The sequence below is a fragment of the Prionailurus bengalensis genome, chromosome E3 (assembly GCF_016509475.1).
Source record: "Prionailurus bengalensis isolate Pbe53 chromosome E3, Fcat_Pben_1.1_paternal_pri, whole genome shotgun sequence".
Lineage (NCBI taxonomy): Eukaryota > Metazoa > Chordata > Mammalia > Carnivora > Felidae > Prionailurus > Prionailurus bengalensis.
In genome coordinates this window covers 23,120,276-23,324,902 of record NC_057357.1, presented here as the reverse complement: position 1 = coordinate 23,324,902, position 204,627 = coordinate 23,120,276, and the positions used below count along the sequence as shown (strand labels likewise).

Sequence of the window (204,627 nt, the reverse complement as noted above, 5' to 3'; positions counted from 1 at the left end):
ATCGGAACTCAGGCAAGCCCGCCACTGAAACCTGAACTCTTTACCATGCTTTACTGCCTTCCTACTTACTCTACGAGATCTGGCCTGTGCCTACCACCCTTCCTGCTCCTTTCATCCGTGTAGCCACACGAGCCTCCTAGTCCTTCCCTGCAACACACCGCGCTGGAACTGGAACTCACCGGTCTGCACGTAACTGTTTCCTCCAGCCTAAAATAAACAATGTGACGCCTCAGAAAACAGGACCTCCTTTGTCATAGGAACCAAAAAAAAATAAATAAAAATAAAAAAATAAAAAAAAATCCTTTCTGTACAATTGTGAATAATTTTGCCATTTATCCGTTCTCACCCCAGGCATACTCTGACTCCGTGCATACGGTAATTCTTGAACACTATATCTAAGAACCTAACTCCACAAAGCAGGAAAGCTCGTACACTATCCTTGGTAGGAGCAAATTGATCGAGTCCTGTGGTATTGGAAGCCTTAAGTGCCTCTACAATATGACCCTCCCCTCCTCGAGGAACTTTTTAAAAACAACTTTACTAATAATTTACAGGATATAAAATTCACACATTGTGAGTATACAATTCAATGACTTTTGGTAAATTTAGAGTGTTAGTCTATCTCCACAAGAACATTTCCATCAGCCAAAAAACTTCCTTCCTACTCATTTGCATTTAATCTCTGCTCCCACACCAGGCCCTAGGAAACCACTAGTCTGAGGTCTATAAATTTACCGTTTCTGGATTTTTCGGATACGTGGAATCATATACTGTGTAGTCTGTTGTATCAGCCTTCTTTTACTGAGTAGAATGTTTTTGGGGTCCATTTGTGTTGTACCATGTTATCAGTAGCTTGTTCCTTTATGTTGCTGTATAGTATTCCATTTGTGGACACAATAATGCATTTCATTTATTCATTCACCAACTGATTCACATTTATGCTGTTTCTAGTTTAAAGTCATTCTAAATAATGCTGCTGTGAACGTTCACTACATTCCTTTGTGTAGACATGTTTTCATTATTTTGGGATATAGTCCAAGGAGTGGAATTGCCAACTTACGAGATAAATTTATGTTCAACTTTTTTTTTTTTTTAATTTTTTTTTTCAACGTTTATTTATTTTTTTTTGGGACAGAGAGAGACAGAGCATGAATGGGGGAGGGGCAGAGAGAGAGGGAGACACAGAATCAGAAACAGGCTCCAGGCTCTGAGCCATCAGCCCAGAGCCCGACGCGGGGCTCGAACTCACAGACCGTGAGATCGTGACCTGGCTGAAGTCGGACGCTTAACCGACTGCGCCACCCAGGCGCCCCATATGTTCAACTTTTTAAGAAACTGCCAAACTTACCTGGAATGCCTATACCATTTTACATTACTATCAATAATGTGTGCGGGTTCCAGTTTCTCTATAGCCTCACCAATATTGGTTATGTAGTAGTAAGTCATTGTTGCTTTAGTTTGCATTTCCCTAATAACCAACAATTTTGAACATCTTTTCATGTTCTCATTAGCCATTCTTACATCTTCTTTGGTGAAACATCTATTTAAATCTTTTGCCCATTTTTAAACAGGGTTGCCTGTCTTCATATTATCGAGCTGTTAAAGTTTTTTACATATTCTGGGGTACCCGTGTGGTTCAGTCAGTTAAGCGTCTGACTTCAGCTCAGGTCATGATCTCACAGCTCATGAATTTGAACCCCACATCAGGCTCTGTTGACAGCTCTGAGCCCTGCTCATGCTCTCTCAAAAATAAACATTAAAAAAAAAAGTTCTTTACATATTCTGACTTCCCTTATTAGAAATATGGTTCACAACTATTTTCTCCCAATCTGTATCTTGTCTTTTCATTGTCTTAATGGTGTCTTTTGAGGTTCAAAAGTTTTTAATTTTGATAAATTCCATTATCACTTGTTCTTTTTTATGGACCATACTATCTAAGAAATCTTTGAAATCTAAGAAATCTTTGCCTAACCTAAAATCATGAAGAATTCTCCTAAATTTTCTTCTAGAAGTTTTAAAAATTTTAGCTCTTACATTTATGTCTGTGATCCAGTTTGAGTTCACTTTTTGGTTATGGTATGAGGTTAATGGCCTAAGTGTGTTTGTTTGTTTAAGATTTTAAGTAACCTCTATGCCCAATGTGAGGCTGGAACTCACAACCCTGAGATCAAGAGTTGGGTGCTCTATCGACCAAGCCAGCCAGGCGCCCGTTTTTTGTTTATTTGGGTTTTTTTTTTTAATACAGATATAGTTATCCCAGGACAATTTAAAAACTTTCCTTTGTCCACTGAATTGCCTTAAGATCTTTGTCAAAAATCAAATGACATAAATGTAAGGATTTCTGGACTCTTAATTCTGTTCCATTATCCATATGCCGATTCTGTACCAAAACCAAACTCTCTTGATTACTGTAGTTTATAGTGAGTTTGGAAGTCTGATAGTGTTAAGTCTTTCCATTTTGTTCTTTTAAAACTTGTCTTGTGGGGTTGCTTGCGTGGCCCAGTCGGTTAAGAGTCTAGGTTTCAGCTCAGGGGATGATCTCACGGTTCGTGAGATTGAGCCCTGCATCAGGCTCTCTGCTGCCCCTCCCTCTCTCTTGCTACTCCAGACCTTTGCATTTCCATATACATCTTTTGATCAGCTTACCAATTCTACATAAAAATGCTGTTGGAATAGGGATTTTATTGAACTTACAGATCATTTTGAGAACTGGCATCTTGACAATATCGAGTCTTTTGATCCACGAACGTGAAATGGCTGTTTAGGATTTTCAACCTCGGGGATATTCACACTTGGGGCCAGATGATTTTTTTGGTGTTCAGGCTGTCCTATGCATTGTACAATGTGTAGCTACATCTTTGGCCTCTACCCACTAGGTGCCCAAAGCATCTCTTCCCCCAAGTTGTGACAACTAAAAATGTCTATGCACATTGCTAAGTGTCTCTCAGTGGAAACAATCACCCCTCCTTCAGAATCTCTAATTTAGATCTTTAATTTCACTCAATAATACCTTGTAGTTGCGCATTGCCAAATGTCTTGCACTTTTGTTAAATTTATTCCAAAGTATTGCATTTTAATGCTATTGTGAATGGAATTTATCAGTTCAAGCTATTTATGTGTGCATGTATTCCCTGGGATTTGTCTATGTACAGGTTCATAACATCTGCAAATACAGACTCTTTTCCTTTTCCCTCTTTCTTCCCTCTACTAACTGCACTGGTTAGAATCTCCAGTACCATGTTGAATGGAGGAGACAAGAGTTGACATCTTTGCCTTGTTCCAGATCTTAAGAATCTGTCTTTAGCATTCAGTCCAATCCCTTTCTCAAGTTGAGCTTCTTTTTCTTCTATTTCTAGTTTGTTAAAATGTTGGATTTTATAAATATACTTTTCTGTGCCTATTAGGATAATTGTGTGGCTTTTGCCTTTTATTCTATTCAAACGATGTTACATAGTAATTGACATTTAGATGGTAAACCAATCTTGCATTCCTGGGATAAATTCTACTTGGTCATGGTGTAGAATGCTACCAGATTTGCTTGGCTACTATTTTGTTGAGAACTTTTGTCAATGTTCATGGGGGGAAACTGGTCTATAATCTGTTTTTGTGACCTTTAATTTTGGCTTATGAGTAATATTGGTCTCAGAATCATTTGAGAGGTGATCCTTTTCTATCTTCTGAGTTTGTAAAGAATTGGGAAAGCCTCTTCTTTAAATATTTGGCAGAATTTAATGTGAAGCCATCTGCACCTGGACATTTGTTGAGAAGACTTTAAATTATTAATTCAACTTCTTGTTATAGACCTATTCAAATGTTGTTTCTTTTTTTTAATGTTTATTTATTTTTGAGAGACAGAGACAGAAAGTGAATAGGGGAGGGGCAGAGAGGGAGACACAGAATCCAATGCAGGCTCCAGGCTCTGAGCTGTCAGCACAGAGCCTGACGCGGAGCTCAAACCCACGGACCGTGAGATCATGACCTAAGCTGAAGTTGGGACGGTTAACCCACTGAGTCACCCAGGTGCCCCGATGTTCTATTTCTTCTTAAATCAGCTGTTAATTTGGGTCTTTCTAGAAACTTGTCATCTCACCTAAGTTAGCATAAAATTGTTCCTAACATTTCTTTATAATCCTTTCTAATTTCTATAGAACAAGTAGTGATGTCCTCTTTTTCCTGAGTTTGGTAATTTGTCTTTTGTTGTCAGTCTCCTATCATGAACCATAAAGTGTTCTTAGCAGTGGAAATCACTCATGGCAGAGCAAGATTGAAGTCACCTGGGTGCTTAACATCATATGGACTGCATATGGGCCCCAATCTACCTCAGAGGTTCTTGAATTTGAGAGAATTATGAGTTAACTCATCTCTCCACAAGTTAGGCATGAAATCCTAACCCCCAGTTCCTCGGTAGGTGACCTTGTATCATTGCAGATGTAACTAGTTAAGATGTCGTACTGAAGTAGGGTAGGCCCTTAATCCAATACTATCAGCATCCTTATAAGATGGTCACATGAAGACACACACAAGGAGCACACCACATGACCATGAAGATAGATTGGAGTTACACAGCCAGGAGCCAAAGAATTCCAAAGATTGTTGCAAATCACCAAGATTATCTGACAGGTTTCAGAGTGTACATGGCCTGATTATCACACTATCACACACTATCACAGTTCTAGCCTCCAGAACTGCCAAATTTCTCTTAAGTCACCCAACCTACAGTACACATTTTTGCAATAGTCCCAAGTAACTGATTCAGAGATGTATTAGGCAATTGGTACTCTGGGCTTATCCATTTCTTGCAGCTGATACTAATCTTAATGGATATGGAGGGGATGGTCAGATTCTATGAAAAGCATCAACCTTTTTTGTAGCTTCTGCAAACATTAGGTTATTAGCATCATTAGCAAAATTTTATTGGTTTCCATGAGAACAGGAAAGGCTGTGAAATGAACAAAGTGACAAAATGGAAGTGACCACAGTTACAGTGGCAAATAAAAGAAATCCCAAATAAGGTGATTTGAAGAGAAATAACACCTACAGTTATAGATAATCTATTGTGTTGGGCATTTTCTTGACCTGAATAAATCATCAAAACCTATGAAATAGATTTTTTTTCAACTTTTTAAACATTTATTTTTGAGAGAGGGAAGAGAGAGAGAGCACAAGCAGGGGAGGGGCAGACAGAGAGGGAGACACAGCATCTGAAGCTCCAGGCTCTGAGCTGTGGGCACAGAGCCCAATGCGGGGCTCGAACTCACGAACTGTGAGATCATGACCTGAGCCAAAGTAGGATGCTTCACCGACTGAGCCATCCAGGCACCCCTCCCCCCTCCACTATGAAATCGATTTTTACCATTTTTACCATTTAAGAACATAAAAACTGAGGCCCAGGGATGTGGAGTGTCCTGCACAGGATGCTACAGGTGACAAAAAACTAGAAACTGAACCTGATTCCAAAACCCATCCTTATTTCACTGTACCATGCTGGGCTGCCAGAAATAAGGCAGGAGGGAGAGGGGTGCTAGAGAAGACAAAAGCATGTTTGGGCCCATGGGAATGGAGCCAGTGGGAGGGAGAGGAAGGGAAATACACAGAAACTACCAGGAAATTCATGTGCCAGTTTTAATACCCAGGACTTTCAACATATAACTGACTGATCCCATCTGCTGTCAGGACAGCAGAAAGCAGGGGCTATTCTTTTTTCTACCAAGCAGTTTGTACTGATTATGGCATTTCGGCAAGCTATATCATTACATGGGAAGGAAAAAAAAAGCAAAGTACAGTTCATTGACTTGAACATGCCAGAATTATCTCCAAGGACAGAAGAGGAACCAGTAGCACTGTCTCCTAGAAGGGTAATCAGGTGGAAAGACTCTCCACACTTTGTGTTTTAAGTTTGAAAAACATTGAGTGCAAAAATGATTTTTCAGCCCAGATATTTTAGAAAATGCATATAAAATTTAAAAAGAACTCATTTGCAATTCTGTGACCCAAAGACTTACCAGTTACTATATATGCATACATATACCAGGGTAGTTTAGTTTTTTTGTTGAGAGTGCGAGAGCGAGTGAGAGAGCATGTGCGAGTAGGGGTGAAGGACAGAGGGAGAGAATCCAGAGCAGGCTCCATGCTCAGTGTGGAGCCTGATGCACTGCATCCCATGACCCTGGGGGATCATGACTTGGGCTGAAATCAAGAGTCAGACACTCAATTGACTGAGCCACCCAGGTGTCCCCTGGGGTTGCTTAGTTTTAAAACTGGGGTCATGACAAAATATAAAAGCGCGTTTTCCCATTTAGCAATAGTTCAAGGGCAGCTTTCTTCCCCAGTAGATTGCCACAGCTCCTTATGGTAGACAGTTCATCCACTACTACAAATCCTGTCTTCTTTAGCTAAAACCCAGTTTCATGTGGTGTGGCACTGCATGTGAATGACAATTCTTCAGCCTCTTTGCACTTAGGTGGCCCTGTTACTAAACAGCCAAGAAGATGTAAATGGCAATATCACATGAAAGTTCCGGGATACTTTAAGAATATCAGTTTTCCTGTATTCCTTCCTCCCCTTCCTTCCTGTGGCTTGGAATATCAGCCATCATCCTGTAACATGACATTGAGAAGCATATCCTTGAGTGAGGATTTAGGAGTAACTGGAACCTGGGTTCCTAATGACTGTCATTATTAAATATTACCAACATTGGTTCTGGACTATTTCTGGCTGCCTTTTAAACAAGGAAATAAACCTTTCTGTTTAGGCCACTATAGTATCTCCTTACTAAACATGCTGCAGGTCATTTGCTTTTATTAGGAATAAACAGTGAATGATATAGAATGCCTTTTTCTACATCTATTATTGAGCTGACCAAATCATCCAGTTGAGCTATTAAGGTGGTTAACAGCATCCCCAGAACACACTTTATACAGTGTATTCTTTCAATAGGACTGCCACTGGCTTTAGAGTATTTTGCCCATGCATTCAAAAACAAGAACAGACTAAGTTATCTACTTCAAATTTTGGTGTCTGGGTTATAAATTTTGGAATGCACAGCTTTGTTTACCAAACTAACTGAAAGTTTTGTAGGAAATGTGTTCATCCTTAGCTTCTAAGTGTTCTGTTATGGATTTAATCTTTTGACTAGACTTGGGGGAGACTTTCAAAATGGCGAGAATCCCTTGTGACTAGGTCTAGGAGTATGGTTTCCTATAAATATTTTTTGCTACCCTTCTATCCTTGATGTTCAGGGTGTCTCAGTATTAATTTGAAACTCACCAAGGTTTTAAACATCTGTTTTGTTAGTTGAGGAGGTGAACTTACAGTTATAGGTAAGTCACCTCTGTTCATGTGCTGGAAATCAGGTGGACAGGCTAACAGCAAACATGGAGTAAGTCTTTGCTAAGTGCCACGCAGCACTGTAGTCACTTTACATACATTAACATTTAATTCTCAAAAAAGTTCTGCTCTCCACAGAGGAGGAATCTGAAGAGGATAAATTACTTACATGGCTTCTTAGAGGCAGCAGTGAAGCTAAAGCGCAGAATCACAACCGAGGGCTGCCTTAATTATTTCAGACTGTTTGGGGTTTCAGAAAACCTCGAACATTAAAATCCTAAGTATCCGGTGCCTGTAACATGGCAGTATGCTTTTACAATGTTAACTCTTAAAATCCTACTGTTACCTCTGGAAGTGGGATGAAGTATTCAAGAATCAAAGAGCAGAATGTTCACTTTTTAAAACGCAAGCTTTCAGGGCAGCTGGGTGGCTCAGTTCTCAGCTCAGGTTGTGATCTCATGGTTTGTGAGTTCGGGCCCTGCTAGGGATTGTCCCTCTCTCTCAAAAAAGAAACTTTAAAAACAAAGCAAAATGCAAGCTTTCTCGGAATGAACGTGGTATAATTGGGAATGCACTGGACAAGGGGAAAAAGGGCCGGGATTTTTTTCATTCCAGTGGACATTAAATGCAAACCCTGGACCTTAAGTGCCTTACCTATGTAACGAAAATCTTGGCTCATCTCACCTGAGGACCCTTCCTTTGTCCTCCCTGGCCCCACCTCTTTCCAGATAGAAAATGTCAGACTGATCTTTAACACCACCCCACCCCCACTAAAACCCCACATGGCTACCACTCCAGGACCCTCTCCTACTGTTTTCTTCCAAAGAAAACAAAACACCTAGTTGGAAGAATTTTATATTTTTGTGTTGGGTCAGCATCTCCTACATTGGATATACTTGATTTGTAGACACTAGTAATCAAGCACTACTGGTGTTTTAGAATATTACCTTTGCTGTCTACCCTGAATGTTTGGTCTGTAAATTTACACCATTTTTAACAGGTAATATTCATGTTCTGTTGTTGTCATTTACCCTGTTTTCAACATTTACCATCTCCATAGCCCATTTATGCTCACAGATAAAGCAGGCTTCTAGCCTAGTCTTAAATTCACTAGAGAGATAAAAGGAGAGGAGTGGCCTCCTATAAAGCTATGGAAAAACGTGGCATTATCAAAACATGAAAGGACGATCTTGCGGCTGAGAGAAGTGTTCATTCTCGGCAGAATGCAGAAAGGCAGGAAGCACACAAAGTTAGAGAAGAGTTAAGAGCACTCAAGCATTCCATTTGATCGCAAAAACTTTTAGAGCAGTAGGAAGTCATTCAGGATTTTCCAGCCCGGGATCAAGTCGCCAGATCTGTTAGAGCATTCTGGTGGTGGCAAGTGTAATGGTTCAGAGATCTGAGAGGCAGAATACTGCACCCCCCATCCCTCAACCCCCCACAAGCCAAATCAGGGCAGTGACAGAGTGAAGGCAGGGGAGGGCATGATGTAGGCTTTAGCAATAGAACGAGGGGCGCCTAGGTGGCTCAGTCGGTTAAGCATCCAACTTCAGCTCAGGTCATGATCTCGCGGTTCGTGAGTTCGAGCCCCGCGTCGGGCTCTGTGCTGACAGCTCGGAGCCTGGAGCCTGAAGCCTGTTTTGGATTCTGTGTCTCCCTCTCTCTCTGCCCCACCCCCACTCATGCTCTCTCTCAAAAATAAACATTAAAAAAAAAAAAAAGAAAAGAAAAGAAATAGACTAGCCGAGACAAAAACTACTGAGTGGCTATAGATGCAGCAGGAATCAAGAATCCATGAAGACTCAGACAGGTGCTTTCAAATAAAAGAAAATGTAGGGGGAAAGGGGGAGGAGTCTGAGGTAACAATGAAAGCTACAGATAACCACTGATGAATATGGATCTGATGTCAGCAAGGAGGTAGAAGCTTGAGACAAGGTCTAAGCCCATCTAGCGGTTAACTGCCCGGATGTGCTTAGAAAAGTCCTAAGGACTAAATCCTGGGGACATCACATTTAAGGGATAGAGAAAGAGAAACAGTCACAGAGGCAAGTCCAGAAATGGGTGAGCAGGATCCTGGAGGGGTTCAGGATAGGGGAAAAATACTGCTCATCAGTGCCAAGTCTCCACCCAATATATCATGGATTCGTCTCCCCACTAGAACGGAAGATCCACAAGGGCAGGGGTTTCTGGCCGCTACTCTATCTGCAGTGCCTACAAAAGCGCTGGGCTCCCAGTAGCTGGTCAACTACTTGTTGAAGAAATGAAGGCTGAGGCCTTCAGTAGTCACTGAACTTGATAAATAGAAGGCACTGATGATAACCAGGCCACTTTCAGGGCACCCCTGACACACACACACCCCTATCCTGTTCAAGTCTGCCTAAGCATCACTGGGAGTCGGTCTCCTGGAAGACAGGATGTTGAGACACACAAGTTCGCCAATGAACTAGGGGATAAAAATCTTGTGTGTAAGCCTCATTCACACATTTTGCTGGAAGTTGTGTCTGGGCAGACATCATCATTATACTGGGTTCCTCTTAAAGACTTTATGAAATAGCTAGAGCCTAGAAAAGTTATACAAAACATCTGAACATGCAAGTAATTTTAGATTAAAATGAGTCTTATGGGAGAATGAAGAAGTCACTCATCACTTATGTTTTAGGAATTTTCACATTCGCTTAAAACTCAGCATAGCTAGATGATCTTTTACAGCTCCCATGCCCACCAATTAGCGCTGGCAAAGTTCTAACTATACGTAGAAGTTGACAGCTCCAACTGGCAAGTACCAGATTTTGTGCTAAAGAGCCCCAAACAGGGCCTTGCAGTTTCTGAGGTAGAATCCTGCCCAGACAGGTGAGCTGCTTGGGATCTCAAAGTCCTTCATTGGGCTCTATCAGCGAGGCACAGCTCTCTTCTCCCACCGACCAGCACAGCAGGACTGTAAAGGACACCCAGTGCACAGCAGGTGCTAAGAATGGACTATAAACAGGAATTTTTCCTTCAAACCATAAACGTAACAAAAAATCCACCTCTCTTTTCCAGCTTTGTCCAGACCCGCAGGGCCTTGAGCAGTTCATCAGGTTCCACAGCATGAAGTCTCCCTACTTCCTCTATAGGCAACGGTGCCCTTTAGGCTGGTCGTCTCTAAATGCAACAGGCTCTGTGTCTCCTACTTTACTCAAAACTCCACAAAGCGTATTTGCTACATGGGTATTTATTCAAGGACTTTCTATATTCAGTTCACCACTTAAATCACTGCTAAGCTCTTTTCAGATCTATTTGCATCAGTCCTTCATCTTGGATGGTGAAGTCAACAGGCAAGGGTGAGCCTGTTAGTTATGGCTGACAATGACTGGCACGGCGTCACAATCAAAGAGCTTGGAGGGTAAATGCTTGTGGAGAAACAGGATGAGAATGGAGAGGAGGGTCCTGAGTAAGGGCCCAGACAGGCTGCCCCACCCACGGAACCTGAGGCCTGCATTAAGGCCTGGGATCTGCTTTCCCCTCTGCCCTGGAAGGTCCTCTCTGGGTGATTCTAAGGCACAGTGGTGAAGGACATGCTTGGCCCACTAAGTGTGGTCCTCTCGTCTAGTGGCAGCCCCTCGCCTGGAAAACAGTGCAATAAGCATTCCATTTAGAAGATCTTCTCAAAAACAAGCAAGCAGCATTCTCTAATGGAAATGGAGACAAGGTCTTTCTTGGAAGAGAGTGCCCCAGAAGACACTCTCTGTCCCAAGACCAACCAGGTCCCTTTTTAAGGTCCCTGAGAACAGCAGCCTGGGAGCAGCCAAGACTTTCAAAGGCTGACAAGGCACAGAGTGGATGGATGAAAAGAGAACAATACACGGAAAAAACACAACACAACACAACTTTGGCTTATAAAACCTCCAACCTGAGGCGGGGACATCAGTGTCCACCCACATGCAGAAACAGATGATTGTAGCAGATGGTTGTCAGAAATGCTTTAGCATTTCCCCACACTGCCCACACCCCAAGCCCTGCGCTACCCACCCCCACAACCCCCCCCCAACACACACACACACACACACACACACACACACACACACACACACACAAGTAGTATCTGCAGAATAAGTCAGAGGTTGGGATCCAGAGCCTGACGTCGGGATAGAACTCTTGGCACTCCGCACTAAATCACCGTGATTAGTCCTATCTAGACAGCAACATTCACACTGGCCTAAGCTCGAGCGGCAGGGTCTGTCTTGTGAAAAGTTAGGCTGCACCCAAGACTGCCAGGTCTGGAAAGTCTTTCACTTCTCCTACTTCGCTGAAAGGCTGTCCGCCCTGGTTGAATGTCAGCTTATACCGTAACCGGATGGGCTCCTGGGCAAAGATAGAAGATGTTAAATTAGTGGGGAGAGACACAGACCAGCCCAGAATTAAGAGCCTTTACCCACCCAGTAGTCACCAAGGAACAACATACGTATGTAAGCTCCACCCCAGTGAGACCTCCCAACAACTGTATGACAGGAACACCTGGCCGGGACCCTTTGGGACGACAAACACGAGGGAAGCCAGTCATACATCCTGGGAGCACTCCCACACCTATGCAGTCCTGAGGTGGACCTTGACTTGGAGGCCAGCTAAGGAGGACAGGCAGGCCTCACCCTTTCAGATGACTCCAGGGTACTAGGGTGAGTCTGTATCACTCTCTTGGTTCCCAGCTATGGCCATCCGGTCACAGATCCTCTTTCAATAAGCCCCGAAGGAAAGCAGACTCAGTGAGGAATATTCCACCACCACTCCCAACCAGGGACTTCAGAGCAAGACCTAAATACACATCTCTCAACCTACCACATTGCCTCCCTAGAGTTGAGGCCCACCCCCTCACCCCATTCCCCTGCTAGCAAAAGTGCCAGAACATACTTTGTGTGGATTGTCAAGCAACAGCATCTGAGAGATCACAGCTGGAGGCGTCAGCGGACTGAATGCAGGGAGCTTGGAGCTGGATGCCGGCTGCAGCTTCACTCTCATAGACTATGGGGGTGGGGGGGGTGGGCAGAGAAAAATCCAACATCTAACTGATTCCTAATCAAGTACAGTGTCAAAGAGGGAGATGAGGTAAACGGGAAAACTTGACCTGTACCCACCACCTGATTAAAGGGTCCAAAAGTCCTTCCTTTCCATAAATAGAATGTACAGCTGGCTTCCAAGAGGCAGCATGAGGAGCTAAGGCACATCTTGGGCTGCATTCTCATTCTGCCTCTTACTAGCTCTGTGATCTTGGGCAAATACTTAACCTCTCTGAGCCTTGGACTAGAAATTTATAAAATAGAAGTAATAGCAACACATGTCCCACAGATTACCATGAGGATTAGAGAATGTATGTCTTTATTTTTGTCTACCTTAGATCTTTACTTTTAGGACATTCCTCCCATGTTCACTATGATGCTGGTATGGCTGTTAATCAGGGGGCCCAACTTCCCATGAAAAGCAGTGGATGAAAGATCTTCACTGGCCAGAGTACCTTCTATTCCTGAACACAAGTAACCGGTCCAAGTTGTGCAAGTAACACCAACAGGGTGAATCCTAGCCCTTTCTTGGGTACCCGATATGCATGCCTCGTGCCAGGGGAAAGTTTCCTTTTGAGGTAAAGAGGTTTAAGGACTATGTAACTCTGGAGCTGCTAATAGCCATTTCCATGCTCTGTGGAGTCTGTCACAGAAGATGCTCCAAAGAAGAAAAGTCAAGAGTGGAAAGGGATTCTTAAGGAATCGTTTTAAGATTTTATCTGGATTCGGACATATACTGAAGTCAGATATTCAGAGACCTCCAGTTAAATAAGCCAATAAAATTCCCACCTTAAACTACTTTGAAGATGGTGTCTCTTACACGTAACTAAAGCTTTATTGAAAGAGTCAAAGGAGCTGGCCAGCAGAGGACTCACCTTTGGCACAGCCACTTGAAACATGATGTCCCAGACAGGCTGGGTGGCAGTGCTCATCATGGTCAATAGCAACACCTGCACCTCTGGGTGACCAGGGGCCCCGGTCTGGGAAAAGTGGAGCAGAATTCTGAATCCGTTCCGGTCATACACGATGAGAGGCGGTAGGCTGCCTGGTAGAGAAGGACCGAACCGAAAGGGTTAGCACGACTGCAAACTCGCCAACAGCCCGGCCTGAAAGAGACGTGCGTGTGGTTATCACCCAGTGCTACGCCTTCTCCAGTCAACGCAGCTCCGAGACTTACCTCCTTGGTCCCAAGCTTTCTGCGCAGCCACAACCCAGCCCTCACTACTTCTAGCTGGATTCCTAGAGCCCGTCAAACTGATCTCTCCCACCATCCAGACATCTGAAGCTCATTACCAGTTGGAAAAAAAAAAATGAACTTTTTTGAAGGAGATAGACTAAAATACTATAAGAACACTAGAGAAAATACAGAATATCATAAAGAATAAAATAATAAAAAAAAAAACCCCACCATTATTTCTACCCAGAAATAAGCATTGCTAATAACATTTGGGCCTATTTCCTCCTCATCTCTTTTGTATGACTACATACACACACGCTTCTTACATTTAATTTTACAAAACTGTAAAGATGCAGATTTCTTCAAATCAGTAGGTTTTAATCACATTCCAATGGAAATCCTAACGGGATTTTTTAAATTCCATTAAGAATTGATTCTAAAGCAAATGGAGGGGAGGGGGGTAAATTCAGGAGTCTATCCATTTAAAGACAGGGAGTAAGGGCTATCTGCATCCATAAATACTCAAAAGCACAAAACTGAGAGAAATGTAAAACAAAGAATGCACAACAGACCCAAAAGGGGAATTTAACATGTTAGAGCATCTGTTTCAAAATCAGTGACTGATTCACCAAGTGGCAGACAACTATCTAACCTGGAAAAAAATTTTTTTAATGTTTATTTATTTTGAGAGAGAGAGAGGGAGAACGAACAAGGGGGGGGGGGGGGGGGGAGAGGGAGACACAGAATCCAAAGCAGGCTCCAGGCTCTGAGTTGTCAGCACAGAGCCCAACACGGCTCGAACCCATGGACCATCAGATCTTGACCTGAGCAGAAGTCGGATGCTTAACCGACTGAACCACCCAGGCGCCCCTGTAAAAAATTTTTTTAATGAAAGATCTTTACCTCATGCCAAACATCACTCATCAAAATGCACGTTCTATAGTTTAAAAATGAGACTATCAAAGATTTAAAAGACTGAAAACATTCTTGAGGCTAGGGGGAAAGAGGCAACCTTTCTGGAGGGATCTTGGTTATGCAGAACAAAATTTTAGATGTCTACACCCACATTTCAAAGAATATATCCTAATGAACTAATCAGGAAAATTTAAAACAATGCGTGTCCAAAGATGTTCATTGTAGCACTGTTTTTAACAGCAAACAACCAAAAACAACACAACTAGAAATAAAAATTATCCTTCAGAAAAGAATTCAAAAGCTGAATGATGGTACCATGATTATACATATGTATGATAACATTTAAAAAAATAAAGGTTTTGAGTGGCTGGGGTGGTGCAGTCATTTGAGCGTCCAACTCTTGACTTCCACTCAGGTTGTGATCTCACGGTCATGAGATCAAGCCCTGTGTCGGGCTCTGCGCTGAATGAGGAGCCTGCTTAAGATGCTCTTTCTCTCCCTCTGCCCTCTCCCCAGCTCTCGCACATTTGTGCATGCTCTCTAAATAAATAAAGGTTTTGAAGAACAGTCGAGAGCATGAAAAAACGCTATGGCTTATGGTAATAATGCAGGCTGTAAAACAGTCTATATATACTGTGGTGCCAATTTATTAAGAATATATATGTACATGGCTAAAACAAGAAAATACATTAAGGTATGAATAGAACTTCTGTTTCCGGGGGCACCTGGGTGGCGCAGTCGGTTAAGCGTCCGACTTCAGCCAGGTCATGATCTCGCGGTCCGTCAGTTCGAGCCCCGCGTCAGGCTCTGGGCTGATGGCTCAGAGCCTGGAGCCTGTTTCCGATTCTGTGTCTCCCTCTCTCTCTGCCCCTCCCCCGTTCATGCTCTGTCTCTCTCTGTCCCAAAAATAAATAAAAACGTTGAGAAAAAAAAAAAAAAAGAACTTCCGTTTCTGGGTGAACAGTACGATTTCATTTTCTCTATTTTTTTTGAAATTTCTACACTGAATATGTATTTTCTCACTTTTAATTTTTTAGACATTCTTTTGTAATAGTTTCAGATTTACAAAATGTTACAAAACGCAAAGAATTCCCATATGTTAACATTTTACATAACCACAGTACAATGACCAGAATCAGGAAACTAACATTGAACATGTATTATTTTTAAGTTAAAGTAAGTCTTGGAAGGGCTTACCAACTGTTTAAATTCCTATGCCTGTACCCAGGGCTCTTTGCAATCTGACCCCAGCACACTGAGCCACAGGAGAGCCATGTCCCCAGAGAGAAGGGCCTGCGCTGTATTTCTAAAGACCCTGGGTGTCTCCTGCTCACATGCCAGTGTGCTGACCCTATGCAGTCACCTTACTTACTGGGCCTGCTGTTCCTTTCCTTTGTAAGGAGGTAACCTCTGCTCTCCTGCTCTAATGAGGACCCCTAATGGAAGAGGACCATCAGTCAAGTCCTTCCTTTCCTACTAATCCCACCTTTTTGGAGTTATTTCTGCCACACTTGACATTCCCTTCTTGAATTCCCAATGAGTGAGCACCAGGTCTATAAATAGAATCAAGCCCCCTAGTTAGATTCTGCCTGCCAATAGCCTTCACCTTTAGTGTCAGTCCCAAGACAGAGAAATCTTTATGAAAAATAATAGGTAAAGAGACTATGAAGCCACCTCCTTACCCTCTGCCCCCAGGCCTAATCTCTACCACTCAACTTCCCCAGTTTCAGAGCCACCTCCTGCCAATTCACAGCAGATAAAGCTGGCCATCATAAAGCAAGGGGCGGGGAGGTGAAATTGTACTTACTGGGTTTAACAGACTCCAAAGGGACAAACACTTGAGCCAGAGGTGTATTCTGGGAGGATGGGGAAGAAGACAATGGGCCAGCTTCCCAGGACCAACCTGGAGAGGACTTAGTGCCGGGGGGCACTTCCTTAGGGATACTCTTCTGTGGAACATAATTCCTGCCATTAAAAAAAAAAAAAAAATGTATCAAGACTAGCAAAAATTGTAGACAATTCCCGGAATCTGAAGAACGAGGTTAAGGAAGGGGAAAAACAAGAAATATGTGTGTCTGTGTGTATTTTAGAGAAATAGGACTCTAGACATGGAATTTAACCTGTGCTTCAGTCTTCTCATCCGTAAAATGGGAATAATTTAGCATCTACTTCATGGGGCTGTTATCAGAATTAAATGAGAAAATGTATGAAGAACACTTAGTGGGCTGTGTGCACATAATAAGGACCCAATAAACTAGAGATGTTATTAAGATAATCAAGGTTGCAGCTGTCAGGCAGCCTCTGACAACAAGCCGCTCAGTCAGGTTACCTTTCTTGTACGTGATCACCAGAGTAACAAGAGCTGGGAAGAGGAGAATTCCAATTTTACACTGACCTCTTCATTCACACTTCATGACTTTGTCCATTGGGAACGCAGATTGCAAAATTTTTACTACAAAATGAAAACTCCAGTCCAGACAGAAGCAGCCCACCCAAATCAGGAAGACTACTGGCCCCCTGTTGAATGGTTAGGAATAAACGGAAGGAAACCCTCCAGGGGTGCAAACAAGAATGAGCGCCCGGCACATCTCTGTTGCCACCAGGGCCCTGTGCCTCTACCGTGGACACGGACGCACTCAGGCCATCTGCAAGAAGGCAAACCGCTCCAACCTTTCCAGAGGCAAACCAGCCTGTCCGTGTGTTTGCATCCACACCCTAGAGCACCTCTAGTTCTAGGAATCTGTACTACAAAAGCATTCCAAGTGCCTCCAAACAGAAAGCTGTGTAAATACCCACAAGAGGGAAATGACTAAATATGTGTACACTGTATGCACGTGAATTATTAAACTATAAGAATGAGCCAAAGTTATATAAGTTGATATGCACATGTACCAAAGATGTGACATGAAAAAAACTGCACTGGAGGACAGGTTGTCAATTATGAGCCCATTTGTGTAAAAATAAACAACATGCTGCGTTACTACACGCATAGAGAAGCAAAAAAGGAGCATTCGATATTGTCTTTAGGCAGTGATTTTTGAGACTTTCTACATTATCTATTTGCCTAATGATCAAATTTTGCTCAACTTCAAATTATACTGTAATTGGGGGGGGGTGGGGGAGAGCCCATGAACACCAAAATCATCAGCAGCAGCATCTACTGCTGCTACACCTTAAACCAACCCCCTTTCCAGAGCTCCTGACCAAACTATGTCTTTTCCTCTGACTAGGATAGGGAGTCAAAGGACAAGGGGAAAAGTACATGTTGAACACTTGGCAGAAAGGAAGAAGCCCTTCCAGGGAGGGAGGTCCCTGGCCGTCTTCAAGTATCGTCCCCGTATTCTGGCACGCTAACCCTGCCCTCTGACCCGGCCCCATGGAAGGAACATGAAGTGCACATGGGAGCCACTCTTCTACTGTCCTTGCCCACAAGACTCACAGAGGCCCTGGACATGGCTGTGGGGAGAGGAGATCCAGCAAGTTCTTTTCTGCAGAAGGGCTCTGAACACCACCACCCGGCAGTGTGCTGGCAGTGGGATTCCTCTTTTCCTCACAGCAATTCTGACCGGCAACCTGTCAAACCAGGAATGGCTAAAATAAGGCCAGAGTATGAATGATCATGAGCCATGGTGACACCATGCTTACAACATGTCCTGGGGCAGGAGAAAGAAAGGGCCAGAGAACATACAACTCCTGATCAGACCTTCAGTAAACTGGAACCTGGATACTGCTAAAGGGAGGAGGAGTATAAGGAGAGAGAAAAACATGTCTCTTTGGAGGTCCAAGCCAGACAGTACAGGCAAGGACAAGGCTTTGGACCTCCAAGTCCACAATCGCCACCAGGCTATGCTGTAGCCCCTTCCCCCATGCCCAGGCAGCACTGTCCTCATGAAGGTAGGTTTAGGGACCTCCCCTCCAGTCCCTAGGAAGAGATGCCTTACCTTGTCAGCAACTGGAGCATCACTGAGTCCTGTAAGGAAGAAACAGAAAGATGCACACCAGTAACTCTGACAGCAGCTGGAGATCGAAGTCATGTTCACCCTTTCTAAGACATTTAGAAAAGCCTAGGCAAAGCAGATTACCTAAAATCATCCAATTCATTCATGGCAAATCTGAGATTAAATGCAAAGACGACCTGTCTGAACTTCCCAGGACAGGAGTCCCCACCTCATTCATTCGGGAAGATGTTCTAAGACCACTGGTGGATGTTTGAAAAGGCGAAGAGTACCGATCCCTACATATACCATGTTTTTTCCCCACACAAACATACCTGTGATTCAGTTCAATTTATAAATCAGACACAGTAAGATAACGAAATAGAATAGCAATGTACAGTAATAAGAGTTATGTGAATGTGGTCTCTCTCTCGAAATTTATTATACTGTACTCACCCCTCGTCTTCTTGTGATGGGAGATGATAAAATGCCTACGTGATGAGATGAAGTGAGGTGAATAACATAGGCCTGTGATGTAGCGCTAGGCTACTACTGACCTCCTGACCATGTATCAGGAGTAGGATCATCTGCTTCCAGACCGCGGGAACTGGAGCCGTGGATAAAAGGGGGGGGGGGGGGCACTGTATACCCAATTCCCTCTGAAAACAGGCATATTTTCCCCAAGGAGGACCAGCTGACTCGCTCTCCCTGGGAGTCAGGACCAGTCTCTGTGCCTGCTCCCCCTAAACACCCTCCCTCACCTAAGGCTGCCAGGTCCTGGTGAAGCAAAGATGGTGCCACAGTCCCAGCCTGCTCAGATCCGCTGTCCACCTCCAAGTCGATCAGAGGGCAGTTCTTCATGCAGCCTGCTGGATTCTGAAAGACTACGAAACAGTTAGGAAAATATATCAGAACGAGAGCAAAGAGTCCACTTAATGCCTGTCAGCTTCCCACGGGCCTCCTCCCAATCAAAAGACATCACGTCACCCCACTCAATGCACTTCCGCTTAATGGCTTCATGTACAGCCTGAGCTGGCCTGTAGAATAGGAAGCAGCCAGAGGACCGCCTTCCTACCCACAGCAGTCTGTGTCCTCCACTGATGGTCCATTCACCCTGGCCAGCAACAGCCCTTCTGAACACAGATAATCAGCATCACTGGAGCGCTTGATAAAAACACCCCCATCCCCACTCCCAGCCAAGCTCTAAGCAGGCTTGATTCAGCAGGTCCCAGCTGGGGACCTAAGAATCTGCATTTCAGCCAGTATTCCGGATGATTCTGACGCAGCTAGCCTAGCCTGCTAGGGACCACTGAAGAAGATCATTATTTTGGTCTCTAGCTCTTATAAATAAGCATTTATGACCTGGGTGCAATGTAGCCATCTGCTTCTGTGGATAGCCAAAGTGAGGGTCCAGCCTGCCAGTCACTTTGTGACGGCACAGGTGGCAGGGGCTGGCGATGTAAATCCAACTCTCAAAGGAAAGGGAAAAAAGGGCAAGGCCTCTCATTTCTATACCATAACCCAGAATATTCTGAGGATCCAGTTCTTCTCCAGGATCTGCAGGATGTCAAGGCAGAAAGCATACCTCTGGAGACAGGTAGGTCTCCCACCGAGCTGGTCACTGTGTTCCCAAAGATGACACGGCCCTCCATCACCTGTTTGTACAGCAGAACTCCCTGGGTGAGGAGGTCATTTGCCTGGAGAATCTCAGCTGGAGGAGGAAAGAGGATAGTCCCCCTGGTTTAGTTACCAACAGTCTCAGTCTTTTTTAAGTCATTCCACAAAGCAGCCACCCATGGCTTCACCAGGTTCAGTACAGCCATACCCCTGCCCCCAGACCCTGTGCTAAGGCCCCTAGCAGACCTAGGTGCTCAATCCCTGAACCCCAACACTTCTAGTTCTCAAGATGCAGGAGGAACGAAATTTCTTCACCTCCTTTCCCAATACCATACAACATAACTGCCAACATGACTGAAACATGATTCTTTCAACTAAGGAATTGCAACTTTAATTTTTTTTCTTTTTCTTTTTTTTTTTTTGGTGATGAGCACTGTGTATGAAATAAAACTTCAACTTTATTTTTTTAAGTTTATTTATTTATTTTAAGATAGCAAGCATGTGTGCACGCATGTGCAAGGGAGTGGCAGAGAGGGGGAGAGAATCCCAAGCAGGCTCTGCACTGTCAGCACAGAACCCAACATGGGGCTTGATCTCAAAAACCATGAGATCATGACCTCAGCCCAAACCAAGAGTCAGATGCTCAGGGCACCTGGGTAGCTCAACCAGTTGAGTGTCCAACTTTGGTCCAGGTCATGATCTCACAGTTCATGAGTTTAAGCCCCACATCAGGCTCTTTGCCATCAGCACGGAGCCTGCTTTAGGGCCTCTGTCTCCCTCCCTCTGCCCCTTCCCCACTCACACATGTGGTTTCTCAAAAATAATCACTAAAAAGAAAAAAAAAAAAAGTCGGATGCTTAACCAACGGAGTCACCCAGGTACCCTAAAACTTTATTTTTTCTAAAACTTTAATTTTAATTAAAATTAAAAACTGAAATGGTTTTGTCAGTGTGGATATGAATATTAAAAGAGTTTTATTGGTACTTTATTCAGTTATTGGAAAGCTTTTAAGTGTATAGGGAACAAATTGGTACATGAATCTACATTTGCACCTGTAAATTTCATAGAGTCTAAATAGAGATCAAGTATTACTGATGAACACTTGGCATACAAATTGAAATGTCGTAAGTATAAAATACACACTGGATTTCAAAAACTCATAAGCATTTCAGTCTACTAAACAGTGTCTCCTGAGAGACAGTGAAAGAACTGGCAGCAGGGTTGGGGCTACATGTAACACTTTGGGCCACAGAGCTAGACTGCTGATTCTCAGGAGTGACCAACTATTTCCTGCCATTTTTCTTTTTTTTTTTTTTTTTTTTTTTAACGTTTATTTATTTTTGAGACAGAGAGAGACAGAGCATGAACGGGGGAGGGGCAGAGAGAGAGGGAGACACAGAATGGGAAACAGGCTCCAGGCTCCGAGCCATCAGCCCAGAGCCTGACGCGGGGCTCGAACTCACGGACCGCGAGATCGTGACCTGGCTGAAGTCGGACGCTTAACCGACTGCGCCACCCAGGCGCCCCTCCTGCCATTTTTCTTAACTGTGGACAGGGGCTGCAAACTGACAAGGGGTTAAATTCACGTGGCAAAATGTTTTATTTTGCATGTGCAAGTTGTTTAAAATTTTAAATTTGATTGTCTTTCAGCTCACTCCAATCAGAGAAAATGATGGGTTTAGACAATAATCACAAAGAGACAACCAAAACCACAGGCCTCTTGAAAACCACCCATGAAGTGTTCTTGCTCCCCAGCTCCTCCAAGTGAACCTGCATCTACTCAAGCCCCCATCCAATTTATCATGAATATTAGGAATTTGGGGTGCTTGGGTGGCTCAGTCGGTTAAGCGTCTGACTCTTGGTTTCAGCTCAGATCATGATCTCACAGTTCGTGAGTTCGAGTCCCACATCGGGCTCTGTGCTGACCGTATGGAGCCTGCTTGTGATTCTCTCTCTCCCTCCCTCTCTGCCCCTCTTGCTCACTCACTCTCTCTCTCAAAATAAATAATTAAAAAAAAAAAATTTAAAAAAAGATGTATCAGGAATTCATAAGAAGTATCAGATACAGAAAAACATATTAAATGTCATGGAGAATGCCATCAGAAAACCAAGGCCCAGAAAAATTCTATAGGTCAAAGAACATGTTCTTCATATAAGAAACAAGAAAGAGACAAAGAATGGAGGAGCTATCTATTAAAAAAATAAAAAAATTTAAACAAAGACTGGACGAGGGGTGCCTGGGTGGCTCAGTCGGTGAAGCATCCAACTTCAGCTCAGGTCATCATCTCACAGCTCATGAGCTGGGAGCCCTGCATCAGGCTCTGTGCTAACAGCTCAGAACCTGGAACCTGACTCGGATTCTGTGTCTCCCTCTCTCTCTCCACCCCTTCCCTGCTCAGGCTCTCTCTCCTTCAAAATAAACACTAAAAAAAAATTGTTTTTAAACATAAAAAACAAGAAAGAGACAAAGAATAAAAAGAAAAAAAAAAAAAAAGACCAAAATGGGGCACCTGTGTGGCTCAGTCGGTTAAGTGTCCGACTTTGGCTCAGGTCATTATCTCGCGGTTTATGAGTTCAGCCCCCCGCGATCGGTTCTGTGCTTGATAGCTCAGAGCCTGGAGCCTGCTTCAGACTCTGTGTCTCCTTCTCTCTCTGCCCCTCCCCCACTTGTGCTCTCTCTCGCTCTCTCAAAAATGAATGTAAAAGAGAAAAAAAAAAAAAAAAAAGACCAAAGCGGGGGGTGCCTGGGTGGCTCAATTGGTTAAGCATCCAACTTCAGCTTAGGTCATGATCTCATGGTTCATGGGTTTAAGCCCTGTGTCGGGCTCTGTGCTGACAGCTTGGAGCCTGGAGCCTGCTTTGGATCCTGTGTGTGTGTGCCCCTCAGCCATTCACACTCTGTCTCCTTCTCTCTCTCAAAAATAAAATAAACGTTAAAAAAAATTTTTTTTAATTAAAAGAAATTTTTAAAGTGTAATTTCTAAAAAAAAAAAAGACTCTAGAAATATCACCAACTACAAAGTATGGTTTTTCTGAGTCTGATTTATTTATTTGTCTTTTTATGTTTTTTTAACGTTTATTTACTTTTGAAGGAGAGAGACAGAACGCGAGTGGGAAGAGGCAGAGAGAGGGAGACACAGATCCGAAGCAGGCTCCAAACTGTCAGCACGGAGCCCGATGTGGGGCTCCAACTCACTATCCGTGAGATCATGACCTGAGTAAAGTCGGTCGCCCAAACCCACTGAACCACCCAGGTGCCCTTCTAAGTCTGATTTAGAAGAAACAAGAGGCACCTGAGTGGCTCAGTCGGTTGGGTGTCCAACTTCAGCTCAGGTCATGATCTCACCATTTGTGAGTGAGTTCAAGCCCCGTGTCAGGTTTTGCACTGACAGTGGGGAGCCTGCTGCAGATTCTCTGTCTCCCTCTCTCTCTGCCCCTCCCCGAAACTAAACACACAAACAAAAATTTGAACAAGAAATGCAGGGGAAGTTAGCAAGAGATGCTAGAGAGAGAAATGCCCAGGGAAATCCGAACACTGAATAGTTGATCACCTTAAAATGTTTGGAATTTGCTTCAATGAGAATAGGTTTGGGGCAAGGGAGAGCAGTACACATGAACAAGATGAAACAAGATGGGCCATGAGCTGTTAATTGTTAACAATAGGTGAAAAGCACATAGGACTTATCCTACTATTTCCCTTTCATGTTCTGCAATTTTCCATAATAAAAAGGGTAAGATGTTTTAATACCTTTGCACAGGTACTGAAATTCTCCACCGTCTCTACCATTCCCTTCTGCTCCTCGCCAGCCTGCCTCATTTAGGTTGGCTACCCAGCCCACCAACTCAGGTCGGTGAAACCTTCAAGATGCTGCTGTTTCCCAGACTTCTGTGGACCTGAGCCTTCCTTCTAACATCACCCTCTTGCCCCACCTACAGGGCACGTTTCCACCTCTTCTTTCAAACCTGCTGACGGGTGCTTGCTCAAGCCTAGGCTTTCCTGGGAATCGCTTCGAAGCCAACACAGGACATGCCCTTCCAAAGCCCAACTTCCATAAAACCTAAAGTCCATCCTGTCTTGTTTCTGGCACCACCGCAGCCCCGCAGTAAGGAGCACGTCTGTTCTGCCTCTGGTGTACCATCTGTGCCTAGAGAAACAGAACCGCATTACCGAGTGCGTCATCGTCATCTGTGGTGTCACTCGCCAGCCGGAACAGGGTGGGCCGCAGCTTTTCACACCGTTCGTACACGACCTGAGTGAACAGAGCTTGGTTTCACCACACACAACAAGGGCCCACAGCAAGGCCCTAGGTGCCCCCAGTAAACAAACAGCAGAGTCTGGGGCTGCAGAATTCTTAGGCTGTCCCAAATGCACGACTGCAGGTTTGAAGTGACGTGGCCACTATAGTGTCAGAAAAAGTTTGGGTTACGGTTACACGAATTTGTAAACTCACTAAAAAGGGGAAAGACCTCAGAAAAGAATCCACGTTCTGAGTGTGTATGGCATTATCTCTTCTCCAAGCTCCCAGAAGAGCTTTAACAATGGGGTGACTCCATATGGAAGCCCTCCGTGACTACCCTGCTTTAAAACTAATATCCAAACTCCCCATCCAACTTCCCTCTCCAACAATGTCCCCGGACACCCACTGCAGGCTCTCCCAGAGCTAAACCTCATTCCCCACCAGGACCGTCTGGGCAAGCTCATTCTCCTCCTCCCAGGGAGAGTGCTCTGGACAACTGCACCCCCCCCACACGCCACGTGTTGAGGAGGACACGCAGCCTCTGCACGTGTGAGGCTTCCCTCCTTGCAAGGGAGCTCAGTGAACACACGAGTCCTCCCTCACAGTAGTGCTCCCTTCCCCAAGCTGTGAAAGGACATATCTGATAGGGGAGTCTAGGAGACAAGCAGGACAGAGCCCCTTCCTCCTGCTTTGCTCCTGAGACCCAGCTGCCCAGATGGAAGCCAACACTGGGCTCTGCTCCTACCAGCTTTATGTTTTAGAGAAGGAAGCCCCTTGCGAGGAGAAGAGTGGTGTGCCAGCATCATCTCAGGTGGTAGGCAGACCTGCCTGATTAAGGTTCAGCATCAGGAAGCCACTTGCCAACACTTCCGTGCCACTTTTTCCAAATGGGCTTTACCCATTATAAGTTTTGTCTCCTGCCAAGTCTCTACTGTCTCCTAGCTGGTTATCACCCTGGGGGAGGGAGAGGGGGGGAGTTGTACTATTTAGAAGCCCAGCAGGCCAACCTTCCAGAGGGACTTTGGAGCCATCTCACCACAGGGGACTGGCTTTGGAGTGTCTGCCTGGCCCAAGCCCACTAATCCTTCTGAGAACTGTCCCCTCTGGCCACAAAAGGCCAGCATGACCCTCTCTGTAATTCCATCCAATCCTGGATGTAGGTAGGTTGATTGACCTGGGATAGATACAGGAGCCGTGCCGGACAAAGAGGTTTCTCTCGGGAATCTGGAATTAGGAAGGATACTAGTTGTTTCTGCGACCCCTGTGAAATGGAAGGACAGGGAAACTAAGGTACCACATGAAGGCTGCTGCTCCTGGGCAGAGAGGCATAAAAAGCTGGAACGCAGAGAGAGAAGACAAATGTAGCTAGCAGAAGGCTGGAGAAAGCAGAGCTCCAAGGACAGACTAAGAGTGGCAGGTTGGGACAGCATTTCAGTGCCACTGCCATCTGTCTGCACCAGGCTGCAGTGGCTCAGCTAGAACACCAAAAGCATCAGCAACACAAGAAAAGAGATAAATTGAACTTCAAAATTAAAAACTTTTGCTTCTTGGGGCGCCTGGGTGGCTCAGTCGATTAAGCGTCTGACTTTGGCTCACGTCATGATCTCGCAGTCCGTGAGTTCAAGCCCCATGTCAGGCTCTGTGCTGACAGCCCAGAGCCTGGAGCCTGTTTCGGATTCTGTCTCCCTCTCTCTCTGACCCTCCCCCATTCATGCTCTGTCTCTGTCTCAAAAATAAATTAAAAAAACAAACAAACAAACAAAAAACACTTTTGCTTCAAAAGACACTGTCAAGACAGTGAAAAGACAACCCACCTAATGGGAGAAAACTGTGTGACCAAGGAATGGTACCCAGGATATATAAAGAACACTTATAACTCAAAAATAAGGAAACAACCCCATGAAAAACTGGGCAGGGACGCCGGGGGGCTCAGTCAGTTAACAGTCTGGCTTCGGCTCAGGTCATGATCTCACGGTACATGAGTTCGAGTCCCATGTCAGGCACTGTGCTAACACCTCGGAGCCTAGAACCTGCTTTGGATTCTGTGTCTCCCTCTCTCTCTCTCTCTGCCCCTCCCCTGCTCGCACTCTGTCTCTCTCTCAAAAAAGAAAAAAAAAAGTTAAAAAAACTGGGCAAAGGATATGAACAGACATTTCTATAGACAAGATGATACACAGGTGGCCAACAGACACAAGAAAGGAAGCTCAACTTAAACTATCAGGGAAATACATTTCCAAGCCACAGTGAGGTGCTACTTTACACCCACCAGGATAACTATTATGAAAAAGACAATAACAAGTGTTGGCAGCATGTGGAAAACTTGAACTCTCACACGTTGCTGGTAGGATTATAAAACGGTCCAATGATTTAACAAACAGTTTGGCCGTTGCTCAGAAAGTTAAACGGAACCACCATATGATCCAGCAGTTCCAGTCCTAGACATATATACGCTCAAGAAAATTAAGTTTACATTTTACAAAAAACACTTCTATACGAATGTTCACAGCATTTGTCACAGCCCAAGTGGAAACCCAAATGCTCAACTGATGAATGGACAAAATGCGAGCTAGCCATACAATGGAATGTTATTCAGCCATAAAAAGGAATGAAGTTTTGATACATCCTACAAGATGGATAAACCTCCAAAACATTAAGTGAAAGCAGCCAGGCTCAGAAGACCACATTCTATAGGATTCAATTTACACAAAATGTCCCAATAGGCAAATCTACAGACCCAGAGCAGATTAGTGGATGTCAGGAGCTGGGGAGGCTAGGCGTGGGGGTGGAGAGTGACTGCTATGGGTACTGGATTTCTTTTAGGGCTGATTAAAATCTTCTAGTTAGTGTTGATGGCTGCTTTTAAGATATATAAACTCGCAATAAAGGTGTTATTAAAAAAAAAAAAACCCTCAAGATGTGTAGGACGTGATGGAACTGGAACTCTAAGCAACGCTGTTAGGAACATAAAATGGTACAACCACTTTTCAAGAAACTGGCCAACTATTTTCCAAAGTTAACTATACACTTAGCATATGACCCAGCAATCCCACACCTAGGCATGTACCCAAGGAAAATGTATGTTTATGCAGAATCCTGTACACAACTATAAACAACTGTTTATAGCAGCTTAATTCATAATCACCCAAAGCTGGAAACACCCAAATAGCCATCAACAGATGGAGAGACATACATGCATACAACGTAATACCACTCAGCAATAAAAAGCAAGCGATCAATACACATGCCATGAATGGATCTCAATTACGCCAAGAGGGAGAAGCCGGGAGGGAAAGAAAGAGAAAGAAAAAAAGAAAGAAAAATTTTATCATTCCATTCATACAAAACTCTAGAAAATATAAATTAAGGATAGGAAGACAGGGAAGCAAGGAAGAGAGGGATCACCAAGGGGCATGAGGAAATTCGGGGCGGAGGCGGGGGGGTGATGGGGTTTAGGGACATGTTTACTATCCTGATTATGATGATGCCTTCATGGACATTCACGTGTCAAAACATGCCAAATTTCTAGTATGTCAATTACACTCCGTTATACTTGAATTTACTTTTTACCTGCAAGGCCTCCTGGTCTGGTGGGGCCTGCCCCGGCCTGCGGTACACGCTTAGCATTTCCTGCAGCACCTTCACATGACTCCGTACCTCCTCCACAGCACTGACTCTCTTGGACACCTTCTCTGATTTCTCTTGTTCCTTTCGGGAGAGAGAGGATGGAAGTGAAGGAGCAGAAACCTTGGATAAAGCCTGAATGAGGGACGGGAAAAGAGGCACTGTGCTGGCGAGCTCAGCCAAGTCACTAACACAGTGAGTAGGCGGGAGTGTTCCCTCAGTGGGCGAAGAAAACTCAGTGGGCCGAGAATTCCTGTGAAAGGCAATGCAGTCCAGGGACAGGGCAATCTGCAGCTTTGTACCACCAGCCTCAATCCCTCCGAAAAACAGATTCCCAAATAGACTTTCTGTCACTGGGACAGAAACCAGGGTCTACGAAATGCTTTGGGCCCCTGGACAAACGTACTTGGGAAGTACCCTGCATGGTTTCTGCTTCCAGTCACCATCTTGCCCTTCAGGGAGCCCGTGGCTGTGCCCCAGTTTTGGGCCCAGAGCCCATCCTTTTTCCAGTCCAATTGGGCACCTATGCCCTCACGCACATACACGTGTGTCAAATGCTGTTTCTGCAGAACCCAGTGGAAAGACGCCCACCTCCTTGACCAAATTCTTGATCAGCCTGTTTGCAGCCTGAAGATCCTCAGGGTGATTGCTCTTCAGAAGCCTCGTCAGAAGCTGAAGAATGAACAAAAAGAACAGGTGAAACCACTTCCCTCTGTGGCAAATGGCCCAGACTAGTAGAGGCAGCAACAAGAGAACAGGAACAACACCTCCTTACTTTACAAGCATCATCTTACCAAATGCTCACAATGACACCATGTAGGGATTAGGACTATTCCCACAGACCACAGGTTTTCAATGGGGCAGGAGGGTGGAGGATTATATCCCCCAGGAGACATCTGGCAAAATCTGGAGATGCATCCAGTGAGTAGAGGCCAGGATACTATAAACTTCCTACAGTGAACAGGAACAGCCCCCAGTAAGAAAACGATCTGGCCCAAAATATCACTAGCACTGAGGCTGTCCTGGGCCACGTACTCTGTGATGTGACAGACCTCGGTGATCTTGTTCACTTTACTCCCCATGCCCAGCAAAACGCCTTGGACGTGGGAGTCACTCGGTCGTCCCTGATGGCACTAAAGATGGCTGTACTGATGCCCAGAGTGCATAAGCAGCTTGCCCGAGGTGACACAGGATTCTATCTTTCTCCAAAGTCTGTGCCATCCTTCGTCTTCCCCCCTCTGCAACTGTAAGGCATCAGTAGGAGAAAGGCCAAAGAGAAAGGCAGCCCAGAACCTGGCCCTGCTTGTTCTGACCTCATGGCCACTGAACATCTAAGTCCAAGGGAAGGGCACAGCTGAGGGGTGCAGTGAGAAGGCAGCGCGTACTACAGACTCACACACGGCCTGAAGCTTTCCTGGTACTACATTTCCCAGACCTTGTGTGTGACTGAGAACAGTAATCACCAAAAGCACCACCACTGCTCCAGGGCCCTCTCCCCATTCAGAGGCACCCTGACGCTATTCGTAGGTCTTTGTCCCACGCCTTACTGATGTCTGAGGAGCAACAAATTATGGGAGGCAGTGGCAGAAGGAAAACGGGTGGCACCAGGCTTACTGGCACTAAAGAAAAAGAGCTGAGCCAACATGTAACCAATTCTTTCCACCATCTTCCCCTAATACCACACATACGCTGGATACGACTGATCATCCACACTGCCCACTTGGGTCATCCTTTTGTACCTTGTCTCCCTCGGGAATGCTTGCACAGATAAGGTGGAGGGCACAAAGAACGTGGCTTTACTATGTGGCCCATCCATGAAGAAAACATCCAGACCTTATGTCACCTTATTCTAAGAGCCCACTCCAGAGAGAACTCACTAATGCACCTCCCCACATTCCCCCACACTCTGGTTCAGGGATCAGAGCACATTCCAGGGGATATTTCAGGAGAGTCTCTACAGGAAGGGGTCCGATCAGATTCAGGTCAGTCACCAAGGTCAGGGAGGGGCTCCTTACCTTGGACTTTTCTTCATCAGCATCAAAGATAGAGCTCTTGGGCCAGGGAGAAGGTGGAGGCAAAATTTTATCCACTGGTAGTTTAGGGTCTTGCTTTACAATCCCTAAAACATGCAATTCATAAAGTTACGATATGGGTATGGGTACCCACTGACTTCACATAAAGTCTAGAAACCCCCAGTTCCTGATGTCCCACTGGGAAAACACTGTCAATGACCTTAAAGGAATACACCCAGGGTATGACCAGGGCTCTGCATCCTCCCTCAGGAGACTCCAAGGAAGGAGCACAAAGACAGGGGCATCAGAGCCAACTAAGTGAGAACAGAGCCAGACCCTAGGGCTAGTAGGCCATGGGCCTCATGCTATAAAAAATACTGATCATTGTATGCAAGTACATAAACCTCCCAGGACCCAGAAATTACTGTAGAATCCATGACACTTCTAAAAACAGCGACTACAGGGGCACCTGGGTGGCTCAGTTGGTTAAGCATCCAACTCTGGATTTTAGTTCATGTCATGAATTCACAATTCATGAGATCGAGCCCTACATCCAGCTCTGTGCTGACAGCACAGAGCCTGGATGGGATTCTCTCTCTCTCTGCCCATCCCCCACTTGGGTTCATTCCTCTCTCTGTCTCTGTCTCAATCTCAAAATAAATAAACTTTTGGGCGTCTGGGTGGCTCAGTCAGTTAAGCGTCCAACTTTGGCTCAGGTCATGATCTCATGGTTCCTGAGTTCAAGCCCCATGTCGGGCTCTGTGCTGACAGCTAGGAGCCTGCTTTAGATTTTGTGTCTCCCTCTCTGACCCTCCCCAACTCGTGCTCTCTCGCGTGTGCATGCTCTCTCTCTCTCTCTCTCAAAAGTAAACTTTAAAAATTTTTTTAAACAAAATAAACTTTAAATAAATAAGTAAATAAATAAATAAATAAAAACAGTGAGTACGTTTGACAGGAAAAGATAGTCCATCCTGAATCCAGGTTCCCTCCTGTACAGAGCCCTACAGACTCTCAGCTTCTGCACAGGACACAGAAAGGCATGAACTGCTCCTCCAACACTGACCAACACGACCCCGGACAAGCTACAAATCTACCACTTTTCTTGAATCCACCAGAGTGGAGACTGCAAGGCAACAAACACCCTGGAATCTGAGGAAAAATGGGAAGGCAACACCAATGTGACTAATTCAGATTAAATGGTTTCTAAATGGTTTACAGGCTGGCATACGCCAGCAAGAGAACACAACCTCTGAGGCCTGTAACATGAGAGGAACAGGCTCTTCTCCAGGGCCCTCACCCGCACTCCTGGAAAGACAATGGGAAAGGCCTGATGTCCCACCTAAATTCTTCTCTCTCCTTCCAGAACCTTCAACTGCTGGGGAAGGACAATAAGCCGTGGAGTTCTTAAAGCAGTGCTGAAAACTTATTACAGCTGAGGAACAGTAAAGAAAACCCTGTGGCCCTGGGGGAAGGGCAGGATCACGAACAGGTCCTGCCGGGACCCAGGGACACAATGTCCACTGAAGACAGAGGCTTAGACAGAATGGAGAATGATGGTGCCTGCCCCCACCAGGCTAACGGGCACTGGGTAACAAGTAATAGCAGTTGACTGTTAGGAAAGTATCTGGAATAAAACCCTCTCTGAGGTGCAGAGCAAAAAGGAAGACCTAATGCTTGGATGGAGCAGATACAGAGGAAAACTCTAGCAAATCAGCTCCCACACTAAACACAAGCTAACACTGTAGGAACTTAAAATCTGGTATAGTGAGAGTAGCTATAGCAACAATAGTCTCAAACTCAGCTCAACTCCTGCCCACGAGAAGGAAAGGTCTGTCCATTGCCAGGGATCAAAAATTATTTATGGGATGCCCGTGTGTCTCAGTCAGTACAGCACACGACTCTTGATCTTGGGGTTGTGAGTTCGAGCCCCCACGTTGGGTGCAGAGATTGCGTAAAAATAAAATCTTAAAACAAAAAAACAACCTATTTGTCTCAGTCTCTACTGCCCTACACAAAATGTCCAGTTTTCCCCAAAAAAAGCAAGAATACTTCTGTGAAGAGGAAATGCAATGTAAACGATGGAGTCCAACCTTGTTTCTTCAGCATCTGGTAAGCATCTCGGATCTTGATATCCTCTGGAAACCAGACTGTCCAACTAAAAAGTATTTCAATGACTCTTCCTTTAACTTTTTCCGTGGTCCAGGACCCTAGGTACTGAAAATAAAAAGGAAAGAATTAGAAAGCTGGAAAGGACGGAGCAGACCAGCCAGCACACGCTACGACTAAAGAGGTAGCCGCTGAGGTCCAGGGAAGCGAGCTGCCCATGGCTGGTTGAGAGGTGAGGCAACAGAGGCCAAACTCCCTGGCACTCAGCCCCAGGGTGCCTTCTGGGTTTCAAGGAGTCATCCTCCAGAACTGCTAAAATTAAACCCACCATATACTGGTCTAGATTAGAGCCACTGGGGACACTCATTTTTTGAATGAGGCAAGTATGGAATATTAAAAGAATATATTTGGTCTTTGTCCCTAGTTGCTGGCACAGTTTCAACAACCCCTGGAATTTGAGGTACAGGAATATCTTTTGTTATTCATAATGAGCCCCCTTGAACCACACCTCAGTGTATGTTAACCATTCATGGTGAGCACTTAGTTTCAAGGGAGACTGACCACTGTAGAAAAGCCCACCGTGTGATGAGAGGGTTGGAAATTTCAGCCCCAGCCCAACCCCCAGGAGGGAAGGGGGCTGGAGATGAGAGTTCAATCATGGCCAGTGATTTAATCAAAATGTCTACATAACTCCAGGTAAAACGAGGTCTGGCGAGCTTCCTGGTTAAAACACGTGATGTACCAGGAGGGTGGTGGGGAAGCTCTGCTCCCCATTTCCTCCAAGACCCTGGTCTATGCAGCTCTTCCATCTACATCCTGTATAACAAAAGGGTAATAACAAGTACAGTGCTTTCCTACCTCTTGTGAGTGTTTTTAGTGAATTATGAAACCTGGTAGAAGGCGTCATGGGAACCCCTGAATCTGCAGTTGGTCAGAGAGCAGAGGAAGTAGCCTGGGGACACCTGAAACCCCATCTGCTATCTGAAGTAGGCAGCACAGTCTAGGTAGGACTGAGCCCTTCACAGGTAGGGTATGTAATAACTCTGGTAGGTAGTGGCAGAACTGAAATGAATTAAATTGTAGGACACACAGTTGATATCAGAGAATTGCTGAGAAGCAGCGAAGGAGGGCTCCATCAATGTTAGGTACCCGAGAATGTTGCTAAGACAGGGGCCAGGAGCAAAGGTGCCAAGGACAGGCAAGAAGGGACATAAAACTTAAAGCCACACCTGGTATCTCTTGCCACTGCCATAAAAAACAAAAAACAAACAAACAAAAAAAAAACTGTCTTCAAAGGGCTCCTGGGTGGCTCAACTGTTGAGAATCTGACTCCTGATTTCAACTCAGGTCATGATCTCACAGTTTGTGAGATCGAACCCCGCGTTGGGCATGGAGCCTGCTTGGGATTCTCTCTCTCCCTCTCTCTGCTCCTCCCCACTCATGTTTGTTCTCTCTCTCAAAATAAACAAACTTAAAATAAATAAATAATTTTTAGAAAGAAAGAAAGAAAGAAAGAAAGAAAGAAAGAAAGAAAGAAAGAAAGAAAAAAAACAACCTGTCCTCAAGCTTGAGTTCCTCACCCCTCCAAGCCACCACCGCAAGGCCATCTTTAAAGGGAGAACGTGAAGACACGGACAAAGACAGAGCACTACTGATGAACATGACCAGCATCCTAGACCTTGGAGACGCTTGGGGAAGGCCATCGGAAAAGACGTAACCACCAGCTGACCTGCAAGCTGGACTTGGGCAATCAAAGATCTCTCAGCCCCTCCACTGTCCTCGGAATACGGACAGTCGCGAGACAGTGATGTGGTATGGACAACACCCACACAGGACACCTGACTGAATCCACTTAAGACCTCTGTATAAACCTCTGCTTATTAACCCTGCCACCTACCAACCTAGAGTGGCCTCTCTCTGCTCTCCCTGCCCTGCGTGCAGAGGCCGATTTCAGATTATACCTGGGAAGCTCCCTTGAAGGTTACGAACCAACAAAGAGGAAAGCTGTCACGTGCAGGACATCCCCTCTCGGCTCTGTCACAAACTGGAGACAGGCTGGCAGGCTCCGCTGTAAGCAGGGCTACCTCTGGACAAGAGGTACCTCTAGGGGACAAGAGGTGGAAGGATGGGGGTAGGTACAGTACAGGGAACAGGGCCAAGCCCACGGTGCTCACCTTTGGGGACAACACTTTGATCAGCTCATTGAGGAAGCGGAATTTAGCCACCTCGTTATGGAACTTCTCCCCACAGTGGTTCACACACATCTCCAGCACCTGCACAGACACAGGACCCCCATGAGAAGGGAAAACCACCGGCTTCAGGACTCATCTCAAATCTGACGAGCATTCGCTGGAACCATGGTGAATGTTTCCTCAAGACTACAAAGACACTGAAGGGGTGCCTGGGTGGCTCAGTCGGTTAAGCGTCCGACTTCGGCTCAGGTCACGATCTCACTGTCCGTGGGTTTGAGCCCCGCGTCGGGCTCTGTGCTGACTGTTCAGAGCCTGGAGCCTGTTTCAGATTCTGTGTCTCCCTCTCTCTCTGACCCTCCCCTGTTCATGCTCTGTCTCCCTCTGTCTCAAAAATAAATAAATGTTAAAAAAAAAAAAAAAAAAGACTACAAAGACACTGAAGTTTGAGGAAGGGTGGGTGACATTTTCAGACTAAGGAAAAAATGCGACCTGTTTGATCTCACTGTAACCATCAGGTCTGTGCCCAGGCAGAAGCTCGGTGACATGTACCCAGAGGCCACCTCACCTTTTAAGGAGACCCTTTGGGCAGATGAAACTGGCTAGAGAATCATCTCCTCCTGAGAGGCAGGAATCTGGTATGTGAAGCACAAGGGCTGTTCACCCAAAGGCTGCCTGCTGGCTTCACAGCTCATCTCACACCAGCATGGCAGGATGGGCCTGCACATATTTTCTTTGGTCCACACTACTGTTTCACATTTCAAATTAGTCACAAATATCGATGAATTCAGAGAATTCATCTAAAAATCTGAATTTCTAATTTCTCTTGGAAAACAAAGTTCTAGCAACTCTGGGCCCAGACTCACACCTGGCAGCAGCCAGCTGGCCCTGTGCTATGGCAGCCCACGCCTGTGTTTCCGTCCTCACCCCGCGGCTCACTCATTTATGTGACCTGTCAGGCCCTGGTACATGTGGCACTTGAACTTGTCAGCCCTGGTCTCCGGAAGACAAAAGGAAATAAAACCTTCTCTTCTCCCCACACAGCGGGCTCAATGCTGCTCTCTAGAAACAGACCTCAGATGGGGCAACCCGAGCCCAGAACTCCCTCTTAGATGCCCTCCACCACACTGAAATGCGACCGGGGTCCAGCACTCTCTAGTGTCACGACAGGCAAGCTTACGCTAAGGGGCAAGCCAAACTCACCGTTAACGCATAAAGAGCTTCTTTCTCTTGTGGAGACTGGATCTTGTGGGCCAGTAGCCAGGGTGCATGGGTTGGGCTAAAGGAAAACAGAGAGAGGCGCCTGGGTGGCTCAGTCGGTTAAGCGTCCAACTTCAGGTCAGATCACGATCTCAGGGTTCATGAGTTCGAGCCCCATGTCAGGTTCTGTGCTGACCGCTCAGAGCCTGGAGCCTACTTTGGATTCTGAGTCTCCCTTTCTCTCTGCCCCTCCTCCGCTCACACTCTGTCTCTCTCAAAAATAAACATTGAAAAAAAAACGTTTTTAGTAAAATAAAATAAAGGAAAACAGAGAGACCTGGGCTACGGGCGGACAGGAAGAAACCAACCAGTATGGCTGAGTATGCTCAGTCGAGTCACCTCTCTTCCAGAAGCACAGGTCCCAGAGCAGAGGTGGACTGACTCACACCCAGCACACCCACGTGCCTCTGAGGAGACCAACCCCCTACCCACCCTTCTTGCAGTGACAGCACCTGCTGTCCTCCTCTCGTCCACAGCAGCACATCATCCTGCCCATAGCCAACCCACCCCTAACATCTCTAAAAGTGCAAGCTGAACACCCAGGGCCAGATCTGCGTGTAACCAGGTCACGAGCAGTATAGACCCTGTCTGTCAGATGACAAATGCTCAATAAACACTAGAGCAGAAAGTGTGATCAAACTTCTCACTCATTTCCAAATGCTGAATATTCAGCAACACGTAGATTAAACAACTGATGACTGACTTGATTCTTCAGTTCCTATCCAGATGCTTTGGGAACAGAAATCAACAAAATCTTACCCTTTTCCTGCTTATTCTTAAGAAAGATGACATTTAAATTATGGAGAACACACTGATCTCTATTGCATTGCTACATAACCTTGCTACATCCGACCCGTAACATTTAGAGGTCTCCTCAACAGTAGTGTCTTCTAACACTAAAATTCTTTCCAAATAATTGCCAATTACAAGTGGACTATTCTGTTTAAAAACAAACAAACAGAAAAACATGACTTTTGGGAAAAAGTGTTCTCAGATCATGGAGGGGAAAAAAAAAGGAAAGAGAGCCTTACCTTCTTTCTCTTAAGTAAAACAGACCCATGAGACAAAAACGTGCACTTAGTCTGACGTATCCCCCTTATCTGAGGTGTGTGTATATGTGTGTGAAAGTCATCTTACCCATTGGGATCAGTGTTCACCTGGTCACAGAAATTCTGGATAGCTGACCAATCCTGTTCCGACATGCTTGGGTCTGTGGCTTTATCTGTCAAGGAAATAAAAATAAAGAATAAAAATAAACATACACCCCACCCCCCTGCAAATAAAGTGGCAGCCAAGGACTGTCATATCACTCCTGCAGGGGATCGCAACTCGCAGGCAGAGAGCTGAAGGGACAGGACCCTGGCTGTGCAGTTGGCCACCATCAGGCACAGCGTCTGGCACATGATGAGGCTGCAGTGAAGATCTGCTGACTGAATGAACACAAAAGCTCTTGTCCTACAAGAGACTCTACTTCCGGGGCAGGGGTTGGCCTGTGTGTGCCTCCTTCATGCCTCCCGTCAGGACTTCCCCACTTTGGCCCTGCAACGAGGGTGAGCAGGGACCAGAATCTGGGAGGTTAGTTGTAAGTTTCTGAACTGTGTGAACTAAGTTTAGAACATACCACAAGGCTCTAGGTGGCTCCACCTGGTCATCCCACCGTCTCCTCAAAAACAATACCCTTCAAACTAACCCTCAGCTTACTGAAGTGCTTTTTGAGCGTCCTATGTAAGAAGCTTCTCCACGTAACAGCGGCTTATGTGGTCTGATAAAAGGACCTCCTCACGTTCACTCTTTAAAATGCTGTTCCGGGGGCGCCTGGGTGGCGCAGTCGGTTAAGCGTCCGACTTCAGCCAGGTCACGATCTCGCGGTCCGTGAGTTCGAGCCCCGCATCGGGCTCTGGGCTGATGGCTCAGAGCCTGGAGCCTGTTTCCGATTCTGTGACTCCCTCTCTCTCTGCCCCTCCCCCGTTCATGCTCTGTCTCTCTCTGTCCCAAAAATAAATAAACGTTGAAAAAAAAAATTTTAAATGCTGTTCCTTTCCATAAACTTACACATTCCCAGGGACCCCAGATCCAATCATGCTAGGGTCCCCTGCACTGGACATTAGTATTTGGATGACATCTGAAGACATTAAGCGTCGAAGGCATGGGGGCACAGACAGAGACACCTCCAGAAGGAGCATTATCAGAAGCCTAACTTAAGACCATGCTCCACTGAGGGGAGGGGCGATCTTTGACCTTCCTGGTGCTGGATGACAGCAGCTTCTTCTCCTGCTGCTGCTGCCTAGAATTCCTGTCTAGTCACCCAGAAAGTGTGTCCATCACGCGTGTCCCGCCCCAGACTAAACCAGGTTCTGCTCTCTCACAAAGGAGCTGCTGGGAGGCCTCTGTCCTAGGCTTTCCTAACTGCCACCCCAACTCCTTCCTGTCCAGTTCTCTGGGGCCTACCCACCTCTCCAGGGAAAGACCTTCCTGATCCTGACAGAGAAGATCTTTCAAGCTCTACAATAGGCTGATTCTAGGGTCCTGTTTCTGACATTATTCCTTTCGCCTGACCCTCTACTCCTCTCCTCAAAATCCTACCCCATTCTTCAAGGCCCATCTGACTTTCCACCTTCTCCCAAAACCTCCTCCCACTGCTCTAGCCCCCGAGATTCTCCTCCCTTCCAATTACTAAAGATCCCAGGGTCAAGCAGAGTATAACCTTTCCTGACGACAGTCACACTTCTGTCATGTGGAAGTCATGTGTCTGTCCACCTCAACAGTAAGACTCAAAACGCTAACACCATTCTGGCTGGCAATGCCCACATTCCCTCACCTGTTCCTCTTCAAAGCTCTTTCCCTATGCTATATCTTGAAAATCTTCTCCTGGGCGCCTGGATAGCTCAGTCGGTTGAGTGTCTGAGTCTCGATTTTGGCTCAGGTCATGATCTCATGGTCATGGTATCAAGCCCCGCGTTGGGCTCCACGCTCACAGCACAGAACCTGCTTGGGATTCTCTCTCTCTCCCTCTGCCTCTCTCCCACTTGAGCTCTCTCTCTCTCAAAATAAACAAACAAGGGACGCCTGGGTGGCTCAGTCAGTTGGGCATCCGACTTCGGCTCAGGTCATGATCTCGCAGTCGGTGAGTTCGAGCCCCGTGTCAGGCTCTGGGCTGACAGCTCAGAGCCTGGAGCCTGTTTCAGATTCTGTGTCTCCCTCTCTCTCTGACATTCCCCCATTCATGCTCTGTCTCTCTCTGTCTCAAAAATGAATAAATGTTAAAAAAAAATTTTTTTAATAAATAAATAAAAAATAAACAAACAAACATTAAAAAAAAAATACTCTAGAAGGCAAAAGCCATATATTCCCTGCAGTGCTTAGTACAATGTCTTACTCAAAGGCACAAAATAATTACTCATGAAATAAATTATTTAAAGCAGTGACTCCAGAGATTCTGATTAAGGAGGTGTGACTCATCTAAAATAATTCTGCCCTATTTAAGCTTCTTGAAGTTTTAGTTCACTACAAAGTCAAGGTTGACGCCTCCAGGCATTCAGACCTCAACATGCAACTGGACCCAAAGGCAGAGACCTACAGAATCCAGCTTTCCTCCTCCGGCATCTCCCCACCCCCACCACCAAGTGAAAAGAGTTAGACAGGCACCAGCTTTTCCAAAGGAAGAAAATACTTCTATGAAATTAAGTCATGTTCCAAACCCTTAGCCAAGGCAAAGCAGCTAGATCTATACAGCGTAAGAGTTTCTTTTTTATTTGTATCATGAGGATTCCCTCAAAGTTTATCCCAGCCTCCAAATAATAGCAATAATAGTATTAGATGCTTTTTTCTTTTTCTTTTTTTTTTTTTTTTAAGAAGTTACTACGTGTCATACACCAGGCTGAGTGTTTTTTTTTGTTTTTTTTTTTAAATTTTTTTTCAACGTTTTATCAGGCTGAGTGTTTTCCAAGCCTCCCTTCCTTCTAATCTTCAGAAGGGAGAACACCACCATCATCTCACCATTTTACAGGTAAAGAAGCCTACCTGGCCACAAAAACTGGAAAACAACAGGAACGGAACTTCAGTCCCAGGTCTGGCCCAAGCCGGGGCCCAAACATTTCTCAAGGTAAACTCAGTTCCTTGACAGAGACAAGGCCTCTTTGGGAACTAGTTTCTTCGATTTTCTCACCACTAAGTCATCAGCTTCCTAAAGCAAGAAGATCAGTCTCATTCACCTTCACATGCTCTAGCACCTAGAATAGTAATCGGCACAAAGATCTATTGAATGAATGAATGATTCACCCTTTGCTATACACAGTTTGACCAGTTGGCTGGACATATTTCTGACTCCAGGAGATGGGTATTCCAGTTCTGAAACAACTGGGTTTCCCAAAACGTAACGCTGGCCTGTCAAGCTATCTCAGAGGCCTCGAGCAGCTCCAGAGAAAACGACCCCCAGGGGACCATCAGCTGGGTCTGATCAGGCCATGGCACTGACCCAGGTTTGTAGGATACCCATCTGCCCCAAGGAGTGGCTGGGGGCAAGCAGGGCATGGCCAAGGAAGAACTCAAAGAACCCCTTCTCTGTTTCTCGTGACTGCCACAGCCCTCCCCGGGGGCCATCCTAGTGGATTTATTTAGCTGGCACTTGGGCAGGACAAACAACACTACCACCATCTATCTGCTTAATAAAAGCAATGTTTCTATCCATTTCAAGCCTGCTGCAGGATGAGAGGTATTAAGGAAACAGCTGAGCCCTCCAGCCTTGAGTGAAATAGCTCATCTAAGAGTGACCAAATCAGAAGGCAAATCATCTCACACCAGCTGCCAACCAACCACTAGAGTCATGACTGTGGCGCTCTGAGCAGCCTGTGCTAGAAAGGGGAACCCTGGGGCTGTGGGGAAGCAAGCAGTCGCCTCAAGGAGCATTTAGAATTCAATCCTTCGGGAAGCACCCACTGACCCCTACAGTAGTCCAGCGGTCATTCAACTAAGCACACTGGATGTGTCTTGGGTACCGAGACCCACCACAGGAATCTCCTATGCCATGCTCCAAGATAAAGAAGGAGCTCAGCCTGCCAGAAGCTGGGAGCATATAAATAGATTGCAATTTGACCACCCCAACTCCAAAAGAGGCACAAAAGGGGGGCTGGAAGGAAGACAGGATACATCACCTGGGGGTAGGTCCAGGTGGAAGGAAGAAAGGGATTTACCGAGCACCCCACTTTAAGCACAGAAGATGGCAAATAGCCCCTGGCAGCACATCTGCAGCTACCATCCTAGAGACCGAGGGGCCCCAGTGCTGGCTGGAAGAGCATGGGACTGGCCAGGAAGCTAAAAGGCCCACTAAGAGGGCAGTGAGTTAAATCAATTACAGTATACCCATATAAAGGGACATAGAGGTTTTCAGTAACAAAATGAGACATATCTATGCAGTCATGTGGAACAGCAACCAAAATCAATTAAATTTAAGGGTAGAGGGTTACAGAATGCACAGAGCTGCTATTTGTATTTTAATTTTTTTTAATGTTTGTTTATTTTTGAGAGACAGAACATGAGCTGGGGAGGGGCAGAGAGAGAGAGAGACACAGAATCCATCCAAAGCAGGCTCTGGGCTGTGAGGTGTCAGCACGGAGCCCGATGTGGCTCGAACTCATGAGCTGTGAGATCATAACCTGAGCCGAAGATGCTTAACCAACTGAGGCACCCAGGTGCCCCGCTATTTGTATTTTTTTTTTAATGTTTACTTATTTTGACAGAGATAGCATGAGTGACGGAGGAGCAGAGAGAGAGTCTCGAACAGGCTCCACACTATCAGCACAGAGCACGATGTGGGGGCTCGACCTCACAAACCTCAAGATCATGACCTGAACCGAAATGAACAGTCAGATCCTTAACCCACCGAGCCACCCAGGAACCCTGCTATTTGTATTTTTAAAGTATAAGCTTAGAGTAACAGCTTCCTGATGTTCTTTTGGAGAACTACTCCTCCCCAGTTCTAGGTCCAAAGTTTTTCTTTTTTTTTTTCTGCTAAGCCAATATGACTGAGTTTTCTCCCATTCACAACTGAAAACACTAATAATAATAATATTTAACACTACATGCCAGGCACTATTCTAAGTGTTTCACATGTATTAACAACTCTAACAAGGACAGGTTACTACTATCCCCGTCTTCGAGACACAGCTGCCCTGCCCGCTGAGGCCAGATCTGTTAGTGACCTGAACTTGGCAGTCATCAGACTGCAGCTAAAGTGACTTCTTCCTCCATCCAGCCCAGACTCAGGGAACGCAGCTATACTGTCCTTGCCATACCATCACCCCCTCCACACCTCCTTGTCCTTCCTTAGCTTAGCACCAAGTCCACTGTGCCCCACTCCCCCCATCCCGGCAAATCTAGTTTAAAGGTTTTTATTTTTTTTAATGTTGAGAGAGAGAGAGAGAGAGAGAGAGAGAGAGAGAGAACGAACACGTGCACAAGCAGGGGAGAGACAAAGAGATAGGGAGAGAGGATCCAAAGTGGGCTCTGCACTGACAGCAGAGAGCCCAATGTAGGGCTCGAACTCATAAACCCTGAAAGCATGACCCCAGCTGAAACTGGATGCTCAGCCTCAACCGACGGAGCCACCAAGGCATCCCCAGCAAATCTAGTTTCAACCGTAGTTTGCCTCCTCTGATCCTACTAGAGGTGGAGAATCACACAACCACAAAGACTAGAAGAAACATTTCTGATGTCCAATCAACACTTGGGAGGTCCAAACTCAGAGGATCTCAAGTGTGAAGGAGGAACGTGATCCTGCCCCTCTCCCCAAGGGTACATTTGGCAATATCTGGAGACATTTTTGGTTTTATCTGGACATTTTGGTGTGTGCTACTGGCATCTAATGGATTGAAGCCAGAGATTCTACCAAGCATCTTATACCAAGCTTATACCAAGCACAGGACAGGCCCCACAACACTGTTATGGAGCCCAATATGCCATCAATGTCAAGGTTGAGAAACCCTGTTCTCAACCATACAGGTGGGCTCCCTTTTGTTTCCCTTCCCAAACTTCCCCACTTCGTTCCTGGATCCCCTGGTTCCACTGCAGCCCCCAACACTCAGCAGGGAATGGGGGCAGTGATACTGAAACTTATTTGCATGTGTAATCATCTTTATCTCCTTCCCCAAACATTCAGAAAAACACAAGGTGCCCTTCTCTGCGAAGCCAAATCACCCCTTTCTGCTCAGGCTCTGACCTCCCACAGCATCTTCAAGCCCCTTGCCAGGAGCTACAGCACTGGACTTGGAATTTAAGGATAGTTCCTCAAAGGAACAACAGGCTAAAGAGGGGCTTACAAGTGCCCCTCTCCTTGTAAGATCTCCTTTACACCTGAATTCCCTCTAGCTACCCTCCCTCCTTCCTTTCACAAAGGCCATCAAAAAAATAAAGAAAAGAAAAAGAAAAAAAAAAAAAAGGCTAGTGACCAGGGGCTACTCTCTCTCCCTACACCAAACTTTATGTTTCAGAGTCGTTGTCAACTCTTCAAAACTCAAGAGATTTTACATAAAAATGTAGGTTCTAGCTCTACCTGAACTAGAAGATCCAGCACCTTTGGGACAGTAGCCTAAAACGTCTGGGGCTAAAGAACCCCCTCCTCTGGCAGTCTTGTATCCTGTTAGCTCCTGTACCGGGTCAGCTGACAGCCATCCTTGCACCCAGCCCACCTGACTCTCTTTTTGGCAACTCCAGTCTAGGCATGTTCCCCACCACCTAATTAGCCGCTTGTCCCCACCATTTAACTCAAAGATGCCTCATCAGTAACCTTTTAGTTGCCAAATTCAAAGTTCCCCCTTCTCCTGCCTGACCCACCTCCATCTTTCTGCAGCAAAGCTACCTACCAACTTGCACCCCTCCTTTGAGATCTGTGGCTCCCCGCCCTCCCAGCTCTCCCCCTGCCTGTGTCCACTCCGCCCGTGTCAGGCTGCTTTCCCCACCTGCTTCCTAAATGGTGAGGTTCTCCACGCTCCATCTGCAAACCTCTGCTCTGGACAAGCTCTCTGTCAATGAACTGAAGATTCCCACACTGACCTCCAGCTCTTACCCTCTCTACAGCTGACCACCTGCCTGGAGAAGGTCTCTTTTTGGCTGTGCCACTTGCACCTCAAACTCCACAACTCAACCATCCCTTCCTTCTTAAACAAGTCCTCCTCACAGGTGAGTCATTTCTAACCAACCAGTTACCCCGAGTCCGAACCCAGAGATCCACCCCAGACTTCTTCTGGTCTCCTGCCTCCATTTAAATGCATCAAGGCTGCGGACTGTGCCTACTAATGATTTCTACTGTCAGTCCCAATGCCTTTGTCCTTCTTCAGCCCCCCAACACTACCGAAAGACCTTTTCTATTTACTCTCCTCCTTAACCAGTTTGGCTCCACATGACTGCAGGTAATGCTCTTAATAGGTGTACCGGATCAGATTCTCCAGCTGAAAACTCCACCCCAACCCCACCCCAGAATAAGATATAAACTCCTTTCTGCAGCATACAAGCCCCAATTAGCCCTGCAGCCTCTTTTCCAGGCTCTGTTCTTCAGGCTTTGCACTCTAGCACTACCAACTACTGGTTCCGAGAATGCTCCACACTCTCTTGTCCCCAGCTTTTGCACATGCAGTTTCTTGTGCTTGAGAGATGTTCTTGCCTACACTGTCCACTTAAATGCTAGATCTGCTGTGACAATCCCCAGGTAAACAGATCAACTCCTACCACCACTGTGGGCCCCCACCCCCAATGTCCATTAGTTATGACAAGGTGCCCTTACTGTGGGCTTGGACCCATTAAACAACGTCTTTGTGATCAAGGGCCCTGTGTTATGCATCTCAGAGGATTTCCAGCACCTAGCAGAGCCCAATACAAGCTGCACGGTCTCTGTCCTCTTTGAATTTCAATGCCTCATCCGTAACACAAGGACATAACAACCCCAACCCCCGAGGGCTGTCGTAAAGCTAACCATACACATAAATAAGTCCGGCCAGAGTAAACACGCGCAAAAGGTATAAAGGGCTTGTTTTGACACTGACGACCGCAGCCAGCCAGCGATCTGTGCTAGCTCCAAAGAGACCGCAAGAGGCTGCCTGGCTTGCACGAATAAGACCAGTCCCCTTCAGTGTAAACGTCCCCATCTCCAAAACGTGGTTAATAATAGAAGCTGCCTCTTGGGGTCGTAATGAGGTTTAACAAAGGCTGGACTGTTTCTAGCACAGTACTTGACACAAAAGAAAAGCTCAACAAACGCTAGCCATTACGTTTTTAAGGTTTATGAGCTACGACGACAGTGATGGTGGGCAGTGGCGGGGAGCAGAGCACGTAGACTCGGGCCCGCTGCGCCGCACCCGGGCCGATCCCCGCACCCCGGCCCAGCAGCCCCCTCCCCGCGGCCACCTGCCCGCCGCCGCGTCCGAAGAAAGGCCTGGGGAGGCGGGAAGCCAGGCCTCACGTGTGGCTCTGGGCCCGTGCCGAGGGGCGGCCCCGCTACTCACTGAGCCACAGCTCCAGCGCTGCTGCCGGCCCCGGGGGCCCCTCGGCCGACTCCGCCCCCGCCGCGGCCTCGGCCCCCGCTGGCACCGTCGCCGCCGCCGCCATGGCCCAAACCCCGCTGTTCAAGCCACTGCCGCCCCTTCCCCTCTGGCTGCCACCGCCGCCGTCCGGCGCGCTCCGGGGCTGCCGACGCGGCAGGCGCGGGTTTGGCACGTGATGGGCGGGGGCGTGTGAGGCCCCGCCCACCGTTCCGGCCCCCGCCTCCCTGCGGTCTTAGGGGCCCGGGGAGGTATCTTACCAAGATGCTTCCCCTCTGTCGGGGCTGCGTTCGCCCGGTCTTCTCGACCAGCAATGGGATCAAAGCCCATCAAGCCAACTTCGCGAGGCCTGCGCGCTCTCCTCCTTTTGGAGTAGGCTTGTCGGATGAAATGCAGGACGCTCACTTAAATTTGATTTCAGATAAACTCGGTATATTTTGGGGGTATTTTTAACCAGCGGGGTCTTGCGCCACACCACCTTCTCTGAAATGACACGCCCGCTCTCCTCTATACTCCCTTATTTTCTCCATCATACATTACACCATAGATATACTACAGGTTTGCTTATTTTGCTAAAGGATAATTTTTCCCGAAAAAGTCATGATTCTCACACATATTGAAATGAGCACGTATTAAATATTTTAACTAATTAGAAGGGCAGCAAGCAGATGCTATAATCCATTCAAAAGAGAAAAAAGGTTGGGGCGTCTGCTGGCTCAGTTGCTAAGGATGAGAGTCGGTTTTGTGGTCGGTAAGTTCAAGCCCTACACTGGGTGTAGAGATTACTTAAAAAAATGTTAACCAAAAAAGCTTAAAAAGGTAAATTTATACAGAATAACGGAATGTTGGAACACATGGACAAAGGGACACAAAACCAGCTTTTCCATCAGCAGTGAGGGTTGTCTGTCCAGCCCGCTGAATAACTTGCATCACTATCATTCATCTATGAGTAACCGCCTTGTGAGATGTCTGTGCCACGAAGAAACGCAATGCATAATTTTCCTTCCAAGCACAAATTGTCGATACTCCATTGTCTGTTTTGCCCCACTAATAAAAGCAAAAACTCTGTATGCTTCTATAACCCCAGGTGCCAATAAATATTTGTTGAATGGCCAAATGAACCCTAGAAGCAGTAAGAGGTAGCTGTGGGGCTTTGTCCCCTCTCTGAAAGAGTACATCAATCTTTCTAATTTTGACCTCAAACTTTCTCATTGATCAAGCTCTTAACAGGCAAAAGGCCCCAGTGAGGAAAGCATCCCGTGATGGGAAACAAAACTACCCCCTCAAGCAAAAAGGACCACTCTGAGCCAGCAAGACCCGTCCTGCCTGACCCTAAGACAATCGTGACCTGATCTTCAGTGCCCACTTGCACGTACCCACCGACCTTTGTCCCACATTTTCCTTACATAAACCTGGAAGTGCTTTTGGCACTTTGGAGACAGTCTTTGAGATGTTACACGGCTCTCTTCTCCGTGTTGTTCTCGAAGAAATAAATCCCTTTCTTGTTTCACTCTCCCCCTACCCCCCTTGGCTCTCTGCTTTTGGATTTTGTCAGCAGTGAATGGCCAGACCTGGTCTGTTTGGGACCTCCAGAGCTAGGTGCTTGCTCTTGGCACCCTTTCGGCCCAGTGATATCCCTACCCCAAATAAATACACAATCTAAGTGAAGTACAACCGTTGTGCTGTTTCAAAATAAGCCTAGCCACACACATCTCCTGCTGGCAGATTGCTGCCCATAGCACCCTTCTATATGGAAACTGTCACAAAAGGGCTCTGCAGGACAAAGAAATGACACGTTTACTGTATGCCTGCTTCTACGCTACCTTTTTTTTTCTTTAACGTTTATTTATTTTTGAGATAGAGAGAAACAGAGCGTGAGCAGGGGAAGGGCAGAGAAAGGGGGAGACACAGAATCTGAAGCAGACTCCAGGCTCTGAGCCGTCAGCACAGAGCTCGATGCGGGGCTCAAACCCATGAACTGTGAGATCATGACCTGAGCCGAAGTCGGATGCTTAACCAAGTGAGCCACCCAGGTGCCCCTATGCTAAACCTTTTACCTGTCTTAGTAAACAAGTTGCTATAACACAATATCCCAGACAGGGTGGCCTAAACAACAGACATTTCTCACAGGTCTGGAGGCTGGGAAGTCCAAAGGTGCTGCAGATTGGGTCCCTGGTAAGGCCTCACTTCCTGGTCTGCAGAGGGCTGTCTTCATGCTGTGTGCTCACAAAGTGGGGGGAGAGGAGGGAGCGGAGGGAGGTGGGAAGAGAGGGAAGAGGGAGAAAGCATGCCCGTGGTCTCATTCTCTTATAAAGACACTAATCCCTTCATGAGCACCCCACCCTTGTGACCACATCTAAACCTAATTAACTCCCAAAGCCAACCCGGTCCAAATACCATCACATTGGGAGTTAGAGCTTCAACAAGAATTTTAGGAGACACCTTCCAACTAGAACATTATTCATATAGGAGACATTTTGTATTTCAATGAAAACTGCATTGTCTATAGCACATCCTTCTGTTATCTTTTTCTGGTTCTTTGGGAATTATGTTACATCTCTGAAAGCTGTAGGTTAAATAAAAGCAATGAAAAGTTACTGTCTATAGGCATGCAAATGAATTCTGTCCCAGGAAGATACAACCCTCTCCATGTGGAAAAACCAGTTTGTCTCCATCTGCACGTTCATTTCGATATTCCTGAGCTATAAATGTGTCTGTACCTTGGATTCTCCTTTGAACTGGCTGTAACATCTCATCAGTGTCTTCATTAAAGGGTCAAATAAGATCTTTTTTTTTTTAATGTTTATTTATTTATTTATTTTTAATTTTTTTTTTTCAACGTTTATTTATTTTTGGGACAGAGAGAGACAGAGCATGAACGGGGGAGGGGCAGAGAGAGAGGGAGACACAGAATCAGAAACAGGCAACAGGCTCCAGGCTCTGAGCCATCAGCCCAGAGGCTGACGTGGGGCTCGAACTCACGGACCGCGAGATCGTGACCTGGCTGAAGTCGGACGCTCAACCGACTGCGCCACCCAGGCGCCCCCAATGTTTATTTATTTTTGAGAGAGGGAGAGACAGAGTGCAAGCTGGGGAGGGGCAGAGAGAGAGGGAGACACAGAATCCAAAGCAGGCTCCAGGCTCCGAGCTGTCTGCACAGAGCCCGACGTGGGGTTTGAACTCACGAACCATTGAGATCATGGCCTGAGCCGAAGTCGGACGCTCAACTGACTGAGCCACCCAGGTGCCCCTGGAGTCAAATAAAATCTTTAACACATGCCCATCTCTTAAAAATTCTAAACACCTGGCAACACTACAGCTGGGCTTCCTCACTGCAACAAATGTCTGGCAATGACTAGAGACTGGGCCCTGTAGAGGGGCAGGAGTTCGTCTGCCAGGAACCATCCATCACTTCCTAAATATTTCTTACACCCGGTTCCTGATTTTAAGCAACTCCACTCATTTAATATTTTGACATGTAGATCAGTAGTTTTCCAACTGGTATTTGCATCACCTGAAGGGCTTATTAAAACACATAACGCAGGGCCACACAGTTTCTAATTCAGTGGGTCTGGGGTGAGGCCCAAGAATCTTTCTAACTAGTCCCCAGGCGATGCTGATGCCGATCACTGGTCTAGGGACCACAACTGAAAGGTAATAAGTGGGCAGTAAGGAAGTGTATTGGGAGTTCAGAGTAGTGGTTGGGTTCATAGATCACTGAACTTCTGGCACTTTATAAATGCAAAATAATTATTGGTGGAGCCGGAATCCTCTGGCTCTCCCCAGCTAGCTCGCAGCACCAGATGGGGCTAATTGTACCTTGAGTCCTTTCTTTTGCTTGTCCTGTTCCCTCAGCCTGGAACAATCTCAGCATCCTGTCAAACTACCTCAGCATTGGGCTGCCAGATTTAGCCAATAAAAATAGAGGAAGCCCAGCTAAATCTGAATTTCAGACAAACAATTTTTTAGCACGAGTATGTCCTAAACATTGCATGGGACTTACTTATACTAAAAAAAAATTATTCATGGGGCACCTGGGTGGCTCAGTCAGTTGAGCATCCGACTTTGGCTCAGGTCATGATCTTGCAATTGTGAGTTTGAGTGCCGCATCAGGCTCTGTGCTGACAGCTCAGAGCCTGGAGCCTGCTTCAGATTCTGTGTCTCCCTCTCTATCTGCTCCTCCCCTGTTTGCGCTCTTTCTCAAAAATAAATAAACATTAAAAAAAATATTCACTATTTACCTGAAATCAAAATTAAAAGGCAAAAACCCAACTCCTTCTAAAGAAAGCATTCCCCACTGGCTTCCTCTGCCTGCCCCAGGATATCCATATCCCTATACCACTTTGATGGCCTCTGCACCATCACCTCCACACTTACATTATTGTAATTGTTAGTCTCACATGAGACTCTTTCATCTCTTTGAGGTGGGGACCTTCTCTTTCGTTCTCTGTTCTTTTCAAACTTAACAAATAAATGTAAATACACACATACACATATAAGTATATAAATAATTGGGGGTGAGAAATACCTGTGGACTGAGCATCTGTAATTAATGAGCCCTTATTATTCCTCTCCACATTTCCAGGCCTAACAGGGCCTGGCACACGATAGGTATTCGTCAAGTGAATGAATAAAGACAGGATTAAATGGATTCAGTTTAGAGCGGTTCTCCAGGTAAAGAAGGCCTCCCTTCCTTGGCTGGGCCGTCCTACTGCAATCAGGATTGGGGGAGGGGTGGTAGTGGGCAGAGCTGAGGGGACTCCAGCCCAGAGGGAAAGGCCATGGCCCTAACATTTGGCCCAGCTATGCGGGATAAGCTGGAGATCCCCAGGGCATCATAATAAGCATGAATGCCAAGACAAACTTGTACTGACTTCTAAATTAAAAAAAAAAAAAAAATTCATTTCCTGTGATTCACTAATGAAAATAGTAGCCACAAATGATGTGAAGTTCCTGCACACTGCAAGTCAGTATTCTAACTAAACATAGTGACTTTGGCAACGCCAGCGCCTGTGCACTTGACTGCTCACCCTTACCATCCAACTTAATCAGAGGCAGATCTGGCCTTTTACTCAACAGTATCTACTAAGCACCCACCAGTGAACCAGTGCCATTTTCAGCACTAGGGGTACAATGGTGAAGACAGAAGAGGCCCCTGTTCTCGTGGACTCTCCAGTCTGACACTAACAAATAAGTGCAGAATTGCTTACATACACAATTAGTTACGCAATCGATTCCAATTGTGTGCTTTGGAAAAGAATAGGGTGCTGATGATTAATGACAACAGGAAGACCTTCTGGGAGGAAGTCAAAGGTCTCCCTGAGGTGATAGCCGGGCTGGGATCTGAAGGCTAAGAAAAAGGTGACCAGGCAAAGCCAGAGAAGAGCGGGTTGGACTCGCCTTCCAGTCACAGAGAACAGTAGTTAGCACGAAGGCAGGAAGGAGACATGCCTAGGGCCCTCGGGAGGGCATATGTGGCTGGAGGCCAGACAAGAGGGCACGTGAGGGGCAGTAACGGATGAGGCTGTGATAAGGATGCATGGCTTCATCATGATAACAGCTCTCCTCATGCCTCATTTTCTAATCCTCTCCCACCAGGTCTGGTTCTGCTCAAATCTCTGCAGCAAAGCTGCCAAAACGATCTTTCCAATAACCCACAAACCTGATCGTGTCCCTTCCCTGCTCAAAACATTTCAATGGCTCCTCACCTTCCACCTCCCAAAGACTTAATTCATGTCTTCACTAACTGAACCCCCACTTTGTTCAGGTGCCCACTGTTCCCCAACCCCGCCATGTACCTCAGGGAAGAGCTGGCCCTGCCCCCAGCTCTGGGTCTGAATGATCTATGAGGATGTCTCTCCTACTTCCCCAGAAGTTCAAGAATGGGGAAGTAGAGCCGTGAAGGGTGCTTGGAGAAGTTCCCTTACTTTTAGAGAGAGAGTCACAGAAAGCCACTATTGCTGACAAGACATGAAGGAGGAAGTACAGAGAGGCCCAACCACTTAAGCCAGCCAATTAATTGCAAGCAGAGGCAATCAACCAGAGGCTGTTGGCTGAGGCCAATATAGTAGAGATGGAAAGACCCTGGGTCCTTACTGACGTCCTGAACGTTTAATTAACCAACCCTAGAGCCTGCCTTACCCCTGAACTTCCTGTCACGTGAAATACTAAATCTTGTTTTAAGCTGGTTTGAATCTGGATTTTTTGGTTTTGTGTTTGTCTGTTTTTGTTGCATCAGACGGCACACTGATACCCTTAACCTGGCAAAGAAGGGCCATTTGGAATTTCCCTCTGCCTGTTTTCTCAGCCACTTTGACACCCCCTCAACTCCTACCCTTAGTTCCAATCATGCCCACCTTTGTGAAGTTCCCCTTTCCTCCTTCTGCTTGGAATACCCTTCCAACCCTCACAGACCTGGGAAACTCCTACACATCCCTTATGACCCAGTTCAAAGGTCAGTTTATCTGTAAAGCCTTCTGGCACCTCTGAACAGATTAAAAGCCTCTCTCTCTGGACCCTGCTATCACTCAGAGGTCCTCACTTTCTAAGTACTCATCACTCTGGTCCCTGGGAAGGTAGGAATTATGTCATTAGACAAATATATTAACTGATGAATATACCACATCCAATTTTAGTTCCCACTGCACATCCTTCTATATTGAACTTTTCCATTTGTCCCCATCCTTTACTTTAGAGTCTGTGTCAAAAGTCTATGTCTCACAGAGGGGTGCCTGGCTGCCTCAGTCGGTGCAACATGTGACCCTGGACTCTGGGGTTGTGGGTTTAGGTCCCATGTTGGGTGTAGAGATTACTTAAAAATAACATTTCTCTTTTAAAAAGTTAAATATATATATATATATATATATATATATATATATATTTTAATGTTTTTATTTATTTTTGTAGGAGAGAGAGGGAGACAGAGCATGAGTGGGGGAGGAGCAGAGAGAGGGGGAGACACAAAATTCAAAGCAGGCTCCAGGCTCTGAGCTCTCAGCAGAGCCCAATGAGGGGCCCAAACCCACAAACTGTGAGATCATGACCTAAGCTGAAGTCAGATGCTTAACCAACTGAGCCACACAGGTGCCCCCAAAATAAAATATTTTTTTAAAGTCTATGTATCATAGATAGATGGATTCAAAGCAAATTACAGGCAGTGGACCAGACTGTTAACTACAATTGCATATCTTGCAGGAGAGAAGCTTGCAATGAAAGCAATGCTGGGAAACTATTAGAATTTGGCAGAGTTGGACCAGCTGATGACTGTCACTTCTGAACACACTAGTCTGACGGATGGGGCTCTTATTTTCTTCACAAGATCGTCACTTGATTCCCTACTACATGTCAGGCAATAGGCCAGGTACCAGTTATAACCAAGAATGAGACAAACTTCCTGCCAGTCCTAATCTCAGGTTCTTTAGAGTAAGCCGGGCAGTAAACATGGATAAGTACACTAGATAATTTCATATAGTAAGCCGGCCTGCAGAGGAAAGACAAGGGGAGCAGACACGTTAGAAACTGCAGTCTCAGACGGACAAGAGTGGGTTTGGTGGGTTTGCAGATACAGATTCAAGCTCTTGTAAGGTTCAGCTGGAAGCCCTCCCCTTCGGATCTATGACAGCCTACCTCTTTCAACAAATTCCTTTTGTGGCTTAAATTAGTCTGAGTGTGTTTCTAGGTTTTGCAACCAAGATCGCCATTTCTAAGAATGAAATTACCGGTGGTGGTGACAATGGTAATCGATAACATTTAAGTGCCAGGCACAGTTTTGGAACTTTACATACATCATCTATTTGAACCCTTACCACTCTGAGACACGAACAATTGTTATCCCCATTTTACAGATGAGGAAACTGAGGTAAAGCAGATATGGTTAAGTAGACAGTAGAACTGGGTTTTGAGTCTAGACAGTTGGCCTCTGTGGCCTTTACCACTTCACTGTGCTCTCAAAAGTGCTGGGGGATGGACTTGAGGTTATTTCAAATGTGTGACATCCCTTCACACACACACACACGGTCTTGAGCAAAACCCCCAGTCTGAAAACCCAGGCTTCCTCCAACTGAGGACGTGGCAGCAGCTTTATCAACTCACGAGCCAGAGTTCCTTGTAACCATCCTGTGTGTCATAGAAACAGAAGCTCTGATGTATCACTCAGTAAGGAGTTGACCTTGGGCTCTGGGTTGTCATAAGCCTGAGTTTAAATCCTTGCTTTGCCTCATACTATAACCTCAGAACAGTTCATCAACTCTTCTGTGCCTCAGTTTCCCTACCTGTAACACAGATATGAGACTACCTTCTTCATGTGGTTCTGGAAATTGAATAAGGACGGACTACAATGTTTACCAGCATAATATGAGGCACAGCAGTGGTCGAGGCTCACATATGTGCACGATAAACCCTAAGTATTAGTATTCTGCATCTCCTTCTGTGGGAAATACCTGTTGTTTCTTCATTACCCCTTCTTCTGGAAAAAGCTTCCTACTTTTCCTTGGGGATGACTCTTCCTGCATTGGATATAATTCTTGAGGGACTACCTATTCCTGGCTAACAAATGGCAACACAATCACAGTTCTAACCGCTGGTGTCTAAAAAGACATTCTCGGGGCGCCTGGGTGGCTCAGTCGGTTAAGCGTCCGACTTCAGCCAGGTCACGATCTCGCGGTCCGTGAGTTCGAGCCCCGCGTCAGGCTCTGGGCTGATGGCTCGGAGCCTGGAGCCTGTTTCCGATTCTGTGTCTCCCTCTCTCTCTGCCCCTCCCCCGTTCATGCTCTGTCTCTCTCTGTCCCAGAAATAAATAAAAAAAAAAACGTTGAAAAAAAAAAGAAAAAAAAAAGTTGAAAAAATAAAAAATTAAAAAATTAAAAAAAATAAAAAGACATTCTCTCTTTATTTACTTTTTTTTTTTTTACTTTATTTTTATTTATTTTGAAAGAGAAAGAGAGCAAGCAAGGGAGAGACAGAGAAAAAGGGAAACAGAATCCCAAGCAGGTCAGAGCAGAGCCTGATGCGGGGTTCGAACTCACGAACCGTGAGATCATGACCTGAGCTGAAATCAAGAGTCAGAGGCTTAACCGACTGAGCCACCCAGGCTCCCCAAGACACTCTCTTTTTAGAATCTAAATCTTTTAGAGGCACCTGGGTGGCTCAGTTAGAAGAGCATGCAATTCTTGATCTCCAGGTTGTGAGTTTGAGCCCCACCTTGGATGTAGAGATTACTTAAAATAAATAAAATTAAAAAAAAAAAAATCAAAATCTTTAGATGAGTCATCCAGAACTAAAAGAGAAAACACAGTAGGGAAACAAACCACAGCAACAAAAAAGCTAGCCGAGATTCAGACATCCCCACTGAAGAACAAGACTGGCCATTAGCTCCTGCTGCCTCGATAACCAGAGTGCCCTCAATTCCTGTCTTTTCCAAGCCCTGATTCTTTGGCTTTCTCATAGATTCCTTGACTCTCCCACGGACTTAAACTCTCCATAAACCCATAGTCTCCAATCAACTTATGTTTGGCAGAGTTGGTTTCTATTACTTGCAACCAAAGAACTTCACCTGATGTATTTTTTGAAGCGAAGACTAGGACTGCGCAAAGCATAACAAACCCTGAATCCCCTTTCCCTACTCTCCTGGGCAAAAGGCTATCTATTGCTGGGTGACAAATTATCCCTAAACCAAGTGACTTGAGGCCATAAACGTTTATTATCTTATAACCTGTGTGTGTCCAAAACTCAGCAGCAACTTTGCTGAGTGGTTCTGGCTCAGGATCTTTCATGGAGGATGGTGTCTGAACACCTGACCGGGGCTTGGAAGACCTGCTTCCAAGATGACTCGCTCACATGGCTGCGGGCAGGAAGTCTCAGTTCCCTGTCCCACGGATGTCTTCAGAGGGCTGCCCGAGTGTCTCTGTGATGTGGAAGTTGGCTTCCCACAAAGCAAGGGATCCAAGAGGATAAGACAGAAGCCACAAGGCATCACAAGTCAGCCCCACTCAATGTGACTTCTAGGACGGCAGAATGACTGGGGGACATTTTGGAGGCTGGCTGCCATACAGGAAAAGCTTAGGAGCCCCAGCAGGGTCTTTTTCAAATTTTTATTTTATTTTATTTTTCCAGTACAGTTTTTATAGGCAGACATCATCCTCCTTTCTCTTTAGCTATTCCTATTCACCCCAATGAAAACACCTATTTCAGGGGCACCTGGCTGGCTCAGTCGGAAGAGCATGTGACTCTTGATCTCAGGGTTGTGGGTTCAAGCCCCATGGTGGGTGCAGAGATTACTTAAATAAATAAAAGTTTTTTTTTTTTAAAAAAAGAACATCTTATTTCAGAAACCTGCAGACAATGACTTACAAGAATGGGCAGAAGGAGGAGGTAGGTATGAAGAAAAAGGTGTAAAACAGGGGGGATGAAGGTCTCCAGTCTGAGGACCAGGTCTGGAGAACTAGAAAAGAGGAAGAAAGGGCCTTTAGAGAAGGAGACACAGGCGCCCGAATACAAGGACAAAGCAGAGTGTGTAAGACTGGTATAAAGCGTAGTGCTCGCCCTCGGCAGACGGTCACTTCTTTTACAAGCCCCAGAGAGTCTGCCATCCAGTTCAGCCCTGCTGGTGTCATTCATCTTTTACTGCTTCACCTACAAGCGGGGCCTGAACACTGCGACCCGTGAGTCCAGGGAGATGCCAAGCTGTTAGGGGCTGCACTGCATCCCCTCAACACTCCTATGCCGAAGCCCTAACCCCCAGGACCTCAGAATGTGACTGTGTGTGGAGACAGGACTTCTAAAGAGGTAAGTTAAAATTGGGCCATGAGGGTAGGCCTTAATCCAATCTGACCTGTGTCCTCATAAGAAGAGATCTGAATACCCAGAGAGACACCAAGAGCACACACTGAGGAAAGACCATGCGAGGACACAGAGAGAAGGTGGCCAATGGCAAGCCAAGGAGAGAGGCCTCTGGGAAGCCCCATCTGCTGACACCTTGAACTTGGGACTTCCAGACTCCAGAACTGTGAGGAAGTTAACTTTCTCTTGTTTAAGCCATTACGGGAGCCTGAGCTGAATATGACACAAGCCCTCGTGAACCAGCTCCTAACCTGTGCTGTGTAATGTGGTGTTAGAACCAAGCACGAGGTGAGAGGAAGCCATAAACGCACTGGGTGCACCCAGAGACCGTTTCCACTCGGGATTCCTTCTGTGAGCTTCCTGATGGACCCCAGGCCCCTTCTGCTTTGCTCTGAAGGCAATTTCCATGCACGTCCAGGTTCCTAGGGCTGCCTCTTCCTCTGTCATATCTTCTCTCTAGCTGGAAAGCACCTTCTGTATTCGTTCCCGTACTTCCTTCGCTCCCAAGGACACCATCATCTCAGCTACCGGAGGTCCTTGCTAAGAACAAAAAGAGAAACTGCCTTATTGCCTTATATTGCCTAAAGAACTAAAGCCCAGCCCCAGTCTGCAGGCGCTACGCCCCAGGCCAACCCCAGTGCCACTGCCTGCGTCTGAAGGGGCACAGTTAGCATTGCGTTGTCTTTACTTTCCGTGGCCAAGGATGGGTCCCAGGAGCCTGTTTTCCCGTGGTGATATGTCTATTGGCCCCCCATCAACCGCCAGCTCCATGCAGGCAGGGAGAGTGCATGTTTCATTCACTACTGGGCCCACTGTACCCAGAACGGTGCTTCTGCATAGTAGGTGCTTCCATAAATACTATCTGCTGAGAGACTGAAGGGAGTGATCGTGTTTCATTTGTCTTTGTACCCCCAAACCAGAGCATGACTGCCATTGAATGTCAGCTGAACGGATAAATGAGGGGCTCCAGGGAACAGTCCAGCCCATCTGTCCACTTACCCGCTGTCCACTGAGGGCCACTCGGAGGACTTGCATCACGTTGCTGTGTTTGGTCCCCTCCAGACCTTCTGATACCTTCTTCAGTTCTCCACTCAGCACGTCCTGAGTTAAGCTCATACCGGGTCTTTCTAAAAGCCTAGAAAAGAGGGGCGCCTGGCTGGCTCAGTGGGAAGAGCATGTAACTCTTCATCTAGGGGTTGTGAGTTTGAGCCCCATGTCAGGTGCAGAGATTACTAAAAAAAGGTAAATAAACTTAAATAAATAAATAAAAGCCTAGAAAAGAGCCAGTCTATGAGGGCCTGCATGGGCCAGTGGCAAGTAGGTAAGAGGGAGGATTTCTGATGATTAACATTCACAACCAGTGTTCAAGTCTGCTTGGGGGAGAAGGGAAGGAAGAAGATCCCCATCCCTTTCCAATTTGAGAAAAAAACCAAAACAAAAAAAAACAACTAAGGAACCAAATACACAGATAATCCAAGCACAATACAGGAAAACGCAGATGGTACCACAGTAAGAGGATTTACTAATTTCTACCTCAAGGTCATGTGATCGCTATGCCTCAGTTTTCTCATCTATAAAGTAGGGATAATAATGGTGTCTGTAACTCACAGGGCTATGGTGGGGCTGAGTTCAAACTTGTTAGGCACTAAGTACGTTGCTTGAATAGACAGTAAACACTCTGAAACACTAGATCTTGTATTTCATTTAGAAATTAAACATTAGCGGGGTGCCTGGGTGGCTCAGTCAGCTGAGTGTCTGACTTTGGCTCAGGTCATGATCTCACGATTCATGTGTTCGAGCCCCAAATCAGGCTCTGTGCTGACAGCTCGGAGCCTGAAGCCTGCTTTGGATTCTATGTCTCCCTCTCTCTCTGACCCTCCCCCACTCCCATTCTGTCTCTCTCTCAAAAAAATCAACAAACAGGGGCGCCTGGGTGGCGCAGTCGGTTAAGCGTCTGACTTCAGCCAGGTCACGATCTCGCAGTCCGTGAGTTCGAGCCCCGCGTCAGGCTCTGGGCTGATGGCTCGGAGCCTGGAGCCTGTTTCCGATTCTGTGTCTCCCTCTCTCTCTGCCCCTCCCCCGTTCATGCTCTGTCTCTCTCTGTCCCAAAAATAAATAAAAAACGTTGAAAAAAAAAATTAAAAAAAAAAAATCAACAAACATTAAAAAAAAATTTTTTTTTAAGAAATTAAACATTAGCTAATATTTATTATATCCAAGAGCTCAGAAACATTGCAAGAGAATCTAAAAACAAACTCAGAACAGGTTAGACATAGGATGGAAGAATGAAGCCCTCTGTGAAATTACTTGAAACACAGCTTTAGGATTGGCAAAGGGGAGACTCTTTGGGCAGGGGAGAGGGCTTGTAGCACAGAAGGGCAGAAAGAAAGAGACTTCGGGAGACCCCGGCTCCAGTAACAGTACTGCCACCAACCTGCTACAATCATTCTTTTATCTTAATTTTTTAAAATGTTTCTCTATTTTTGAGAGACAGAGAGAGAGAGAGAGACAGAGAGAGATTCCGAAACAGGCTCCAGGCTCCAAGCTTTCAGTACAGAGCCCAATGTGGGGCTCCAACTCACAAACCGTGAGATCATGACCTGAGCTGAAGTTGGATGCCTAACCAGTTGAGCCACCCAGGTGCCCCTACAATCATTCTTTAAAAAAAATTTTTAGGGCAACAACCATGATCTTGAACTCCCCACTTGCCTGTATTCTGGGACACAACAAAATTTAGGTCTATCAGATCTGCCACATCCATGCTGGCCTTTATGAACTCCCCAATAAAGTCAGATGCCACCTTCCCAGATGGGAAAAGAGTGGCCAGGAACAGCACCTTGCACAGCTTCATGAAGAAGTAGGTGACCCCAGCCTGTGTGCACTTCCAGAAGGGCTTGCACTCTGATAGGCCACTGCACCTGTAGGTGACAAAGTCAGGGACGTTGGCCAGCATGAAGCAGTTCTCAAAGTGGAACAGGGTTATGGTGCCGGCTGCCTGGGCCCACCAAAGCACAGGCTGCTGCATCAGCCAGCCTGGCGCCCACCTCTTGCTACAAACATTCTTTGCCCACAAGTTGAAGCACGTAAGGATCTAAAATCCAGTAGGCCAGGGGCACCTGGGTGGCTCAGTCAGTTGAGTGTCCAACTCTAAATTTTGGCTCAGGTCATGATCTCATGGTTTGTGAGTTTGAGCCCCACATCGGGCTCCATGCTGGCAGTGCGGAGTCTGCTTGGGATTCTCTCTTTCCCCCTCTCTCCCTACCTCTCCCCAGCTTGCACTCTCTCTCTCAAAACAAATGAACTTAAAAACTTTTTTAAAAAGTTAAAGAAAGTTAAAAAGCTTAATGAGTTAAAAAAAAAGCATAAATGTTTAGAAAATAATAATAAAATCCAATAGGCCAACAATCGCCCTCTGCTTTGCTGGTAGCCAGCTGAGATCCTCTCTCACCGGTGCGTTTGGAGTTTCAAGAGAGATTCCCCATTCAGTTAGAGCTTCACTTGCCAAAAAAAAAAAAAAAAAAAAGAAAAAAAAGAAAAAAGAAATAAAATAAAAAATTTCTGAGTTGGAGGGGCACCTGGTGGCTCAGTTGGTTGGGTGTCCAACTTTGGCTCAGGTCATGATCTCATGGTTCATGAGCTCGAGCCCCACGTCGGGCTCTGTACTGACAGCTCAGAGCCTAGAGCTTGCTTTGGATTCTGTGTCTCCCTTTCTTTCTAACCCTCCCCTGCTCTCTCTCTCAAAAATAAATAATAAACATTTAAAAAAATTGTTAATCTCTGAGCTAGAGCAATGGACGGGAGCAGGGTGGGTGGGCCTGTATTTTACAGCACCTTCTCAGTCCCCCTCAGCTATTACAGAGATTCCAAAGTGGAAATGCTGCAGAGGGCCTGGACAGTTCCACTAGTGCGGATGGTCCACAATGCCAACTGGGGTACTGCCCGTGCTCAATGGGGTCCAGACAGTCCCCTGCCACTGACAGGCTTCACGTGGAGGGTGACTGGCTGGGGGACCCGTGCTCGTAAGTAATGGGAAGAAACTGCCTCTTGGTACTGACAGATTCCCTTACTAACTCTGGATTCTGAGCCACTGAGTTTCAACAGGAGGCAAAAATAACCATGCTTATTGCATCATTAACTCGGCCACGTGCTTATTATTATTCCTATATCCAGAAGATAAAATACAGAAAATATAAAATTTAACACTGAGGAGCCCCTGGCTGGCTCAGTCAGTTGAGCATCTGACTCTTAATCTCAGCTCAGCTCATGATCTCACAGTTTAAGGGTTTGAGCCCCACTCTGGGCTCCTGGCTGACAGTGCGGAGCCTGTTTGGGATTCTCTGTCTCCCTCTCCCTCCCTCCCTCCCTCCCTCCCTCTCTCTCTCTCTCTCTCTCTCTCCCTCCCTCCCTCCCTCCCTCCCTCCCCAGTTCATGCTCTTTCTCTCCCAAAATAAATAAATAAACTTAAGAAAAAAAAAAAATTTAATGTGGAAAATGGGGTGCCTGGCTGGCTTGGTCAGTAGAGCATGCAACCCAATCTCAGGGTCATGAGTTTAAGATCCATGTTGGGCATGAAACCTACTTAAAAAAAAGTTGTTAAAATTTACCATGGGAAAACATAGGAACTCTCCTCTATGCCACTGTGGGGAAGCAGGCTGCTAAGGAGCTGGTAGAAGAGGGACAGGTCACAGGCAATGGCAGCTCAGGACACATTAGAGCTGGCCCAGAGCTTGGCGTGGGTACAGAAGGGACTTCTAAGAAATCTGGCAGCTTCAGAACACTTGGGTGTCAGTTTTCCTGTCCTGAGTGGGAGCCCCAGAGTGTCTCTGAAATCTAACCCCATGGCAGGGATGTGGAGTCAAGGCAATGGTCCTGGTGAATTAGCACTAAGAGCTCCTATTGTGGAATGCCCTAAATTAAAGGAGTATTGTAATAATGACTCTTGGGAATTTATCCTAGAGATATAAATGCAAACCCGATTAATAATGTCTATATGTGGCTATTCACTAAAGCACTGTTCATAACAGCAAAATCTGGAAGCAATCCAAATGTCCATCAATAGGAAATGAGTTAAATAAATTATCGTAAAGTGGTACAATAATGGCCTAAGTGTAGCTGTAGAAAATAATAAGGATTCTCTCTAAGGACTGGGCAGATCTACAGATATGTTAAGTGAAACAAACAAATCAAAAGACACAGAACAGTGTTACCGTATTTTTGTGTAAAAAAAAAGGATCATTTAGATATAATTAAAAAGGGTAGTAATGCGCAGACAGTTCTGGAACTGAACAGATGGGGGACAAGGATAAAACTGGATTTCCCAATATCTACCTTTTTTATACTTTCTAGGTTTAAAAAAAAATTTTTTTAACGTTTACTTATTTTTGAGACAGAGACAGAGCGTGAGCAGGGGAGGGGCAGAAAGAGGGAGACACAGAATCCAAAGTAGGCTCCAGGCTCTGAGATGTCAGCACAGAGCCCGATGCGGGGCTCAAACTCATGAACTGCAAGTCCTGACCTGAGCTGAAGCCAGATGCTTAACCAACTGAGCCACCCAGGTGCCTCACACTTTCTAGCTTTTAAACTCAGGTTTAAGAGGTCTGAATGGGGGTACTCTCTCTCTCTCAAAAATAAATAAACATTAACATAAAAAAAGAGGTTTGAATGTTTTCATAATTAAAACATCAAATTTCAAATTTTAAAAAGACAAAAATGGAGTTACATATCCATATCACTGAATACTCAGACATTACATAAAGGAAACTGCTAAGGGCGGCTGCATTTCTGTTGGGGGCTGCAGTAGGAGGAAACACATACTTTTTGCCATAGACCTTCTTCTACTATTTGTATTATACTGTATTTTTTGCCACATGATTTTCTTATCATTTCCAGGTGTTTATTTATTATGACAATACACTGAGGTTTCTAGATATCAGGCACTGTCCAAGCACTTTGGAGAGAAGCGTATGGCCTCTAGGCCCAACCTCGCCTGGGTTTGAATCCCTGCTCCTCCAACTTACTGTTATTTTAGGCAAGTTACTTAGCCTGTGTCTTGATTTTCTCACCTATAAAATGGGGATAACGTTTTAACCAGATACTTTATTAGGTGGCTGTGAATTTCAGCGTATACACATATCCACACACACCCTGTGTACATACGTATACAGACCTAATGCATATAAATAGCAAGTTGCAGGCATGTGTAAGTAAACGCTTAAGACCTACTTGAATCTTCATGACAAAGCTGGGAGGAGGTAGGTAAAACGGACACTGGGTTTTGCTGCCCAGCATCCACCTCCCTTTCTCCTGATACCCCAAATCTCCTTGAGGAATTACCTGGCTCCCATTCTTAGCTCATGTGCCCTGGCTGGGGGTCCATTTACGGCCCAGGAGCTGATGAGCTAACCTACGCCAACGGGCACATCACATTCCCCAGGCCTCGTGTGACTGGTTCGGAGAGAAAAATGTAGCTAATAGGGTTCCGTCAGAGTTCATCTTAAGACACGGCTGAGACTTTGTGATGTTGGAGCTGTCTTACAAACAGGGCACAGACATGAGAGAGGCTGCTCTCCTTTTTTTCCTTTCATATAGAGTGATAAAATTTTTAGCCAGGCTCATGGCTGCCAAGTTAAAAAAAAAAAAAAAAAAAAAAGTTTTCCAGACTCCCTTGTAGCTTGGCATGGCCGAAAGATAGGCATTCTGGCCAGTGAGATACAGGTGGAAATGAATGTGTAACTTTTAAGTCTGTTCCGTAAGGAGTAGGAGTGTCCCATCCCCTTCCCTTTTTCCTCCTTCCTCTTCTGGCTAAAGTATGGATGGTCTATGAGCCACCATGCACCGTGTGGACAAGAGCAGAATCTAGGGACATCAGGACCCTTGAGATATGGAAAAAGCTCTTTAGCCCTGGATCGCCACTTCCTCGTGGGGTAAGCACTGTCATTTCTTCTGTCTGATAGAGAGCCCCACCCTCCATCTACTCGATACAGAGTCTCTGCAGAAAGAGTAGCTGGCATTGAGAAGTGTGGAACAGAAGGTCAAAGGGACAGAGAGAAAAATAAGGTCTTGGTGATATGTTTTTGGCCCCTGAATTAGGCTGGGCTTAAGCCAGCTTTGGTTGCATTTCTGTTCCTGTACAGTTAAGACTGTAGTAGCATCTCTACGTTAGAGGTGAGGAAATGGAAGCTCAAAGAGGTGCCATAGCGACGCCACCTGGGCAGGAGAAAGGACTGGGTAAGCGGCAACACTGGCAGGGAACCCAGGTGAACCCAACCCCAAACACACTGCCCTCTCTGGGGAGGGTCTGGCTCCTCTGGGAAAGCCCCCCTACCAGAGTGATCATCTTGCCAAGACCCTGTCACTAGCCATGCGTTGTGTGGCAGGCCCCGCAGCCAGTCCTGGAGGAAGGGGGCGCTGGGAGGGAGAGGGAACTCAGGGGCGGAGCCTTGAGCTTGGCCTGCAGCAACTCACCCCAGCACACGCTCGGCAATCAAGTCCACCTTCTCCGAGATGGCGCCCAGCTGCGCTCGGCCCACGGCAGGGCGAGTCCACAGGTAGGAATGTGCCGGGGAGACCAAATCCTGCAGGCGGCAAATGTGACCCTAGGGGAAGGGGCAGTCGCTGAAAACACTGAGGACAGGGAAGAAGGGGGGCGCCACCCATTCCCTCAGTCACCGGAGCTCCCTGACACCACACCTGTCTCAGCAGGATGATCCTCTCCACGTAGGCTGGGTCCAGGACATCCCTGTCTCGCAGCTGGCTGCCGAACGTCTCCTCCACCAGGGCCTGCAGCTTCCCCACCAGCTGGCGTCTCTGGGTCTCACTGCTCACCAACCGACACAGGTGCAGCCTATAAGAGAAACCAAGGGACCGTGCAGCCACTGGCATTCCCAGTCCCCTCCAAACCCTCTCCCTAAGGGAGCAAAGTTTGAAGAATGACACGTTATATGAGCTGTCCCTCCCACAGCCCAGAAACAGATCATACAGGAAAGGGATCTGGCCAAGGTCTAAGTCAGCCTAAGAGCCCCAAGCAACTCAGGTATCCTGTTGTGTTTCTAAGATAGTAGCTAACATTTTAAACTAGAAAGAGATCACATAAAAACAGAGATTTCTGGCTTCTCTTGGGATATCAGAGAAGATCTGGCTGCAAAGGGCCCTCGTGCCCCACACTTCAATAGCGGGAGCAGAGTGGAGGCCGCCCGGTTTACAGGCACAGAGCACTCCAGTTTGCCAGGGCCTCTGCTCCCCAGTGCCTCTCCCCAGGCTTGCTACCTACCCCCGTGCTGGCTGCTGGCCTCGACAGGCACCTGACTTTACAAGGTACAATCTACAAGTGTCTGCCTCCTTGCATAGTTTAAAGCATGAGACTCCGGCACAAAAAGGCAGATGGGGCGCCTGGGTGGCTTGATCGGTTAAGCATCCGACTTCAGCTCAGGTCGTGATCTCACACTCCGTGAGTTCGAGCCCCGCGTCGAGCTCTGTGCTGACAGCTCAGAGCCTGAATCCTGTTTCAGATTCTGTGTCTCCCTCTCTCTCTGCCCCTCCCCTGTTCATGCTCTGTCTCTCTCTGTCTCAAAACTAAATAAACGTTAAAAAAATTAAAAAAAAAAAAAAAAAAAAAAAAAAAAAAAAAGGCAGAGATCAAGAACGTAGATTTATAGGATCTGAAGCTCAGAGTGCACAGCTGTTTGAATCCAGGGCAAATAATCAAGAAGTTCAGGTTTTCTTGTCAATTCCAATGTTCTTCTTTCCAGAATTCTTCTAACTGCCTTGCTCCCTCTCTTCGGGAGCAGCAAAGCTTTAACCAGTCCTCAGTCCCCTCCCTAGGCTGCCCTGGCATGGAAGAAAGGCAGGTGGCAGCGGTGGGGGCATATCTTCTGGGCTCTGGAACTGGGGCAGGCCTGTGAATCAGGCCGGCCCTGTGAGAGGTCTGCAGCAAGTTACATGATTGTCCAGAGCCTCAGGAGGCTCATGTACACCACAGGGACAACCAGGGGCCTCCGTCACAGGGCACTGTGCAGACTACATGAGGGACTATCTGGAAAGCACAGAGGAAAAGGCAGCTGGAGGCGGGCAGGGGGTCAGGACTGAGGGTTCCGCACATCAGGGGGGGGGAAGGATGAGACCCTCTGCGAAGCTATCTGGAGCACACGCTACCCAAAAAATAATGATTTTCTTAAAAAGGAGTTAACACCACATACTGAAAGTGTCTCTAGGATCTCCGCAGCAGTGGGAGAAGACCATAGACAGAAAGCAATCAGGAGACCCTAGTGGCCACGCTTGAGATAATACATGGAAGGTCTAGGGCCTGGGAGACAGGAAGTGCCAAATAAATGTCAATTACCATCACTACTTCCACCACACTTGTGGTGCTGCTCTGACGACTACCGGTGCTACCTTTACTGCTATTACCGAAATAATCACAGCAGCGGCTCGATGCCAGGAACATCTAAACGTTAATGGCTTCGGCTGCGTTTGTGGCAGTCCCAAAACTGCATCTCCTCTTGGGTCCACGCCGAGCAGAGCCCACCTCCATCCTCCTCTGGCTACCCTCATGCTGGAGGACTGGAATGGGTCACAAAGTATTTCCCCGCCGTGCCCCATTTCCTTGAAATACCACTTTCCCTACAATCAGAAAGGTAGGGTTCAAGTTGCATTCACTGGTGAATACCCCATTCAAGGGATGCCTGCCGTTTGCTGCGTGAACGGGCTGGTTATGGAACACTGCCCTATGTGTCGTTTCCTTCTATGCAAAAGAGTGCAAAGTCAGACAACTGATCTGATGTCTGATGGGAGATAAATGAAGTAACAACCTTCAATACCTGCAGTCAATGCGAATTCTCTGGGCTCATGCAAGTAAAGCACAGAGAGCCTGTCCCCAAACCAGTGCTCAAGAGACGGCATCCTTGAGTCCCTTGTCCCTTAAGTACACATCTATCTGCTGGCTTTACCACCAAGGCCCTTAGATGGATATGTCAACAGTGATCTGAACTGTAACTGGCTTTAGAGGTCTGAGTGAAGAGCTACATGAGATGTTAAAACAGGTGTCATGAGACAGTGCTCAGTCACCGTGTTGGTGGGGGGGCGGGCAAGGGGTGATTCCGAGGCGAAGATGCCCCTTTTCTCTAGGCCATGGCTAACAGAATCCATGCAAAGGACGACCAGGAATAATGGTAATGACAGAGACAGTACCTATCATTTACAGAACACTTTTTATGTGCCAGGGGGTGTGTACAACACCTTGATGCAACGTTTAATTTAACTGAACTCCTACAACAATCCTAACAGGTAAGTACTGTTATTAGCCCCATTTTCGAGAGGAAGAAACAGAGGCTCCAGGAGGTTAGGTGACTTACATGCTCTGTGTTCACGGAGCATCGGACACATGAGCCCACAGTAAAAATCAGGTCCATGTGACTCCAAAGCCCACTAGACCCTCTGCCATGGGTACCCTCATTAGCAAGAAAGCCTTTTTGTACCAGCGGCCTCCCTGCTTCACCACTCACCTGTTAAATTCCGGGAGCTTCTCCAGGTCCAACAGGGCTGAGTGGCAGGTGACCCGGGTCAGGTCAAACTGTGTTATCAACTCAGGCAGGGTCCTGCCCATCTGGTTCTCTGCAAGGAGGCAGGCCCAGCCTCAGCCCCCTCCCTCGCTTTTCAATCACAAGGGAGGCTAGGTGATCACGTTCTGGGTTTCCCATTCCATTCTGACCCAAGGGATTCAACTTCTAACTCTTTTATAGATCACGGGCCTTGAAGGGGCTTTCATTTGCAGAAAGGGTTCTGTCGCTCAGGAAAAACAAGTTTGAAAACAATCAGACTAGGGGTGCCCGGGTAGCTTAGTCAGTTGAGCGTCCAACTTCGGCTCAGGATATGATCTCATGGTTCATGGGTTCGAGCCCCATGTTGGGCTCTGTGCTGCCAGCTCAGATCCAAGCCTGCTGTGGATTCTGTGTGTGTGTGTGTCTCTCTCTCTCTCTCTCTGTCCCTCCTCCACTCATGCTAAGTAAATAAATAAACATTCAAAAAAATTTTTTTAAATAATCAGGCTAAACCAACCCTCACTGCCCTCAAAGATGTGGGTTGCAGGAATAGCATGCTCATTGCCTGGCTGTGCCCCAGAGATTCTGACTCTGCTGGTTTGGGATGGCGTCTGAGCATCAGTATTCTTTCCAAGCTTCCCAGGTGGTTCCAAACCTCAGGCAGTGTGGAGAATCGTTGCGCGGGGAGCTGCTTCTCCAGAGCTACAGCCCCGTCCCATGCGGTCAGCAGGCATCGTGGCCAGGCCTAGGCCTACAGGGAGTCTCTGCCGTGTCCCTTACAGGCTGCATGGCTTTGCCAAGTCATCAAACCTGTCTGAGCCTCACAATTCTCTTATAAACAGCAAGGATAATTTAATCCTCTAAAGACGATTTTAAAGAGTAAATGAGACAAGAGCAGAATAAACAGTAAGCAGACTACCAGTGCCACATTTCTAGAAATCCCCTCCACAAAGAGGTCATCCTAATTTGCTGCTTCTTTAAACCTTGGGCTCTAAGTCTTGGACCAAGGATAAGGGCTCAGTTTGGAATACACTAGGGTCATAGCAGTCTTAGTAATTCTGTTGGAACCCACACTTGCCATAGTGGGAGTAATATAATTATAATAACCATAAGATCTACGGTTTTTGTGCAGAGTGGCAGACACCTTACTGGGTGCCTCATACTCATGAGCTCAGTGAATCCTAACTTAACCCTATGAGGTAAACACTTATCCCCATTTTATAGAAAGGCAGGAAAGGCTCAAAGACCATAAGCTCCTTACGGCCAGGGGTTACATTTAGCTAGTTCACTGTTGTAGCCCCAGCACTTAACACAGCGTCTGGCTCAATAAACATCTGTTGAGAAAAGAATGAATTTAGGCAAGAGCGTGCAGCTAGTATATGGCACAGCCTGGCCTGAAGACCAGGTGGGCCTGAACCAAAGCCCCAGCAACTCGCTGCTCTGGTCCCACTGCAAACTCCCAGGTGGGCAGGTACCTGCAAACCCGGAGCCACAGTTGGTGATGATGTCCAGCAAGGCATCTGGCAGGAAGTCGGCAGCAGCAAAATGCTCCAGGAAAATGTCTCCTTGCCTCTTGGACAGCTTGCTGCCATCCCTATTGAGGAGCAGGGGCAGGTGGGCAAAGCGAGGTGGTTGCCAGCCCAGGGCCTGGTACAGAAGTAGATGTTTGGAGGTGGAGACCAGCCACTCGGAGCCCCGCAGCACGTGGCTGATGCCCATGTGGTGGTCGTCCACCACGCATGCCAGGTGGTATGTGGGAAAGCCATCGCTCTTCAGGATGACCGGGTCCCCCTCCACACTAGCTACTTCATGCCGATTCCAGCCATACACCAGGTCCTGGAAGGCTGGTGCCTCCCCATCCAGGCGGAAGCGGATAGCAGGTTTGGGGCCTGTGGCTAGCTTCTGGGCCACCTGCCCCTGGCTCAGTTTCCGGCACCGATTGTCATACCTGTTAAAGCAGAGCGTCACAGAGGTTAGGATGACTACAGACAGACTGAATTCTGTCTTTGTCTCTGATAGTTGGCTGACCTTGGCAAGTCATCTACTTCTCCAGCTCTGTTTCCAGTCCTGAACAGGGAGCGGAGTGACGTATGGGGAAGACAGTAATTGGTAACAGTGTGGCAGACACTTGTGCCTGCCTACCTGCCAGCCTCTCCCTCTTCTTCCTTGCTAATGAGGAAATAGCAAAATGCCTAGTCCTGGGGGTTGAATCACAGCTGGTGTGGCCAATCATGCAATCCCATTCCCATTTGCCAGCAACTGGTCCAGGCCAGACCACTCTAATCCCTAAGACTCAAAGAAAAGTATGCCTGGAGGCAGGGGAGGCTTAGGCTCTGGGGGAAAGATTGCCTCTCCAATTGAGAGCAAAAGAGCCACAAGAGGAAAATTCCTCTGCTTTCCCCCTGTGCCCTTCAGATGTTGTCCTGTGAGGGCAGAATGCCTGCAGCCTCCGCAGCCACTTGCAGCTAGTGTAGGGGGTGGGGCAGGGGAGGTAGGAAGAAGCCACAACAGAGCGCTGATGTCTTGAAGCTGCTGGTTTTATCCTTGAGTCATCCACCTCCAGACTTCTGCAGAGTAAGTGACAAATGTCTGTGTGGTTTATGCCCTGGCTACTCCAAGTATGGTTTGTGGATCCCTAGCAACAGCCTCACCTGGGAGCCGGTCAGAAATGCAGCATCTCGGGCCTCAGCCCAGACCTGGTGAATCTGAATCTGCATGTTAACTAGATCCCCAGGTAAGTCGTCTGCACATTAGAACATGAGAAGCTCTGATTTGTCCCCCACTCTCTTTTAAATTCTTTATTATTATTATTGTTTTTAAATTTATTTTTGAGAGAAAGAGAGATAGACAGTGAGCAAGCACTTGTGTGCAAGTGCTGGGAAGGGGCAGAAAGAGAAGGGGACAGAGGCTCTGAAGTAGACTCTGCACTAACAGCAGAGAGCCCAATGCGGGGCTCAAACTCATGAACCGGAGATCATGACCTGAGCTGAAGTTGGCCGCTTAACCAACTGAGCCGCCCAGGCACCCCTATTCTTTATTTTCTTTTTAAGTAAATCCTACCATCAATATGGGGCTTGAACTCATGATCCTAAGATCAAGAGTCGCATGCTCCATCCGCTGAGCCAGCTGGACACCCCTGGTTTGTCCCTTTTATTAATTTTTTTAAATTTTATCTATTTGTTTTTTTAATTTACATCCAAGTTAGTTAGCATGGTTTGTCCCTTTTAAAAGGGGTGTTCCATTACTTACTCCCTGAAGAATCCTGACACAGAAATGTAAAGCTTGAAAATATACTCCTTGACACAGAGCTAAGTGTTCAACTAATAAACGGCTGCATGGATTCCACAACAGAACTTGACTATAATTTTAAAAAATAACCTTCTACCAATAGACAAGTAGACTATTTATGACAAAAAAGTAAAGCTGCAGTGAATATCATGACCTCATACAAATATCCAGTGCTTGTCCAAACAGTTCATTTAAACTGGAACTCAGTGGGGGGTGCCCATGAGAGCTTGACTCTTGACTTTAAAGGATGTGAGTTCAAGCCCCACATCAGGCATGAAGCCTATCTTAAAAAGGGGCGGGGCACCTGGCTGGCTCAGTCGCAAGAGCATGTGGCTCTTGATCTTGTGGTCATGAGTTTGGGCCCCACGTTGGGTGTAGAGATTCCTTAAATAAACTTAAAAAAACTTTGTTTTAATTTCTTTAAAAAATAAATAAGTAAGGGGCGCCTGGGTGGCTTGGTCGGTTAAGCATCCGACTTCGGCTCAGGTCATGATCTCACAGTCCGTGAGTTCAAGCCCCGCGTCGGGCTCGGTGCTGACAGCTCAGAGCCTGGAGCCTGTTTCAGATTCTGTGTCTCCCTCTCTCTCTGACCCTCCCCTGTTCATGCTCTGTCTCTGTCTCAAAAATAAATAAAACGTTAAAAAAATATTTAAAAAAATAAATAAATAAATAAATAAATAAATAAACAAACAAACAAACTGGAACTCAAGATGTCCTGATGCCACTGCTGATGGGAAGCAAGGTGGTCAAGGGCCACAGGCAGTGTCTATCAAAGCTCCAAACTGGCCCTGCAATTCCTCATCTGGGAGGGTCTCCAACAAACACCCTGCACACGTGCACAACAACATATGTCAACATGATCCATCCCAGCTCTTTCATTATAACTACAGATTAGAAATGGCATCAAGATTCATTAGTAAGAAACTGTTTAACGGATGTTACATCTGTACAGTGGAATACCATGCAAGCATAAGAAAAATGTGTGGGCCTATATAGATTGGATACCCTCAAAAAAGGTAAGTGGGAACGGTAAGTTGCACAATCCGTATATTGTGTGCTGCCATTGGAATGGGGAAGAGAAACAATACGTGTTCATCAGGGTACATGCGTTGAGTGTCTCTGGAGAAGACAGAAGAAAATTCTAGGGTCACCTGGGTGGCTCAGTCGGTTAAGCATCCGACTTCAGCTCAGGTCATGATCTCACGTTTCATGACTTCAAACCCCACACTGAGTTCTCTGCTGTAAACTCAGAGCCTGCTTTGGATCCTCTGTCCCCTTCTCTCTCTGCCACTCTCCAGCTCACATGTGCTCTCTCTCTCTCAAAAATAAATAAATATATGGGGTGCCTGGGTGACTCAGTTGGTGAGTGCTGTGCTGACAGCTGTCCGTGCTGTGCTGACAGCTCAGAGCCTGGAGCCTGCTTTGGATTCTGTGTCTCCCTCTCTCTGCCTCTTCCCTGCTTGTGCTCTGTCTCTCTCAAAAAATAAACATTAAAAAAAATTTAAAAATAAACGTTAAAAAAAAAGAAAGAAAATTCTAACTGCAGTTGTTCATAGAAAGGGAAATTGAGGGGCCAGAGTCAGGGTTAGGAGAGATCTTTGCATATACATCTTTCTGCCTCTGAAAAAAACTTTACTTACTCAGAATTACAAATAATTGAAGTTACTTTACGTGTTACTACTGCCTGAGAGCCAGTGTGGTCGGCAGCTCTGACATGGCCCCAGTAATGCCCACCTCCGGTGTTTCTGCCCTTGTGTCATCCCCTGCCTGGAGTGTGGGCTGGACCTAACAACTTTCTTTTTGGGAAGAGAATGCGGCACAAGTGACAAGATGTTGCTTCCTCTGTTCAGTTACAAACAGACTGGCTTCTGTCTTGCTCTCTTTTGCTTTCTGTCCACCTTGCCCACAGCGAGGCCAGCTGCTATGCTGTGAGCTGTGCTGTGGACAGGCCCACATGGCAAGGAGCTGGCATCTCCGCACAACAGCCAGTGTAGCCCACGGTCAGCCAGCAGCCTCATGAGAGAAATGGAAGCGGACCCTCTGCAAGGCCAGTCTTGAGGAAACCACAAACCTGGCCAAAACCTTGACTGCAGCTTTGAGAGAGACTCTGAGCCAAGGGAGCCAGCAGAGCTGCGCCCAGACTCCTGACCAAAGAGGCCGTGCAGGGACCACAGTTTGGGGGGAATCTGTCATGCAGATGAGGGACACACGCGACTTTGGGGAAGCAGCCTCGACAGGCTGGGGCTCTCACCGGGGCGTCTGGTGATTCCTCAGGGCCTCCTTCTTCAGGAGCTCCAGGCGCTGTGGTGAGCAGAAGCAGGGGTAAGCAGCGCCAGACTCCAGCAACGCCTCCGTGGCCCGGGTGTAGAGCTCAAGTCGCTGGGACTGCTGGTACGGCCCCGCTGGACCTCCCCGGCGGGGGCTCTCGTCTGGGGGGATGCCTGCGGCACAACAAGAGAGAATGCTCACCAAATTCTAACGATGAAGATGCTGACAGCACCGGTTCGACACTGTTCTGTGTGCCTTATGCATACAGTAAAGCTTTTAATCCTCACAACAACCCTCAAGGTTGTTACTGTCGCGATTTCCTTTTTATAGGTGACCAGTTGAAAGACAAGAGAGGGTAAGCGCTCAAGGTTGTGAGGCCTGAAAGATAAGGAGTCACAGGGGTATGTCACCTCCATAGTCCACGCTCTCAACTGCCCTTCCTCTCCATCTGTCCTTTCCCTGGGGAGGGGGAAAGCAGCCCAGGCCTGGAAGAGATGGCTCCAAAGAACGAAGTATGGTTCAGGGCATAGCCCTGGCTGGACCCCTAGTTCTGCGCCAGAGAAGCTGTGACAAGGGATCCTGAAGACGGGTGAGGGCCACAGTGCCAAGCACCTGCCAGGCTGCTCCTGTGTCCCATGACTTCCATCAAGCCTCAGAACCGCCCTACTAGGTAGACGCCATCGTGACCCCCATTCAGTATGGACGCTGAGGCACAGAGGGGCTCTGTTACGTCACTTGGCCAACAGCAAGCGGTACAGATGCGTTCGAAGCCAGGCCAGGGGGCCACAGAATCCACGCTTTTCACCCTGATTGTACTGCCTCAGCCTCCTTCCCCGCAAAGCGGAGCTATGCTCTAGCATGCGGGGCGGTGGCAAGAACGGGACGCACTGGTACTTTCAAAGTGCTCAGCCTGGTGCACACACGCAGAACCACTGCGATGGGTGCCGTTATATGAAATGCGATCTGTTGTAAGCCACAGCTCCAGCCCAAGGTCCAGTTTCCTCCGGTCACAAAGGACAGATTTAACCAATATACACTTTCTGCAGAGACAAAGGGGACACAAAAGAGCCGGATGGTGGTATTTCTACCCTAAACAGCTTTCAATAAAAACCATTGATTTGTAGACTTTGAAATGGTGACTTTCGTGTCAGGTAAATTATATGTCAATTACACACAAAAAGGGTGACTCCTAAATTAAGAAGCCACAGAAGTCAGCTCTGCCTCTCCACCACACCGGAGGAAGCTGTGCTGAGGGGCTGCAGGCGTCATTTACACAATCGTGCTGCACCAGGGGCTCCAAGGGTAGGACTCTTTCACCCCTGGACCTCCTGTTCAGACAGTGGCTGACATATAGCAGACACTCAGTGAAATCCAAGTTCTCATCCTGGCCTGCCTGGTACTGCAGGTTCAGTACCGGCCAACTTCTGTCCTCACATCTCCAGTCCCTCTGCTTGCTCACAGTCCTTGGGCCATGCTGGCCTCTTTGCTGCTCCTCTAATACGCCCTATGCTTTCCTTCATCAGGGCCTTCACATCTGCCATTCCCTCTGCTTTTTAAATTAAATTTTTTAATCTTTATTTTTGAGAGAGAGAGACAGAGACAGAGAGACAGAGTGCAAGTGGGGGAGGAACAGAGAGAGAAGGAAACACAGAATCCGAAGGAAACACAGAATCTGTCAGCACAGAGCCCAACACAGGGCTCATACTTACGAACTGCAAAATCATGACCTGAGCTGAAGTCGGATGCTTAATCAACTGAGCTACCCAGATGCCCTGCTTTTAAATTTTAAGTTTATTTATTTATTTTGAGAAAGACAGACAGCACGAGTGGGGGAAGGGCAGAGAGAGAGAGGGAAAGAGAGAATCTCAAGCAGGCTGCCAGCGCAGAGCCTGATGTGGGGCTTGAACTCATGAAACCGTGAGATCATGACCTGAGCTAAAACCAAGAGTCGGGTGCTGAACCTACTGAGCCACCCAGGTGCCCTGCCTCTGCTTTGAACAGTCTTCGTGCAAGTAGCCACAGGGCTAGCCCCTCACTTTGTGTGATCTCTGCTTTAATGTCCCCTCCTCAGAGAAGACCACCCTGTCTAAAACAGCATCCCTCCCTGTCAGTTCTCTAACCTGTTAACCTTTTCCCCATAGCACACATTAACACTTAACATCATGGTGAAAATGAATTAATTTATCTGTCTTCCAATTACTGACAACAGAGTCTCTGTTCAACGCTGGAACACGACCTAAATTACAATAAGTGATCTCTTTGAATGAATTCCTTTACTCAACTAATCTCAACTAAGCATCTGCCATAATGTTCTACAATAGAAGATAAAAATGAAATCAGTTTCTGCCCTTTGGGAATCCAAAGTCTAGTTAATAATTTACTGCAGATTAAAATACACATCTCATAAAAGTCTCGGTATTTTTGGTATTTTTCCTTGGAGAACTTAACTGGTTATACCTGTCTTGACAGGTAAGCAATTGTTGACCCAGGGAACACAAACACACTCCTCCTTGTCTTCCTGGGGTTTAACAGTCCTTCAGATTAAACTTCCCATAAGAAGACTGACTTTAGAAGCTGTACACATTTAGTTTGGCTCACACAGTGTGTTTAAAAAAAAAAAAAAAATCTGAGTTCAAGTTTAACAATGGCAAGTATTCATTAAAAAAAAAAACAAAACAGTAACAAAAACCTGGATTTCTGGCTCCTCTTGGAAGTCAGAAGGTTGGACAAGCTGGGCCAGCATTCCCACATGGGAACAAGGGGCTGGAGCCTTCTGCTCACCACACGCCTTGCCTCTCCAATTCCATCTTATGCTTGGCCTGTGTTTCCTGTCCGTTCCCAGTAGCACCTGACACTCTAAGAACAGGAACCTCAAAACAGCCTCAGAGCATTTCTTTAGCATCTTTTTTGGGGGGGCACATGCCTCCTGAGGCAGCACAAATATACCCATCTCTCCAGGAACTCCTCATTGTCCAGCTTGGGCCCTGTGAGGCCTACTGGCTCCTTTCCCTGCTCCCACTTCCCCCTTGGAGAAGGGTTTTTTTCCTGACCGCCTCACCTGCCCACTCCAGCATGTCTTCAATATTCTCTGCTGCCCCAGGCACAAGGCGGGTCTGATCCGTGTCTTCCAGCCTGAGGATGAAGCTCCCTTGGTGCTTCTTGGCAAAGATATAGTTGTATAAGGCAGTGCGTAGGCCACCCAGGTGCAAGAAGCCTAGTATAAGAAGAGAACACTCAGTCAAGACAGGGAAGATGAACTGACACACCTCAGCCAGACGCAAGTAAGCCCTGCTTGTACCAGGACGTCCCAGTGAATATCGAAGCTCAAGGAACAGCTACCCCTGTCCCATCCTTCCAGTCAACACCGAGACAGACTGCCGCAGGAGAGGACAGGGGTGGTCAACCTCTTTAGCCCCTCATCCTGGAAATAGAAGACCACCCAAGTTTTAGAGCATGTAATTTTGTGGGAAAAAAAAAAAAAAAAAAGACTCCAACTCTTCCTAACTGCACCCACTGTTCTACTTAGATTTGCCTCAAGGCCAAGTTTTACCCAAATAAGGACAGAGGATTATCCACTGAACCCATTACCACACATCCATTTAACATGTACAAATTCAATGATGTGCTTAGGTGAAAAAAAAAAGCTAGTATCTTATCTTCTTTGGTCCAGGCCATGGCTCTGACTCCATAACGAGCCTCTCTGCATCTACAGGTTTAGGAGGCAGCATGGGACCCATAAGGCTCTTCTGGCATCAGGCAAACTTCTTCAACACGGATTATGTGTGACCTTCTGCTAGTTATTACAAGGCAACCACAAAACCAGAGGTCCCCAAGACAGAAGACAGGGGTCCAGTAATCTGGATTTAAATTCTCCATCCACCATTTACCAGTTGCTATCCCTTGGGCACTTTACTTCATGTGTATGAGCTTCAATCTCATCTGCTAAGATTTAAAAAAAAGAAAAGAAAAAAGAAACTTTCCTTACAGGGCTGTTGTGACCTAAGCGCTGGTCAAAGTATACCCTTCAATTAATTTTAGCTATTAATGACCTATGTTGTTTCATAAATCTGTCTGTAGTCAGTATGTTTTATCTGTCTGTAGTTAGCAGCCTTTTCTGTATGGGCTTTTCCTGCAAATCAGAAAAAAAAGGAGAACTATAATCACAATAGAGAATATTGTTTATTAAGTGCTAAGTACCAGACCTTGCTAAGTGCCTCAGTTGCATTAGCTCAAACCCACAAGTCAGGAACTATTACTAGCCCTGTTTGGCAGAGGGTAAAACTCAGAAGCTCAGGAAGGTTATGCAATTTGCCCATGTCACACAGCTAACAAACGGCAAAGCTGGCAATTTGGACCCAGCCAACCTCAGACCTTGTGGCCCCCAACCACTACATGAGTGCTGTGCAAAGCCAAGTACAGACACTTGCTGGTCTAGAAACTGCTGCCAGTTCATAACCAAGTAAGTACAGAAATTGAGAAAAAATATTTAGAAACAGCAATTTGACAGAGTAATTTTATATTTGGTGAATTCAACAGAAATAGGCTCATATTTTGTATGCTTTCAATATTTGTCCTTTTTAGTAACACATTTCTATTGGTTATATAAAAATACTGATCCATAATCAATTAGAAATTAAAAACCAGTCCTGTCACCATGGTCTGAGAGGCCGGCTCTACACTCTGCTGCCTGCCAGGAAAGATCCTGTCACTCTGTGCAGGTGGGATCTTGACACAAAGGCTTACATGTGGACCCACAGGTTCTGAATGAGAGGAATGCTCAGTGTGGAGAGGGCAGAAGGAAGCCTCCGTGAGAAAAACAAACCAGGGGGAAATGGTGGGGACACCCTGACAAGCTCTCCACTAGGGCATACAGTGAGCCTCTGCCTAATTCTTTTGGCTTGCTGAGTGCCAACATTAACCACAGGACCTTTGTACCTGCAATTTCCTCTGCCTAAAGTCCCTCTTATGGACTTCATACAGACTTTACATACATAGACTTCTTGTCTTTTGGTTCTCAATTCAAACGCTACATCCTCAACACGCCCTTCTTGAGCTTCCTATCTAACCCCCAGACCCCTACTCTGCTTCATTTCTCTCACGGCATCTGTAACTAAAACTACAGTTATTTTTACACGTATTTGTCGCGGCTATAATGTATACTATAGGATAGGCTTCTTGAGAACAAGACCCAAAAACGTTCCTGGAGACCACGGCATCCCAACGCCTAAAACAATACCTGGCACACTGTTGGTCCTCAATAAACATTTATTGAATACATGAAAAAGGGACCGAAAGTAATGGTACAGTTCGATAAACACAAAGAACTTCCTGGCAATGTGAATAAATTACGCTTGTGGGCCTACTTCTACGCCTGCAAAATAGGGTCGCGCTGCCCGCCCAGTCTGACTCGACCGGAAGGGATTCGTTCGGGAATATTCGGGGGGCGGACACGGTACAATGGACTTCGACCTACAGCGTCACGTCCGCCCAGGTTACCTGTGGGGCTGGGGGCGAACCGCACCCGCACTGCAGCCCCGGGATCAGTGCCCATGCTGGCCTCGCGCCGTCCTACGGGGCGGCCCAAGGCCGCGGGGGGCCTCGCCGACTGCAGCAGCCTCTTCAGAAGCACCGCCATGTGGGATGGAACCGCACACGTGGGCTTCTCGGTGCATCACTTCCGAGGACCCCTTCCAGCCAATCCGCGTCTGCCACAGAGGGCGCAGCCCCGCCCCTTAAAGGCGCAGGCCTCCTAGCCTGCAAGCCCACGCTCCCCAACGCCGCCCCGGCCCCACTAGGCCTCTAGGGGGCAGAGCCCATCTAGCGGGCGATTTCCCGGACCCGCCCCCCTCGGGTCCTGAAAGCTAAAGCGTGGCAGGGGCCGGGCAGGGGAAGCGGAGGAGGCGGGTCTCCATAGAAACGTCCACCTGTTTCCGGCCAGGCTGTGCGAGATTAGGGGCTGCTGCGGGGGCCAATCTCAGCTAGCTCGTCTTTTCCCGGCGGCCTCTGCGGGAGTGGTGGGTGTTGTACACAATCATCATGGCGGCAGCCGGAGCCCCGGATGGTGAGTGTGGCGGTGGTGGCGGGCCCCCGGGTTGGGCCCAGGTGAAGCGGGTCTCCGGGAGGGATGCGGTCCGGTCCGCTGGGGAGTAGTCTGGCTCGGAAGCGGAGGTCCGGCAGCGCCCGAGGAGGGTTGGGTCCCAGGCCCAGCCTGCGGCGAGCGCCCACCCCCTAACCCCCTTGCAGGCATGGAGGAACCTGGCATGGACACGGAGGCCGAGACGGTGGCGACCGAGACCCCCGCGCGGCCCCTAAACTGCGTGGAGGCCGAAGTCGCGGCGGGGGCGGCGGCGGCCGAGGACTCCTGCGCCGCGCGAGGCAGCTTGCAGCCGGCCCCGGCCCAGCCCCCTGGGGACCCTGCGGCCCAGGCCTCGGTCAGCAACGGCGAGGACGCTGGTGGCGGCGCGGGCCAGGAGCTGGTGGACCTGAAGATCATCTGGAACAAGACTAAGCACGACGTGAAGTTCCCCCTGGATAGCACAGGCTCTGAGCTAAAACAGAAGATTCACTCGATTACAGGTAATCGTCGTGGCACTGTCAGCGACAGCCAGCCTTCCTCGCCGCGCCTGCTGATTCCTAGTGCTTGCACTGTGCTAAGCACAGGGCTGGCCACCCTCTTTGCATCTGCTCCGTCAATGCTTAGAATAGTTCTTCGGAGTAAGTACTAATATGCCCATCGTTCAGATGGGGAAAATGAGACCCAAAATCATAGAGCTAGAAAGTGGCTGAGCTGAGATTCAGGCCCAGGCCTGACCCTTAGGCCCCTGCTTCCAATCAGTGTTGCCAGAAACCTCTCTTATGAAAATCATCTGAGGTACATGTTAAATTTACAGCTCCTAGGCCCTTTCCCCTAGAGGGTTTGATTCAGTGTATCTGGAATGTGGCCAGAAATTTATTTTTAGCAAATATCTTGGGTAATTCTCATAAGGGAAATTTAGGAAACGTTGCTGGCCCCTTTGTAGATTCTTACACTGTTTAGTTTTCAGTTTTGTCTTGTTTACAGCACTTTGTCAACTGAAATGATTTTTTTTTTTTTTAAGTTTTCTCCACGAAGCCTGTAAGTTCTCTAAAAACAACTTTATCCTTACTGATTTCTGTATCTTTGAGACCTGTGGTCTTTCACTTAGTATTTGCGTGCTTAGAGGGTTGAGGAACAACTTGGAACGAATGATAGATGACCTTAATTGAATAATTACTGAATACCGGGACACTGTACTAAATGTTCTGTTTCATGTCTAAATCCTTAAAACAAGTTTATGCAGAAGGAATTACTGCCATCATAATTATAGAATTTCGGAAACAGACTCAGGTTGGGAGTTGCCTGAGCACACAAAGTGGTGGAGGAGTATTCATTTCCAGGTCTGTTGCCACATGACTCTGGTCCAGGTGCATTTTTCATCCCTTCCTTTGACTTTCTCCTATCTTTTCCCAAGGTCTCCCTCCTGCCATGCAAAAAGTCATGTACAAGGGACTTGTCCCTGAGGATAAGACATTGAGAGAAATAAAAGTGACCAGCGGAGCCAAGATCATGGTGGTTGGCTCCACGATAAATGATGTTTTAGCCGTAAACACACCCAAAGATGCTGCCCAGCAGGACGCAAAGGCTGAAGAGAACAAGAAGGAACCGCTCTGCAGGCAGAAAGTGAGTCTGTCATGTGATTGCTAGTCCTGGGAAGTTTGAGGCTTTGTCCTCTGGAGCGTTGGCTGGTGATATTCTCCCTAGAATAAGCTCCTTTTTGGACAGGGCCCATGATGGAAATTTATGGCAGCAGTTGGGTGCGGCTGGCTGTTGAGTGGAGGTGACAACCACCTGAGATTTGCAACTTTGTCTCATCTGGCGGGTCAGTGTGCCTCAAGTCTACTTACTTTAGGATAAGGCCTTTGGAAAGGCAGGCTCCAGGTATCGAAAGGAATCAGTTGTGGATTTCCCTTCTCTATTCAGTGCCAGAGAAAAACGCAACCGTTAGAATTTACCCCCCATTTTATACAAGTGCTTACGTTTGTTTTTTCGGTTTGTGGCTTCCCCCAAGTCAACAAGCCATTTCTGGATAGGCACAGACTCGGCAGAGAGAGGTTCCTCTAAAACTGACTTTTTCAGGAAGCCAAATGAAGCTGACTAGGAACATAACCACACCGGCATTGGGTTTTTTCCCTCCTGGTCCGTGAAATGGGCGCCTGATTTTTTTACCTTTTCTGTTGCTCGTGTTGGATAGGAGAGATCCAGCCTTGTCTTCTGCTCAGTGTAGCCATTAAAATTCTTTTCGTAATTAGGAAAAGTGAGAGTATTTCACCGTAGAGGGAGTTAGTTGAAAGAACCATCACTTGCAACCTTACTACCCAGCAAACCCCAGTCGTTGTCCTGGAGCCTCTCAGGCACTCTTAGTAGTGTCCTAGCAAAACAAATAGTCTCAACTTAACCTGTGTTCTGAGTAGAGTAGACTAATCTGAACCAAGATCAGTTTTAGTAATCATACGCACCAAGGCATGTGGCTCATAGCGTGAGAAGATAGTTTTGTGTTACAGATCCCTATTCCTCTATATGTGCTTCCAAAATCTGACCAGGTATCAAAACGTAACCAGAATTACTGTGAATATTCATGTTTTGCTATAGAAATATTCATGTGTTCAGTGACAAGGTTCTGCCCCAGATTTTACAGAGGATAATGTGTAACATATTTAAAAAAAATTTTTTTAATGTTTATTTAATTTTGAGAGAGAGAGAGAGAGAAAGGCAGAGCATGTCTCTTGGGAGGGGCAGAGAGAGAGGGAAACACAGAATTTGAAGCAGGCTCCAGGCTCCAAGCTGTGAGCACAGAGCCCAGCAAACTCAACAAATTGTGAGATTATGACCTGAGCTGAAAGCAAGAGTCAGTCAGACACGTAACCAACTGAGCCACCCAGGTGCCCCATGTGTAACATATTTTTAAACTATATTGCTTTTATAAAGTTTACTAGATTTTGGGGCTTTATAAAAATCTAAAACATCTGTCTGTGGAGTTTTAGCTAAGGAATCATAACTCTGTGTTAACACTTAAAAGGTGTTTGCTTGGACATTTTCACCTCCAAATATGAGATCAAAATGTAACCAATTGAGTTCTTTTCCATTTACCTATCTTCCTCTGCCACATCTATGAACTTGTGAAATGTGAGCACATCAGAAGTGAGTGTTCCCACTGGTCACACCCCTGGAGCATTACATGCTTCTTAAACATAGGTTTTGAGTTACTAATGGTAGCTTAACAGTCTTAAAACTGTTTTCCTCAATACAGGGAAAGTTTTTCCAAAAGGTGATTGTGAGATATGAGTCGAATTAAGCTGTTAATCTCTGCTGCTTTGTTTCATTGATGCTAGTTATGAGGACTGACATGGCCTAATGAGAGGGACCCATTCTCCTGGCTTTTTATCAGCTTGTTGAGGAATCTGGGGCTAATACGTGTAGGGACCCTCCCTGCCAGAGGGTTTCTGCCGTGCCAAGGAGGCTTTGAAGTGGGCACCTGGTGCTTCACTTTGGTGGCATTGTTTCCCTTCACCCACTGGCTGCTCGGCTGTTTTTCAGCTTTTCCAAATAGGGAGCGAATAATGACCTAGAAAGCCACAGGTGGAGAGGAAACAAGCTTGGGCATTTGGGCTGGTTAAGAGCTGTTTTAGGGAGCCATGAGCCTAACGAGAACCCTTAGCAAGCTGCCTCAAACCCCCTGGGGGGCAGGGTCAGAGGCTTCTTAATGTCAGTCTAGAGAGCGATCAGCATTTCTCTTCGAAATGCGGCTCTCCAGGCTTTCTGTTTAGCTGGGGTTGAGGGTGGGGCAGCGGGGAAGACTTCTGCAGTAGGCTGAGTTTCCATTTGTTGGAGCAATGCCCCTTGTAGGCAGTTAGGCTGTTTACCGGCCTTGTGATCCGTTTCTTTGGGAGGTTAAGTTGACAGAAATGGCCGTCATTTTGTACCTAGCAGAAAACCACCCTTTGCGGTTCTCTTTAGCTTGATGTTCCTTTCAGTGGCAATTTTTTTGGTCAGAGGAGGGGAGTAGAGTTCATTTGAATTAGCAATCTGGAAACCCTCGTTGCTCCAGAACTCTGATGTGTAATACGGCAGCCGCATAAAGTTGATTAAAATTGAGAATTCAGTTCTTTGGTTCTACTAGCCACATGTCAAGTACTTAATAGCCCCAAATGTCTCGTGGCTGCTGTTTCAGACACTACGGATATAGGAGATTTCTATCAGAGACATTCTTGCCACTGCTCTTTAATGTCAAAAGACCCATAACCTATACATGTTAAAAGCTTTTGAACCAAAACATCAAGGCTTTCTTTCTCTTTTTCAGAAAGGTAGTAAGTAATATGACTAAAGTGGAGTCAGCCGTTTCATTTATTATTTCTTCTGACTTATGTTATAGCAACACAGGAAAGTGTTGGATAAAGGAAAACCTGAAGATGTGATGCCATCTGTTAAGGGTGCCCAGGTAAGCCAGACTCCTTTGTGAGCGTTCTGAAAACGAACCAGACCCGCCTTCTGACTTCCTGAGGTTCCTGTGATCACGTCCTCACATCCTGTCCCTTGTCCTTCTCTGTCATGCCATTTTTCTAGTCCCTATCTCTCACTGTGCTCCTGTGCCTCTAGGAGCGCCTGCCCACGGTACCCTTATCCGGCATGTACAATAAGTCCGGAGGCAAAGTGAGACTCACCTTCAAGCTAGAACAAGACCAGCTGTGGATTGGCACTAAAGGTAGGTTCCTGCTCTTGCCTCCTCCCGGCTCGCCGCTACGGGCCCTCAGTGGCGCTCGGTCTTGGGTGCGACTGTGCCCCTCCTGAGATTTCTCTCTCTTCACTGTGCTTTGCGTGCCCCTGGCTTTTGTCTTTGCTTTTAGATGCTCACCTTCTGTTTGGACCTTTTTCCCTCATTCTTTTCAGTCTTCTGTCAGGGCCAGTCCTTCAACAGTGGCTCTTCACTTGTGCCCAAAACCAGAGGTCCCAAATGTGTGGCCTGAGGGCCAGGTCTGATCCACAGACCAGGGTTTTTTGGGTTTACACACTTTCTGTAAAAATTAAGAGATTTCACTTGATCTCGTGTGGGGGTTTTTGGGCTTCTCTTGAAAAAAATAAAAAAATCAAAAGATGTAGCTATTCTGGACCTGCATTCTCACATGGCAGCGATCGGCTGGAGCCCAGTGGTAGTTTCAGATGAGCCGCAGTCCTCACTGCCCTGTTTGCCTCCTGTGGAGCCAGCTTTGTTCATGTATGTCACCTGCCTGGCCCCCGGAGGTCAGCGTTTGTCCCCATACCAGGTGCATTCCTAGTACTGTGGACCTGTCCCCACCCTCCTTACCTGTTTGTGCTCTGCCTGCCTCCACCTACCCCTGCCTGTGCCCGCTGGGGCAGGCTGCTGCTTGCTGTTGGCTGGGAATTGTCTCTGACTATCCTCACCTTGCGTTCCCCCAGATGGTTCAAAGTCGTGTCAGTTATGCTCCAGAATTCTGTTTCCCCCCCGCCCTTTTTTTTTTTTTTGCCACTCTATTGTGCCAGTTAAGACTCCTAGCATCTTTAAACTTGGTTTGTTAAAGCAAGTTAACCTATTTCCCTGCCCGGTCTGTGTTCTGTTCTGTCCCACCCGTCTCCCTTACTGGCGCTCAAAAACCTTTGGCTCTTTCAGGCCAAGTTCACATGCCTACACATAGTGTCCAGTGTTGTCAAATTTTGGATCTAGGCTTCGGCCCTGCTTTCCCTGTTAATACGCTGTGGGTTTCATCTGCATCAGCCTGCACTTTCCACCACGCTCTGCACAGCCCTGCGTATTTGCTCCTGCTGGGCTCTTACCTGGAATGCTTACTTCCCATTCTTTGTTATTAATAACATCTTCTGAGGCCCTACTCAAATGTCCTCTCCTAATGAAGCCTTCCCCGGTGCCTCTCCCACCCTCCACATGAGTTGCTGCCGCTTCTGTTCATAGAGCACTCCGTTTACGTCCCCAGAGCACTCATTACTCTCTGACTTGTCTGTCCCCCTGTTAGATTCCTGGAGGGAACCGAACATGCCTAATTCACCTGTTTGTGGCCAGCACTGTAGGTGTTCAGTGTTCGAGGTAAATGCTAAAGAGAAGTCTAGGGGGTTCCATCACGTGAGGTTACCTGGTTTCAGGGACAGGCCATTTAATGTGACTGCTTAACATGGGACCACAGTTTAATGGAAAATAATAATCAGAGGGGCAGTGGGGAGTGAGGTGTGTTCTCCTTCAGAATGTCAAAACATGTTTTCTTGTTTGTAACTCTGTCCTGGTTCTTAAGGCGAACAAAGACCAAAATGCCAAAAACGCTTGAGTTTTCTAACAGTTTTATGATAACTTGCTGTATGTTCTTCGTTTCACATTCATCTCTAACTGCATGGTCAAAAAGCAGGTTTTGCAGAATACGTAAGGGCTTCCCTAGTTTTCCCAAGGGTCTCTGGACCCTCTTTAGTAGATCCTTCCCTTCCTGCAGAGCCTGTCACAGCATTGGTTTTCTTTCATTGTGAGCTTCCCTGCCTCTGTCAGATCCTTACTTGTTCACGACTTTGCAGTTGGTTTTGCTTAGTTCTCCATCATTGCGTTGACTTGCCCAAATCCTGCCTCTTCCTCAATTTTCACTTTCTCTTCCGGGCAGTCCGACTGAAGCAGTTGCTAAGGCTGATGCAAAAGGTCCCTGACGGCTAGGAGGACAGGTGCAGGCTGGGGAGGCTGGATGATGACTAAGTCTGCAGGTGCCCATTGGTGCCTCGGGGAACATTTCCATGTGAGGTGGTTGTGTAGGAAGGCCGTTCTACCTGCGGCCCTAAGCTGAACCCCCTGTACCTGTGTTGGAGGTTTCATATCAGCTTGTAGGAGCAGCTGCTTTCCTGTTTTGGCATGAAGGCAGCACTCTAGAAGAATCTTGGTATGTAGGGGTTTCAGAGCTATCAGAAGCCTCCTTACTCACCAGCCTGATTAAAGGAACATGGCCAAGACCTCTGTTTTCATGGTTGACCAAGACTGAGGTTTTCACTCTCGCCCAGACTACTGTATCGATATATGCTGGGCAGTGTCCTCACTTGCCCAGGAGTCTTGTCATCTGAGTGTCATAAGCAGCCTCCCAGCAGGACAGCTTGTTCTGGGAGTTGGCTACCAGCCACTGGTTTCATCTTTCCACTGGCGAGGAGCTGCTGTGGAATGACCATCCCGGCAGCTGGTTGGCCTCTTTGTCGATGGAGTTCGTTCCAGAGTGACGCTCAGGGGCTCCTACATGCAGCTTAAACTCTCTCTGGGGTAGCCCGTGTAGCAGGCAGTCCTCCCAGCCTCAGACCCAGCTATGGGAAGGACGAGCTTCAGGCAGGAGACGTGGGTGATCGAAGCCGCCAGGGGGAGCCTGTGCCCTGGCCGTAGGGGGGTCCAGTGGGATCGAGCTCATTGCTGTCACTAGGAATGTGGGCCCAGGATCGACTTTTCAAGAGAAGCCAGAAATTTATCTTTTTGTGTGAAATCTCTGGACATTTCAAGGTGGCTGGCGTTTAAAAGTATTTCAGTCTTGAAGACAGCTGCTGGTCCGGTCCTGCCCGTGGGTCACTGTTTTAGAGCCACTGAAAGTCAAAACCTGAATGGATGTCTTCACGTCCATTCTCCCCACCCCCCCATTTTTCAGACCCGAAGGCCCACAGAATGGAAATAAAATGTGTCCAGTCAACCTGCCAGATTAGAACCCAGGTCTCTAAATTCTAGATCTGTTTCATCAACTCATCTATTTGCAGATTCTGCCTTTTCCAGTTTTTTCTTTCTGCAAAGGCTGTAGTGAGTTTTTTCCAACTTGATTTAACTTTGCTGAGAACCTTCCTGTCCTCCGCTGTGTCTGCTGCTCCTAGGGGGTGGGTTCTTGTGCAGGAACTCTGCCCCTCCTGCCTCCATGCCCACCCTGCGGCACTTGGCTCACTTCCTGCAGGCTCCTCTCACTCCTGGCATCTCTCACTGCCTCCTCTTTCTTACCTGCCACCCTTAAACTTGCTGCAAAATGTCTCCTGAGCCTCCTGGGATAAGTGATATCTTGAGGGTTAATCATAAGGTGTTGTAAATGTTTCAGGAGAACTTCTTCAGGTGTGTGTATATGGAGGGTTGGGGGGGCTGGGAGAGGGAATGGGGAAGTGGGAGGGCAAGTGAGGAGGAGAATGGGACAGAAACTAGTGTGAAACCCCCAAGCACTCCTTATCTGTGCGAGCCACAGGGGCATGTTGTTGGTCCTCTTGACTGTCCCTCCCCCAGGTGCCAAAGAACTTAGCCATTGCTGGGCTCGGGCAAGAACATTGCAGTGGAAATCCTTGGGTGTTTATAAATTGCCAGACTTTAAAAATAACACCGGGAAAGCACTGTCTCTGCTCCCAGAGACCTTTAATATGTCATTGCGAGTCCTGTTCCCTGTTTGCTCCCGAGAAGTTTCCAACTGCCAAGCAAATCTCTGGGAGTGCTGGTCAGAAGACTCTATCCCATCATCCCTAGAGCACATGGGAGACTTGAGATTCCAGTAGATCCCAAAGCCACCATCCTGATGAGGGACTGCTGAGTCACAGGAGTGGACAGGAGGGCCTTTAAGTAATCACTGTAATCCCTCTCAACTAGAGCGGACTGAGAAATTGCCCATGGGCTCCATTAAAAATGTGGTCAGTGAACCTATCGAAGGACACGAAGACTACCACATGATGGTAAGTAACCCGGCGTGGGTTAGCCTCTCACTGCACTTCTGCTCATCTAGCAGGGAATGGAGCTCTAACTGAGCTTTTTTAAATGAAGAATCAAACTCAGTGTTCGGAAGACGCGCAGTTTAAGACCCTCACGTTTTCTTGATCTACCTAGAACTTAATCTATGACCTATTCCTCAGTTTATTTTGCATCCTCTCCCCACCAGTTTAAAGGGGACATGTTCAATACATTTATCTTCCTCTTGTTTGTAATATTTTGTCTTTAGACCAGGAAAATAAATACAGAGAGGAGGATTGGCTCGCGGGTTTTCATTTTAACTTTTGTCCTACGTATAAGACAAAATCTCCCACTAACCTGGGCGTTGGTGAGGACGCCGGGCAGTCCCCTTCTGTGATGGTGTTGCTCTTCTCAGGCGGCAGCCATCAGGTGGCTGAGGACTCTGTGGATAAGATGGGGTCTGTCGTCATCATTCTGCATGGAAGTTTCCTCTAAAGAGAGCAGGCTCTTTCGCGGGATGACGTTTGGAGGCATTCCCCAAGTTTATGCAGAACAAAGCCAAGAATCCAGTGATACAGTGAACGGAGCAGCTCAGGCAAACCCCTGAATTCTCCCAGCACTGTTAAGAGGGGCCACTTTAGAAGTGAAGTTTGGTTACCAGAACTTTTAAGTTACTATGCCAGGGGCCTGACCTGAGCCATTACTAGGTGGTGCAGATGTTTTAGCTTTAGCCGACAGCACTGTAGCTGTGTCAGCCCTGTCACGGAAAATGAGGAACGGCTGTGGCTTGACCTGCGCAGTGGTGTTTACAGAAGTCCCCTGCAGAGGGAGGTGTTGGAAGATCCCAGGAAAAAGGGGTTCTGGTGTTAGAGAAGTTGTCTCTGGGCGGATGGCAAGTCTCCTGGCTCCGGGGGAATGTCAGCCCCGTCCCCTCTCTTGGCCTGTTGGGGTCTGTCCGCTCCGAGCCACTGAAGCCAGGCCATGGTTGGGGTTGCAGTCCCTGGGCCACAGGGCCTCTGGGTGACCTGGGAGTGACACTGTCACTGTCAGGCCCTCCAGCCTTAAAGGATTGCAGACGTATTTGTTCTGCTCACTCAGCTGTTTTTTCCATTTACGAAGTCGGATTCTGGGTATTTTCAGCTGGGCCCCCATTTTGCCCGGTAGCATTTGCAGCCCCGGTTTTCAAGCAGCCTGGTGAGAGGGATTTCGGACAAGTCGAGTGGACCTTTCAGAAGTTGGTTTGGATGGTCAATGCCTTCTTACTCGGTTTAAGTGCTTGTTTCTCTCTCAGGTCCTCTCCAGCAGAGAGTAGCGCTCCTAGCCCCTTCTCGTCACTAAACACCATTAAGTGGCATCCTTACCTGTAAGCGAAAGGACTTCCCTTGTTTGTTAGATGCCATATCAGTCACTAGATTAACAGTATCATAGTTCACATCAGAGAAGGATGGCTGTGCTTTTTGTTCTCAGAGAAATGTTTTACAAGGCAGAAAAGAACAGAGTAACAAACCCGTATATCCGTCACAAAGAAATGATCATTGGAAATATTTTATGAATTGCTTTAAACCTTTTTTTTTTTTTTTAAATAAAAGAAAACCTACCAACAGTGAACACGTCCCCAGTGTCTCCCCCTCCCCCATGACCATGAGCATGATTTATCATGGGGATCCTTCCCAGCTCTCTACACTTTTACGTTACTATAAATCCATGGACGAGATACAGTACTGTTTTGTGTTTTTTCAGTTTTCATAAACGGTCTCATGGTATGTATCGTTCTGCAGCTTGCTGTTTTTGGTTTGACATCGTGATCTGTCTGTATTAACTATAGATCCAGTTCGTACCTTTTGAAAAGTAATCCCGCATTCATACGAGCAGGCCACCATGTCACTTTTAATTTTGCGTTCCCTTGCCGACGGACATGTAGGTTTTTCCCGGGTTGTCCCCAGTTCTGACAGCGCTGCTTTGAACGTTCAGACCTGTCTCCTTGTGCATGTGTGACAGTTTCTCTAGGGCAGTGGTTGTCAGACTGGTCTCTGGATCAGTAGTATGACATCACCTGGGAACTTGTTAGAAATGCAGATTCTCAGGCCCCAGACCTCCCTGAATCAGAAACTCGAGGGGGTGGAGCCCACCAGTCTGTTCTAACAAGCCTTCCAGATGGTTCTGATGCACACTCAAGTTTGGGAGCCACTGCTTTAGGATTGGCTATGCTTAACTTGCCCACCACCTTTTGGTTTTTCGTTTTGTTTTTGGACAGGAGAATGCTCCCTGTGTGCACAGTTTTCCCCTTCCTGTAAAGAATTCACTTCTCAGCCCTCCCCCGTGTGTGTCGTGCTGCCTGCTTAGTCTCCCGACCTCTGAAGTACCGCTTGGTTTTCCTTTTTCCCTTCCAGGCGTTTCAGTTGGGCCCCACGGAAGCCTCTTACTACTGGGTGTACTGGGTCCCAACTCAATATGTGGATGCAATCAAAGACACTGTGCTGGGGAAGTGGCAGTATTTTTGAAAGCACTTTCACCTCTGGCCCAGGAGACTGACCCAAAGTGAAGGACATTGCTGGGAGAGGCCTGCAGCATCCCTGGATTTCAGAGTTCTGGGACTTTGTTCAAAAACAAAAAGCTATATCCAATCTAAGGTGATGTGGTGACTGAAGCCAGAGGTGATGTACTTTCACCATTAGCTTGATTTTAACTTAAAATCACCAGTTCCCTTTTCTTGCAGTCAGCTTCATATCATTTTTAAAGTTGATACGGTGGAAATCAATAAATCTGAATTCCGAACATGTTGTGTGGAATACTCTTAAGTGCGTTTGAGAGTAGATCTACCAATTTTGTTTAGAAAAGAATGATCAAAAGCTTGCTGGTTTCCTTTTTTTTTTTTTTTTTAAGTGACTTCAACTGAAATATTTTCATAAATCTTTGGTTGCAAACATTTGGACTGCATTGTGATGAGTTGGGTTTTTTCTTTTTCATATAAAATTGTATGCAAAACGAGGGGGGGTTAGTAAGCCATATTTTTCTGTCTATCGATTCAGATTTAATTCTTTTCCCTTTTTTATGTTCTCACTTTTTAGATCTGAGTTTTTGTTTTAAAAACCCAAAGATGTCAGTTCCTGTTTTTGTACCTCATCAATGCTTCCTCTCCTGGCCTCCCTCCCACCGTGCTGCTGCTCGAGAATGTGCGGCGGGAGAGGAAGAGCTGTTTGGTCTAGGGAAGGGAGCTCTTGCACTGGGCCCTGATCTCTGGGGAGTTCCACTGCTGGTGCCATGGTTGTCTGGCGGCCTCACCGATTGGGCCTCAAGGCCCAGCCCGGCATGCGTGCCCTGGGGATGCGCTGCTCAAAAGCCACAGCTCCCAGGCCAACTAAGGCCTCTCTGAGGAGGAGCTGGGTGGAAGACAGTTTCTCCAGCCATACAGCCACAGGCCCAGATCCTTCTTTCTTTTGGAGTTCTGAGAAATTCTTAAGCAGTCCAACAATTATTTCAGTTATGCTTCTCCATTTGGTCCTTCTGCTCATGCGTTATGTTCAAGTGTCCTTCATCCCAGGTCCAGAGATGCTGCCTTTCTCAAAAGACTTGTTGACCTAGTGGGTTGGCCGATGTATTTAAACATCGAAAACGGGATAAGTTACTTTCATGAAATAGCTCACCTTCTTCTGGTTTTAGCCCTTATGTTCTTGGTACATGTGAGCTTCTGTTGTCTCCTTATGGCTTGATGGACTCTGACACGAGGGCGAGTCTCTTGGTGAATGATCCCCTTTGTGCTCTTTGCTGTTCCTCTGCTGGCTGTCTTTGCCACTCTCCTCTCCCTGGCTGCAGGCTCTCATAGTAAGGTTTGGCGAGAGATTTTCCAAACTTCACATTTTGGATTCTAGGCTGTTCCCCCTCATTCTGTGAAATGTAATTAGCATGTGTTCGCCTAAGATGACTATTCCTTGTGAGCCAGTTAATGATGATACTCTACGCCCTTCCCTTCCAAGCTGTAGTTCAGGCATCCAGCCCATGTAGACAGACTCGTGCTTCTCACGGTATAGCCTGTGCCCGGTTATGCATCTGAGCAGGGAAATCTACTCTTGCTTTTTTGGGGGGCATACGTACATTAAGTGAAGTGTCGCATCCAAGAAACCACATGTTTGTCATCTCTTGAAGAAGGAGCAGTCGCTGCAGTGTTTCTGTCCTTGTTTGGCCTGCGGAGCCTGGAGAAAAGGGCTCCTTTGCTACTTGTCAGAGCCTCCCTCTGCGGTGGACGGGTCTGCAGAGGAAATGATCACGTAGCAAGTGGAAGGTCCTCTCGGTGTGAATACTGCCCTCTTCGTTGGCCAGCGTCCCTGTCCTGGAGACGTGTCCTGACGGGGCCACACGCCCACTTTTGTTCCCACAGAGCCGGTGTCTCCGTCCCCAGACTGGCCTCACAGTGCTGCTCTCCGAGGCCCTTCCCGCCAGGTCTCCCGTGTGCCCTGTTCAGTGGCTGCACATGCCGTCTGCCCTCCTTCCTTCCCAGTGAGAGTGTGTGTCCCTTTGTCTCCCTGCTCCCCAAGGGCCAAACCGCTTCTCACTCAGGCTGCTGTCATTTCTAGGCAGGACCAAAGCCTGCGTGAGCCTTTTTGTTTTACGTAAAATGGTGCTTTTTTCCTTACTTCGAGATACTATATATAAATAATAATGTCAACGACATCTTTTCATACAGAGCCGTTGGAGTATTGCTTTATGGAGCTCAGTAAATTTGCTAGAATGATCTTGAGCTCTGGCTCCTGACCCTGTCTGCATGGAGACCTTGCTGGGAGCACTCGGGAGAGCAGAGGTGGACAGCTCCAGAAGCCGCTGGGAGAAGTATTTGATTTAGATCCATGTCTGAGTCACAGCAGTATTCACGGGTTTGTCACTCAGTCCCGTGAGCGGTCTCTTCCTAACCTTGTTTACGGTCCAGAGTATACTGACTAAATCTGTGTTAGCAAAATGAAGTACTCGTCCCCCTAGGTGGCATCACAGTGTTAATTTTTCCTCAGGATTATTTCTGTGCAGCTCCTTCCCTGTTGGAGGGGAGCGGCTCCTTCCCTGGGGTCATGCCCTGCCTCCCTGTGGCAGAGGACTTGCAGGCGGGTGGCCTCAGGAGGACAGACGTCAGGCCTCTCTTCCCTCCCTGAGCCCACTTAGCCAAGTAGTGACAAGGTCACTCCTGCCAGGGCTCCGGCCCTCGCAGCTCTGCTTCTGTCAGTCTGGTCAGAGAACTTAGAAAAGCAGATTTGCGAGTTGCTGGAAGTCTCTGGTGTGAAGTATTTTAATTGAAGCTGGGCCTTTTGCAAGTGGCGTTAGCTCTTTGCAGATGGGATTGAACTAAGGATGCCCTCGCGGACACGGTGGGGGCCACTGAGGCCTCAGTAGGTTCCTTAGCGGCTGCTCTACCTGACAAGGGCCAAAGAGACCAACTCTGCCACTTTGCCACATCTCAGAAAAGTTGCCATATTTCATCCGGAAGGGACTCGCTTTCCTCTTCTTCTTCCTTTAACCATGTGCCTGGAGGAGCCATCCTGGGCTCTCGCACTTGGCCCACCCTTGCTTTGCTGGGGCTGAGAAGGGGAAGGGATGGACTCCACGTGCCAGGGCCGTGTGAGGGCAGGCCTGCTTTCCACCCCATCTTCTGAGGGAGACCTCTCTCTTGCTCCTTGCTGCTGTGTTCATGCCTGTTGTCTTGGAAAAAGGACGGTCCCTTTGTCTTAAGGCTCTGCGAGGAAGTCCTCTCCAGTTAGGAGAGGACTGTTTCCTTCCTAGTAGGGCCTGATGGCCTCTCTGAAGTTACAGGTGGTCGGGAGCCCTCCAGAGTGCAGAAATCTGGCACATCTCCCTGCCAGGCTGGGTGGTTCTACTGCTTTCTAAATTTCTAAAAACCTCTTTCCTTTTCTTTCTTAAAGAGTTCTGCAGAATTATTTGACAATATACGTAAGTACCATGTTTCCTTGTGGTGTGCGCTCTGTTCTGGTTTCTGTTTTTAAATCAAATGCCTGTTTGGGAGGAGATGAACGTATTTAGTCTATTAGATTTGCGCTGCTGGATTTTTTTTAAAGTGTAACCTTGACTAGCTGTCTTATTGTTTATCCTGTAAGATTAGTCTATCAATTAAAGTTTGATAATTAATTGCGTCTCCTTTTCCTTCCAATTTTTCATGCGCCTAATTCATACTGGGGATTGACCAACATTTGGGACTGGGCCCGGGGCCATTTTTTTTTTGCCAGCTGTGGTCTGTCATAGTACTCTTATTTATTTGGCTTTAAGTATATCCAAATTTGTTCCTGTGAAAAACAGTTGATACAGAGATTTTGGTCTATTTACCATGTTAGCCAAAATGACCTACTTATCAGACACGCTTGGGGTAGGACGGCCCGCCTTCCATGCTCTGGCCTCGAGGTGTCAGAGGGAGGCTGTCTCCCTGTCCGTATGCCTTCTGACATGTGCCTCGTGTGACTTCACCTGGCCATTCAGCCTTTGAGGGCATGTTTAATAAAACACTGAGATGGAGCTACACGGGGGAGTTGGGGTGGGAGAGAAGACCTATTTCCAAAAACAGGACAAAAACAGTCCTCGGCATGAATGAAGAGTCATGATAGTTTGTCAGAACTGGTTTTGATCCAGTACCACCCATGGGACCCTCTCTCCTTCTCTGCGCACTTTGTAAAAGTTCCGGAAGGTTCTGGTCTCATTGCTCTCCCCCGCACCCCAACTTTTTGCCCCTTATTTTCCCAGTATCTCAATCCTGAAGCAGTGCTGCCAGATTCTTAAGGATCTGTTGTATGGGAAAGAGGGGTGTGCTGGGACTGGGCCACGTGCTGTACATTGGCTGATCCGCACCTGGAGAATCTGTACAGAGGATGCTTCTGGATTTTATCCCAGTTTTGAAGTTATTCCAGGCACCTTCAAACTAATAGGACGAGCAACTGTCCTCAGATGGAGAATGAGATAAACTCCATCCTGAATATCCTCCCGTACCTTCTGGGGTGATGTCTGGCATTTTCTCAACAGCAGTAACCGACAGAACCCTTTCTACAGTCAGGGTCCCATGAACCAGTCATTAGGGCAAGACGCAAGGACTTCTTCCTACTCTTGCTCAAGAGGCACTCTGCTTAGCCCAGCCATCCTGTGGGAATTTGAGATCCGTCCCGCCCATGAGCTCTCTGCTAACACCACTTGGCTACTTTGAGCCAGATTAACCCCTCCAGCTTTCCCTCGTTTGTCAAGGCTGGTTTTGATCTGAAGCTTTCAATAGCCTATCTTACTCCCCAGATAGAACCTTTCCTACTGTTCACCCCATTTTATGTAACTCCTAATTCTCGAGTTTCTTGCTTCTGTTTTATTCCTCTCCCCTTTATCTAACATTAATCCCTTGCCGTTTTCCCCTTTTTTGTTTTGGAAAATTTCAAACCTACAGAAAGCTGCAATCTGCTACAGTGACCACCTCATACTTTCACCAAGGTTCACCAGTTGTTAAAATATCAACAACATGTGTTTGCTTTCTTCTCCAGACACACATGCACTTTATTTTGCTGGAACATTGGACGGACATACAGAAATATGACACTGAGCACTCACCTCCTAAGAATGACACTGCTGTACCTTAGCACAACACCATTGTCTCATCCAAGAAAATTCATATCAATTCAACAATATCTGTTTTACAGACTGAAATGTCTTCTAGAGCTTATTTTTCCAACTCCTCATCCTTACGTTTTTGAATCTTTACCCCGGTCTTGTGTTTTTTCAGTACCCACTTAGCCTTTCTGCTGTTGTTAATCTTGGTTTGTCTCTCCCACCTTAATTTCCCCCATATATTTCTTTCATCTTAATTTTCACTGTGACCCCAGATCTCTTCCTTTCTTGTCCTGACCCTTGCACTACTTTATGTCGTGGGTTTGTCGCAGTTGGCCACAGCTGGGGTTCTGGAGGAGGTGTGCTCAGGGAACCTGCACGTCACAGAACAGAGTCCTCTCAGCCACCATTCCAGCTCCCTTCTCCATCTGAGTCTAAGTCTTAAATACTCCAGGGGTCCAGGCATCAGAACTCTTGGTTTTTGGTGACAAACCTGATTCGCATGACGTAGGCACTGATTCAGCTCCTGTAAGTGGAAAACCAAGGGTCTCACACCTACAGCCCGATAACAGGCACTCAAGTCAGGCTGTCGGGCATCTGACCCACTAACCCCCAACTCTGCCTTGCCAGATAGTGCTCTTACTGGGGGCTCGTTGCCCTTGCCCTCCACAAACACATGAACATGGTAACCTCAGCATGGTAATCTGGGCACGTACTAGTAGTTGACTTCCATTCATTGTGAGTCTGGGGCTTTCAAATACTCCAACCTGTAGAAAACAGCAGCTTTGGCAGACCATCAAGCAAGGTTTTGACCTCTTGCTATATGCCAGGCCAGTGCTACTTGGAAAGGGACTTGCTCCAAACACTGCCTTCCGGTCCTGTGACTTTGGCTTCTTCGAGTCTTACCATATGCCAGGCACTGGGTCAGATTATGTATGTGCGTTATATTGTCAACACTTCACCACATCCCTCGTCTCCCCCACTTAACCCAGTAAACAGGTGCAGACAAGCGAAGTGGCTGAGCCAAGGGTGTGTGGAGGCTACCATCCAGAACGCAGTTTTGCCTGATGCCAAAGTCTGAGTTCTAGATACACACCTTATTGTTGAGAACCTAGACAAGTCCTTGGCTACTTTGTTTTCTTTCACAGATTTTCTTCTTTCCCTGGTTTAGCTAGATGTCTTAAGGGCACTAACTTGAGTTTGTAAATTGTATTTTTAAACTTTGAACCCTGACATTTGTTTTTTAATTGGCTACCATGTTAAAAATCAAAACAGTAAGTAATCCGGTACTTGATGAAATTTCAACTGGTAGGTAATTTCTCACTCAGTTCTCAGCTCTGATCCATCCTTCACTTTAGGCTTACACATGGAAGGATCTATCCTGGGAACTGAAAGTCAGGAGTTAAGGCTGGGGGCTTAACTCCATGGGGGACTTCACAGCTGGAGGGAACCAGCACGGTGTGGGGGTGGGGGGCAGGGGGGAAGCACTTCACAAACTCACCCTCCAGCCCCGTGACTCCAGTCCGGAGTTTTTCTTGAGCTCTTGCTGGTTATCAGTCATTTGCTTGGGCTAACCCACAAACAAATCCATCATGGTCCTCAACCTCAACCGAAATTCTATCCTCCAATCTAATCCTCCTCCATTCCCTATTTGAGGCAGCAGCTCAAGCAGCACTCAAGCCAGACACTTGAGACAGACCGTAGGCTCGCTGCCTTCTTTGTCTGACCAAGTGTGGCCATTTTTATTCCCACGGTATCTTTCCAGTCTGTCCCTCTTTATCCCAACCCCCAAATCTGCATTTTTCTCATGGGCTCTTCCGGTAACTACCATGTCCATCCCCTCAGCGTACCCTCTGCATAGCTGCCAGCGTCTGAGGCCAAGTGTATCTGACTGAGTCTCCCCTGCAGAAGATCCTGTCAGCACCCTCTGCCAACGAGTTCCTTAACCAGGCTAAGGCCCTCCTTTGGGACACAATCCCAGCCAGAGTCAAGAGCCACAGGCGGCCCCACCCAGGAGCCCATGCTGTAGCAATGTCCCAGACTGAGCAAACTGACTTCCCACCTCCTGCCTTGGTACGCGATGCTCGCCGGCCTGCCTGCCCACCTGGCCGGCTCCTGCAGAACCTTAGAAACTCTGCTCGGGCTTCATTGCCCACCAGTGGTTTTCCCAAGTATCGGTGCCCCTGCTTCTGTTCCACTCCTCCCAGTTTCCACATACTTTTAAGTGTCACTTTTATATTTTTCATTTATTACACAATACATGGTATTTATAAAGAAATACTGATCGGCAGAATTAAGCCAATGTATTCCTACTACATCATGGTGATCATTATTAACATTTTGGTAGGTGTTTTATAGAAACGGATCATGCTAAACATCGATCTTTCCACGTCATTGTGTAAAATTATTTCTATTTAACCAATCTTGTATGGTTGGACATCTATCCGTATGCTGTCAGTGTACCCTTCGTTACATGTACGCGAATTTTTTCCTTTTTTAGTTTGGCAAATTTCAAAGTGAACAGCGGGAAGAACAGTACAGTGAACACACGTGTGCACGCACACGCCTGTCAACTGGCCACCAGTTGTAAACGTGCTGTGTCATTATTCTTTTTTCTTCTCTTGTGCTGACCATCTAAAAGTTAGCTGGGACATCTTGATGCTTTACTCCCAAGTGTAAGTCTCTGTCCCCTAAGAATAAGTTCAGTCTATGTAAGGCTGTTATTAGACCCAACAAATTGAACATTGTTTTGTCACCTATACCCAGTCCAGTTGTCCACTGAACATCTTGATCATTTTCCCCAATCCTTTCAAGCTTCACAGTCCATGAGGTTGACATATCTCTGGTCTCCTTTAATTTAGGATAGTTGCCCTTTTTCCCCAGGGCACTGATTTTTTTTAAAGTCCCGCCTTCTCGATTGATTTCCTGGTGATTAGGTTCAGGTTAATGATTCCAGCAAAACCCGAAGGTGACGTCTCTCTCGGTTCATCAGATTGGGAGCAGTGGTGCTTGTTGGGACACTGCTGATTCTGAATAGAACGTATCACACGGATTCTGACCATCTCTTCTATGAGATGGGGAGCTGAGGACAGAGATGCGTGCTCAGGCCCCACCTGGCAAAGCGTGCCCCATCCATGGCAGGGGTGTCATTGCTTCACTGGGTGAGTGAGTGCACTTGGCTGTTTGGAGGACACGGAAGAGTGAAGAGCAACGTGGCAGAACTGGAGATGGGACAGGAAGCATGTCAAGACCGGCTCTACACCACCCTCTCATCAAGGGAACTGCCCGCAGCAGATGCACAGATCCTCAAAGACATTTGTAGGAGGCCATTAGAACCAAATGCACGCAATCGCATTGATTCTGTTTTAATTCACACACTTTGGAATACTACATTTGGTCTGCCTGTAGTGGCACACGAGTCTGTCAAAGAATTTTCCAACAAGTTCTTAGAGCAGAAATATCTTTGCTGTTAACACCCAGATCCTAAAATAGCATTACCAAGGAATTATCTGTGTGTGACTCAGTGAGTTTTTTCCCTTATTCTGGCTCTTTGGAAACTTCCCAAGGATGTGAATGGGCATTGCACTGGCAGTGTGTGGTTAAGACGGTAGCAAAGCATTCGCTGCCAGCACTGACGTGCACAGACTTTGTGACCTCAGGCAGAAACAACCACTGATGGGTTTTTTGGCGGAATGTGCAGCTGCCAAGGGGTTGAAATAACCAGGAGAACAGTTTACCCCGGATGTTAAACTGTGGTTCATCCCAGTCAAAGCAGCTGCCTGCAGCCTATTTTCTTCCCTGTTGGCTCTCCAGTGCCCAGTAAGCACGCAGGCCATTCCCTGATTAAATGCTGCTGTTAAGAGAGGATGCTCTTTGTGCTCCAATCCAGCATTTTCCCAAGAACTCGTAGTATTAAAACATACGTATATGGCGCAACGTAACGATGAACACCAGCCTCCTGTTACTGGAAAAGCAGGTAGGTCTGCTGTCTGCCAAATGTATGAGAGCGGCAGCACAGAAGGCACTGGTGGCACCAGGTGCCCCCAGGAAGGAACCCAGGCCCAGAAGGGACTCAAGCCACCTCCTCTCTCGGCCATAAGATCCTCTCCCAGCTGAGGGTCACTCAGCCCCTGCGCTTCTGGGACAACCTCCTATTTGCCACAAGCCCTCACTTCCCCTGCCTACGAACAAGACGTTTTGGTAGAAGTGGAGTAATTATTTTGGCAGGCCTCACACGGAACCTCATCAAGAGCGAGGCGGCTGCCTGCCTCAACCCCGAGGACCTCACACAGGGCCCGTAAGAATAAAGAGAAGTGCTGGTACTTTCTGATGTGTGACTTACAGACTGACTTACATGTCAATCTGACCTTCCAGTAGCAAAGAGAACTTTCTGTCCTCCCAAAGTATTAAATTCTATCCATTTGGAAAGAGATCCACAGGACAGGGAGAAAAAAATTCGTCGCACATGCTGGTGTCAGCTGATACATCTGATAATCAAACTAATGGAGCCCCCCAAAATTTTTTTCTAAGGCAAAAAATCCTTTTATCACTAACACTCATTCCTTACATTAGAAGTAATGGGAGAGACATTTATTTCAAGTACACTGCTAGAAAAGTTTTTTTTTTTTTAACGCATGAATCCCAAGGACTAGCCAAACCTTTAAAAATATTAAGCAAACATGATATTATACATGGAAAATCCGATAGACTCCACCAAAAGTCTGCTAGAACTGATACAGGAATTCAGCAAAGTTGCAGGATACAAAATCAATGTACAGAAATCAGTTGCATTCTTATACACTAACAATGAAGCAACAGAAAGACAAATAAAGAAACTGATCCCATTCACAATTGCACCAAGAAGCATGAAATACCTAGGAATAAATCTAACCAAAGATGTAAAGGATCTGTATGCTGAAAACTATAGAAAGCTTATGGAGGAAATTGAAGAAGATTTAAAGAAATGGAAAGACATTCCCTGCTCATGGATTGGAAAAATAAATATTGTCAAAATGTCAATACTACCCAAAGCTATCTACACATTCAATGCAATCCCAATCAAAATTGCACCAGCATTCTTCTCAAAACTAGAACAAGCAATCCTAAAATTCATATGGAACCACAAAAGGCCTCGAATAGCCAAAGGAATTTTGAAGAAGAAGACCAAAGCAGGAGGCATCACAATCCCAGACTTTAGCCTCTACTACAAAGCTGTCATCATCAAGACAGCATGGTATTGGCACAAAAACAGACACATAGACCAATGGAATAGAATAGAAACCCCAGAACTAGACCCACAAACGTATGGCCAACTCATCTTTGACAAAGCAGGAAAGAACATTCAATGGAAAAAAGACAGCCTCTTTAACAAATGGTGCTGGGAGAACTGGACAGCAACATGCAGAAGGTTGAAACTAGACCACTTTCTCACACCATTCACAAAAATAAACTCAAAATGGATAAAGGACCTAAATGTGAGACAGGAAACCATCAAAACCTTAGAGGAGAAAGCAGGAAAAGACCTCTCTGACCTCAGCCGTAGCAATCTCTTACTCGACACATCCCCAAAGGCAAGGGAATTAAAAGCAAAAGTGAATTACTGGGACCTTATGAAGATAAAAAGCTTCTGCACAGCAAAGGAAACAACCAACAAAACTAAAAGGCAACCAACGGAATGGGAAAAGATATTCGCAAATGACATATCGGACAAAGGGCTAGTATCCAAAATCTATAAAGAGCTCACCAAACTCCACACCCGAAAAACAAATAACCCAGTGAAGAAATGGGCAGAAAACATGAATAGACACTTCTCTAAAGAAGACATCCGGATGGCCAACAGGCACATGAAAAGATGTTCAGCGTCGCTCCTTATCAGGGAAATACAAATCAAAACCACCTCAGGTATCACCTCACACCAGTCAGAGTGGCCAAAATGAACAAATCAGGAGACTATAGATGCTGGAGAGGATGTGGAGAAACGGGAACCCTCTTGCACTGTTGGTGGGAATGCAAAGTGGTGCAGCCGCTCTGGAAAGCAGTGTGGAGGTTCCTCAGAAAATTAAAAATAGACCTACCCTATGACCCAGCAATAGCACTGCTAGGAATTTATCCAAGGGATACAGGAGTACTGATGCATAGGGCCACTTGTACCCCAATGTTCATAGCAGCACTCTCAACAATAGCCAAATTATGGAAAGAGCCTAAATGTCCATCAACTGATGAATGGATAAAGAAATTGTAGTTTATATACACAATGGAGTACTACGTGGCAATGAGAAAAAATGAAATATGGCCTTTTGTAGCAACGTGGATGGAACTGGAGAGTGTGATGCTAAGTGAAATAAGCCATACAGAGAAAGACAGATACCATATGGTTTCACTCTTATGTGGATCCTGAGAAACTTAACAGGAACCCATGGGGGAGGGGAAGGAAAAAAAAAAAAAAAAAAAGAGGTTAGAGTGGGAGAGAGCCAAAGCATAAGAGACTGTTAAAAACTGAGAACTGAGGGTTGATGGGGGGTGGGAGGGAGGAGAGGGTGGGTGATGGGTATTGAGGAGGGCACCTTTTGGGATGAGCACTGGGTGTTGTATGGAAACCAATTTGTCAATAAATTTCATATATTAAAATAAATAAATAAATAAATAAATAAATAAATAAATAAATAAAAATATTAAGCAAATTCAATATACACAAGTACTTCACAGACACTGAAAAACTGAAGACTGAGAAAAATGTTGGTTTTATAGATTTATTTTCAAAGGGCAAAACAGACAATTTAAATACAAGTCTAAACAGAATTACTCTGTCAAAGGCAGCAATAATGCCAAAACGCGTTCTCACTTCCAGACACTTGCCAGCATCTTCTGAGTCTTCTCTCAGTGAAAAAAAGGGGTCTGGCAAAAACAAAGTAAATTCAGTGTTTCTCTTTGGCGCACTGACTTTTAGGGACTTGGAGGTGCTCAATCCAGGGTAACTAAAGTTATAGATACTTGATACAATGTTTTATTTAAAAAGTCAATCACTTGATTAGAGTGTAAATAACAATAGCTAATGTCTACTGACAGGCTTCTTTACCATCAAGCATGGTTGTAAGTGATCTGCATACACTACCAACTTTCTCCACCACAAAAGTCCCAGGTAGGTCCTGTCATTATCCCCATTTTACATATGAGGAAGCAGGTTTAGAGGCTAGACAGCCTGCCCAAGGTCACCAGACTTACAGACCCGGACAGAGCTGAGAATCAAGTCCAGTGTCTGACTCCAGAGTCCATCCTCTTACCCAGGAGGCCTCTCCTGCCTGATTAAGCTTCAGGCCATTTGACAACTTCTGGGACATCAGGCTGGGCTGGCTTCGGGTGGGTAACTGAGGGCAGTAGAGGGCTCCGCTTCTGGGTTACCTTGCTCAGTGTTTTGTACAAGACTGCTTTTATGAGGAGGGCTGACAATCAAGGAAGTCCTGTCCAAGAATGAATTGTTCACGGCCCGTCTCAAGGATAAAGATGATCACTAAGGCCGGCCCCCTTTGAGTGGCAGATAACCAGAAGGGACCTGCATTTCATAACCAGTGAAAATCTGTCAAGCGTTTCCAATTTTTCCATTTTTCCCAAGTCTTACTTTACTGAAGAACTACAGAGAGATTAATTCTATGGGAGAACAACATTCTGTAAGTCAAATTATTTACCTGATACTTTATTCATAAACATCCTTCTTATCTGCAATGTAATCTACAATTTCTTGTGGACACATTAACTTTTCAGCATCTGTATCAGGGATTTCAAACCCTGCAAAGAAAATGTATAATGCATGAGTGTAGAAAAAATCATTTAAAATTAAAAGCATCTAATGCTTCCTTACCACCCACAAGTACATCAAAATTCTCCAGCAACCCCAAATCCCATTTAAGTTATGGGCCAGTTATGTTCTAGACAATAGTTACATAATGTGTGTAACAGCTGGTTCTTTTTTTAAAAGATAAAATTCATATGATAGAAAATCCACCACCTAAAGTGTAAAATTCAGTGGTTTTTTAGTATATTCGCAAGGTTGTACAACCATCACCATTATCTAATTCTAGAACATTTCCATTACCATGTTCCCATCCTACCCCTAACTGATGCAGTCGCACTAGTGAGCATAATCTCTGAGGAATTGTAACTAAGTTCTGTCCTGTAGGATGGCACAGAAGCCCCTTGGCTTTCATTCAGGCAACTTACCCAAAAACTGCTGTGGAGCCTTAAAGAGGTCTCCTGTGCACAACTGTCTGAGAAAGCCATGTAACCTGGGGGTGTGCATGGGAGGCTCCGCAGGAAACCAGGCCTGTACGTGTGTGTGTTCTGGGCACACCCAGTTACTTCTCTGGGCACGGTCACTTTGGCCTAGCTACGAGAGGTGCTGAGGTGTGTTCAGCGTCTCCACAGGTGAGGTTCTGCTTGAGGTGGAGCCCCCACCTCAAGCATCTAAGTCCATCCTCCCCCAGGCCTTTCCTGGTCACTCAGCCCTTGGCACCACACCAGGCACCCTACTGGCCCTGTACCAAGTGGGTTCTAATTGAAGGCACCATCCCTAGCGTTGACTTCACCAGATGCTCACCTGATGCTAAGTAAGCAGGCATGTATGTGGCGGGGGTGCTGTTTCTATTTCTATATTTGATTTAAATCCCAATTCTGACTCCCAGCATTTCATACACCTAATTACACTGTGCAGACCCCAGACTTAGCCTTTTACCAAATTCGTCCTCCATGGCCATGATAATCTCCACTTGGTCCAAACTGTCTAAGCCCAGGTCTTTCATAAAGTGGGAATTTACCGAGAGCTGCAAGAAAGGAATGCCAAATGCAAAATTCAGTCCGTGATGACATTTGTTTCTCAAAGTAACAGGGAGGTACAATGTCAATTAATCATTAGGTAGAAGAGGTTTCTTAAAGAGGCCATATTTTAAATAGTGATAATCAGCAGTTTATGTTTAACCTGTGACAGCATTATATCTTAACTTATTCAACCTTGTTTTGAAATGGTTAACAATATATAGAAGGCTTAGCAATGGATTTCACCTTATGTATTTCACTAAGATCTTTGATTTTTGCTCTGAAAAACTATCCTGGAGATGTAATGTACAACACGGTGATTATAATAACACTGCACTGCATATCTGGAAGTTGCTAGGAGAGCAGATCTTAAAAACTATCATTATAAGAGGGGCGCCCGAGTGGCTCAGTCAGTTAAGCTACCTGACTTCAGCTCAGGTCATGATCTCACGGTTTGTGAGTTTGAGCCCTGTGTCGGGCTCTGTGCTGACAGCTCAGAGCCTGGAGTCTGCTTCAGATTCTGTGTCTCCCTCTCTCTCTGCCCCTCCCCCACTTGTGCTCTGTCTCTCTATCAAAAATAATTTTTAGGGGCGCCTGGGTGGCGCAGTCGGTTAAGTGTCCGACTTCAGCCAGGTCACGATCTCGCGGTCCGTGAGTTTGAGCCCCGCGTCAGGCTCTGGGCTGATGGCTCAGAGCCTGGAGCCTGTTTCCGATTCTGTGTCAGGCTCTGGGCTGATGGCTCGGAGCCTGGAGCCTGTTTCCGATTCTGTGTCTCCCTCTCTCTCTGCCCCTCCCCCGTTCATGCTCTGTCTCTCTCTGTCCCAAAAATAAATAAAAAACGTTGAAAAATAATTTTTAAAAAATGTCATTATAAGAAAAAAGTTTCTGTAACTATGTGTGGTTATAGATATTAACCAGACTTAACTGTGATCAATTCAAAATGTTATATAAATATCATGATGTTGTATACCTGAAACTAACATAATGTTATTGCCAATCAGATCTCAATAATAAAAACCCCTCTATCCTACCTATACAGTACATTCAGTTATTAAAGAGGGAATTTATGTACCACTGTGAGAAAAATACTAGCGGATAAATTAAAAAGCAACATGCAGAACAGTGTTTACAGTATTCTACCACTTGCGTTTTAAAAAGGGTAGGCGATAAGGATCACATAGTACATAAAGTATACATACATGTACAAACGTGTATACTTCCTTGTGTATGTACTGAGTATCTCTGGAAAGATACACAAGAACCTGGTTCCACTGGCTGCCTCCCAGAAAGGGAACCATGTGGCTAGGAGTCAGGGAGACTTTTTACTGAATATCCCTTTGAACCCTCTGAATTCTGTAGCATTGATTAAATGCTAATTTAAAGAAAAACATTAAGCCACGTCAGTTACCTTTTCAGGGTCGATCTTGTCATAGAGTTTCAAGACATAAAGAACACGGTCCTTGATTCCCTCTAACGTCAAAGGGGGCGCATCACTATACTGGCGGCACAACTGCGTTACTGGAACCTAAAGCAAGGAAGGGCAGGAACAAAGCGGTGTTGAACCGAACATGCCTCTAGGTCAATGCACTAGCCCACAGATGCCTTCCACAGGACTTCTGGCACTTCAGAGAACCCACATCCTCTGATTCTACTCCGGCCATTAGGCCACCCGGTGTCACAACGCTGGGTTGTTTCAGAAGCCCTAGCGGTTCAGCAGCATAAAAATGGGCCTCCTTTCCCCTCAGAGCCAGGACTGCCCCGTCTGGCCCAGGCAGACTTTCTGCCACTAAAACCAGATAGGGTCTGCAGATAAGTGGAAGTCTTCCCGTGGCCCCTTCTGCAGCACTCCTGCCACTCTGAGGCACTGCCACCGTTAACAGGCATGCCTGAGTCAAAGTAACCCACCTGGAAAGAGCTGTCACGGTAAATGGAGAGGCAGCTCACCCTGAGGGCCACACCGCAGGTCTAAAATGGCCCCAGCAGTGATTACACTGACCTTGGCCAGGGCAAATGAGCCAACTACCAGCCTGAAGGAGATGAGGGAGCCCGACAGTCCCTATGGTCCAATTTGTTTCCCTTCAGGGTAGGCTTGCCTTACCGCCACCAGCAAAACCATGAGGCTTTCTGGGTTTTACCGTGATGGGACTCGTATCTCAAATGTCTCTGGTACTAGCCTACTTGATATTTAGCTAGGTATTAGAGTCTTGGATGGATTCTTTCACCAAATCTGAAAAGAAGTCCAACTCACAGCTCAGCGGGCTTAACGCTGTGGAAGGGACAATGCAGAACAAGAGAAACAAAACAGCTGTCTGATACTTCTGCTCACAATGAAGTCCCTAATCTGAACTGGTGTGTTTACCTTTTAAAGTTGATTTTAAACCTGCAGTTTTGAGTTCTTAGGGCAATTTCCCATAGAAAGTGGGTTTGTGTGTTGGGGCTCAGGTCCCTGAGACTGACAGAGGTCTATGAAAATCATAATTAAAAATGCTGCTGAATGAACCAAACCTGTATATACCTCTATATAAGAAATATTTATCTTGCAAAAAAAAAAAATCACATACTGAAATCAGGTTTATGGCTATTCTAAGGTATTTCTGAGTACTTTCAGAGTTTAAGACCACTTATTATTTTTGGCTAAATGTGTAGTGTCCTTTCCTTTCCGACTGCAGTGTGAGTTAAGGAGACTGCTGCTCTGGGACCATCTCTGGGCCTACTTAACCACAATCACTAGAAGTCTCCACAAGCCACAAGTAAAATGAAGCAGCAGAAGGGACCAAAGAGAGGAGAAAGGAGTTAATAGTGGTGATGACAGGAAAGAACTCTGAGGGGGAAGGATCTGGCAGAGGCCTTGTCTGTGCACATCAAGAAGAGGTATGAGGGGGAATTCCTGCTGAGGAGGAAGGGAAAAACGGGAGGCTGTGCTGCAGAGCCCACGAGGGAGGAAGCCGGTGAAGACACATCTGCACACAACTACCCAAGTGGCCCACTAGGTGTCAGCACCGTCCCCAGCAGCACTGGCAGGTGCACGCACTTGGGTCAGGTGGGCACCACATGATAGTGATGAAAATAAAAGTGTCTCCACCTGGAGAGCACATGCCAGTCCAAAATGGGGGGCTACCGTGGGCTCGGTATAGGGCAGGCAGGTACAGTGGGGGGCGGCTCAGACTCTGGAATAAGATGCCTATGTTTGTACCCTGGCACTAGCTCTTTCTTACTAGCTGTGTGGCCCTGGGCAAGTTACTTAATCCTTCTATGTCTCAGTTTCCCTATCTGTAGAATGAGGACAAGCAGCAGTACAAAGCTCACAGCACTGCTTGAGGCATCACCGAGAGAGCGTGCAGGGCTCAGAACCGCCCGGCTCATCCACAGTGAGTGCTCTGGAGGCCTGCCTAGGAGGATCAGGGTAATGACCTGCCAATCTGAGGCTCTGGTGGTAATGTGGCCCCTAAGTACTTGATCCCACTCGTTCCCTCTCATGCCCCCCCCCCCCCCCCCACCTTCTGGTCTCTTTATGGACTTCTTACCCTAGACTGGACTATGGCACTGCGCTAGGCACTTTACAACCATCATCTCCTTCATTCTGACAATAGTCCCATTTTACGACAGGAAACTGAGACAAAGAAAAGTTAGGAATCCAGCCCCAGGTCTCCCAGCTTGGCCTCTTGGGAGGGTCTTATTGCCTCCTTCCTGCTGGACTCAGCTATTTAAAAAAAGAGAGAGAGAGAGAGAGGCACACAGAATGGGAACGGACACCCCTGCAGTGTCCCCAACAATCAACAATGTTTTTGGTGTTGTTTTCCCCAAGATCTACACTAAACAATTCTATGTGACATAAGTCACCTCCTACAGCCATCAGAGAAGGCATTGTATGCAGGCAAAGAATTAACTACCCTCTAGACCAGTAGAGACAAATTACCTGGTTCATTTCCCTCAACATCCATCCATCTCTACTTGGGCGCATCTCTGACTAAGGGAAACTGAGGAACCTCAGTTTAAAGCTAAGGAGACAGCTTCAAAGGCCATCTCTATCAACTGCCCCCCCCCCCCCAAACAGCTCCACCCGGGTCGCAGACATTTTGACGTCGGTTTGGAAATCCTTACGTGTCCCCAGAACACCTGCTCGCAGACCTCTATTCCTTATTTGCCCCCTGGTGCTCTGGCCAGAGACCAACGTCCACCCTTCCCAGTGTCTCACCATCATGTTTACTGGGTCACCCAGCCTGGCTGACTGGGAGGAAAGATCTCCCTTATTCAACAAACCTTGTTTCACATTTACTCCCTGCAACCTACACAGAGCACCCACATTCCTTAGCGCCCTTCACAACATGCCTACATCTACCTCAACTCGGGTCTCCCCTCCATTCCACTGGCACCCGAGGGTCAACCATAAGAGTCCCAGGCTCCTCCTGGTCTTTGCATGTGCTGTCACACCCTGGCCTGAATGCGTGAGAAACTGCCGCCTTTGAGACCCTGCTCACCGGAGGCACTAGGTAGGTCCCTCTTCTGTGCTGTACACGCACCCTGTTCTCACACATGGCTATGTCTCAGCAGCCCGTGAGCTGTACCTCCTGTGCCTAGCACTGTGCTGTAGGCTGGAACTACAAAGATAAATAAAATATCACCGCTACCCTCAGAGGAGCTTTTATGGCATAATGGGAAAGACCAATCCAAAGAGATTATTTCAGTTGTAATAAAAATGTAGCAAGAGCCATGACAGATGTACTTGTAGGCTGCTTCAGGAACAACGTCGTCATTCAGTCCTTGACAGGCAAGGAAGAAACAGATACCAAACCTGGAGTCAGCCCTGAAAGGACAGGGTTATTCAAGGAGGGAAGGTCAGGCCAAGAAAAAGAACTGAGGCCTGAAAGTATAGCCGGTGTGTTTGGTAAGGAGACTGAAGGGTAAAGTGGTTCACAGACAGGCTCTGAGGCTGAAGAGGCAGGGCCCAGGGCTGCAGAGACCTGAGTAAGACAAAACAGCTGGGCTTTCCCTGCACAAGCATTCTGCCTTCATCTGGGTACCGTGCCCCATAGAACACTTTAGAAGTCTTCTTTGTGCTTTGCCTTTGACACAGTTCAGATTTGGGGCCTGCCTGGGTCAAGAATAAGACATCCAAGTTCCATTTTAGGCCACCACCCTTGTTTTTCTTACCTTCGATTTTATACTGTCATATTTTTACATCCAGGAGACCTGCTTCATAGCTTCTTTTAGGGGGCAGGGATGAGTCAGAATATAAATGAATAACTAGTTCCCCTGGAGTCAGCATAGTGGATAGATTTGAGGAGAAAAAAATCTAATGGAAAAGAATGGGTGGAATAAGCAATAGTCCAGATGAAATGAGCGAGGGCTGGAGGTGGAAGTTTGGGGTAACTGGGAGACAGGCAGTAACAAACCAAGAGAGTGAAGAGACAGACCAGGAAGAGAGTGTGGTAAGAGATCTTTGGAACTTACCAACATTTAAGGATTAGAAAGTGTCCCAACAGGGTAGGAGCAGAGAGACAGGGAAAAAGGGCGAACCACAACAGTGTAGAACAATCTAGAGAACACCAGCAGGGAATGAGCTGGCAAGTTTAACACGAGGCCACAGAATGTCCAATGAGTTATTAACTGGTGTCTTTCCTTTGTATCTCTCTACCTTCAACAGCTAAAAGAAGGTCTGGCCCATAGCTGTCCTGTTCCTTTGAAAGAACAAGTGTTTACTCACTCTCTCTTCAATCAGCAAAGGATGTAAGGTGGTTAAATGGGAGCACTTGGTCAAAATCACTTTGTAAATATAAATAAAATAGTTTTTCTGCTGTATACATGAACCAAGCAGAGGTAGTGGAACATCTCTGAGCACCCTTCCGTTCAAGCTGTGGTCCAAGGACCAGTGGCACCAGGATCTTCTGGGAGCCTACTGTAAATGAAGACTCTTGGGCCCTTTCCCAGACACTGTATTTTAGCCCAAGTGATCTGTAAAAATCAAGTCTGAGAATCAGTGCTCTATGAATAGGGGCAATCATTTTGCATTTTAACCTACAATGGAAATCCCTCTCAGGAAGAAAACACTCAACAACTCTACATACTGCCCTTTACCTCTTAACTTCAAGGTGACAGTTTCAACCTTTTGATTCAGGCAATGGGGCCAATGCCCTATGAACTAATCCATCACACGGTCATCTCAACCCTAGCCACAGAAAAGAATCACTAGGTGACTTTTAAAAACAGACACCCAGGCCCCAACTCTAGAAATAATGATTGACTTGGCCTGGGCATCCTTATTGTTATATTCTAATATGTTGTCAATACTGAAATATTGAAACCACTATTGAGTCCACTGGTTTGGGGGGGTTCTCAACTTGACCCTGAGAGTCTATTCTACCTTAGGGCAGTAGTTCTTGATCTTGGCCCAACCCTTTAGTCACCTGGGGAGCATAAATGAAAATCCATGCCAGGGCCTCATCTCTGATAAGTAAATCAAAATGCACAGTGGTGGAGAGGAGGGGGTAAGGGATTTCTTCCCCCTTCTTTTAAGCTGCTCAGGTGATCTGAATGTGCAGCAAGGGTTGAGGGTGGAAAATGACTGCCCTAAAGACAATTTCTGCCTCACAAAGGTTTCATCCGACAGAAAGGCTAAATACTGCTTTTTTTCCTATCTTTCCTTCAGGAAGCAAGTGAACAGGCAAAAGGCATTACAGGGAGAAATCCCGAACAAGAAATGCTCTGGAGAAGGTTATAGGCCAGTGTGGCTTCCTTTTTGCACCTTGTCATTAGTTTTCCCCTAGAAAGCTATCACGGTATTTGTCATTATAACTACAACTAACGGAAACCAGTATTTTGAGAGCTTACCAAGCACCGCAACTAGGTGCTCTACCTACAACATGCTCTCAAAATCTCGTTGCAACTCCATAGAGACTAGTACCCCAACTTTATCAGCCGTTCAGACTGATATTAGGAAGGTAATGGACTTGCTCAAAGTTTCGGAAAGTGGGAGCCAGCATTTACACCCAGGGGTGTTTGGAGGGTCTGTGCTCCGGCTCTTAAGCACTAGAACACCCGAGCTCCCAGCAGGGGTCAACCAAGCACCATGAGGTAGTGGGACAGGCATTGAGCCAGATGTCCCCTGGCCACACCCGCCGCGGCTGGCGTGCCCCGCTGTCTGACCCCTCCCCCACACCCCATCCCTGACCCCTGCCAAGCCCGCAGCAAAGTCACCGCGAGTCACCTGCGCGAGCACCGAGGCAGGATGCGGAACCCCAGGTCTCGTCCGGGCCCCCGCGGGGCAGAGAGTGTTGCTGAGCGGCCGGACTGCGGCCAGCGTGGGGACCCGGGGCAGCGGCGCGAAGGCCGCAGGCAGTCGGCGGACACAAGCGGAAAGGACACGAGCCGCCATGGCTACGCTGACCCAGGATGCACTGCGCCGCGCCCGCCGGCCCAGTTTCCTCTCTGCTCCGCGCAGGGGACGCACAGAGCGGCGCAGCCTGTCGCCACTGGCCGTAGCGTCCCCTGGCGGCTCCTGGTGGCACTGTGCCCTCCTGGAGTGCGGTCCAGCCCTCCAGGGCAAGAGGCGACCAGCCGCTAGCGCCAGAACTAGAACCTCGTGCTTAGTGTCTTTCCCTAAACACTAATATGTGACACAGGAAAGGAACTTAGTTTTATTTATTCTCCGAAAGTTGTGAAATACATTTGTTTAAAAGCGTTTTTTTTTTAAATGTTTATTTTATTTATTTTGAGAGAGAGAGAGCGCAGGTAGGGACGGGGCAGAGAGAGAGAGGGAAAGAGAAAACTGAGCAGGCTGTCCGCTGTCAGCCTGTCAGCGCGGAGCTGCAGGCGGGGGGGGGCTCGAACCCACCAACTGTGAGATCACCACCGGAGCAGAAATCAAGAGTCCGATGCTTAACTGACTGAGCCACCCAGCGCCCCGTTTAAGGAGTTTGATGCTGCAGTTATTCCACAGGTATCAAAATTACTTAATATTAATATTAATCAAAATTATTTAATATAATCAAAATAATTATAAACAATATAAATGTGAAAAAATCAGAATCAATTTAAATACATGTTGGCTAATAAATGTGGGAACTACAAGAAAACAATATACAACTTTTAAAACTTAACAATAGTTCACAAAAATGGAGTAAGTGGGAGAAATTTAAACTGCTAACCTCATACTTTCTTAGCCAGTAAATTGAAATGACTCCAAACTCGGAAAATTGCCTGGATGAACAGTCCAATAATGCCTTCAGTCTTCTGTCTAGTTTTTTTTTTTTTTAAGTTTTTATTTTTATTTATTTTGACAGAGATAGTGGGGGAGGGGCAGAGAGGGAAAGAGAGAATCTCAAACAGGCTCCTTGAATGTCAGCACAGAGCCCCACGTAGGGCTCAAACCCACGAACCGTGAGATCATGACCTGAGCCGAAACCAAGAGTGGGACACTCAACTGACTGAGCCACCCGGGCGCTCCTCTGTTTCTTTTTACTTTTGTTACATTCAAATATACAGTAGAGCTAGGCAGTAATTCCAGTCCGGTAATGAATGAACAAACACTGAGCACATACTTGATGTAGTAGGCATGAAGAGTATTGCTGTGAGGTCCCTGCCCTTCAGAGGTACACAGGCTAATGAGGGGGACTGTGACATTAAGCAATACATTAAATACCGTGTCTTAAATTTAGAGCGTATGTTCAGAGTGCTCAGAGGGTGGGCAGTTAGCACAACACGGGGGAGTTCCAGAAATGCTCCGTGGAAGATGACAAATTAGCAGGGGAAGTAGATCAAAGCGGAGGCAAAGGATATTCCAGGCAGAAAAGACAGTTTGGCATGAACTACAAACAGCTCGTTATGGCAAGAGTATTGATTATGTGGGGAATGGAGTCAGGAAGCTAGAAAGGTGTCCAGGGAGCTTGTGATGCACGTTGGCAAACCTGAACTTTATTGTTCAATTGAAGGGTTTGACCAGGGGAGTGATAAGGTCCCACTCTAGCAACAGAATCTGTGGATTTATGGAAGACAGGGGTGGGGGTGTGAAGGTGGCCAGAAGGGCCTGACCTGTGGCAGGGGCCATGGGCATGAAAGACCTGAACTGGAAAGAGATTTAGGAGGGAAAAGAAAGCAGCAGGGCTAAGTGAATGCATGATTAGATAGGAGAGGAAGGAATCTCAGATTTTTGGCTTAGTGGGTAATGGTGTCAGCAGTTGAAACAGAACACACAAGGGGGAAGATAGCTCATTCTAGTGCTTCTAGATCATCTGGTAACAGTCAGTTGGACATAGGACTGGGAAGCTCAGAGAAGAGACTAGGGCTGGATGCAGGTGGGGATGAAAACCTCTGGAATACATCTATTCTGAAAATGTAGGGTTTTGGGGGCACTTGGGTGGCTCAGTTGGTTAAGCATCCGACTCTTGATTTGGGTTCAAGTCATGATCTCACGGTTCGTGAGGGTGCATACTGCTCATGTGCACTCTCTCTCAAAATAAATAAAATAGAGGCACCCGGCTGGCTCAGTCGGTTAGGCGTCCTACTTTGGCTCAGGTCATGATCTCACAGTTCGACTCGTTTTGTTCGAGCCCCGCATGGGGCTTTGTGCTGACAGCTCGGAGTCTGGAGCCTGCTTCAGCTTCTTTGTCTCCCTCTCTCTCTGCCCCTCCCCCACTCACACTCTGTCTCTGTCTCTGTCTCCCAAAAGTAAAATAAACATTAAAACTTTTTTTAAATAAATAAAGGCTGAAAGTGTAGATTATTTTTTCAAAAAGCTTGACTAGGAAGAAAGGAGTGTAATATTAGGGGTATATAAGAGGTCAGTGGAGGAGGCCTCTGGCCTTGTTTTTAGACTAGGAGAAACTTTGGCATGTTTATGGGCTTAAGAAGAAAGGAAGTTGAAGACATAGGGCAGAAGAGAGAAGTGGCAGTCAGTACAGGTCCCTGGGAACAGGAGAGGATGAGACAATAGTGTAAATGGGCTTGAAGGAAGGAGGGACAACTGGTGGGTTGGGGGGTGATGTATGGAGGAAGCTGACAGTTGATGTTTATACATCGTTTGATGGGGGTGCTACTGGAAAGCACCAGTGCCCTCTCTGAAATCTTCCCAGCTTCTGAGGATTTGATCCCAATCTTAATATTCAACCTTTCACCCTACAAACCATGGAGACTGACATTTTCTCTCTAGGTGTTTGCTGAAGGAAAAAGTAGGTCTCTTAAAGTATATCATTTAAATAAGAGGTGATTTATTATTTTTGACCAAAAGGACGAAATGTAACACAGAAATACAGACAGGTCGTGGGAAGAGAGGGTTCCAATTGTGGGCTTAGCAGGTTATCAGGCTCTTCCTGAGTGCCCCCCCTTCTGTTAATGCTGCACGGTCACATCACAGGTCTTTCCTGGAGTGTCACCAGAAAGGAGCAATCAGTCTGGTCTGTCACTGGTGACTTAAGCAGATCTAATGGGCCCTGCTCCTCAGACTCCAATGAGATTTTCTGGTCCAGTTTTCTGCGGAAATAGAAGGCTGCCTAATAAGCAGTGCAATGATGGCGATGGAATCAGGATGCTGGAGAAGCCTGGTGACCACTGCCTGCACTGCCACGGACAGTCTGGTTGGCATCACCAGCAGCAGGACGATTCCTGAGGCTCTGTTTTCTCTCCCCAAGACTGGAAAGCCTCAGCTCAGGTATCACCTCCTAAGAAAGGCCTTCAGGGACCACCCTATCTAAAATAACAGATCTGCAGGGGGCGCCTGGGTGGCTCAGTTGGTTGAGCAACAGACTCCTGATTTCGGCTCAGGTCATGATCCCAGGGTAGTGGGTTTGAGCGCTGTGTCAGGCTCCACGCTGAGACTGGAGCCTAATTAAGTTCCTCTCTCTCTCTGTGCTCCTCCCCTGCTCGCTCTCTAAACAAACAAATATATCTGTAAAAATAAGATAACATACCTCCTATACTCCCTCGCTATCCCTCCCCCTACTTTATTGTTCTTTTTTTTTTTTTAATTTTTTTTTCAACGTTTATTTATTTTTGGGACAGAGAGATACAGAGCATGAACGGGCAAGGGGCAGAGAGAGAGGGAGACACAGAATCGGAAACAGGCTCCAGGCTCTGAGCCATCAGCCCAGAGCCCGACGCGGGGCTCGAACTCACGGACCGTGAGATCGTGACCTGGCCGAAGTCGGACGCTTAACCGACTGCGCCACCCAGGCGCCCCTATTGTTCTTCATTGTACTTATCTCACTGCTTCCCAGCTTTTTTTGTCTGTTGGTGGGGGGAGATGTTTATTTTTATTTTCTGTCTTCCCACTAGAATGTAAACTCCAGGAGAACAGACTGCCTGGCTTGCTCACTGCTGTAGCAACTAGCACATAACAACTAGCATATAACAGATACTCAATATCTTAATGAACATACAAATTTCACAACTGTGGGATGGTACTCCACAGTCTATTTTATTTTTATTTACTTATTTTCTGAAGTTTATTTATTTATTTAGTAATCTTTACACCCACCATGGGGCTGGAACTCAGGACCCAGAGGTCAAGAGTTGCATGTTCTTCCGACTGAGCCCCTATGCAGTCTATTTTAAATTAAAGGCACTACATGTTACTATATTTGGATTTAACACAAGAAAAGAAACAGAGGGGCGCCCGGGTGGCTCAGTCAGTTGAGTGTCCCACTCTTGGTTTCGGCTCAGGTCATGATCTCACGGTTCGTGGGTTTGAGCCCTACGTGGGGCTCTGTGCTGACATTCAAGGAGCCTGTTTGAGATTCTCTTTCCCTCTCTCTGCCCCTCCCCCACTATCTCTGTCAAAATAAATAAAAATAAAAACTTAAAAAAAAAAAACTAGACAGAAGACTGAAGGCATTATTGGACTGTTCATCCAGGCAATTTTCCGAGTTTGGAGTCATTTCAATTTACTGGCTAAGAAAGTATGAGATTAGCACATTTTGTCATCTTCCACGGAGATTTCTGGAACTCCCCCGTGTTGTGCTAACTGCCCACCCTCTGAGCACTCTGAACATACACTCTAAATTTAAGACACGGTATTTAATGTATTGCTTAGTGTCACAGTCCCCCTCATTAGCCTGTGTACCTCTGAAGGGCAGGGGCCTCACTCTTCATGCCTGCTACATCAAGGCAATACATCAAGGGGCAATACTCTTCATGCCTACTACATCATGTGCTCAGTGTTTGTTCAGTCATTACCGAACTGGAATTACTGCCTAGCTCTACTGTTTTCTTGACTCTTAAATCTTAGAGACAGTATGTTTCTCAGGATTCCTGAGTAAATTAAATCTTTGTGAAAAGCCCTTTATTATCTTTATGTGCTAGCAAATAAAAGTATCTCATTCATGCCAGAGATAGTGGGAACAGAATGAGTGTAAAAAAGTTAAATCTTTTATGCAAGTGTATCAAGGGGAAATTATGAAGTTGCCAAAAACCACTCGAGTAAACACCATAAAAAGGTATTTTTAAAAGAGAAGTAATTGGGGCACGTGGGTGGCTCAGTCGGTTAAGTGTCTGACTTTGGCTCAGATCATGATCTTGTGGTTCATGAGTTCGAGCCCCACGTTGGCCTCTCTGTACTGAGAGCTCAGAGCCTGGAGCCTGCTTTGGATTCTGTCTCCCTCTCTCTCTGCCCCTCTCTCTGCTCACATTCTGTCTCTCTCAAAAATAAACATTAAAAAAAAAAAAAGTAGTACAAATAGGTTATATGGATCATGAATATATACTCTCAGTAAGAATGTTGAGCAAATAAATACTTATCATATGGGACAAAATTTCCAATGATACCACCAGATTGGGACTGTAAACATCTGTCTCTCAAAGTCACACAGGCAAAGGTAAAGATGATGGGCTCAGGACATACCACTGTGTTGATTCAAAGTGACTCTGGGGGCGTCTGGGTAGCTCAGTCAGTTAAATGTCCAACTCTTGATTTAGGCTCAGGTCATGATCTCACGGTTTGTAAGTTTAAGCCCAGCATCGAATGGGACTCGATCTCACAACCGTGAGATCATGATCTGAGCCGAAATCATGAGTCGGATGCTTAAATGACTGAGCCACCCAGGCACCCCTGAAATTTACTTGTTATACAAGCATCACTGACTAAACATTCTAGTTACAAAACAACTAATTGTTCAGAAAACAATCTTAAAAAGATAGGGAAAAAGTAACAGGCCAAGCAGAAGGTATCAAAATAAATATTTATTAATACTGAAGCTTTATGTACACCTTTAAAAGCAAATGTGCAGATGTGAAGAATTACAAAAATCAATCTAAGATCCCTTCTCCCAAAGTAAGTATAAATGAACATTCAAGATCAGTAGTGCCACTTACATTCAGAATTTAAAAAATGTGCCTTAATGGAATACAAGTAGTTATTTTAAATGTCATCCAGATATTCTTTAAAAAGTACTAAGTGGTCAAAAATTCCAGAGCACTGTGTTTTCATCTAATTAGTTGCGGTAGACAAATATATTTCCATCTTTTTGTCCGGCCAACAAATGAGAATGTGTACCTGACCATTTAACGAAAGACCAATGTTGGTCAGAGACAGGTGGGAGGAGGGCAGTACAATGACCCAGAAGTAAGTCCCAGATGGCGATTGTTCCAGAAGTCAATACTGCCGCTGCAAAATGATCTTTCACATCACCTTCCAGGAACCTAATAGCAAGTAGAGAAGAAACAATTCAAATCATATATCAAAAGAATTTTTCGAGTTAAGCCAAAGTCATGCTCCCCGAAGCAACAAGAACAGAAATACCTGGAAATGTGATGCCCATCTTTGAAATCCCAGGGCAGCTGGCAGGTGTGCTGTAGTTCCGGACACAACCGTGCGTCCGGGTCCCAGCTGTGTCTGATGTGTCCCGTACCACCCGCACCCCAGCTCTCAGCAGCCTGCCTCCCACTCTTCAAGCGGGCCATGCTCCAACCACCTCAGTGTCTTGGCTCCTGCTGTTCCCTCTCTCATGTGCTCACTTAGCAGGGCTGGGATTCTGCCATCATGCAGGCACGTCACCTCCCTAGAAAGATCATCCCTCATCTCCCGTCTAGTGTAGGGCAGACGTGTACTCTGCTCCCTGTCATGTTATAGGTTTTATTTTCATCGCACTTTTCACTCATGAGATGATCCTGTTTCCATACTTGGTGGCTAGCTCTCCCACCAAGATGTACACATTGTAAAACAGGAATCTGTCTGTCTTTTAGAGACGGGGGCGCTGCAGTCAGTTGCCTGGATCTGAATTCTAACAAAGTAAGAGCTCTGTGACCCTGGGCAAATTATTTAACTTCATCAGTAAAATAGGAATATGATATGAGTACAGCAAAGTACTTAATACACGTTAAGGGCTTAATATAAATTAGTTGTTATTCCTCACTGCCACATCACCAGCATCTCGAAGAGTCAACCTTCAGTGAATGTTCTGAGTGAACCAAATGGTATTTTTTTTATCCCAGGCTCCCACCCAACTTTGTGTGACTGACTCCAGACACATCTGAAACTCCACAAAGTCTTCCTTGACAGTCTCTCCCTAACCCTCCACTGCCAGTTAAGGTGCTCCCTCCATCCTGTGTGCTCCCAAACACTACAATACTCATGGTATTTTGTGTGCTGAACATTAGTCTCTAGTTGCCTCCTATTTCCATGAGATTAGAAACAGTAGTGCCCTCGGAACTGGCACCAGATAGGTATCAAGGTTTGCTAAATAAATGAGTTTGAAGAGTGACGAAGGAAATGCTTGATTGAATAGTTCTCTTTATCCTAAATTTCTAGGCCAGCGACTACAGTTCTCTCCCCAAATCCAAAGAAACGAGTTCTATACGTAAGCACGTATTGCAGATGACAGTCCTGAGGTTCTTGGTGAGCTAAGAACGTTTGCAGAAATGCCACTTCTGGCTAAGGGCACAGGGAGAGAGACCATCTTTTAGAACACTAATGCAGCAAGCTTGGCACAAGATCCCCAAAAAACACAGAAACATACATTGCACCTACCAAGGTTCCTTATCCTTGTAAACTGTTAAAGCTAGACTTTGTGATCTTGATTTACTAAATCTGTTTTCTGTCTCTGCTGTGCATTTCAAACAATAATAAAAGTAATCTCTAGGAATGACCCTTCCGGGTGTGGCTGGGGTGGCCTAACAACACCAACACTACTTTAGAGCTCTAGAGAGCTCACAGAACACCTGGGATACCAATAACGGTATCACTGATAAATAGATCTTCTCATCAGTCAGTAGATAAATATGAATTGCTTGCACGATGGAGACTCGTCAGATTTCAAAGTAAAAGAGGACTTCCCAAAGTAATATTTAAAACTTTCTTAATTTAGGTTTTACGGAAAGGACATTTTTGTAGAGAATATTAATTACTTAATTTGCATTTGAAATGTTTTTGTTATGGGAAAAACAGGGTTTGAATACACATAAAATAACCTATCCAACCCCATAATGGTGGGGATAAGAATGTAGGGAACCTGGGATTTGACTGAGATCTACTAAACTTTACACTTCTTCCTACTTGACATTCTTACTATGGTCTGCAGTATTTCATGTTTACCATTCATCTAAGTGACACAAAAACATCTGGTTTTTTGTATTTGCACACGTGCCTTCCAAAATGTCATACTCAGTGAACAGCAGCACACACTTGCCTTCCAGCCTGCCCTTGGGGAAGACAGTAGAGCATCACACCCACACTCAGGGTTGTCTTAGGGTTAATCACAATCAGCTGAAACACGGGGCTTCCCAACGGCTCACTCTCTTTGGCACAAGGATGGCTCAGGACAACAAACAGGAGCCCCTAATTTAAAACAGAAATGAATAACCAAATAAATCAGCAAGAGTATGCTGGGAAAAAGATAGGGTTGGCAGAGACAATACCAAAGAATTACAAGAATGATCAAAAGTCTCAAGTATCCAGGATTTAATCACTAAATCACTAGCTCATTTTTCTTTTCAGGCAAACTGTTGAGATGATCACTGAGCTGGCCTTCTGGCTTCTCTAGGTCAGGGCTCAGTCAGTCTTGTAGGTGGGAACAGAGCTGATTCACCAATTTCCTCCATCTTAGACACTACTAACATCTCATACCATCCATTTGGAGAAATGTCGTCACAGGGAAAGAGGGCATAGAGACATGCAAACGGAGTCCTCAAACTACAGATATTCATTGGCAAGTTGGTTTTTGAAAATTCAGAACACATTTTCCCATAAAAATAATCTTGTAAGTGGTGATTCAATTTCTAGGCCAGTCTGCATTGCCAATTTACGCTTCTAGAACAAGAGTAACAAAAAAAAAAAGACACCATCACCTATGGTTGTTTCCATGGGAAAATGTGTTACAGACCTCTCCCGGTTTTAAAATTATATGATCTAATAATAACATGATTGTGTGTGGAGACATATATATCACACAGACATACACACACTCACGGTTGTATATGCATATGTTATATATTGAAAGTAATTCTCTTTGGAGGTAAAATGGAGAAAATTAATTATGAACCATCTTAGGATTAGTAACATTAATTTCTACTTTATACATTTTCTAGAATGAATGAATTTTTATAATAAAATGAATTACTTTTATAATTAGAAAATCTAGTCAAGAAAAGGCTAGGGGCACCTGTGTGGCTCAGTCAGTTAAGCACCCGACTTTGGCTCAGGTTATGATCTCGTGGTTCGGTTCGTGAGTTTGAGCCCTGTGTCGGCTCTGTGCTGACAGCTCTGACTGAGCCTGGAGCCTGGAGCTTTGGATTCTGTGTCTCCCCCTCTCTCTGCCCCTCCCCTACTCACACTCTGTCTCTCTCTTAAAAAATAAACATTTAAAAATTTTTTAAATAAAAAAAGAAAGAAAAAGTTCGATGTCATATACTTAACTAGGGTTGGCAATTACGGCCCACAGGCCACATCTGGCTCACTGCTTATCTCTGTATGACCCACAAGCTAAGAATGATTTCTGCATTTTGAAATGGTTGAAAAAAAGAAGAAAAATCTTTTATGATATATGAAAAATCATAGGAAATTCAAGTTCTGGAAGGTTTTAACATACAAAAAGTTTTACCTGGAACATGGCCACGTCCATGCGGTTTCATTTTATCTATGGCAGATTCTCTGCTACAGCAGTAGAGCAGAGCACTTACAAGAGAGACCATGTGGCCTGCCGACCTGAAGGTATTTACCATCTGGTCTTACTAACACAAAAACTTTGGCGATTCCTGCACTAAATTATTAAGTTATTTCCAGAGGTTGGCTTCATGGAGTTTTATCTACTATCTGAAACATTTCTGTGTTAAATGCTTTAGTATCAAATAGGTATTAGTGTTGTAATAACAAAGATACAAAGTTATTTCAATGCCTAGTAGGTAAATGTAATAATTTCAGAGATGAATTCAACCCTCTTATTTTAAGGATGTAAAAAGGTAGCCTCAAGATAATGTGACAGATTATATAAGATCACACATCTTCTGAGTTCAATTCCACAGACCCAGCCAGGCCAGGGAAAGTTACAACCCGTGTATTCCAAGCGTGTGGTATTAATGCGCACGGGGTTGCCACTGAGGCTGCGAAAGTCAGTCTCCATACAAGTGTGAAGCCACCCGCTACCGCCTCTGTTGTGGCTCGATGGTGGGTACTTAAGGGTTACCTCTGACTCCTGGACAGCTGCCTGCAGCCTGTTCAGATGTCCAAACTAGACTGTAAGTCAAGTCTATTAACACAATGGCTGAGAAGCTGTTAACACTAAAGCCTAAGGGAAAAACACATCTAGGACCATTTAACCATCCTCTCTAAGGGTATGTGTTCACATCATAAATCATTTATGGCAATGCAGTTGAGAGCCAAGTCTGGTAACAGGCATGATATTTCTTAGTACAAACTCACAGCTAGAAATAAACGTTTGCTCTTAGGACATACAGCCAGAAAATTTATCAAGCCGTCATATTATACCAATACTTATTTTCATCCATAGATTTCAAGAAAGAACTAGGGTGCCTGGGTGGCTCAGTTGGTTAAGCATCTGACTTTGCTTCAGGCCATGATCTCATGGTTTATGGGTTCCAGCCCCACATCGGGCTCTGTGCTGACAGCTCAGAGCCTGGAGCCTGCTTCAGATTCCGTGTCTCCTTCTCTCTGCCCCTCCTCCACTCATGCTCTGGCTCTCTCTTTCTCTCAAAAATGAATAAACGTTAACAAAAATTAAAAAAATAAAAAAAGGACAAACACTGTTATCCAATTTTGAAAAAGATACACAACAGAGAGGGTCTGTTAATTACTTCTTACTAAGTTACTGCTCTTACTCAGTGAGACCAACAGCCACACACAAAGCAGACACAAAGTGGTCCCAACAGATCACTACTTACCATTTCAGAATAGGCTTTGTGACAGACTGAAGCTTGGTAGGAATCACCAATGTGCATCTTTTTCAGGAGCTGACCAGTTTTTAAATTCCTTAGACACCAAAAATAAATAAGCTGATAACATTCTTCTAGCAAACTGGTTTTCACATAATATCCTGTTATTTATCACAGCATACTTTAGGAGGTGACCAAGGGAGAAACTAAGGGACACAGTACCTTAGTTTTGTTTAATTACATTTGTGTAGTTACATTTGTTTAGTTACAGACTGAGCTACAAATAGGGACTAGAGGTTGACATTGCCAGTAGTTAAACTTGACAGTCCCGCCTGAGATTGAATCTGCTACGTCACTAGGAATAAACCTCTCTGGACTGCATGAGGAAAGTTTATTTATCTTATTTGACTGGGTATGGAAATTAGGCACATGGTATGGCTCCAGCATTATGATTTTGTCACATTTCTTATTATGCCTAAATTTTCCTTGGAAGACAATGGTCAGGAAACCAAATTTATTTAGATAGGAGACTACACCTAAAATAGATTTAGAATTCTGTTTCTATTACCGTGTTTATACTAGAACTAGACCAAGGTAACAGAGAAAGATGGAAAGACTGAGGTGGGGTAAAAAATGGAAAAAGGAAGAGAGAAGAGGGTGAATATAAAGAAGAAACAGTCTGGGGTGCCTGGGTGGCTCAGTCGGTTGAGACTTCAGCTCAGGTCATGATCTCACGGTTCTTGAGTTTGAGCCATGCACCGGGCTCGGTGACGACAGCTCAGAGCCTGGAGGCTGCTTCGGATTGTGTGTCTCCCTCTCTCTGTGCCCCTCCCTGGCTTGTGCTCTGTCTCTCTCTCAAAAATAAACATAAAAAAATTTTAAAAAAAGAAAGAAAGAAGAAACACTTTGTTGGAACCACTTCTTAGCTTTACTGAGCATTTGTGACGTTGATAACTGCTCTATCATGGAACTCTACTGATGAAAACCCTCAGCTGACTTCCCCTTAACCAAAACATAGAGTCCATAATCTTTTTCATAGTATCTGTAATCCTCACGAATTCTGTGCTACGATCCTACATTACTGTTCCCTATCATGCATATTCCTGGCTCTGCACCTTTGTTCAATCTATCCTCCCAATGACCTCCCCAATCCTGACCAATTCCCATCTCTGTTACGGACCAATGAATGCCCTTCCATTCTTTATGGCCTCGATTATGTCCTGCCTCCAGCTAGCAGCAGGAGCTCAACTTAGACTCTCTCACTTCTCCCTGCCTACACCAACCCACAGAAATCTCCTCTCCTCCACTTCCCTTCATTACTGTCCTTGTGCCTCATTTTTAATTTAATATAGACTGTAACAGGGTGTAATGTATTCATTCAACAAATATTTCTGAATCTTCTGTGGACCAGGTTCTGTGTATAAAAACAAAAGACGGAAATCTAAATGCTCATGTACATATGCAAGGTTTTCCTTGCCAGGGACACCAATGGGTTTATCCCCTATAGAGGTTAACATATGCTCTATATTTAGTAACTGCTCTTTCCTCAAGTCCCAAAGCACTCTGTCCAAATTTCTATCACTTTGACCTTGTCTGAATTGTACAGGAATTGTATGCTTTGAATTGTAAATTGAACTGTAAAGCAATCTTACTTACTGACTAGATTTTAGAGGTTTGAAACAAGGATTCATATCTACATCTCTCACAGAAAACAGTATATAAGTAGAGACTCAAATATCCATTAATGATTGAAAGATGGGTGCTCAGTTAATATAGCTTAACCAAAATTAAATATTTAAACCTTCAGCAAGCTTCAAAAAGGGCCACTTGAACCTTGAGTATAATATGAATCACTTTAGACATTTAATACATCAGGAGTTAAACAGGAAAGGTGACCAACAAAGTACATAGAGCCCAAAAGGTAAATGAGAACTTTTGATACACAATATGATCCATACATCTTTGAGTAAGTAGCCTACACAAGGTGTTAAGACAGGCCCTGAGAAAAACAAAAGGTATGTACCCATCTTCAAGGACTTCCATAACACAAAGTAGCATACGCTAAGTTAAAAAACAAGAGGCAATATTGGGGTGCCTAGATGGCTCAGTCGGTTAAGCGTTCAACTCTTGGTTTCAGCTCAGGTCATGGTCTCACAGTTTGTGAGTTCAAGCTCTGCAATGGGCTCTGCGCTGACAGCACGAAACCTGCTTGGGATTCTCTCTCTCTCTCTCTCTCTCTCTCTCTCTCTCTCTCTCTCTGTGACCCTCCCTCCACTTGTGTTCTTTCTCTCTCTCAAAATAAGTAAATACATTTAAAAAAATTTAAGGGCAATATTTAAAAACTTAAAAAAAAAAGGCAATATGAATTCAGAGAGGGAAATGTCAATGAAAGTTGAGGCATTACAACAGAGCTCAAAGCAACTATGGGACTGAAGATACCCCTTAAACTTAGAACTTACACTTTGAAGCTAAGTATAAAGGTCTCTCCTCAATCTCAAATTCTGTTGCAATCCATTATATATATAAAATGCTAAAAAAATTACTCGTAGGATGGGAAGAAAACAGGGAGCTGAGGAGTATGGACTAGCTGGAGAGAAATTTTTGTACCAAGGCATTGGGGAAATGGAAGCTGAAGAAAAGCAAACATTGTGGGGAGGGGAGGGCTGGGAGGAAGAATGTTAATACAGTAAGAGTATGGAAGAAGATCTGGAGGTAGGATATTGATTGATGACAAGGAGACCGATTGCTAGATTATATTAATAGTTCAAGAACCAAATAATGAAGGTCCAGACTATTGAAATACCAGTAAGAACAGAAAAGACAACTTTGGTAAGGAATATTGTCCCCAAATTAGACCTCCATGCACAAACACTGAGCTAATGCCAGAAGTGGAAACCTGCTGCTCTAGACAGTAGGGCCATCTGAAAACACAGTCTCCTGGCAGATTAGGACATGGTCATATTTCAGAGGCCCCCAGGTGGGGAGGGGACAAAGATTCTCTTAAGGACCATGCTCTCCTGGCTTATTCCTAGAGAGTTAGGGTTGGACAGGGCAGAACCAGTTAAAGGAGAGGGCTTCTGAGGGGAAAAAAAAAAAAAAAATTAATTTATTGTCTTAATACAAACTAACCTTGAAAGTACCTTTGGCTGGGTAAGGTTCTCCCCAGGGTAAGGAAAGAGAAGTGGCTGGGGACTCCTTGACTCTGGTTTCCCCATCACAAATTTGTTAACCTGGTTCCTCTAATCAGATATATTTTATAATTTTGGATTGTAGACAGTATGAATGACACATCACATAAACTCTGGATTCTGTTAGATTCCTCTAAAGAATATTGATTCCCACCCCCCCGCAGTAAACAGTTAACTTGGCTTACCCAAAATTCCAAATGCTGATCTTTTTGCCTTACCTGGGCTGCTTCAAGTCTGACCTGTACACATGTAGTTTAAAGGCTAGCCAGATTACCAGGTAAAGATTATAGCTCAGAATTTGAGGCTCATTCTTCAGCTCTCTCTTTATGGGGATTTCTCTTCCTCACTTGCTAGCTGCTGTGGTCACCCTGAACTCTGTCCTTTGGTTCTTTAAGTCAGGGCCAGAAGGTTTTCTCTCAGGCTTTTAGTCCCCCATGTGCAGACTAGGGCTTGCCCTCTGGCTAAAAGCTGTAGGAACAGGAACTTGCCTACTATTTCCTATTGACCACTCTCCAGTATCTTTCTTCTTTTTCTCATTCCCCAGTGCCTTCAGATAGTTGTTCTTTATACTTTGTGCAGAGTTTATAGTTATCTGAGGTAAAAAGAGTTGGTTTGATAAAAGCCATCAACCAGAAGGAGGAACAACTGTACATTTTTGACAATGGTAAAATTTCATTTACTTTGAAATAGTCTACTCGGACTGATCTTTTTTCAGAATGTCTGAATTAATATGATGTTCTTGTTGAGACAAGTATATGTCATCTGACAGGAAAAAACAAACAAACACAATCATACTTACAGAGTCTCTAATCTTAACAACCCCATGAAATTGGAGGTATACCCTCATATAAGAGAAGAAACTGAGGCCCTCAAGAGAAAGCTTACCAAATAACAATGTTGTTCATTACAGTAGTACCAAGCAGAGCTTCCTGCACCCCTTGCACCTCAGCAAAAGTTAGTACAGTCTCTTCAGGGGACATCAAAAATTGTTTTTCTTTGCTTCTGCATTTAAAACAGTATTAAAAATTAGCACTTTGTACCAAAGCAGTTTCTAAACAGCCCTTCTACATATTGCTGAGCTATGCATAACATGCACTAATCTGACATCAGAAAAAATTTCAACTAGAAAATGTGTATTAAAAACTTTCTACAATAAACATACACTACTTTTATATTCTCTACCTGGATATATTTGCAAGCACCTCAAATTCATCATATCCAAATTTAAACTTGCCAGGGGGGCCTGGGTGTCTAACTGACCCAGTAAAGCATCCTGTCCAACTCTTTATTTCGGCTCAGGTCATGCTCTCGGCTCAGGTCATGATCTCATGGTCATGAGATCGAACCCTGCATGGAGCTCCAAGCTGGGCATGGGGCCTGCTTAAGATTCTCTCTTTTCCTCTCCCTCTGCCCCTCCCCTGGACATATGCACTCTCTTTCTCTCTCAAAAAGACAAAACAAAACAAAAAACTTGCCACCTCTCTCTTTAAACCTTGTGTTCCTTTCTGCATTCCCATCTAAGTGAATTGTATCACTGTCTACTCAGGTGACAAATGTAGAAACCTGGATGTTATCCTTGTCTCTTCCCTCTCTATCTACTCAATCACTAAGCCCTAATGATTTTAGTCTCCTCTTTCTCAAATCTGTCTGCTTCTTCTCATGTCCACTAATACTTTGCTAATTTAAGCAAGCAATTATTTGTCTCTTGCCAAGATTACTACAGGTCATGAATAAATAAGACAAGAAGGTCCATGACCTCTGTTATTACGAAACACAGGTAAATAATCACAATAAAGCGTAACAGACACAGAGGATGTTATGAATTCCATTTGAAATATGCTGAATCTGAAATACCCACAAGATGTCTAATAAATAGGCATACAGATCTAAAGGCTGGGTTCAGAGCTAGAAATATACGTTTATAAGTGGTCAGCACCTAAACAGTAATTTAAGGACTGGAAACCAAGTGCAGAACAAGAAAAGGGTCTAGGATCTGGAGGCACATGTGAAATCTGAGGGGCACATGGAGATTTCAAAGACTGAAGAAAGAATAAACTGTTTGCTGAGCCTCTCCACTCCACTGGCTTCCTCCCTGCTACATCCAGCTTCCTCCTCTCTAAACCACTTCGACGAAACAGCCTAGTGTTGAGGCAGACCCTGCCATTCGATCCTGCAGCCCAGAAAAACAAGAGGCTAGTGATCTGACCTTCTCTGAAAGCCTGTGATAAAAGCATTCTTTAATAATGAAAATCAACCATCTTACCTTCCATCTTCTGCAAATGTCATGATTTCCACTCGTTGGTCACAAAGGGTCCCACTGCTACTGACTAGCCTCCTCTCTGTCAGGCCAAGCACAGCTTTTATATTTCCAGAACTCAGTAGCACTTGCTTTTCACATCCACCATCAGAGGAACAAAGTAATGACCTAAGCCAAGTATAAAAGAAAATTGGAGAAGAGTAAGCCTTTTTTTTTTTTATTTTCAAATATTTACTTTTGAGGGGGTGCCTGGGTGGCTCAGTGGGTTAAGCATCTGACTTCGGCTCAGGTCATGAACTCACGGTTCATGAGTTTCAGCGCCACATCGGGCTCTGTGCTGACAGCTCAGAGCCTGGAGTCTGCTTTGGAATCTGTGATTCCCTCTCTCTCTCTGCCCCTCCCCTGCTCTCACTGTGTCTCCCTAAAAATAAATAAACACTAAAAAAAATTTTTTTTTTTTTTTTTTAAATTTTTTTTTTTCAACATTTATTTATTTTTGGGACAGAGAGAGACAGAGCATGAATGGGGGAGGGGCAGAGAGAGAGGGAGACACAGAATCGGAAACAGGCTCCAGGCTCTGAGCCATCAGCCCAGAGCCCGACGCGGGACTCGAACTCACGGACCGCGAGATCGTGACCTGGCTGAAGTCGGACGCTTAACCGACTGCGCCACCCAGGCGCCCCTAAAAAAATTTTTTAATTATTTTTTTTTTAGCATATGTGCTGCCAAAGTGAGCACTTTTTAATTTATTTTTGAGAAAGAGAGTGTGTGTGCACACAGAGAAGGGGCAGAGAAAGAGGGAGACCAATAATCCAAGCAGTCTCTGTCCACACTGCCAGCAAAGTGCCCAATGCAGGACTTGAACCCAAAAACTGTGAGATCATGACCCAAACCAAAAATCAAGAGTCAGACGCTTAACCAACTGAGCTACCCAGGCACCTCTAGGAATTAGCCTTTAATATGAAAGGACTAGGGGCGCCTGTGTGGCTCAGTCAGTTAAGCATCCGACTTTGGCTCAGGTCATGGTCTTGCGGTTTGTGGGTTTGAGCCCCGCATCAGTCTCTGTGCTGACAGCTCAGAGCCTGGAGCCTGCTCCGGATTCTGTGTCTCCTCCTCTCTCTGCCCCTCCCATGTTCATGCTCTATCTCTCACTGTCTCTCAATAATAAATAAACGTTAAAAAAAAAAAAACTTTATTTATTTATTTTAATGTTTATTTATTTATTTTTGAGAGAAAGCATGCAAGGAAGGGGCAGAGAGAGAGGGAGATGGAGAATCCCAAGTAGGCTCTGTGCTGTGACTGCAGAGCCCGGTGCAGGGCTCAAACCCACAAACTGTGAGATCATGACCTGAGCTGAGATCAAGAGTCAGACGGACGCTTAACTGAATGAACCACCCAGGTGCCCCTAAGGTTCAATTTGTTTTTTTAATTTTTTTTTTTTTCGACGTTTATTTATTTTTGGGACAGAGAGAGACAGAGCATGAACGGGGGAGGGGCAGAGAGAGAGGGAGACACAGAATCGGAAACAGGCTCCAGGCTCTGAGCCATCAGCCCAGAGCCCGACGCGGGGCTCGAACTCACGGACCGCGAGATCGTGACCTGGCTGAAGTCGGACGCTTAGCCGACTGCGCCACCCAGGCGCCCCCTGTTTTTTTAATTTTTTAAATGCTTATTTATTTGTGTGTGTGTGAGAGAAAGACAGATTGCAAGTGGGGGAGGGGCAGAGAGAGACTGAGACACAGAATTGGAGGCAGGCTCCAGGCTCTGAGCTGTCAGCACAGAGACCGACACGAGGCTCGAACTCACGAACCGTGAGATCATGACCTGGGCCGAGCTCAGACGCTTAACCAACTGAGCCACCCAGGCACCCCTCCTAAGGTCCAATTTTAAACGGAAACTTGAGTCAGGGATATAATTCTATCACTAGGTTTTTTTTGAAACAAATAGCTCTTGATCTAAATTTAGATTCTTTCAAGATTCAAGCCTAGGTTATGACTTGCACTCAAAACAAGCTGACAGAGACAAAGATGAGGGAAAGAACAAAATTACTCCTTGAGAGTTACATACCTGATTTCCCTGATTTCCAAATTTCCCAAAGCCACGCACACGAGGTTACAAACATCAGGCACTGGAACTATCTGTAACACTGGAACCTAGATAAAACAAAAATAGCCAAAAATTGAATTTGGTTGTTTCATTTTTTTTTTAACAATATAGTTTATTATTTAAAAAAAAAATTAAATTTATTTACTTTTGAGAGACAGAGTGTGAGCAGGGGAGAAGTAAGAGAGAGAGGGAGACACAGAATCTGAAACAGGCTCCAGGCTCTGAGCTGTCAGCACAGATTCCAACACGGGGCTCGAACTCATGAACCACAAGATCATGATCTGAGCCAAAGTCAGACACTTAACCGACTGAGCCACCCAGGTGCCCCTGGTTGTTTAATTTTTAATTAATCTAAATTTTCCAAAATCTGTCACATTCCCTTCTATTCTCACTGGACCAGGATAGTTTCAAACACTGAACAAAAGTTTAGCAAACACCCTCTTTTTATAAGCTGCAAATCCAAATAAGTTATAGGCAAAACTGTGTATATAGCAGCACTTACTTAATGAAATCTACAGTTCTAATAATAAAGGAAAATTTAAATAAATTCTGGCAGAAGTGGACAAAGGGAACATCATGCAGTCATTTAAAATAAGTTTATTCACATAAATAAATATTTATTGACCACCACTATAACAAAGCACAGTGCTAAAAGCTATGGATATATCAAAGAACAAGAATGAAATTTGCTAAGAGTAGATCATAAATGTTCTCACCAAAAACAAACAAACAAACAAACAAACAAAAACTATGTGAGCTGATGCATGTTAATCAACGCGATTGTTGTGGGAGTGCTTTCTATATATATCAAATCATCACAGTGTACGCCTTAAATATATTAAAATTTTGTCAACATTACTTCAGTAAAGGTGGAGAAAGAAATAAAACTCAAGTATGAAGAATATGTAGAGGGGCGCCTGGGTGGCTCAGGTCATGATCGCACAGTTTATGAGTTCAAGCTCCGGCCTCGGACCCTGTGCTAACAGCTGAGCCTGGAGCCTGCTTCAGACTCTGTGTGTCCCTCTCTCTCTGGAGCCCCCAACTTGTACTCTGTCTCTCTCTAAAATAAATAACCATTAAAACTTTTTTAAAATTAAAATTAAAAAAAAAAAAAAGAATTATGTAGAAACAAGGAAAAATGTTTGTATAAGTGAGAAAAGGCAAATTTAAAAATTTTAAGCACATTAGGACTGCAAGCACGTAAGATACATATGAAGGTGGACAAAGACTAGAAGAAAATATATTAAGAAAGGAATCAAGAAAAATGTTTTGGTGAGGGGTAAGGAATACAAGTATCAGCAAATTTAGAAGTCAGAAAAGACACGAAATTCTAAGCTTCTCCAACATATCTAGTATAAAAATCCATTTCCCGAAAAACAGGTGATAAAGCAAACCAGAGCACAACGTTAACTGTAGAATCCAGATGGTAGGCATATGGGTACTCACTGTACAACTTGTCTCTATGTTTGACAATCTGCATAATGAAATGTTGGAAAAAATTACTGATCCCTCTGTTCTGCCTTACATGGTTGTAGGTCCCATTCTTGGTAAGCTGCCCATCTATATTACCACGTAAATAATTGCAAAGACCTCTCCCAGCTCTAAGATTCTGACTTACCTCTGTAAAGTGCCAGGAATAAAGTTTTTCCCACTGCCAAGTATCTAGAGGTTTCCAAAGAGAAACTACGTATTCACAGGCAGTTATGATACATGGCTCTTTGAAACCGGCTATTTCCCACCACATGGCACTCACGTCCACGGAACAGGAACCAGAAGGATTCTGAAATAAATAGCAACAACACTTATGTTAAAGGGATACTTGGGGGTCTGTTTTTGTTTGTTTGTTTTTAATGTTTATTTATTTTTGAGAGACAAAGAGAGACAGAGCATAGCGGGGGAGGGGCAGAGAGAGAGGGAGACACAGAATCTGAAGCAGGCTCTAGGCTCTGAGCTGTCAGCACACAGCCTGATGCAGGGCTCGAACTCACAAGCGGTGAGATCATGACCTGAGCCAAAGTTGGATGCTCAACCGACTGAGCCTCTGAGGCGCCCCACTTGGGGTCTGTTTTATGAATAGAATATGAATATAGAATATGAACATGAAAAGTGCTGGGTTCCAAGGATTAAATGAAATACTAAGTAAATGTAATTAAAGTTTTATACAGGTCAAAGCTGGCTTAGTTGGTGGAGCAAGTGACCCCTGATTTTGGGGTTGTGAGTTTGAGCCCCACATTGGGTGGAGAGATTACTTAAAAATAAAATCTTAGGGGGCACATGCATGGCTCAGTTGGTTAAGCACCCAACTTTGGCTCAGGTCATGATCTCACGGCTCATGAGTTCAAGCCCTACATCGGGCTCTGTGTTGACAATTCGGAGCCTAGAGCCTGCTTCGGATTCTGTGTCTCCTTCTTTCTCTGCCCTTCCCCTTCTTGCGTGTGCACTCTCTCTTTCTCAAAAGTAAACATTAAAAAATTTATAAAAATAAAATCTTAAAAAAAATTTTTTTTAATGTTTATTTATTTTTGAGAGAGAGAGAGAGAGAGAGAGAGAGAGAGAGAGAGAGAAAGAGCGCAAGCAAGGGAGGGGAGAGAGAGAGGGAGACACAGAATCCAGAGCAGGCTCCAGGCTCTGAGCTGTCAGCACAGAGCCTGACATGGGGCTCGAAACCACGAACTGTGAGATCATGACTTGAGCCAAAGTCAGACGCTTAGCTGACTGAGTCACCCAGGAGCCCCCAAAATAAATAAAATCTTAAAAGGAAAGAAAGAAAGAAAGAAAGAAAGAAAGCAAGCAAGCAAGCTTTGTGAGTCTTATGTAACTAAAAAAATTGCCCCCACACACTTATATCATGATGGATCTAAAAATGTGTAGCTCCAGAATGGAACAGATTCAGATTTAATCACAAAACATGGCCCATAAGAACTTGCCCATTTGGAAATGAAATATCCTGATGAACCACCCACGGGTTGAAGAGGGAATAAAAATGAAACAACGTGGGGGTTAAGAGCATCAACTTCCTGCGTAGTCAAAAATCTGCATATAGCTTTTGATTTCCCCAAAACTTAACTACATTAATAGCCTACTATTGGAAGGAAGCATTACTGATAATGGAAACAATCAACACATATTCGTGTGTTATATGTATTATATACTGTATATAACAAAGTATAGAGAAAAGAAAACGCTATTAAGAAAATCATAAGATGGGGCGCCTGGGTGGCTTAGTCGGTTAGGCGTCTGACTCTTGATTTTGGTTCAGGCCATGATCTCATGAGGTTGAGCCTCACGTCAGGCTCTGTGCTGGCAATGCAGAGTCTGCTTAGGATTCTCTCTCACTTCCTCTCTCTGCCCCTCCCCCACCTGTGCTTTTCTCTTTTTCTCTCTCTCTCAAAATAAACTTAAAATAAAAAAAAAGAAAATCATAAGGAAGAGAATATACATTACAATTCTGTAAAAGAATTCTAACGTGTTTACTGAAAAAAGATCTGCATGTAAGTGGGCTTTTGCAGTTCAAACCCATGTTGTTCAAGAGTCCACTGTATTTCCACATGAGCAAGAAGAGCACTGTGTATCCAAACACACAGAGCATGGCAAAGTGGTATTTCCAAAAGAAATTTACAATCATAAAGGCATTTATCAGAAAAGAAGAAAAATAAAAATAAAGTAAGAAAACAGCTCAAAAAGGTAGTGAAACAACAATGAAATTAAGCACAATGAAAAAGAAAAGAATTATTAAGGATAAAAACAGAAACAAACGAAATAGGAAACAAAAAAACTAATTAACAATCAATACAACCAAAAGCGTTGTAGACCAACATAATGGAAAATCTCTTAAGTTTGATGCAGGAAAAAAAGCACTTTAGAAAATGGGGAATTGGGAGAGAGGTTTAACCGAATATACACAGACAAAAAAAACTACTAGAATAATAAATAACTTTTTACCTACAAATTAGAAAATACAAATGAAATGGTTGATTCTTTAAGAAACCAAGTTATTCAAATGGACTCAAGAATAACTTTGAAATGACTATTACTATGTATCTTTTATACCAAAGGAATCTGGAGCTCAGAGGGTAAATAAATTGCCCCAGGTCACACACTAGTAGTTGGCAGAAAGAGTTTATGTGGGTTTGAATCTCTTTCTTTTACACCAGTTGTTCTCAACTGGGGGGAATTTCGCAAACTTTCCCTGGTGGGTATCTAGCCATACCTGCAGACATTTTTGGTTATAACTCGGGATGGGGGTGCTAGTGGCTCTATAGATAAGGCAGGGCTGCTGCTAAATGTCCTACGATGCACAGGACTGCCCCTGCAATAAAGAATTATCCAGCCCCAAATGTCCAGATTGCTCAGATTGAGAAACCCTGCTCTGTATCATGCTACTTCAAGCACTACATACAAAGAGTTAACTAGGACACAGGTCCAATCCACTTCTCTGGATTTACTAACATATCATTAACAGAATATTGTAACTTACATTTCTCAGAGTTACACACACACACACACACACACACACACACACACACACCACATAGCATATGAAAGATTAACCATTCATTATAATCTGGAACCACTACCTATTTTCTCATAAATCACAAGTGATCCTTCTAGAAACATTACAGCATTTGGAAAGGAGGATCATGAATGACTTTCTCTCTGTCAAGATGCCTGATTTACATTTAGACACAAAGTTGAGTTAGCTTAAGTTGTTCTTGGCAATAGCCTGATATATAAACTTCTTCTGGAGAAGATCTCAAGATATAAATACAGCTAAGTATTGTGAAAAACAAAGAGTTTACAGGTTTTTTCTGAATCTGTTTCGCCAAGTTCGTTTAACAGTGCTAAATTAAGAATGCGAAGATACAGTCAAATTCATCCTAATTTTCCTATGAATCCATTAAATTTTTTACATGTAAGACACACGACACACCAACAGGGAACGGTCTTCTGACCTTTAACTTCGAAACCAATTGTAGGTGGCCTGGGATTAAGCCATTACAAGCAGGAAGGTCTGCTACTTCAGTCTGTGAAAATAAAAGTCACATTGTTAATCTATGCTTTATAGATAACGTCTGCCCACCCTGCTCCTTCATCGTGTCTACTCAATATGTGTGATTTCCTCTGATAACAGCAGCAAAGCCCTATATGCAAATGCTTCCTTGATGACAAAGGGAATAGGATCCCCCATATTTAAAAACACATTTTATATTAACCTTAAATTTCCCCCAACTGAACTTAATGGTTACAGTGAAATCATAACAAAGAAGCACATTCAACCATTCCTAAACACTGAGGAGCCAATATGTAAGAAAGTCATGCTGCCCATATTCGCTAAGATCTTTCATTCCGTCATAGAAAAATCTTACCATGGAAGTGGACCGTACCTGCTCAGTGGACTGTTTCCACGACTCCACGTGCATATTTCCACACAACTGATTTTCTTCGGAAGTGACTGACTCAGTGGGAAGAAGTTTTGCTTGGGAACCAGAATCACTGTCACAGGAAGGCTGTCCTTCCCGACCTGACACAACCGGGCTGCCATCTGATTTTGAGGGGCTGGCCCAACCGTCACCTTGCTTCCGATCACAGTCTTTCAAGTGAGGAAGTTGGGGTACAGAGCAAGTTGATCCAACCACCTCCGTGGACACTCTTTCACAGCGTGCTTGGGAGCCGAAAGCTGGAGTAGTGCCTAGGATGGGGAAGGCGGGCGAACACACATCTGCCGTCAGTCTGTCATTATCCTCAGGGGTGACGGTATTGAAAGGAGTGAAAAGTACTATGGATGAAGAAAGGCCCTTCTTCTGAGGCTGGCTTGTTGGGTTTGGTGTTTTAGGTTGTGCTTTTCCTGGGAGAACAAGAATTTCTTCTTCCAAGTCCTCCATTTCAATATCAATTTGTGTAGGTGTCATTTCTTCCAAAACAACACAGTTTCCCTCCTTAAGGAGCTTATCCCCATACATTTTTGATACAAAAGGCCCCACTGATTTTTCTGATTGGGACTTCAGTTTCTTAAGCTTAAGAGGTCCAAAGTCTTCATCAGGTAACTGAAAATCTGTGGTTTTGAGAACAGAGGACAGTTGCTTTAAACTTAGCATCTCATTCTTAGGAAATGAAGCCCTGAATGCAGCAGAATCCAAAGCCAAATAAGCATTATTTCTGGAAGAAAGGGAGTCCTCTTTTTGACGATCATCTTTCTTCCCTAAAATAGAAAGGAACAGCGGTAACAGCAAACATCCAATACCCAACCAAAAGTGAGCTTCTGAACTCCAAGACAGTGCAAAATGCTTGTTCTCTTCCCACCCATGACTCTGAAACCTATGAGCGGTTCAAGAATCAGCCACAGGCTGGTGGTTAACTAGCAGTTCTCCTTTTGTAGCATCAAAAACAGCATGGTGCTGATGACACTAGCTGGAAGAAGACCAGGGTCTAGTCCCTGCTCTGCCACTGATCTGCCATGATCTTCGGCAAGTCAATTCACTTCATTTTCCCTTGTCTCTCATACGGGAACTGCACTAAGAATCTCTTCAGTCCTTTCTGCTCTAAAACTATGATTCCAACAGACTACCAGAACACAGTCTACAAAACGCTGGCCCTTCTCACTGAAGGAAACGTAAGTCTCCCTTTCAAGCAGAGTAATTTACTATTTAAAAAAATGTTTACCTATTTTTGAGAAAGAGACAGAGTGCCACCAGGGAGGAGCAGAGAGACAGAGAGGGAGACACAGAATCTGAAGTAGGCTCCAGGCTCTGAGTTGTCAGCACAGACCCTGATGGGGGTCTCGAACCCATGAACCGCGATATCATAACCTGAAGTCAGATGCTTAACCAACTGAGCCATCCAAGCACCCCAGTAATTTACTACACTTAAAGCAGCTGGAATTCTATACCATTCAACATGTAGACCCAGTTGGCCCAACCACCTCTGCAGACACTTTTTCAGAGCATGTTTGGGAGCCAAAGGCTGGAGTAATGCCTGGGATGGGGAAAGCTGTCTCCACCAACTTATAAATGAATAAACTGTGGCACATACTTAGGGAATATTATTCAGCCATAAAAAAGGATGAAATATAGATACATGCTGTGATGTGAATGAATCTCAAAAATCAGCTAAGTGAAAGCAGCCAGACACAAAAAGTCACATAGTGTATAATTCCTTTAATATGAAATATCCAAAACAAGTAAACTCACAGAGAGAATATAGAGTGGTGGTTGCCAGGCACTAGGGTGGAAAGGAAATAGAGAGCAACTGCTTAATGGGCATGAGGTGTCCTTCTGGAGTGATGAACATGTTTTGGAACTAGGTGGGGGCATGGTGGCACAAGAATGTACTAAATGCCAGTGCATCGTTCACTTGATTCAAAATGGTCCATTTTATGTTAAGATCACCTCAAGAAAAAAAAAATTTAATGTTTATTTTTTACTTTAGAGAGAGAAAGACAGAGAGAGAGGACAAGCGGGGGAGGGTCAGAGAGAGGAGACACAGAATCTGAAACAGGCTCCAGGCTCTGAGCTGTCAGCACAGAGCCCGATGCGGGGCTCAAACCCACAAACCATGAGACCATGACCTGAGCCAAAGTCAGATGCTTAACCGACTGAACCATCCAGGCACCCTGAGAAAAAAATGTTTAATGTAGCAGCAGGTTACTAAATTCACAGCAGAGTATTTCAAAGTATACAAAAAGATGTTTCTAGATTATTACTAGATTGCCCTACTTTCTGATTGTTTTGTATTCTTGTTGGCTTAAAGAGGACAATAAAAAAGTCATAATGATTACAGGTTTTTAACGAATTAAAAATAAATTATTTAATTAATTATAGCTCGGGGCGCCTGGGTGGCGCAGTCGGTTAAGCGTCCGACTTCAGCCAGGTCACGATCTCGCAGTCCGTGAGTTCGAGCCAAGCGTCAGGCTCTGGGCTGATGGCTCGGAGCCTGGAGCCTGTTTCCGATTCTGTGTCTCCCTCTCTCTCTGCCCCTCCCCCGTTCATGCTCTGTCTCTCTTTGTCCCAAAAATAAATAAACGTTGAAAAAAAAAATTAAAAAAAAAAATTAATTATAGCTCATAGACCAAAACCTGTGTCCAATGATATAGAGCAGTTGGCTGCCTGTTTTTGTAAATGAAGTTTTACTGGAACACATTATATACTGTCTGTGGCTACTCTGCCACTATACTTGACTAGCTATGACCGAGCACAAAGACAAATACTATTTGGCCCTTTACGGAAAGTTTGCTGATGTCTACTATAGAACCAGAGTGAATTATCTAGTTGTTTTGCTCAGTTTATCATATGTGATTAATTTCTGAGGAAATGAATAAAAAAGTGTAAATTATGTCACTTGTTGTTCTCCAATATTTTGTATCCCACAGATCTCCCAAGACGCTATATTTGATATTTTACCCCAAAAAAGTTGGTTGGATGTATTGCATTTTATTACTCAGTCATTCCTAAGAAAGTTTGTCAAAGGACTCCTACTCGGACACACATTTCATTTCACTTCAAAAACACTTTCTCTGTAGGTTATAAAACTTCCCTCTAGGAATAAAGATTGTGTTGTACCTGCATAGATACTAATTTTAGATGAAAATCTCATACATTTTCCTTTTCCATGTCAACTTTTCAATCACATTAGTGAATTCTGGCATCACAGAGCCAGGTCTGAATCCCGGCTCTGTAATTTTAATGAATTAAAGCCACTTTCATGAATTAAAGTCACTTTAATCTCCTTGTGCCTTAAGTTTCCTCGTCTGTAAACTGAGGGTAAAAACAGACTCTGCCTCATGTAGGGTTGCTGTGATGATGCAAGGAGTTAGTGTTCGCACAACATTTAGAAAATACCAGGGACACAATTAAGTGTTGGCTATCATCATCATCATCATCATCATCATCATCATCATCATCAACCGCACTTAGATTTACCTTTAATTCTCTTCTTACCATGAATAATTGCCTTTCCATTCTGCTCTTTGTTCAAGGCAACCTCTTCCTTGGATCTATTAACACCTGATGTGCCAAAAGTTGGCAAAAGGAGTTCACCATCATCTAATACAGGGGTGCAGATTGACTTTGTTTTTCTTCCGTGTCTCCTACCAGATGGCTGGATAACTGCCTTCCTGGAAAGGTTATCTTTAGGGGGCCCAGTGGGAGAGTTGACTTCAGTTAAAGAGGGACGTTTCTGAGGACTTCTTGAACTTGGTTGTCTTGTGCATGTGTCAGAGGTCCTAATTCCACTCCAGTCAGTTTCTTCACTGGGAAGGTTTAAATTTTTAGTTGCCTCCTTACTTTTATTTTTATACCCTTTCTTTTTGACACCCAAATGATTTTTAATTACAACTTCCAGGGCTACTTTTCTCTGGTAACTTGACATGCGTCGTGTTGTTCTAACATAATATTCTGCGGGAAATGGAAGGCCTTCGAGCATTGTGCAAGAATGTGTTTGATTTTCTGCAGAAGCAGGAGAGATTACTTCTGGGCTAAGACTCTTAGATTGACTTACAACCTCTTTTTCCTGAGGACTTTCATTTCTATCATAAAGAGTGTTATGGGGAGATTTTAAACACTCCTCTGTGTGATTCTGTCCTTTTAAATTTTGGTTTCCATTTGCTGATAAGTTATTGTAAGCGAATTCATTCACAGAGCACAAATTATCTGTCTCTAAGTCAGGACTTCTAGGCAGCTGGCCACTTGCACTTACAGCTTTATTTACCTCTGGGTTATCTGTAGAGACAGTCATTTTTTGGTCTTGTGCCTCTAGGTTTACAGGTGAAGCAGGGATAATGTTTTTTAAACCATGAGTAATGAGTTCACAGTCACCTTTAGGAGGCTTATGTTCAAGGTGCTGACCACCACTGTTATTTGATGGCGTAAATGAAGCAAGTGTAGACACTGTGGGGAAATGAGTTCCTCTTACGAGTGCATCAACAACTCTTTGTGGTTTGGCAGTTGGTGGAGTTAATACACCCCTTACATTAGTTTCTGTCACTGGTGCTGGAGAATCCAGAATGTCACACGTAGAACTTGAAAGGTAAGTTCTTCCAGTTACAGGTGTTCTAGGATTCTCTCTATTGATTTCTTCCAGTTCCTTTAGTCTTTTTCCAGAGAGTATGAGTGAATCCGTGTCAAAGAAAGATTCTCTCGCCTGTGAAGTAAATGTTCTCTGCTGCTGCTTTCTTCTCTCTGGCAACTTACTCTGCCTTTTCTCACCACTAGGACCACTGACCTGGTAGGGAAAATGTTCTTGGATATCACTTGGTATATGTAATTGTTCCACAGGGCCATGTCCAAGGTTGAAGGACTCAGGCTCAATGTCAAGTGTGATAGGTGTCTTTTCTCCAGTTTCTTCATCCAGATGGGTGCTGATTTGTAATGTCTCACAAGGAGATACTTTAGTTTTAGATTCTGAGGAGAAAAAAATATATAATTAATATTTTTCTTATTAAAAAAATTTTTTTTGAAGTTAATTTACTTTGAGAGACAGAGAGAGTGAGCGAAGGAGGAGCAGAGAGAGAGGGAGAGAGAGAGAATCCCAAGCAGGCTCTGCACTGCCAATGCAGAGCCCGACACAGGGCTTGAGCTCATGAGCCATGAGATCATGACCTGGGCCAAACTCAGATGCTTAACCAACTGAGCCACCCAGGTGCCCCTAAGTGATTTTAATACCACCTTTCTATTTCAATGGCCTCCAATTTTATGATTATAAATTACCTATTAACATGAGTAATGACCATTGTTTTTTTAGAATACTTCCAGCTAGATTTTTTTCCTCTGTACATATAGAAGTGCTTAATCAAAAAAAAAAAAATCTTTCCAATATTTACACAATAAATATAATTTCTTTTTTTTTAATTTTTTTTTTCAACATTTATTTATTTTTGGGACAGAGAGAGACAGAGCATGAACGGGGGAGGGGCAGAGAGAGAGGGAGACACAGAATTGGAAACAGGCTCCAGGCTCTGAGCCATCAGCCCAGAGCCCGACGCGGGGCTCAAACTCACGGACCGCGAGATTGTGACCTGGCTGAAGTCGGACGCTTAACCGACTGCGCCACCCAGGCGCCCCATAAATATAATTTCTAAAAGCTGAAAGGGGAAAAGATCAACTAAACAACTCAACCAAAAAAAAAAAAAAAAAAAAAACCAGTTCATTGATTACAGATGGGAGAAAATTTATGAAATATGCATCTGATAAGCATCTAATAGCTAGAATATATTAAGAACAGTTATAATTGAACAAAAAGACATATAACCTAATTAAAATATTGGCAAAGGACTTGAGTAGATACTTCTCTGAAGAAAATATACAAATGGCCAACAAGCCATAAGATGTTCCATATCATTAGTCACTAGGAAACACAAATCCAAACCACCATGAGATACCACTTCACACCCACCAGGATGGTTATAATTTTAAAAACAGAAAATGGGGGCGCCTGGGTGGCTCAATCTGTTAGGTGTCCGACTTCGGCTCAGGTCATGATCTCACAGTTCGTGGGTTTGAGCCCCGCGTTGGTCTCTGTGCTGACAGCTCAGAGCCTGGAGCCTGTTTCAGATTCTGTGTCTCCCTCTTTCTCTCTCCTCCCTTGCTCATGCTCTGTCTCTCTCTTCTCAAAAATAAATAAACGTTAAAAAATTAAAAAAAAAAAAACAAAAACAGAAAATGACAAATGTTGGTGAGGATGTGTAGAAACAGGAATCCTTGTGCATCATGGTGGGAATGTAAAATGGTACTGATGTTGTAGAAAAGAGTTTGGCAGTTTCTCAAAAAGTTAAACAGAGAATTACCATATGACCCCACAATTCCGTTCCTAAGTATGTACCCAAAAGAACTGAAAAAATACATCTATACAAACACTTGCAGATGAATGTTCATAGCAGCGTAACAGCCAAAATTCATAATAAACAGAAAGTAGAAACAACCCATATATCCATCAACTGATGAATGGATACATGAATCATGGCACATCATCTATCCAATGGAATAGGACTCAGCTGCACAAAGGAGTGAAGTGCTGACGCATGCTTGGATGTGTGTATGGAGGCATGACTGCTGGAAACATCACGCTAAGTGGAAGAAGTCAATCACAAAAGGTCACATAGTGTATGCCTCCATTCATATGAAATGCCCAGAAGAGGTAAATCCACAGAGAAAGTAGATTCGTGGTTGCCAGGGGTTATGGGTAGGATGGCTACAAGGCTTCTTTTGGGGATGGTGAAAACGTGCTGGAATTAGACGGTGATGAGGGTTGCATAGTCTTGTGAGTACACAAAGAACCAGTGAATTATACATACTCTTTAAAAAGAGTCTATGGCTAGTCTTTATCTTATGGCTGTGAGAAAAAGAACCACAACCAAATATACCCGGAAAATGAATAATAAAGCAAGCATAAGTAAACGGGCTAGCTTCACCTGAGTGGTTTAGCTGTGGTGAAATGTCCTGCTGGAACAAACAATCATGTTCTTCCGCTGTTTTCTTAACAGAATTCTTAACCTTCTCAGCTCTTTGGGCACGCTAGAGAAAACAAAACCAGCTTACGGAACAAATTTAAGACAAAGGTTTATCTTAAAGCTTTATTATTAGGAAGAATTGTTTGTATATAGTTCATACTGTGATACCTCAATTTGAGAGAATAAGATTCACTTACCTGGAGGCGGGCCAGTGTCTTGCTGTATTCCCTTTTCAAGAATGCTAACTTTTCCTTCAACTGGAAGAAGAAAAACAGCAAACAATGCTGAGCAGGTGGAAAGAAAGAGTCAGAGAGAAGGGACACAGTGTCTATCAGACCCGAGCGTGCAGGGCTTAGTAGGTCCCTCAGCAGCAGACGGCGGAGGAGTAGCAGGCACCCACACTACTTTCACTTCTCACAAAGCACCAAGCTTTCCAGCATCTTAACACCTTTACATAAACTGTTCCCACCACCTGAAGCATTTCCTCCCCAACTCATTTTGCTAAGTCCTTCTGATTCCTCAAGCCTCAACTTAATTTTACTTCCCTTGGGTAGACTTCTAGGTCTTTCCCGAAATCAAGGTTAGACATGCCACCTCTCTGCTGTGCTTCCTTTATCACAGTACTTATTATATCCACTATGCTGTCTGTTTACTTCTGTTCCCCCTTCTCACTGTGAGATCCCTGGCAGCAGGAGCTGGCATCCTCAGACAATCAACAAATGCATCTCTTGTCAGGTATAAACACCGTGTGTCAGTTATTGTTTCAGGCGCTAAAGATAGAGTGGTCAAGCTTAGGCAGAGTGAGGGATGCAGATAATTAACAAAAAAACGCATACACAGATAAGATGATATCACATGGTCATCAGTACCCAGATCAACAGGGAGATGTGAGAGTGCCTGATCTACTTTATTTTTTTTTTATTTTAACGTTTTTTATTTATTTTTGAGACAGAGAGAGACAGAGCATGAACAGGGGAGGGGCAGAGAGAGAGGGAGACACAGAATCCGAAGCAGGCTCCAGGCTCTGAGCTATCAGCACAGAGCCCGATGCGGGGCTCGAACCCACGAACCGTGAGATCATGACCTGAGCTGAAGTCGGACGCTTAACCGACTGAGCCACCCAGGCGCCTCTGCCTGATCTACTTTAGGTAGTGTGGCCAGAGAGGCATTTCTGAGGACTACCATTTGAGCCCAAACCTGAAGGAAGAAGAAGCTGGCTTTAAGAAGATCCAAGAAAGGGGCATGTGTGTAGTTCAGTCGGTTAAGGATGACTCTTGATCTTGGCTCAGGTCATCATCTCACAGTTCGTGAGTTCCAGCCCCGCGTCGGGCTCTGCACTGACGGTGTGGATGGAGCCTGCTTGGGGTTCTTTCTCCCTCTCTCTCTGCCCCTACCCCACTCCTGCTCGCTCTCTCTCAAAATAAATAAATTAAAAAAAAAAAAAAAAGAAGATCTAAGGGAAAGCAATTCACCCAAGATCACACAGTTTATAAATGGTATGATCCAAAACCATACAGTTGAGTTCTAGAATCTGTGCTCTTTTTTAAGTTTATTTATTTATTTTGAGAGAGACAGAGAAAGAGCAAGAATGGGGAAGGGCAGAGAGAGAGAGAGAGAGAGAGAGAGGGAGAGAAAGAGAATCCCAAGCAGGCCCCGTGCTTCATCACAGAGCTGGAGGCAGGGCTTGAATCCACAAACCATTAGATGATGACCTGAGCGGAAACCAAGAGTCCAACACTTAACCAGTTGAGCCACCCAGGCATCCCTAGGATCTGTGCTCTTAACCTCTGTGCTAGACTGCTTCTCACAGGGTCCTCTTTATCACCAACCTTATCATCATCTGAGAATTATTTTGTTGACTTGGAAATGACCTATCTCACTCCCCACGGGGAAGGTAAACTAAGAAGACTGATGAGTTAATATGAATGAAGAGTTTAGCACAACGCCTCAAACAGCCAGCACAAGATACATTCAAATTAACATCATCAGCACTAGCACAAGATGGCATGAATAAGGACGGTCAGTCAGAGCATCTATAGTAGAAGCAAAATCTGGAAACAACCTCAAAGTCTCTCAGCAGAGAATTAGACAAGAATGCACTTCCGTTAATACATAACACTACACAGAAGCCAGATTAACATGTATCGACATGGATGAAACACGGATAAGTAAAAAGGACGTTGTAGAACCATTCAGATCAGACCATTTATGAACAAAAAGATACACATCACTTTTTGGTGGCCAGGGAATAAATCACACCCCTCCAATCCCCCCACCTCCGTCCATTACACACACGAAAAGATCCGAAGCACCGGCTGTTCAGAGATTTCCCTAAGGGAGTGGGTGAGAGAAGCCAAGGGTGAGAAAGAGTGTGGGAGTGAAGAGGATGTCAAAGGGGACTTTGGCTTTATCCAGGTTTACATTTCGTACGTATTTAGGCATTACTGCTGTAAGAAAATTTGTTCTTTAAATGCCACCACGTGAGCTCAGCATTCTTCCATCCATACGTTCACTCCCGCTGCGTCCAGAGGTCAGAGATCACTGCCTACCCGGGACGGCAGAGGAAACAAACACACGCCTAAAGCCTGCGCAAGGGGTCAGAGTTCCGACTCAGCCCTTCCCTCACACCCCGGCACCTTTTCCTTTTCCTCATAGCTGAGAGGTTTCCCGGGAGGCTCTTCCATCGGGCCGCGGCCGAACGGAAGGAACAGCCGTCGCCGGCCCCGGGCCTGCAGACACGAGGATGCCGGCTGGCCTTGGGCCCCGGAGGCACCCGGGAAGGAAACTCTGCGCCCGGGATCTTCCCCAGGGCGCTACCAGGTGGCACATGCGGGCTTGGCGCGCCGTCACCCACAGCCAATTACATCCACCGCTTAGCCTGCGCATGAGCAGCCGGAGACGGCCGAGTAAGGGAGCGGGGCCGCCTAGAGGAGAGCCGAGCTGCGGATGAGAGCGCCGGACGCCCAGGGCGGAAGTGGAGGAGCGGCCGGAAGTAGTCCGGGTCCCAGTCAGACTGACCGGCTGGCGGCTTTGACAGGAGCGGGAGCTGCGGAAAGAAGTTGGTGGCAATGGAGTTGGGCGAGCTGCTTTATAACAAGTCGGAGTACATCGAGACGGTGCGCTTGTCCAGGCATCTTTCTCCCGTTTCCAAGCCTGCGTCCCTTTGAGGCTGGTGCCCCCCTCCTCCCCCTGCCCCACCCCGGGTCGCTTTGGCGTTTAGTCCGAGATTACATAGGATCACTTCGTGAATGTCTCAGCTTTGTTACTTATTCCCTGCATGGCCAGTTTAGTTAGGCTTTTTAAATTTATTCATGATTTCATCGTAGAGATAAAATGCCTTCCAGAAAGCAGGATACGTCTCATCCACCCTAATACTAATAGCAATTCCAGGCTTCGGGCCTTTCAGAGTTTTTTGTTTTTTGTTTTGTTTGTTTTAAGCTAATGTGTCGTACTTTGCTACCATGTGCTAAAAGACTGTTAGGTTCTTTGGAGTCAATACATGATGCGTGTAAATTGCTCCAGGTAGGGTAAGTGCTGAGTCGTCACTGCTATTATTATTTCTTTACTGAATTCTTGTACCTCTGATATGGGTAAAGTCATTATCCTGGATTTAGGGCTGTAAGTATAGAACTGAGACTTGAATCAATGTCTCTAATGTTAGTAGGCTCTAGACCTACCACATCCAAATTCTGGATCCTTTCCTGGAGTCTTCAGTTTCCTGATCCATCCTTGCTTTGTTAATTTGCCAGACTCATTCCATTGAAGACTACATCACATTTCAAGTACTTTTCTCTCCAATACGAGAGCTTTCCAGATGGAAACTTGTAGCCCAGAACCCACTTAGTTTCTCACCCCTATTTTCTGCTCTTTCCTTTCAGGCATCTGGAAACAAAGTTAGTCGCCAGTCCGTGTTGTGTGGAAGTCAGAACATCGTTCTCAATGGCAAGGTAAGAGACACAGCCAGCCCCAGGATGCATACTTATGCTTTCTGTCCACTAATTATCACATTAGCAGGACAGATAATATGTTACCACATCTCCCATTTGTTGCTATGCATTTAAAAATTCTCTTTTTGGGGGGCCCCTGGGTGGCTCAGTCAGTTAAACCTCTGACTTTGGCTCAGGTCATGATCTCGCAGTTTGTGGGTTCGAGCCCTGTGTCTGGCTCTGTGCTGACAATTGGAGCCTGGAGCTTACTTCAGCTTCTGTGTCTCCCCCTCTCTCTCTGCCCTCCCCTGGTCACGCTCTGTCTCTAAAATAAATAAACATTACAAAAAAACTTACTAAAAATTTTCCTTTTTTCACTCTCCAAATTCTGTTGAATACAAAAAAAGATTCCATGAAAGAAGGCAACAGAAAACCTTTTTTCTTTATGCCAGGAATAAAATACAGTGGCACCCAGAACTGAAATTATTGCAAAGTGCTGTAGTGTGCCTTAACCACTAAATACAAATATAAATAGGCAGCAAAATATTTTAGTGTAGAAACTATAAAGTAGGGGCTGCTGGATGGGTTAGTTGGTTAAGCATCCAACTTCGGTTCAGGTTATGATCTTGTAGTTCGTGAGTTGAGTTCAAGCCCTGCATTGGGCTCTACATTGGTGCTGCAGAGCCTGCTTGGGATTCTCTCTCTCTCTCTCTCTCTCTCTCTCTCTCTCTCTCTCTCCCCCCTCTCTTTCTCTGCCCCTTCCCCACCCTCCCTTTCTCTCTCGAAGTAAATAAACTTAAAAAAAAAAGAAACTATAAAGTAGTAGTAATATAATTAACAGTTTACTAATAATAGTTCAGTATTAACTGAAACTCTTAAAATTGATTTGAGACTTGAGAAAGACTCTAAACTATGAAATGAATTTGCAAAATGGAACATGAAAGGCCGAGAATCTTGTAGTCTGAATAAATTGAAATAGCACAGAGAGGAGTATAAACATGGGAATAATATTACGACATTTCAGAACCAGAGAAAATACCAAGATATATTTGAGCTTGACAGACATTGAAGTCCATGGTTTTTTTCCTGTCAATTTTCTTTGAAATGTTACATCTCTAACTTCCAGAGGGAAAGTAGTCCCACTGTAATCAAGCAATCACAGATTTTTTCAGTAGACTCAATTACTGTCTCCATTAGCTCATCATACTATGAGATTTAATAGAAATATAGTTCAGTAATTAGGTATGATTAGTAATTATAGACACACTGTTTCTGCACAGAGTTAGAACACTCATGTGGAGGATTTTTAGAAATCCCTTAGCTAATTTCAGGACATTTTCTGTGATTTTGTATGGAAGGTTTGTTTTTTAAAATGTGATATGTTGGGAGGGTGGGTAATGGGTATTGAGGAGGGCACCTTTTGGGATGAGCACTGGGTGTTGTATGGAAACCAATTTGACAATAAACTTCATATATTGAAAAAAAAATAAAATGTGATATGTACAACCACTGTGCAACCATCACCACTATCTATTTCCAAAACTTTCATCACTCGTACAGAAGCTCTGTATCCATTGAGGAATAATCCCCAGTTCCCTCCTCACTCCCCATCTCTAATAACCTCAATCCACTTTGTGTCTCTGTGGATTTGCCTTTTCTAGATATGTCATATAAGTAGATTCATATAATATTTGTCCTTTTTTTGTCTAGCTTATTCACTCAGCATAATGTCTTCAAGACTCATCCATATTATAGGATGTAAATTAATACATACATATACGTATACATATATATATGTTTACATCTGTGTAAACTATATACATATGTACATATGTAGATTGTTTAGCTTTACTTGGCTTTCTGTTACTTACTTTTTTTAAACTCAGTCATTAGAGTAATCACAATAGGGAACACATATCACACTCACTAAGTACCATTGTTCTCAGTTCTGTTTCTAAGATTTACTGTGGTTTGTGTATTTTCACTGCTGTGTACAATTCCATTTATCCCCTGTCCTATTAGTTATTTTGTTTCTAGTTTTTTGTTTTGTCCCTTTCAGAATTTTGAAATTTCTATTTTCCTAAGCCCTTATATCAGGTGTCATAGTTTCTGCTGGGGTAGATAGAGATCAGATGACTAAAGAAGACTGGGTGCCAACAACAGAGTGGCGGGGCCTGGTAAAGTGGAGAATCTGGGTCCTAGTTAAGCTCAAGGTGGTTGTTGCCATGTGGGAATATAGGCCTATATTTCCAGAGCTCTGATTTTCTCAAAAGAAACTGGAAATCTGGGGGGGGGGGGTTAATTTTAGTTTATTTTATTTTGAGAGAGAGAGTGCGAACAAGCATAGGAGAGGGGCAGAGGGGGAGAGAGAGAGAATCTTAAGCGAGCCCCAACATGGGGCTTGATCCCTCAATCCCGTGACCCTAGGACCACAATCTGAGCTGAAGTCAAGAGTCAGATGCTTAACTGACAGAGCTACCCAGGCACCCCCATATAATGGAACATTTTAAAAATTATCTTTATTAGAGCCCAAATGTCTGTCAACTGATGAATGGATAAAGAAGATGTTTATATATACTTAGTAATGAGAAAGAATGAAATCTTGCCATTTGCAACAATGTGGATGGGACTACAGGGTATTATGCTAAGTGAAATAAGTCAGTCAGAGAAAGACATATGTTTTCACTCCTATGTGGAATTTGAGAAACTTAACAAAAGATCATGGGGGAAGGGAAGGGGAAAAAGGTAGTTTCAAACAGAGAGGGAGGCAAACCGTAAGAGACTCTTTTTTTAAAAAAAATTTTTTTTTTCAACGTTTATTTATTTTTGGGACAGAGAGAGACAGAGCATGAACGGGGGAGGGGCAGAGAGAGAGGGAGACACAGAATCGGAAACAGGCTCCAGGCTCTGAGCCATCAGCCCAGAGCCCGATGCGGGGCTCGAACTCCCGGACCAGGAGATCGTGACCTGGCTGAAGTTGGACGCTTAACCGACTGCGCCACCCAGGCGCCCCAAGACTCTTTTTTTTTTATAATGTTTATTTGTTTTTGAGAGGGAGAGAGAGAGAGACAAGAGTGTGAGCTGGGGAAGGGCAGAGAGAGGGAGAGACAGAATCCGAAGCAGGCTCCAGGCTCTGAGCTGTCAGCACAGAGCCCGATGCGGGGCTCGAACTCACAAGCTCTAAGATCATGACCTGAGCCAAAGTTGGATGCTCAACCAACTGAGCCACCCAGGCACCCCAACTATAGGAGACTCTTAAATACAGAGAACAAACTGAGGGTTGATGATGGGGAGGGGAAAATGGGTGATGGGCATTGAGGAGGACACTTGTTGTGATGAGCACTGGGTGTTATATGTAAGCAATGAATCATGGGAATCTACTCCTGAAGCCAAGAACACACTGTGTACACCGTATGTTAGCTAACTTGACAATAAATTATATTTAGAAAAAAACAATAAAAAAATAAAGGAAAAATTATCTTTATTGAGGTATAATTTACATATAATAAAGTGTGCCCATTTTAAGTGTGTAGTTTGACATGTTTTGACTGATGCATACACCTATGCAGCCACTACTACAATTAAGGTGTAAAATGTTCCATCACCCTCATTTTCCTTGGACCCCTCTGTAGTCAGTCCTCCTCCTACCCTTGGCTCCAGGTAACCACTGGTGTAAAACTAATATAGATTAGCTTTTCATTTTGTAGAGTTTCTTATAATGGCAATCATGTACTCTGTTGTCAGGCTTCTTTCATTCAGCATAATGTTGTTGAGATTTATCCATGTTGTGTTCGTTAGTGGACTTATAGCTCATTACTTTTTATAGATGAACAGTATTATTATGGAACTTGCAGACATGTGCAAAAGTGGAGAGAACATATAATGAATCTCCATATGTTCATTCACCAGCTTCTGCAATTAGCAATATTCTGACGTTCTGTTTCATCTTTACCTGTCCTGTAAACCCATACCTATTTTGACCAAGGTGAGGGGCTGGGTATTTTTAAAGCAAATTGCACACATTGTATTATTTCACTCATAAATATTTCAATATGTATTACTGAGATTTAAAAACTTTAAAAATAAGTAGAGTACCCTTATTATATTTTTTAAGAAGCCAGTAATTTCCTAATATCATCTAATCCTCGGTCCACGTTCCATCTTTCTAGTGTCTTAATATGTCTTTTAACAGTTGGTTTATTCAAATCAGGATCCAAATAAGGTCAAGTACACATTGCTTCTGGTTGATATATTTCTCAGGGCCCTTTATTTTTTATTTTTTTCTAATGTTTATTTTATTTTTGAGACAGAACATGAGCGGGGGTGGGGGCAGGAGAGGGGAGGCAGAGAGAGAGGGGTACAGAGGATCCAAAGCAGGCTCCAGACTCTGCACTGAAAGCAGAGAGCCCGATGTGGGGCTTGAACTCACGAACTGTGAGATCATGACCTGTGCCAAAGTCGGACACTCAACTGACTGAGCCAGCCAGATGCCCTCTCAGGGCCCTTTAAATCTGTAATAGTTCTCTTCCCCCAGCCTGTTTTTTCTCCCCATGCTACTTATATGTTAAGGAAACTGGCTCACTGTACCGTAGAATTTTCAAGTTTTGGATTTGGCCAGTTCTATTTGCACAAGTTGTTGAATGCAGTCTCTATGCCCCTTTTCTGCCCTTTAGTTAGTAGATCTGGAGGCTTGATCAGATTCCTCTACCTTGAATTTATTTCTCTTTTTCTCATGCACAGCTGTTGTCATAGAGGAGGCCCATTCTTTCATTTTACCTTGATCCACTGTAGTCATCTAACGGGCCACTTTTCCTCCAGTCTTACCTGCTCTCTCCATGTAGATTCTAGGCTGTTTTCAGAGTAGTATTTTTAAACCAAAGATTCACTGTGTTAATCCTCCACTTAAAAACTTTCATTGATTCCTTATATCCTCTAGGGATATAAGCCTAAGCTTCTGTGCTCAGCATACATAAGGCCTGGTCCCTTGCTTACTTTTTTGGCTAGAACTACAGCCATATGCACTTTTTTTTTTACCCTATTTATTCATTTATTCAAAAGACATTTCAAGAATGCCTACTTTTTACTAAGCATGGGGCATTAATCCCCCCAAAAAACTTCTGATTACATTATCCACCCTGCAGCCCATCCAGGCAATCTTTGGGGAAGCTGGATATACCCTGCAGCGTAGCACTTCATCTGAGTCTAGAATTGGGAAGAGGAACCAGAAACTCAGTAGGTCTACCTGTGGGAGCATGAAGTTGAAGATAGTAGTATTGGGAGGTCGGACAAAGGTAGGGGCAGCCTGGACTTTCACTGAGCAGGTAGCAGGTCAGGCTTGGGGACAGGTGGAACCAAGTGAACCTGAATAGGTAAGTGAACTCGGGGGGTACCATATTCTCAGCAAACGTCTGTTTATTCAGTGAGTCCTATTTGTGGGATATACTGGGAACCTCTTCAACTAAATCAGTGTTATGAAGGCCATTCTTTTTACCTTATAAGTTATCCCTTTTGCCAGAACACGTTACTCAGTAGATCAAAACATGACTTCAGTAGGTGTCTTGCTACCTACTCTTTTCTGTTGTGTTTTCAGCTGTACTGGTAGTTATTTTTTAAATGTGCTTTGTTTTGTAGACCATTGTGATGAACGACTGTATTATCCGAGGGGATCTGGCAAATGTGAGAGTTGGACGTCATTGCGTTGTGAAAAGCCGCAGTGTCATAAGGCCACCTTTCAAGAAATTCAGCAAAGGGTATGCAGTTTAATTACCTTGTTTGGGTCTTGGGCAAGAATCTGCTACTGGTGGTGTGTTCCGTGTGTTGAGGTGTTGTGTGAGGAGCAGGGCTGTGCTATTGTTTGGGACATGAAAGAAGACTTCACTCTGATGAACACAACTCTGGTGGTGGTGGTCTTAGTTTAGTTGTTGGTTGGTTCCCAGAAACAGAATCCACTTAGCCTAGAAAAAAAAAGCAAGGGGGATTCTGGCAAAAGAGACAGGGGCATATTTAATGGAATCTCAGGGTAGGAGAAGGTGCCAGGCCTCACAAGGGACTAGAGCCTGTGCCTGGACAGCTAGACAGAATCACGATGACTGGTCTGTCGCTCTCTTACTGAGATTATACTGTTTCTTATTTGTCCTTGTCTCTGTGTTTCTGCTTCCCTCCCCTCTCTTGTACATTGGCTTTGTCTTCCCCCATTTCTCATGAAGCCAACCTTGCTGCCTCAGCCCCTAACTTACATCTATTCTCCATTTAAGCTTCAGTGGATACTGACCAAGGATTTTAGGTCTTATTTCCAGAATCTTGGGAGAGGAAATCTGATTGGCTCAGCTTGAGTTGAGTGCTCCACCCCTGTCTTAACAGTTGTGACCCGGAGGGCAGGGTCAGGTCAGGCCCACTGTGGGCCCAAGAATAAGGATTGCCCAAGAAAGGACATGGACAGGGCAGGAAAACTGTCCACTATGCCTAATGTGCTGGTTTTGGGCTTTGGTTTATTTTTTGTTTTTTGTTTTTGCCTCTCCCTCTTTTCCCTCCTGGCTTCTACCTGTGGCACCGTCTGCATGTCATTAAGTCAGCAAGCATTTACTGAGTGCTTTTTTTATGTCAGTCACTAGGATACAAGCTGGGTATGTAAAGATGGGTGAAATTGCATTCCTGCCTCAAAGTTCTCAAAACCTAGTGGGAGAAACAATTACATAAATAGATGGCTACTATAAAATATGATAGTGTAATGTGATAGACACTGTATAATGTCACGCTCCTGTCATAGGGCTATGTACATGGTTAGGGAGGAAAAGAGAACAGAGCAACCAACTGAGACTGTAATATCTAGGAACATACAGAAATGATCCTGCATTCCTCAGAATGAGGTCAGACTCCAGACTTTCCATTACATACAGGAATTAGAGCAGGGAGTCTGTAAGTCATTCACATGAAAACATTTGCTCATTAGCTCAGAAGGCAATTGGGGGAAAACTAGAAAACCTCTTGGTAGCCTTTTGTGGTTCCATACTGTGACAGGTACTCTGTTGGAGTTGTTGACTTTCCCTTCTGATAATGGCATTACTGGGCTGGATATGGTCCCAGGAAAGCACCGAGAATAAATAATAAACATGGGGTTTATTGGTGAATTGGAAGGATATATAAATGAGAATAGTCCACATGAGAAATACATAAGTACAGAAGTGTAACTAGCAACACATGAATAGTAAGTGAGTTTGGGGGCGCCTGGATGGCTCAGTCAGTTGGGCTTCCAACTCTTGATTTCGGCTCAGGTCATGATCTCACAATTCATGAGATCAAGCCTCATGTCAGGCTCTGTGCTGAGCATGGAACCTGCTTGGGATTCTCTCTCTCCTCTCTCTGCCCCTCCCCTGCTTGTTGTGTGTTCTCTCTCTCTCTCTCAAAATAAAAAACATGAAAAAAAAGAGAGAGAGAGTGTGTGTGGATTCTCCCCACTCCCATTCCACATATCTCAATACCAGAACTAGATAATAGAAAATAGAACCAGATAAGAATATCAGGTTTGGAATTTTAATTAATTAATTAATTTTTAAGTTTATATATTTTGAGAGAGAGAGAAAACATGAGTGGGAGTGGGGCAGAGAGAGAGGGAGAGAATCCCAAGCAGGCTCTGCACTGTCAGTGCAGAGCCCGACACAGGGCTCAAACTCACAAACCCTGAGATCATGACCTGAGCTGAGATCAAGAGTTGGGCACTTAACTGACTGAGCCACCCAGGCGTCCCTGGAATTTTTAATTTAAAATTAAATGACGGTTCTGCTGTAGACTGTGATGAGATCAAGGAATTCATGGTCACACAAGGGGTGTAGATCAAAAATACGAATGGATTAAGGAAGATTTAAATAAATTATACGTCCTCAGAGGACAGATACTGTCTGCAATAAAATATTCCTGACAAAATATAACACAGGACTAGAAAGAGCCAGTGAGCATCCAACTACTTTATTTTAGTTCCAGTCCAAATATTTTATATCCCAATGTATTGAAGTTACCTGTAAATACGATCCTAGAACCACTGTCCATGACATTTGAGGAATCCTAGAGAATGGGAATGATGTCAGAAGTCTGGAGAAAGCCTCCTGACTCCTACTCATCCTTCAAGTCTTGGCTTACGTATCACTTTCAGTTAAACTTTTACCAAACTACCAATTTAGGTAGTTATATACTCTCATTGTATACTCTCATATCTTGGTGCTTTTCGTCTGTAACACTAATCACAGTTGTAATTAATTACTTAGATAATCATTTATTTAATCTCTCTTCTCTTGATTGCAAGCTCCTTGTGGGCAGGGTTATGTACCTTTTGCTTGCTATTATATCTCCAGTTCCCTAGCGTAGAGTCTGGCATATAGTAGGCATTCAGGAAAATCAGTGAATATACAAATGTTTGGAATGCTGAATGCTAGAAAATACATCCTCAAAACCTGATGTCAGTTCCTTGAAGCCCTGTAGAGCAGATTACTGAAAATGTGACCTATGAGCATTTTCAAGGAGGCAGGAATGAGCAAAACATTCATTCATTTGGTGCCAGCTCTTTTAGCTTGGAAGGTCTTGCTCCTTCTGCCTTGCTGTTTCTTTGCACACTGCCTGGTCTAATATTTCTGATTTTGAGCTAGTAATCACATTCATCTTCAACATGATAGAATTCCCCTAGCCTGAGAGTTCTTTCCTTACTAGGAGCAGTCTTATTAAGACGAGACGATAAAGTTGAGAATATGGTCTGTAGTTCTATAAACCTCTACCAAGAGCACATCACCTTGACTTTTTTTTGTTTGTTCATCTTTTCCTTCTCTAGTGTTGCATTTTTTCCTTTACATATCGGGGACCATGTCTTTATTGAGGAAGATTGTGTGGTCAACGCAGCTCAGATTGGCTCTTACGTTCACGTTGGCAAGAACTGTGTGATTGTGAGTATGATGTCTTGGCTGGCTAAATGTCCTCCCTTCCCCTCAAGCTCACGTCCCTCACATCAGTGGGCCTCCACTTTTGTAACCGAGGAGGGTAGAAGTAGTTTCTGGCCTACTGGAATTATTGTTGGATTTGGAGTTTTTTAGGCATTAAAAATCATGGCTAAACTTTACCAAACCTCTTCTATATGATGTTGAACTTTCCTTTGATGATCTTATTTGACCCTCATAACCATCCAAGGGTGATAGTACTATTATTATCCCTATTTGTGAGTGAGAAGCCTGAAGACCTTAGATATTAGGGGATTTGACAGGGCTATTAAGTGGTAGAGCTGGGATTCAAACCCAGGCGGCATGAATAGCCATGCCGATTCTATGGCCTACCTGTTGCCTTACCTCCAGGAACGTACAGTCTAGTGGGTCAAAGGGGATGACATTAGGCAAAGTGCAAGTAGTTCAGGGTGATGGGTGTGCAGGGTACAAGTGGCCCTTTCTCAGTGGAACCTGTAGGACCCTGGTCCATAGGAGCCTTGGCATCCACTTGTTACATCCAGCCGTGGCTTTACAGATTTGGATTTCTTAGTATTTCATAGATGAAGAGCTCGATTTCAGTTGGGATTTAGGAGAACATCCTGGGTGAGAATATTAATGACTGGAGCTGAACTGCCTTAAGGTTTAGGGAAGGTGTTTCCTGTATTTTTTTTTTTTTTATTTTTTTTTTTCAATGTTTATTTATTTTTGGGACAGAGAGAGACAGAGCATGAACGGGGGAGGGGCAGAGAGAGAGGGAGACACAGAATCGGAAACAGGCTCCAGGCTCTGAGCTGTCAGCACAGAGCCCGACGCGGGCTCGAACTCACGGACTGCAGATCGTGACCTGGCTGAAGTCGGACGCTTAACCGACTGCGCCACCCAGGCACCCCTACTGTATTTTAAATTTGTACACAAATTCTAGATTCTTGGGAAAGCCAAGAACTTTTCATGTTTTTAAATGGCTGTTCCCAATAATGCAGAGGCAGCTCTCTGCTCTGGACAAGACTCAAGTATCAAAATACTTGCTGAATCTGGGGTTCGTGGGTGGCTCGGTTGGTTAAGCGTCTGACTCTTGATTCGGCTCAGGTCATGATCTCATGGTTCATGAGTTTGATTCCCACGTGAATTGAACTGAGCTGATAGCATGAGCCTACTTGGGATTCTCTCTCCTCTCTCTTTCTCTGTGTCCCTCCCCTGCTCATGATGTCTGTCTGTCTGTCTGTCTGTCTGTCTCTCTCTCTCTCAAAATAAATAAATAAACAAATTAAAAAATACATCCTGAAACCATGCAGTCACATTCCACAAGCCACAAAGATGGACCATGTAGTGGAGAGCCACATGACTGTGGAAATCTGACTTGGTTAGTCATAATTAAGGGAAGTTGTTGTTTTGCCAACCATTCTCCTCCAAAGGGGTCCCCTTGTATGTATCAGAGAGAGAGAGTCTTTAGTTTGGCATGATGTTGAAGGGAGAAAATAGTGAAACTCATCCTGTCCAACAAGAGTTGGTTTTCTAAGCCATGGTTAGATTTTTCTTTTTCTTTTTTTCTTTCTTTTCTTTTTTTAAGTTTATTTATTTACTTTGGGGGGGGGGAAGAGAGAGAGAGAGAGAGAGAGAGAGAGAGAGAGAGAGCGAGCATGAATCAGGGAGGAGCAAAGAGAAAGGGAGAATCCCAAGCAGGCTCTGTGCTGTCTCGGGGCTCGAACCCACAAACCATGAGATCATGACCTGAGCCAAAGTCGGATACTTAACTGACTGAGCCACCCAGGCACCCCACAGCTGGTTTTTTTCTGACATTTTCTGCAGCAAAGTGATGACATCCTCATAGTAGCCTAGGTGTTAGTCCTGTCCTTTATCCCCAGAGAAAAATATCTGAAATGTTGAGATCCAAGTGCTCTTCCCAGTGCTTAGGGAATTCTAGTCTTCTTGTCCTGTATTTTGCTTTTTAGGCCACTTTTCGATACATCAGTTCATGAAATAGTCACTGTTGGGTATTGGCAGTATTTATTTGCTGAGCCTTTACAAATCCTCAAGTAATCTCAAGAGAAAAATTCTTTTAGAATTCTAGAATCTCGGAGCTAGCAGGAATTCTTTGAGTCCAGCTGACCCCATGACCCACAGATCCTTCCTCTAGCACCCATTTGGTGTTCTAACTCTTGTTTGGATGTGTGAAGGTATAGATGTCAATCAGAACTGCCTGAATGCCTACAGGTAGAGACTAACAAGCAATCTTAACAGGCATCGTTATTGTACTGTGAGCTTTGCATTTATTATCTCTAATCCTCAGAGCATCCCTGCAGGTTTGGTTTTATGTCCTGTTTCACAGATGAGGAAACCAAGGCTCAGAGATGCTAAATAACTTGTATAAAGAGATAAAGGTAACTGTCATAGTGGTAACACGTAGTTCTTGACTCCTCCTTGAAAAGTTCACCACGAAAGAATAAAGAAGTAGTTTCAGCTTTTAACCTCCTCATCTGTTGCCAATCCACTCATGCCTAAGAAGTACTGGCGTTTTTACTTTTGCTGCTATTTAATTGATCAGTTTTCCCAGAATGCTCTGAAAGCTGATTAAGCATCATTTGTCTGAGTGGGCAGAATGGCTAGCTAGTGGACTCGGCAGGTGCCTACTACAGCAGGTGTGGTGGCTGGTGATACACACAGCAAAGTTTTATTCACATTGCTCTTTTTCTAGGACCCTTTGTCTGCAGATTCCCTATATGTAAGTGTAGCATGTCTGATGCAGCATATTCTGTTTCATTTCACTCAGTGCCCCATGTGCTTAGTCTGTATTATTAGGAGCTTAGGTGCCATAGGATGTCTTTGAGTTCATTTGGAAATCACCAGGGGAGCTGGCTGGCTGCTGTATTTTTGAAATTGCCATTAGGGGTGCCTGGGTGGCTCATTTGGTTAAGCATCCAGCTTTTGATTTCAGCTCAGATCATGATCTCACGGTTCGTGAGATTGAGCCCTGCGTCAGGCTCTATGCTGACAGCACGAAGCCTGCTTGGGATTCTCTCTCCCTCCCTCTCTTTGCCCCTCCCCTGCTTGTGCATGCATGTATATACTCTCTCAAAAATAAATAAATTAAAAAAAAAAAAGAAATTGCCAATAGGAGGCAATTATGGGAGAGAACTTTCTAAGAGTGAACGAAGAGCTACAGTTGCAACTTGTTTCTGAGCTACAGATATTGTCAGGTATTGCCTAGGCTATTGTCCACTAGCCAGAGGCAGCTTAGCAGTCACTTAAAAAATTCAGACTTAGAGGTATAAGCTTTTTAAAAAACTCATGTGACAATCTACCTGGAAATTCCTGGAAATACATATGATTTGGGTACTTATTTATTTATTTTTAATGTTTTGTGTATATTTGAGAGAGAGCACACAGTGGGGAAGGGACAGAGAGAGAGGGGAATAGAAGCTCTGAAGCAGGCTCTGTGCTGACAGCAGTAAGCCCAATGCAGGGCTTAAAAGCACAAACTCTGAGATCATAACCTGAGCTGATAGCAGATGCTCAACCAGCTGAGCCACCTAGGTGTCCAATTTGGGTGTTTAGTAATGGGGAAATTTTTTATATAGCTTTCATATCCTTTGGTAGAATCTGAGATCTGGATACATTAGCATTGTCCTGATAGTTAAGAATTCCACATTGTCAGCCAGATGTGCTTTATCAGACCAACTGACCAAAACACAAGTGAACTCATAGGGCCTGGTAATGCAAATGCAGTCAATAAAGACCAAAACTTTCATTTAGTTTGCAGGTAGTCTGAGGCACAATGCTAATCTGTATATAGAAGCCTCTCTGCCTTAACCCATGAAACAGATGAATCTACCAGACCTTATTTCTTGCCCTCAAAACGCTGTGGGTTATGGCAGAATTGAAAAGTGAAGGCAGTGGATAAAGTCAAGCATAAGGCTTGGCTGAAACCTTCAAAATGAACATGTTGGCTGATATGAACCAAGAGTACAAAAGTAGATCCTAATTCTGTGCATGAAATGGCTTCAGGGGTTCAACTGATGTCATGAGAATTAGTCTCCTTCTCTTTCCCGCTTTCCTCTAGGAGACTTTCAGGCAGGTTTTTCCCTTATGGAAACAACACAGCTGGTCCAGGCATCTGTCCTATTCTCTAGAAACTCCATTGGAAAGAGCTTCTTTTCCCAGTAGTCCCAGCAAAAGCCCTGATGTTCAGATTCATCAGACTGATCTGGCTCATTCCCTAAACCAGTTGCCATGGCCAGGCTTGGAGTTTGGGGTTAGGATAGGGGACTGTGATGGGCAGGGGGTGGTAACCAAGGGTCAATATAGGTTCTGTTACCAGAAGAAAGGGGAACAAATGTTGGACAAGCAAAATAATAAATGTCCACTAAATGACAAAAAAAGAAAAAGGAAAGGAAATTGTACAATTCTTGGAAGACTGAATTTCAGTCTATAATGCTTAAGATAACCTGAACTGTCCCTAGCATACCCCCTCCCTGAGTTCACACACACACGCGCGCGCGCGCACACACACACACACACACACACTCATACTCGCACACACTAACACCCCTACCTCCTCCTGCTTGTCAAATGCCACCCAAAGTAGAGAACTGTGGCCAAACCTCTTGCCATTGTCCCTGTCTGTGGTATGATATCAGGAATGGAGAAAATACAAAATAGCTTTCTACACAGCAGATTGGACAACTTGTACTCTATTTCCTGATCTGTTTCTTAGTGACAAGATTTTCATTTCAGGGGCGCCGGTGTGTATTGAAAGATTGCTGCAAAATTCTTGACAACACAGTTTTACCCCCAGAAACTGTGGTGCCGCCATTCACTGTCTTCTCCGGCTGCCCAGGTAAGCTTGGGTGTTGATATTCAAAGCTCAAGTTCTTTTTCCGTCAGAAAAATAATGGGTGCAACTTCTGTCTCTGACAATATGTTGATCTAGCTCATTTAAAAGATTCTCCTGTGACAGATTCCCTTGAAATGCTATCTAAAACGTAACCAGTATCTTTTTAAATGTGTAATTGGGTTCACCAGGAAATTTCAAGCCAAGAGGAAAGTACACCCATACCATAAGCATGTTTAGGTTTATGCATCTTCATAATAGAGTGGTTTAGGGTTTGATACTGCTGTGGGGACCAGTGATAAAGCCTTACATTCACGCATGGTGGAGAGATCTTCCTGAAGGGTGAGCTCTCAATAAAAAGTTGATATAGAATAAACCTGCTACTAGACAGGAAAAAAGCACAAAGACGCAAGTCTCTCTTGGCCTGGGCTCTGGGTGGAAAAAGAAAAGTATGTCCAGAGAATTCTAACTATGACTTCATGTTGGCTGGGGGTTTGTACTTCCCACACTGCCAAGGAATGTCCAACCTGAAAAGTTGACATAAAACAGTCTAAGACCAATGATAGCACTAGGACACCCGAGAAGAGCAAATATATCCCATCTCGACCTTGGCTGACAGAATGCCCTCAGGTAAAGCCCTCATGAGCTCAGAGTTCCAAGTGGCCAAACATGTGAGCAAACAAAAGTCCTACACTCTCATCCTAGAAAACTTGGAAAACACTGGAAAACAGAAGGAAGAAGAAAACCTCATGTCCCCTGCCCCCAGTCCAAGACAGTCTCTTTTCTGTGTTGTTTTATATGGTTGAACTCATGCAGCATGTACAGAGGCACCCCAGAGATTCACAGATGGATGATGCTATGTAGAGAGAGATTTGACAGTATATGAGATCTACCACTGAGTGGTTTAGTTGTTTTTCTAATTAAAAAACTCATTACTCAGACCATCGACTGTGAGTTTCAAAGATGTACAAAATCATCCACTCAGATTCTTTGGTGAAGAAATTGACCATTCTGCTGTTTGGTGCACTTTTGCCTTTGCAGAGTAGGAAGAAGAGCCCTGCTGAGTCATTCTCCCTTATGGGGTTCCCACTGTGGAAAAGCTTAATCATTCTTAGCAAGTACAGATCAGAACAGCCCTTACAGTTGTTTTAGGTTGATTGTCAAACAGGTATCTGCTCTGAGGTGAGAAGCATATTGCCAGAGAAATACCTTTTTTTTTTTTTTTTAATGTTTATTTATTGTTCAGAGAGAGAGCAGGGGAGGGGCAGAGAGAGAGGGAGACAGAATCCAAAGCAGGTTATGCTGTCACTGCAAAGCCCGATGTGGGGCTCAAACCCACAAACCGTGATATCATGACCTGAGCAGAAGTCAGATGCTCAACTGACTGAGCCACCCAGGCGCCCCACCAGAGAAATATCTTGATCTCTTTTAACTTTTTCAAGGTCCTTAGTACCAACTATGGTCTTTGGACACCAATGGCAGAGACAGGGAGGCACCACTTCATATTTGAAATCCAAATAAGCACTGTGTTTTAGAGGTTCTGATGGAGGATTCAAGCTGCCTGAGACCTTAGAGATCATTGCGTAGATGGGGGAAATAGAAAGTGTGGGTGTCCACAGTGTCAGAGCTGGTTTGTGGGAAAGCCTTGACTAGCACTTGAGACCCCTTATTTAGAATCCTGTACTGTCTGCACTGTGACAAGATGCTTCCCGTGTTCATTTGCAGTAGTTTCACAAACATGCTAACTATCTAGATACTGCTGTTGGAAATCTCCATCTTTAATAAAGAGGCGTAGGGCTGCAGGAAGACTGGCACATTTTTGGAGGGCTCCACTGCATGAAACTGACTAGTGGAACAAAGTGAAAGACAAACCATCTGGAAAGAATTTTGGCCAAAATTACCTACAGGAGTCAGACAGAAGTGATTGAAGTAATAGCCTGTCGTAGCTATCTAAGAATACAAACCTAACATTGTGAGATCTTCTGATGTTTCATGAGGAGCTAAAAATCTGAATTTTTATGTGATATCCCTGGACTTTTAAATGTTGGCTGCTAACTTTTTAAAAAGATTAAATACTATGCAGACCAAACATAGGTTTGCAAATCTAACATGGCTGTTCATTTGTAAACAGTTCCTGTGAGAATTTTGTATTTTTAAGACCTTTTTTCCATTGTACCTGTTACTTTCTCTTTCTACATATGCAAGTGCATGTATTTGTTCTTGTATGTGTGATGTATAGGCATGTGTATTCATATGCATATATACGTATACTTGTGTACATAATACAGATGTATGAGACTGTTTACACCTGTGTAAACAGACTCACACTCTTTATTCTGTTTGGAAACTTGCCTTCTTAACAGTGTATCTTGGGCATCTTTTCTTGTCAGTATGTGGAGAGTCCCCTCATTCCTTTTAATGGTTACATGTTTTTCGTTGCATAAATGTACCATAGTGTAACTCATCAGTAATGGTGTAATGGATCATCAGATGTTGCCTTTGGCTTTTCAGTATTAGAAACTTTGCTGTGTTAATATTCTTGTACATGTATTGTTCAGTTGGGCAAGGTTATCTGTAGGATAAATTCTTAGAAGTTGGATTGTCAGGTCACAGGGTATGAACTTTTAAAAGTTTTGCTAGATTTTCCAAAATTGCTCTTCAAAACCGTTGTATGAACGTACGCTTCCACCCATAGTATATGGGAGTGACTTTTCCTGGAAATCCTTAAATACAATTTTTTGTCTTTCTATAGGATATTTCTGTTCTACTCCCATCCACGACTTGTATGTAGCAGGTTTGGGGACTGCATGTTTCACTCTATGAACAGCAGAGCAGCTTCTTACCTCAAAGGGTGTTCACCTTGGCTTTGCCCAGTAGGTGTCACACCAGAATCCAGGGGATGGACAAATCCATCCTGAAACAACCTCCAGTGGAGTCAGAGATGCCTTAATAACCTTTTTTACCTGGAATTTATTTATCCATTCAGGAAATTGTATTCTTTGTCTCCCCCCCCCCCCCCCCCCCCCCCCCCCCCCCCCCCCCCCCCCCCCCCCCCACACACACAAATACTATCTGAGAGATGTGGTCAGTAGAACTACTCTGCTAGCGTTGAAGATGGAGGACTTGGATTTAGATGCTCATGAGTAAAGAAAAGGGGCCTTATAGGGGTTTAAACGAAATCAGAGCTGCTGTCCTCCCCCGGCTCCAGTTGGTTGATCAGGTCTTTCTTTCCCCAGGACTGTTTTCAGGGGAACTCCCAGAATGTACCCAGGAGCTGATGATTGACGTCACCAAGAGCTACTACCAGAAGTTTTTGCCCTTGACACAGGTCTAACGTCTCTGCCTTGTGTCTCGAATTTGGTTGAGCTCTAAGATGAACTTGGGGACAAAGTGAGCCAGCCAACATCTACAAAGAGCTCTAGTGTCTTTGATATCTTCCACCCTCTTTTTTTGTTTGTCTGGTTTTGTTTAATTCTTTAGAATTTCTCAATCCTTCCAGGTTCTAAGCTCTTAAGACTTTAATAACAGAACGCCTGGAGGCGTTGTGTCCAAATGCTGTACTTAAACCTTATCTATTAACAGTCACTCCATACCATTATCTGTGGAACACAGAATCATCTGTTCCCAACACTCCCACCCTTGGTCCCGTGGATGACTGGATCCTGCTGAAATAGGCCCGCCGAGCGCAGCACTGTCCCAGCGTGGAGGGCATGGAGCTGGTGTGCTGCTGTCAGCCATTAGCTGCTCACATGGATCGCTCTCGGCTTTCCTGAGCTAACACAGTTGGCCAGTCGCCCCAGTTGCTCATGGGGGGAAAAAGTGTGACTTTTCAGAGCCCAGATTCCTGTTTGCTACTGAAACTTCAAGGGAGGGGTGGTTAGCATTTCTCTCCTTCCCAAAATGACCTTAACTGTCCTTTTAACCCAGGGTGATGAATAAAAGACTTTCTAGCATTCTGATCTAGGGCCTTTGGCTTTCACTAGAGGGGAGGCCCTCAGCACCCAGGTTTTATTTTTGCAAAGACCCAGGTTTGAGTCTCTCACGTGGACGGGCTAGTCTGGCAGTCACTCCTTGCCTCACAGTATTTAGAGGCAGCAACATATGCCTTATTTCCTTGAAGACGTAGCATTTGTGACAATTGTTCTCTAACCTAGAACCATTCACCCACTCTATATTTGCCATAAACATCATAGTTAAGACCGAAATATTTGTACCTGGACCCGATCATGTATATATACAGGGGCCTCTTAAATCATTCTGTGGGCACAGAGTCCCAAGGAGTAAATGAATTTACCAGTGCTGTTCTTACCATCTCTTGGGTAATAACACAATCCTGCTTGGTTCTGCTCTGACCTCTTGGTCTAAAAGGATTTAGAAGGGAAGGCCTGAGAAGCTTGGCTTTGCTCAATGCTCTGATTCTGCTGTGAACAGGGTAGGATAGTTCAGCCTTGAAGATTAAGGATCTATCAGGAGCTGTCCTAACTTAATATCTGGTTGTGGGGTTAAAGTGTCTACATGTGATGATCTCTACTACGTCAATATAAAACTATTTTCTGGTTTGTCTTTTTTTTTTGTTTGTGCATTAAAAGATTGACTTCAAAGATTATTTGAAGGTGATCCTTCTCTATCTCCAGTGATGGCTACCTCAGTTCCTTGGGCACTTTACTGCACGCCTGGTGCCCTCCTACAGACTTGACATTCACTGGTTTGCTTACGGTTCACACCAACCCAGTAGGGTGGATGTTGTTCCCATTTTACAGATGAGAAAAAAACTCAAAGATCTTAGGTAACTGGTCCAGTTCATACAGTGAAGAAGTGACTGACCCAGGAGTCACCCCCCATGCCTATCTGACAACATAGCCATGTTACTCAGCTGTGCCCTGGTAAGATGAGACTAGGCTTGCCCTTGGAGCACATCTGCTGTGCGTCCTACTTGATATCAGTAGTCTGTGATGGTTGCAGTTTTCTACTTTGTTTTGATTGATTGATGTCATTTCCTGGCATCTCCCCCAACTCACTTCTCCTTTCGTGCCACCATAAAGGCAGATCTTGGAATTGGCAGAGCTTTGTTGCTGTCTAAACTACCCTCTTGTTAGCTAGTGCAATCCTGCAGGGCATGTCTAACATATTACCACCCAGCCTGTGTTTGAATACCTCCAAAAGGAAGCGTACCACTTTATGCAACTGTCCATTTTCTTTTTCAACTTATTTCTTCCAGCTTCATTGAAATGTAATTGACATATAATTTTTTGACTGCCCATCTTGTGGGTGAACAGTGAAAATTAAGAGAAAGTGGGATCTTTTAAAAGCTTCTTCAACACAATTTTAAAAGCCTTGAGTAACTCATGTACGAGATTCCAAAAACCCAATCCAGTTAGTGGAAAAGGGACATGCAGTGAAGTAGAACTTCCCAGTCTAGAACCCCGATTGCACATTCTACTGCCCAGGGGCAACTACTCTGAACAGGTTTTGGTGTGTCCTACCAGAGACTGTCTGCATGCAGCAGCAGATACGAATGCATACCGCAGCCTGTGTATTCATACAACTGTGAGCACACAGTAGGCGTGCAGCTTTGCACCTTGCTGCTTCTACGGAATGATACACCTTCGAGGTGGTTCCATCTTTGGCACATACAGGTGATAAAAATGGCAGTCACTAATATTTACATAGTGTTCCCCCATGTACCAGGCACTCTTCTGACTTCTGCACATTTATTAACTTCTTTAGTCCTCATCACCACCAGGGGTAGGTACCATTACTCTTCCCCAAGGAACAGAGGTTAAGTAAAATGCTCAAATTTGTACATCTGATGGGATGGTGAGTCAAGGCAGTCTGTATGTAGAGCCCATACTTTTCATCACTATGCTGGAATTCCTCTCTGTTGTAAAACCTTTCATTGCCCAAAATTGTATCATCTAGCCAGCCCTCACTGTTCAGAAAGCTGAGAAAGTATTTTGCTTTTTCAGGCAGGCAAGGGAAAGGGGGTTGGGAGTGGGTATGGGATGAACCATCCAGCAGTGGCTGCCCCAGGCAGGAAGCCCATTGTCCCCCTGAGAAGACTGTCTCCTTGCAATGTGCCTTGCTGTCTTGTAGCTGCAGTGGTCGTTTAAGAGCTAAATGGGAGCAGGTTTCATGGGAACTGTGTCTTGCTTGCAGTCAGTAAATAGTGTCTTAAAATTCTGTACCATATAGTTGGCACTCTATAGAGGAATCTGCAAGCTAGATTAGATAAAAATCCAGTTAGAATGCTTTGTTGCAAGTGACAGAAATCCAGCCCGAGCCAGTTTAAGTAAGAAAGGGGTTTTATTGGCTGACACAACAGATCATGGAAAAGGTTAGCTTCGGAAGCAATGTAATGTGAACCTTGGGCAAGTTACTTAATCTCTCTGCCCTGTACCCGAAGCTGTACAATGGGGATGACAATGGCACCCCCATAGAATTGGTTCTGATTAAATGAGGTACTATATGTAAACATTAAAGATCGTTCCTAGCACTCTGCAAGTAATAACATTATCATTCCAGGGATAATTATATCCAGAGACTGAAACCCAATATGGCTCTTTGTTTTCTATTTCTTTTTCACCTGTACGTTAGTAAAGGTACAGATTGGGCTGCTGTAACAAAGAGACCACTGAACTACAGTCGCTGTCTCTCACCTAGCAGTGTGGGGATAGTCAGGTTGTTCAGCGCAGATAGGTGTGGGCTCCAGGAAACCATCAAATACCCAAGTTCCTGCTATCTTGTCACGTGACCACATTTAGCTACAAGGGAGGAGGCAAATTTAGTCACTGGCTGCATAGCTAAAACTCTGAGGAAGGAGATTCTAACAGTAAAAGGGAGAGGGGGAGATTGGACACAGGGAAACAGTAAGCAAGCTCTCCCAGGTCTGTGTTGGCTTCCTTTTCTCCTACTGTAACCGGGTTCTCTCATGCATTGGAGCCCATGGCAGCTGACTGCTCCAGATTCTACCCTCCCAGCTTACTAGCCCTGAGAGAGAGGCTTCTTCCCCCCAGTTCTAATTTGGAAAATCCTTATAGAAAGGTCCTCAGTGGTTTCTGGCGAGTCCCATACCCTCTTGGATTAATCACTGCCCTAGGGTGTGCAGCCCTATGATAAACCTGATGTAGGTCATGAGCTTTCCTCCATCCCCCCCCCATGGCTGAGGAACAGCAGAGCCCATCACCAAAACAAGATGCTGGGCAGACAAATAATAGCTACTACAAATAGTAAACGAGTCTATAATTACTCGTTACTGATACTGTTGGAAAGGATGTTGGTGGTCATATGTGTCCTAGGAAAGGCCAGCTGGACTCTGTCTCCATGGTGGCTCTCACCCCAGGGACAATCTGTCACTAGATAATTACCTTTAAAACCCCAGAGAAGAAAGTCTCCTTGTCTTCACAATACTCTCCGAAGAGCAGACAGATGGGAGAGACCTCGGCTGGGACTCTTTCCAGTTGTCTTAGGGGACAGGGGAAATTAATTGGCTCATGTAGCTGATAAGGCCAGGGCCAGGTTAGGCTTCAAGCCATATTCCAAGACTCACAACAGCATCATCAGGGATCTGTCTCTTCGGTTCTTGACTCTGCTTTCCTTTGAGCTGGCTTCATTCTCAGGCTTCACGAGTGACCCTGTAGCTCCAGTTATTGGTAGAAAGAGCTCCCTTTCCCTAACAGAACCCCTGGACCTGGCTATTATTGGTCCACACCTGGGATGTATTCAGCCTCAAGTAATCACTGTGTCCAGGAAGGTAGAATGCACTGATTGCCTAGACCAGGGACACATCCTCACATGGCTCGAGAGTTGGTGTTGGGTGTCTGTGGTGGGGGGTGATGTTGCCAGAAGAGGGGATGAATGGATGCTGGGCAGGAAAAATCACCTGCTATCCAGTTCAGGCCTCTTCCTTTTCTCCACTTGTCTTCACTGCCCTCTGTTTACCTGCCTACTCTTACTGCCTGTCCAATCTCTCATTACCCTTGGTCTTGGGGGTGGGATGCCTCTGGTTGTACCTGGGCCTGGCACAGGGAGGATGTTGCTTAGCCAAAGTGAAGTGTTGATAAAGAGCCATTTAGGGTCACCTGGGTGGCTCAGTTGGTTAAGCGTCCAACAATTGATCTCAGCTCAGGTCTTTTTTTTTTTTTTAATGTTTATTTTTGAGAGAGAGAGACAGACAGAGCATGAACAGGAGAGGGGCAGAGAGAGAGGGAGACACAGAATCAGAAGCAGGCTCCAGCCTCTGAGCTGTCAGCACAGAGCCGATGTGGGACTTGAATTCATGAACTGCCAGATCATGATCTGAGCCAAAGTCGATGCTTAACCGACTGAGCCACCCCTCTGTTTTCTTTTTATGTTTATTTATTTATTTTGAGGGGGAGAGAGCATGAGCAGGGGAGGGGTAGAGAAAGAAGGAGAGAGAGAATCCCAAGCAGGCTCTGTGCTGCCAGCACAGAGCCTGACCCACCATGACTTGATCCCATGAACCACGAGATCACAACCCAAGCTGAAATCTAGAGTCAGACGCTCGGAGTGCCTGGGTGGCTCAGTCAGTTAAGCGTCCGACTTCAGCTCAGGTCATGATCTCAAGGTTCGTGGATTCGAGCCCCATGCCTGGCTCTGTGCTGACAGCTCAGAGCCTGGAGCCTACTTTGGATTCTGTTTCCACATCTCTCTCTGCCCCTCGCTCATTCATACTCTGTCTCTCTCTGTCTCTCTCAAAAATAAATAAACATTAAAAAAAAAAAGAGAGAGATGCTCAACCAACTGAGCCACCTAGGCACCCTTCAGCTCAGGTCTTGATCTCAGGGTTGGGAGTTCAGGCTTCCATGTCCAGCATGGAGCCAACTTAAAAAAATAAGTAATAATAATAAAGAGCCAGTTAGAGTATGCTACTCTGCCTGGAACTTCTCTCTTGTGGACCCCATAGCACCTTGTTAGAGGAGCCCTTGTCAAGGTCTAGGTAGAATTCTAGTTACGTACTTGTGTTCTTGTCTGAGCCCACACTAGCTGTGAGCTCCTGAGGAGTCAGATGTGAGCCTGTGGGTATCCAGCCCATACTTAATGGGGTGAGCCCCTCCTCCCCTCAGTCCCTACCCAGCCTAGATAAGTGTTATGTTGCAAGATCCCGGGTACAGGGGGCAAGGTTGAATGACTGACTCGTGTGCCTTCTGTTGACTGATTCTGGTGCATGTGGTTGCACAGGGTTACTGTGGTTGTTTGGGATGTGCAGTGGCTTCAGAATTAGTCACTTCTGCATGGGCCATTTCACTCAGAGCCTGAGGCCACGCTTCCTTAGTCACTGACCCATGTGGGTAATGGCAGACTTGAAGTGAATCAGACAAACATTACTTCTATTTAATACACCCTTGGAAGTTTCTCAGCTATAAAGAAGGGATCTTGGTGGCTAGGTAGGTCTTTCTTGGTGTATTGATGTGGCCAGTGAGAGCCCACAAGAGTCCAGAACATGGAGCCCCAGACACATTCTGACTTGCCCTCAGCCATTCTCTAGGACAAATTGACATTAATGGACCTGGATGGTTGCCTTGGGTGATCAGAGCTAGCTGGCTGATCCCCAGGGGGTAGCTTCAATGGAGTTGCAAGGCCCCTGTAATGACATTGGCAGTGTTGAAACATTGTGTGAAGGCTTGATTATTTCAAAAAAAGTTGTCAACAAAGTGTCCTGCCAGCTTGGACCAGTTTCTCCAAGTCCATGATCACTGAAACACTTCTAGAGCCCCCACTAATGTGCTTTTCTAGAATATGCACTTGCTACCTTTAGGGCTCGGAAGGCGGGGCCCTGAGCACATGCTATATCACTCATTTGCTCATTTACCAAATACCTTTTGAGCCACTGCTGAATGCCCGGCGGTGCCCTAACCCCTGGAGATACAGTAGACAATAAGATGGAGCCAGATCCTGTCGGTAGGGATGTTATAGCTTAGTAGGGGAGAGAAAGCCAAAGAAACAGAGTTCCCCAATGGAGGCCTGGGGGCCCCTTTTCAGGTCACAGTGGTGAAGAGTGGGCACTGGAGGCAGGAAGATCAAACCCCAGCCCTGCTGTGTACTAGCCTTGTGGCTTTGGGCAAGTTATCTCCCCTTGTGGAACCTCAGATTTCTCATCAATAAAATGGGGAAGATGCCTAGGAGTTGTTATGAGGATTTAAATGCACTCAGACGTGTAAAGCAGGAGCCCTGGCTCAGGGTAAGTGCTTAGTGACTGGTAGTTTGTAACAACTATTATTAGTAAGTGAAAAATCTTGAGTAAAATCCTTCATAGTGTAAGGTACAGCATTCTAACATATTTTTAAATTTAGAAAGAACATCAGCTCATTTATAATCAATCCACCACAAAGAAGAGATGGGAAACAGAAATCACCCTTCCTTGCTTTGCACTTACCAGATTCCAGGCACTTATTAGAAAACATTTAATCTTCCTGTCAAAAAAGTAGGGATTTTTAGAACTCATTATACAGAGGAGGAAACTGATCTTCAGAAGGGTTAAGTCAACTTTCCCAGTGTCACAAAGCTAATTAATGACTGAGCTAGAATCCATGTTTTATGCAGTCCCCCAGTATCCTGAGCCTCCAAGGCACTTGATGCTGAGGACCATCCTTGCTGCCCAGTCAGTTAATTCTTTGTTTTCCTGAAGTTTTTGCTGGTGAGTTGGGCACACCTACTTTTCATTAGGCACTCTGACCCAGACCCTGGAGCAAGAAGAGTTAGTGCAGGACGACCTGCTTCCCCGAGGAGAGGAGATGGCTTGTTCTGTATCTTTAAGTCTGCTGGGCATCACACATATGGTCGATGCATAAGAAAATCGTCCAAGAGGGGCGCCTGGGTGGCGCAGTCGGTTAAGCGTCCGACTTCAGCCAGGTCACGATCTCGCGGTCCGTGAGTTCGAGCCCCGCGTCAGGCTCTGGGCTGATGGCTCGGAGCCTGGAGCCTGTTTCCGATTCTGTGTCTCCCTCTCTCTCTGTCCCTCCCCCGTTCATGCTCTGTCTCTCTCTGTCCCAAAAATAAATAAACGTTGAAAAAAAAAATTAAAATAAAAAAAAAAAGAAAATCGTCCAAGAGAAGAGACAAGAATGGAGTCCACACCCTCTCTGGCTTTCAGACCTTGGGTCTAGACATTCGGCCATGGTCTTTCTGGGCCCTACCAACATCCCTTTTTTCAGCTGTATTCATCTCAACCTTCGGTGTCTGCTGAGTGCACCTTCTGACTTCGCATGGGAACAGCGAGAGCCTGCGAAAGCAGTAGGGCCAGAGGGGGAGAATAAGGAAATCTGAGACTCAGAAACTCTAAGGCCTCTTGGAGACTCTGAGCTCCCTGGGAGTAGGTACAGGTTCTTTTTGTTTCAATAATAATAGCAACAACTGACATGACTATGTCCCCAGTGTGTTTCAAGTGCTGTCCTCATAGACGCTCTTTACAAGAACCTTTGGAGATGGGCACATCACAGATAGAATCCTAGAAGATGGGCACTTTAAGTATCCCCATTTTATAGACATGGAAATAGAGGCACAGAGAGGTTAAGTAACTTGCCCAATGTCACACAGCTTGTAAGGAGGAGGGTTTGAACCCAGAGTTCTTCAGTTTAACCAATATATTGTATTGCTTGTTGGTAAGGAGGGAGGGAGGGAGGGAGTGAACAAGTGAGTCTGGGATTTGCGGCTGGCCAGACCGACAAGGCCCCCAGAGGCAGGATGAGGCTTACTCTGGAGTCAGCAGAGTTGGGTTGCAATTCCCTGGCTACAGGACCTCGGGCAGTAACCTCATCCGGAAGTGCCCGTGTCCTCATCTTCAAAATGGGAATAAGGTCTTTTTGAGGATGCAGTGAGATCATCTCCGTAAAGCTGTTAGCCCCATGCCTGGTATATGCAGAGTGCTCAGTGAGGGCTCACTGTTAGTATCACTGACGCTCTGTAGATGATTGTATTAATGTGGCATCACTGCAGCTGTATCAATGGAAACTCCGTGTTGACAAGAGCTAGAAGGGAATATGAAAAAGAAAACAGTTGCTAAACGTCAAAGGGAATTACTGTTTTTTCAATGCGTTGTCATTTCTTTTTTCTTTTTTTTGTATGTTTATTCATTTTTGAGAGACAGAGACAGAGTATGGGGGGGGGGGCGGGAGGGGCAGAGAGACAGGGAGACACAGAATCCAAAGCAGGCTCCAGTCTCCGAGCTGTCAGCACAGAGCCCGATGCGGGGCTCGAATTCATGAGTTGTGAGATGACCTGAGCCGAAGTCGGATGCTTAACTGACCGAGCCACCCAGGTGCCCAATGCTTTGTCTTTTAAGCGTGCGTCCATTTCTAAATGGAATAAATAGAATATACATGCAGTGGGTACTCAGTGGCCTTCAAATGTATTATTGGTTGATTCCATTGCTTAAAAGTCTTATCTTGTGGGGGTTGTTTCTGCCTCTGCAGAAAAGAGTTAGCACTTCAGGCCTGTAATTAACAGTTCTCTTGATGCTGAATTTACTGCTAGGGGTTTGAGTAAATTTGCAATGAGGAAAAAAGGGAAGTTTTTAAAAATGATTTTGTATTTTGTAGCTCTTGTATCTGGAAATATAAAACTGGTTTAAAATGTCACATACTTCACAGTTTCATAAATGCTAGAGGGATCATCCCAATCAAAGAAAGATGCAAAAAAAAAAAAAAATTAAGAAGGTGTTGGTGAGATACAGCTTCTGGCGGGTGTGTTGGAGTTTAAATTCTTTGAGTGTTGGAACCAGAACAAGTTTTCATGTAACTGTTGATTTTTGCTATGATTTGTGTCTGTTGGAACCTCTGGAAGGGGAGACAACATGAAAAGAGAAGCAATTTCTGGATGGAAACGCACATTTGGAATTTGAAAAAGCAGTTGCACTGCCAGTGAGCCCTAGGTGAAATGTCCAACGCCTAGAGGCTGATGCCAGGCCAGCATGATGTACATGGTTTTGAGTGGGTCAGACTGACAACATGAAAAGGAAGCCTTGATTGTCACTTGGACTTGGACCATGGCTGTCTGGTACTGCAGTATGACTTTCTGCAAGAAGCCAAAGAAAAGCAGCTGGCTCTCTTGGAATCCCAGATTCACTAATTGTAAAAGTCTGCATGTGACTAAGCTGAAAACTGGCCTCTGTGAGCTGTTTCAGCCCCAGCAGGAGCTGTGCTGACCTGGAAGCAGACACAGGCTCCATGAATAGGACTCAGACCCTGGGACCGTTGAAGGTTTAGGACCCCTTCTGTAGAGCTCTCATTATGAAAACCTACATCGTGGATGCTGGCCGGACCGTCGGGCCACATACACATGCCCACAGGAGAAGGCTTATTCTCTGATGGGACCATCTACAATCAAGCTGCTGGTCTGCTCTTTGTCGCAAATGCGGAGGCTACCTGCATCCTGATTTGTGATCCCTGCCAATGTTGGGGGAGGGCACATCACAGGGACTGTGACCCCTCCACTGCTGTTGAAGATCAGACTCTGGGCCTTCTTGGCAAGGATGTCTCACTGGTGTTGACTTGTGTTCGGCTTTCTAGACTAGTTGCAGCTTAACCACAGTGGGCTGATAGCCTGATTCTATTTCCTTACTGCACCCTCCCACCCCCATACACACCTAGTAAGGTAGGTTCATTATTTGAATATAGCTGTCTCAAGAGGGATTGATCTAGGCTGTTCACTGAATAAAAGGAATGGGAGATGATGTACACCCATTTGGAAACTTTTGAAAATTCAAGCTTTCATCCTCCACTAGTCTGCCAGGGCTCCCAGAACAAAATGCCTCAGACTGGGGGGCTTAAGTTAGAGAAATATGTGCTCTCACAGTTCTAGAGGCCTACAGTCCTAGACCAAGGTATTGGTGGGTTTGACTTCTCTCAAGCCCTCTCTCTTGGCTTATAGATTCTCACCGTGTCCTGACATAGTCACCCCTCTGTGCTGTCTGTATCCTGATCTTCTCTTCTTCTAAGGACACCAGTCAGTTTGGATGAGGGCCTACCCTAGTGATTCTATTTTAATTCAATCAGCTCTTTGAAAGTCTTGTCTCCCAATAGAGTCACAATTCAGAGGTACTGGGGGTTAAGGCTTCAACATAGGAATGGCAGAGGGGACACAATTCAACCCCTGTAACACATCCTGACCAATGCCTGAATTTGTCTTTCTGGTTAAGTTAGATAAAAATGTTTATCTGCAAAAATGTATTTGTGTCTCTTGTATACAGCCTTTGCAGATAAAAAGCCTGGAGGAGACTAAGAGGGGATTGGAAGAATGTCGTTGGGTTGCTGAACAGCGGGGCCTACAGATTTTGTAGCAATGAAAAGGCAAAGTCCTGGCACCTGGAGAGCCTGGGGGAAATGGTGGGGGGCATCTATAATCTTGGAAGCTTTCCCCTCTTCCTCACAGAAAGCTCCAGTGCTACCTTTCCATGCTCTGGAGTGCTTTGAGTTCAGACCGCTGAGCCTGTGATCACACCAGGCGGCCCTGGCTCTGACGACAGAGGGGGCCAGGGCCCTGCACTTCCACACAGAATGCACACTCATGAGATGGGGACACTTGTATCACAGACAAGTAGAATTGTTTGGAACTGACTGCCTTCACGCAGCTCTTCCAATACCAAGGGCTGGCTGGATCTTCCAGACTGGACTGGAAGCCCTAGGGTGGGAGAACCGTGGTAAGAGGCTTACACTGGGGGCCCTGTTACCTTTCACTGCCTAACATATGTCTTGCTTGAGGTACCCTAACATTGAAAACTCATTTCCAGTGGAACCATGTGCCCTCTGGGACTGTACTAATGTCTTTGTGCCCTGTCACCACACTGCCTCAGCCCTGGAAGGCTTCAGATCAGCCTGAACTTACTGGCCACAGCTGTGTTGTACCTGAATTGGTGCCTGGGGCCAGGTAAAAATGAATCATACAGAAGTTTAGGGAGGAAGCCACTTGGCTTTCTAAGATAGACTGTTGTTCTTTTTTAATTGAGGTATAGTTGACATATAACATTATATCTAAAGTAGACTTTGATGGTTAACGGGACCCCTGGCAGGCATAACAGATCAGCACTGCAGTTTGGGCTCATCTTTTTGCATGGGGTCCTACTGATAATACATTCGCTGCAAAGAAGCATGAGCCAAGGCCAAGGGCCAAGGGGATGGACAGCGCAGAAGGGAGTTAACACAGTAAGCCTGAGACTGCTCTCCTTGTTTGCAAGGCTGACCCTTGGCTGGCATCTGGGTAATTGGATTTTGAGTGGGTTCTCACCATTACCTAAATAGTAAGAATGGCTCACTGTGCCTAAACTGTGCAGACAGTATGGTTTATGCTAAATGCCTGCTTTTCTTCCAGGAATCCAACATTTTGGTATGTGCCAGGCAGAGGGTGTCTACTTGGCCAGCCTATTGGGCCAGCAGTATAAAACCCTGGGCACTGAGCCTCTAAGGAGCTTCCCTGGCAAATAACACTTCACACTTGCTGTCATAACTCATTGCTGGAGGAATTAAGTATTCTTTGTGTCTATACTGCGAGAAGGCTCTGGGAAGCTTGTACCTGGTTTCCTCTGGGCTTTGTGCTATGCACCTTTTTCTGTTTGCTGATTTTGCTTTGTAGCCTTTTGCCGTAATAAATTATAGCCGGCTGTCAGTAAGACTATATGCTGAGTCTTGTGAGTCTCCTAACAAATCATCAAACTGGGGGGGGGGGCACTTTGGGGACTCCCAAAACAGGAACAAGGGCGACTTCTGGGGTGTTGGTAGTGTTCTCTTTCTCAGTCTGGTGTTGTTTATGTGGGGTGGGTTCAAGTTGTGAAAATTCATTGAGCTGTAGTTATGATATATACGCTTTCTACATATCTTAAGCTTCAATAAAGAGATTACACACCACCAGAGTAAAAGTAAAAAACCTTCCTTTTATTCAGCAAACATTTCAGTTACCCCCCTTTTTTACTAGGCATTGCTCTGGGAGTTTGGGACACGGGCTAGGAAAGATGTCATCATTGCTTCTGCATTTACTGGGAGGCAGGTAAAGATATACTTACAATAATATGGCTGATATTTGCTGGGCTCTATCAGAGACATCATAGGGCACCAAGGGGCACAGAGAAAGCGCTTCTAACCTGGGTATTTTGCCGTTCTAGGGTTGCTACTCCAGTACTTTCGAAAGTCAGGGAAATGGGCAGAGGGAGATGGCTGAGAACAGCGGCAAACAGGGAAGGTATGTGGGTATAGAGTTGTCAGAGCCTCTAGTTTTGTTTTGCTTTTTTTTCCTTTTTTTTTTTTTTTTTTTTTGGAAAAGCCACAAATCTGAATTTTTATGTGAGCTCTCTTGAGTTTTAAGTGCTGTAAACGAATCCAAGTTTTCAAATGTGGGAGGCCAAACACAACACCCCTGCAGGACAATTTGGCCTTGGCCTACCGGCTTGCGAGGCATTCTGCCAACCAGCCATCCGTCCTCAGACCAAAGACCTGAGGGTCCACTCTTTCAGGCTCTGGGAAATCTAGCAATGAGCGAGCCAGACAACTTTCTTGCATTGTGGGGGTGCCTGGTACCGTGCTTCTCAAACATCAGGATGTGTGGGAATCACCTGGCATTCACACTGAAAGGCAGCTTTCTCACTCGGGAGGTCTGGGGTAAGTAAGGCCTGAAATTTTCTTTCTAACAAGCTCCCAGGTGATGGTGATGCTGGTGATCCCTGAACCATATATGCTTTGAGTAGAGTTGCTCTATATTCCGGAGGGGCTTAGGAGCAGCTGGCAAGCACCGTGTTTTTACTTGAGTTTTAGTTTATTGGGGTGTCTTGGAGCTGAGGACATCAGAGGCAAGTGCTTAAGGCTGCGCCGCCAGGTCTCTATTCTCAGAGGTTATAATCTAGAAGGCAGGTGGGGGTGGAGGAAAGTGTTAGGAAAAGCTTCCAGGAGGAGGTGCATGGGAACTGCAGGAACCTCCCTGGCCGTCGAGAAAGGGAGAAGCCCTGAACTCCCCCTCTCCTCGGGCTCGGTCTCTGTATCCCCACGCCGTGTACGGTTTCCCAGGCATCCCACGTGTCTGCGCCCAGCGAGTGCCTGTCAATCAAGTTTCTCTCCTGCCCCGGGCTGGGTAGGGTTTAAAGGCAGCAGCGGTGCAGAGCGCTCCCATCGTGCCGCGCGGCGGGCGGGTTTGGATTTTAAATCCCCGCGGCCAATCAGTGGCGCGCAGGCTCTTGTAACGTTCCCGGCGCCGCGTTTGAATTCGAGGAGGAGCGAAGCGGTGCCAGGTCTCTGCCCAGACTCTGCTAGGTTTGCGGAGCAACTCCGGGAACATGAGTGCGGCGGCAACTGCAGGGAAGCTGGCGCGGGCACCAGCCGACCCAGGGAAAGCCGGGGGCCCCGGAGTTGCAGCTCCCGGGGCTCCAGCGGCCGCTCCGCCGGCGAAAGAGATCCCGGAGGTCCTAGTGGACCCGCGCAGCCGGCGGCGCTACCTGCGGGGACGCTTTCTGGGGAAGGGCGGCTTTGCTAAGTGCTTCGAGATCTCGGACGCCGACACTAAGGAGGTGTTCGCTGGCAAAATCGTGCCTAAGTCGTTGCTGCTCAAGCCTCACCAGAAGGAGAAGATGTCCATGGAGATATCCATTCACCGCAGTCTCGCCCACCAGCACATCGTAGGCTTCCACGGCTTTTTCGAGGACAACGACTTCGTGTTCGTGGTGTTGGAGCTCTGCCGCCGGAGAGTGAGTGTCGCTGCCCGGGGACCGTGGTTGGGGGCTCCGGGGGCTCGGAGCTGCTACAGAAGAGGTGCTGGAAACCTTGGGCTAGGCATTGTAAAGGACTCGAGGAGAGCGTGCTTTGCACTTGGAGCTGCAAGGGGAAGGGGTTGCGATTAAGTAGCGCTCGAGCCCTGTTGCTGCTAGGGAAGGCAGCTCCTGGAAGCTAGGTGTTGAGCGGAGTGGGGGAGGCGCAGGTCGGAGGAGAATCCTGGCAATGGACGCAAGGGCTTCCGGAGTTGCTAAGGGAGGAGTCCCGGGTAAGGGGTGCTGCAGACCCGGAGCTTCCGGAGTAGGGCTGGGTCAGGGAGAGGGTGGTTGGAGCCAGACCAAGGAGCTTCCGGGAAGGGAGGCGGCTGGACAGGGCTCTGCTGCTACGAAAAGGCCTGGGGAGGGATACTGAGAACTCTGAGCTTCCAGGAGTGGGTCTGGAAGAGGTATCCCAGGTAGGGGGCTTGGGAGGGAGCTAGTGGGAGAAGGGGTGCTGTGACTGGTTGTGGCCAGGCTTAGGGGAGAGAACGGATCGTAGCTGTCCTGGAGAAGAAATAAGGGTGGGGGTGGGGCGTCCTCGGCTGCCTTTCTCCAGTGCATCGTTACCGGCTCCGCATTCCTCCTCTCTTAACCCCAACCAGTCTCTCCTGGAGTTGCACAAGCGGAGGAAAGCACTGACGGAGCCCGAAGCCCGCTACTATCTTCGGCAGATCGTCCTTGGCTGCCAGTACCTGCACCGAAACCGGGTCATTCACCGGGACCTCAAGCTGGGCAACCTTTTCCTGAACGAGGATCTGGAGGTGAAAATAGGTGAGTGCTGGACCCGGAAGGGGTGCTTGACACCACCGGAAGTGGGAATGAGGAGGTGCTGGAAGAGGGAAAATAGGAAGGAGGCAGGGAGGGAGGAGGAGGACGGTAGAAGTCTGGGCTGTTGATTGCTTCTAGAATCCCTCTTTAGTACCAAAATTTAAAATAAAGAGCCACAAGCCAGTATCCTGCAGACGCATTGTTTAGTGCTCCTATGCAGTAATTTTTTAAAAGAATTTGAATTAGTTTCCATTTTTCAAATTGGGATGCTTGACATACAAATTTGGATTTGGACTCCTCTTAAACATATTAAACATATATTGTTGGAAGCTCCAGCAGTTCTGAGACAGCATCCCTTCCGGCTGCTCTTTGCCTGGCTGAAAAGCAGCTGTTCCCCTTAGACCCCCTGGGATTTGCCACAGTCTTCACCACTCCCTATCATTTCCTCACAAACTTGCCAAATAGCAGTACTGACCTTTACTTGCTTGATCCTTGAAGGCATTTGACTTGTGCTGTTTCCATCAACTCCCTTCTAGAAGGGCCCTCCTTTCTAAGGAAGGGGGGGCAAGGAGGCTCCCTAGGAGGCCCCTCCCCTGGGCCAGCAGGGTGGGAGGAAGCCTGGGCAGCCCTGCTGCCTACAAGATATAGGGGAAAAAGGGGAAATGACCCTGTTCTTGACATTCAAACCTGTACCAGCTTTCTGCATTGGCAGATGACAGAGGCTAGCATCTGAGCACCCCCTCTTCCTCCCTCTGTCCCAGGGGATTTTGGACTGGCAACCAAGGTCGAATATGACGGGGAACGCAAGAAGACCCTGTGTGGGACTCCTAATTACATAGCTCCTGAGGTGCTGAGCAAGAAAGGGCACAGTTTCGAGGTGGACGTGTGGTCCATTGGGTGCATCATGTAAGTTGGGAGTTGTCTCAGGACCCACATGGCCTAAGCAAGGGCCCTTTTGGATGTCTCACCTGGCTGACTTGACCTTGTGGACCTTTCTGCCTATGGAGAGGCTGTTCCAGAGAACAGATTGCCCCAAAACAAAGCCCAGTTTCCATATCTTTCCTTGTCACAGGTTATCTTGTAGGATTCCTGCAGCCTGGGCTGTGTGTCTGGGGAAGGTGGGGGAGAGGGGTGGGGGTGTCCCCCTAAATCTGTTCTAGGTCCTTGCTACTCAAAGTGTGGTCCACAGAGCAGCAGCATCACCTAGGAACTTGTTAGAAATGCAGAATCTCAGGACCCAGACTACTGATTGGATCGGAATCCGGATTTTAACAAGATCCCTGGGTGATTCCCATGCGCAGTAAAGTTTGAGAAGCACCAATCTAGAAAGCAGCCCTGGGAGGGAGGACTTAGGTCAGGAATAGAGCTGACAGAAGGAGGTGCCTGTAGTCTATCTGGATCGAGGCCTTCTGAGGTGGGTGGGCAGTGGGTAGAGGGTTGGGCCCTTCGGGTATTCTCTTTTTTATTGTCGTTGATCTGAGTACTGGAGAGCTAGAAATGAGTTGTAGCAGTGGCTTTCATACTTATTTGCAGTGGAGCTTTTTCAACTGAAAGCTCCAGGCCTTGAATACAGAACTATCAAAATGGCGCTGCTTCTGTAGAGGAAGGTAGCCCACGCACTTGGACCTGATTTGTACTGGCCGGCAGCTTCTGGGGCCCCAGGTTACCACAAGCTATAGTTGAAAAGTCACTATTGCTATCACCGGTCTTCTGAGGGCTCACCCCGGCCCATATCCTGGCTCCCGTGGGCTTGAGGATTGTCCTCAGGGGCCCGAAGGTCAGAATTTCCAGATGCCCGGCCTCCCTTCTGGCCCTGAGATGATTCCTCTGGCATCTAGGTTTTGGCTGCGAGCCTTGAGCCAAATCTACCCACCTTGTGCTTTCACAGGTATACCTTGCTAGTGGGCAAACCACCTTTTGAGACATCTTGCCTAAAAGAGACTTACCTCCGGATCAAGAAAAATGACTACAGTATTCCCAAGGTGACTAAAAACACTTGAAGTTTAAATTTGTTTTGCTTTCCCCCAAAAAGCTGCTTACTGAGCCTAATCATATCCCGGGGCTAGAGATAAGTCAACCCCACTGCTAGGGGAGCCACAGAGCTTTAGTGGATCTGTGTCTGAAATAACATACAGAACTTGATAGGTGTGCACAAAAGCATTTATTGTAAGGGGAGAGGATCTGTAGATCCTTAGAGTTTGGGCATATAACCCAAAATGTGTAAAGAGCAAAAAAGGGGGGGGGGGGGGGAAGAGCAGGAGGCAGACGTAGAAGTGTCACTTCAGCTTTGGAAGTGGACCTTCTCAAGTTAACTGGTCTCTGCCACGTGGCAGCCAGATCACAGTGGGCAAATGGCCTGAATCTTTTGGCTTCCAGTTTCCCACTTATAAGGTGGAGTTACTACCCCTGGAGCGGCTCGCAGAGCGCCTTGTATACACTAAGCGCTCACAGAATCCTGAACCACTGTGAATCCAGAGTGGTGTGCCTTTTCACAACCACTGCTGTCAGCGCGTTGAAAGGAGTAGCCTGTTTCTGCAGAAGCCCGACTCATGGCTGCTTTCCAGTTTGGGATCCTTGACTCGTGTGAAATCAAGAGCCCCATCTCCATAAGGGCAGAGAGGTGAAATCTGTCACAAAGGATCATTTAACTGTCCGATGGGCAGATCCTGAAGGGTTCAGACGGTTCAGAGTGGGTGAGCGAGCTGGCTTCACCACTCATTAGGTGTGTATTCTTAGGAAAGGCGCTTAACGTGTGTTCAGTTTCTTCATCTGCAAACGAGAGATGGTAATAGAGACTGCCACCCCTTGTTTTATGTGAAGGGTAAACACGCTAATGTACATGACGTGCTTGGAACACTGTCCTGGCACAGAGTAAGCGCACAGCTAATGCTAGGCTGTCACTATGCATTTGACCTGTGCTGGGTTATCTCCCATTGAACCCTGCAGGGCTCAGGCTCGGTGCTATGTCGTCTCATTTTCTAGATGAAGACACAAAGGCCCTAGAAAGTCAGGTCACTTGTCCTAGCTGGTATTAGGGACGGAACAGGGACTTAAACCAGGTCTTTATGACCTCACAGCCTACATTCTCAAGTACTACTCTAGTGGTGAGCAACTTAAATTATGCGAGAAAAAATTCAGGGGAAATCACATTAAAATTGAGTCTCAAAAGGAAGGAGAAGTGATCATTCTCACAACTTAGGTTGACACTTGTCAACTCAGCAAAGCCAACAGTGGGGCACCTGGTAGATATGTGGCCACCAAACATGGTATATGGGAGCCATGCATGTGGGCCAGGGGCCACGGTTCCTTTATGGCAGTGCTGCCCTTGGGTCCCCCATCACCTCCTGCTTACAGCTGTCCCTCTCTGCTCTAGCACATCAACCCTGTGGCCGCCTCCCTCATCCAGAAGATGCTTCAGACAGATCCTACTGCCCGCCCAACCATTCACGAGCTGCTCAGTGACGAGTTTTTTACTTCTGGCTATATCCCCGCCCGGCTCCCCATCACCTGCCTCACCATTGCACCACGGTTTTCAATTGCTCCCAGCAGTCTGGACCCCAGCAACCGGAAGCCTCTCACAGTCCTCAATAAAGGTAAAACAAGGGTTTGCGTAGACAGCAGACCCCCAGAGAGAGCCTAGGCTTCAGATGTGTGGATTGATGGCCCACAGAACCCAGGTGTGCAGTAGGACTGACTCCAGTCCTTGAGTCCGTGGCCTCCCATCCTCTCAGGGCAAAATGCCCTGCTTCCCCTGGGCCAGCCCTAGCAAGAAAGACCTTACCATGGCTGGGCCAGACCTGTTGTGCCCAAAAAGAGGAGAGTGGACTGAATGCCATGCTCACAAAACTCTTACTTAAAAAATTCCTAACATCCCTCTTTCGTGGTTCATTGAAAAAAAAAACGAAAAATTCCAAATATAGACGGAGGGCATAATGCACTGGACCCCTACACTCCACCCCCGGCCCACATTCAACAGTTAGCAAAATTTTTTGTCACGTTTGCTTCACTGTTCCATTTTTGTTCCTTTGCAGTTAATCCCAGACATCTTGCCATTTTACCCCCATAAGCTTCAGTAGGTCTCTCTTTAAAAGGACAGCCACTTTTTAGGGGTGCCGGGGTGGCTCAGTCAGTTACGTGTCCGACTTTGGCTCAGGTCATGATCTCGTGGTTTGTGAGTTTGAGCCCCGCGTGGAACTCCGTGCTGACAGCTCAGAGCCTGGAGCCTGCTTTGATTCTGTGACTCACTCTCTGTCTCTCTCAAAAAAGAAAAATGTTAAAAAAATTTTTTTTTTAAGGGACAGCCACTTTTTATAAGACTACACAACCTTCCTTGGGTTGTCATTATGTCTGATTCTCTTCAGAGGACAAAATGAGGAAGTACATACAGTGGGGGAAAAACTTGAAGTTTGTGCTGCTATTTCTGACTCACATTTTTTTCACCACATTATTTTGATATTATTTCAAACTTATGAAAAGGTGGACAAATGGAAGCTCCTGTATCTTATAACTCCTTTTCTCCACGAAATGACGTTTTTCTACATTTACCTCTTTCTCTTTTTAATATATATAAAGTTATATATTTGTGTGTATCCACTGTTTTCTCCCGAACCACTTGAGAGTAAGTGGTATACTTCCTGTCCTTTACCACTTAATACTAAAGTGTGTATTTCCTAAAAACAAAGATTCATTCACATAACACAGTTAGCAAGTTCAAGATATTCAACATTGATACAATCTTGTCAGCTGTGGAGTTACTACTTTTCTTTTTGTAATTTATGAGTGTCCAAATACAATATTATGACTTTGATTTTATTTTTATTTAAAAAAAATTTTTTAATGTTATTTTTGAGAGACTGCACGAATGGGGGAGGGGCAGAGAGAGGGAGACACAGAATCCAGAACCGCATGCAAGATCATGACCTGAGCCGACTGAGCCATCTAGGCACCCGTGATTTTATTTTATTCTTGTATTTCTTTTCAACTGACCCTCTTGTTTCCTCACACTAATAAACATAACTTTTTCAGCATCTATACACAAGTTCCTCTTATTAAATGACATTTTATTGAAGTACCATTTTCCTTAGAGTATTTCACTAAGGATATATAATGTTTTTAAAAAGGTCATTTGAAATGCTTTTTTTCTTTGGGTGAATATAGCACCAATTTAACATAAATTCATTTGTTCCTGTCGTAATCTAATACCGTTAAGGATGTCCTTTTTGTTTTTGCCATTTCATTTTATTGGTGATGTTAATCTTGGTCACTTGGTTAGGGTAGTGCCTGATGGACTTTTCCACTGCAGAGTTACAGTTTTTCCCTTTGTAATGAATACATGTCTCGCCGAGCTACTTTGAGATGACCCTGTTCCTCCTCAAACTCTTGCCCAGGGATGTTAGCATCCTAGGTAGAGCTCTGTGGATCTGGCTGTAGCAGTTGCTACTGAGGTGTTCTAATGCAAATTTCTCTCTTCCCCTCTCCTTCTGAATTCATGGAAATTCTTCTATAAGGAAGAGCTGTCATTTCTCATTTATTTGGTTATGTACATTAGTGCACACTCATGGATTAATTCTTTGGGCTGTAATATTGCCATTTTAAAGATTGCTTTTTTTTTTTTTTTTGAATTTGAACACCAGGGATTTTTTTTTTAAGATCTGCTGGAAATTTTCAAACTTCCTCAAAAGCAGAGAGAATTAACTGTACTAGAATCCCCATGTACACATCATCCATTTTGAGTAGTTAGCAACATTTGCCTATACTTACTTTGATCTATTTCCAACTTCTCCTTTTTCCTAGAGTTTTTAAAGCAAATCCCAAATATCTTAATATTTTCACATTTAAGTTCTTAGTACAGCATAGTTTGTTTTTAACTGAAAACTCTGATCTTAAAAATATAAGACAAAAATCATGTTCTACAAGAACTACCATGTGTTGGTCGGGAAAGAAACACTTGAGCATAAAGACAATAAAAATCATCAGGCTTCTACCACTCAAATAGAGCCTATGAGACAAATCTCAAAGGGTATCTTTTCAGACTCTTTTGACATCTGTACAAAATTTAGGGGTGGAAAAAAAATCTCCTGTTTTCATCAAATGCCCAGCATTGGGGTAGAGGTCTGAGTGTCTGAGGCTCTGCGGCTGTATGTGGCCGGGAAACCTTCCTTAAGGGCTTGCCTTGGCCCTGGAGGTGTGAGTACCACGTTCCTGTCACGTGAGCATGGCACCTGCCGCACTATAATCCCACACTGACTCAGTTTACCGATAGCAATGGCAGCTAAAATGATTTTTCTCTGGGAAGAATACCAGCAGTGGTAGAGGGTCCCATGCCCCTCCCACCCTGCTGCCTTTGTGCCCAGCTAAGGAGCACGTGTCATCATCTTCCTAGGCATGGAGAACCCCACGCCCGAGCGGCCCCGGGAGAAAGAGGAACCAGTGGTCCGGGAGACCAATGAGGCAGTCGACGGCCACCTAGGCGACATGCTGCAACAGCTGCACAGTGTCAATGCCTCTAAGCCCTCAGAGCGGGGGCTGGTGAGACAAGGTAGGCACTGTGGGGGCCTGGGGGCGGGGGCGCCTGGGCATCTGGAGAGGGCAGGGAAGTCTCGGCCGCAGCAGGTCGGTGGCTTGTCCAGGCCCCGATCACCCCAATACATTAGTCGCCCCATTTTCTGTAGAACAAAATCCAAATGGAGTAGCCTGGCATTCAAGGCCCCTCCTTTCTTTTTCTGATTCACTTGTTCTGTCTCCGTCTTCCAGAACCCCAGCATGCTGCCTTTACACATCTGCACGTGCTGTTTTCTGCCGTTCTGTGGAGTCCTGCTTCACCTGCAGGAGCCTCGGGACTCTTGCTCCTACCGCTCCCTTCTTCTGTAATGTGCTTCCTCCACATCTCACATCCTCCCGATGTCTGCCCACGAGCATTTCCCCACCCCCCACTCCTAGCACTTGTCATCCCCCTCAGCTGCTGTGGGTTTCTCCATAATTCTTCATTTCTATATTTGTTTCTTGCATTTAAATAGGGGATTATTGCGTGCACAGAACATGACATTTTGAGATACTTGGAATTATATATTGCCTCACATTTTTTAGTCATTCGGACCAGAAAATTCACTTAGTCTGTTGGCCACTGACTCTCACCATGATAGAAGTAACTTAGAGACCTTATCCATATTTACGCTGCTCAGCCTCTGTCCCTATAACAAGAACACAAGCTCCATGAAGCCTGGGTTTTAGGCCCTTGCTCACTGTACCTGAGACAGTGCCTGGCACACGGTAGGCCTTTGATCAGTGGATGGATGGACTGTAAAATGAAAGGAACAGGGTGCTCTGCCCTGGGACTTGTCCGTCCTGTTGCTTGCCAGGGCTTGGTGGTGACACAGCCCTGCTTGGCTCTCCTCTGGGGTCCCAGACCTCTTGACTGAGTCCAGGCAGGGTGTCCAGCATCCCTCCCTGGTGTCGGCCACCTGAATGCACTGGAGGGGAGGAGGCTGGTCCTGACCAACAGTCTGTCTGCTTCTGTCACAGAGGAGGCTGAGGATCCCGCCTGCATCCCCATCTTCTGGGTCAGCAAATGGGTGGACTATTCAGACAAGTACGGCCTTGGTAGGTTGCTTCCAGAACGGGCGGGCGGCTCAGATAAAGCCAAGTGACCCTTCGAGCTGTTCCAGGCTCTTCCCTGTGCGGTTCCCAGGTCCTCTCAACAATCTCCTCTCCGTCCCAGGCATCCCATTTCCAGCTCCCAGTGCCCCCCCTGCTCCCTACTTCCCCGTCCTGAGGCCCCCCTCCACCTACCAGGGTACCAGCTGTGCGACAACAGTGTGGGGGTGCTCTTCAACGACTCGACACGCCTGATCCTTTACAATGACGGCGACAGCCTGCAGTACATAGAGCGTGATGGCACAGAGTCCTACCTCACTGTGAGCTCCCATCCCAACTCCCTGATGAAGAAGGTGAGTGCTGGCTGGTCCCCGCGGCCTGGGGTTGCTGGGAGGGAGGCACTTGCCAGGGGTCAGTCTCCAACCCTGGCCTCCCTCCCTCCCCTTCCAACCAGATCACCCTCCTGAAGTACTTCCGGAACTACATGAGTGAACACTTGCTGAAGGCAGGCGCCAACATCACGCCCCGGGAAGGCGATGAGCTCGCCCGGCTACCCTACCTGCGCACCTGGTTTCGCACCCGCAGCGCCATCATCCTGCACCTCAGCAACGGCTCTGTGCAGATCAACTTCTTCCAGGTGAACCGGGGTGGGGAAGAGTTGGGGCGGGATGCCTGTGCCCGGCAGCAGGCCCCCAGGGTTGGATTGGGTGGGGCGGCATGGGACCCATCCTTGGCATCAGGTGGTAGGAAGAGAGTGGGCGGGTGGGAACCCCTCATCGGCCAGAATGTCTCCCCGCCAGTCCCCCATACACTAGCAGCTGGGGCCTTCAGTCCGCCCGCCCGTAACTCCCTTCCATCTCTCTGCCCTCCTTTGCCTCCTAGGACCATACCAAACTCATCCTGTGCCCGCTGATGGCAGCCGTGACCTACATTGATGAGAAGCGGGACTTCCGCACGTACCGCCTGAGCCTGCTGGAGGAGTATGGCTGCTCCAAGGAGCTGGCCAGCCGGCTGCGCTACGCCCGCACCATGGTGGACAAGCTGCTGAGCTCCCGCTCGGCCACCAACCGTCTCAAGGCCTCCTCGTAGGCCTTCCTCCCCTCCGGACTGGTGCCCCTCCCACCCCCACCGGCACCTCGGCCCGTACTGGTTAGCTCCCACGGTGCTGTTTTCTAGAATGTGGCCCCCGGCCCTGGGGCTGGGAAGAGCTACATTATCCTTGCTGGTGGGTGTCTCCGTGTAAGTTATTTTTGTACATGTTCCGGTGTGGGTTCTATGGCCTCTTTCCCTTCCCTCTCAACCCCGCCATGTGAATTGTACAGAATATTGCTCTTGAATCCGGGACTGTCCTTTCCTTGCCTTTATATACATTAAACACGTGAATCTTCTTTTTCTTCTTGTAGTCCTGAGGGGTGCCTGGGCTCTGGGCACATCTTTGCTCCAGAAGCCCCAGGCTGCCAAGTCTCTGTCCGTCTCCTCTGACGCTGAGGCCAGCCTTGGCCACGGGCCCAGCTCCTTGTCTCAGCTCCCAGCGGCCCCTGGGCACGGCTCCCTGGGCCTCGAGGCCGGCGGATAGTAGGGCAGGAAGAGACTTTCAGAGGCACAGCTCCTCATGGCCGCGTACGTGTGGAGCAGCAGCCGCGGGAAGCGGGTTGTGAAGTACTGGACGAAACTGTCCGGGACGTGGCCTAGCGCCTGCCGCACCTCAGCCGGGAGCTCCCTGTAGTGGTGCTTCTGGAGGGAGTTAGAGCAGAGAGCCCCCGCCCGGCTCAGCCATGACCAGTCTGCCCCGCCCCCCAGGCCCCACTCAAACCCTAGAGCACACCTTGTTCCTCATTGCACGGAGCAGGTCTCGCACCGACGTCCCCTTGTACGTCCGGAACCTTCTCAGATCTGTGGGCGGGCAACTCCTTGGCAAAGCTGCCCCCACCAGACTCCCCTCCGCCTCCCGGACCCACCCCGGGCCGAGCCTGGCCTCTACCTATCTGCAGCGGCACGGAGATGTGCGTGTGCCAGTTGCACCGGACCACCGCGGGGCCTCCCGCCTCCAGCGCCCTCACGAGGGGCCCTTGCTCAGGCTCCTTCTCCAGCCAGTCACTGACGTCCTAGGACCCCACAGAGCTCCTGAGCCTCGTGACCAGTTTCAGAGGCCAGGAGTGCCCTACAGCTTGGGGGAGCAAATCAGCAGAAGCTTCTTGGGTTAGGGTAAGGATTGGTGGCCCTTGAGTCCAGCGTCTCTGTGCCATGTCTCCATGTTACCTTCCAGGTCTTCACCAACCTGTAAGGTAGGTACTGTTGTCCCCATTTCACAGATGAGCACATTGAGGCTCCGAGGCACAGAGTTTCTTGCTCAAGGTCCCACAAGTGGGGTGGACTATCTGGGCACCCGTATAGCATAAGTGACAACTAGGCATGGGGTGTGTGTCAAGTGGGGCGGGGAGGAGGGGTGCTGGGGACCAGCAGCGGGGCCGGGAAGTCTGGTAGTGAGCAGCTGGAGTGTCCACATGGCAGCATCTAGGAGTCTAAGGTCCGAGCTTGGTTTAGAAAAGGAGCTGGGATGCCTGGAACAGGCAGACAAGTCTCTGCCCAGCCACTCTGGCTTCCCCTTCCTTATCACTCAAGACCCGGATTTGGGACTTTCTGGGGCTGTTCCCAAGATTTCCCTCTGACCTGGAAGAACTGGAGCTGCTTGGCTCTGCTCCAAAAGAAGGGGTGGGCCAGCACCTGGTGAGCAGAGGGGCGGGCCTGCGGCAAGGGGTTCAGCATGGTCTCAACCAGGTTCCGGGCAACCACCTTGTCTGTAACGGGAACCAATGAGGGATGGCTTCAGGCCTGCCCAGCCCCGTGCCCTGCTTCCTCCCTCCTCTGCCAGGCCCAGGCCCCTCACCGTGGGTCTCTTCCTCCAGGTGAGCCAGACTGGGAGCCCCTGCAAGGATGTTTGCCTGGCGGTAAAGACTCTCTCCAAACGGGTGGCTGCCGCCAGAAAGCACATAGTAGAACACGCAGCCTGCAGAGAAGATGTCCACTGCGCTTGTCTGGGGGCAGAGAGACAGACATAAGGAAGCGGTCCCTGCTTCCAGGAAGCCTCCCTGGTTCAAGTCTCCCGTGGGCTGATACAGTAGCCAGGGCTTTGGTTCAGACTAGAACTCCAGTGTGCGTCCTGAGCGCCATTTCCTTGGCCTGGGATCTCCTCCCCTCTGCGCCGTTGGAAGGGGCCCATGGTTTTCATCCAAAACCTTTGCCCTACTGAGCCACTGGTGCAGGTGTCCAAGCTGTGTTCCTCCAGGTCTAGCAGGTAACAGGAGTGAAGCTGGCCAGGCATGAGGCAATGAAGTGGCACCTGCCCTCCCAGTGGTGACAGCCGGACTTCACTCCAGCTGCCTGCCTCCAGGGGACTCTTCCCTGGTGACAGAGCTTTGATTTTCCAAGAGGATCCCGAAATCCAGATTGTAACGTGGAATTTCTCAAGTTAAAATACTGGCCGCTAATAAAATCTGTACGGGCTTATAACATCAGTCCCTTGGGCCTCCAGGTGCCCACCTCCTGCTTTCTCTGGACTCAGGTGTGGCTTTGCCTAGTGCCTGACCATTCCTGTTAACTCCCATCTGTGTGCATGGCTTCATATTTCACTTGCACACTGACAGCTCAAAACTCCGTAAGCCTGGAGTCTCAGACTCCCGCGTCTCTGGAAGTCAGACACTGCTCTGGGCTTCAACTGTATTCGCTCATCTGGTGCTCCCCAAACCCTTGACACCAGTGGCTCTCTCTGGCTACCCATTAGAACACCTGGGGCCCTACTCCAGGCTGATCGGGTCAGAATCACAGCATATGAGCTCTGGGCATCTGACTTTTCAGAGTTGCCCAGTGATTCTGCAGCCCAGTGCGGACTGAAAACCCTTTTCCAGCTCAGGATTTCTCAACCCTGGTACTATTGACACCTGGGGGCGGATAATTGTCATGGGGGGCTGTCCTGTGCATTGTAGGGTGTTTAGGCCTCTAGCCCACCCAATGCCAGTAGCAAGCCCCGATTCCGTGGCCATGTATGACAACCAAGAATGTCTCCAAACATTGCCCAATGTCCCCTGGGCAGTGAAACAGTCCTTGGTTGAGAACTGCTCCTCTAGGTCAGAAGGGATGAACTGTGCCCACTTTACAGATGAAGAAACAAGCTTGGCCATATCTGGAGAGGCACGCGGCCAGGGAGGGGGGAGGACTCACAGGGCTGTCGGTGGGCAGCAGTTGTAGGAGCTCGGGTGCCATCCAGCCTTCCGTGCCGGGAATGCCCGAGCGGAGGCTGAAGCTGCAGCGGCCAACAGGCAGCTTTTTGCAGAGGCCAAAGTCTGAGAGCACCACCCTGCCTCTGCCCTCAGGGCCGTCAGGCCCCGCGATGAGGACGTTGGCCGGCTTCAGATCCCTGTGCACTGAGAACAGAGCAGAGCTGAGCGCTGGCTGTAGGGAAGGCGGGGCCAGGGGTGGGGAAGGCGGGGCCAGGGGTGGGGAAGGCGGGGCCAGGGGTGGGGAAGGCGGGGCCAGGGGTGGGGGGCGGGGCCTGGGATGGAGGGCGGGGGCGGGGCATACCGATGTGTAGGGAATGCAGGTGGGCCAGGCCGGACATCAGCTGCTGCAGCGCCTCCCCGGGCTCCAGGCCCCAGCGCTCCAGCTCAGGGTTTTCCACGTACTGAGGGGGTGAGGGACAGAGAGTCACTCTGCAACCCGGGACCCTACCAGCGCCCCACCGCCCCTCCGAGCTCTGGCTCACCTCCTGCAAGGAGGCCTGGCAGAGCTCCAGGGCGATGTAGTGGAACTGGGGTTCCCGCTCGGTACAAAAGTAGCGGAGCACATTGGGGTGCCTGTCCGACTCCTGCAGCAGCTGGACCTCCCTCCGGACCAGGCCGAAGCATTCACGGAGCAGCCGCTTGACAGCCACGGCCCGGCCCTCCAACTGGCCCCTGGGAGGTTCAGAGAGGGAAGACGAAGGAAAAAACTCCCGCCTGCACCCACCTCGGGGAGCCTTGGGAAAGCATGGCTCCTCGAGGGACAGTAGCCAAAAGTGCCGCGACAGCCACACCTTCAGCCCAGCTCCTGACTGCCACTCACCGGAAAACGAACGTCCCGCCTGCCCCGCGGCCCAGCACGTCCTTGGGGTTGAAGGAAATCTTGCCCACCACGGTGAGCTGCTCAGCTAGCGGAGAAGAAGGCGCAGTGTCAGGGAGCTCTGCTCCGCCCACAGCCTCCCCTCTCCTCAGTCCAGTCCCTCCCGCTGCCTCCACGCCCAGCCTGGGGCTGCCACTTCCTCTTTGTACATCCTTGGCAACTTAACCCCTGTGCCCTTGGTTTTCTCATGTGTAAAGTGGGACTCGTGTTGACGATCCCACACACATTACTGTGGATTAAATGAATGTGTGGGAGGAGGGTGGTGGTGAGGGCTGATAGATTACCCTCCTTATCATCCTCCCTCATTCGTTGCTGCCCAGATTTCTTTCTTTACTTCCTCTGCCAGGATTCCCACCCACCCACCCCACCCCACTCTTGCCAGTTATAATAAACCCTTTTCACTGAGGAACTGGCTTTAAACAGTTGGCAGCATAGTAAGGGTGAGTGCCGTCCCAGGAGAGACTGCCCCCAACGGGAGGGGGCAGCAGTGAGCATTCAGATGCTAAGCTGTCCCAGAGTTGTCCCTGTCCTAGGGTGGCAGGGAGCCCCTGGAATGCCTTGGTTTCCTCTTAAGGATGAGGTTGGCTCAGGCAGGCAGAGAGTTGTGGTCTTGAACAGTTACACTCTTCCCTTTGGGTAGCTCGCGAGAGACCCTTCACAGTGACCCAGGCATGGCTATGCCCTGCTCAGCCCCAAGGGACACCATTCATACAATTCAACGTATACGGTGCCCCAAGAGTTGTGCGATGCAGTGGCCCTGAGAACACTCTACTCAGGAAGTGCTGCCCGCTTCGGTCTCTGCAATTAGCTCCAGGAAAAGCAAATGAAAAGTAGCATAAGGATCAGTGAGAAGGGTACCAAGCTGTCCCTCAGGATTGCTCTGGATTATTTTGGTAAAAATTCACTCCCATCTGTTGGCAAGATGTGGGCAGGAACCTAAATTTGTAGACCCTGGACTCTCGGGAGTGATGGTCTCAGGGCCTGGAAGCACAGGTAAGAGCGGGCCCATTTCTGGCAGCTCAGAAGGCAGGGCTCTAAGGGACTGTGGTCATGAAGGCTGATGAAGGACAATGACAAAGAGGAACGCTTTGGTGAGAAGCATCCTGGGAAAAGATGGAGTCTGGCCTGTCTGGGGAAAGCTGGAGTCCGAAGACCCAAGGAGTTGAGGGATTCTGGGTGCACTGGGTGGATATTATGTGGACCCTCCAGAGCCAGTGAAATGACAAGAACAGTAACCCCTCAGGGCTCAGGCAACTTTGCAGTGAGCACCTTCTGACAGAGCAGACCCCTCAGGAAGGGGAGCAGTTCTGTCTCAGCAAAGGCAGGGTGAACACAGGAGTGGACGCAGGGAGCAGCACTGAAGCGTCAGGCCAAGCGTGGGTGGGGCTGGGGGAGCTTCAGCTAGAGTTAAGGGGGCAGCAGAGTGGCTCCAAGGCGTGAGGTAGTGGTTTGGGCAGTGACCAGGAGGTAGCAGCGAGCAGCTCATGCTAAGGACTGAAGGCCAGTCCAGCCTGGAGCCCAAGAAGCAGGAGAAATAGCCCAGACTGAACAACAAAAGCATGTGAAATCCCCCTTGGGGCATCCCACAGATGCCAGCTTGAAATTAAATGGACAAAAGAGAAGAGAAGTGTTTAAAAGTCCTAGGGGGCACCTGGGTGGCTCAGTCAGTTAAGCGTCGGACTGCAGCTCAGGTCATCATCTCATGGTTTGTGAGTTCGAGCCCCACAGCAGGCTCTCTGCTGTTGGATCCTCTGTCTCCCTCTCTCTCTGCCTCTCTCCTGCGTGTGCTCTCTTTCTCTCTCTCAAAAATGCTAAACATTTAAAAAATATAAAAATACTGGCTCACACCTTTAAAAAGAAAACCTAAAAAAAATTAAAAAGCCCTAAAGAGAGGGAAAAGAACAAAATGATAGTAATTTACTATTACTGTTACCAAATATGACGTCAAACTAACCCAAATGTTGTTAACATCACCTAGGAGTGATTTAATCATAATAATGCTGGTAGCCTCTCACAGTGAGGTGGGTGTTATTTTTCCTATTTGACAGATGAGAAAATCAAAGCTCAGAGGAGGAAAGAAAGCAACCTAAGTTAACCGATAGTGGGGTTTGATCTATACCCAGTTTTATGTGCATCCAGAGTCCTTGAAAATAATGATAAAAAATGATGGCAGATATGTCTCCAGTGCTTAACTGCATAGAAGGCTGGATTGGAAATATTCTCTTAACTCACTTGGGCTTAACCACCATACTGTAATGGCTTCTACTAACCAACTTGAAAGCTAAATCCGTCCCCTTTTTTCTCTGTCCCTGACTCTGCCCTTTACTGTTCACTTAGGCTTACCTTCTGGGTCTTCGACTACCTGGGCTTGCTCTGAGGGGCTTCGAAGGCCATTCTGGCTCTGTGGGGTGGCCCCTGGTGGCTGGGGCTGAGCATGCTGTGTGATGTGAGGAGGGTCTGCAGGTGCCAGGAGGGCCTGCTGCTGCTTCTCCACCAGCTGCTGCTGCTGACATACAGGGCCGAAGAGGGCTCAGCCTTGGCCAGGCCCTGCCCCGTGAGGGGCCCCGCGGCGGTGCCTGAGACAGCCTGGCATGGGACCGTGAACATACAGAACACAGTAGTGGGGGCTCAAGGAGCTGCTGGGAGGAAGGCAGGGGGCAGAATGGGAGCTGGGTGAGGGAGAGAGCTGCTGAGTGGTCTTGGAGAGAAGGAGCAGAATTCCCCCTAGGAAGACCCTACGACGCACCTGAGGTCAGGGGCAACGGGCTTACCTGCCTCATTAGGAAGATAATCCACCCTCCCAGGAGGACAGCAGTGAGGCTAGCTGCCAATAGGTCTTGGGGTCCCAGCCCTGGATACAGTTCTGGGGTTTTCTCTTCAGGATGCAGCTCCGGGCTCCAAGGCTTCTCACGGCTCAGGCTCAGGAGCTGAGGACAAAAGAACACTCTTAGCACGCTCACCCAATGTGGAACCCCTACCCTTCTTCATCACTCAGGACAGGGCTGCTGGGCTTAGTTCTGGGCTTAGTTGACGGGGGCAGGGAGTAATTAGGCCACATGGTGGGAAACATGGTGCTGTCCGTGGTGCTGAAACATCATTGTGTCCCCGGAGCGTGGTCTTCAAAACCCAGCTGATTAACAGCCTGTCCTGGGACATCACTAAAAAATACAGATTAGTCTTGGAGAATCACCAAGAAATTCAGATATCCATCTCCGAAGATTCTGATTCAGTGGGGCTTGAGCAGGCTCCCATGTAATTCTGATGAGCAACCAGAACTTGAGAATTACTGCTCCAGGTCATGGCTGTTCTAACCTTGAACTACTAGTGATTCTTGCCCCAACCCTCTCCCAGGAGAGCATGCTTTTACAGGTTTTCTGTTTACATTTTCTCACTTGATAAATATTTTGTAATTTTTACACTGAAGAAGAATTAAAACTGTGATCCATATTTTACAGCTTAGATATCCTTTGACCCTTCTTATACCTTTCTGGCAATAACACCATATGTGTCTGTCTTTCTTCCAGGAAATTGCATGGGATCAACTGACCCACCTTCAAATGTTATTCCTAGTAGGCTGAGGAAAAGGTCCATTGGATGACCTCCCAACATGCCAAGTCTCCCCTCCCATGCCCTCTGCCCTGCTAGCGCTGACCTCCGGGAAGAGGGCTGGAGGCTGCGTGCTCTCTGAGAGTCTGTTCTCAACAGTGCCACTCCTTGGGGTGGGATGTACCCTCAGCATGGTGGTATGCAGGACTGGGGGCGGTTCGTGGTGTCCTAAGAAGCAGAGCAAAAGTCAGCTGGCTGAAGGTAACCTCAGCCTTCCAGCTCAGGAGCTGGGCTCATAGATCCTTCATCTACTCCAAACCTGAGCCAGAAGAATCTCACCAATGAGCAGCCACTGGCTAGGGAGGGCCACACTGCCTGAGGGGTATCTGACAGCCGTGCTAGGTGAGCCCTCTCGCTCGCCTGAGACTTGGAGTGTCACTTCATCTGTGGTGGGGCCATCCATGGGGGCCAGGGTCAGTCCTCGAGGCTATGGCAGAAGATAGAGAGTCATGAGCGAGGGCACTCCTTTCCTGCTGCATCCCCTTCTTCCAGCCCATCAGAGACCCCTTCTCACCACTAGCGCCACCCCTGTGTGAACCAGTGCTTTAGAAACATAGAAGCCAGTTTCATCCTTCCCCACGTACAGTGTCATCCTAATGAGGGAGAAGAAAAAAGGGAGAAGGATGAGTGATTCTGGTGAGTCATTTCAGTTACCACTATACTGGTGTCTTTGTCATGTCCCCTCCCACACAGACTCTGGGCTTAGCTATATGACTTGCTTTGGATAAGGAGACAAAAGCAAATGTGACACAAGCAGAGGCTTGAGAAGTGTTTGTGCTTTGGGGCTTGTCCTCCCATGTTGTTCTCTGGAACCCTGAGACCACCATGTGAGAAAACCCAGGATAGCCTGCTGGGGCATGAGAGACCGCGTTTGACACCCCCCAGGCTAAACAGCCCACTAACTATGATATAGGTGAGAGGCACCAACCCAAACTACCCAGGCTCAGCCAAACCACCAGCTGACTGCAGATACTAAGATGGCTCAGATCAGAAAACCACTCAGCTAACCCACAGCCTCTTGAAAAATAATAAATGTTCATTGTTTTTTAAGCTGTAAGCTTTGGGAGTGCTTTGTTATGCAGCAAAAGCTAACTGATACAAGCTCTATAGTCATGGTTTCTAAATCTGTGTCTGGCCCAGACCTCTTTCAAGAGCTCAGTTCTCTAAATCTGAACTCGTCACTTCATTCCTTACCACCTCCTCCTCTTCTTCCTCTAGTGCTCCCTACCTCTGAAAACAATAGCATCCATGTGCTTCTAGAAACCTGAACATGACCCTTGAGTCCTTGCTCACAATCACCAAACTCCCTGATCACCAAATTCTTACTGTTTTTCCCTCTTCATATCTCTTCTTTCCACTTTTTCCCATCTCTATTGTTTCCATAGCCCAGAAGGTCTTTATCTCATGCCTGAACTAACACAATATTCTATATGTGTGTCCTTCCTCACTACACAGCTCTAAGATATTCTTCACACTGCAGCCAGAGTTGTCTTTCTAAAATGAAAAGATGATCAAATTACTTCTTTGCTTAAAACCCTCCAATGACTTTTCCTTAGCCTTAGGAGAAAATGTACAAACCATTTAAATGATCCTACCAGATCCCTGCTTAACACTGCTCAGATCTATGCTCCAGGCTTATTTAATTTCTGTTCCCTGGCTGCAATGCTCTTTCTCTTATTTTCTATTCATCCTTCAGTTTTCAATGTATATGTCCTTTCCTCCAGGAAGCTTTCCATGACTGCCTCTTGTCCCTGGTCTCAATGTAGGTACCCTTCCTATACATTCCTATGGCAAATCTATACCTCTGTTATTCTCTATCATACCATATTATAATTGCCCTCTTACACACTTGTTTCCCCCACTAGACTCAGATTTCTATAGGTGGGAACACTGGAAGTATTATTATACTTCCAGAGTCTAACAAGTGATTGGTACACAGTAAGTGCTCAATTATTATTTGTGTAATGAACTGAAAGAGTAAAGAACTGAATTAATAGATAACCCCTGATTTTACCAGTCTGTCTCTTTATTTCCTAAGATGGGAACTCTAGGGTATTCGGTACTATAAGTAAGAATAATAGTCTTTAACAGTTAAGGCATTGCACCTACCAAGCAGAACAGTCTCCATCTGTATGCTGGAGTGGAGACCTGGAGGCCCCCTCTAGGCTAGATTGTACCCAGAAGTCGCTGAATAGCAGGGCTATCCAGAAGGTCCTGGGGGCACTTGGGTGGGTGGGGTGGGGGGTGATACTGGGCACTGGTTATTTATCAATCAGTTTGGTAAATAACCAGTTTGAACCAGCTGGTTCAGCTGTACAAGTGTGTCATCCTCAAACATCACACCTGTCCAGAGGGCTCCTCCCCGGTCCCAGGGATGGGCACCTACAGAAGCTGGGTGTCCAAGGCGGAGAAGTAGGTAGCCGTGTCCTGGGTGCCTGAGGCAGGCAGTCGGATGTGGCCCCAGCGGAGGGCGAGGAAATGCAAGGTGTCCCGAGCCAGCGTGAGATGGGGCAGCTGACGCAGGCTGTCCTGGTACCAGGTGTAGATTCCCATCACGGGCATGCCCAAGTCCTGTGTCCACAGCACCGCCCCACTTCCTGGGTCCACGGTTAGCAGCAGGCCCATCCCACAGGATGCCAGGTGGCTCATGTCTGCCAAGAAAGACAGCTGGGGAGATATGGCCAGGGAGCTTGGATGTGAGGCACCTCAGAGCATCTTGGGGTGGGGAAGCTGCCCGAGGTAGGCCATCAGGAGGGCCACTCAGGTGTGTGGGGGCCAGGTGAGATCATCTGGAGGCTTATGAGGACATGGGAAGGTCAGTCACATTTCACTGGGTTGCTTTGATCAGTCAGGGGACTAGTCAGGGTCAACTGGAGAGCTGTGTAGAATGGAAGGCTCCGTCAGGGTCGTCCAAAGGTGACTTAAGGTGTGTGAATCAGTCCAGGTCACTTGAGAGAGGTCACTTAGGATGTGGGGTAGTCAGCCATAGTCTGATTGACAACATATCACCCAGGAGAGGTCAATCAGGGTGGCCTAGAGGCATGTGGGTCACTTGGGAGCCATTTAGAGTGTGAAGGGGTTAGTCAGGGGCCCTGGGAGAGTGTCTGTTGTGATGTTCATGTGTATCTGCTTGGGTTCTCATGCAAAACGATGAAGTCAGGGTACAAGGAGTAGCTTAGGGGCACCTGTAAGGTCACTCAGGCAACTGGGTAGGACAGTCATAATATCAAGGGAGTGGTCAGAATTACCTGAGAGGGGTTAATCTTGGGGGAGATCACTTAGAGTCATCTCTCAGGGGTCATTCAACATTGGGGGTCAGTTAGGACACGTGGGGACTCCTCAGAGTGTTTGAGGGTTGCTTGGGTCACTCAGGACAAAGGGAGTCACCCAGAGTTACCTGGCTCAGCTCATTGGGAATATGGAGGAACTAGGATGTTAAGGATCGCTCAGTGGGGGTCAGGCTGGGCGTTAAGGGGTTCACTTAGGGTCACCCATCAAGGGTGTGTCATTCAGAATGTGGTGGGACTTGGTCGTGGATGCCACTCAGAGTCCCCTGAGTTGGGGACCTTGCTCCAAGGTTGGAGCCAGAGAAAGGGGACACTCACATTTCCCAGGCAAGCCATCCATGGGGGGTGCCGAGTAGCGGCGGTAGGTGGTGTTCCAGCGCAGGGCCGGGGACTTGGGGTCATGCATGGTGACCGTGTACTCTGCGAGGGCCCAGAAGCAGGGTTACCAGGGGTACCCACGTGAGAGTCCTCCCCCGCCCCCAGCCCCAGGGAGTACTATCTGGCACCCGTCCTGGAGGCCAGAGTCTGTGAGCATCACAGGATGTTTGGGTTACTGCTGTGTCCTCAGCTCCTTGTTTAGCACTCAGTGAAATGGTTGTCGACTAAAGATTGACTGACTGGCCTGGATTCAACTTGGACAGCCAACAGCCAGGCCTGGGCAGCACAAAGGAGGGGGCCGGACGCCCACAGCTTGGGGAGCAGCTGGGGCCTGACTCACGTGTTCGGCCGATGTAGAGGCGGGGGGTAGAGGGACCCTCTGTGGTCAGCGTCATCTGCGTCTCTCCCGACTCAGGGTCCACCACAAACCAGGCATCCTGCTTCCGGCCTGTGGAGGTGGAAGGCGTGCCAGCCCTCAGGATGGCCTGGGACAGGCTGTGCAGCCCGGCTGTCCTATGCCCAGCTGGCCCACCGTGACTAGGTCCCCGTCCCTGCCGGACCTGGACCCGCAGGCTGGAGAGATGCTTACCCGTGTAGAAGACGCCATCAGAGCTGCGACACGGGGAGGCATGAACCAGCTCGGGGATGGTAAACGGCAGCCTCTGAGAGGGAGAGTTTCCGGGAAGGAGAAAGAGCAGAAAAACACATACGACCTACTCACTAGGTACAATTATTTGAATCTTCCTTTCCCAGAGAGGGTAAGTAACTCGGCTATTGTCACACGGCTGGTAAACGGCAGAGCCAGGCCTTAGACCCAGGTGATCAGTTTTCGGAGCCAGCACACTTAACCACTTTGCTACTCAGCCTATTGAGCTGGGGAAATCCCCCGCTCCTTCCCGAGATGCCACCTGATGGATCCGGCCTGACATCCTCCTCTAAACAGCTGCAGGGACCTCAGGGCCTCAAGGGCCAGGACGGCCTCAGAGAAGCTGAGGATCGGTTCCAGACTAAAGGACATCCAAGAGACATGATGACCAAACACAGCAGGTGATCCTGGGTCCGATTCTGGATGAGGAAAACAATAAAGGACACCAGTGGGACACTTGAAAAACTACCATGGACTGTGGATTGGATAATACTATCGCATCCACGTTAAATTTCCTGCTTTTGATCATTTATACTCATCCTTAGGAATACGTAGTCCCCCTTGAGGGGTGAAGAGGCAGGTCTGCAACTCATTCACAAACAGTTCAGAAACAGAAATTGCATAGGGGCGCCTGGCTGGCTCAGGTGGTGGAGCACGGGACTCTTGATCTTAAGATTGTAAGTTCGAGCCCCACCTTGGGTGTAGAGATTACTTTAATTTTTTTTTAATTTAAAAAAAGAAAGTGTGTATATACCTTGTCTATCTATCACCTATCCATTAAGGAAGAATGATAAAGCAAAGGTAATAAGATGTTAAAAATTGATGAATCTGTGTAAAGGGAATAAAGAATGTCTTTGTACTATTCTTGCATTTTTCTTTCTGATGTTATTTGTTTATTTTTGAGAGACAGAAGCACAAGTGGGGGAGGGGCAGAGAGAGAGAGGGAGACACAGAACCCAAAGCAGGCTCCAGGCTCTGAGCCATCAGCACAAAGCCTGAGACAGGGCTCAAACTCACGAACCATGAGGTCACGACCTGAACCAAAGGTGGACACTTAACCGACTGAGCCACCCAGGTGCCCCATTTCTTTCTTTTTTTAAGTTTTTTTTTTTGAGAGAGAGAGCGAGCGCAGGGGAGGGGGAGAGAGAGAGAAAGAGAGAGAGTCTCAAGCAAGCTCCACACTGTCAGCACAGAGCCCAATGAAGGGCTCAAACTCACGTGAGATCATGAGCTGAGCAGAGATCAGGAGTCAGACGCTGAAACCAACTGAGCCACCCAGGCGCCCTGCATTTTTCTCTCTTATGTTGGAAATTGTATCAAAATGAAAAAAATCCCCAAACTCCACATACAGAACTGTCGCCACTCGAAGCACACTCTAGGACTGAGGGCAAGAGAAGCCGGGCTTCCCAGGGGCGTAGTCAGCACCGACAACAAAAGGAGTCATTTACAACCCGTAATTGGTAGGCACAGCTCGTGCTGTGATAAGAAAGCACAAGTGGAACTACCTAATGTGGGGGACTGAAGAAAGATCGCTGGAAAGAGTTCATTCATTCATTCAACGATTTAATGAGCACCTATTATTAGCCAGGTGCCAGGACCAGTAGTAACGGAGACTGACAAAGTTCCTTCCTGCGTAGAGTTACATCTCTGGCATGTGGAAGGGAGAGATAATAAACAACAAAATACATAACGTAACACCGAGTAATGATAAATGCCACAAAAAAAGAAAAAAAACAACTTACTGAACTGGGATAGAGTGGTTTGAGATGCTATTTTAAAGATTTTTTAAATGTTTATTATTTTAGAGAGAGAGCAGGGGAAGTGCAGAGAGAACCCCGAGTGGGCAACGCGCTGACAGCAGAGAGCCTGATGCAGGGCTCGAACTCATCAACTACGACATCATGACCTGAGCGGAAGTTGGTCACTCGACCACGCAGGCACCCCTTGAGATGCTATTTCAGAGCAGCGGGCCAGGGTAGTGAGAACCCAAGCCGAGCGAGGAGGTGAGCCATAAGGTCACGTGCAGGAAGAGCTCTGAGTGGAGGGATGGCCCCGGTGTAGAGGCCCTGGGCAGGGAGAACTACCGATTGGCATACCTGAGAAACAGCAAGAAGGCCAGCGAACCTGGGAGGGTGGGGGTAGAGAAAGGAAGAGTGGCCGGAAGTGAGGGCGGCTGGCTGTAAGGTCACAGGCTGGGAAAGAGCTTGGACTTTAAATTGGAGTTGGAAGATTGGCTGGGGGATGAGGAACACTTCTCACAAATATTCTGGTTCTTCTTCTGGGATTGTCCTTCTTTCCTGCTTAAAGTACACGCGGCCATGACTTGCTTTAGCCAATGGGAACGGAGCAGAAGAGACACGTGTTGCTCCTGCATGGACACCGTAAGAGCCAATGTCCCCGCTCCCCCTGGGCTTAGGGCTGATAACGGCCCCCCCACTTTTATGGGCCACGGGATACTGCACGGGGCCCCGTGGCTTCCCACACTCTGTCTGCACCTTTGTAAGTCAATCCTTTAATAGCACGTCCTCGAGCTAACCTGTTGGAATGTGCTGTTTGCTGCTGGGACCTCGCCTGACTTCCGTGCTAACATCGCTTGTCAACTCAGCTTCCTACACGTACTTGAGACCTTTCTGGCAGCCTTCCTATGGCACAAAGTTCTGACACAGCACATTCCGCCCCGTTCCTTGTGACAAATCCAGAGTCGCGTTCAACAGCCCCCATAGGCGTCCTGATGTGGAAGGCAGCCGAAATGGCCGCAAGTTCCTCTTCTCCCCTCTGTGCACGCCCCTTTGCGACTTTTCAGCAACTCCCCCAAACAACTGGAGTCTATTTCTTCACCGCTTGACTCTGAGCTCGGCCACTGGACTTGCTTTGGCTAATGAGACATCAGAGAATGCGATACAAGCATAGTTGGGCAAGTGCTTGTGCACAGGCCTGGCCTTCTCTTTGGCTCCCTTGTTGCTAACACGTGGACAAGCCCAGGCTCACCTGACAAGGATGAGGGACACGTGGCCCAGCGGCCCCTCTCAAAAGCCAGCCAACCACCAACCGTCGGCACGACAACCATCCAGCGGACCAGGAGGTGGCCACAGAGGCTTGAGCAAGCTTAGTCAAGACCACCTGCTCAGTCCAGCCTGAAGTGCCACCCCCCGAATTGTGGGGTAAATAAGTGGCTGGCATTTTCAGCCACTGGGTTTTGGGGTAGCTATTCACTTGGCAAAACTAAATGAGTTATTTCCCCCCTTGAAGCCCCCACAGTCCTGGAGAAGCCCCTGGGACACCCTCAGAGGCCCGACAGCCTGCTCTGTAGACGGCTCGAACCACCACACCACCCCCTTTCAGCAGGTCCCTCCGGACAGCCTTCCCATAATGCACCCAGAGCCTCTGCAGGGCACACAGATGCTGACCATTTGGCGCCCCCTGCTCTGGATAACGGAAACCCGGGCCTTCTCCCATCCCAAGCACTGTAGGAAACATACCATCAATCCCTGCTGTTTCTGGGTCCCCAAGACGTATAGGCTGCCATCGGCTGGGTCTGAGAGAAAGGCTGTCCTGTGGGGCAGAGAGGAACAGGGGGAGGGTTAGGCTCATGCCCCCTGGTTTCCTGAAGGCCCCCTTTGCCGCCATCTTCCCTAGCTAGTAGGAGGCGCCACACAGCTCCAGATCCAAACCTCTTCCCTTCCTTCCAACATGCCCCTACCCCCGGCCCGCCGAACCCCCTCCAGACAACTGTGGCCTCCCCATCTCCCGATGCCCCCTCCTTCAAAGACCGCAGGTTCACTTACTCGGTGACATACATTGGCCCTTGGAGGATGGGATCTGTGGGCACAGGGACATGAAGTATGAGTAACCCCCTCCATACCGCCCGCTGACAAGCACAGCTCAAATTCACGGGGTGCTTACTGTGGGCCAGGCACTGAGCCACTCACTTGACATGCGTGTAATTTAATCCTCCCGAGAACTCTGTGAAGTAGGGTCATTACCCTTGGCCCCATTTTACAGGTAAGGACATTGAGGCTGGGAGGGGCGAAGTGACTTTCCCAAGGCCGTGCAGCTGGGAAGTGGTGCAGCTGCCTGCAGAGACTGGCTTGTTGGAGCCTCGACCCCAGGCACTTATCTTCCATGCACGGTGACCCCCCCAGCCCCCAACTCAGGGTCCAAGGAAGGAAGAATGACTGCCCCTTGCTCACCATCCTTCAGCGTCCACTTCAAGTCCCCCGTCTGCTTGCTCAGTGCGTGGAGACTTCCATCCAGGGTGGACACCAGCAGGAGGCTCTCTGGCCTGAGGCTCTGGACCTGAAGTGGGAAACAAAGTCACCTTCTCCGAGGAGCCTGGGGGCACCCCTTGTCCTCACTGCATGCAAGGCTGGCTGTGACTCCCCTTCTCGCGGGGGGCGGGGGGCAGACAAAGAAGGAAGCAGGACTGGGGAAGCTGCTGGCTGCCCCCATTGATCTCCTTGACCCTAGAGAGGGGTTACAGTGGGAACTCGGGGGTGGGGGGTGAGGTGGCTCCCACAGTGTCTAAAATCTGTCCTCTTCCCCACCCCTCAATTCTTCCTGGTTTTCCAAAGAAGACGGAAGGCCTTTACGAAAGGACTTCACAGTCTCCCTACGAGATGGGTGCTATTCTCCCCAGCGCCGGGGAGACCGAGGCTCATGCCGGTTAGGTAATTAGCCTAAAAGCACGTGGAACGGCTGCTGGCATCTCTCTGATACCTGCAACCTTTTCCTCCTTTGCCACACTGTGGCTTTTCTTGGGGTGACCCCCCCCAACCGGCCCAGCTGCTTTTGGTGCCAGGCTCCAGGGGTCCTGTGGACCAAGGCTCAGGGTGGCCAAGGGAGGGAGGGCCAGAGCTGCCCTTGCATCTGGCCTCCACTGGGCTAACTCACCTGCTCTAGCCCCTCCTTGAGCAAACAGGGTGAGGCTGAGCTCCTAGCAGGAACCCTAACATCCGGGTGGCCCCGCCGCACCCTTGCAAACGCCACATCCTGCTCCAGGACCCTCAGGTTTGGAGCTGAGCCAACGGTCTTGGTGGAGGGGTAGCAAACAGCCTCTTGGCCCCTCTCTTCTCCCAGCCTGCTTTGCGCTCTGAGAAGAAGCTGCAGGCTGATTGCCCACAGCTGAGTGGCTTGACCATCAATGTGTTTACAAATGTGTTTTTAATTAGCGACCAATTTTTAAAATTGGAGAGGTTTCACTTTCAAAAATCTGAATTTCTAATTTGTCTCATTTCCAGTCTTTCTAAATTTTCTGGAGAGACCTGTTGCGGCCACACCCGGCTCACATTCCTACTTGGCAACCAAGGGTGGACCCAGAGCTGGAAGCAGGACAGTAGAATGGCTCGAACAGCCACCTGCATGATCCAGTTAGTGGTCCTGGGGGCTTCAGGCCCGACGAGTGGATTCTAGCCTGGGTGCCTTTGCCCACTCCAGGCATTTCTGTAAAACCGGACTCTTACCTCCTAGCGGGCTGGACCCGATTCCCACACCTCCTACTTATTTATCCCAGAGGTTCTGAGCCCAGGGTCCAGTCGTGGTTTGGGAGAACGACTGTGAGTCGCCTGAATTTGTAAAACTGGGTATGTGGGCGCATTTCTAGACAGAGGACCCTTAAGTTGATCCCACGTCCCAGCCCGCATCCCAGGACTTTTAGGAGGCCAAGCAACGCCCCCCCCCCCCCCCCCCGCCTCCGCCCCCAGGCTATTCTCTCCACCTGCACCCCCATGCTGCAGGAGGGGCGGCTGTTCCCTCCACCAGCGCCTTTCCACGCTGGCCCATCTCTCCAATCAGGTGTTCGCGGGGGCAAAGGCAACCCCCCACAGCTAGGAGGTTTTTCCTGGCAGGGTCCAACTTGGAGCCACCTGGACCCGGAGGAGGGCAAGGCGGCCCCTGTTGCTCCGCTGTGCGCCAACCCCTCCCCCCGCCCCTGACCTAGGAGACTCTGCGGCCGCCCCACTTCTCACCTGGAGCCCCGGCGTCCGGAGTAGCGCGGCGAGCTGGAGCAGGAGCCCGAGGTGGAGCGGGGGCCAACGGCCGCATCCCTGGGTCCCACTCGCCATAGCCGGTCCCTCAGTGCCTCCAGGGGACAGCACGGCCCCGCCTGGCCCGGAGGAGACTCCGCCCAGGGCTGGGCCCCTTGGGTACACAGAGGCTGGGGCACAACCTCAACCCCGCGTCCCGCTCCTTCCCCCGCCCTTCCGATCACACTTCCCCCCCCCCCACCCCCCCAGTCACCCTGCTAGAGATGGCTCGGGGAGGTTACCTGCGGAGGCCATTCGTGGACTTTCCCACCGGCCAAGTGCTGTACCAAGCGCTCTACACCCTTCGTTATCAGCTCATTCAATCTTCACCGCACTCCCGATGGAAAAGCTGAGGCTCACGCTGGAATTCAGACTCAGGCGTCTCCCCTCAAAGCTCGTGCTGTTACTATGCTAGGGGCCTCCA

At 46.4% G+C, this 204,627-nt stretch overlaps 8 protein-coding genes across 17 annotated transcripts; 3 read left to right on the top strand and 5 right to left on the bottom strand.

Moving 5' to 3' along the window:
* Positions 1-10,521: 10,521 nt before the first annotated feature.
* On the bottom strand, positions 10,522-45,101 carry GGA2 (golgi associated, gamma adaptin ear containing, ARF binding protein 2). The gene is made up of 17 exons (XM_043560293.1): positions 44,918-45,101; positions 36,564-36,648; positions 35,370-35,445; positions 34,152-34,250; positions 31,962-32,085; positions 29,875-29,978; positions 28,451-28,531; positions 27,806-27,943; positions 24,169-24,250; positions 19,969-20,094; positions 19,145-19,267; positions 18,390-18,418; positions 17,888-18,021; positions 16,256-16,413; positions 13,232-13,401; positions 12,211-12,321; positions 10,522-11,667 (listed from the first exon to the last, which is right to left on the bottom strand). Exons 1-17 carry the CDS (start codon positions 45,018-45,020, stop codon positions 11,557-11,559), a joined length of 1,854 nt encoding a protein of 617 aa, XP_043416228.1. The 5' UTR covers positions 45,021-45,101; the 3' UTR covers positions 10,522-11,556.
* A 9,925-nt stretch (positions 45,102-55,026) lies between these two features.
* Positions 55,027-77,626, bottom strand: EARS2 (glutamyl-tRNA synthetase 2, mitochondrial). Its single transcript, XM_043560282.1, has 9 exons — positions 77,377-77,626; positions 74,939-75,094; positions 71,864-72,053; positions 67,800-68,272; positions 66,289-66,397; positions 63,479-63,632; positions 63,254-63,384; positions 56,789-56,924; positions 55,027-56,329 (listed from the first exon to the last, which is right to left on the bottom strand). Exons 1-9 carry the CDS (start codon positions 77,513-77,515, stop codon positions 56,246-56,248), a joined length of 1,572 nt encoding a protein of 523 aa, XP_043416217.1. The 5' UTR covers positions 77,516-77,626; the 3' UTR covers positions 55,027-56,245.
* Positions 77,627-77,746: 120 nt separating this feature from the next.
* Positions 77,747-92,747, top strand: UBFD1 (ubiquitin family domain containing 1). 7 transcript variants are annotated; one of them, XM_043560284.1, is made up of 8 exons: positions 77,747-77,941; positions 78,124-78,456; positions 79,371-79,579; positions 82,329-82,394; positions 82,553-82,658; positions 83,941-84,011; positions 86,544-86,626; positions 91,303-92,747. In XM_043560284.1, the coding sequence occupies exons 1-7, from the start codon at positions 77,917-77,919 to the stop codon at positions 86,622-86,624; spliced, it is 891 nt and encodes a 296-aa protein (XP_043416219.1). In that variant the 5' UTR covers positions 77,747-77,916; the 3' UTR covers positions 86,625-86,626; positions 91,303-92,747. The 7 variants fall into 7 exon arrangements, with proteins under 7 accessions (XP_043416219.1, XP_043416220.1, XP_043416222.1 ...); XM_043560285.1 differs by lacking the exon at positions 91,303-92,747 and adding an exon at positions 89,012-89,124; XM_043560287.1 differs by lacking the exon at positions 91,303-92,747 and adding an exon at positions 88,362-88,378.
* An 8,181-nt stretch (positions 92,748-100,928) lies between these two features.
* On the bottom strand, positions 100,929-110,416 carry NDUFAB1 (NADH:ubiquinone oxidoreductase subunit AB1). 2 transcript variants are annotated; one of them, XM_043560292.1, is made up of 5 exons: positions 110,203-110,416; positions 104,407-104,523; positions 102,919-103,006; positions 101,876-101,975; positions 100,929-101,742 (listed from the first exon to the last, which is right to left on the bottom strand). In XM_043560292.1, exons 1-4 carry the CDS (start codon positions 110,368-110,370, stop codon positions 101,884-101,886), a joined length of 465 nt encoding a protein of 154 aa, XP_043416227.1. In that variant the 5' UTR covers positions 110,371-110,416; the 3' UTR covers positions 100,929-101,742; positions 101,876-101,883. The 2 variants fall into 2 exon arrangements, with proteins under 2 accessions (XP_043416227.1, XP_043416226.1); XM_043560291.1 differs by having other exon boundaries at positions 100,929-101,087; positions 110,203-110,410.
* Positions 110,417-116,145: 5,729 nt separating this feature from the next.
* Positions 116,146-144,150, bottom strand: PALB2 (partner and localizer of BRCA2). Of its 2 annotated transcripts, none has more exons than XM_043560275.1 (13): positions 143,934-144,150; positions 141,495-141,554; positions 141,259-141,361; positions 137,792-139,252; positions 134,243-135,057; positions 133,811-133,882; positions 130,477-130,638; positions 128,820-128,905; positions 126,759-126,920; positions 125,381-125,497; positions 121,317-121,404; positions 118,610-118,758; positions 116,146-116,624 (listed from the first exon to the last, which is right to left on the bottom strand). In XM_043560275.1, exons 1-13 carry the CDS (start codon positions 143,979-143,981, stop codon positions 116,417-116,419), a joined length of 3,531 nt encoding a protein of 1,176 aa, XP_043416210.1. In that variant the 5' UTR covers positions 143,982-144,150; the 3' UTR covers positions 116,146-116,416. The 2 variants fall into 2 exon arrangements, with proteins under 2 accessions (XP_043416210.1, XP_043416211.1); XM_043560276.1 differs by having other exon boundaries at positions 134,243-134,910; positions 143,934-144,137.
* Positions 144,151-144,206: 56 nt separating this feature from the next.
* Positions 144,207-174,870, top strand: DCTN5 (dynactin subunit 5). Of its 2 annotated transcripts, none has more exons than XM_043560279.1 (6): positions 144,207-144,413; positions 145,176-145,244; positions 150,855-150,973; positions 154,039-154,150; positions 158,915-159,017; positions 162,248-163,617. In XM_043560279.1, the coding sequence occupies exons 1-6, from the start codon at positions 144,366-144,368 to the stop codon at positions 162,343-162,345; spliced, it is 549 nt and encodes a 182-aa protein (XP_043416214.1). In that variant the 5' UTR covers positions 144,207-144,365; the 3' UTR covers positions 162,346-163,617. The 2 variants fall into 2 exon arrangements, with proteins under 2 accessions (XP_043416214.1, XP_043416215.1); XM_043560280.1 differs by lacking the exon at positions 162,248-163,617 and adding an exon at positions 171,810-174,870 and having other exon boundaries at positions 144,258-144,413.
* A 124-nt stretch (positions 174,871-174,994) lies between these two features.
* On the top strand, positions 174,995-186,500 carry PLK1 (polo like kinase 1). The gene is made up of 10 exons (XM_043560277.1): positions 174,995-176,688; positions 177,354-177,522; positions 178,281-178,425; positions 179,408-179,501; positions 180,893-181,112; positions 183,902-184,057; positions 185,041-185,118; positions 185,311-185,465; positions 185,567-185,749; positions 185,995-186,500. Exons 1-10 carry the CDS (start codon positions 176,281-176,283, stop codon positions 186,199-186,201), a joined length of 1,815 nt encoding a protein of 604 aa, XP_043416212.1. The 5' UTR covers positions 174,995-176,280; the 3' UTR covers positions 186,202-186,500.
* ERN2 (endoplasmic reticulum to nucleus signaling 2) lies at positions 186,458-204,334 on the bottom strand. Its single transcript, XM_043560281.1, has 22 exons — positions 204,147-204,334; positions 202,374-202,479; positions 201,969-202,002; positions 201,663-201,735; positions 198,127-198,199; positions 197,878-197,985; positions 197,478-197,579; positions 196,259-196,523; positions 194,387-194,465; positions 194,152-194,299; positions 193,919-194,040; positions 193,038-193,193; positions 192,610-192,772; positions 190,210-190,294; positions 189,872-190,061; positions 189,691-189,790; positions 189,331-189,533; positions 188,000-188,147; positions 187,783-187,910; positions 187,094-187,217; positions 186,938-187,005; positions 186,458-186,846 (listed from the first exon to the last, which is right to left on the bottom strand). Exons 1-22 carry the CDS (start codon positions 204,240-204,242, stop codon positions 186,634-186,636), a joined length of 2,784 nt encoding a protein of 927 aa, XP_043416216.1. The 5' UTR covers positions 204,243-204,334; the 3' UTR covers positions 186,458-186,633.
* Between the last annotated feature and the right edge of the window lie 293 nt (positions 204,335-204,627).

Bases quoted from the DNA above. Each gene is read 5' to 3' on its own strand.
- UBFD1 (XM_043560283.1), top strand. From the start codon at position 77,917: ATGGCGGCAGCCGGAGCCCCGGATG. The intron at 77,942-78,123 runs GTGAGTGTGGCG...ACCCCCTTGCAG, and splicing joins GGCAGCCGGAGCCCCGGATG to GCATGGAGGAACCTGGCATG. The intron at 86,627-89,011 runs GTAAGTAACCCG...TTTCCCTTCCAG, and splicing joins ACGAAGACTACCACATGATG to GCGTTTCAGTTGGGCCCCAC.
- PLK1 (XM_043560277.1), top strand. From the start codon at position 176,281: ATGAGTGCGGCGGCAACTGCAGGGAAGCTGGCGCGGGCACCAGCCGAC. The intron at 176,689-177,353 runs GTGAGTGTCGCT...AACCCCAACCAG, and splicing joins TGGAGCTCTGCCGCCGGAGA to TCTCTCCTGGAGTTGCACAA. The intron at 178,426-179,407 runs GTAAGTTGGGAG...GTGCTTTCACAG, and splicing joins TGGTCCATTGGGTGCATCAT to GTATACCTTGCTAGTGGGCA.
- GGA2 (XM_043560293.1), bottom strand. From the start codon at position 45,020: ATGGCGGCGGCGGCGACGGTGCCAGCGGGGGCCGAGGCCGCGGCGGGG. The intron at 16,414-17,887 runs GTGAGTCTTGTG...TTTTAATGGCAG, and splicing joins CAGCCATGTCCAGGGCCTCT to GAATTATGTTCCACAGAAGA. The intron at 13,402-16,255 runs GTAAGTACAATT...CTTCTCTACCAG, and splicing joins TTTGGAGTCTGTTAAACCCA to GCAGCCTACCGCCTCTCATC.
- NDUFAB1 (XM_043560292.1), bottom strand. From the start codon at position 110,370: ATGGCGGCTCGTGTCCTTTCCGCTTGTGTCCGCCGACTGCCTGCGGCC. The intron at 103,007-104,406 runs GTAACTGACGTG...CCTTTCTTGCAG, and splicing joins ACAAGATCGACCCTGAAAAG to CTCTCGGTAAATTCCCACTT. The intron at 101,976-102,918 runs GTAAAAGGCTAA...TTTTCTTTGCAG, and splicing joins GGCCATGGAGGACGAATTTG to GGTTTGAAATCCCTGATACA.
- DCTN5 (XM_043560279.1), top strand. From the start codon at position 144,366: ATGGAGTTGGGCGAGCTGCTTTATAACAAGTCGGAGTACATCGAGACG. The intron at 144,414-145,175 runs GTGCGCTTGTCC...CTTTCCTTTCAG, and splicing joins AGTCGGAGTACATCGAGACG to GCATCTGGAAACAAAGTTAG. The intron at 145,245-150,854 runs GTAAGAGACACA...TTTGTTTTGTAG, and splicing joins ACATCGTTCTCAATGGCAAG to ACCATTGTGATGAACGACTG.
- PALB2 (XM_043560275.1), bottom strand. From the start codon at position 143,981: ATGGAAGAGCCTCCCGGGAAACCTCTCAGCTATGAGGAAAAGGAAAAG. The intron at 130,639-133,810 runs GTCAGAAGACCG...TATTTATTTCAG, and splicing joins AATTGGTTTCGAAGTTAAAG to AATCCTTCTGGTTCCTGTTC. The intron at 116,625-118,609 runs GCAAGTGTGTGC...ACTTGCTATTAG, and splicing joins CCCCAAGGGCAGGCTGGAAG to GTTCCTGGAAGGTGATGTGA.
- ERN2 (XM_043560281.1), bottom strand. From the start codon at position 204,242: ATGGCGAGTGGGACCCAGGGATGCGGCCGTTGGCCCCCGCTCCACCTC. The intron at 202,003-202,373 runs GTGAGCAAGGGG...CTGTGCCCACAG, and splicing joins GAAGTGGACGCTGAAGGATG to ATCCCATCCTCCAAGGGCCA. The intron at 189,534-189,690 runs GTATGCCCCGCC...CTCTGTTCTCAG, and splicing joins CCTGCATTCCCTACACATCG to TGCACAGGGATCTGAAGCCG.
- EARS2 (XM_043560282.1), bottom strand. From the start codon at position 77,515: ATGGCGGTGCTTCTGAAGAGGCTGCTGCAGTCGGCGAGGCCCCCCGCG. The intron at 72,054-74,938 runs GTGAGGCGGTCA...GTTGTGCCGCAG, and splicing joins AGACATGCTGGAGTGGGCAG to GCATCCCCCCAGACGAGAGC. The intron at 56,925-63,253 runs GTGAGTTGCTGC...CCTCTTTTCTAG, and splicing joins ATTGCCGAGCGTGTGCTGGG to GCTTTTAGAAAGACCCGGTA.